Source organism: Myripristis murdjan, chromosome 21 (genome assembly GCF_902150065.1).
Source record: "Myripristis murdjan chromosome 21, fMyrMur1.1, whole genome shotgun sequence".
Classification (NCBI taxonomy): Eukaryota; Metazoa; Chordata; class Actinopteri; order Holocentriformes; family Holocentridae; genus Myripristis; species Myripristis murdjan.
This window is the reverse complement of record NC_044000.1, coordinates 8,635,763-8,850,637: the sequence shown is the minus strand read 5'-3', so window position 1 is coordinate 8,850,637 and position 214,875 is coordinate 8,635,763. Positions and strand designations below refer to the sequence as shown.

The window sequence follows — 214,875 nt, the reverse complement described above, 5'->3', positions numbered from 1 at the left end:
AATCAAAATGATGATAATCAATAGGGCTGTTACACTGACTCAGTTAGCCGGTGCGCTTAATCAGGAGAGCTAGATGAATGAATTAATTAAGAAGGACTAGTAGGTGACGCAGAGGAAAAGGGGGTTGGGGCATTTTGGGAAATATGTAAATGAATGCTTTTATTTATAGTCTATAATCTCTTTACCTGGGAAACCAGAAATGTCTATAATGAAGAAGAAAGGCTTTTCACCATTAGCTGAGAGAAAAGATGGAGAGTCAATTTTGAATTTGCAAGCAAGATGGTGAGAATTTGCTAGCAAATATCAAAACCTGTGTGTGTGTGTGTGTGTGTGTGTGTGTGTGTGTGTGTGTGTGTTTGTTGGGACCAGGATACCCCTGGGCTTATGCTGTGACCTAGATTAGGCCCTGATGCTCCCAAGCCTGGCAGGCTGTGTGTGTGTGTGTGTGTGTGTGTGTGCCATGAATAAATGCGTTTGCATGTGTGTTTAGATGCATAAGAGAGAGAGAGTGTGTTTGAGAGAGAGAGTACTGTATGTACTGATGGAATGAAGCTGCATGGCTGCGCTGGTTGTGTGAGTAAGAGCCTCAGCTGGGCGACATACAAAGAGGTGAATGTGCATGCAGGAGGAGAGAGGGGAACCAAAGAGGCACACACACATTAACGAAAACTACACAGCCTGTGCCTCAAAGGCCAACCTTACATAAGTTATAGCGCAAAATAACAGTTACACAGCACACTGCAGTGATGGCAAAATCAGACATCAACCTGGAAGCGGACCAAAATCTGTGTGAAAGGCCCTCTAAATCATGTTACCTTGGACACGGGAAAGCTTAACAGATTAACACTCACTCATTCATCCTGCTGATGCTGAGACTACACGCTTATGTGTTTAATGTTGCAAATAAGAAATCATCACTAGCGGTTTTTTTTTTGGGTTTTTTTTGGACCTCACTATGACTCTTCCATTGCATTACTCCATATATTGTCCAAGCTATTACCAGTTCAAATCCATACCTCCTAAACACATGAATGTGCTGCTTTTCACTGCATTATATTGGCCTTATGTAAGAAATGAGTGGAATCATCTCGCCCCAGTTCCACCATTCTGTCCTCCGGCCAAATTCCCCTGCATGCCATCAAATGGTTAATCCTGTGCGTCAGGATTGAAGAATACACAATGTATAGACACTAGGAGAATTCATTATCCATTTAAGATTTGATCACACACACACACACACACACACACACACGTACACACACACACACAAATCATTATCCATTTGTTTGGGCATATACAAGTCTAAATTTGCAGCGGGAATTAAATGAATGATAGATAAATGGGTCTATTAGATTTTAAAGATGAAAAAATACAGATAACTGCACACACTGTTATCATGCTAATATAAACAGTTTCTCTTGAGTGGACCATGTTCCTCAAAACAGAGCCAAGTCAGCTTCTCTAGACGCCTCTGTCCATGTCTTAGGATAAAAATAGCTCTTCCAGAGACAGATGGTGACTCTCCCACAGTTATGGTAGGTCCTATGATGGAAAATGATGGGAAAATACTCATCAGTAAACTATTTGTTTCAAACAGGAAAAGATCACACAAATTCCACACTGGTGGACATTCAGACGGGTTACAATTTATGATTTGGGCCCCAAATGTGGTTGGATATGGAATAATTTCAGAAACACAAAACCAAATCTTTTTCCATATCTGTCACTGCACATTCAAGTGTGTAGCACAGGATGGGAGAATATTTTTTAGTATTTTCTCAGATTGTCCCTGAAAATAATACAAGGACAAAGGTAGATTTAGTTGATTAATTATTTATTGAATAGAGTTGAATTCAAAAGATTATCAAACAAAAATCATCATTTAAAAAGAATCATTATTATTTCATTGGTGATTACATGAGAGCACAGCTGCTTTATGTAAGAGACTGGATTTTAGGCATTTTTGTTACATAACCATATAAACAAATTCACCAACTCTTATGTTAACAATCACTTTATTTAGTAGCTTTATTTATTATTTTAAAATTGTTATTATTCATAAGCTATACTGTAGCTCCCCTAATACTGCAGGTGGTATGAATTAACTGTACCTTTATGACAATGACATTTAATATTAATCCATTAATCCATCTAAGTAAAATATGTTGCACAATATCATTACACAGATTCCAACACAGAACAGTCATTAGTACATTCTTATTGCATTGTAAACAATCAAAGAGACATAATACTCCAACACTTTAATTATTGTGATAATCAAGATGAAATCAAGAATCTGCTTTTGTTGAGGTTTGGTTGGCTGCTGTAAGGAAGGGGCTTTACATGTGGATTGTGCGCTGCTCTTTCCAGAACTCAGCAATCCCTCGAGACAGAGTTTGCTCTGCCAGGCCCCTGCACTCGTTGGGGGTGAACCCCACCAGCGCGGTGCCCTTGGTGCTCACCCCTTGCTGGCCTGCCAGCTCGGCAACCCTCGCCGTGATGAGAGAAGCTGGAGCATGACAGTAGGGTTGACCACTGATGCTGAAAGAAGGCCACGGCTCGCCTGCAGCCATATGGCTAGGTGGGCTCCCCTTCACACTCTCCACATTGCAGGCGATCTCTACTGCGCCCTCGTGTGGCAGCGCCAGCACCTGCACCCCAGGCAGGCCCCCCGGCGTCGACTCCCTGATGGCTGTGGCGATGCCTCTCCCCAAGGTGATGTCCTGGGTGTCGATGGTGACGTTGCAGTTCATTACGTAGGGACTGGCCCCGACGCCTGTGATTCATGAGGGTGGGGAGGGGGTTTGAGTTAGTGATCAGGGTTACAAGATCAAATAACTAACAGATTTGTTTGTAAATATCAAGGTGAGCTCATCCGCATCACCTGTAATGACTTTGTCCCTGATTTTTCCCATATTTCCATTACTCTATAACGTTCCTTCTGCAGGTTAAGCAGCCATTACTTACCTAGAATGTCTAGGCAAATTCATTAAGGTAAACTGAATGAATGATCTTTGACCACGAGGATCTATACTTTGACTTAAGTAATGGCGCTGTATACTTTGTTCACCACTGTACATATGTAGCCCTCATACATGGAAATATGAAAACATTATATTTTCCTTACATGTGCACCTCATACTTGCTCAGTATACATATATGACAGTGGAGGCTGATGACCCAAAAACTGGGGAGGACATATGCATATATGAAAATGTGCCAAATTCAAAACCATTTCATGCATGTATTGGTATTTAATCTGAATGTCCCTTATACATAACTATCTGTATGGGTTAGGCCTCTGCCTGGGTCTAGCTCACCTGTGAGTCCATATTGTTTCTGTGGCTGAGGCCCCATGTCAGGCCTGATGGCCTGCATGTCCGGCCTCTTCTTAAACCAGCCCATCTCCTTCCTCCTCTGGGCCAGGCCCCGCTGCAGGGGCGTGTCTGCCCAGCCAAACAGGAAGGCACTGGTGCCCTGGACCCGCTGCGTAAGCCCCTCAGCCACAGCTGCTCGCAAGCCAGAGAGGATGCAGGAGTTAGGTAACCAGCACATGGAGTGCACATCATCCCGCATACGCAATTTCATATACACATGTGAGCAGAGGGAGCGTGACAGTCCACAAAACACCTGAGGGGGTGGACTTCAGACGACAAGTAGACTGGCACATGCGTAACTTATTACACGCATGCACAACTTCAAAGTAACAGCTTTCCGCACAAACGCAGAGCCAAGTAGTGAGCTGGCTAATTAGTAAACTGCAGTCATACCACACACACACATCTTCCATATGTGATAATGAGGGCCTAATCCTGAGTTACTGCTCACAAAAAATGATGCGGAAGACACAAGAACGCTGAGTCAGCTGGTATTCTGTAAACAGCTCAGAAAGAGAAGACAACATAACATCATTAGCCACTTCTGGCTGAATGGCATTAGCCAAGCGAGCAGAAATCCCCCACAGTCACCACACGGATGGGCTGGCACACAGCACAGTATTAACTTTAGAGATGCAGAAGTGCTGCTTTCTGTTTTACATTTACATTTGAACAAAACAGTTTTTCATACATTCTGAAAAACACTGGCAGGAATGAGCCTCAAAATTATATAATGTTGATTATAAATCCATATTGTGGAGGAAAATCAGGTTCAGGAATACAAAACAGTGTAAGCTAATAAACTGATCAACACTGGAAGCAGCTTGCAGTGTGCAGACTCTGCTTTACTTCTATCATTTAGACTGCTCTCTGTAAGGTCGTCTGCACAGCTCTGATGCACATACACATAAAACACACACACACACACACACACACACACAAAGCAGAATCTCACCGCGAGCCTCTCTGGCACACTCCTCCACTCCCACCTCCGCTCCCAAGGGGTAGATGGGTATTAGGTCTACGGCCCCCATACAAGGGTGGACCCCCGTGTGAGTGCGCATGTCGATCAGCCCACAGGCTCTCTCACATGCAGACAGGACTGCCTCCCCTGGAATACATGGAGGGTTAAAAGGTCATCTAAAGCAGTGCATTTCACACTGACTAGGACACAGGCTGTATCTGCATTATTATAAGGTGGAGTCATGGATAATTACCCTATCTATATTCAAGGAGATAAATCTTCCATTTAGCTGTCCTTGTTTCATTGTTTTGTGTTTAGTGGTCGACCATTTAAGTGCATTAAAACTTTATTTATTTTAATTCATATGCTCTGCTCTCTAAATATCTGCACTGTCCATTGAAAACCAATGATCCCAGAGACTACCACAGAAACAAACAGGTTTTAGACTTACTAATAGAATCAATGCTGGCCACGATGGTGATGACAGAACGGTTGTAGTCAAAGTCATTGAAGATGTTCAGCACTGTGGTCCCCTCTCGTCTCAGACCTGATGCGAGAGAAATGCAGAGAGGAAAAAATATTATGAAGTTTTAATGAGGCACTTGAGTTATTTTAGACACCTGAATCTACAGAGCCCGCTGCCACAGAGGCCATGCAGCTGAGTCACAAATCTCCTGGCAACCGTGTCTGGTGCCATCTGGAGGCCCATCAGAGAATTAGCTGTATGCAAATTATAGGTAAACATGTAGCAAATGGGCTTGGAAAATATACCTGACAAATGCTGCTGTGGCGGTGTATGGTGGTGTAATGTGTACATCATTCAACTGAGTAATGTTATAAATAAAAGTTAGTCGTCTGATGAGGTAAATTTGTCTCTCTATCCTCTCTTAAGCCCTAACTACTACCAAATCACTGAGCTGTAGATTGAGACAAGTCAGCTTAGATAATCACTCACACGTCTCTTTTTCAGTGTACCAACTTAGCGAGGCATCCTGTGCCATAAAAACCATCTAACAGCTTCAAGAGTTGTTTCCATAAGCTCCAACACAGTTCAGGATCAAGTTCCTGGAACCTAACCTCAGTCCTGCTTGGATGGGTGATGCTGAAATCTGAGGACCAGGAACATTTAAAGGGAGCCAGCAGTGCTGTCGAATTTGATTGGTCAACCATCGATGTGATGATCATTACAGGTTGCAACACATCAGCTGTTAGAGTGTTACTGCACACATAATGCAAGATATTTGTATGAGGTACTAACCATGTGCCACCTTGAATCCCTGATGAAGAATGGTCAACTTCTATTCCAAAGAAAGCTAGTCATCTCTGATCCAGTGGAAAAGAGACGGGCTATGCTTTTACAACAGAAGAATGATATCAAAAGTTCTGTTGAAAAGCTCATCACGCTGTATAATCCAGGTCTGCAGGATCCAGCCATTCTTCCACTGGATCAGCTTTTGAAATATACGTTCACCATGAAGGCCTGCAACTAAAACATTCTTCATCAGGGATTCAAGGCAGCACAGGCTTGAGTGCTTGATACAACTGTCACGCGTTATGCATGAAAAGCCAATCCCAGAACTTCACGGTTCTGGAAACTCCCAAGTTATGGAAAGTTCTGGTTAGCCTTGGTAGTCAGAAAAGGCTATCAGAAAAAAAAGCAGAGGATTGCACCTCTTGTTGCTGCAGCTCCATGTGTTTGCCACATATGCCAAGATGATCTTACCGAAACAGAAACATGATGAATCAGTGGTGAAATGGTTGGCTGACTGTCAAAAACAGCACACAAATTTAACATGTCAAAGAGAGAGACAAATGTATGTGAGTTTGGTAATTCCTGTGGACAAATCTCCTGTCATTGACCTGCTGCAGGACTTGCCTTTAGGATCATATATAGCTGCCCGAGCCACAGTCTCCACCAGGTCTTTCCTGCGGGCCTCAGACACGTTGAGGAGACAGGCCACCAATCGACGGCCTAAGGAACTGGAGCCCATCTCCGCAACAGAGCAAGAATAAACCACAGACCTGATCAGAAGTATCAAATGACCTAATTATGTGCTACGGGTAACTAAAATAGGACTATACTGAAGTCTTTGAGTGGAGAGTTGGAAAACATCACATTACAAATATTAAGTGATCAAACTAAGAGGACACTTTTGGCAAGACTAAATCTACAGACATATTATTAATGAATATTAGCATGCAGGGAAGTCAAAGATCTAACCAAAAATAGTACTAATACAAAAACAGGCAACATACTTAAAAGCTGCAAGTGTTTATTGCATCTTTGAGGTTTTTTTCCCCCCACTTTTTAGTGAATGCATTTTAAGCCCCGCAGCCCCTGCACCCCTGCAAACACACACACACACACACAGTATTTACAGTACACCAATATCCATTACTACGCTTTTTGTAGATCAATCTTGTTCATAACTGATCATGTGCAATATTAAGCTGATGCTGAAACCTGCTCAGACTGCAGTATAGTTTATAGTTTCACTGTTTCAACAATGGGGTGTCTAATGTCAACATGGTCACACCAGTCTAAAATAAAATCCACTCAGTTCCAGTCATCTTCCTACTGGAACTTCAACAGTTAAATTACCAATTTGACCCACATATAGAAAACCCAGCCTTTGATGAACAATGCCATCTAGAGACAGGCTGTGGAGCTGCTCTGTCTCAGCTCAGGTGGGCTGACAGAATATTGTCTCACCTTAAAAAAAAAAAAAAAAAAAAAAAAAAAAAAAAAAAAAAAACTTCTTCACATGAATAAACCTGAATGACTTGCTCAAGGCGAGAACATGCAATCAGTGAGTTCAGTTTTTGCCTGTCACTCGCCTTTCTGCAGAAGAGAGGAGGGGTCCCCATATGTCTAGACTGAAGCTGAGTGTTTAATAATTTAAGTGTTTAATAATTTACAGGCCTATTTCATTTGGTGTGGCGCAGCCTATGGGGATTCTGAAATTGGTTTCTTTAACACTCGTCCCAGTGTGCCGTGTCTGCTGTGCATAGTGACCCCGTTACTCACCGGGCTCAAAGTCCAACTCTGGCACACGAAAGACAAGTCAGTGAGACAACTAACTACATTTAGTTACTAGTTACTAATAACCAAAACATTAAGTATGTCATACTTGCGATATTGGGAATTCACTTTCAGCAGTTCAGTGTGCCGCACATTCTCTGTTGGTGCACAGCGGGACCAAATGCAAAACTTATAGAAGTGGGAAGGAAAATTCACAATCTTCTGCCTGCTCTTACTACAAAGTCACAAATCAACGTAAGCATTAGCGTGTAATCTTTGCACGTACGACACAAACATGCGAGCAGTAGTGGAGTTTAGCAGATGCAGCAAAACATCAAGATGGTTCCCGCCATGCTCCAGCCTTGGAAACCAGCGTCTCCTAGACCGGAACAGCCTCGAGCCGGACCTCATCAGGCTCTCACACACACAGCTATGTTAATTAAGAATATTAACTAACTCCTAATTGGCATGATGGCAAGCTAACAGATGAAGCAGCTCCTTTATGCAAAAGTATCCTTAAATATTAATTATTTTAGTCGCCCAACGCCATATTTTGTATTCACGAGACAGGTGCACGCGGTGAACACTTTTTTTTTTTTTTTTTAAACAACTAAAGACGTGTTTTGGATGTGTTTGAGACGGTTGTAGTTGTGTTGTTTTATTTTATTATTTTCCCTGTTTTGTTTTAGTATGACATTATGTTTTCACCCGAGGTATCTATATACTTTTCTGGGTAAATAACGCTGTAAGTACGTCGGTCTTACGAAAATATTAGACAGTACGTGTAGGTTGTCTTCACGCACGTAAAATGTGTAGATTTAACAAGTGGACACAAATGATTCCCAGTTTAAAGAAGAATTTCATCGGGCGACTCTGCCTGGCGGAGTTTTATGCGAAGACGAAAAGTTGTAAGCACCGAGTGAATCCTCTCACTCTGTTTTTATACTCTCTGGCGCAGCTGGCTGTCATGCGCACACGAGCTCGTGGCGTGGTGGCGTTCGTTAACTGACTTGTTTTTGATGAACAGCGCCGCTTTGTGGACAAAAGGCCTCCAAACAGTCAGAACTACCCCCTGTGGTTAGTTGAGTTTCCAACAACCAGCAGCAATTCAAGTGACGCAGAGGTCAGGAGACGTCGTGCCGTGATGAGGGTCACACCTAAAGGTTGTGTACAGGCTCGCGGGCCGTGCTTACCTAACGATAGCATGCTGTTTCCTGTGTTTACGGTGTGTGGCTGCGCTGCTGGGCGGAATTAGCTAGCCAGGTACTAGCAGCAGCATGAGGAGCCTAGCTAGCTAAGTTACTCCGTTGAGACCGACAACACTAAACCAGTCGTAGTTTAGTGCCCATGATAACTGCGCAGAGAGTTGCGGTGGGCTTTTCTCTTATAGCTGTGGCCAAAGTGATGAGCTCCGTGGCGGGGACGTCATCATCCGAGCCTCCGGGGCGGTGTCCGTCAGAGACCCGGGATGCACAGCCAGGAAGCCCGCAGAGGCTCCAGAGGCTGGTCGCGGTTCCTGGTTCCGACCCGAGCCGAGTGAACGACCTGCTGCTCCTCCGGCCTACAGAGGAGCCAAGTCGGTGTGGCTCAGACACGGAACCGGCAGAAGATGGGAGCAGTAACACGCACGTTGTGTTTTTCCATGGGGACATTCAGGTGAGCGGGGTGAAGGGTGGGAAATAAACCCTTTGGTCCCCAACTTGAGGGCCTGTTCATCCCACAGAGGGATAAGGAGGTCACAGAAAAATGAAGATTAGCAGTCATTTTCTGTTAGTACAAGGACAGATTGGATTATATTGTCTTTACTTTCCATTGATGCATCCGCAGGTACAATTGAGAAAGGTAACTAAACCATCTCAGATTGAGGTTTCTAGTGACAAAAGTTTATTCAGAGGGATGCACAGCATACTGATTTTGGGGTTGCTGGCAAGAAAAGGTGCAGAAACCCATGAGCTGGTGTCTGGGCCACTTTAACAGGCAGCCAGGTACCCGTTTCAGGTTCATTTTTATAGTTTAAACCACAGTGTGAGTTGGGTTATACTCTTCCTTCTTGCTGTGGTGTAATTACTGTTCCCAGCCTTCAAACATGAATTCAAACCACTGTGCAATTAGTGTAAATGTTTGATGTTTAGGTTTAACCACCTGGTTGACTCACATGAGCTCTGAACGAGTCATGTGACATATTGCATCCGTAGGTTCAAGGGATGTAAAACAAGCTTATACAAATGTAACAGCCTGTACACACCATGGGGCACTTCACATGACTGTCAGGTAAGGTTATCAGCACAGTAAAAGATAGTTCATTACCTCATAAAAACTAGTCAGTAAGCTGAGGAATCATTTACATTTATTTACAGGAAAATAAAACCTTGACCGCTCTCTGAAAGTCTTACTAGAATTAATTCTTTTCAATAATTTGTCTTCCTCTTTGAAATTATTAATACAAATTCAATTACTGCAGCTCAAACATCAAATGGAGCGAACTGCAACAAGGGCGAGCCAAAGAGTAGTTTCCCCACTTATGAAGGGAGATATTTGACTCTATCAGGCTTGGCTATACTGAGCTACACTGACGTCAAATCCAGTTTATTTATAAAGCCCTTCATTACAGTGGCATCAGTGTAACATAACAACAAAAACAAAAACATTCAGTAGAAATGTGAAGATTGAGCAGTTTATGTAGGACATCTTGTTTATAATGATTGTAAACTTAATTGATTGGTATTATGGGAAAGTTTTCAATAGGGATATATGTCCTATAATGGCTAATTTCCTATGCCTTTCATATAGGGATGCACAGCATCTGTATCAGCTGATATTGGCTTTAAAATGAAATATCAATATTGTCCTGAAATGAAAATTTCTACTGATATGACATGCCGAAGTGTGAATTAGGTCAAACTTGCCCTAGTTGTGGCAACTGTCAGGATTTTCTCAGAGCATCATCCACGCCTCTTTCAACTGCATGAATCCAACACTTTTGTTTGAAATAAAAATGTTATATTAAAATAAATATGGCATGTTTTACATAACCAAAGTTGAAGTAGTTTTCTGATTTTGCCCAGTGAATGTGTGCGTTTTGAAAAGCATTGTATTTTATGTCTGTATCTGCAGGAGAGACTTATTGTTCTCTGCAATTAGGTGGAAAAAATATATGCAAAACTGCACTGGCAATCGGCCAAAAAAGTAGGAACATAATGGCACATTAGATATCGGCAAAAAATCCAATATTGTGCATCCCTACTTTCCTTATTTTAATACAAGTAGATATCAAAATGTGCTGGATTTAATTATTTTTAACATACTTTTCTAAATAGAACCAGACAATTTTTGAAGCATTGTGAAACCACTTGATGTCTTAACATGGATACTAGTGCACTAAGCAGCACAGTGACAGCAGGTACTGATACTTTCGTTTGGTTTTTTTTTGTTTGTTTGTTTTTTTTTATTTAAGCTTAGAAAATGGGCATATATTTATTGAACTACTTGAGCATCACAGTTGCCATCGCCACTAACATTTAAAAATAAGCATTAATTTGCAGTAGCTGTGACCACGTATGTGCATGCATCTATGCACACACACACACACACAACCACACACAACCTCCTTGGCAAATTTCAGCCTCATTGGTAGAAAGTCGCAGTAGCTATTGGGTGGACCAATGAACGGAAAGATTTTTATGGACCAGCGTAATGAGATGGTGGGGCTAAACCACACCAATGAACAATAAACCTGTGTTGAGTCCAGTGAGTCCTCCCACTGGAGTCGACAACAAACAGTGCATAAGTTATGAAAGGGAGTGTAGCTAACGTGCAGCAGCATGGCAAACCATCACCAGTGAAAGTGTCAGTCTGTACTTGTATGTCTGTTTATCTGCGTGTGTGTCTTTCTACAAAGTATGGTCATGATACATGAATCCATTTAGAAGTTATGCACCTTTTTGTTATAAACCGCTCCCACTGCCACACCCCCTTTTTGCCAATTGGCATGATCAGCTAACCAGCTGTCCTTTGGCTCAACCTTGGTGCAAAATCAACTCCAAGAGGACATGATGGTCGCTCAGGAAGAACAGGATTTTCATGTGGAGCTTCTAAAAAACAAAAGGGGCCGATTGAATTTATTTTTTTGTTATGTTTTTTTCCCTAGATGTCAGAATGTGCTGATCTTGTAAAGTTGGTTGGCATCTCTACATGATGTCGAGTTTTGCTTCCAGTGGGTGGTGGTGTTAGCATGAAGAGCAGCAGGCTTCTCCAATTTGACTGATAGGTCTGGAAAACCTGAGCTGGGAAAGTGAACGCTCTCCCTGCTTTCATAAAGTACATTTTGAGGTGCCCTTAAGAGCGAAGCACTTAAAACAGCCCCTGTTCAGGGTGGAAGTGGTGCTGCACATTTTGTTGTTCCCTGGAGACATGGAAGTGCGTGAGACGGTTGGGGGAACTGTTCTTACAACAATGACCTGGACACCTCTCGGAAAGGAAAGTGTGGAATTGAGTGTGTGTTGCAGGCAGGGTGTTTGTGAAGAGCTAGTGTGCTGTCAGCCTTCCCTTGGCAACATGGCTTAAAAAATAGACCTTACAGTGTCTGTCCAGCGTGGGCCTAAATTATAATTCCTGCTGCCAGATTATGGCAAAGCTGTCTAGAAGGCTTTTCTTTCTATTTTTAGTCAGTTGTTGGCACTCGCTAATCAAGTACAAGAAACATGGAGGAGTAAGTAGATTAAAGATCACTCATCTGTTTAACTTTGATTTCTTCAAGAAATGAAAATATTAATGTACAAGAGGAGTTTTCATTTCCCAAAGCACTCATTCCACTCATCTGAAGTTTGTTTGGTTAATATTCCCTCAGTGTCCAAGCATTTCCCAGGAGATTATGGTATGCACAGGACGCTGTCAGTGTGATATTTCCATGGTAAATAAAGTGAATGAGGTCATTGTAATAAACATGGGCCATCACACATTGTCACTGTGTCTCACAAAGCACTGAGAAGGTGCTCATGATGGAGCTAATTAAGTCGGCCTGTCTTCCAAGAACAGATGAGTTGGTGCTATTTTTAGGTGGATTCTCAGTATCGTCATTCTCATCAAAGGACCTAAGCGACATGTTTTGTTTTGCACACTGACCAGGGCTTACAATGTGAAGCCTGCTATCAAATCACATGAAAAATATTTTGTTTACATTTCTCCCATTGCTCTCTCTTTCAGTTTAATTTTAGCAGATTACTGCCATAACCAAAGCAAAATATATCTCTGCTGCTGTATCCAACTTTTCATTGCCTTGTGACAGTGAGATGTTTTGTTTTTCTGGCTCAGATACTGTTATCTGTAATGTGAAGAAAGAATTGTCTTTACTTTGGCAGTATAATCTATAAAGTATATTTAAGAGACATTTTGATCCTTTTCAGGGGCAGTTTTATTGAACTGTGAAATAATGTTTTGATAAACACTGCTGAGGTATGTTTTTTTTTTTCTTTAAATTTTCACAATATTACAGAGCAACAGAGTGACAATCAGAAAGTTTTTCTGCTGCGTAGGCTGCATGCTCAGTTGTTTTCTGATTGAAACCCACTGTGGTTGTCCTGCCTAGAAAGCTTAAGAGGGAACACCACATCAGAGGTTCCCATAAATAAAACGAGGGAGTGCTTCCTCAGTTAATCTTTCTAACAAACAAAACAAGAATCAAAGAAATCATCGTAACGCCAATCCGTTCATGACTTAGTACACTAAATGTACTGGCTCAGATGTGCATCACGCAACATGGAGCCATGGTCAGGTGCAGCACTCCTGAGCTCCACACAGGCCAGAAATAGCACTACAGTGGTGCTGAAGAAGCAGAAGGGAAACACAGTCCATCAGTAATTTAAGAAAAAAACAATTGAAGCTGTGTCATTGCTCACTTCTGTTTTAGAACGGGTCCTAGTAGCTGAATGTTTAGCTTTGTTGTACTTTATTTCTCAATGTTTTCCACCATTATTAATGCTGCTATGACTTCCCTGCATGGTGTCCACCGGCCTTACAGCACAGTGCTGACCACTCCCCCAGCAAACCATAAAAACACCCTGAAAATCAAAGAAAAGCCAATTGGGTAAATGAAGGGAATTTAAGCATACAGGGCCATATGTAGACAGACTGATGATATGTAATGTATCCTGTTAATGTGTGGTTCTTTTCATGTGAAAATATTGCATACTGTAAGCTCAAGCAGTGTTTCCTCTGTGTGTTGCAGAACTTCCATGAGGAGATGGCTCTGCAGCCGGAGGGGGTCCAGTGGCTCTCCTGGAGTCTGGAGCAAGTGGCCCTCACCCTGGGGCGACGTTTCCCCAGCCGACATGTTTGGGTGGTCCGAGCTTCCCGTATGTATCTGCACAAGTTCAGCTGCTACCACAACTTTGTGGAGAGCAACATGTTTGGAGCACCGGAGCACTCGCCCGACTTCGGAGCATTTCGCCACCTCAGGTTACTGTCCTCCCTTCCTTCATACGTTTCCCTAAAGTTAAACATGTCATATCAGCTGAACCCCAGTGGAGAGCTGAAGTGAGCATTTACTTATCATCTCCTCTTATTGTTAGAGGTTTGAGTTGTAACATTTTTTCTTAGTTGGACCAATTTAGTTTGACTCAAATTTGTAAACTACGATTCAAGTTGATTCAATTCAGCAGTTTTACCCCATCAATGAACACGTGTAATAATGACAGGCATGTGAAAAATAAATTACTTTAACATTTATTCTAGAAAAAAACTTTGATAAAGAAGTTGCAACTTATACAGTATTCTGCTATCTCCACATTAGATTTTATCATTATCATTATTTGTTATTTAATTATTGTGAATAAATCAATTCAGAGGTTATAATATCAGTTAAGGCCAAAGTCAAAACAATTCATTCCATTTGAATTGTCAGAATTTATAATCGAGGTAAGGTACGTTAATAGATAATCGCTAATCCTTAAGACCCAGTGTAGCCGCATTGGGTTAAAGTAAATGTTTCTGATTGCAGGGCACTGCTGAGCCACGGCATGGAGCGGGCCGGACTACCACACCCACTTCCACCGCCAGGAGGCGCTGACCCCATCCCGTCAGGATTTTCCCTGATCCTTGTGGGCTTCAGCAAAGGCTGCGTGGTGCTCAACCAGATGGTGTACGAGCTGGCCGGAGCCCGGGCAGACCCAGAGTTGTCGCCCTTCATCGACCGCATCTCAGACATCTATTGGCTGGACGGTGGTCACCCGGGGGGCAGCGAGACCTGGGTGACCGACAAGCAGGTGTTAAAGGAGCTGGCGTCCAGTGGAGTGGCGATCCACACCCACGTGACGCCTTATGAGGTGTGTGATCCAATGCGGGCCTGGGTGGGCCGAGAAAACGGACGCTTCATCAAGATCCTGGAGGAGTTGGGTGCCTGTCCCAGCCAGAAGCTGCACTTTGAGGATGAGCCCCCCTCCATCGAGAACCACTTCAGGGTCATCCAGGAGTTTTGAGTTTGGTTCTCCCTTTTAGCAGGGTTTAAATGTTTGTCAGCAGTGGGGATTTCAGTCAGTGCACACAAACCCAAAACCTAAGCTGACTGACTGAGGCGCAAAAGAGTTGTTATTTATTGAGAATATAACTCCTGACTTATGTCTCTTATTTGCGAGTCTTACCTCATTTTTCAGTGTTTTAAGGGCTCAAATGTGAGAGAGCATGCAACAAATGCTGGTGTGTTTTACCTTCTTTTCTATTGCTAAATGCACTTAACCTGAAGTGGAATAGCTGAAGCAGTCTTATTTTAAGTTAATCCTCCGATGGCCTCATTAGCATTCACTTTAGGATACATGTATCCTTTTATATTTGATCCTGGCTCAAGCTTTGAGTTTGTGTGGGATTAGTTATTTGAAAAGATTATGAAAATAAATCAACCCGTTTTCCAGGGGAACAGTTAGATTTTGCTTACGAGCGTAACATTACCAAGTAATTTAAGCTCACAGAATGTTGGATTGTATGTAGTTGATTTTGAAATGAAATTTTGCCATACTTTTAAGTTTAATTAACTAAATGTATCTTCGGCTGAAGCAGAGCATCTTATCACTACAAGTTAAACGGGCTTCCTGGATAAGGTACTTTTTGACACTTTAATGTTTCAAGTGCATTGCACGTTATTGAGATAGTTAATTAAATGTTAACTAGTAGCATAAGCGTCACACTTGTCAGTCAAACTGGTGTTTCAGTAAATTGAATTTTGAATCTAAAGCGAAAGGTCTGGCTGTGACAAAACACAGGTAAGCTTGTCATATGATCAGGAAGATGATCCTGTTGTCATTTGATCACATTGATCCCAACACACTTGTAAACCAATATTAATTTGTCTCCCAGTCAGATGCCTGTATTCAGCCACATACTTCATGTACCAACTCATACTGCTGCTGTCTCAGAAAACCATTGTAAGCTCATTTTTTGTAACATTAATATTTTACTTCAACTGTCACAAGAGCCCCATTCAGTAGAGCAAGTTAAATGAATATGGAGAAACATATTCAAAGTCCTTGATATAAAAATAGGCACGGTCATAAGTCTGTGCTCCTGAAAACTTCCTGAATATGTAAGGTTTTCATGTGACAGCAGCAGTGTGATCACGCCAGCTCTGCATTCTCAAACAAAGTTACTTAGCAGGGATAAAAGTCATGATTCTTTTTGTGTGAAATGCGCTGTCTGGTAACTCACTCCAAAGTGACTTGTTCAGATTAGATTGCTGATGGACTGACCATGTGGTGTGCATGTGCAGCATTGAAATGCAAGCATGTGTATTATCTGCAATGTATTCCAGTTGATGTGATCTCTATGTAAGCTTACATAGCATCTTTGCACTATGGCTGTTGGCTGTAACTCATTCTGCTGAATGTAACTTCCTACCATTCCTTTGATGTTTACTAGCTGTGCTATTACAGTGTGCTGTCTCAAAGACGTCAGAGTCTGTTTTGGCATACAAGATGGAAATAGTATTATTGACTTTTTGCCTAGTTTGAATTTATTTTTTGCTAGTGCTTTCAGGTAGTACAGTGAGGACAGCATAACACTAGGTGGGACATGATCCCATCTAGAACATGGTGTAGGTATTAGATTTCTTTGTTTGCAGCAAAAAAAAGTGGACTGCATTACATCAGCTGTCTCTATACAATGTCATTGCCAATCAACACACCTGGAACCTTGTTGTTTTTTGTCCTAGCAACAGTTAACTACTAATGGATAGGCTGCACCATGTAGAAACCTGTTTATCAATAGTTATTGGATTGCAATTTGTTTTAGCACTCTCAAATCAGCAGGTGGCAGTGTGGAGGAGGCAGAAAACTGGGAACTGAAGAGGAAATCAAGTCCCGGTTGCACACTGCACAGACTCAGGACAACAAAAACATCACAGAAACCCCATTACATTTTCTACAATCTTTAATCAGCTTTTCAGTTTGCATTGTGATGCCTAAATATTAGCTTGTGTTTGATCAGAACAGAATATAGATGTAGTCTTTTTTTTTTCTTTTTTTCTAAATCAACAATTTCAGTTGCAATCAAAATGCTCATACATTAAAAAAAATATATAAAATGCAAAATAAACAGACATCTCTTGAATAGTTACTTGCTTGTGCTTGTGACTGGTTTGAGTTTGACTGAGATACATCCTTCAGTATTACTGTGGTCAAGCAGGAGACGGTCACACAAACAGGAATGTGGGATGACATCAGAGTCGCCTGACATTACGGGTGCTCCAGTTCTTGAGGATGACAGCATGACTGCAAATTAAGCACCTCTTGTCCAGACAATAGGCACACACATAGGCCACAGAGTGATTGGCAGCTGAAAAACACTTAATTGGGTCAGCCGTACAAAAACAACAAAATCAACACCATAGCGTAATCATGTTCAAGTGGCGGACAAAGGAACCCAGCAAACATGAGCCACTGTCCAACTGATTCAAGCATTTCATCATCCTGCAAAGTGAGGACGGATACAAGATACAGGGTCGGCTGATATTACTGCACTGCAAAATAAGTCCATCTTTATGGGCTCAAACTGCTTGTTGAGTCTAAAAATAGCATAATTTTATAACAAAGATATTATAACACAAGTAGATACCATGCTTCTATACAATGAAGCACATTATTTCAAGACACTGCCACCTAATAATTTCTTACAAACAAATTGAAGCAGAATCTCTCACTTGTTTTAAAGATAAACCAAAAACTTAACATGATACAGAGCCGAAGTGCAATGCCCACTCCCGCCTCAACAAGATGAAATTCCTTGCTAAGATGGACATTTTTTACAGTGTAGTGTTCCAGTTTTGAAGGATGACAGCATACAGATGAGAGCATGGCTGTGGCTGGAGACAGCCATCCCCCACACAAAGGCCATTGTGCCAGCTGGTGACAGCGCTAGGAAAACCTTGCGGACAACAACAAACAAACACTGTTGTCTTATTTGGTTTGGCACATCAGAACAAAAGGGAATGTTTCACTGGAGGCTTGCAAAATAAGAGCCCTCCGAGTTCAGACACTGTACTTAAGTGAGATGTTGCATCAAGGTTTTTCATTGAAGATGGTATTCTATGACAAAATATACATGAATCAGCAGCACCTCATTTCACATTATACAGTGGTTTTCTCCATCATATTCCTTTGTTAGGACAAATAGCCATCTTCTTCTAAAACATCTAAATGATAGTTGAAATCATCTGTTCTGTACAGTCTTACAACTTTCTCATCGGTATCACCCAAAATCCTTTCCGGCCCACATTTCTTAATGCTCAACTTCTGAACTTTATCCTAATACCCGCATAAATACGTGTCTTTTCCAACTCCAAAAACATGTCAAATCCCATCAAACTTGACACTATAAACCTATCCATGACTAAAACCATCTGATTCATCTGCAATCCAAATCCATCTGTCATTTTCCTCCCCAGTACCTTTTAAGAAACTATTCCTTGCTTTCACCATTACAAATAATTGCAGCCAAACATCTATTCATCTTTCACTATACTATAACCAAACTGCATTTTTGTTTAAATAATTCCCTAATCATCCTAAGTTTCCTGTCTCCTGTCATGATCTCAAAACCCCATTACAAGACACATGAGCACAACATTTACATCTTAATACTTGACTCATACATAAATAATAGGCCTATAAAGAAGTACATTAAGAAAATAAAACAAAGTGAGCAGATACAGAGGGGCACACAAACGTAGAGTGACAGAGCATGCCCTGAGATGAGAACAACTGGAATACATGGGACAGACCCGTCAAACAAGGAAATCTACAATATATTCTTTTATGCACACTTCATTATGACTTAGACTCCTACGCAAGAAGTAGCTTTAACAGAACCCTAGCCAGAGACGAATAAAGTAGCTTTTTTGCTGAACAAATGAAAGCGGATTAGATGGCTTTGGCGAGTGACTGAAAACACATGGTGAGCTCCAGTGAACCACTCAAGAACACAGAAACACATGGGATTTCATAAATGGCTCCCATTTCAGTTCTAAGTTCATTATGTGGGTGCTTATTAGTAAGTGCTGGAAACAAGTTGCTGCTGGCTAATAAAGAGGAACTGACACAGCTTTGTGAGGAAATCCCTTTGAGCAAGCTCTGTATGGGTGTGGCATGTGAATGACTACATGAGTCACTATTACAGTATTATTCTTACTATGGAGGGAGAGACACCAATGTCATGAACACCAGCATGACTTGTCGGCTTGCTTACAGTGCCATAACAACCTGTTGATGTCACTACCTTTTCAAACAAGGTGTGTACAGTGCAGTTTCACATAGAAATCCTTTATGATTTGGGTACAAGATTAAACACTAAACGCAGAGCCCTTTCAATCCTCTGGAAGGGAACTACACTGAGGTTCCATGCTAAGGCGTTCAAGAGTTCAAGTTATTAAAGGAGTTTTATCTAAAAACCCTTAGTTATGATTAAACCTTAAAGGGTTTACACACATGAGAAAATGATGCTTGTTCATTATTAGTATGTTTTGGAATGCATGAGACCTTGGGAAAGGCGACAAGGCAAAAGGAATGTGATATGCCTGTGCGTCCTCCTGCCCTGTTTTTTAAGACAAAACGCAACTTCATCAAGCAACAAGGACAAGAGATACAGTGATTGGTAATGTGGCCAGGAGTTGGAGACAGGCTTATGACATATACAGAGGCATGTTTTAACAACTTTAAATGACAGTAGCAATAGGGCAGGTGAGATAAGAAGTATAATCTGTATTGTTGGTTTAGATCTGTTATGGTTTTGAAATCCAAATACTCACAACACAAAAAAAACTTTTATCAAACTTACTTTATGTATTATTTCTGATTTCCCATGATGCCAGTGCCCAGCTATCCTTCATTCTAACATGTAAATAAGAACAGTATTACACTTGCTCAGTGCCAATCTACATATCATACCACATACCTCTGTTGAAGTGGAACTGCAGCAAAACATTAGCTGGGAGTGGTAAGGCCACTTCAAAAAGTTTGGAGCCATTAAGCGGAGTTTGAAAAAGTTTCCAAAGGTCTTTAGGGGTTTTTTGAAAAGCTATTTTCAACACAGAAGTATTGCATAGATTTCCCTTGAGATACTTCAAACTGGCCACTTTCAGATCGGGGACAACTGAACGCTCAACATGGTGTGCAATTAGACAGCACTCTGACAACACCAGAGACAGCTCACAATAAAATTAAATACTTGAGGTTAACACACTGCATTAATTGAGAAATAAAAAATTCCATGTGTTTCGACAGTGACGGATCAGCCTTAGATCTCAAACTTTAGCTGGTTATCTTTGGTTTGAGTGGTCGTTCTTGACCAAGGACTGGAACACAAACAAGACCTAAGTGCTCTTGGGTGGCGGGCAGTGGACAGCTGGTATTCTGAATGCATAAAACAATTTAAAAGCAGCAGGGGAGGAGTGTGCTACCCTGCCCTACACCCTGCGTCCCATTTCCCCTTTTTCTTATTTCTTTTTTTTTTTGTTTGTTTTCAGAAGTCACCGTCCCCAGCAGCAGGCGTTTCCTCATCGAAGCGGAACTTTTTCGCATGAGAATGGGGTGATTCTAGGAAGTTCTCCTTGTCTTCGAGGTCTTCGGGTGGAGCGGCCCACTTTGTGCCACAGCTCCTCTCGCGGACGGGGCGGGGCGTAACGGGCTCTGGGCCCTGGTAGTGCTGCTGCTGCCACAGCCATGGGTGACTCATGCAGTCTGCGGCGCTGGGCCTGTCCCTGTGGTCGGAGCACAAGGTTGACCACTAAGAACACTTCAACAACCCTATAGGTCACATCTGCGGTCAATTCAGTCACAATCTATTCAATCAACTCAAAATGTAAAGTGAGACTCTTTTGCAATGGTAAATAAACAGAATGTATTCAATTTAGAAAATACAAACCTTTTTGAGAGAAGTACAGAAATAGTTTTGAGACTTTGGAGAAAATTTTTCCAGATTATTTGAACTAATGCCCCTGTTATTATCACACAGAGAAAATGTAAAAGCTGCAGGAAAACAAATATATTATATCTTGCTACAGAAGCAGAAATTCCTGCTAAAGCAAGGAGAATCTTTTGAAACCAGCTTTGATTTATCCCAACATAGATTACAAACTGTGAACTAATCATAAAAAAAAAGCACAAATGACAAAACATGATGTTCCAAGAGAGGTCAGAATATAGAGGACTACACTGGGACCATTAAAGAAAGGCAGAAGTTAATTTCAGCAGGTCTGTAAGGTAGGTTAGGCATCTTTTGCATGGCAAAACAACAACAACAACAACAACAACAAAACTGCATTGCTTCAGACTGCAGTGTGCACAGGGTTGCTGGGCAAACTAGTCTTATTTCACACAGCAGTCACCAGTCAGCAACAGCTATTGGTTTAAAATATGATGTTTGGCCGTGTTGCTTTGTGGAAAATCACCAGCATTTCCACTGCAGTTCAACTTTTTTTTTTTTTTTTTTTTTTTTTTTTTTTTAAACACAACTCTGTTACAGTTCCTGGTCACCTGACTCAGAATGAATCACTTTGAGGTTCAGCTTTCTGAGCTTGTTAGAGGATATCTGCACCTTCATGACTAATCAAATAGTTTCTAGAGCCTCTAATTCCCTCGGCCAACTTGTTACTCCTAAACCGCATCCATTTGGTGCTTGGCGTTCTTTTCACTGGTGTTTCCGTTTCTCCTGAGTTACGATTACTACTTTAATCTTTAATCTGCACTCAAACTGGCATGCAGCATAAATAAACTAACACAAAGCCACAGCAAGTACACATAAATCTGTATGTGGCAACGACTGTGTTTGTGTGTTGGGCAAGTCTGAGGCAGGAGTACACAGACAGCTTAAGTCTCACTCACTCAGGCACTTTGACCAGCAGCTTGCGGATGAAGTCAACAGCCAGCTCTGACACCCTGGAGAAAGCCTCTCTGCTGAAGTCCACGTTGACTTGGGACACGTTCAGATATGTTTCCTGCTTGTCATCTCCAGCAAATGGAGACTCACCCGTCACCAGCATGTAGGCTATAACACCCACACTCCTGAGAAACACACATGCATGCAAGACCTAGTCAAAACATGTGTAGTACGACTGTGTACTGTGAATACCACATGGCCCGCAGCAGGGCTTGGAAGGCATCACAAATGCTAAACAGCTCAATTAATTTACCCAAATGAAGTCCATAACAAAAAGACTCACCATAGGTCAGTTGCTGTTGTGATTGGCTCATAATTCAGGATCTCTGGTGCTAAATTGCAGACATGAAAGGAAAAGTGAGTTATTTCCTGATATCACCAGAATATTTCCTCTTCCTTTGTCCTAACATTCAAAATGTTGTCAAATGATCCACCATCTTGTGCTCTGTTGCCAATCACATTCTGTTATCACAAACATGTCCTGTGAAATCCTGGTGGAACTCAATGTGTTTTTCTATTCCTCTGCCTCTATGGTTTGTCACTTTGCAAAACGAGAGAACTTTAGTTTAGTTAATATAGTTAAATAAATTCTACAGGGGTCAGAAGAATGGAAACCTAGAGAATACAGGCCAGAGCTAAGGTTTCTGATGGTTCAGGACTAGTGTGGGGTATATTTCCAGGCATCAATGACACCTTTGATTGATGGGCACATTCTATTCACTACTGACCTGTACAACTCTGTGTAAATGCCCTTCATCCCATGATGCAACTCTTCTGTGACAGCCATGCTGTCTTTGAAGACGACAGTCAATGTCCCTATTCCCAAGTTGCTTGAAAAGCATGATGATGATGATGATGCTGATGATGATGGTGTTAGCTGTATGCCAAGGCCTTCTCAATAACCATAAACAACTAAAGATTTATGGGAGGTTCTGTAATGCTGGAAAGCTGAATGAACCTAAGCGATGTCTTTCCGCTGGTCTTAGCAATTCCTGGCCCTGCCTGATGTGTATGACTAATGAAAACGTTTTATAAACACCACCTTACCCACATATTCAGGTGTGCCAAGAATCTCTCTTAGCTCTCCCACCGCGCCCAGCCTACGTGCAAGGCCAAAGTCTACAATTTTTATGTCCCCTGGAGGAGATGGGCTAGTCAGGAGGATATTCTGGGGCTAGAAAAGACACAAAAACAAAGAGGAAACACAGGGTGAACGTGAGAACCACAGTCTTCCGTATCATGGCAGGGCTGTAAATTGGGCTGGATTACCAACAGCCACTGTAACAAATTCTAGTTTTACAACTTACCCAGCTGTAGCAGATTCAGTTACATCTCACTTGGTTACCAAACATTATTTGAAGATTATTTTCTAATTAAAAAAGAAACCTATTTGTGATCAGATAAAAAAAAACAAAAAAAAAACAGTGGCAGTGCGTTGACGTAGGGATCCATCAGCCACTGTGATCAGATGACAACAGCCTTTTGTTTCCTGCCCTGATGTCAGTGATAGAGGAGTGATGTAACCTCACTCATGTTGCACAGGTGTGCTGGTAACAAGCTTTTCCCACTTTCTTCTTGGCCCTGAGCTATGCTCCTGTCTCTACTGAGAGGGAACCTGAGCCCACGGGCTACCCTTAGCCCTCGGCTTAACTGTGTCATCGGAAAAAGAACTAGGGGGTTTAATTGCCAACTGTGCACTAACAAAGCCTGCGGTAACACAAGGCTGTGCAACTGAATATGTAGTTTGTACTGGTGGTAAGAATGTGGAAGAGAGAGCACCTACGTGTTTTCTGTCCTGTTTCTGCATCCTTGTGTTTGTGTGTTTGTGTGTGTGTGTGTGTGTGTGTGTGTGTGTGTGTGTGTGTGTGTGTGTGTGTGTGTGAGTGCAGACCTTAAGGTCCAGGTGCACTAGGTTGCTCTGGTGGAGGTGGTGGACTCCCTCCAGGGTTTGTCTGATTAGGCGGATGATCTGGGCCTCTGGCAGCAGCTCCTCAGACACACAGTGGTCAAAGATCTCTCCACCTGCCGCACTGTGGAAACACGTAAATACAAGCAGCTGTTTACTGAGACTGCTTATAAAACAGTTATCTATTCAAATGACAAAGGGCAGCGATACACAAGGCAATTCAGTGGCAATATAAAGGGCAAGATAGTTTAAATGAGTCAACGTGACCAAAATGTTTTCAACTTCCATCCATTCCTTTAAAAGTTCACTTCACATCTGATGCAAGCAAAAGTTAGTTTATGACTAAAAAGAAAAAGCAATGAATGCAGAAAAACTTGTAACTTTCTCAATATGTGTTCCTGTCATGACACATTTCACGTCATAACTGACAGCCCAAGTGTGATTTTCAAAATGCTGAGGACAAATCAACATCTCTGAGGTTTCCTTGCCAACTGAGGATGCATCAGATGGCGACTTGGCAGCTGAGAATGTTCTCCACAAGGACGCAAGTATCAACTTGATTCAAACACCAGTGCACATTCATTGTAAATCATGCTGAATAAGAGCATAAGCCAAAAGCCGAAATTGCAAATGTAACTTCCAGCAAAAAGCAACAAAGACATATATGGCAGGGACAGTCAGAAATGCTTTCAAATGTCCTCTGCCAAAAAGATGTTCATATGTCAAAGAAACTCCTTTGGCACCGTTCTCATATGTAACACAAGCTCCGAAATTGTGAACAATGTGCCGAATGCATCTTGATTTATCACAATTCAGGTTTATCAGGTTTCCAATGTGGTATTTCCCTTATGGCCCTTTCTGAATTTACCAGGCTTTCTTTGCTCTCAGGGAGGGATTAACCTGTCTCCACATCTCAGTGTACCAGGCAGAGAGGGTGGAAACCATTCTACTGAGGGCCTGCATACTTGCTGAACACACAAGTGCTGAGGGTGCGGTTGGAAAATCACAGCAATTCAACTTTAGACGGTCATATGGATTTAAGTCCTTATACTCAGCCTAACTCTCACATACAGTTTCTGTTTTGACGAAACAGAGCAGTAAACTGCAAGGGAAATAAAACAGAAAGATAAAAGATAATCAACATTCTTGACAAGGGAGGCCACTTCATTGGAAAGTATGATTCCAGTTTGACAGACTTCAGGCCTACAGTTGATGGCTACTCAATGTTTCAGTTATGAACTCACTACTCCAGTATTAGGACAATGTCATGGTCTGTCTCGTAGGCAGCGTGCAGGTTGACCACGCGGGGGTTGTTGCGCGCCACCTCCAGGACGGCCATCTCATGGACCACTTCTGCCCGGCAGTCACGACCCCGCCGCCTCTTCCGTAAGAACTTAGCAGCAAACACTTTCCCCGTGGCCTTCTCCACACAGCGTTTGACCACCGCAAACTTTCCCCTAGGAGACAGACAGAGAAAGAGAGAGTGCTGTGTCAAGGGAAATGTGACTGATACTGTGACCAGGGAACAGTAGAGACAAAGCTGCAAGTCCTAATTCACTGCAACTAATATCAAAGTCTTAGAGTTCAATATTTTGCAAAAATAAGTTCCTCTATCTAAGTGACTCAGAGAAGCTTTGAGTCCTACTAGGAGAGAGAGGGAAGACTGCTCTGTGAGCCCCCTGTCCCACATGACAAATTAATGTTTATCAAATAATAAATCACTTGTTGTATGTTTTCATCTTGTGTCACACATCTTATCTTACCTATCTTCAATAGACCCCATTGTTCTCCACATCCTTTATTGTTTTTTTTTATTATTATTATTATTAATGTTTATTATGATTGTATAGTTTGTGTTAATATGCTTTGGCAACATTGTATTGTATGCAGTCATGCTGATAAAGCCACATGAACTGACCTGAATTGAGAGAGAGAGTGAGAGAGAGAGAGAGAGAGAGAGAGAGAGAGAGAGAGAAGCATTAAAGATGTGCCCTTGAGGAAACAAAGTAATAGTGCAGCCAAGCAATTGCTTTGAGGATGCATCAGTGCCAGTTTTTAAGCACTGAATTTCAGGTGCTGGCTGACACCAAGTAGGCCTTGTGGAGATCAGACACATTAATTTTACCGGAAAAAAAAAAAAACTTCATTAGTTTATATGGCCCTTACAGTAGAAGAAACTGTTCCAGATTTGTTTAATGTCCTCCATTAGCAGGAACTGAAAAGGCGAAAAGGGCACACAATCAACTGATTTCTGACAAAGTGGCTCTTGATATTTGATTTTACTAGAGGGACAATTCTGCAGTACAAATACCAAATTTTAGCAAGGTATCTGCTAGATATCCAATACTGGCACTATCAGCACTATCAGCATATTACTAAACAGCTTGATGTTGACGCCACTGTCAAATCTCTATCTCTGTACAGTGATAATCCTTGATGTTGTCTGAGACTGGATATGCTACCTGCTACAGGCTGGCTTGAACCATTAGCAATGACTGAAGTGTCATAATTCATCACGGCTGATGAACCTGAGGAGCAACAATCCAGCTGTGCAGTGCATCTGGACCATCCAGCACTTATGTGGCATTCATGACACATTTTGTTCATTACAGTCAGCAGCTTTCCAAAACAAACGGCAAAGCTTATCTCCTTCACTGTAACTGGACAAAAAGGCTCTCTGGCTGGCAGGTAAGCAAACAAACCTTCATTAAACATTAAACAAACGGTCCTGAGAGCTAGACCTGCTTTCCCCTTACTAGGCAATGCTAAACCTTTGGGCATTCAGCTGACATTTGAAGCAGTGAGTGGATGCTCTTACCCAGAGTGCTTTGCACTTTCAAATCCAAAACGATCATCTCTACATGTGCCAGAGTATGAACTGTGTTAGCTTGAAGATGCAAGTCATAGCTATGAAAATATCTATATTCCTCTAAAAAGGTTACGTGAAAACAAAGTGAAGAACAAAGGGAAAAGACATAAGATAAAACAAGAGTGATAGGAGACTGGTCGTTGTCTGTCTAAATTAGATTTTGATGTCATTTGGGTCATCAAGTGTACACAACTACAAATTCCTTAAAAGGTCAAATGCAGGATGTCAATTTGTACACCTCCCTTGTCACATTTTTGAAAATATTGCAATTCAAAATTTCCTGTTTTGGTATCTCACACACAAACAGCTGATATGCACTCAGAGAGTGAGGAGTCAAGATAGAAGTAGCCTGTGTTATTTCCTCTTTCTCAGAAGCTGTACTTAAATCTGGTTTCCACATGCACTTGTTTCCTTCCTCCTGATTTGAAGACAGAATGGGGGCTGGTGGATTATTAGATTTATGAGGTCTAGCATAACATAGTGGTTTTTTAGTATAGTGGAGCAACAGATGACAGAATCTGAACAAAATCCAATGCGCATACACAGACATTACTTGAATCACACTTCAAAGATGTCAGGAAAGATTATCATGTTACAAGCAAGCAGCTGACACTTGATAATGATCTTCTCCAACACCATATTAAAAAAACAGTCATGTGTATCAACTGGTCAAAGCTTCCAGTCCAGATCAGTCACAATTCAGTTAATATTAGTACATTTGCCTTATTGGTTAGCTTTGTTATGGACTATAGCCAAATTAGTAAATTAAGGACACGACAGGGTTGCATGGGTAATACTGTAGTTTCAGTAAATAAGTTATTCTTCACCAAAAAAGGAAATGCAGTCTTCTTAAAGTTCAGGGCATCCCCCAGTTGTGTGGGAACATACTTCAGTTTTCTGCTCTTATGTCTAATGTCCTGTAAGTCTTTGAAATACAGGAGTAGTGTAGCTGAATGCAGGGGTTCTCACACTTCCTCTTTGCCAAGGAGCCCCAAACAGATATATATTACAGCACAGATCACAATTTGATTAAAAAACATGTGACAATTATTAGAAATAACTACTAACAATAACAACTAATAACAAATTTTCACGGCAGTCTATGCTGTAGATGGTGCCAGCAGGGATTGTGATACCTCTGCACTAAACAGCCATCCTTATATGTATTTCTATCTACTTCTAGAAAGTTAATTTACAGCGTGCAGTCTCATAAAGTTAAATTTAAAACTTTTAAAATATTTTTAATACCGGCTGGAGTGAAACAAAACTTTGCTACTAATATTAACGTGAAAACCAAAATGAATGTAGCGCTGTGTGAAGCCACTGCATTTTCAGACCCGTTAACACAGCATGCAAGCTTTAACTAAACGAGGCCTTTGGGTTAAACACACTGCAAGATGTTTTCATGACCTGCAGATGGACATCCCACGTTTGGCCGGTGGTCCCCGGACCCCGCTTTACCAGCACCAAGCCGACAGCCGAGGCTGCTGTGTGTTTTGACTCACCTGCCCAGCTCGCCGGTGATTTCATAAACACTCTCCACCGGCTCCGTGTTGATGGGGGTTTGAATCTCCCCCAGCAGTCCCGCCGTGAGCCCGCTGCGACTGTCCAGCCGCCGCCGAGACATCATCCTTCCCTCGGTCAAGTTACCAGCTCCGGAACCAGCTGTCTAACTAACTACCCGACGCACTAAACAACTTCTCGAGAGGTGAAGATACAACTAAGCTAAGCAGCTAATGTTAACATAGCCTTGACGTTAGTTACATTTTAATATTTGCGGAGCGGGCTGCTAGCAAGCCGTCGGTATCCATTCCTCCTCCGGTTCAGCGTTAGCTCGACTGTCGCTAAAGAAGTTAGCTGGGTGGTCAGTGCCGCTTCTTCAAAAGTAAGTGCACCCGATATTTCAGCTCATTTACGATAAAAGTAGTTGCTTCCTGTCCTACGTAAGAGCGACTCAAGCGTTCAAACTAAAGAAACAGTTATTACGGACGGTTCTTCCATAGCTTTAGTAACTTTGGCCGGAGTTACGATCATTTTCGCATCTTTCTGTTTGACACAGTCTCTACACGTCACGGCGTGGCGCATGCGCACTCCTGCATAATTAAACAAACATGCCCAGGTTTACCTTTGAAATGGGCACAGTGCAGCAGATAAGTATACTTATCTCTCATAATAGGGTGTATAATATAATATGTACGGCAGGTACATTGAACAGGTTCTGCCATCATCTTAATAAATCACCTGAATTGTAATGGTATCTTGACCCTAACAGCTGGCCTTAACAAATCTATGAAGACAATAAACACAGCCATAAGATCTGAAACAACTAAAAAAAAAAAAAAAAAAAAAAAAAAAAAGAAAAAGATAAACAAGAATCATGTCTCATTAATCAAAACTTGCCATTTGTTTTCTTTTATTACAATAATCGGGGTGAAATGGAGACATACGTACAGGAGCTTTGCATAGAGTGGAGTTCTGAAACCTAGAGCCCAGTCCTGTCAGAGATGGATTGGACAAGGGGAGTGGTGTCTGTGTCCTCATCTGGATGAGGAGCAAGCAATCAATCTTATCAGACAAGTTTTTTTTTCTGCAGCAAGAAAGCCTCAGATTGGAAAATGTCTTATTGACCAAATGAGTTATATCGTAATGTGAAGGATTGTTGCCCATGCCACGAAATTGCCCCTCAAGCAGACATGAGGTGATGTAAGGATGTGGCAGAAGCCGGGGGACATGTTTGTTTGTTTGTTGGACTGAAATCGAGAATAGGCCTAATGGTTGACTATGCAAGCCCCCAAACCTTTGGTACATTCGGTGCAAAATATATATATATATATTTATACACACAACAGGACAGACATACATGTACAATTATATACAAAGATAGAGACAAACAGGACTGCACACATGGTACACGTACAGGTGCTCTCACATTCGCAAAATCAAAACAGCCCTATTGTTTGTGTCTCCATGAACAATGAGTCATAACCTCCATCCTATTACTAAGATAGGCAGACACGCACATGTGAAAGTAACAATAACATTTTTTGGAGCATGCTGCCAAGACCCTTTCCATCACACTGTCATAACAATAACATACTGCTGCCATCATAATACATTTTCCACTCCCAAATCCTAATGACACCTTGTTACACCTCAGTCCCATGTAGTTAACACGCAAGGTATGACAGTGCCAGGGAAGCATAAGGCCGCATGCTTCAAGTGAGCGCCACAACCAAAGTGACACAGCTTCTCCAGCTCCCTCACCCCTTCTCCGAATGGATAGCAATATCCTCATGCAAAAAAAGCTAGTAAGGACAGTGTGTTGCACTATTTCAGCATGCAATATCGAGCTATAACACAACGCCATCTAGGGGGTTTCTGACTCGGCACAGCTCACAGAGTTGACCGACAAGATCCCGCATGCAGTATTGGGCCGGGGCTGGGACATGAAGGTTGCCTCCACAACGCATCACATGTGTGGCTCTCTAGCACTATTCCAGCCCCTGTGGTCTAGCTCCAATAAGACTCTGTACAGTAGTTGTAATCTTGCATGCACCCCATAGAAAATGAGTGTGTGTGTCTCTGTGTATGTGTGTGTCCGTGTATGTGTGTGTGTTTGAAATCGTCTGAGAAACGGAGTGAGATCGGGGGTCTTTTGGGTTCAGGTTATGCACTAAAAAGTTTGAGAAGTGTTTTATCACATGCTTTCAAGACACACTTATTGTCTGGCATGGACGTGTGTGCCAAAAAGGATTCCTGTTCTAATATACAATATTCATACATCCCTAATGGCCAGTGTTTGTTCCTGACATCACCACCACACCTGGTCAGGTCATAAGGAGGAAAACACTGGCCTCTTGCTATGAATGCACACGAGTGATGAGATCATGTAGTGCTGCCCCCTTGTGTTGATGTGTTTGACCTGTTTTGGGAAGCAGCTCCAAGTCTGCTCATCTTTTGTTCTTTTCCTTTTTTTCTGCTTTGTGGCACATGGAGCCAGTCAGAGTTATACAACTGGATAATTAAAATAGCTTCTCCAATGAAGTTTCACTTTATGGTCGAGATAACCGAGGAGGCACTAATAAAATCCCCTCCAGTGCACCCTGACCAAGTGTTTGGGTGACACCACGCTAGCGTCTTTGCAATAACAAGGCCTAATCTGGTGCCACTTTGAGTAAAGTGCCTCCACATTCCTCCAGCAGCTGTCAGATTCGATTCTCCTTCACCCCACTTCCCGGTGAGGCGCTTTGCTTTTTCCTCTTCGGCCCTGAAAAGCTGAGAGATTCTCCTTCAGGACGCACAGGGGTGCTTGAGGTTCATACATTCAGTCACTGATTTGATACATTCATCACTTTCACGGGATGGGAGGCCGTTACGTCAGTTGAGGAGGAGGACCTTGTGTGTCATACCTATGTGTGTACATTATCCATGTATGTGAGAAAGTGCATCTACTTGGTTATGATAAATGTCTGGAATGGTTTGAAAGACAGGAACCCTGCGTTTCTATGTGAGCGAGGTGTCAGTAAGTGTATTTGTATCTCAGAGCAAGTCCATCTGTTCCAGTGTGAGAAAGAGCATCTGGAGGATTCAGGGCAACCGCGATGATGAAACACTGCAATCTCTTTTGCAGCCCACTGAAAATGTAGGCTTTGTACGTGTTGGTGTGTGTGTGTTTCTGTGTATGTGTGGTGGTGTTTTTCCTTGTAGAGTTTATGGGAAGATAGGGCTGCATTTCTCGGATGTGTCATTGCCTTTGATGCTCATGTAAGAACTCAGATGTTGCAGTATTTAAGGTAACAGTCCTGACCAGAACCTGCTGTCATAAACGTAACCACAAGAGGTCAACGACATTGTCCATAAATTGTCATTGATGATTTGTAACTCATTTTCCAGCTTATTCTGGAATTGAAATTGTGAAAACAAGGGTGTTTCAGTCTTAGAACAATTCATTTTATGCAGTCTGTGTATGTCCTAGAAATCATATAAGAACTTATTTATATGATTTCTACAGTATGTGTTTGTGTGTATTTATGTTTGTAAGTATGTGCACACCAGTGTTTCCCCTACCACTGAACAGGCAGGGTGCCAGCTTGTTTTTTCATTACCATTACCCCAAAAACTCACTGGGGCAAACACTGGTTTGCAAGGTTGATAAAAACAAATTGTTTTATGTTTGTGGGTGTTTTATGTGAAAGCATTAGTCTGTGTGTGTATTATAGTTCACAACACTGCAGCCCCAGAGTAGAAATGACACAGTTTAGAGGTCCAGAGAGGGGAAGGGAGACAGGAGGGGACAGGGGGCACTCTCAAAGTCAGTGTAAGGGGTTTTAAGCAGCTGTCTCTGGGTGTGAGGTGCAGGTTGGACCCCTGGGGGAGGAAGGGCTGGAAATCCAGTAGCCAAGGCCATTAACTGAAGAGATAAAGCACACGTGTGGCTTGACAAACAAAGTGTAGCTGAAAACAAGGGAGAAATAGTACAGTCCTAAAAAAACATTTTCCGATTCGCCACCCTTCTTCCAAAGGTGTTCATTTGATCGATCCCCGTCGGGAATGTAAGAGAAAGCTAGGGAATCGGAAACAAAGCCTGCGTGTTGTGTGATGGGAAGCCAGTCGCAACCGGATGTAAAAAACAGACGGCAGATAGTCTATCCACGCTCAAAATGTATTTCTTCTATTTTGTCCTCTGTCCGGCCATGTTACAGCCATTTTGAGGTTACTCCAAACCAAAAGTGCTAGTTTCCTCTACAGCGGTGACCAGCTTCTCGTAGAGCATGGAGAAGGAAGGGTATGGAGGGAGGTCCAGGCGATTAAAGCAAGTGTGAGCCCTGTTGAAACACACACACACACACACACAAGCACCAAGAAAACATTTTCATGTCATATGTCATGTTTTTGTATATCAGTATACATTAACTTATACAAGAAAGGCGAGTGTTAGTCTGTGTTACTACTGCTATTACCTCTACTATTACTATTACTACAACTAATAATAATAAAACAGGAACAAACAGGCTATTACTATTAGCCAGCCCAAGTTCCACATCAGGGAGGGCACTGTACAGTCTAGAGGCCTTGATCATAAAAGTGAAATCCCCTCTTGCGTCTAAACTGTATCATTCAGAAGATTACTTCTCATGTGCTGCTTCTGTAACAGGCTCTGTCACGGCTCATTCTTGTTAGGTGGTCATTCAGCGGGACAGAGCTGTTGTCCTACCTGGGTAAGGAGGTGATTTTCCCCCACTTCTCCACACAGAATCTGCGAGGACCGTTACTGCCCCTTAAAGAGGCAAAACCCTCATAGGGAATACTGGAGGTGCCCGTCACAAACTGGAGACAGGGAGGGAAAACACAGGCATGAAAACCCAGGCGCTGGCACCTCAGGGGCAGCATCAGCGTTCCACATTACCTGTAACTACACAACCACTGTCTAACAGTTAAAGCTGCAATAACTGTTTTGTAAAGCACTTTGCAACTATGTTTTGCTAGTGCCATATAAATCACTGTTATTATTATTGTTGTTGATGATGACGATGATAATCACAACAATAATAATACTGATAATTATGAAAAATAATGATTATAATAATAACTGAAACTGCAAACATTAGGTATATTTGGACTCAAGTGACAAAAAAATAATCATAGAATAAAATTCATGGTGGTGAGAACCATGTAGACTCAACCAAATTATGTATGCACATATTCTCTACAGTTTTTTTTTTTTTATTATTAGTTGAGTCTAAGTTTTCTTCACTTAAATCAGTCCCAGGTTATTTTGATTATTGCAGCTTTACATACACAACACTCTTACAGGATAGAGCTTTGAAAACCTTTCTCTGGCCTAAGATGACCTTAAATCATTCTTTTTTTATTTTGTTTTGCCTAACCTTTATTTAACCAAGAGATACAACTGAGAATAACAATAACAAACAAAACGTAAAAATTATAGACAGATAAAACACAACAATGAACAAAAGCAAAATCTGATTAAACTCCCATGCAAGAGAGAGAAGAATACATCTATTGTTTTCTGTACAAGTGCTCAAAAAGGCAGCAGTCCAAAAGCAGGCCAAAAGGTTAATGGGCCAAACCTTCCTCATACGGAGGATTCACAACAAGATCATGATCTGCAGTGGGAGTCATTGGCACCGGGTGTAATACCGATGGCGGCCACATGGCGGCAGACTGCGCTCATGTGTTTGTCCACGTGCCCTACCTGCAGCAGCCTCAGCCTCTGCTCATTGTTGAACCTCTCCACTGCTGCCCAGAACCAGCGAATCACTATGTGGTTGTCATGGTAACCTGAGGGGAGAGAGATGACGGTGCATGAGTCAGACGAATAACAACCAGGGCCTCCATCCCCTTCCTTCCTCAGTCCCCTGCTCCTCATCCTCTCCTGCACTCCTCTTCCCGCTGGCTCTCTCCAGTTTTTTGAATGAGTTCTGCCGTTTAATGTTTAATGGCCACAGCCTCGGTGTCTCAGTCGATTCCTCGATTAAATCTGCTTCATAGTGACTCATGGCCGTTTCGCTTCAGCTGGAAACGCTTCAACTGTATTGACCAGACTCTTAAAAAGGCTTTTAACTTGATCCCTTGTAAATGGTACAGACACTTATGCTTATACCCCTGCGCTGTACACTTGCTATTTTGTATCAGAATAATATAATTGAAGAGCAATAACTTCCCGGTGTTTTAAGTCCTCATTACAAATTGCACTTAAGTCTAATTAGGCTGACAAATGGGTGTTGAAATTACCTGCTACACTGAAGTTGCGCTAATCAAAACTGCCGAGGGTTGAGTTAAGTGAGGCCCTTTGCGACTCAACTGTCAAAAAACATGGAACAAGCATGCAATTTGATGGCTGAGTCTACATGGTTCTCACTGACCGACCTGACTCACTGATTGCTCCTGCCTTAAATCAACCCTCAGCAATTTTGAGCAGTGAACCTTTAAATCATAACAGTAACAATAATAATAATAGCAGTGATAACAGGCAGACATTGCTGTTTAATTTTCTACCTTCTTATGTGACACAACAGACTTCTATGAATTGATTTTCAAAAGCTGGATATCCTGTATGGGCTCACTTTTGCTGTGATCAAACTATTTATGATTTGATTTTTTTTGGCAAGCCCTGTCTATTTCATACGACAGGACTATGTAGAGCGAGGCACCACACATGGAGCTGCTCAGCGGCCACCAGCAGCAGACTTTCATTGCACTGGGTGTGAATGTGAAGCAGGCCATTACAGAAAGACAGCATGCGTGTGCTCAGTTGACTTTCCCTGGATAAATTAAGGTTAAAAAAAATGTTTTCTTGCCTGCCTCAGTGTGCCACAAATACTGTTTGACCTATTTCTCTTCTCCCCATGCCTCTTTTGATCCCTCCAGCGTTCCGTACCTCCTCTGTACTCGGTGTTGTTCCTCCAGTCTGCCAGGTCGATCTCCGCAGTGCCCGCAATCACCAGCTCCAGCTCCCTGGCATCAAACACCGATACCAGCCGCACATCCACCACCTGACACACACACACACACACACACATAAACAAATATATGAATGTAATGCTTCTGCCTATTTGACAAAACACAATCCTCCCAGTGTCATCAACACGTTAGAGGGATTTCAGTGCATGGAGACAAATACAGCTGCTGTCTTGTGGTTAAGGCAGATTAAAAAAAAAAAAAAGGTGTACACATGCTTCATTTAGAGTCACACTGCCCGGTCACAAGAAAACTTTGTAGACAAAATTAGCATGGGTTCAAAAGTTGGCTGTTTACTGGACGATGTTTGTTTGCCTGTCCTCCTGCCAGGTTAGAGATTTTGGCAGCAGGTGGAGTCAAGACATCTGATTCCAGTTCCTGTGAGTTTTGCTAAGTGTGAATTTGACTCTGATATAATTGCCTTCTCTGGTGCTCATGTCAGTTAACAAAACATGAAGAAATGAGCATCGAGCCAAACTGCATTTTGCCCTTGGTTTCTTTTGTTATGCTGGGTTTTTCCAAGCATGCCTGTCTGGTTATTAGACATCATCATCTGTCTTCTTACTCCCATAAAACCTTGTCCTATGGTATCGCTCCCTGTTGGTCCGGACTGTGTTCCCACTCCTAACAAATCACAGGGCAGGTTTCTTGGAAGATGACCAAGACTTCCATTATGAGGTGGTTATTTGGTGCCAACTAAGTCTGAATGTCATTTTTCTCATTGACTGTCCAAACCACAAGAAAGGAATAAAAGCTCCTGAGCTCAAGGCATTCTAATAGATTCCAGCCCAAACTAAACAGCTCACCAAATATAAACATCTAGTTTGTATTTATAGTATATATGTAGCTCCATGAGTCAGGTGGACCTCTAAATATTCAGTTATCTCTGGTTTCAGACACAAGCTTTATAATTAGAGACTTTGTAATCATTGCAGGCATTGAGGGGGCAATTATTAATTTGACCTCTGTCACCCTCTGTGGACTCGCTTCAGCCCCCCACTCCTGCTGTTCCCTACATCTTCACAACAGAGATGACTAAGCTGGCTCATTAGAGCAGGGATCGAACAGAGACATCTAGTGAACAGCTAATATATCACGAAGCAATTCTCTGTAATAATAATTCTGCTTTGTCATTTGCTTTTTTGGCTCGAGCACGACGCTTTTTAGCCTTAGCAGCTGAAAAGTCTCATGACGCTGGCTCTTGCTCGCAGCACCGTCCTCCATCATTGAGCAGTTGGAAATGTCAGTAGGAGGGTAGTGTGTGTGTGTGTATGTGTGTGTGTGTGGTGGCGGCGATGGTGTGTGTGAGGGCTGGAAGGGTGGGAGGGTGTTATTGGAAGTGTCCTAAGATGCCAATGGGTGGAGAGAAATCTCAGCCCCTGATGAAGTAATCGCTGAGTCACAGGTATTAATCAACAACCTTATCAACCTTCTGCAGATATATTATGGTCATTTTGTGCTGCGAGGCAGTAAAATCTTAATCACTGCCTGTTTAAGAGAGACTCATCGCATTGCTGATCCCTATAAACACACACATAAGGGGAGCAGCGGACATGGGGAATGGAGGGGACATGTCCCCCCTCTCTTGTGGAACTCCCCTCTGTCCCAAGCACCAAGTCTAGTCCAGTTACCAAAATAGTTCAACCACTGTTCTGCCTCATGCCCATCACATCTTTTTTTTCTTTGAAAAGCACTGAGCCCCTTGAAATCTGAGCAAATTCTCTTAATTTCTTTCAAAAACACAGGAAAAAAGGTGATAAGCAAATTAGAAAGAGATGGCGCCAAATTTGCAAAAGTTTACAAGAACATGACCAGAAAATTGTAAAATTTTGTAAAAAAAAAAAAAAAAAAAGAAAAAAAAAAGAAAAAGAAAAGAAAAAGAAAGAAAAGCAACAAGAAGTAAAGTAAAAGTTTTTGAAGAGGCTGAAATGAAACCTTTCCTGCCCACAGGCTCCTGGGTTTCAAAGGCTGAACATGTGTACACAATAAAAGTGGCATGATATATATTTTTATGTAAAAAATAAATAAATAAATAATGATAATAAAAATGACATAAAGCCGTACTCCTGATCATTCCATCCCCCTCACTTTTGAAGCGATGGCTCCGTCTCTGCTGACATGGAGTGGCGTACCTCATAGAAGCCTCGGACCAGGCTCTCCGTCTGCTGGGCCACGCCTCTCTCAATCCGCCACTTGACCATACGCTCGATGTACTCCTTCTTGTTCTTCTCTGACACAGGGATACCCGCCCCGCCCGGCTTCAGCTCTCGCTCCGTGATCTGCAGAGTAACGGGTTGGCAGGGACACAGAGGTCTTTGAATTTTCAGGTATTTCAAACTTCACTGGGCTCGAGCTGAAATGCAGGGAGGGCAGTGTGAGCGTACCTGTCCAAAGACCTCCTCGTTGACAGTGAAGGTAAGGTCCAGCATGTCTTCAATGTCGTTGTCCTTCATCCACTGCAAGCTCTGGTGGAACTCCTCGTCCAGGAACTCCAGGTCACTCAGGTCACATGGGCTGCACGGGGGCAGAGGTCACAGAAAGGTCAGCATGCCGTTAACAGATTGTCCCCCTGTGATACACCATGGTTGGTTGTGTGTCCATTCAGGTCTGACTGAAATTTCCGTCAGATGTGATCATGTTGTGAAATAGTTCATACACTTGGGAGGCAATAGCCGAGCTTTGTCAGCGTGAAAAAAAACCTTACAGCAACTCCGAAGCTCTTATTTACACACAGTGTCATGTGTATTTGAAATACACATTGGAACCAAACCACTGGACGTACAGTGAAAATGGCATCAAGCGTCTTGTTTCAGTTCCTCAAGGTCTATTTTCTAGCGGAGAACTTCAAGTCATCAAAACCCAACAGTGCACAACTTTATTATGGTGTTGGAATACTGGAGTGAAGAAATTTTTAAGTCTCTGAAAGTTCATTTTCATATCGTAGTAGAATGGATGCATAAAATGGAGGAAAAATTATATTGTAGTTCTAAAGTATGGCTGCTTGTATATACATTTGTAGATATTACACTAAAAATGTAAAATCACTAGTACGATCCTTTAAGACAGACTGAGGTCTGTTCTGAGAGGAAACATAAAAAAGCACAAAATACTCAAACAGCATGCCATTTTCAAACAAGCTATATATAAGTGCACTCTTTGGCATCAACAAACGTTGGTCTAATCATTGCAGAACACCTGTGATTAGATACATTTAGACATTTGGCAGCGTTTTAGGTTGTTTGGACAAAGCTATTAATATGAGGGCACCCCTGCCGATGGGAAACTCAGCCAGCTGCTGGCTGAGAGGACCTCACTGAAACATTCGGAGCACTTTTACAGTGAGCAAAGGGATGTGATTGGAAACCCTGGTGCCCAGCAGGCTGCTTGGAGAGCAAGAAGCAGGCTGAGAAACTTACATGCGCAAAAGTCCCTTGTAGAAGGGACGGGTAAAGAAGGCATCCAGCAGGTACTGATGGACGAGGGCCAGCCCAAGGATACGCCCGCTGAAGCGAAACCTACACAACAACACAGTAAGCACAGGTGAAAGAGAGGATCCACACCAGAGCAGGACTGAACAGTACATGTAAATAATTCCTCAGATGAAGAAGGGTGGAGTTAACTGTTTCAGGACAGTTCGGAGAATGCAAGGTACGTCTGTCACAGAAATGTGTAACAATTTAACTTTGAAATTGCTTCCTTCGGTTGCATTAACACAGTGGAAATTAGTGCCTCCTTCACAAAATGCATTCTTAGGTGCTCTTAAGTCCTCAATAATGTGTTGGTTATAATATTTAACAGCTGAAGGTGAAATTCTATGACAAAACAAAACTGAGGATGAAAAATACACTTGAAGTGCTGGATAAATGGATAAATACCCTGAAACCTACTGGATGAAGAAGCATCAGAGAGTCACAAGAATAAATGGGAAGCCTCAAGACGCGCAAAAACGGTGCTCTTAATTAAGATGCAGGTTAAAGAAAGCTTGGAAAATGAACACCTGTGTGTCTTAAATGATTGTGTGGTATCCAGCACACAGCCCATCTCCAATTGTAGTTATGCTTCCCTGTGTTTGCATTCTGGAGACGCTTGTTCACTTCAAGATGACTTGGGAAGAACCGTCTCCAACTTAACGTTCTGCTTTTTGATCACCTCTAGTTTTGCTTTATGTGACTAACCCAAAACATCTGGAGCTCTAAAATGGTTCCAACAAATCCTAAGATATGTAAAAAGTTATTTGACTGGTGAAGGTTGTTATGGCGCTTAATCTGCCATCTTTCCTCATTTAACCATCCATCCGTCCATCCATCCATCCAATCACTGTCAAATCCTCGGAGGCAAAATTGACTGGTGAACTGTAGATCGCCGAGCCAAATTTCCACTCCGCACCCCACAAATTGCACTTCTATTTTGGGCCCAGCACATAGCAGTCAGAGCAGAGCAGACAAAAAACAGATTTTGTGGTGACATCCTTGCCGCCAGCACAGCAGAGGCAATTGAGCATTAACAAACATCAAGAAAGACTGACAGACAGACAGAGAGAAAGAGACAGATAGAGAGACACAGATAGATAGAGAGATAGAGAGTAACCTCACCATTCATGGTGGTTGTCCACAAAGGCAGACATGGGGCTGATCTGGACAGTGTATGTGTCATTAGCTGAGTACTCAAACAGGCCGTAGTACGGGTTGAACAGTTCTCTGGACACCAGGAAGAAAAACTCTCTGGAAGGTCCGCTGTAGTCCAGCCTGCAGCAGCACACACATTACACATGTGTCGACGTTGTGTTGCATGAATGTGTTTCATGCTCCTGCCCCTCAACAACTACGCTCCCATCAAGCAAGGCACCAAAAGGACCATACCAGTGATTTTAAATGTTCTGCCTGTTTACTGCAATTTCTCCACATTTTACATTGCAGCAAACCAAGATTTCACAACATACAATCGAAATTTGTCAAATTTAGAATTTTTGGTTCAAACACCCACCTTGTAATGTTCTGCATCTATGGCTTACAAAGTCATCACTATTCATAAACCACAGGACTGATATTTGGCTGTGTAAAGCAAATGTTTCCTGGGGACTATTTTCCCTGGCGGAGTGAGTGTTTCACTTCACCCAACACAACAGTGCTGCTGCTTTTAGGAGAACTAATGTGGACGACTTCATTACGGTGATGGAATACTGCTGTGAAGAAAGTTTGAAGTCTCTGAAAGTTCATTTTCATATCGCAGTAGAATAAATGGAAACCAGTGGCTGGATAAAAGGTAAAAATACTCCTGCTTGCTTTGGGAAAAGATTAGCAGAAATGTGAAATATATACATTTTCTAGATGGTATGCTGAACAAAATCACTGGCATGGTCCTTTAAATCAGACTGAGGTCTCCTCTGAAAGGAAAAAAAAAAATTAAAAAGCTGAATACAAAATACTCAAACAGCATTTCCAACAAGCTTTATGATTGGTATGATTCTTGAGAGATGGTATGTGTAACTTTTAAAAATATTAATTGTTGCCGTGGTACTATAAACAAATAAGGCTGATGACTGGCAGCCATCGTTGCGTTCCAGTGGCACTGCTGGTGTCTTCACCTCTCAGAAGTGGCACCATATTTCCCATAACCCCTCAGCTTCCTGTTGCTAAGACGATGCTCCCCCCTCCTCCTTCTCCTCCTCCCTGGAGTCGCTTTGTTTTTCAAAGCAAGAGGAAGGCTGAGAGCCGATAGCAGCCCTTGATAACAGTGAATATGCAATCACTCCTTCCACCATCTGCTGTGGTGAGAGTATCTCGAGGCTCTAGCTTTGTTTGCGCCAAAAGAACAGCTCCCTCCTCTTGTTTGGGACAAAAAACAATCTCCGCGTGTGTTGTAATGCAATCCAGCAGATTTTGTGCGAAATCCTACCGAGCGGCACACACTACATAAATGCAACGTAGACGCTGCCAGTCTTCTCTGCAGCGGGCTTGTCTGCTTACAGTAATTAGCCAAATCTCTTAAAAAGTATTTATTTAATGATTTACTGATGTTAAAATAATCCATGTAACAGTTGTATCCCTCTGTTCCCCCAGTGTAGCTGCCTGCAGATGATCACTGAGGTTCAAGCGGCTCTCAGGTATGAATATGTGCAAGCGAGGCGTTTCTTAAGAAGAGCATGTGTGCTCAGCGACTGGACAAATTGCACTTCAAAAAACCACACACTTTGCACTTCCTTTATCATGACTGATTATCGTGCACTCGAAGGAAACATGTATCTCACCCTTCTTCCCCTACGAAGCTGACGTAGAGTTTACTCCTCTGCAGGTCCTTACGCGAGTAACACATGATCTGGTTAAAGGCATCCTCCAGAAGGTGGTCCCTACGTATGATCAGCCTGCGAGAAGCGCACACACACACACACACACACACACACACACACACACACACACACACACACACACACACACACACACACACACACACATTGATTTGCAATCTGAAAATCGTCATGTGTTGGAGTATGTATGACAAATTTTGTAGAGATTACTAGATTATTGTTCCCTTCAGTGATTTAAATCCTTCCTTGCTATTTTCTTACAGTCACATACTGCATCTTTAAAATAGTAATCCACAAGTTTTATTTTTTTTTTTTTATTTTATTTTTTTTTATGATTTCTTGGTTGGGAAGTAAATACTGCTGTTTCTCTACTGCTCTCCCTGGAGATCACCTGTCAATCAAACAGCCTCCAGTATTATAACACTGTTTCCTTGGAGTTTCTGTCGATGAAGTTTGAGTTGCTGTAGGTGGCGCTCTTTTCTTTGTCTGTTCAGCCATGGTGGCTATCACTGCTAAAACTAACTATCCAGTTCTTCCAGTTAGTCCAAAGACCCGACTGCTGACTTCTGTAGAATCACTATTATGTTGCATAAATCATTAGGGAGTTGTTTATATGAAAATGTTGTGAATTATGACTTTTGGCACCCACTTGACTTTCCCTGGTCCCTGACCATAGCCTTTGGTCTCCAGCTTTCGGTAGAAGTTCCTCAGTTTAGCTTCAAAGTCTCGCTTGTAGGGCGCTGGAGCCCGGGCGTTCGCTCGCTGGGTGCCTGGGGTAAGAGAGAGAGAGAGAGAGAGAGACAGAAAGACAGGAAGAAGGCAAGACAGTGAGAGGGAGAAGGGGGTAGGATGAGGCAAAGAGAAGACAAACAGATGCAGGGAAACAGAGTGAGATAAGATGAAACTTTAATGAACACCATGGGGAAATTGAGTAAAGCCTGAATGGGATTTGAATGAGAGAAAGGGGAGCTTCGGTATGCAGGTTAATCCTGGAATCCTCTTTTGTATCCAACTGTTATAGCTTTCATTAATTTGACAGAAAAAAAAGAAAAAAAAGAAAAAAAAAAAAAAAAAAAAAAAACAGTGACTGAGGGTACCACGCAGTTTTTCCGGCTCAGAGCTTTATCTCGTTATCTGCCTGTGCTTTGGTTGGATAGTTTAAGATTAGAGTCAGGCTCGGGGTAGAGAGGTGCAAGCAGAGTACGCAGAGAGAGAGAGAGAGAGAGAGAGGCAGAAGTAGATAAGCATTGACAGATGAGCAGAAGAGAGGAAGTGTTTGTGTGTGTGTGTGTGTGTGTGTGTGTGTGTGTGTGTGTGTGTGTGTGTGTGTGTGTGTGAGTGTGACATGGAGAGACAAACAAAGAGGGACACAGGTCTACCTCACTTAAAGACAGGTCACATCTAACACTCACCCACTAACCACTGGAATATAATCCAGAATGGCTTTGTCTAATTTTTCTGTTCCATTCTGATGATTAATCAATACTTGGTTTTTACATATGTTGTATTTAGGCTACTGTTTTTGATTTATTTATTTAGTTACTATTACGCTGCTTGGATTTCATGCTTTCTTCAGCAGTGTAAGGCAAGAGAGAGGGAGAGAGAGAGGGAGGGAGAGAGAGACTCACCAGGGGAGCTCTGAGGAGACGAGAGGCAGTAGCCCGGGTGGAGTAAGGCGTGAGGTGGCACATATGACATCACCTCCTCCTCAAACAAGCTGCAGACAAGTATAAATGCACAAAGAAACACACACTCAGCAAGGCCGTGTTCACACGCCACACATCTTGGCTGAGGGTAAAAGCCGACGCATCAACTGCATCGCCGCTTTTCTCAGGCCGGCCACACTCCGTGCTCCTATCAGCCGTAAGGACATATATTGTATAACATGGGACATGCTTTTACCCATGTGCCCCTGCTTGACATTAACACACACACACACACACACACTGGGCTGTAGAGCAATATAACAAGATTATACTGTCGTAATCTGATCAGATTACAGGCCATGCTACAGACAAAATAAGTAATTACTGGCAGGATTTCTGAGAACAAAAAATCAAGTAAAAAATGTTTTGTTAGTGAGCTACCAAGAGCATTTTACACAACTCACCAATAATATGTAATCATGAATATTGATAATGCTGATCAGTAATTCATCTGATTGACATAATTCAGGTATCTAAGGGAAAAAGGTAACAAAATATAATCCACTATGCTGAAATGTGGAATGGCCCAGTTAAGTAATTGATTGTGATTTTCAGAAGTAACTAATGATCTGTAACAGATCACACACACACACACACACACACACACACACACACAGGTCTCACCTCAGCAACATGACTAAATCAGCATCACTAGAGAGACGAGCAAGTCCAGTGACTCCTTCGCTGCGAATGAACTGCACTTTCTCCCTGGAAACACACACACACACACACACACACACACACACACACACACACACACACACACACAAAGACACAGAGGCACACACACACAAAGACACAGAGGCACACACACACACAGACACACACACATACACAAAGACACAGCAGCACACACACACACACACACACACACATACAAGTCAGGAGGTTAACTGAGGGAATCCATTAGGATTAAAGGTTAAGTGTGTGTTTTGGGTGACTGATGATGATGGTAATAGCAGTGCTGGTGGAGTGCAAGGCTAAAGAGAATGACAGAGAGAAAGAGAGCAAAACAAGGAGTGAGGGAGAGAGAGAGAGAGAGAGAGAGAGAGAGAGAGAGAGAGAGAGAGAGAGAGAGAGAGGGAGAGAGAGAGAGAGAGAGAGAGAGCGTACTTGAGCGAGTGGTTCCTGGCAAGCTCGGGTTGCCTCTCCTGCAGTATCTCAACGATGTTGGGTTGCCGTAGAAACGCCACTATCTTGTCATTGTAGGCTGGAGGAAGAAGATGAGAGAATTTGGAGGAAATCAGTGTGTTTTTGTATGTGTGTGTGTGTGTGTGTGTGTGTGCTCATGTGTATGGTAATACTGGATTTATGTCTTTGTGCAGTTGTCTGTATGGTGGATATCTGTGTGTGTGTGTGTGTGTGTGTGTGTGTGTGTGTGTGTGTGTGTGTGTGTGTCTTGAACTTACCCACAGGCACCACATCTTGGTACTGACTTCGACTGGAGCCACTGAAGGTGCTGGAGGGGCGGGGCATGACGGGCGGGTTGGTTTGGCGAGAGTCGTCCACTACCTGCGGCACAAGTAAGCACTAAAGTTCAGGTCGAATCCTAGTTCTGTGACCAGTCCATGAGCGGGTCATCAGCCGACGCTGACCTCAGCACTGACCGTGGCCAGGGCGTCTGAAGCTCGGATCACAGAAATACACTTGTGTTTAAAGGAGCAACACGTGATTTTTAGAGCGCCCTCAAAATTCTCAAACATGTTTGAAACAGGATACACTCACATGAGATGATGATTCAACATGTTTTTGCAGACTTAGACTTAATAAGATATTTTGCTCTGTATAAGGTCGACCTGTCAAGGATGCCACCATGTTCACTGCCATGTTTAGCTCTTCTTTTTCATTTTCATGGTGGATCACCACCTTTTTATATGTACGACAGGTATGTAGAGTATGTATTACAGCTACAGGGGTTTATGTTAGTCCTTTTGGTATACTTTAATTAGTGTATTATTGGCTACCTAGAGAGTTTACAAAAGGGTACAAATAAAAAAGAAAATGAAGATTGGTGGAACATCAAAAAATGTGACACCAGCACTGGCAGAGAAGTAGGATCTGCAACTCCAATGAACAACAAAGGACTTCCAACAGAGCTGCTTTTGTCTTTTGACTTCCGGCAAAATGTCTTGCAAGTAATTCTTAAGTTTTCCAAATCTGTCAGTGTTTGATAAAAACACATAAGCCACTAGATGTTTTTTCTGTCAGCAGTTCATTTTACTGGAAGGACCATGAGCTAGGTAACCGCAGGGCTCTAGACTGCAACCAGTTCGGTCGCATATGCAACTAAAAATTGGTCCAGTGCCACAAAAAAAATCCATGGGTCGCACCGGTGACACTTAACTCTCATTGGGGTTTTGAAAACTGTTATTATTTAAATGGCAAAAAAAAAAAAAAAAAAAAGTACTTTACCATACTTTGGCTGGTTTTTTGTGTGTATTATTTTGTTTTTACCCTGCTTTGGACTACATTGGCAGTATGTGTTTCTCCGTTTTTCTGTCCCAGGCAATTATGACACAATCGCAGGTAGCAAGCCAACTAATGTGAGCACATGCATCAACCACTCAAGCACCAACAGTCAGCAGAGCAAGAAGACTCTGAGTGTGACCCAGTGGAACAGGCACAGCTGGCTAAAAAAGACCAAGAGGACCTTCACCTTTCACCCTGAGTGGCTTTCAGAATTTAGCTGCCTATGGTTCAGTATGATAAACTGGAAAATCATATGTACTGTGTTTAAACAGGATGGGCCAAGCTTTGCAGGGGACTCAAAGTATGCGTTGCAGCAAATAGCAAAGAGCAATAGCAAAAGCCAGAAACGCATACAATGCAGGGAGAGATGCATTACTGGCGACAATACAATACAGTATTGTACAATATGCAATGTTAATAAAAAATCCACTGGTGACCCTTATTACTATTTAACAGCTCTCGCTTTGATTCCATAGCAGATATGTTCACTAAAGGTCAGATGTATTGACTCAGGTCTGTGGTGCAACCAAATGATGTGCTGGTGGAATACTTAGAGGAAAAGGCTTACTGCTCCATTAAGGGTGTTCAATGTCGCCTTTCAACATCAACAAATCATTACGTTAATTTTGAGACTTTAATGTAATTGTCACAAACAAACCATTGCCATGAAGACTGTGTTGCAAATACTTGAAAAATCAGTTGCAATGTAATCTACTCGAATCATAAAAGTACTAAAAAAGGAAGGCAAAAAATATTGTAAATTACAGTAACTAGAGCATTTGTAATTATATTGTACCCTGGCCTGCACCCTTGTTGCTGCATGTTGACTAGAACTGGTGTCACATTTGCGAGCTTCTCAACCCTAACCCTTGCACAAGAATTTCCAATTGCCATTTGCCTTTACCAGCGATGCAGTAACTAACTCAGCATCGTATCCTTCAAACTGGCCTCTACCAGCACTGCCGTGTCTGCCGTGAAGTTGACTCCAGGTGAGGAGTGGTGCAGTGCCGGCTAGTCTCTCACCTCCCCGGCACTGTGGCTGCGCTGGCGGCTCAGGTGCTGGCGGTGGGCCAGCAGACCAGTGGAGCGAGAGCTCTGGAGGGGGAGCCGGGGGTCGATGAAGGTCGTGGAGCGACAGTTGTGGTCAACAAAGAAGGGCTGTGGATTGAGACGCAGAGACACCTATGGTCATGTGCACTCCATCACAAATACACAGAAATGTGTGCTGTGCAATACTTGATATAGCCAAAAGCTTTTCAAAAGATTGACACAAGTAACTCTTTCTTTAGATACAGCACATGTAAAGTGAGATTGGAGTATAGTACGCTATACAGTATTGTACAGTGTTGAAAGTATATAGTCAAGCACAAAGTATAGTATTGCATAGAAAGCATACAGTTTACAGTGTACTACAGCACAGAAATTAAACCAGAGCACAGAAAACAATGTCCACCAGCTGCACAAAACTCAAGAGACTGCAGTCACCAAGAACTGTGCCCCACACACACACACACACACACACACACACACACACACGTACACAGAGCATACACGCTATCATCATCTGTGGTAGTAGGCAGACTCAAGGTAAACTGAGAGTGACTTTTGGGATAGGAGTCAAAGGTCAGGGGTCAAAAGTTAGAGGTAAAAGACAAGCACACACACACACACACACACACACACCTTCCCAGTGTGGTCGTGCTTCATCTCCCAGCCTCGGGGAAGCTCCAGCTGCTTGTTGGAGAACATGTTGAGGAAGGTGACCAGGTCGCGGTTGTGCTGGTAACGCTCAAAGTGATGAGCGTCCCGACGCACTTTACTGATCATGTGCTTCAGGCAGGTGTTGCTCGTAAACATGCGGTAGGCACTCTGCGGGGCACAGAGGTGAGGTCATCACAGAGGGACGGGTGACAGACAGAGGAAATGGGGTTTGGAGTACATTCACTTTCAATTCAGTCACCATTTAACATGACAGACAGTTTGGACAGGACAGTGTTGAAATTTTGTGAACCAAAAATGTTTGGAGCCAAATGCTGCTATCTTTTGTTTGTCAGTTAGGTGACACAGAACTTAAAAGGGACTGAGTGTATCAATGCAAATTCCCCTCTATTTATATACCTAATATAATATCAAAGATATTCAATGGAGACAATTCTAATTTAATTTAAATTCATTTTAAGATAGTCAGCCTTTGGAGGAGATGAAACTGTCAGTCAGAGTTTATTATAGTGGCTGTTTTCATGACTTTATCTTCAAATTCAATCAATACATACCCCTTTAACTAAAGTATATTTATTTGCCAAATAACAACATAGCTGTTATCCTGAGCTATAGCAGAACAACCAACGAAAACTATGAATTAATTAAAAAAAAAAAAAACATGAACATTGGATAATATGTGATTTTTAAGTTCAGTGTTTCTTGGCTATTGTTACTGAGCAAATGGAGCTGGAAAACACTTTTGTCCAATCTTGAACAAAACAGCTGAACGTTTGCCACTTCATGACGTGGCCAATTAGTTGAAGTGTTCAAACTGTCACTCGCTGCCTTTGCATTTTGATTAAACTGAGATTTGAAAGTCAGTTGTGGACTTTAAAAAAACTGCATGTGATCCCTGCTACATGCTGTCAGCTGTCATACTGGCAGTATGTTAGACTGCAATGATGACATGTTGCTGCTCAGTGAACAATATCATTCAGTACGTTAAGCTGGTAAAGAGTCCAGCAGTGCATTTGTCAGACACCAGTAATGTTTTCAGACACTCTCGGAGTTTCAGGGCAAACTAGACGGCTAAATTTCTCGTTTGGCAGATGCGATTTTGAGATTAGGACTATGTCTGTTCATATAAACCACCACAGCTGGTGTCAGAGGTGAGCGAGGAGGCGTGAGACTGACAGGGTTAGAATGCAGCACGGTGAAGAAGTCGGGGCTGCACAGGAACTTGGCGCTGGGCGACTGGAGCAGCAGAGAGAGACGAGAGCGGGTACTGGAGTGACCGACCGCGCTTTCTCGCCGGTATTCTGCAACAGGATAAACACACACACACACACACACACACACATACATATCTTTAATCTTGTGACAAAGGCAAACCAAAGCTGCACGAAAATTTTGTCTTCATCATCTTTCCATAATTAATATCGGTTTATGCTAAGCCTGTGGCACATAGATTTAAATAGTTTTCTCATAAAATGAAGAACTCAATATTTGGAGGAAGTGATATGAAATAAACTCTACACATTAGTTATATTAAGGCATTAAGGCATGTTTGTCAAATAGTAGGCTTTTCAGGCTGGCATTATCTGTGACACAGTATGGGCTGAGGTATGACTCTGTCTATAACACCACAGCCGGAACTGACCAGGGATGGAGTGGGGCAGCAGCTCGCTGTCAGGAGGTTCAGTCAGCAGGTCCACTGGGCTTTCCTCTGACCGATCGCTGTTGGTTATGGTCCTCCTGATGCTCTGGTACCTAAGAGAGAGGGCAGGGACACAGTTACCACAGAGTGAGGCTATTCATATAGAGGTTTTCCCATTGAATCAACAATGAAAGGAGTCTGGGTAAAGCTACACGAGTTCCAAAAACTCAAGTTAAAGAGAAACAAAGAGAAATTCACATTCTGAAATAAAATAATAAAAATAAAGGGAATGTCAACGCAAAAGGAATCAATTAGAAGAAAATGCAGCTCTCAGATATCAGATAGCAGATATTCTCCTTCTTTTGTGTGTAAAAGTGCCTTTTTTTGAAACTTTTTTTTTTTTATGTGTGCACCTACACAAAAAAAATGTATTTACGAAAGCTCACCTGCGGTTGAGCTGCTCCATCTGCTGGATGGAGTTGGATCGAGTCAGGCCCTGTGGGGCAGGGGGTCCCGTGGGACGCTGCCACGTGGTGGTCCTGTTCACATGATCCACGAAGAAGATCCTCCCGTGGCTATCGATCCGAGCCTCCCAGTCTGTGACGCAATAAATGACATTTAGCGTTTAGTCCACCTGGGCTGGAGGAATGAATGTCACGACATGCAAACAATTAATGATGAATAAACACAACAACACACTTCAAGCATGACTCTGACTGTTTTTGACCTGGACCCTAATTTCCCATCTTTTTTATAATACCAGTTGATTGTTACCAAATAATTAATTGCTTATCAGTTGCACTACCATCGAGTGACATGTATCTTGTTTGCCAGGGTGCTGCTCTTCAATTAAAAGCCCTACAAAACCAATAGACACCAACTATAAACCCCAAAAAGTACCCGAAGCATGTCTTTAAAACATTGATATTGTAATGAGATGTTTAATTTTCAGTTTAAACCTGATAACTTTCACTGCTTTAGATAAATTCATTTACTGTAGCATCTCATATTTAAAGGGGCCCTACAACATTTCACTTAAAAAGTTATTATTTATTTATTTACTTACTTACTTATATACTTAGCCATATTTATCTTGAAACTACTTTTACAGAAAAATATGTAGACGGGCAGGTGCAGCTGGCCGGCAAAGATTACACAGGAAGTGCTGAAGCAAGAGTCCAGGCAGCATCAAAACTGTACAAGGGAGGCCTGATTTTCTTGTACTTCCTTGTAATTTTCACTGACATTTTTCACCACCATGTTCCAGAGGGAGAAATCAATGCACTGGAAAAGACATGCTTTAGGTGGATTTGGGGTTGATGTTAGGCGTGTCCATTGGCTTGTTGGGACTACATTGCACAACAGCTCATTTAGGCAATTAAAACTTTATGTCTTTTACTTAAGGCATTGCTCCACTAAAGCAATATAAAACCCTGTTCACCCTGTCAATGTCTATTTTACAATAATGACTGGCTGGCTGTACTTTATACCACTTACGACATGGCTGCTTGCCTACAAAATTAATAAACTAACATGAAATACTGATTTAAATTATTTTACAACTTTTAGACTTAGTTCAAAAGCTCCACAAAACTAAGCACAGCCATGTAGCAAATAAACTGGTTTCCCATGGCAATGACCAATAAAGTTTAGTGGTCACTATTCAGGAATAACCACACAGTGCTGCAACTGACCAATCAGCATTGAGTATTCTATAGCGCTGTGTGATGAAGTAAGTTATGCATCATTTAACCTGCCATTTATCCTCTATTTGTCATATTAATAATATTACCATGATATTTTGCATGGCTGTCACTCTAAAACACATGCACAATAATATAATAATATGTAGGAGTTAACTAAATATATATCTACTGTGTAAATAGCTGTATGTACACAATAAAAAACCCACACAGACAAATATGCACAGTAACACAAACATGTGTAAACACAGACATCCTGCTACACACAGACAGTGACATGCACACACACTAGATGGAGACAAACAATATAGCGCATGCAGACACACACACTCACTGGGAGGTAGGGGCTCGTCCACACGCTGATACCGGTGGATGTCATGGCGCACAGAGGGAAGTGAACGCACAGGATGACCATTGATCTGTGTACCTGGGCACGAGAAATTGAGAGAACTGTTGTTTTAATAAGAGCAAAATATATGACATTAAACCAAAAAATAATGTGATTGTTTTAATTGTTATATCTTAACTCAAATTTACATGTCTTGAATTGATGTGACTTCTTGACTGAGCAGCTTTAGGCGCTTATGGGCCATCAAACCAAAAGAAAACCCAGAAATTGTTTTTTTTTTTTTTTTTTTTTTTTTGGAGATATGAAATTTTCAACTACTGGAAGTGAACACCAAGTTACACCAAGTTAGATTAAATACCTTCCTCTCCATCTGTGTCCGTGGTTACTTGCTTTGAATCTGTAGATGCTGCTTCTTCAGACGGCTTTGGCTCCTCCCCTTCCTGTTCTTCAGCCACGCCCCCTGCGGCCTGCAAGCTCTGCCTCCTCTCAGCGATCAGCTCCACTGGTTCCTGCCCATTGGCTGGGGGAGCCTCTGCTTCAGCCTCATTGGTTGCGGTTTGCCCACCGCCCTCATCGTCTACAACTTGATTGGTCGGTGGGGTGTCAGAAATCACCTCTCCCCCTGGATCTATTGCCGCCTCTGCTCCCTCCTCAGCCTCCTGCAAAATATCCCACAGAGCAAAAAGTAAATGATATGCTATAATTCTAGTTACAGGTTACAGGCTGTGCAAGCTCATTGGGTACATCACATGAATAATGGATCTATGGTGATGCTCATGATACCGAACTCACCACAGCAGTGGTCATTGTGATTGGGCAGCTTTCTGACGAAGAGAAGACCGTCTGTGGGGCTGTTGCCATGGAGCAGGTGTCAACCTCTGATGAGGGGTCCTCGCCTGGCACCCTTCCCTCCTCATGTGTCTCTGCACCCTCTGGCACAGCAGTATGGGACACGGCCTCTGTGAAAGGTACTTCTTCCACTTCAGAGAAGACATCCGGTTCTGAAGCATCTTCCAAGTCTTGTATTGCCTCCAACTCCGGGGCCACCTCCGTCTCAGGGGGCCCTTCTTCCCTCGCTGCACCCTCAGGCTCCTCCACCAACACTGACTGCTCTAGCTGCTCGGGCTCCTGCTGAAGCTCAGGAAATGGGTCTTCTTCTTCAGGAATGCCAACCTCTGGGGGGTCTCCGTTCACCAACAGCGGCGACCCTGGAACCGGAGTGATGTCATGTGCTCCCGACCTCTCCTCATCCTCATCTGAGTCGATGTGCAACATGGCACTGAGACGTGTGTGCGTGGGGAAACTGGAGCGCAGTTTGGGTGAGGCAGCACCCAGGGGTCTCTCGCCAGGGCCCTTAGGGGCTTCAATAGCATCCAGGCCCTCACTGAGTGACTTCTGGAGCGATTCATGAAGTGAGAGGCTTTCGCCCTCCGTGAGTCTTCCCTCAGCCCCAAGAACAGTTGGGTCCTTCTCTGGGTAGGCTGTGGCCCCTCCTTCCCACATGCCCTGGGAGCCCTGGGAGCCTGTAGGGGAGGGGCCCGCAGAGACCACCCCTGGAAGGTGATGGGGCAGATCCTCGTCATCTGACGGAGTCCCTGGAGCTCCATTCAAGGACGAAATCCCAATGATAGAATCAGGAGAGGCACCTATAGACAACAGGGAGACAGTTTGTCAAAGGCGATGTTCGCACCACAGGTGGAAGTGGCCCAAATCCAATCTCTGTGCCTGCATGGAGAAAAGACTTGATATTTTCAGAGCAATGTGAGGGCCAAAAACACATGGAATCTGGATTTTTTCTTCTTTTTTGAGGCACATTTGTATGTGGTCCAAGATCTGATGAATGATGCATGATGATGCCACCTGAGTCTGGATGGTCAAACTGGAATTCATCTGTCTTTTTCAACCTCAAATCCCACAGCTCAGATCACTGTCCTGTGCTGGCCCTCTTCATATAAAGATGGACGATAGCAACAACAATGGAAGTCAATGGAGAGAGTGAGTTATCATCTTAAAGTTAACATTTGGACCGCAATTTTACCAGGTTCCATGATGTAGCGTCTCACAAATATGACATTTGCTGTTCATTTGCTCATACGAATTGTTTCACGGTTGAGGTCTGTTCATCCTGGCTTTGGATGTGTCATTTTTCAAACATGAATCAAAGCAGTTCAGACAGAAAAATGAGATGTGAGCAAAAACAATGATGGCGCTGAAGCCGTTGCTTTGAGACATGCTTTCGCATTAATTACTGGAATACAGGCGTCTGTGTCTTTATCGGCTTGATTTTTGGCACATTATAAAGAGACAAACAAAGCAAGAGAGAAATGCTCCTTTGTTCCAAAAAATCAGAATTGGGCATTAAGGATGTCATGTGAATGTTTCCAAAAAGAAACCAGAGATAGAAAAGACAAAAAGCACAAAACACATCACGTGTACACATCCTGCATATATAGAGGCATAGATAACACATTTTTGAAGTTCTACCAAGTGGATTTCAAAGATACACTCACCATCAGGCCCTGTTGAGGTGAGCTCCACTCTGAACTGCAACTGGCCGCTCACATGTTCAGTGGGCAGTCGCCGACACAGGGAAAAGCTTACTGGCTGGACTCTGGACAACCAGGCAAATATGCAAGCATCAAACCATCTGTGATCTTGTGTGTGCTTCTGACTTTGGACATATCAAACATAAGCATGCCATAAAAATGTGTGTGTTTGTCACCTACCCAGGTATTTTTTCAATAAGCCGCTGCACAGGGATAGTGAGCTGACCCAGGAAGCGTTTGATGATCGGTCGACTTTTTGCAAATTTGTCTTTTACCTCAATGTACAGGATGTCTGTCATTAGCGCTACAAAAGTATATTTCTGTGGAGATGTAGGAATAGAATTAGCACATTTTCAAGATATTATTTTATCAATACTGCACATAAGCTGCACATGTAATCACCTCTCCGTGCCAGACGGGGTTGGTGGTGTTAGCGATGATGGCAGATCGTCGTTCCTGTCCATGGTGGCTGAAGGTGGGGAAGACGCTCCTCTTCCCTGGGTGGATAGACATCTTCAGGTATGGGTCCGGATTGAAAAACATGCCCTTCTTCAGCCCAGTGGCACGGAGATCTGTGATGAAGCAGCCGCAAGATTAGAGGAAGGAGCCTGTGACACGAGAGCTGAACAATCTGGGCAGTGGGAGTGAGTAACTATTGTTCTCTCAAAAACTATTGCTAAGATGCCCTTGAGCAAGGAACTTCACCCTAAGCTCTGAGCTGTGAGCATGTAAAACCAGGGTCCTAAATTAAGACCCGCCAAGCGCCAAAGGCCAGAAAAGTGTATCCCTAGCAGATAAATCAATAAGGGTCACCCAGATGTCCTTGTGGCTCAGTTGGCGAAGGTGCATAACATGTAACAGCAGAATTCTGGTTTCAAATGAGGCCTGGGACCTTTGACACGCAGTTCCCCTTCTCTCTCCCCTTTCCTGGCACCACACTCTCTAAACTCTGAAAGTTTGATCCTGCTGACCACCATAAATCTCTCTGAACATGAGAGCAGCTGCGTATTAAACAGGCTCCTGTGTGCAGTTTGTTTAGTTTGGGCTTGATTTGGAGAAGATCTGAAAGCCACCAGCTAATACACTGAATGTTTGAGGCAAGCTGTAAAAATGCATTCTGGTATATTCCTATAAAGTGACCCATTTTCAAGTTCAAACTCAAGTTCAAGCCTAATAAACCCCCTCCAAAAAACAACTGTACCAATCTTCTAAGTCTTGAGAAGAACAGAGACAGGGGACCACACTCCTGATATTCCCCAGCTTTCCCATAAAAAATCATCTAATTTCCTGACTTCCCAGCCTAGAACACCCCTCTCTTAACGCCACGATATTCCAAAAATTCCACTACCGAGAGAACAGCTCTTTAAATGTGGCCCTGCTTGTTCACTAAAAGCACTGGATGTCAAAAGTAAAGAAGCGATCTGCTTAAAACTAAATCAGCCCCAGTCTGTGTTGTGTGTGAGAGCCTCGTTAAACTTATCAACTCGGCTACAAGATTTGCTGTGATTTGGCCCTGAAGCTGATTACAGGAACCTCTCAGTAAGCAGCTGAAATATGTAAATATGTATCACATCTGTCAATGTTTGAAATGTTCAAACGATAATACACAGAGTCTCAACTCTATCTGGATGTAAAGTGGATATGTGCTGTGGTATCTTACAAACATGGCACACATTCTCTCTCTGTCTCTCTCTCTCTCACACACACACACACACACACACACACACACACATTTGGTCTACCGTATCTGACGTGATATCTTTCTCACACACACAAACAATACAGGACATACACATTTCTCACACACTCCTGAGAGCACGCTGCCCAGCTCTCGCCTCACCTGTCAGAGTGAAGCTGATCAGTTTTCGAGGATGGTCGATGCCCACCTGCTCTGTCAGCCCTTCTACCTGAGGACCAAGGAGAGATGACCTTTAGGATTTACACACCAGAAACAGACAGAAAAACGAAGACTGAAAGAGGCATCTCACATACAAACACACAAATGTATTGGTCTTAGTGTATTTCTGAGGGCTTTCCATTGACTACATCTTTCTCTAACTCGAAAGGAGTGGAAAAACTACCCCAAACTCGAATCCTAATTCCTTAGATTAGTGTTGAATTATATGTGAATTATATTTTCTTCCCATCACTGTAACTGAGAAGCTTTTTGCCTATTTGTACTTTTTACAGTAGTCTTTGAAGACTTTTACTGGAGTATGCTTTGGCTTAAGACCTCATTTTAAGTCAGATTTTAACCTAAGTCAGAAAAGGGACATTTTACCCAAAACGCTACCAGATTCCTTTTAACAAATCAGTATATATCAGCATTATAGGCTAATGAACTCCTCTTGTTCTTTCAGCACTGCATGAGCTACATGTAACAATCATGCCAAAAACTGCATCTTTCACTCTGAGTACATTAGCAGATTTTACATCAGTAAAGTTACTTATAATTGAGCAGCACACAATAAAATGTAAAACAGGCTTCCCAAACAGGCCAAAAATCCACAGTATGAAAAACATTTGAAAGGAAAGCCAATGTACTGTATAATTGAAAAAAAAAGACAGGTATTTATTTATTTCCTTCAAATATGCACTTTTCACAGTCTTTACAGTCGTTTCTTCCTCAGCCTGAGGAAGAGTGCATACTCAAAATGCATTGCATGTGGTCAGCACATACACTGAGCCTTGATGTTTGTGTCTGAAAAGCCTGTAAATGCTGTGAAAGGTGCATATTTGAAGGCTGTAGTAAATACTTGTCTTTTTTCCATTGTGCAGTGGCTTCCCTCTACCTTAGTATTTTAACCAATAACAGTGAAGGATCAACCGCAAAAACTAAAGTCTATTCTACCTTTCATACACTGTCGGTACGGTGAGTGTGAACTTAGTCATTTTTTTGTTTGTGTGTGTGGAAATAAGACACATAAGTTAGTTGCACAAGAGGCGAGCAGGGGAGAGAAAGGCACATTTAGGCATACAAAGGGATGGTTAACTATCCCATTGTATGTATTAGTAAACTAGTAAATACATCACAGTGCTATGAAGAGGATGCACAGTGACAAGACTGTCATGTATTTAATATATTTAATGTAAACTGGTGCAAAGTTATTATTGCTCCACTACTAGTCTACAACCTCTCTGAAAGTTTAAAACTCACGTTGATTCTCACAGTGTCTGCAACCACACATGCAGGTGCACACACACACACACACACACACACACACACACACACACACACACACACACACACACACCAGGACTCCTGGATTCTTCACGGTAATGCAGGGGGTCGTAGCTCTCAGGGCTCCACTCACTCCATGGTAGTACTTGAAACAGACCTTGGTCTCAGCTGGAGAGGAAGCAGTGAGATATTATGGGATATGGAGACCGCTAAGACACTGCAGTCATTCTCTGACTTCCTGTTGTTGCCTACAGAGCTGTAATAATATGGTGTAAATGTAAATTTTTTTAAGCATTAAGTTTTGGATAGCCATGTAACCATCTCTTCAACTCTAATACACATATAAAATGATTTATTGACACTCATGTATTGTATAATTTCACAATATTAATTATTATCAATATTACTGTTACCATATAATTACTGTGACACAAGTACTTTAAGTGAATCATGGCATACTAAAGAATTATTGACTTTGAATACTGCTATAAAAAGAGTTTTTTTCTCATCAAGGTATAAAATGATTGCTGATTTTTGAAAACCATTTGCCAATCAAACATCCGATTTTTGAAAAATGAAATGATATAGAATATGTTCTTTCTTTTCTTTTTTTCTTGTTTTAAAAAAAATCCTCTAAAAAACAAGGCTCTTCTGTTTTGGGATGAAACTGTACTTTTTGTCCCATCTTCAGATGTGACTCTCAGCCCTGCGTCTCCATTAACGTCCCTTGCCTTGGGTAACTTACGCTCCATAAAGTAGGGCCCGGCTTCCAGCCTCCAAACGATCTGTCCCTTCTGGGTGCCGTTCACCCCTCGGTTCTTACAGTCCCACACGTTTGACGGGCTGGTCTCATCTGGGAGGCAGAGGAGATCTTAGTTAGGTGTGTTTGCGTGTGCATGTGTGAGTTAAACCTGTGGGTAAAAGGTAACAGTCAAAAACACATTCTTGACATGGTAGGATGCTCCTGATCTCAAAACTAAGAATGCTGCATCTCTATTATTCTGGAAAAAAAATAAAAAAAATTGTGAAAACAATCCCACTGTGTAATGACAAAAGACAAACGCATCCAAGGCCCACATCCCAAACTGTTACCAACTGTTAGGCTGCCACTGTTGCATAAGTTCAGCCTCTCAGTATGTTTAGTCTGTTGAGTTTGACTTCCAAAACACAAGTTTGCCTTTAATCAGTGAAATCCATTCCCAAAATAACTTCCCTGCAACCTCTAACCGAAAGGACAAACACAAAACTTCCTCTGTGTAGAAAAGCAGGAGGGGGAATTCCGCTGTACGTAGCACTTTCACATACAGATTAATGAAGCACCAAAGTCAGCTGACTGGCGAAGGGACAGGGGTCGAGGGAGAAGTGTGTATGTGTGTTTGTGCTTGAGGGGAGGCGGGGTTGCTTATCATTGAATGTCTGCTTAGTCGTGGAAAGCGGTAGCCCCCCCCCCGGGGTTTAAGACCCTGGAGCAGGTAATGAAGTACTGGCAGCCTTGTGATCAATATGATGTGACCTGGCACCTGCCAGCTGCCCTTTCTCTCATACAGTACTCCCACCTACAAAGGACATGTCTGTAAACTTTAAAAGGTCAACTAATCAAGACTGGTTAAGTCCCTGAGGTTGACATGTGCTTAATTGATCTTTTGGTAAACTGATTAAAAGAGATCAAACTGCTAAAAAGAGATTAATCTGGTGTTGTTTTAGTCCTAAACATCAGTCATGCTATCCTGTTAGAGGCTTGTCTTAATGTGGTGCAAAACACCAAATGGCTAATAGATTCATGACAATAAATATGCTGGTCGGACACAATTGTTCCCGTATTGCTTTTCGCCACGATGGACAAATATGTCTGACAGTTTGAGCCTGATAGCCCTCTTCAGCACGTAGGTCAATGTATCCCCTCGCTGTCAAATTCCTGTCTCTAAGCAGGATTAGCGCACAATATTGGAGACCACCCAGGCGCGCCTCGGAGATGCGCACGGTTTGTGATGGTGTGTGTGTTATCGTACACCGAGGCAGAGAGCTGCTCCATGTTGACTCAGCCTCCAGTCCTGTGTAGAGTCTCAACAGCTCTAGTTTCAGTATTGACTCTGAGTTGGAGGCTCCTACACAAGACCCTATCTAGCTATTCTCAGCTCCCAAAAATAAAAAGCTAGGATCAGCTGAAAATCCTTGAGGACAGCTAGGGTCAGGTCAGCTCAGGTCCTGAATGCCTGCAGTTTCCCCATTTGCTTTGGCTGTAAAAGCACCATAAAATGATTCTACGCTGAGAAGCCTGCTGGGGAAATAACTCGGATCACGTCTTGTCGATCACGCTTTGCAGTCTTTGGGTGGGTGCTGACTCTCATCATCGTGTACGCACAAAGGCCTCAGATTAGGACCACCTCTATTAACACTGGGCAATTATGGAGTGATTTTTGTTCCTTTATTATGCAATCAAACAGAATAGGTTTGCAATCAAAAAAATAGATCTTCCACACTGCGATTAAACCCATTTTATCAAAAGTAAAATAAATTTGTGATTAAAACGCAAATCAAAAAGTTTTGTTTTTGAATCCAAAAGTTTGGTTTGGGAAAAGGTGTGCTTGCTGTTGAGCTGAACCTTGTAAGGCATGGGGCGGGACCTACGCTGGAAGATGTGAGACACGTCTTGATTGGCCAGTCTTGACTGGAGAGACAGCTTGGCAACATCCACAGTTATAATAATTTTACTGCCGCCTTCTGGAAAGGAGTGTGGATCAGAACAGCTGCTGTACTATTAAATTGTAACTGTGGGCGTTGCTAAGCTGTCACACTGATCGAGAGAAGCCAATAGAAACGTGTCTTACATCTTTTAACGTAGGCCCCGCCCACAAGATTCAGGAAGCAAAGCTTTTGGATTTGCAGACAAAATTTTTGGATTCACAAACAAAACTACTGGATTTGCATTTTAATCACAAATTCATTTTATTTGCGATTATAGATGTTATGATGCTATGTTTTGATTGCAAACCTATTCTGTTTGTTTGCATGACCAAGAAAGAAAAATCACTCCATGGGCTATAAGGACAAAATCAAATATTGTGATGTCTCTATATAAATACCGCAATATTAATATGATGTTACTGAGGGGAATCAGCAAGCAGAGACAAGAAATTAAACAGCTAGATATTACAATATCCAAAATCCCAGATAATAATTTGTATCAAATCATGATATTGATAACATATTGATACATTGCCCAGCCCTAACATCTGTCTTGATAAATGTGTTAATAACAGTGAAATAATGTGCGCAGTGTCATCATGCAGTTTGAATGAAGACTGTCTCACCAATGTGGTACAGCCCGATCCAGTCAGTGGCATCCACTTCTTCCTTGATGTCCCAGGATATGACGAGGTTCTGCCCGCGATTCAGCGTGTACTCCAGAGTAGACGCCGTTAGCGAGGACCGGCTCTGCGAGGTCACCAGATCTGTGTCGCTATTGGCCCGCGGGAGCCCAATAGGCTGGCTGATGACAGAGGCGGTGTCGACGGCGGCCCCGCCCCTTTCTGCCAGACTTCGCAAGTTCTCTGGGCTGAGGGTGTGTCGGAGGTGGGGGCTGCGCCTTCGCGGAGCGGACAGGTGCTCGCGGCCCCCCACGGCCAGGTTGGGCGCATTGTGGGAAGAACGGGTCCTGGGTGGCAAGACCGCTGTGGCAAGGGACGGGCGCATGGTGTCAGGCTGATGGAGCGGCGAAGACAAGGGGGGACAGTAGAGGGTGAGGAGGCCCACGAAGATGAAGGAGCTAGAGCAACTGCTATCGGCTGGGCTCGTCGTCAAAGTAATGACCCATTTTGACGACTGAACCTTGTTGACTCAGCTGAGATCCTCACTTTCTGGTTGAGAGAGGTTGCAGTGACTTGAGTCTTAGAAACCGTGTGTTAGTCTCTTGTCCGCAGAGGCTCCCACTGTTTTTGATTCTTGGGTCATCACGGATTTTTTTCTTTATCACCAAAGAATAAATCGCCGTAAAGAAGGCTGAGGACATTCGACAGCACTCAGGATGCTGGCCACTCCAAATCCATGTTCTCCGTTCTGCACCGAGACCCTAAAGATGGAGAAGGAGAACGAGAGGGAGAGACATCAGTAAACTACAAAATACCCCCACCTAACAAAAGCAATGACTGCATGAAGTTCAGTTATACAAATAACCCATCAGAACCATTTCACTCCACTTTTTCTTCTCCATCAGAACGTCTGAATGAAAGAAGAAATGGATTTGAGGAGGGTTTATGTTGTACAAAAAATTCTGTGAAAGGTTCCTTGCTCATTGCGATATTAACTTGTCCAAATGTTTAACGTAACACATTTCATAAGTCGACGCTGACTGCTTGGCGGCACGGAAAGGCCTGCCTATCCCTTATGGAGCGGAATAGAGTGAAGTGAATTAATTTGAAATCCATTGCCTACAGACGCCGGTTGGAACAACAAGTCTCTGTCTCATCTTTCTTAATAACTCTCAGTGCACACGCAACCTCACACACCCTCCCTCTCTCTCTCTCTCTCTCACACACTCACACACACACACACCTCTCTGACTAGGATTCTGTGCTCTCTGTCAGTATTGGCTGTCTCACTAGAAACATAGAAAGGAGACAGGCAGCTGTATGTGCCTCCCAGGAAGCTCTTAAATCAGCAAAGACCTGTTTGGCAACTGTCAAGGGAGAGTGCTGTCAGCTTCTGAACCAGAGCCTTTTTGTTTTTAAGGGAAGGATGGCGTGCCACTTCAGAATCTAGCCCAAGGAGGCTGTTTTCGATGTGTTGGGAAGCTGAGCTGTGTACTTTTTTCGGAAGGGGAGGAAAACTTTGGTAATAATTGCGGCTGAGGCGTGGCAAAATGAGCTTTTCTTGTCAGATTTGGGCTATAGTCTAAACTAAGCCCTGATGTCTTTTGGCATTTAAGTGTAGCTGAGATGAGCTGAGCTGGTTCAGTGATGCTTTGAAACCACTGCAGTGTCTCTCCTGTAAGCCTCAGTCGTGTGTGGCATGCGCTGGATGAATCACTGCCTGTGATGAATTCATTTAAATTGTGGCGTTAGACAATCACATCTTGCTGCCCCTGCTCCCTGTTCGATATAACTGTGTACTTTGCTTATTTCTAATACCATAAAGTCGCCATTCCTGCTCCAGACTTTGCCACCGAGCTCCCTGCTCTGCTTCTATTAGGCTGCAGTAAGGTGGATAAAAACGCACAGGGCTTATCCTAGTGGGGATGTCTGCTGCAATGAGTAATGTTGCCTACCCTCAATTTCTACCTCAGTACTTTGTAATTCAGTCAAAACTGTAATTTGCAATGGTTTGGCATGGGCCTGTCACATTTATTACATAACCGTATGATTGGGATTATTGGACCTGACCGCGATCGTTTCGCATTATCGTTAGGGATCCACAATCATGTCTCCATCCAAATGTCAAGGGGATTTTGAGCCGGTGTTACAAATGTCACAACAAATAGAAAACAAATCAGGTGTGTTTCCATCGGTCGGGCCGAAGACATTTTTCTCCTCTCTCCCTCTGGCCAGATGGTATCATTCAAAATGAGAGCCATGCTCACTCACGCAAGCTCGTCTATTTGCTGACACACACAGTGCACATAAAATGCTCGGGTGAAAGCGCGGCTTTATGTTTTCCACCGTTGTGCATTACCTGTTGGAAATAAAACCCTTGAGCATTAATCAACATCGCATTCAACACTGTGGTTTTAGAACAAGGTGTTTTAAAATAAATTGATGTGGAGGAGAGTGAGAGGAACGGGTGAAGCCAAACTATTTGAATTGGCACTCCTTTCCCAACGATGCATCACTTCAGGGAGTGTCATTTCAGACAGCAGGCGCTGAAATGATCATGGATTTAGTCACAAAGCCGAACACAACGGCCTCACTTTGGGTATAGTTTGGCTTTAAAACAAATGAAAAGCGAGAGCCCAATAACATAAAGGAGGCGATTTGTAGGATTTGAAAGACAAAGGCGGTGGTCAAATCCGGTAAAGCCACACATCTAAAAGCAAAGCCTGGACGGGAAAGAGAATTTTCATTTATTTATATGTTACTTAATTCCAACAAATGGCTCTTCTTCTTCATAAGGTGTGTATGTAAAGGTATTAAGCTTAAACTACAACTGTGGCATAAAAATTACAATAAAAAAGACAATTAAAGTATTTGATGCCATTGTGTATGACAATTAATTGTTAGCTAAAATGTCATGGTCACAGCAGCTCTAATTTGGCATGCAAACAGCTGATGGGTACATTCTGCATGTGTGTCCATGAGTGTGTGCATGCATGTGGCAGAAAGGCACTTTTAACTCAAATGATCGAGGAAGGGGATTTTCTTTAACGTGAAAAAAAAAGAAAAAAGACAATCGTTTTTTTCTGAATCATGGTTCATACATTGTAACCTGAATGAAAAACTGATGAAACGTACATTTTGATCTTACTGTATGCAAATAGACTTGGCCTTTGCCCTGATGGATATGAAGCCTGGCTGTGCTTCCGGATATCCCAGGCCTGATATTGAAAGAGGAGCTGCTGCTTTTGACATGAGGAAAGCCTGGATGTCCCTGAGTCGACAAATTACCAGCACTTGACTCCCACATACGCATAGACACGTACGCCCGCATACAGGGATTTATGACAGAATAAAACCTTCATCACAGACGCAGGAATACGTAAATCCTGCTCACGTGGGCGCTCGGCCGCGAACCACAGCCACATAGCGCGAGCAGGGAGGGGCGTTTTCTGTAAACAAGCAGGGGCTTACCCCGCCGAGGAGGAAACAAAAAGAAGTCTACATGTCACTGCTGAGTCGTTACATAAGTGTTCCTGTGGTCCAAACATTCCTTCCATGTTTGCCTGGCATTGTCTGTCCTGGTGCGGAGCGAGAGAGGCCTCGGCCGTGCCCGTCCCACTCAGAACCGAAGGCGATGAGGAATCTGTCCGCTGGCTCCAAACGGCAGGAACCTCAGGAAAGGGCACCGAACAAATTGGACTCATTCCAACAGTTTTTTTTTTCCCCTCTCAAATTCTCCAAGACTCCATTTCCCCCCTACTTGGGATAATCCCAATTTGACTGCAGTGCACAGCTTTGAACTGATGTGAGATTAGTGGGGAAGGATGGAAACATCCTGTAAGTGCTCAACATAGGAATGAAATGGCAAAACAAGCCGTGTGCGACTCCAATCATGGAAAAGGCTAATTGTAACCATTCCCTTTAACAGTGAAGAATTTGACAGCTGTCCTGCAAAACGGAGTACTATTCTGCCATTGTGCATAAAATACTTTGTACTTTGCACCACTGTGCACTGAATACTAAAAAGACACTCATCTGCAACAGAGAATCTGAATGAGCACGAGCGGATGTGCTGGGGCTGCTGTTTTCTTTGCTCGTTCCAATGTCAAATGAAAATTACGTTTCATAAGGAACATTTTCTACAAGACGAGTGAATTAAGGAAATTCGAAGTAAGGACATTCTTTGCAGCCAAGGGCTGAAAAAGTCTGTCAAGCGACTTGTGTCTCTTGCCACGGGCTCACGGCGGTGATACCTGATTGTCAGATGCCATTCATTCTGACATCTTGTCAATAAGAAGGTATCCTGTGGAGATTCTGCTCTCTCACAGGCTGGAACCTCGGGTCAGGTAGATTGAAAGCTATAAGGGAGGTGTGTGTGTGTGTGTGTGTGTGTGTGTGTGTGTGTGTGTGGAGGGGGCATACACCTCCCTTATACACCTCTTGCCAAGAAGAAATGCTGAATCTTCACAATCCCAGGCAGCGTGCACCGCTCTCCTCTGCAGCATGCCCAGATGCATGAACACACGCGCACACACACACACACACACACACACACACACACACACACACCGTTATGTGTGTGCAAAATCTTGTTTTGTCAGGGATGCTTTGGATTTAGTATAGTGCCAAATGCATCTGCAGCACATATTGCAGCAGTAAATGATTGCATAAACTACACCGTGCGTGTGTGTATGTGTGTGTGTGTGTGTGTGTGTGTGTGTGTGTGTGTGTGTGTTTCATTGTGTGTGTTTGCCAACTGGATATGTTTGATGAGCTGTTAGTGCTGTGATGTCAGCGAAGGGATTCCTCCCCTTTGTATGTGTGTGTGTATATGCGTATATGTGTGTGTGTGTATGTGTGTGTGTTGGTGTCAGCAGAGGGACCCCTCTGTGCCCCTGTGGAGGTGACTGCAGCACTTTACTGCCTGACAGAACGGGCACCTTGGGGTGCTGGCAAACAGAGTGGCACTGAGATCTTATTGTGCCTCACTGACACATAAAGTTAAGAACCAAACACACAGCCAGCACTGAGAAACACACACACACACACACACACATGCATTGTCCTTGACACACCTAATGCTTTCTCTCCCCTCCCCTTACACGAACAGATTGGAAGCAATAAAAAAAATCATAGATGGCATTATATGTTCCACACAGGCTGCACACGCGCACACACACACACCTTGTGACTAAGCTAAAGGTGGCTGCAGACAAGCTCTCCACTGGGCCACAGCTCAACGCAGTGAAGCATCACTTGGTGAATATAGCTTTGTGACTCACGCTGAGAGAACACAGGCTACAGGGTTTGTGCCAGAGCAGCGCCCACTTCCCAGCAAAGTGCAGCGCTGTCCCGATCAGGGTCATTTCTCTAGCCGCTTCGCCCATGGGAGTACATGTCTGGAACGGGTCGCACGCCCAGAGGTATCCCCCCATAACAGGCTTCAGTGCCTCGAAAGCAGCACCAACCATGCTGACGTCCCGTTATCACCCCCCGCTTAGTTTATAACTCTGACCTTTCAAAACTGGAAGGTGGGTTCAGGTACATGTACAGACCTGTGAGAGGCAGAAATACAAATTATTATTTTTATTTTATTTTCTTTTCTGGGGGGCATATGAGCTGATGTGTCAAATATTTCTATTCTACGTTTGCAATACTGCTCACGTGTTTCTAAAGCCCTGATGACGACCTACGGTGGTCGAAACACGACAGCTTTTTAATGGTTTAGCCGCTACAATAAAGGCGTTTCAATATTTCCGTCCTTGCTCTTGCCTTCTCTTATATTTGGAGTGCCTGGATTGTTTGACGCACTTTCCCTGTTTCCAAGAGCACCAGACAAATTTTTGATCTACGTTTGATCCTATAGAGCAACCAGTCGTCTTTTTTTCTGTTTAGTGGTCACACTTTGTTCTGACTTTTTTTTTTTTTTTTTCATTTCAATCACCCCGTATTTAAGGCCGAATGGCATCTCACTATAAAGATATCTACATACACAGAAAGCTATAAATTTTAAGTAAGTTTTAAGTGGGAAGAATGTCTGTGTTTCCACTACTGTGAAACTATAAAAGCATCCAGAATGATGGCAACATTTTGGGTTTTAGACGTATTTTGGCTGCAGAGACAATGACAAAACATTTTCAACACTTCAAAATAAAGTTGCAAGAGGGGGGCGAAAAAAATTGATAGTCACTGTGATGACAAATGCCGTTGTAGTGTGAATGCTTGACAAACAATGTAGAGCTATAGTTTAGTATAACTGTCATTATGATTATTATTGTAGATGTGAATAGGCTTTTACCCTTTAATGTTTTTCTGTCCGGAAAAGTGGCTTCACTGCCAATAGTCTCATCACTAATATTGATCCATCAAGAGGTGCAAACACAATATCTGTTCAATTTTGACTGAAACCGATCTGTCAATTTTGCCAACCACTTTGGCCGGGACAAGCTTTTATTAAATCACTCTTTCCTATTCTGAAGGTTTTAAGGAAAAACAGCCAGGGAACAGCCTTTATGTATCTATTTATTTATTGTCTGAATCCACTGATGACCATATCAGCTTCATGCCCAGGACCCGCTCAGCTCTGCTCTGTCCTCTCTCCGTCCTCCCGGGTTAACACAGCATAGGTGCTACACAACTGAACAGAAACAGATAGAGCACGTAACAGAAAGCAGTGACATCATTGCAGGTCATCGCCATCTTTACGCATCTTTATCTTTATTTCAGATCAAATCCAGCAAACACTTTTGAGTGTCTGGGGGTTCGACTGCGGCTTCAGGATGGATCAATAGGCAAAGCGTGACATCTTGACCAACAAAAACTTGTGACTACAGCACAAAAATTCAACAAATCATTATAGTAACGTCCCAAAAATAATCAGCCCATTAAATGTTGTCCTATGAAGGCACATTCAGAGTGATGTGGGCGTGCTTGCATACATCCATCCTTCTCTTAATGTCGTCAAACACAACAAGCACAGCAATATAGTCCAATGGAAGCCTCCTATCTCCACAAAACCTCATGTTTTCAGGAACTACGAAACCCAGCATTGTTTTCAGCTTAGCCTCCATCTTATTTTGAAAGGGTTTTTCAACTTTGATCACATCAGAGTGGGTCACTGTTGTATGATATGTAGATGATACAGGCCAAGGGGTTGCTACTATGGTCATCAGAACATATGGTCCCATTGCTTTTTCTTTGAAGCACATCCAACGAGGAGCAGAATAGTAATGACAGATACAGCAAATCTGTGTAGTGGATTGTGTGTACAGGAATAGTCGGCTCTTCTCTGGGAGCAGAATATATCCCTACTATATCTACAAAGCTGTAACTAGTAATTACTGGTCTAAATGCACAGGAGGTGACTCTAGGCCTCCTCTCCATTTTCCTCTCATCCTCACCCCACCATTACTCCACATCCACGGTGTGTCATCCACAACTCAAACACAGCTTAACACCTTCAGTTACTAGTCAATTACCAGACACATCCCTGTTTGAGCTTATGAATGTTGGACGCTGACAGAGTTAATCGGCCAAACTTTCAGCAGCAGTCCCTTGCTCAAAATCTGTGGGGGAGTCTCATTTTAGTCGGCACAGGAAAAGCCTGGCCAAATTCTATTTCTGCTTGTTCCACTTTTTCTCAGATAACACAACAGTTGCTGCATCATATTTCTGAGAAAGCTTGAGCCTATGTGCTTGCAGTTTTGTAGATTTCAGCCAAACGCCTGACTCAAACCAGAGCGGTGTGAAATAAAAGTGGGGCCTTTGAAATATATATTTGAATATACACTTGAGAACCACAAAGTAGGCTGGGTGTTAGTGCAGAGGCCCTGCATCAGAGCCCCAGCTCTCGATCAAAACCAGTAAATATAATAATAACCATTTTTACAGAATTACCCGGCTTGATCTGGAGCTTAAGCTGATGGAGTGAAGAACAGCCCATAAATAGGTGAATGTAAACACAGCCCCTGGACTGCTGGGCATCTCAACACCTCGAAGTGAATGGCCTGGGCTAAACCCACCATTACCACACAAACACAGCAAAAGAGCGCACTAACAAGGCGCATTACATAACATTGCGAGGACCGCTCAATTTAACAATTCCACCTCAATCAGTGCGTTGATGAGGCCACGGACAGCTGCTCTGCGCACATGACATGAGCAGGCCACGGAGGGACCGCACTGGCGGAATGTGCAGCTGTCATTGCTCGCTGTTGGATTACTGTGGGAATTCCCTACGTCATTTTCTTTTATGCCCATATCTCCTTGACACGCATAACCTAAATAGATCAATCCCCGATTCGCTGCAAAGTGATCACACATGCAGAATACAACAGCCATAAGACGACGCCGCGGGTTGGCTTATTTGTTTAACGGTAGATTCATTTGCCTTGGCATCATCACCATCATCATGACCGCGGCTGGAAGCGACAAACACCTAGACGGCCGGTCCTTGCAGCCATGGCAGGGCACTGGGTGGCCGAGAATGGCTTACCTTTTGCGCAGAGGTGCGGGCTGGAGGAAAACGGCGTGAGCGATGACAGCGCCGTCTCCAGCACCTGCTCTGAGGTTTGTACACGGGATGGCGCGGCTGAAGTCGTCCTCCCTGCAGTCCAAATGAGGCGAGACGGGCGGGGTGCCGAGCTAGGGGCCCCAAGTCTTACGAATGCTGAGCTTGGGTTTGAGTCACGTATCAAGACGGTATCCCTCCTAAAAGTGTGGCGCTGCGGAGACGCGTCGGCCCTCTTCAGTTGCAGCGTCCAGAGGTGTGCGCATAACTCCACCATCCTCCGTAAAGGAGCCTGCGTCGACTCAGGCATGCAGCGCAAGCATGCATCTCTCCTTATTTCCCCTCTCTGTATCGCAATGCGCTGCGGCGCCGACGTCCTCCGGTACCGGCAGATGCACTAATGTGAAAGTGACTGGGCACAGCAGCCCGTGTCAGTTGCCACCGCAAGTGAATTTGGGTCTCACAGCCAAACCTACTGCGAAAGATGGCGTAGGCTATTTACTTATTGCAGCAGAGTCGCGCCTCTGACAGGAGTCATGGTGGAATTGATTCAGATGACCATGATGGGATACGTGTCCTGTGGCTTTTCTATTGACATGCATGTATATATATATCGTTTATTAGTGTGGGAGAATGGCAGAGTGGGCGGTGACTTAAAGGGGATAGACCCATCCCGCAGAGTGTTGGGGAGAGAGAGAGAGAGAGAGAGAGAGAGAGAGAGAGAGAGAGAGAGAGAGAGAGACTGCAATGTATGTAAGGCAACCTGTAGGCTACACTTACTCATAAACCTGATCTGTTTAATAATAGGCTACAATATGGGCCTATAATATTATAGCGGGCCTAGAGGCCATGTCCACAAAAAAAAAAAAAAAAAAAAAAAAAATAGAACAAAACTCTATCAATCTATCTATCTGTATGTGTGTGTGTGTGTTAGAGAGGATTGGTAGACTGCACTGCCAACTCCACTGACTGCAGTTGGCGGAGGAGCCCCTTGGTGGTCATTGAAAAGAGGTGCACCAGGACTCCCAAATACATGGAGGACTGGGTGTGCAGATGACACAATCAGTGAAACAGAGTGAGCCCCAGCAGGTCAGGCAGTGATAGACAAATCACTTGGAAAAAGGTGGGATGGGAGCAAGTTGTCAGTGTTGACTGGGGCAGCGGCTCAGGGCCACAGGAAGGGAGGCTTCACAGCCAAATCCCTTTTCAGCAGGACAGCTCCCTGCCCTGTGCTGTGTGTGCTCCTGGAAAAGACACAAACATCACCTTACAACCTGTGTGAACAAACAAGCAGACACATAGACACTGGCTCCTCCGGTGGCTGACAAGGCCTCATGGTCAAACCCAGCCAAAAGACACTGTGCTGGGCAGACCTCAGGCCAGCTAGAGGCCAGATTAGGCACCCTGGCGCGCACAGTGGCTTATGGATGGTTTTCATTAAACCGCATTAAAACTCGGCTGTAGGCCAGTTCTAAAGAAAACACACACACATTTCTGGTTGGTGCATTGTTATTTAAATGAGCTGTGATGCAGTCACACGTGTACACAACTATGAATGTGACTCAGACAATCAGAACTGAGGACTGGAGCTGTCAGGTTTCTAACAGCTTACAATGTGCTATTTGACTCTGATATGGCATATTACAGTAGGATTCAATATACAGTGTTCATTTTAAATGATGAAATTCAGTTTTGAAGACTCTTCTTTGAGTTCCAACTGCTGGCCTGAATAAAGCAATTTGCGATGTTTCTCAATCTGGGAATGTCTGTGGCCTATACCGGGATGTAAATGACCACAATAATGAAGAAACGCACAGCGATTGTCTTTGATAGTTTTATTGCAACAGCAATGGTGCTTAAAATTGCACAGTTTGCCCATTTACAGTGACATCAGATAAAAATGTGATTAATATAAAAACATCAAAACAATCCCCTTTGTCACAACAATGCTTAAACCTGAGGATCAAATATGTCAGTATCTATCTCTTGTCCACACCACAACCTCACAGGAAAAAAAAACAAAAAAAAACAAAACACACACAGGGCCCTCAGAAGGTACATTTTCATTTCATTTTCATACAACTTCCTGGTATTTTAATCGCAAAGATCAGAGAAAGACTAACTAGTTCTGCACAACAAGGACCAGCTAGCGACAGGAGGTTATAGGTTTTAAAGTCACTCTAGGTAGAGGCAAATGAATATAGATGAAGTTACCTGACTATAAAGCACTTCCAGACAGTAATAACACATATGTGGATGTTCACTTCCATTTAACCAGTTTAACACTGTTAAATATGTTATTTATTAATAGACACAAAAATCAATAGAAATAAAATAAGGAGAAGATTTTTACTGCCATTTCGTCCAAAACCATGACACTGAGTCACATCCATTCAGGTTGTGACAAACTCCTCAGTAATACACAGCTTTATCACATAACTCACTCAATTAGTAACCGTTTCTTCTGTCTTTTGCACTAAGATCAACTACAATGATTGGACTGAAAACCACATGTGACTGGACAACACAACCGTTTCTGGCATGTGTCAGTTGAACTCTGGCATAGGCTTCCTGTGTATGTAAGTAAAAAAAAAAAAAAATTATCAGTGACAATGTTTGATTGTAAATATTTGGTATGGCTGTGCAACACTTCCTGAAAACTTTGATAATCCAGCCATTGAGAATACTTCTTCCATTTCATGCTGGATTATGGTGGTTTCCCTCAACTGGATCACTCTGTGGCAGAGAGCTACATTTGAGACAAGGTTCCCCTGATTCGCTGCCATGCACAATGAAAAGGAAATTGGGTGACATTATAAAGGCTCCACATGCACTTGCCCTTCATTTCCTCTGTGAAACATTCCTGTTCAAGATGAACATTGAAGGGGCCCAGAAGGTGAGTAACTTTACCTTTGGCCATTGTTTCTCTCCAAAAGGCCCATGTGGCTGTAGCCTGATAGCTGATGAATCTGGTGTTTTCATACCAATGTGGGAGTGATCCAATTGATGGAAACATAACAAAGGTAAAGATAACCATAGTTAGGTGACCCAATTGGATACTCCTGTCCACCGGCAGTTTTGAGGGGACTCGGAAATGTTTACATTTACAAGTGCATCTAGGAGGCAAAAGCTTTTATAGGCTTACCCCAATAAAATAATACACATGCAGCTGCAAATCGGAAGCACTTTGCCTCAAATGTATCCCTCTACCATTGGCTGATATCAAAGGGGTGATATCAATGTGGGAGTGATCGAATCAGGTCACACGACTGTGGTTACCTACAGAACAGCTAGAGTGGTTGGCTGCTGCCCAGTAGATATTTACAGTGATCAGTTTTAATGGGTGGCACAGATTATTTATTTTTCCTGTGTGCTTTGATTAAAATCCTATTTGACTTGGGAGAAACACAGCTCATATGGAAGTTAAATTCATTATGATACTGGATTTACAAATATATCTGATAGTGCTTCTAAATTGGATTAAATTGGTTGCAGAAGGTAATGCACATTAATTTAACACATGACACAACCTATTAAATAATTATTTGAGGCTTTTAAATGGCACATAAATGATCATGACAAGTAATTCAATAGCAGTTGAAAAAACAAAACAAAACAAAAATGCTCTGAGGTAATAACTACTATCAAGACAAGCATGTCACTGGACCCACAACAATAAATAATGGTACTGTCCAATAAGTGCTGAAACATTTTCATACACGAGGTCCATTCACTGCATGGCATTTAAGACATAACAAAATGTCCATTGACACTTCACTGTTCAAGTAATTCTTACACACAAAGTAAAGAAGTAATGAAAGACACTTAGTCGAGATGACCTTTGTCTACATTTGCAGCAGCAGGTCTACACAGCAGAGCAGTGACTATTTTAAACTTCAGACAGACTAATGTGCTGCTTTCACTTGCTTTCCCTCAACCATTTATGCCTCTACAAATCAGCGATACTGAATCTGATGACATTTACATTGTTATCTCTGACATGAGTGCACTGTCATGGCGAACAACTGATTTGCTGAATTCAGACTATTCTACCTAACATAACAGAATAAAAAGAAAAAGTGGTAGTGTATTATGATAGGAATATTGTCTGCTTTTAGAATAACTTGATTGCCTGATTTTTTTTTATCCAGGACAAGTTTAAGGTCATTAAGTTTATTTTTAATAAACAGCTTAGATACGGCTGCCTTCACTCAACTAAAAAAGAACAAGTACACAAGAAATAACTGTCTGATTGGAAGGCGATGTCAGGTGAAGGGTTCAAGAAAAGTTGATCTACAGAGGCTGCTTTCAGGGTGTTTTTCTGAGACGAGACGCTTGAAGGGTTTCATTTTAAAGCACTATGTGCTCCATTATGGGAAAGAAAAAAAGTTACCAGATTTGCAGTATTTCAAAATATGACTGGATACACCATCTAAAGTTATCATTTTGTAGATGTAGACCGTTTCCTAGTAACTTCAAAATGATTCCAGTGAGTTTTTTGCCTATAAAGTAGCTGATTTTGTCAAAACATTGTTCACATGTGGATCTCTCATTTTGAAGGGAACCTCTTCACTTGTAAAACTGACATCTGGATCTACAACATGGTCACAGTGAACATCAATATAAATCACAATTATATTCATAGAAAACGTAACGTCCATCTCTACTAATTTTCTACTAATTACTACAAAAGTCGTGAATGCCACCAATTCACATTTGGAACGAGGCTGAGAATGTGCATGTCAAAGCATAAAAACTGCACCGAACAAGTGCACAGAAAAGCTACCACGTACACAACTAGTGTTATAGAAATTCACACGTACAGACATTTGGTGCAGGTACATTCACAGTGCAGGTGACACGAGGGTCTTTTGCAGAGCACGTGTTTTGTATGTATGACAATACTCTTGCCTGAAGGGCAAAGTGTGTTTGGTCCCAGGAGCTAAAGAACTAATATTTTGTATAGACTAGCTAAAATCACCATCTACACTTCATGGGTAGTGTTTGGTTATGTTATAGTATAGTAATATAGTCGCTCAAATGTAACATCATTATAGACATTTAGGAAATATTTTTCTGTCTACACATTCACACAGAAATAGCAAAATACACCCTGCGTTCACTGTTGCTCTTTGCCATGTACAAGCTAATGTTATGCCATAGCTCTCAGCTGAAAGATAGTACTAAAACAGTCTATTACGTCATTGCCAATAATGTGGTGTCTACTGTCGACTGGCAGGCAGGTATGAAACAGACTGACAAATAGGGAGCACAGAAAGCAGAAAGGCACTGTAGCTGCTTGGCTGACTGGAGAGAGGAGTACCAGGAGTTAGCAGTGAGATGTGCAACAATGCAAGAGCAGGACATGAAGTCATTTTCAAAAGACAGAAGATAAATCATAAAAAACATACACCCTCAGATAGCGCTAACACTGTTACACATATCTGTCATGTTTGGTGCACTCCAGGAGTTATTTTATGATTTTTTTTTTTTTTTTTGCTGTACCTACCTCAACTTAACCTGCGGTCTACTTAAGTTACTGACTTCCTGTCTGTCCCAGAATGACTTTTGTCAACCTCCAGAAAAATGTGCTTTCTGTAAGGTATATATGTGGGTGAAGACAGCAACAGCTTTGGGGTGCGCAATTGTTCAAATTGCCAGAAAAAAAATATTAAGGACAGCAATGTATTTCACATGCTACCACAGAAACAGCTGCAGCTGCACTGTATTCTGGTCTACTCAGGCTGCTGTCAGTGGAGAGGGTGGTACCTGCTGAACTTAGGTGTAATAAAAACCTTTCTTGATTCTGAGACGCTGAAACCAAAACCTTGTTTCTCACTGATGGTTTAGATAGGTCAAATTTTGTCTAACACTATTTTAGCTGCACTGGACATACCTTGACACAACAACAATATCTACATTTGGCCAGTTATCAACTAGAATGAGAAGAATATACAACCAAACAAAACTGACCCAGAAACGCAAGTGAAACTGGTGTCTCAGTCCTACCGGAAACTATTAAAATCTTGCATTAAACAGGTAAGGAGTGTCAGTGTGGCAGCTGTGCGCTCATGCACAATCTCCCAACATAGTTAACTGGTTTAGTGTTACATATTATTGGCAACAAATTCATCAACCTTAGCTCGTATTAGACAGAAGACAAAACATCACATTAAAAAAAGAAAAAAGAAAAACAGACCTTACATATCCCAGCACACTGACACACACACTCACTCACAAACACACATGAAACAGTCAGAACAGCAACAAAGTGTATGATACTTCAAAATAATTGGTGGCAATAAAATTTCCCAAATGGTTCCTAAATCCCCACATTTAAAATTATCTTGCTTTTTCATAACTTCCAGATATTCCACACTTTCCCTTGTAATACCTTGCGCTAAGTTGATCTTGGATGGCAAAATATTGAACCAAAACCTATTATTATATCAAAGTAAACAAACGATATTTGAATGTCACAAGATCCACAAGACCTCTTACACTATGTGACTGACCCTAGATTGTAAAAAAGACAAAACACTAACTCTTTTAAGATGAGTGGGTTGAAAAACAAAGAAATACAGAAAAAGTGGTGTTTTTCCTTGGTCATAGATATGCACCTTCCCTTGTGCTGTTACCGTTACTGAGAATTTCCAAACAAACAGTAGCCCTGGCCATGCAACACTGTAGTTTAAGAGCAATAAAATCACTTTATGTTTAGAGTATGAGACAGTGCTGTTATTGACAGGGATTAGATGACAGTATTACAGGATTTGTGCCTTTCTTTCTTTAATTTCAAACTTAAGGTCAGACTGTTTTGCTGAAGCCTGAGATATATGGGCTTTCTGAAACATAGCCATGCTAATTAAGTTTTAGTGTGGTATTACTGAATAGGGACTACATTTACCTCCACTAAACTTAAAACGGAGGCTTAGATAAAATGAGCAGCCTTAAAAAATAGTGCTCCATTTGGTAACAATTGCTGTATTTTGTTATCACCATTATGATCATAGTACTATTATAATTTATTAAATCTACCATTTAAATTTGTTTAATATTCAGACTGTGTACATTCTGCAGCTTTGCCAGACAATAATGAGATATTTCATGTCTATAACAGATTCAAAATTTGCAATCCTAGCCAATCCCAGCACTCCAGTTCTACACAGAATACTGGGCTGCTGCCTCTTTTGCCACATTTCAGTAGAGATGCCATTATGAACATAAACAACTGAACTCACTGATGAAAATTTATGACTTTCCCCTAAACCACCTGATGCAGATTTATCTATTTAGCACATTTATCTCACTATCACCTCATTACCTTTGGTGTAATTGCATCTCAACTGCCACCACGTGTGCATTACTGCCAATCTGGGACTGAAGGATAAACAGGAGCAGGACTGGGACAGGATGGTTGCGGGTTCAAAGCCCTGACTGGCTTGGGCAAATATGGGTGCATAAAGTGAAAGAATAACATTCCCCCTTCACTCAGTCACCACCATTGTTGTGCCTTTGAGCAAGGCACTTAAACTTAAACTGATCATGTGGAGTCGTTTGTGGGTGAGGGCTATGGTTGAACTGGCTGGCTCCCGGGTATGAATGTGCACAATCACACGTGAGGCAGGGAGAAGCTGAAAAGCACTCCTGCTTGGCAAACCTTCAGGCAGTCTAAGAAAACTATCTCATCATCTTCGGTATAATCACATTTGGAATCTCAACCAAGGTGGTAATTCATGGTAATTTTGACTATTCAGGAAGTAAATGGAACTAACTCTAGATGGTGAAATACAGCAAAACAAAGTGCACTGAGCTAACCCCTATCCAAGAAACTGAGACCCAGCATCAGTGAATTAACTTTAACCAAATTGTGATGGGAAAATGGCTGAGAAACTACATCCTGTTAGTTTGTTTTTGCCTGGCATGTGGTGATATGCACTGTAAGAACTGCCACTCTACCAACGCATTTAGCAGAAGATGATTTCACTTGCCTGACTCAGTGTTAGACTCCCATGATTGATATCTGTGGTGGCACAGGCATTGTCAAAAGTAGCAGATTTTCCACAGACAGAACTGCCAACCCATGTACCAATGTCCACAAAGCCAGGCCTATTCCCCCAATACTGCCAGGAACGCCATTATATTCCAAGGTGTCATAGTAGTTATGATTAAATAAATATGAGGCAGAAAAAGCCATAAAACAAAAGCAAAACCACCTGTTAACAGTAACACCCTGTTGAAAATCTCTAGTATCGGTAGCTTCACTGGTTGCGGAGTACTTGCTCCTTGAAGGCAGAGCTATAGATATACAGAGTAAGGCAAACTTGGTTTCAGGTTAGACAAATGGAGCCATATTTGCACCAAATGTCCCAGGGCCATTGCACCTTCCCATCTTAAATCATTGTGTAATCGCCATGGAGCCTTTAGTGCTAACATTGAGCGGGCAGTTCCCCAAACTATGTATGTCTATGGCTCTGCTCCATGGCAGCTAGATTTGTCCCAGCTGGGACAAATGCAGTACCCGAAGCGGGACCGGTCTCATCAGCTTCAGTGAGTCAAGCTGTAACCTAGAGAAGGATTTTTCTGTTCGAGTTGGGGACTGATACCAGCCAGATACCATCAGAGCAGACAAGACAAAGCCAGAGGGACCAGTGCAGCTGTCAGGAAGTAAGTAACTCTGTAGAGGTGGAGTGGAGAGAAGGTCACCATGGCTATGATCAAGGGCAAAGGGAGGCAGGTCGTCAGAGGCAGGAGTTTACTGAAACAGAAATAAAAAGTTGCTAAGACACAAGAGATATTGTGTCATACATGAGCTTCAATATGCATGTAAAGAGAGGCAGCAATCACTCAGCAAGAAAGTGACCTTGATTATATGACTTCAGTTATAAGACAAATCCAGAAGGAATTAAAAAGAAGAAGTATCTTAATGAACCAGATTTCTAACAAAATGGTTCACAAAGGTGCTGAATGCCATGTGTCTTGATTATTTTGTGGCTCTTACCTGTTGCTGAGTTTCAGAGTGTTACAGTTAATAAGCAGCATGTATACAATAAGCAGAGGCACAGTGTGTGGCCAGCAAGGGTCAGGATCCAGTTGGGTGGAATACCTGTGGAAAATCATGACTTCTGTTAAAACAGAACCAAATACAGACACCATGACCTGTCTCACACCATGTGCAGATTTTTTTTTATGATTCATTTGTTTTATTTGCACTATTATTATGTTCACTGAATGTATGTATCATCTATAGTCAGTGTTTGGGATGTAGATAAGCTTATATTCATCATTGCATGTTTTATGAATAGGACTATAAAGTAAACATGAAATTGGTGTAATAGTGATAATAATGTATTCTGATCCTGAGGAAACAATATTTCTTTTGCTCTGTTCCACAGGGAGGTGAGGGGTAAGGCTTGGCTACACACTAGCCCCTGGAGCTAGTAGTTACATATGCAAAACATAACCTGTACATGAAAGCAAGTTGCACATTGAAATGGGGTTAGACACTGGGTAGGAGAATTTTTGCATGTCTCACCAAATTATTTGAGGTGTGCCAACGGTAGGGTGCAAAAATGGAGGCGATATGTGAATTGAGTCAATCTCATTAATTTAGCAAACTAAAATGCCTAAGTTACCTGTGTAATTGCATACATTTGAAATGGTATAAATGTGCATGTCCCTCAATAAAAACAGTGTTCAGAATCTTGATCAAGGCCCTTCAGCAGTGCAGGTACATATACTGGCAAAGAAGATTGAGCACAGATCCTTCAGTTGAGAAGCAGCCTCTGTTTGGAAGCTCATGGTCTTTCCTCTCTGTAAAACACACACATGTATTTGGGCCAATTTAGTACCTCAGGTTGCGGATCCAATGGATGAGTGAGGGTGCGCTGAGCATGATGGGTAGTGTGAAGAGCGCGGACAGGCAGAGGTGGAGCTGTAGATCATCCCGCACCTCCTGCAGTACACACTCCGACAGCAGGGGGGCTCCATTACATTCTTTAGGCTTTGTCAGAGCCTCGGCATCAGCTGTGCCATTCTCAGTTTCTTTGAGCTTCTGTGGTGCCTGGGAGGGATTGTGGGGGACTTGAATGTTTCAAAGACCAAAGATCAAACAATAATATTGCATTCTGAGTCTGCGTTCACACTGCTAGCAACCACAGTGCTGTCCTATTGTCTGATACCTGATTTGTCCTAACAGATTGTTGGTTGTAGTGCCAACGCTTTGCAACAATGAGTGGAACATATAGAAACACTAACACATGATGGGCCACTCATGAGCCTTGGCATCTTTAGTTCAGCTTCAGACAACATTTCCAACGTTTCCACTTCTACTTCCAATAAGTAGACAATGCGACAGTGATCAGTGATGATTTATTTTTCTGGTCCTATAGGGAATGAATGGACCTTTGGATGCTGGATTATCAAGTTGCTTGTGGTGTGATCGCAGTGATGCAGTGTCACCTGAACATCTTACCAGATTCAGCATGTGACTCAAAGACCTTTCTGTCATCTGTAGCCTTAGCACCTGGGCATGCAAGGTCAAACAAAAACAGGCAAGGACACTGTTAGAAATTGTCTGCATGTGATGTTGTGATGCAGGTAGGCTTATTTTACTGCTAAATGCTTAAAATGTAAAAGCAATGTAAAAAGTAGAATTATATACATAAGCCATTTAGTAGGTGCTTCTATCCAAAACGTGTTATGGGTACTAAGAGTCAACACAATTTTAGTTTGAGTGGTCTGACTGCACAGCAAACACCTAATCCTGGCAGTGTTAATCCATGCTCTACCCACAAAGCTGCACTGAACAATGCAGGAGAAATATGTATTTGTAACTAACACAACAATAATCGCTTATGTAACTGTACAATATGACTGCGAAGGCCTCACTGGCTTTCAGTGGGTGGACTCACCCTATAAAGGTGAAGGAGAAAGGCGACAAAGATTGACAAGGCTCCACAGGACGTCCCGCCCAGAATTATCAGAGACAGAATGATGAGGAGCTGGGTCTGCAGACGCAGAGTGCCACAGTCTCTAGACACAGACGGTCTGGATATAAAAACAAATTCACCAGTCGTAAATGATACAGTCTGTAAAAAATAAATTTACAATCAGTTGACCTACATTTCCCAGGGAAGGTCCAATGACAAAGTGCATTATAATAGACAGGGGCTATATCAGCAGTCTGTCCCAAAAGAGAAAATGCCACCACAGCAAGACAAAAAACAAGCCTTTGCATCTCTCAACCAGCTGAGTAAATCTGGTCGAGGAAAGTGAATGATTATTGTTCTTCACTTTATGAACAACTGGTGCCGAGGTAGGCACTTAAAAAAAAAAACAATTGCTCCAAGGGAAATACTCAGTAGCTGACGGTAGACTGTGGCTGTACTGGTAAGGTCCCAAGGGTGAATATGTGTAACTGTGAATGTGAAGCAGGTCAGTGCTGAAAAATGTTTACTGGTCCCTGGATAAATAAAGGTGAAATATAGGTGAATAAAAGTTGTAGGAGACTTTTCAGCATGACCGTACCAATACAATACTGATTCATAGAACCAAAAGATTTATCTATTAGAGTTATCTATTATCAATACATCTCATTTACTGAGCTGTATACACTTAAATCCCAAGGTGATCCCAATCACCTTTTTTACCTTGGCACAACAAACTGTCCAACCGTACCTGTGTAGGGGAGCTAACATAAGTGACATCAGGCGCAGAACAAGCTGGAGTAGCATACTGCCCCAAAATGCCACAGCTGCCCCTAAAACATACAGGAGTGGGGACAGGAGGCGGGGCCACTGCTCAACCGCAGCTAAGCCCTCATGAAATGTCCCATCAGGGAACGTGGGCGGGAGTGCATCCATGGAGGGAAGATGGAGAATGGACCAGGCCTTCTGAAAGCAGCTACACCTAAAGAGAAAGAAAAAAGAGGATCTATGAGCAAAATCATGTGGGGTTTTGATTAATCAAGTGCTGTCATACTGTGTTTCAGTTAAAGGGAGAAGATGGAAGTTCAACCTTCTGTCATCCAACTCTGAGCCCACTAGATTGTGGTTGGCCATTTTAAGTGTTCTTCACACAGGGAACATTGCTAGATCAACAATCTTTGACAACATTGGCTGGCTAGTTAACACAGAATGTTAGTAACTGTATGTGTAACTTCTTAATTTCAAATTTATGTGTTAACCATTTGCTGCATAGATCTTTTGACAGATTTAAGGTCATGCAATGCTGAAAATCAAGTGGATTCTAATTCAGGCCTGGTTCTGGATATTTTTTAGCTCTAGGAAAGATTCTGGATTGATGAGTTATCAAACATTATAAGACCTTTTATTCTGCATCGTTGAATACACCACCACTGTATCACAACAACGTAAAAACACATTCTGATTCAAGATAAAAAAATTTTCATCTGGACAGATGGTGTCCAGATGGCAATTGCCCTTATCACCCAGGCCTAGAACCAGCGATGTAAGTCTATTTTAAGGATTATTACTGCATAGCACTTAATGTGCCATCAGAGGGGGGCATCTCGGAAACCTTTGGTTTGTGCAATCTTGACCAAACTTCCTACTAAGACTTACAGCTTTAAATGGCTCTTCCATTGCATTTTTAGGAAGCCATAACTCTGCATTTTCATCTTTCCTACATTTCTGGAATGCAGCATCAGCTTTGTTGTTTTTGATAGACTGCTGTGGGTGAGACGCATAAATGATGCCATGTCTCAGCAAAGGAGATCAAGTATTGTACTTAATAAAATCAACTAAAACTAACCAATAACCAATAATTACACTACACTATTTTGACAGGCTTCAGCCTTGTAGATACCATTTAAGAGCTTTGTTAATGAGGATTTCAGCAGTGTAAGTGAAGTGCATACCCAAGCAACAGCTGCAGAACATAAACCGGCAGGTCGACTTTGTAAGGCTGCAGGCCTCTGCCTACCACCTGGCTCATTTGTAAGGCTCGGCCTGTTTTCAGGATGGAGGACACCTGCCCCCCACTGGCAAGGAGGAGCGTAACAGCTGTGTACACTGGCACCATGGGACCACAGAACCTCAGCACCTGGCAAATGGTAGAGAGAGGAAGTAAGCATTACCATAATTTTTTCTCTGAGACTTAACAAACACTAGTATTATACTCTGTATAATACTCGTATTATTTTTTGAAGCCAGTAAAAAAAAAAAAAAAAAAAAAAAAAAAAAACAGTTAGGAGGGGGAAAAAATAATATACTGAATTATTTACCTGTCCCAGCACCCGGGGGAATGAAGTCCTCACTGACACCTAAAGTTGAGATCAGAGTAAGTAAAAGCATTATTTATCCAGCATTTTTTAAAACACACAGAAGAAAGAAAGTGGTTCACACACGCATGAAAAATAAAAATGAATAAATAAATAAAATGAGTTTTTAGAGGTTGCTTAAAACAATCCAAAGATTCAGCAAACCAAATAGACTGGCCTGTGAAATACATCATAAATACATCATTCATTTCAGACATGTAGTATTTTGTCTTGTAATTGAAGCTAAACAAATTTTTGCCATGAAAAACTGTAATTAAGACATGTAAAAAGAAGAACTGCAGCAATTTTTCATTGCCAGTGATGAGCAGTACCTTATACTGGCAGTTGGGGGCAGTATGGAGCTGGAGAAGGACACCTGACGTGTTGTCTGGACGACTCGTATGGAGCATCCCTGAGATCTCAGTCACTGATGGAGTACTGGTGTGAGCACAGAGGGGACAGACCACACCTCGTTGAGAGACAACAGTTGCCCTAGTATTCATAATAACGAGTTATTGAGTTTATACAGAGCAAAATGCAGGCAGGCATGGATACTGACTAACCTGACTGTGGTTAGAGAGTCCTCCCTAAACCATGGCACCTTCATTCTGTACACGTTGGGCAACCTCTCTGTAGCCAGCAATAAAAAAAAAAAAAAAAAAATCAATATCACATTTCAACATGTGCACATGTACCTACTGCATATATCAAAAGACAAAACAACTTACCTTTGTGTACTTTGCAGTGGCTTGCGACATTAATTCTGAAAGCCTGATAGACCTAAAGATAGAGCGGTTTAGTGACATGGCAAGGATGGAGTGACACAGAAAGACCAGCTGACACTTAATGGGACAGTAAAAGGTACCTGGTGAAAGTGTTCCAGCACGAGGGTGTGATGAAGTCCACTGGAGTTGACCACAACATCACTGCTGGTCAAACCTGGAAAACCAAACAGTTACTCAATAGAAAAATCTGTTTTCACTTGTGGAATCACTTCTCACTTGAGAATCAGGGGCTAAGATAACTCACCAAAAGACAGGACGTGTGGCACTGGCATAGATATCGTCTGAGATTCTTGTCTCTGCCACTCGCACTCCACTGTGAACTGTGGACCCATATTCATGTTGTTCAAACAAGTTAAATGCTTTCAGTGCTAATCTACAAGATTTGTGGTCTTTGTTTTTTGGGTCATTTCATACTGCACTTCTCACAGATCATTTGTCAAACAGTGTGACGTTTTTCTCCTTGTATTTTCTAAGAACAAAGTTTCTGTAAATGGCACTCTTTTCTTTGCCGTTCAGTCATAATGGCTATTGCAGCTCATGCTGACTACTGGGTAGTCAGTATGAGCCTATTTATGCTGTTTCTACTGCTGAAATCTCATCTCCAGTTCAATAGAGATTTTTCCCAGTAAAGACCAACTTGAAACAAATGCTTTCATAAACTGTGTATAGGTTCAATCTCCGGTGTTGTGACAGCTGGCAATAGAAAGCAGGAAACAGACATTTATTTTTATCAAAGTGTAACAGATTGTGACTTTAGGTGGCTTCCACGCCAACTGTCTAACTTCAAGCAAATAATTATTTCTTTAAAAAGGTACCTGTTTGCCATTGAGGTTAGAGGCCCCAACCACCAGGTGAGAAATGGAGGCCAAGTCGCTGAGACTCAGAATCAGCACCTGAAGAAAGGGATGTACAGTTATTAGCAGCTGATAGCAGCTCAGCCAAACCAGATTAAGGAATTGGACTGGATTATGTTTCTTTGCAGGATAATTACTTTGTATGGTGGCAGAAGCTCGGTTCCCATGGAGAGATCCACTGCACGCACACTGCAAAATTTGGAGAGAAAAAGAACAAAAGATAGCAATACAGTAATTTGGAATAAAACACACATGATCCTTGCTCATCAATATCATCAAATCATCATCATCATCAACATAACCACAAAATACATTGCAGATTGTCTGGAACAACATAATATGGGAAATGATTCTATGTTAGGTTAACAGTACATACATAGTTAACACTATGTATGAAGTGATAATAAGGTATCTCCAAAATGTGTTAAGAAATATATGATAATGCACCAACTTGCATTACCAGAAAAAAAGAGAAAAGATGATTTGGTGTTAGCAGACAAGGAAAGTGGGGTGACAGATATATGAGAATCATATCCTCACCACAAGGAGCCATTCCTCTGTGTGCAGCCGTACACCCAGCTCGTCATCTCCTGGTACACAACCATGAATCAAGATTACTTTGAGGCAAAGACATATTGGCAGCATACAGAGGTTGGCACACACTGACCTCACCTCACACAAAACTAGACATCCTAGTAACTCATTACTACACTTATCACTCTAAATACACTCAAGTCTTGTAAGGCAACATCATATTATAAGGATCAAGAGTTCCCACGGACAGAATTAAAATGGACTGAGCCAAAACATCTGTCTAAAATTTCTTTGAAATTTCTTTATATTTCTCTTGTTGGTATGATATAAAATCTGTATGAATTAAAGCAACAGTCAGTGATTTGTGATCAAGTGCAGGCCCTCATGACGGTGCAACGACTTACAAAAATTTGCACCCTAAATGAATTTTTTTTTCATTTTTTTGTTCAAGCTTATTGTTTCTAGGGATTCACAGATTTGATTTTATTTCAACTTGGGAATTTGGAAAAATGTTGTGTGGGAAAACAGAGGAGGTAAATTTCGATCTCAGATAGGTTCATAATCAATAATATAATTTATTTGAGATATAAAAGTAAAAATACTTTCCTTTCACAGGATTAAAATGTTGTTCTTAATGTTAATCTTGGGAGCATCATAAAATGTGTTGCAAGCTGCTTTTGATCTCACAAAAGAAAAATTTATTTCTTTGATCTTTACTGCAGCGGTGGTGTGGAAATAATAGCTATAAATCTAAACACCCTCTCGTTTTAAAAACATCAGTATAGAAGTGCTGTGATCTCACCAGGTTGTTGCTCCGGCAGTAGAAGTGGCTGTAGGCTTTCCTTCGACTGGACAGGGCAAACAGGAAGTACTTGGCCTGTCCCTCCTGTGGGCAGAAATAATACTTAACACCACTAACTATAAAAAACAAACAAACAAAACAAAAACAAAAACAAAAAAAAAAAAAACATGTCTACATATGTATCTGTCACTACTTGGGATTTACTTTCTCAATTGATTAGCCAAATCATTGGACTAAATGTCACTAGGCATAACTGTATTTATTGAGATGAGAGAATGCAGCTGGAAGGGCAAATTTTCAGGCTTTTCCTTTTAAAGGGATATTTCACTTAGTGGCATTTTCACTCCCGTGTAAATGCACCAGCAAGCAGGCCAGATCCATTAGTGCCCCCTGCTGTCCACGGGCAGCATCACTGCTCCTGACATTGCCAAGGTCCTATTTCCCTATTGATCAGTTCCAGGGCCTCACTTTAATAAAAAAATTCTACTTGAACAAAAGTGGCATAGAAAATGCGATGTTGACGATGCAGAATGGGGCCATTAATATCACTATACAGACAACTTTGAGAAACTGGTCTGGACCCACATCATCTTAAATCTCCCACCCAGGTTTGACCGTCACCAGTTGGGAGGGTCGCTAACGGAGGATGCTATAGCCACAGCCCACCACTTTACTCTGTCCCACCTGGAGCAGCATGGGATCTACCCACAGAAGCACTTTGTGGATTTCAGCTTGGCGTTTAACACCATCCTCTATAACAGATTAGTGACCAAACTGTCAGACCTGGGAATATCTCACACCATCTGTCTCTGGGTCAAGGACTTCCTGTCTGATCGATCCAAGAGGGTGAGGGAGGCCCCAACATCTTAGACCTCAGCCTCAGCACCGGCTCCCCTCAGGGCTGTGTGCTGAGACCTCTCATCTACACCCTCTACACCTACGACTGTAGCTCCGCCCAGTCCAGCAAAATCATCACCAAGTTCGCTAATAATACTACTGCGTTGGGACTCATCTCTGGGGGGGGATGAGTCCACATACTGGGATGAGATGCAGCAGTCAGTGTGGTGCACAAAAAAACAACCTGGTCCTGAACACTACCAAGAAGCTGATCATAGACTTCAGGAGGAAAAGAACAGACATTCAGCCCCTGTACATCAGCAGAGACTGTGCGGAGAGGGTCTCAGACGTCCTGTTTCTGGGTGTTCACACAGAAGATGACCTCATCTGGAGCATCAAACCACTGCGATCATCAAGAAGACACAGCAGAGACTGCACTTATTCAGAGTACTCAGTAATAACCACCTCACACAAAAACTGCTTGTGTACTTTTATCGTTGCTCCATAGAGAGCATTCTGACCGACTGCATCTGTGTGTGGTTCTCCAGCTGCACAGCTGCAGACAGGACCGAGCTCCAGAGGGTTGTCACCACAGCCTAAAGGATTATCTGCTGCCCACTCCCGTCCCTGGAAGATCTGTACAGTTCCTGCTGTTTCAGGAAAGTACAGAATATTCACAGGGACCCATCTCACCCTCTCAAGCAGACACTTCAGGACACTGAAAGCACGGACTACCACATTAAAGAACAGTTTTTATGCCGGAGCCATAACTGCACTAAACACAGCAAAAACTTGAACATCTTATAAATATTCACTGTGCAATACTGACATGAGCCATGCAATACTTGCAGAATGTGAATGTATTGTGTGGAATGTTTTTTTTTTTTTTTTTTTTTTTTTTAAACCTCATTTTAGAGGCTGGTAAATTATTTATTTCAAAATTTTTTTTTAGATGCAGAGCATTTTTTTCTTGCACTTTAAGGATTGCATTTCAATTTCATTGTGCTTGTACAATGACAATAAAGACATATTCTAACTTGAGGGTGCACTGAGATTGGGGTAAGGCTGCTGGAAAAATGATTTAAGGGACAGTTTGATTAGAAAATAAATCATGAGTATGATCATTAGTTGATTCAAAATGTATTTAATTACATGCAGCTCTCAACTAATCATCATCATTTGTCTGTATCAGTAAAAAGGGGATCCAACTACAATTACTGTAATTAAATTTTGAGTACAGTACCTTTGGGGTGCTGTAAGCCAGGCGCAGTGTGTTAACTTCACTCCAGGCTTCAGGAGAATCTGGAAAAGTTCAAAGGGGTGGAACTGGGGAACTACTAAGACATATTTGTACAAGTATCAACTCATCCCTTTAACTTTGCAGTCATTCCTTCCTCTTTTCTACATGCATAACACAAGTTATTGAGTAAATCTACAGCCACCCCTCCCACAATACCGGTGGTGCCTGTTTTTTTGCATTCTGGCTTTACACAGTTTGTAATGCTATAGATTTTACAGTCTGTTGACAGTCGAAACAACTAAATATGCCAATACCAGGAGAGCTTAGCAAATATGCAAAACAGATATTAGGATTATGTTCACTGACCAACTACAAATACAGGGACAGAATAGTAATCTGTGAGCAAGAGACAAATGTGAACTCGTATGCATTTCCTGCTTAGTCTGGCATTTCTGTGACTGTGACATGATAAATGTGTCCTCCACTGACCTGAGAGGGAGATGGAGGTCTCCTGACTTTCATCCAACATCCTGACAGGGTGTCTGATGAAGTGATGGTTTAAAACAGCCATTCTCCTCTCTGGGCTCTCTGAGAACTAATAATGACATATTGATTAGCTGGGATATGGATGGGATGTGCCTGTAATTAGTGCTTATCAGAGACGTGACTTTTCAGGGTTTCATTATTTTGGAGGGCACACAATTCGCTTTGATTTCCGCCAGAAAAAAAAAAACACTGTCTTCTTTATTTTACACTCAGAACATCACTAAACACTCCTTTGTGTAACAAGTTTTAATTTTAAAAGTGTGCATGAATAATTGTCATTCTGACCTGTCTGGTTTCAGGTTCAATGAGGTCAAACAAAGCCCTGACAGTGGCAAGAACAAGCTCTTTGCACCTGGAACACAAAGACATATTGATATGAGCAATATTTTAAACTAGTGCTAGATAAATAAGTTTGTAAATCAAAACATAATGCTGTGTTTTTTTTTGTTTTTTTTTTTACCAAACAATGGATAGATGGTCAGTGGACACCCACGTCCTGGGAACTGCAGTTGCCTTAGAAAAAACAAAAAGATATGGAAGTGAATTTAAAGACCAGAGTTGAAACAAAAGCCAACCACTGTTGCAGTACAAATTGCTTTTCTGCATGCAGCTTGTGGATCTGAATCAATGTAATTAGTGCAAGCGCCACTCAGCTGGTTATACAAACGTCTATTAGAGAACTGTGACTCCCATAATGCAGCGGATGTGTCTTACCACCAGTGACAACTTGCTGGAGTCTCCTGGGGGACAAGGTAGGGATGTCAGGCCGGAGCGGACCTGGTAGTCACGGTAACCACCTCCCACAGAGAGCACTGTGACGTTCCTGAGACCGTCCGCCTGATTCACCCACCTGTGTCTCACTGCAGAGTAGAAATCTACATAACATGGTGACAGTGAGACAAAAAAAAAGTGAAAATCAGAGAGTTTGTATGACGATATACATCGAGTTGTTTTATATCTGCAAACCTGAACAAGTCTCTGCAAAATGAGTGACCCAAACAGCCATGACTCTGGTCTTGCATTCAAATCCCTCATTTAACATTGACAATAGGACACAACTTTGAAGACACTGTGATGGTATCTTAAATTATTGAGTCTAGAGATATGAGCTATTTTGGGTTAAAAATCTAGCTTTAGATATAGCTATGCATTCACATTCATTAATTAGGATTATGATACTGATAAATTATTCAACACCAATACACATAAGCTGAAATTTAAATTCACAATGAGAAATGACATTTCAATGGTGTCTTGCTTCCATCATTTCACATATTTTCAGTTGAAACAGGATGTGGGTTGGACATTATGCAAGGTTGGACTCTTAAAGAGTTAGCAAGTTGAACTAATAAACATGGGGGGGGAAGGCAGTGAAGACTATTTCATAACTGATGTAGTCTGTAAACCAACTCACTGTGAAATGTTTTGCATAAGTTTCATTCATTGGGACACAACCATGGTGTTTTAGCAAAAGGAAAGGTTTTTGGTAGTCAACGTGTTGTTACCCATGTCAATTTGAAATTTGTGAAACTGCAGGTCTTATATGATGGCAAGGCTGCTCAAAAGCAGTGATAGTATTGCCAGCTGGAATTTTTATGTAGGCTGACTGATATTCGATTTATGCTATAATTATGCTGCTTCCAGAAAGCAAATGTAATCTGATCTTAATAAGAAGTAGATTTTTTAGGCATTAACTGTTAAATAGGTGTATAGTATCAAATGGAGAGCTGGCTAACAGTGAAATGAAAAAAACATAATTTTTTCATTTCACTGCAACTTTAAAAAAAATCTGGCAAGAAAAACTCTGACAGGTATGTGCAGGCATTCATTCAAACCAACATCACAGCAGCTGATTTCACTGATTTGTTCCCCTTTCGTTTTCAAGGTGTGCAGATCAAACTGGCTCAGAGAGGAAAATGGTTTGAGAGCACCGATATAGTCTTTCAAATCAGGCACCATAACACCCCACAGTGCTGGCATACCATGTATCACTAATATACAGCTGGTCCTTACCTAGCAGGTATGTGTCGAGGGCCAACACGGGGGCTAGGTGGGGGGAGGCCTGGGTGATGATGAGGGTGACCAGACGGGGGTTGAAGCGGGGCAAGGTGAACAGTGCCCGGGCCACCACTCCTCCCATGGAGTGGCCAACCAGCACCACACTGCGAGGGGCGTCTTCAAGATCCTGGTGAAAGCAGAAAAGGGGAGTGGAGGGAGATTAACTGATTGGTGGAATCATTTATTTGGTTTAGGTTTCCCTGTCAAATAAACATTTCTGTGTAGTTTGAAAGCACATATTACACAAGGATATGCTGTTTGGGCTATCTCTGTGTTTGTTTGTTTTTTGTTTTTTTGTAATGTTGGCAATTTAGGAATGTAAGCTTATTATATTGTGGCACTGTTCTACTATACTAGTGTGAATTGTGGTAGACGAACAGTAACCAAATGGCTAAAATGCAAATGTAGAAGGGAAAGGAATGTGATATGTGGCAGAGAAAGACAGAAAAAGCGAACCCACTTCAATCAAACATCCCTCCTTTATCAAATCAGGTAATCCTGTCTGATCAGTAAGTGATATTTGAAGCCTGACCTTGTAGAGACGCAGGATGGCCTTTATACTCTCATGCAGGAAGTGTGTCTGCCTGCGCAAGCTGCCACCGTATAAGGCCACCAGCTCCTCATTGAAGTCCACAGTGAAAACATTGAGGTGGAGCCCTCCCTCCATGTTTTCTGCCTTCCTCAAGGCCACGGAGCCCAGGGAGCGAGCTGCAGTGAGAAGAGAACATCTGATCATGTCAGGTGTTTGAAATAAGTTTGGTGTTTTAAAGTCTGACACACAGCACGAGCCAGATTCAAATCACGCATACCTATTTGTTTACAAATACATGAACACTATGGCCACGTCATCTCATCCTGTAGTAGTGTCCTTAAGAGTGTCAAGCAATGTTAGGTTAATGCAGAACTTGTTTAGATATCGATAAATGTTAAGACAGTAAAGACTACCCCATTTGATTGAGGAAAATGTTTGGATGTGCATTAGGAAACGGTCACATTAGCCTTGCTGTAGCCAGTACAGCTCAAAGGTGTGCACAGAGCAGAGTGGATTTTTATTGTTGTTATTTTAGTTAATGAACACTCAACAATCAATATCAAGGTCATTTTGAAACCTAGCCTAAGTTATACTTCTGTCCACATATCACTGTCATTTGTACATGTCTTATATACATGATGGATGATGCATGGACGGGCTATCAGTATTGGCCACTGACAGCAATGAAAACCAAGATCTGAGTTGGTCCAGAAATATTTTTGCTGCCAATATTTCTCTGATTGTGAAATTTAGCATTTTTGTGACCTTTTTCCCCCTAGGAGTGTGTCAATTGTCAAATTGGCAACAGAACAAAACTAACATGGTCAAAACAATTATCTTAAGACAGGTCTGTCTGGAAAGTTGAACCTCATTTGTATTGCAATTCTTAAGAAATTTTTATCAACATTGGAATCAGTAGGCTATTGGCGGTTATGAGCAGGAAGGTATCAGATATGTGTATCAGCCTCAAGAAATCATATTGTTAAAAAAAACTGTTTCCACCCCCATGTTTTATATCTTACGCACCTTTCATAGTGGTTTGTCAGGTGTGCATTTCATTCTTTCTTAAATGATGTTATCTTGTCAACAAAAATTCTGACAGGCTGTGATGATGCTCAAGGCAGCTATTCATGACCTTTGTGATTTTCAATCCTCACATACTCTCTATTGTCTTAGCATTTCCTGTTTTGTGTCCTGTGGCCTCTGTGCCAAAATGTGTAAAAGACATAACTTATGGATATTCTAAACTTTCTTTCTAGCTTAGTAACCACAAAACAAAGGCGTGCTTTCTTGATCAAAATACACAGAGGCAAACTACCTCATCCTACCTGAACAGATGATCTCCCAAGACCAATGACCAGGTCACAAATCTAATTTTAATTATGAATGTAGAATTACATTTTAAAGTATCTTAGAGAATGACTCTAAGATAAAATAAATAAATAAATAAATAAATTCACACTAACTCTAAAAAAAAACTTGTGAATGCCTTTAAATCAAGTAGTCTAGATTACTGTACAGCCCTCTCTTCTGGTCCCACAAAGAGGATTGTAAAGTAACTACAGATTATCTGCAGTGCTGCAGCTCATGTCTTGACCAGGACCAAGTAGACAAAACTCCTGTTGTTGGCCTCCAGTGGGCAGCAGGCCTCATGTCTTGAGATTGATGCTAAATCAGTTAAGCAGTTTAAATAAAATAAGACTTGACTAAAAACTAAAATAACACTAAGCTAAAAAAGCTGATTAAATTTAGATCAGCACTACAGATTTCCGATAGCATGGATGAACCTTAATACATAATAGCAATACCGTGACGTCACAATACTTTTTTCTTAGTTAAAGTTATCAAGTTGTTATAACTTATAAAGCTGAGTAGCTTTCTGAACAGTTTCACATTAAGAGTTTAAGTGCAAGACAAGACAGAAACAGAGAGCGCAGACTTATTCTGAGCTACAATGAATACAGCTCTAACTGCAAAATGCATTTGTCTTCACAAGAATAAAACTGTGGGTGTTCTCCTCCTACACTCAAAACCCATGGCAAGTACAGCCAGGCCTTCATGATTTGAGGATATTTCTACAACAGAGTGAGTATAATCCATACTGAACATCGTTATTAAGTATCTTGTAAACAAGACAGAATATCTACCATTTCCAGTATATAATAATATGTCCCACTAAATTAGGGAAAGAGCAGGGTTTATTAAGCAAGACTGATGGACAAGAGAGGAATATTTTTTCAGAATTTCCTTGCTGCTTTCCTAACAGATTTTTCACAAAAACCTACATAACTGATTCAAATCAAAATGCAAGAATGTTGTTCCAATTTTTACTGCAAAAATCACAGTATTGGGAAAAAGTTGTAAAGGCCATTGTCTTTAAAGTTTTTTAAATTCCCATTTACAACTTCTAGCAGCCCTCTCACTTCAGTAAGTAATTATTAAATCTGTAGCTGACACATCAGTGTCAGCTACCTTGTGCATAAAGTTGTGAAGGACAATTCAGTTTGCTTGCTCACCAGATAGGCCTACAGACCAATCAACAAAAAGCCCGAGGCTGTCCAGGTGTCCTCATATGCCCTAGGCACATCCTGTCACTCCAAAAAAAGTAGCGCTCTCTGTCTCATCCTTCCACAGATACTGTCCAAAGTTATGACGCACAACTTTCAATTGCCCTGTTTTTCTCCGTTCCCTGGATCCAAATTGAAATGCTAGTGGTGAAAGCTGTAGTGGGACATCTTCACTAGTCTGTGCTGCGTATTGTTCACAGACACACTTACCTTGTTTAAAACTGCCTGCATTTCCAGGCAGGAAGAGCACAGGGGCACCAGTGAGTTTAAGTGCACGGGTCTCCTGAGCGTACAGGCCCTCTCCGTACAGGTAGAGCCCGTATGCTGGGTACAGTCTGGCCACACGACGAGGCAGGGCCACACGCTGTGAAGCCAACATACACACGTTAGGAATGATGACACAGTCCGACTGAAAAAACTGTAAAGTGACCACAGCAGTATCTATATCCATTCTATACTGTATCTCTGGGACAAAACAACATCACACGGCATTCCCTGTCCTAATTATACTGTTGTTATGCACAAAGTTATTTTTCAGGTTTGCACTGAATTATTAAATTTGCATCAACATCACCAATTTTCTAGTATGGATAACCCTTGAAATAGCATTAGCCTGACTTTAATAGTTCTAGTGCTAGTCTTTAATAGGCTAATGTTTAGACCTGAAACTGTTTCTTTTTCCTCACCCTCACACCAAAACAAATGAAAACACACTCCCATCCTGAGGTGAGCTCGATGTCCATATAGTGGTTTGCCTCCAGCTGTGCCCCACTTCTGGACTGGTGAACACATTAGTGAGCACAAAGAGCACAGAGAGGCGACCTACATTGCATTGCTAACATCTTGACACTAACTTATGCCACTGTCAACCTGACCTGTGTATGAAGCAGCACCGCACCTTGCAAACAAGTCGGCATGTGGCTCGCCTGGTGAGCTGATCTGGGGAGATTAGTGGATCAGCAGCTGATTTGTGATTTCACAACCGGCATAACTAGGGCTAATTTCACTCTCAGGTTACACTTACTGTACGGTGTACCTTCAACACACTTCTGCAAAGCGTCTGTGCTGCCTTGTGGGTGGTAACGTGTGAAAGCCACGGAGGAAATACTTTAGCCAGCTAGGCTAAGGTGTAAGGCAGCCTACACCTACCTGTTCTGTCAGGTGGCAGCTTTCACAAAACAGCCCGAGACACTGAATTTGTTTTGACAATTGCTGATACCGACTGAAATGAAATGTTGCTCGTGGCAGGAAAGCGTGCGAGTCGGTTAGCAAAGCTGGCTGTTTTGTTTACTTGTCTTCCCAGATGCAAAACAAGACGTACGGAAAGCTAGTGGATGTGTCATGTCGCGGTGAAGCAAGTAATTAGCCGAGAAACTCACCCGGTACTCTGGGTATTCAAACATATAGGTCATGCTGCATCTGTTCTCCTCGAAGCCAGTCAGCAACTCTCGCAGGCCGACCGCCAGCAGCCCCAGAGCCAACCCGTAAAAGGCCACAGTGGCGAGTTTCATGACTATTTTTATATTTATTTTTTACTTTGGACTTTTATTTACAGGTGTTGAATTTCCATGCTTCAATTTTCCCTTCAGCAAACTACGTGCCAAGCAAGGAACCATATAGGCTGTCTGACAGTGGCTCATAATAGGAACCACCTACTATACAACCATTAGTGACTGGCAGGTCGGCGGGCCAATGAGATGTGAGATCGCAAGGAAACGGACCAATGGCAGAGCAGGGCTGAAACGCATCAATAAGCAGTGAGTGATGTCATTCTGAGCTGGAGGCGCTGCTCAGGTGCAACAGTCTATTACAGGAGCCCAAGCCATTTCAATACTGAGTATGGAACTAATTTTGTGATACTTTTGGAAAAATTACTACTTCCACTAACAGAGGCTATCTAAGTATATCTACTTATATTATACACTGATAATCTTTTTAAAAGTTATTTTGTTGTAATGACAAAAATTACTGGGTCATTTCAATAATAATAATAATAAAAAAAACCCAATCAGATACTTTATCTTGGTTGTTGTAATTTTTAAATTTATATTATTTTTTATTCGTGTATTTAAAAAAAAAAGACTTCTGGCTTTTGAGGTCTTCTGGTTCACAATTAATTAAAACCTTTTTTTTCTAATCTATCACTTACGTTCTAGGATTTGTATTTATTTTTTATGCTGGTAATCTCAGTCTCAGTGCAGTGATTTTAGTCATTACAGAGACATTTTTAAGCACAATTATCATATGCTAAGTACACAAATATTAAATTAACATACAGAGGAGATCACATTAAATGGGGAAAAAACAGGCCAGTACAATGGCTTTTTTTTTTTTCTAAAATCTTTATTCATACAATCGAAGTCTGCTTCTTCAATCTGCCTTAATCACTATTACAAACACACACGCACACACATACACACTGTATATTTTCAGTCGTGTGCATCAGAGCCAAGTGACAGCAGCAGGTCACACATTTTCTTTGAGGACAGGAAAACCACAGTTGTTACTATCTGGCACATAAAATGCTGACAGGAAGGCCGATGCCGAGCAGACCGACATACTGCAGAGAAGAATCATTTCTCTACTGGTGAATACAAGTGCTGGAAATGCTGCAATCCAGGCAGTTCTCTCAAAAATGAACACAAGATGTGGGAGTATCAGGGAGCAAGTGGCCCCCACAAGATGTGTTTTATGTCGGGAATGATTTCACATTGTGTTTATAATTTATTTGACTGTTTTTTCTTTTGAACGCATTCTTTATGATGACTTGAAATACGTGCAGCAGTAGATCTAAGACTGACAACAGTGTCTCGTCACAGACTTCGCTTGCATTTCATTCACACCATCAGACTGGGCTCAAACAGTACCTGTAAATAATCCAGGTCTCCCACATACCCTTGAGCCCTATTCCTCGATGCACAAGTAAGAGCCCAAAACTCAGCCTTCCAGAGCAACAGTTCACAAACAAGGTTTCATTGTTGACTAGTAGGACAATACAGATAGTAAAGAAAATAATCAGCAACACTGTTAAACTGCACACAGTTCTGGGCAGTATCTAAAAACGAAAAGTGATTGGTTCATATGCCCCGTCTACGGTCGATGGTGTTTAAATAAACGTTTGTCTCTGGTTTCTCCTGGATTTCTCAGTCAGGTGCTGGCTATTATTTTCCTTCTATGGAGTAGACTGCTGTGGGTAAAGAGATATTCCTGCTCAATATAAAGTAAGGAGACACTGAGGGACATCCCTGGTCCTTCACCAGTTCCCAGCGGTGCGTCAGCCTCAAAGAAATCCCACTTTAATCCAACAGTTTGGAGTGCTCTATCCTCGTAATGGTCCAGTCTGGTGCCACTCCTTTAGTGAACTCCCTCTGGAATCTGCCAGCAAACCAACACAAACACACAGGACGATCAGAAGAGCATGTTCTTGACAATGCAATGGTCATGCAGTTCAGAAGAACGGCATCGTTAAAGGAATACTTCACTCAAAAGCTTCATGTTCTTCGTTCATGTACTTGACCTGAGTTGTCTTCAATGTCTGATGAAGATGAAAAAAAATTAAAAAAACTGCTTCCATTTTTGTTAGAAAGGAGCTGATTGGTGACGTCCAAGCACAGCACCAAAGATGATTAAAAAAATGTCTGTTTCAAATTCCCAAATTCTTTGTGCAAAAAAATCCAAACGTTGACTCCCGATTTGTACGTTATGGACATCCCAAACCAGCGTACTTCTACCAAAGAATTGCTAAATAAATCATGTGACAAAAATATCTAATGCATGAGCATGTGTGTGTGACTGAAGCCCCGCCTCCTGTTTGTTCATTAGCCATACTCAGTGTGCAGTGTACAGAGGCATGCAACTAAAAACGTTTCATCAGGCGCTTAAGACAACTTGGGGTGAGTATGTGGCACAAATTTGGTTGGGGTTGAAGAATTTCTCTATAATTAAAAAAAAAAAAAAAAAAACACCATTCATAATGCTTACCTGCCCAAAAAATATACTCACTCATAATTGGCTGTTAGCAACCTCTTAGTTTCCCCCTCTCCCTCTCCACCAATGGCCACCTGAAAGAGACGAGCTCCCTCCATGGTGTCCTCAGGAAGACTTGCACTTGTCAGATACCAGAAACGCATAAGAATGCTCACAAACTTTCTCCCTGGAAAGAGAGAAGTGACATCAGTTTAGGCTGCATGGATACTACTGCCGAAAACATCAAGTGGCCCTCTTCTTGTGTTGATATTTTAATTAGGTATGGGGAAAAAACTATTCACTTAAGTATCATGACTCTTTCTTAAATGGTTTTTTGATAGTTTTTTGTTACTGAATCAATTTAAAGTAAATGAAACTAAAACTTGAATACAACTGGACAACCTAAGGAATCTGTTGGTATTATATAAAATGACCTACTGAGACCTTTAAGATAATCACAGCTTCATGAAACTAACCACAAACTGGAGAATCATTCAAAAATCTCAATAAAATTGTAATATCATATCACAATACTTGTGGAATCACAATACTTAAGAATCACAAATCATACTGAATCAGCACCCAAGTATGGTGATAGTATTGTATTGGGAGATAAACATATCGTCTAAGCCCTAATAGTTTTTTCTGCAAAACAGTTACCTTAAACAGATACTGTTTGGGGCTGCAACAAAATTAACACCATAAAAATCAAGTGGCGTTCTTCTTGCATTGACATCCGAATACATTTTCTGAGAAGAACACAGTCATACTTACCATTATCATCATAGTAGATGCCCACATCCCCAGCAGTCGTGTACATGATCTCATCAGGATCTGCAGAGAGTGCTCTTTTGTGGCTTGAGGGAAGAAGGTTGCATTTTTCCTCCAGCTTCCCAATCAGCTGCAACAAAGTGAAAATGAAATGATGATGAGCTTGAACAAAGACACTACACCCCTTACAAGAGTATCAAGATACAACAATTTCACCCTTTTTAGCACTAGAACTGACTCAAAACACAGCTGCTAGACTTTTAACTGGTACAAAGAAAAGACAGCACATCCCTCCAGCCCTGGCTCATTTGTAATGATTTCCAGTGAAATACAGAATTGATTTAAAATTTTATCACTGGTTATTAAGGTCCTACATGGATTGAGAAAGTACAGAAATGTATGGCAGAATTTGTTTCACTGGTTTATCTTGTCTTACTATTCAAAATTTTGGCAGTGGAATGACTTTAGCATTAGTGTCTGTGCCTGCAACTCAAGCGGCTTCCCTGTACACAAAGCATGTTCATATTAGAGATATCATGACGGTCTGGACTGACACACCCAGGGTTTGACATTAACACCCGCCTGCCCGCTCGCCAAATGCAGGTAGAATTCGGCCACTTTGGTGGGTGGCATTCTTCTTTTAAAAAATAATCCCATTGGTCAGTCTATGTCATCATCATGGATTTGGGAGAGCACTGACATGGCAAAAAGCCTGTCATCTGACACACACACACACACACACACACACACACACACACACATACATATATATATATACCCTGTACTAAGGCTGGACAGGTAGGCCTATAATCCTCTCTTGTTCGAATAAAATGTTATTTCCAAACAAATGCATGCCGTTACAGTCTCCTGTCACCCTGTTGGCTGGTGAAAATGCTGAGTGGCTGGTGACTTTGGAGAACCACTAGCCACAGTGTCTGGTGAGCCAAAAAGTGAGTGCCAAGCCCTGGACACAGTTCAAATGACAGGTACAGGCTTGATGCACTGCCATACTTACATCCTTGGCCACCAGGCCCTCCAGGGCCTCAAACTGGCACTGTGACAGCAGTCTGGACACATGGGAGAACGCCTGCAGAGGGTAATGGAAAAGTTCATTAGTAGCAGCTCAGCGTGATGCGGAAATGTTGTGGACCGATTGACAAATCCTTTTTTTTTTTTTTTTTTTAGCTGTCAACTGTGCAACGCCCACTTTAATGAAGACACTGCTTTTTAAATGAGAGTGGGCTCCCAACCTGAGCTTGCAACACTGACCTGTTTCGCCCCCTCAGTGAATTCCTCAATGTTAAACTCCTTGTCGAAGTAGGCCCTGATCAGAAAGTAGTAGATTCTCGTCCGAAACCACATGAAAGGGCTCGGGATGCCCACCACCACCACCTTCTGCTGCTGCTTGTGCCCGCCGCGCTCAGAGCTGTAGCCGCGGGCGGCCGCCACAGCGCCGGCGGCTGACGGGTGAGGCGGCCGCACTGTACCGGACCGGCCCAGGACACTTTCCGCTTTACGGAGGCGAGTGATGTTGAATACGGATGACAGCCTGCTACAATAACAACCTCTTAACATGGGCAGCGCCATCTTTTTCGTCTTACACCTCTTGCGTCCGTCTACTTGTGCCGTCCGACTGGGAACAAAGTGGATGTTTACAAAAGACGCGAAGTCGTAGATGAAATTACTAGAGATAATTGTGCTATTTTCAATTCACTTAATGACATAGGTTAGTATTTTCAGTTCAATTAGTTATTCTGTTTTTGCCCTCTATGTCCACTCCCATTTGGTGCTAACGTGGGGAGGGTAAACAATGCAACACCTCCTCTGCTATTTGGTTTCACATGCTGTTTTAAGTGCCGACTCAAATCATGTTAAATGGAGCGACGGGAAAAGGTCGAGGTGCCGATATTCACAGAAGTAGACAGGGACAGTTTTGTGCGAGACATTTATCCAGAGGTAAGACGAAACAGCCAGACCACCCGGCGTTAGTCTTCGCCTGCTGGTTGTCGCTGCTTCAGACGCCAGCCCTGCTCAGTCCCCGTGTACTCCTTGCGTAGTGCGAAGGCGATGTACCGAACTGCGTTAAAAAAAATCCGTCAATCATAAATTGCTTTCCCAACCAGCAATTTTACACAGTTGTATAACAAGACGTATGATCTTAATTGAAATTATTGGAGGCCACTGATAATTTCGGCGTAAAAGTGATATAACTACAAAGCGGTATTTTAGCAAAACTTCAACTTTTACAATCAGTTTACGCTGCTTCCTACCGCCGTCCACTGTGGACTTTGGTTTGGTTTATTCAACACCTCTAAATGTTATCAGAATAGAAGAAAATGCCCCAAACTTTATAGTACCCTTATGATTTGTTTGTCTTAAGCTGTAGTCTTATTAGAGTGATCTATTTGCTACTATACCCTGCCAGCAAGTTGTGTTTTGGGCTGTTGGAGTTAACAGTGTTATGTCCCCCTGACCAACTAACCTCGGTTGCCAACTGTTCATTTCCAGCGGAGACCAGCCGTGCTGAGAGGCGTGCACCTGGGCCCCTGTGTGGAGAAATGGACGGTTGAATACCTTGGACAGAGAGGAGGTGACAAGGAGGTGAAGGTTCATGTATCCACTGTGCCACAGATGGACTTCCTCCGCAAAAACTTTGTATACAGGTGAGCCCCCACGCACCCTCTCTCTCTACAGAATCTAGCATCACATCATGTACAGGTAGCTAAAACAACTACAAAAACTAATGATTACAGTGTGTGTAATTACAATGCACGTGATGTCCTGTATGTAATCACAAATATGCAATCACACACAGGACAAGAAATCAGCACACAAACCAAACATATAAATATTTAAATATATAGGCTAGTGGCAAATATATACAAATATAAGAAATCTGATATGTATGTAGAATCTAGCATCACACCACACATGGGTAGCTAAAAAACAGTAATGATAACAGCTCTCCCTCTCAAAAACATATGCAGAGGTACTGCAGTTTCCTCAGCTTCCTCTCATTATTATTCACAGGACACTGCCATTTAATGAATTTGTGAAAAGGGCATCTGAGGAAAAGCACTCTAATTTCTTTCTGTGTGAGGTAAGTAGGATGCATTTAAGATTAAAAGTAGGCACTTTAGATAATATAGTGCAAAGTGCCGTTTATGTCAGGGCATGAATCCCTGGGCTGACCTGTTGTGTTGTCTTTAGGATGAGAGCTATTATCTGCGGTCGCTGGGAGAGGACGTTCGAAAGGTACCTGAAGACTCCATCTTTCCCTCTGAAACTGCAGATTAATTCTTGAGGTTGTACTAGGGGATTGTATGATCGTGTAAAATCTGCAGAGTAGGAGTCTCTGATGGAACAGGATCATTTTGTAACCTTCAGGTTGCAACTCAAGGTTCAGGAAGAGAGTTCTTAATTGGGAATGATATTCAAGTATACTTCCTCCCCCACAGGAACCTGCTGACCTGAGTAAACAGTTTCCTGACCTGGCAGAGGATTTCCAGATCCCACACTTCTTTGAACCCGATCAGTTTTTCTCCAGCGTCTTTCGCATCAGCTCCTGTGGTCTGCAGCTATGGACACATTACGATGTGAGTGTGTGTGCGTGTGTTTGAGCAAGACTGAGCTCCCACCAGCTTCAGGCATGCTGCATAGATACCTCTAGTTAAATGCGTACTTTTTCATGAGTGTGTTTCAAAGGCAAATGTGAAGGAAACCCCTTATTGTATGGTGCTTGAAATAATCTCTAATTTGTGGACACAAGGTCAAAATTATCTTTTTTTTTTTTTTAGTTAGTTATGTAGGATTTTTGTTTTGTAGTTTTGTGTATTTTTTAAGCCAATACAGTAGTCCTGTGAGAGATGGGAGCTCCGCTGCCCTCTACTGGCTGGCTGCAGAACAACTTTAAATTCTACCAACCTCAACATCAGGAATATGAAGTCAATAAATCTCTATAAAAAGGCCAGTGATGAGGGCCTTGGTGACACAGAACAGCCAACCTGAATTTAGCTTTGAAGATGTATTTTTGAAAAGTATTTATTTATTTACTTTTTTAAACTTAGGTTTCTGATGCACAAACTGGCCTTGCTATAATAAGCCTGGGTCCTGTATACCCTCAGGTGATGGATAACCTGCTGGCTCAGGTGACTGGGAGGAAGCGTGTGGTTCTCTTCAGCCCCCAGGATGCTTTGCACCTCTACCTGTCAGGTAAGAATCTATACAGACAGATGATAGTGACATACTGGTTTCTGTTTAGTGGGCCAGTGGGAATATATTGGTTTAGAACATTATGGGGATATTTCCCAGGGAGATAAAGCTTAGCTGTAGACTAACATTTCTTTTAAACTAGAATAACTCTCATTCTCCTTCTGGGTCATGGGTTGAAATAGTCTTAGCTTTATCGTAATCCAGATTTAAATGATCCGATTTCCAAGTCAATGATTAGTGTTAGTAAATGAAGGTGTAAATTAAGCCTCCGAGGCAGCAGATTTAACTTCAGATTACTGCTGTTTTGCAGAGGAGAAACAGCATCCATCCTCTTTTTCTGTGTCCCACACAGTCCTGAGTTTTTCTAGATCTAGTCCAGGTTTTATGAGCATCATTTTGAAGTCAAACTAATAATCAACAGCCCTTTTATATAAATAAATGTCCATTCTGATACCATTTATCACCAAATGATATGTTACAATGGTGATTCAACCCACAACCAGTTCATGAACCAATTCTTTAGCTTTTGCTGAGCTCCTGTAAAGGTTTTTTTTTTTTTTTCTTCTGGGAAAAATTCAGCCACTTGTTTGTGATGAATGTGAGACAGCAGAAGAAATAAAAGAAACAACAGTGTGCACTGAGTCTTTACTGTTATGCAGAGTTTGCACCTGCACTGAGTGCTAAACGCCAAAGCAACAGTGTCGCCAGAAACAAGGAAAACATGGAACTGGTGGAGGATTACGTCTGATTTAATCAAGGACTAATCTCAAGTGAAAATGTCTTTTGGAAAGTCAGTTTTTAGACTATGATTAACTATTTGGGATTACGGCTTAGTCCTGTTTTAAGTAAACCTCTGTCAAGAAACCCCCCTTTTAGAGATTTCATACCAAATTGAGAAGTTTCATGTAATTTATTGGGACGCATGTGAACTTGTTTTCCTTCTTTTTATGGAGCACTATTTATTTGCCAATATGAACTATTAAATTTGAAGCATAACAAATGTCTGACATGATCTGCTGTCATTTCAGCGACAACATACACATTTAAAGACATTAAATATTTACGCACATATTTAAAGTGTGGAGTGGCCATATTGCACATCTCCAGAATAACTGAACATGTCACTGACAGTATTGTGCTCTTATCTGAAATGAGCAGTAACTTCTGAAATTGCCACAGCTTGGAATAATATTACCGTATCACAATATCCTTCTTTGTGATTTGTAACCCATTAGGTGATAAATCGGAGGTGCTGGACATCGACTCTCCAGACTTGAAAGAGTTTCCTGAGTTTGTGAAGGCACAGAGGTATGAGTGTGTGCTGGAGCCTGGAGATCTGCTTTTCATCCCTGGTAAGAGAACTGCACCATCCAACTTCACAAGCAAACCAGCTAAATAAACCTCTTTTTTTATTCCACCCATTCCTATGGATGTTTTCATGTACTTCTCTTTGGTTTTAATTCAGTGATGTCCTTCTTTTCCTCAGCGCTGTGGTTCCACAACACTCTTGCGCTGCAGTTTGGTGTGGGTGTTAATGTGTTTTGGCGACATCTGCCTGCACAAAGCTATGATAAAAAAGACCCCTATGGTAATAAAGACCCCCTGGCTGCAGCTCGGGCCCTTCAGGCACTGGAGAGGGCATTACACACTCTGGATGAGCTCCCAGCAGACTATCGGGATTTCTATGGCCGACGAATGATTCAGCGTATCCAAAAGCGGACATACTTGTTCAATCCATCAGGCACAACTGAACCAGACAACCCTGAATGCACATTAGTCCATGCACCAAACTTGGAGGAATCTCCTGCAGAGAAATGAAGAGTAACCAATAAAGCCTCTGTGGTCCATAAAGACAATGGTTAATTTATGCTATGCATAATACACATGACTTCAAGCTTGGAAGTTGAACTATTTACCTTGGAACAGATGGAAGTTTGGACAGACTTGGCTTGGTTTAGGCTTGTGGAGAACCAATGTTGACTGGAATGAAAAATATAGGATCCCCAGACACTTCTACAGAATAAAATGCTTTTATCATTTTTGGCTAATGAGCAGCAACAAGATAAAGATTAAAACATTTTGTATTTGTATTGCATTGCCCAGAACTATAAAGCCTTTTTTTTTTTTTAAAGAAAGAGGGGCCTTGGAATTGCGTTAATTAATCCTTCTTCCAAAAGAGCACCTCTCATCATTACATAGTGTTTAAATCACAGCAGCCTTCCTTCTTTATGATTGTTGGGTTTTCATCTTCATGGAGGGTTTACATCTCTTTTTGTGGAAAAATAAGATGACTTCACTGGCTTTTACACATTTAATTAAAAGTGACTAAGGAGTGTACCAATCAGCCCATTCTAAACTCTTGACCTAATGTTTTTATTAGTCAGTTTAACAAGTTATGTATAATGAGATAAAATTGAAATGTTTTCCAGAAAAAAAAATTTGTTTATATGACTTAGTAAGTAGTTGTAACAATATAATATTGTCTTAAAACCACTTACTAAATGTCACCGCAAACCATAACCAAAAATATGACCAGGGGAATATTAGTCTGACCCCGTTATAAAGCCTATGCAAGAGCTGGAAGAGTTAATTCACACTTTCACTCAAATACTCTGCAGGAATGATTGGAGGAATTGGAACATAAGCTATATTGCAAATGTGAAAATGTCCTATCAAAGGCCTATGTCACCACAAATTCATGCAAAGTTTTGGACTGAAGAACACATCTGCCGGTACATCTTGGTTTGACATTTTATTGCACAAAGATTACAGTTCTTTAAGTTTCTTTACAAACATTTTAAAGCTTTGTAAACAGTGAAGCATCTCCCCAGTGTGTACAGTGTCTCCTATCTTCACCCCTTTGAGCCCTTCTTATCACTTTCCTTCTTTAAGTCTCAGCAGCTGAGTGTGCACAAGAGCCAACCAGTGACTTGGTATATGAAACAGAAATAAGCTTTGAGTTACTATCTAATGAGAAGTAAGGTTATCACACTATGGGCCAAGCCAGAACCTGTTTGTTCAAATTACTTTACCCTGCATCACACTTGTGTAAATAAAGGAGCAGATATTTGAAAGCTGGTGACTAGCAAGTGCATTTTTGATTATTATCATTAAATTGTGTTGGGATTATTCCTTATCAACTGAGCACACCCTTTTGCAGAGAATGAGTAACAAAAGAAAAAGTAGAGGACTGTGGACAGACATACACACCCAAACAAGTTTAATTTTTTACTTTTTTTTATATTTTGGCTTTGGATGCAAATCAGAAAAAATGCAGACAGAAAAAAGGGAAAATAACACACTTAGACACCGACTTGCTCTCTCATCCACGACACACACCGGTCCATTGAGACATGCGATCACATCCTCTGAGGCAGGAACAGTCATAATTCATGGGTCACGGACATAAAAACAGTTTGTGGGCATTGTTTACTCCAAGTGCTCTGTCTTTTGTTGACAGACTGAACGGGGCAGGGAGGCACATCCCGCTGTGCTCCATGTGTGCAAGGCAAACAACTTCTTGAATCTTGTCGAGAGGCAGCAGAAAGTTCGGGACAGAGGGTAGTGCAATATTTGTCTTAAAATATTCAACAAAAGAGTCACGCAACCCAAGGGAGAGGATGAGGTCCTCTTAATGGCGTCCAGTCCCAGCACAAACACTCCATGTGGCCCATTTCACGCAGCCATGGTGCAGATGGTGTTGACAGAATAGATCAAACAGTATCTCAAGTCATGAGGCACGCAGACATTGCTTTTCTACTGTATGTACTACTTGAAGGAGCTCTCTGGGTGTGTATGCAACACTAAGAAGAATTCTCATTGGACAACAACAAAAAAGACAAAGAAATGGCACGTTGTGTGTTTGTGTACTCCTAATTATGTTTCTGTGCTTATGATAACTAGGTTTCTCATGTTTTTTTTTCTTTCTTTTTTGTAAGATTGCTATTAGGCAGACAAAAAGAGTAACCCAAAATTGCAGGATTATTCCTCCAAGTGATCAGCCAGTGCGGGACAGAGAGAAGGTGGAGTTAATAATTGGTTACTATGGGGTCTGTGCTGTACCACGATTGGACTTCATCTTCTCCAGTCTTTTAGAAAGGTGGCTGTTGTTTGACTCGAGTTCATCTATCTTGTCCAGTGCTGACCGCAGCTGTTATTTCACATGGGGAGACACAAACCATATAACAATTAAAACACGTCAAATTAAAAGTCAGTATCCATTAATACTTCTGTTCTGAGTTGTATTTGCAGGCTAAGAAAACATAACATTGTACCTCTCTCTGCAGCTTGCGTTTCTCTGCCTTCAGCTCGTCCTCCACCTTCTCTGAGTTCTCTGATGCAGACTTGTAACGTGTCACCTGACCCTCAAGCCTGGTCACCTGGGAGAGAAAAAAAAAAATAGATATTTCAAATGGGAATACTGTCATGTTTACAAATACCTATCAATTCATATGATTTTCTCTGCTTACATTTTGCTCCAAGGCAGTGACCTCCTGCTCCGCTTTCACAAGTTTGAACTTTAAGTCGCTTATTTGCCTGTTGGAATCTCCTGCAAAGATTCAGGAAAAACAAAAACTCTTAACTTCTATGTGATGCATAAATGTTAAAGTAGAAAATATACAGCATTGCAAAGAATGGAGTGATATTTTTCATGGCAACTTACTCTGCAGTTCTAGTATGCTGGGATCTGTGCCGTTCTCGAGAATTTCACCGTCTGCGCCTGAGCCGCTCTCCATGCCATTTCTCTGTGTCTTCTGTTCCAGTTGAGCCTTTAGTTTCTTCACCTATTAATCAAACCGTCCAGGATGAAGAAGACATCAGCTGATGAACAACACACTCAACTAATCCACAAAGAATATAAGGCAACACATTGCTCAAAGTTGCCCTGGTAAGGAATAGTTTTGTTTTTTTGGGCATTTCTGCTTTATTAGACAGCGACAGTGAACAGAGAGAGGAGATGACATGCAGCAAAGAGTATGGGCCAAATTCAAACCTAGGCTTCTTTATCATGTTACGTTTTATGTATATACAATTTCAGCTTCTTTAGGCACCCTGACACGAAGGCAAAGGAAATCATCAGGAAATCACTGGCTCCTGTCACTATAACAATTACTATACTTCTTCTAATCAGTTTGCTGCATCTGAACTGAACTGTACACTGAAGGAGGGCATCCATACTAAAAACCTCTAGGAAACAACAAAAGGCAAAATAGATTGTCCTCTGTGGTTTATTCATATTCTACATATCTCCTGCTATCTGCTGCAGTGACCCACCTGTTCTATCATTTTTTCACGCTCATCCACCAGCTTCCTCAGGCGGATCTCTGAAAGATAAACAAAGACATGTTTGAGAATCCAACGATTCAGGCTCATTTCAGTTTCTAGAATGGTAATATACATCACAAACTAGTCCCCATGCATCACAAAGCCTAAATAGTACTTTACCAACAATCATTACAATCTGCTGTAAAAAAACAGGAACAAAATAGTAACATACCAGGGGTGGGAGGAGCCAAGGAGATGGAGGGAGGGGGGCTGGGTCAGGGTGGGAGGTGTTTTATTCACTTCATGCATGCAGCGGAGCAGGGATCCATGGGGAGGTGATGGGGTGTGTGGTGTGAGGGGTAAGTTAGCATGCAGAACTGTGGACAAGAGGTCAATGCAAGAACTCACAGGTTCTAAGGCCACAGCTACGCTACATAATGGAAGAATAAAGTGGTAGGAACCTTTCAATGAATCAGTGCTGAACAAAAAGACTGTAAACCATTAATGGAGTTTAATGGAGTTTGATATTTGTTGCAATATTTACTGCAAAGAACCAAAACTTTCTTTCTTTCTTTTTTAATAAAGGCCATGTCATGCAAGCAATTCATTACAAAAATGCACTTAGATCAACATTTCAAATAGGTAGGTAGTAGCAAGGCGTTTATGTCCATTAAGCTGTGGCTGCATCACTCCATCACTTCCTCGAAAAGTGCAACACAATGCAGCCTTTGCGTCAAACAAGTTTTGGTGTGATCCAGAATCTCAGACTCCTGCAAATTTAGTTTAAATCAAACAGTCTTACTTGCAGCTGCAAATATGACAGGTTTTTCAAAGACTGTTCATTTTAACTATGAGCCTAACATTACAGAAAATATAAGAAAATATAAGAGCTATTTCACTGTAAAGACTCATGATCAGTTACAAAGAATTATCAGTTAACAATTTGCTTTGCTTGAAAAAATAAACCAAGAAATAAAGGAGTTCCTGGAGTTTATGATATGAAAAAAAAAGACATTGTGATGCTCTTGCAGAGCATCAAAGGTAATGTTAATAATTACTCATTAAACATTACAAGCAGCGTGAAAAATGTGCACAGGTATCAAAATAAATATGTTACAGTGCAGTACAGTGCAGTATACTGTTGTATTATCTTGTGTAATAGTGAAATCTAAATGTTAATGTTTCTAAACATTTTGTTTCTACAATTTTTTCAACACATCTGACCTTTGTGAAAGTTCATGCTTGGATCTCAGGCTGTTTATGCAAATTGACAAAACAATAAACACATATATTGCCTTTGGAATGAATACAAAATGATGACACTGTATTTAATTTTTTTTTTTTTTTTTTTTTTTTTACAAAAGTGAGGTAATCAAACCTTTTAAGCAATATACTAAGACATCTTACATTCTTCTTTACCCTTTGTTTTACCTTTCTTGCTGTTCTTTTTTGAATCTTTTCTCGATAATGGTGGCTCTATGTCGCTGCTCTCTTTGCCCTCACTCTGCAGTTCATGCTTAATGGCATCTTCTCCTTGCCCTACTGGTGAACACAACTCCTGGTTTACTTCTTCAACAAGGTTGCTTGCTACAATCCCCAGCTCACCAACAATGCCAGCCTCTCCTTCCTCTAAAATGTCCCTGGATTCATCTGCTACACCTGATTCCTTCTCCACTGTGTTTTGTTGTTCATCCTCCCCCTTTTCAGATGGGGCTTCCTTGTTATCCACTGAGTTTGGGTCAGCCTCAGAGACAGTATCCAGCTCATCTGGTATGTCCGCCTTGCTGTCCTCAGCAGTCGTACACTTCTTTTCATTGCTCTCAGCAGGCTCCTCTTCTGTTTGCAGCTGTGGCTCTGTGACTTCATTTGATGCAGAATCACAGTGGGATGCCACTGAATCATCATTGTTGTCTTCGTCTGATGTGACTTCCACTCCACTCTCATCATCCTCCTGTGTTGCTGTTAAACTGTCATTTGCGGCTATGGCTTCCTCCATATCCATGTCATCAAAGTCAAACGACTGCCCTTCCTCATCTTCGTCGTCCTCTTCATTGCTATCCTGCTGGGCTGGTTGAGGCGCTGTGCTATCGTCTGGCTTGTCGTCGTTGGAGTCATCTTGTTGTCTTTCCTCTGGACAAGGAGATTTTTCACTTCCCTGGTCATATTGGCTATTTTGATGTTCATGATCTTGAGCAATGGCTGATCCTCCATCACTGTCGTCCTGCTTGTTAGGGGAATCGATGTCAGCGACTTCATCAGAGTCCGCTGTCTGTAATATCCTAATGTCACTCTCCTCCGTTTCCAAGGTAAATTCAGATTTGGATTCATCATTTTGATCCACGCGGTGTGCTGTGTTCAAATCTTGGCTTTCCACTGGAAAACTAGATACATCATCAAAATGTTCAGCTTGGATATCTGTCTCTGAAATGCTGTTTTCTGGAACAAATGCATTGTGTTTTATTGATGATGATGCACTGTCAGTGCTGTCACTTGTTTCTGTATCTGTTGGGAATGGCACTGAGGTGCTGTCAAGCTGAGGTGATTCCTCTGGTCCTGACAAGCCTCCATTCAGCTCCTCCTCTCCTGTCCTGTCCAGTTTTATCTCTGCGTAGCCTTCATCATGATCGGCAGCAGTGGCACTGCAAGAAAAGGATTTTTGTTCCATCTTTACTCCTGGCTCCTCTTCATCCTTGACTGTCTCTGTCACCTCCACAGGGTCTCCAATGGAAACCACAATGGCAGCATCATTTCCTGCGCTGATCATTGTGGATGGCCCCTCTGAGAAAGATGAGCTCTCAAGACAGTCAGTGAAGCCATCGTCATTCAATGGAACAACCGACTTGTTGTCCTCAATCTCAGAGTTGTTTGTGGATTCTGATTGGTCTGTGGGTGCATCAGCATTAGTTGGCTCTGGTGAATCAACCTCAAGGTTTTCCTTACAGTCTGTGGTTTCTACAGTGTCCTCAGGGCTATCAGTTGTGCTTTCTAATTTGACCTCATTTATAGACCATGTTTCATTCTCTGCAATATCAGCTATTTCTGATTCAATCTGAACAACTCCAGTCTTGGTTGAGACTTCTGTTTCATATTTAGAGTTATCTATATTCGCAGTGCATTCTCCATCATGTTCCTCAGTGCCTTGAGTAGTTTCTGAGTTGTCAGTAAGATTAACTGCACTGACATTGGACTGTGTATTGATGCTCATTACAGATTCCACTGCTTCGACTCCGTCAGTCTCCACAACATGTGCTTTGTCCTGCTCATCCTGACTTGTATTTACTCTTGATTCCTGCAAGGCTTTAATGGAAGAATTGTCAACCTCAGGTTCTGCTGTAGGCTCATTATTGCTTGGAGGCAAGTCTAAATCTTTCTCTGTTTTGCTATTTTCCTTCTCCATCAATACACTTTTTTCCTTTGCATCGCTCTTTTGCTTTTCATCCTCATGAGCACCTCCCTTCTTCTTCTTGCCTCTCCTCTTCTTTTTCTTCTTTTTGCCTGTAGCATCCCGAGTCTGAGATTTGTTCGAAATTTCCTCTAACTCCTCATTCTCTGCCTCTTCGGCATTCACGGCCTCGTGTTGAAGTTCAATATTTGATACGGCTGAGGTTGAATCATCAGGTGAGCATACTTTCATGTTATCTTCAGTGGCTTCTTGATCCGGACACAAGTCTGTACAGCTCATAGCTGACTTACTTCCCTCAGCGTCCTCTGGTCTGTTTACTTGCTCTTCAGAGACACTGTTACATGTCTCTCTCATATCATCACTACACTCAATGACTATGTTTTCTGAATCAACAGTACTAATTTTTTCTGCTCCTATCTCCCCTTTACTTGCTTCCTCTATATCTCCCACCTCCACCATTTCTGTCCCTGTGAGTTTTTCTTCAGGACTTGTTGCAATCCCTTCAAACTGAGAGTTGTACATCACTGTGTTTTTTTCATCTGTGATTTTAGAGTCATTAATTTCAACGTCAGAGTCATTGCTGACGGCATTTTCTCTGACACCGTCTTCTACTGCTTGCAAGCATGCCTCTTGCTCTTCTCTAGATGTGGAAACACAAGTGAGATTACAGGGTGTTTCAGAGCTCGAGTGGATCTCTTTAGCTTCCTTGAGTATTTCTTGATGCTGATCTGGAGCCACCTCTTCCTCTCCGCTACTTCTCAACTGAATCTCCTGTGTGCTGCCTAGGAGATCATGAAGAGCAGACGGTGATAGAGGGCCCAGAAACGATAAATTTATACATGACTTTCAAAAGTGTAATCTCTTTAACGTTGAGCAAAAAGCACAACAGCAGAACTCAAGGTAATGCAGAAGACTCTAGACTGATTCAGCAGCATGAAAGAGTCGGAAAAAGACAAAGAGGACGACCATGAAAAGCACATCGAAAACAAGAGTAAGAAAAAGAGGAGGAAGAGCAGATCACCAAAATGAAGTCCTTGATCCCAGATGCAGCAGCAAGATTCAGGAGAGGTTGGTCCAAATGTAATTTCTTAGTCTTGAAACCACTGCAGTGGTGTTGTATGTCTTTTGAGCAAATCAGTGTGATTTCAGTTGTTGTTGGTCAATAAACAAACAGTTAACAAACAAGGATTGATGCAATTCATATCTCTAGTCTATACAGCTACTCTTTCGTAAATTTGCTACACCAAAGCAAACTTAAAAAACATGGTTTAAACCTAAATATCCATACAATGTGTGTTTTGGCTGACTGACATACACTGGAATGCATAAAATTAGGTGAAACTATAAACTAGGTGATAACTATTGGTGCAAGAGCAAAATATCAAAAGCCAGAAAGTTAGTGGTAGACAGCTGTGAAGGTAAGTTGCCACTGGGTTTGTCAGTGAAAGGTGAGATCATCAAAGAGTGCAAGACGTACAGTGTAAAGGCTTAAGGTCAGTGCAAAACAGAGCTGGGTCTAAATGCTCTAGGTGCATATCACCACCGGGCAACAGTAGAGCTGAAGAGTTCATTCCAAAAGGAAATATCCAACAAAAAATGTGACATTTACACTGCAAAATTACTGAGAACAGTGATATTACTGAAGCTATTTTAATCTTCATTTACTGAATAGTGAGTATTTTTAATGTATTTTTCAAATAACTGAGCAAAGAGGCAACCTTTTTACCCAGAATGGATATAGAACATTTTGGAATGAAAACATTTAGTTAGCTTCGTGCTAAGCTCTGCATTAAAAGGGCATGCAATGATATTTTTTTGTGTGTTTTACCGAGCATACTGTTCCCTTCCATTGGGGACGTTTGTGAATCCTGAGCCAGTCGGGAGGCGGGATCTCCACTGGATGACCCTTCAGTTTCTCCTTCAATGACTTCCCCATTGATGTTCAGATCAGGTCCCAACACTATTCCGTGTTTCTAGAAAGAAAACAAGAAGGTAAACTTTAGTACGGAAGGTCCCACACCTTGAAAAAGAATTGCAAAATGAATGCATCATTGTTTGGTTTTGGTAATAAAAGATCACTCACTCAAACATAAAATATGAAATTTCACATCCAAAAAACCTTTTGAAACAAAGTGAAGCAAAAGTAAACTGGGATGGTACTTGTGTAGGACCAAATATTATTCATCAGTTACTTTTTAGCTTCATACAGTATCCAGTTTTCTCTTATAAACCTTTTTGACATTTCAGTCAAAACTGTACAGAGACTGCACAGTCCTAAAACACGAATGCAATACAATGATAATTTCACACCGAGTACCTTAAGAATATCTTTCAGCTTGACCACCTCGTCTCTGAGCTCATCTCGCTCAGTTCGGATTGCATCTGTATATTCTTTCTGTCGCTCTAAGGCCTGAGCAAAACCCCCAAGTGGAGAGAGAAGAAGTGCAGAGGAGGAGGGAGAAGTGATGTGACAAGGAAGTAAAAGACAGTAAACAGTTTCAAGCAAAGGAGATATTGTTGCCAGGTCATCATAATTAAGCAAGAGTGAGTGGAAACCCTGAGTAAGTAAATTACAATACTGCTGGGTCAGGGTTGACAAACCATACCCCAATTTTTTTATCCTTCCACTCCACAGTCTCCTTCAGGTCAGAAATTTCCCTAGTAAAACTGTCCTGCTTCATACGCAACTGACGGATCTCCTAAACAGCAGGAAAGGGAAAAAGAAAGTCGGAAAAGCAGAGAAAAATATGCAGTGCCAGCACAGAGGTGAAAAGACAGGAAAGTTGTGAAATGTGCACCCCTACATACAGCCTCACTCACAGCAGCACCTAAAAACTTAAAAATATTAAATGAAAAGTAACTGGATTTTTTTTAGTCAGTCATTTATCCAGAGGAAACGAGCACTTTTTCTGCACACTGCTTCACGCTCACACAGCTTCACACATTCATATCTGGGAACACAGGGGACAGCTGTACTCACGTTTAGCAGCTCTTCGCTTTGCTTTAGCGTCTCTTTCATCTCATTGAACTGGAACTGAAGGACGCTGTGGGCATGCTTCTCTCGTTCGTACTCCTGTGAGGAACAAGACAAGACTTGACAACAAAGCAGGGGGCCTCGTGTAAAGAATTAATGAAGAGCTCATTTCCGAAACACCGATCATTCTGCCAGTCAAGACACAAGACATCTTTCTTTAAAAAGTTTTGTTTTATTTCCGTGCTGTCAATTAACGACGCATGGTGTCACCATCACAACACTCAAAAACAATCCAGGTAGTAAACAACTACTACTGGAGCTTTCAGTGGAACAACACATCCAAGTCCTCCTGATCTCACCATCAAGCTTACAGCCGATTGCGTCTTTTCTCATGCCCAGGTCTCGTTTTCCAGGCTAACCCATTAAGACATTAATGCTAAGTCTCCTTCACCTACTGAACCTTTTCTATTCTATCTCTTTATTTAGATTTCATAGCTAAAACTATCCAATGTTATATTGCTTAATCAAAGACTATCACTCTGCTTCTGTACCTTAACTTTCTCCTCATATTCACGGCGTGACTCAGACAGCAGCTCCTCCAGCTCCATGAGAGAGTCCTTCAGTGTGTCGACCTGGTACATCAGGTTGTTCTTCTCGTTGTCCAGCTGGGCGTTGGACACCATGGCCTTGCGGTACTTCTCCTCCACCTCCACTAAAGCATCCTAATAAGGAGTCATGAAAAAGAGGATACATGTATTAGCACACATGCTGCCTTGTCTACTCATGAACAAAGAGTGCCAAGGCATACTGACCTCTGCTAAATAATATCTGCAAATGATATGCTTGGAGTAGCCTACCAGATGGATGCATCTGGCCTCACAGGACAACACAATGCCAGAAAATTCAGACAACCACAGGGAAATGTATTTACAAGTCAAATAAGCAAGCTTCTTTCTGCATCTGATGAACTGTAAACACTGTTAGGAGGTTAAAATGAATGCAAAGAATTACAGACAAAATAGTTTTTGACCTTGACCTGAAGGTGCAATGGAAAATTCAAACACATGGAGGAATGACAGTGACATGCAGATTAGAGAAGTCAGCTTGTGACACTGCCAGTTTTCAAGCTCACTCAACACTTGGGAAAACATGCACAAGGGGAAATGAATGAATCAAGTCTGCACTGCACACTGGGGTGCCCTTGACAAGGCCCTTAAACCCAACACTGTATGGAGGCCAGTACCAGTAGGCTACATATACGCTTGACAGCTTCCAAGTGTCTAAGAGTATAAGTAGCTGTAAAATTGTGAAGCATTGTGCATTTGAAAAATATAAAGTGTTCAGTCTACTTTTCAAGAGTAAGTACAATCAAATTATTTATAAAATTAAGGAAGCTTGCAGCAAACATTTAGACTACACTCCAGTCCTGCATAAGAAACTGTAGGCCTGCTTTAGTGTCATACTGGTGTATGTAGCTATTTGTCAATTTCAGGAAAGCATGCAGAGTTATTTACTGTATTGGCCAGTTCACTTATTTAAGGCAGGAAAAGTCTTTTTTCCACCAATACAAAGGATCTCATTTAACTATCCCTTGTGCCATTTGGGAGCCACGACTTAATGATTTGGTTAACCAGGTGCACACTTTCAGCTATTGCTATTTAAATTAGGGACATCAAACCCATTAGTTAATGACAGCAAGGTAGCAATTGCATTTTTTGTTCAAAGGGACTCTGGCTTGTACCTTGATTTCTTTGAGGTTCTGCGTGTACTTGGATTCCACATCTTGAATCTGATCCTTCAGTTCATGAATCTCCTGGGGTTAAGAGTGCAGGAGGTGTGAGCGGAGAGGCATGGCATGACAGCAAAAGGTAAAGCAGAAAGTTTGGTGAAAGAGCAATGAGAACAGTAACAGACATGTCTAAGCAGAGGCGGCAGAAATGACAGGAAGCACAGAGCCTGACTGGAAGAAAAGGGAATTCCCAGTCAGGTCAACAGATAGTCTGTCTGGTAATGCTGAGAGGATTGCCATATAACACTTGAAAAGTGAAATGGAAAGGTAAAATCCACCTGTGGACACGCAGACACTGTTATATATCCTCAGCCTGTGAATCTCAATACACTCCAGTCTGTTGGTGTTGGGCGGTGGACAAGATAAGCGTTTTAGATATGCAGTCCATTCACCGTTTACTATGTGTTTTACTGTGTTTGGTAAGCTTTGTTTTATTGCTTGCTGTAATCAGGACGTCCTTGAAGAAGAAAGCTTGCTCTCAATGGTCCTCCCCGCATAAATAAAGGTTTGATGATGATGATGATGATGATGATGGTGAAATGCTGTAAGTCTGAAGAAAGCCATGAAATTTTATTCTGAGGACCTGACACTAAAACCCAATGTCTATCATCAATATTTTACATCACCCAGTGTCTTTAGCATATAAAAAATATGGACATTTCCTGAGACTGTGAGACTCAAATCAAAGGCATCATCTGGATAAATACTTCAGCATCAACTGTGGTGAATGTTCCTAGTTTTAGAGTTTCTGTCCACACCTGAATCAGTGCTTATATGATGTCAATACTACTGAAATCCTTCAACAGCAATCTTGATGCACCAAAACCTAAAACGATGGTTGTTCAGGAAGTTTACGTTTTCTGCCGGGAACCTCCACCTTTGTAGGTTTACCTTGATTTCTCGTATGGACGCCTCGGTATCTAAAGTTATAGCTGTCTCTCCACTTCCTCTTCGGGAAGAAGTCCCTCCTAAAGAGGTGAGGGTTGCTGCTGTTAAAGCAGATGCTGCTCGAGATCCCTGAGGGAGAGAACCATGATGACAAAAATGATGTTTGTACAGAATTTAAAACGCATTCAGTGGTCAAATGGTGGGGAATGGTATCTAACGTCCAAAATACAAAACAGCTGCTGCTAAAACTGCCTTGTAAAAGCTATATTTTTCAATCAGAGCCACGCATCATAAAGTGAACTCTGATCTGTTGTTGAATGACAATTTACAATACATTTAGTGATGTGATCCACTCACCTTTTCAAGATAATCTCTGTCCTCCACCTATTGAGACACAAAAACAATGTGTAAGAGCAAACCAAAGCTTAACAACAGAAGCGAATGTGAAGGCCACCGGGCCAAGACACACCAAGCCTAGGAAGTCGGTCCCAAAATCCCTCATTACAGACAGCTCATTGTCAACAAGAAAATCGATAATGAATGATCCATCCAACCAAAAATTATTCTCAACCAACAGATAGAGAAGCAGCTCCATGCTTGGCATCTTCCCTCTAATCATAAACAACAAGCTTATCGATAGGAAACAACATGCAAACGAGTACCACACAAACTTTCAGAAAAACACAATTATTATCAATACTATCTCGCAATTAGAGCCCAATATAAGTTTAGTTCATCCAACAGTATGCTGTGTCATCCAAACAAACGAACCAAAAACCCATCAAACAGGTCATAGCTTTAACCCAGGCACAAGATAAGTTTACTGGCACTCTCCATGCTCAGGCAACACACAAACCAGTCTCTGAAAACCAAGTAAGACATGCTCCACTCCCCACACTTATCCCTCCTGTCTGGGTTAAGTGCACAGAGGGAAAGAAACGTGGCAGATCTTTTCTGACTCACATCAGAAAAATCGGGGATAGTAACATCGTCCAGGTCCCTGGGGAGGCCACTGCTACTGGCTGCACTCCTTAGGAAACTGGCCACAGAGCCGCAGTTGTCCTACAACAGCCACCAGGGGGCGAAATAAAACAACAAACAAGTCACTTCTGGTAGGTCATTGTCTTGTATTTCCTAAAACAACAGCCACTTAGGACATCAGGCCTCACAAAGACCATTAACCAGCTGAAACACTACAACGTGATTTGAAATGACAAAATTTATGTGAAGACAAGATAAAAAGTAAAAGTGGTCATTGGTGCTCTGGTGAGCTGAAATGAAAGAGCGAGAGAAATAAGCTGCAGGTATATGAATTCATGATAGCAAACACTGACCAATGCATCCTGTGGGCAAAATTTCAAATGTCTGGGATTACATATTGTAGCAAGTTGTGAAAATGTGATTCATGTGAATGATCATAATATTCCTATACTTATTAAACTGACTTTTGCAAGATTATTCTGATATCAGAACAGTGATTTGTGAACCTATGACACATTTTGAATTTCCAAAAAGTGAAACTTAACAAATCCAAAAAAGTATCTGTGTTATTCTCCACTCTATGTGACTGAAAATATGTCACTATATGCCAAAGACACTGGAAATACCTCAGATTTTTTTTTTTTTTTTTTTTTTTTTTTTTTTTGCCATTACTTTGGTTGGCCTGATTTTACATAATCCCATTATGCTTTTCCAGTTGTGACTGACCAGCCTTGACTAAAGCCCTGTCAGATGATGCAGGCTTGTGACAGATGGCCCATATCAGCCACTGTGGCCCGTCCCAAACTCAGTGGACTGGACTGATCACCATGAGGACAGTGGTCACATTTCAGACATTTATATGTTGCTCTTATCCAGAGTATCTTACAGCAGATTGAGCTTCAATACATAGTTCACCAACCTAAAAACAAAGTACCACCACACTCTACCACAAGACCAGCGCAATGTCTGCAGATACAAATCAAATTTAAACATTCTTGTGCCTATGCAGCAAACAAATACCACATAACTGAAACAGCATAATTCCCAGAATTTAACATGTTGTAATTATGGGCAGAGTTCTTTATCCCTTCACAGAGAAGAGAGAATCACAAGAATCACACCAATTTAGTGGTGTAATTACATAATGCTTGTTATGTTTTGCAGATGTGCATATCCACTTAAGTGGATCATCATCCTGCGATCCACACACTACAGACAGGCCAACGCATTTTAACACAACACTGTGGTGGTGCTGTGTTAATGTGAGGCCCCAGCGTTGGGTGTCAGGGTGTCAGGGGAGGGAGGGCTCACCACTGGGCTGGCACGGGCCGAGCCGGCCCTGGAAGAGGCTCTGGAGCTGGAGCTGCGATAACTACTGTACTCTGACGGCTGGGGAGAAAACAGACAATCATGTGTCTGCACATGTGCACACAGGCAAACAAGCATCCACAAACACACAAACGGACACACACATATATAGACACACACACACACACACACACACACACACACACAGAGGAACGGAGGAGTGCTGTTGAAATAAGCCTGTCATTGGAACACCCATGTTGGAGACAGCTATTAGCTATTTAAACCAATGTCAGCTTTTTTTCTGCAGATTTAAGTTAGGACATATAAGTTCCAACACCACAACCCATACAAACCTAACTTCAGTCAAACCAAACAAATTCAAGTGCAGCACTTAAAAAAAAACCCTTGGAACAAAACACACACACACACACACAAAGGGTAGTTACTGTCATAATTTGGAATTTTATGCCAAAAACAAACAAACAAACAAAAAAACTACAGGTAATCCTAAACTACTCACACAGACCAATCCATTATTTCATGCCAGATCCATTTTACTGCTCAAACTGTTATTTGACACTCACTGTTAGTATCATCAATCAGGACAGCTGACATTATTCACCTAGTCTCAGATGTGAGGTTGTAAAACATCAAGGGATAGCAAATACTTTTCAGCAACATTTCATGCTGTGCCAAGTTCCACTCGGGTACACGGAACCAAACAAGACCACAATTCCAGGAAATCTTACACGAGAGCTGGAGCCAGCGACCCAGCGCGCCCCGCTGCATAGGCTGTCTTCATATAAGGAGCCCTGCAGGTATGAGATGTCGCGCATGTGCACACACACACACACATACACACACATACACACACACACACACACACAGGCTAAGAGCAGTGCACACTCGCATCATCAGTGTGAAAAGAGGGTGCCACTCCTTTGATGCAGATTTAATTACATGATTTGTGACCTGTGGTGAGAAAACTGACACTGCCTTCACCCTTAAAACTGAAATGTGTATATGTGTGCGACCACTGACGTCAGTATCGTGTGCTTGAATATCAAAGGGTTACTGCTAATTTGTACAGGTGACAAAACATTTCACTGGAAGCCTGTGAGGCAATCACCAAATCCTTTGCTGTTCAGACAAAACATGCTCCATTTCAGGTGCTCATGAGAACACAGGTGAGAAACTATGAGAATAACAACTGACACTTAATAGTGGGTGGAGGTTACGGGGGGTTAAAAGTCAGGTTAAATGAATGGAACCAACCCTACGACGGCGCTGGTGGATGATCTGACTGAGCGGACTGAAGAACTGGAAAGGATGAGGAATTGGAAAGTAAAAATTCAACTGGATGTCTAAAACAGAGGGACCAGCAGATTCGAGCCATGTGAGAGGTGTGTGTGTGTTTGCATGTGTGTGCGGTGTACGGTGCTATTTGCATTCAATGGTAACTGAATAAGGGCTTTCTAACAACACTGTGGCTTGCAAATGTGAAATGCAGTATTTTGAATTTATTCATGTATTTTCCTAGGTTGTGTTCCCTCCAGCAGAGCCATGTATGGCTGCCTTGTCAGTGAAAACCAAGGCAACAGCCAAGGAAAATCAACAGGTTACTTTAGCATCACATACTTTACTAATCTTAATATCCAGTGTGTATGCAAGTACAGAGCGTGCACTTCATCTTTCTGAATGAGAGATAGAAATAATTCTCCTCAGCAGAACTGGAAGTGGAGCTCGCCTTCAACTCTATCAAAAACCCCAAATGGTTAAAAGGACCAGGTCATTGACATTTTGGAATACAGGACAATCTACCAATTTCAGTCTCAGCCTATAGTATCACACTAACCACATCAGTGACACACAGGCTTAAACCCGGGTCCTCCAGTTTAAAGGTGGTTTCCATACGTGTACAGACCTGGTAGCCATTGTAAGAGGAGCCTCGCTGTTTGGAACAGGACAGACCGTTGAGACTGTACAAGTCAGAGGAAGCATAAGATACCTGGAAGTAAAGGAGGAGGGAACGAGGGAGGAGAGCGATGGGCATGAAGATACATGACAAGAAGCAAAGAACACAATGGCCTACATTATTTAAAATTACCAAACCAGTCACTAGTGTTGTTATTCACCCATCTTCTTACTGCACTCATACAAAACACTGCAGTGTGGGGCAAATCAGTACAACGTAACTCACACTCAAGTCCAACGTGGAGCAAATCGGGGACATGCACACAAGCAAGATCACAAACCAGTTAAATTAAAAGTCTGGCATGTTTTAACTTTGCTGCTCTCTACCTCTGACTGACGAGACACCACTGTGATTCAGCCTGTAACCAGTTCATCAAAGTCTTTACATTTGCTGCTTTAAATATCAGATGTCTCGCAGGACTTTCTGCTGTCAGGAAGTGATGCACTGTACAGTTTCAGAAGAATTGAGAAGTTATCATGAAAAGCGACTGCCCTCAAGGCTGAACAGACAAAGAAAAGAGTGTCATACACAGACACTCAAATATCATCAACAGAAAATCTAAAGAGATAGGCATCACAATGCTGCACACACTGACTGAAGTGATCTCTAGAGGCTGCAGTGCAGCAACACGACAGCAGTGATAGCTAACCTGGTCTTGAAATATATTCAACTCAACATGGAGCAGTGCTGGAGCTGAAAACTCAGTCACATGCCCCCCTTGTATTTATTTAACATTTCTAAACACTTAACATTTGCAAAGTTTGTGAGCGTTTGAGATTGAAACTTGTTTTGTTAGTGGCAGTGACATTAGACAATGATAAAAAAAAATCATGCACAAATTAAAAATGCAACAATTTTTCAGAGTGTGCCACACAAAATTACAGAAAAAGCCCTGCAGGCTATTAGTAAGTAGCTTTACAAAACCATTTCCAGTGCAGTGCCACCCACCGGCTGCAGGTCTAGTCTGGAAGCACGAGAAAACCTGCTGTCATCACTCAGTTTGGAGCTCTGAGTCAGAGAGCACAGATGATGAGACACACATTAAACCTAAACAATGCTATACTATATAATAAGGGAAACATATGAAAATCTGCCAACTAAATCGTTACCAAGAAATTTCTTCACCAATGTGTTTCTAAAGGTGTGTAATAACATGTATTAAAAGGTTGAAATTCAACTCCTGGGGGAAACCTCATAAAAAACTGCTTAAAGTCGGGGTACTGATAACCAATTTTCAAAAATTCTAAAGTGCTTAAATAGTTGGGGGCCTCATGGCAAAATAAGGGTTATTTCGCGCAAATTCATCTACAAGCGCCAAATTTGGCACAGATGTAGCTGAAGGCATACTGAAATGATTCAGCCAGGGCGCCCGAGCCAGAGACCCCTGAGGCCAAGATGGCGGCCAAATCCAATATGGCCGCCGCCTGAAAAGGGATTCGGCTATAACTTTTGAACCAGATGAGATACAAATACAATCTTGATGTCTATTTTACCTTTTTTGAGCATGGGAAACCCATAAAAACACTTACATTTGCCAGGGCGCCCGAGCCAGAGACCCCTGAGGCCAAGGTGGCGGCCAAATCCAATATGGCCGCCGCCTGAAAAGGGATTCGGCTATAACTTTTGAACCAGATGAGATACAAATACAATCTTGATGTCTATTTTACCTTGTGTATTACTACATCTGATGACCATTTTATTTTGTTAAATGCTAGCTGTCTGCTCCATTGCCTACCTAGCTAGGTTAACGTGGTGTAGCCCATACCTAGACGCCGCATTGAGTGGGTTGACACACACACACACACATATATATACAGTACAGGCCAAAAGTTTGGACACACCTTCTCATTCAATGTGTTTTCTTTATTTTCATGACTATTTACATTGTAGATTCTAACAGAAGGAATCAAAACTATGAATGAACACGTGGAGTTATGTACTTAACAAAAAAAGATGAAATAACTGAAAACATGTTTTATATTCTAGTTTCTTCAAAATAGCCACCCTTTGCTCTGATTACTGCTTTGCACACTCTTGGCATTCTCTCCATGAGCTTCAAGAGGTAGTCACCTGAAATGGTTTTCACTTCACAGGTGTGCCTTATCAGGGTTAATTAGTGGAATTTCTTACTTTATCAATGGGGTTGGGACCATCAGTTGTGTTGTGCAGAAGTCAGGTTACTACACAGCCGACAGCCCTATGGGACAACTGTTAAAATTCATATTATGGCAAGAACCAATCAGCTAACTAAAGAAAAACGAGTGGCCATCATTACTTTAAGAAATGAAGGTCAGTCAGTCCGGAAAATTGCAAAAACTTTAAATGTGTCCCCAAGTGGAGTCGCAAAAACCATCAAGCGCTACAACGAAACTGGCACACATGAGGACCGACCCAGGAAAGGAAGACCAAGAGTCACCTCTGCTTCTGAGGACAAGTTCATCCGAGTCACCAGCCTCAGAAATCGCAAGTTAACAGCAGCTCAGATCAGAGACCAGATAAATGCCACACAGAGTTCTAGCAGCAGACCCATCTCTAGAACAACTGTTAAGAGGAGACTGCGCAAATCAGGCCTTCATGGTCAAATAGCTGCTAGGAAACCACTGCTAAGGAGAGGCAACAAGCAGAAGAGATTTGTTTGGGCCAAGAAACACAAGGAATGGACATTAGACCAGTGGAAATCTGTGCTTTGGTCTGATGAGTCCAAATTTGAGATCTTTGGTTCCAACTGCCGTGTCTTTGTGAGACGCAGAAAAGGTGAACGGATGGATTCCACATGTCTGGTTCCCACTGTGAAGCATGGAGGAGGAGGTGTGATGGTGTGGGGGTGTTTTGCTGGTGACACTGTTGGGGATTTGTTCAAAATTGAAGGCACACTGAACCAGCATGGCTACCACAGCATCCTGCAGCGACATGCCATCCCATCCGGTTTGCGTTTAGTTGGACCATCATTTATTTTTCAACAGGACAATGACCCCAAACACACCTCCAGGCTGTGTAAGGGCTATTTGACCAAGAAGGAGAGTGATGGAGTGCTGCGGCAGATGACCTGGCCTCCACAGTCACCGGACCTGAACCCAATCGAGATGGTTTGGGGTGAGCTGGACCGCAGAGTGAAGGCAAAGGGGCCAACAAGTGCTAAACACCTCTGGGAACTCCTTCAAGACTGTTGGAAAACCATTTCAGATGACTACCTCTTGAAGCTCATCGAGAGAATGCCAAGAGTGTGCAAAGCAGTAATCAGAGCAAAGGGTGGCTATTTTGAAGAAACTAGAATATAAAACATGTTTTCAATTATTTCACCTTTTTTTGTTAAGTACATAACTCCACATGTGTTCATTCATAGTTTTGATTCCTTCAGTTAGAATCTACAATGTAAATAGTCATGAAAATAAAGAAAACACATTGAATGAGAAGGTGTGTCCAAACTTTTGGCCTGTACTGTATATATATACATACATATATATATATATATATATATATATATATATGTATATACATACACACACACACACACACACACACACACACACACACACATATATATATATATATATGTGTGTGTGTGTGTGTGTGTGTGTGTACACACTTGACAATGAAAGTGTCACCCCTTGCTATACAGATTCATTAGTTACAGGCGCAACTACATGTATGTATATAGAGTCAAATGCAGTGGTTCTAAGTCCAATATTAATACTTTGTGGCATAACCACGTGACCTGATTACAGCAGTCATTCAGCAAGCTAGTAATACACAAGGTAAAATAGACATCAAGATTGTATTTGTATCTCATCTGGTTCAAAAGTTATAGCCGAATCCCTTTTTCAGGCGGCGGCCATATTGGATTTGGCCGCCACCTTGGCCTCAGGGGTCTCTGGCTCGGGCGCCCTGGCAAATGTAAGTGTTTTTATGGGTTTCCCATGCTCTAAAAAGGTAAAATAGACATCAAGATTGTATTTGTATCTCATCTGGTTCAAAAGTTATAGCCGAATCCCTTTTCAGGCGGCGGCCATATTGGATTTGGCCAACATTTTGGCCTCAGGGGTCTCTGGCTCGGGCGCTCTGGCAAATGTAAGTGTTTTTATGGGTTTCCCATGCTCTAAAAAGGTAAAATAGACATCAAGATTGTATTTGTATCTCATCTGGTTCAAAAGTTATAGCCGAATCCCTTTTTCAGGCGGCGGCCATATTGGATTTGGCCGCCATCTTGGCCTCAGGGGTCTCTGGCTCGGGCGCTCTGGTAAATGTAAGTGTTTTTATGGGTTTCCCATGCTCAAAAAAGGTAAAATAGACATCAAGATTGTATTTGTATCTCATCTGGTTCAAAAGTTATAGCCGAATCCCTTTTCAGGCGGCGGCCATATTGGATTTGGCCGCCATCTTGGCCTCAGGGGTCTCTGGCTTGGGCGCCCTGGCAAATGTAAGTGTTTTTATGGGTTTCCCATGCTCAAAAAAGGTAAAATAGACATCAAGATTGTATTTGTATCTCATCTGGTTCAAAAGTTATAGCCGAATCCCTTTTTCAGGCGGCGGCCATATTGGATTTGGCCGCCATCTTGGCCTCAGGGGTCTCTGGCTCGGGCGCCCTGGCTGAATCATTTCAGTATGCCTTCAGCTACATCTGTGCCAAATTTGGCGCTTGTAGATGAATTTGCGCGAAATAACCCTTATTTTGCCATAAGGCCCCCAACTATTTAAGCACTTTAGAATTTTTGAAAATTGGTTATCAGTACCCCGACTTTAAGCAGTTTTTTATGAGGTTTCCCCCAGGAGTTGAATTTCAACCTTTTAATACATGTTATTACACACCTTTAGAAACACATTGGTGAAGAAATTTCTTGGTAACGATTTAGTTGGCAGATTGGTCAAATATCTGATAAAATGCCCTTACTAATAGCACTAGAAAGAGAATGTAATTCTCATCACAGCCATCTGACTGCACACATTTGTGTTCTATCACAATGTGCAGATCGGAGGTTTAGTTATACAGACATCACACACAGAAAAGATCTGTTATTTTTGCTTATATAGTTGCTTAACCAAAACAAAACAAATACATACAACTCATCAAACCATTTCTGAGCACAAATATTTATCTATGTTGACTCAGCACACACTCAGTCATAAGGCTCAGAGGCAGCTAACACACACCGTGAGGTCAAGCCTGGAGGAGCGAGACACCCTGCTCTCATCACTGAGTCTGGAGCTCTGAGAGCGTGAGAGAAAACAGACACAAACATCAGGATCTCCTCTACAGCTTTCCTTTTCCAGGTGGTAACATGCAATTGATAAAATGTATCAACATGTCCATTCACTTACTGCAGTTCAACTAACTGCTCATTTGTTAGACTAAACGACTCATCTCGACAAACAACTACTAACCCGGCTGGATATTACACTGTAACCATCATCATAGCCGTTGCTCTGTGAACAGACAGAGAACATGCGCACGAGTGAGAAATATCAGTGATTTCTATGTGGGCCATTTCTTCTGCTTTCTTTTAGCTTTTTACATACATCTCTGTCTTTGTGCTTGTGTTTCTTCTTTTTCTTGGACTTCTTATGTGTGTGTGAGGAAGAGCCCTTAGAGTGAGAGAGAGCAATGGCAGAAAAGGGAGACGAGTAAATGTGTACACAAAGTAAATTCAATGTGAAAACAAAACCAGCATGTCTGGCATTTTCTATTTCTAGATTTTAATGATTATTTTAGTTTTTGAAAGGCACTTTGGTAAAATGGTCAAACATGCACCCATGTTTGTGCATCAGTTATTTTTATTGGATTAAAAAGGACAGACTGTGTTAACATGCAATCAGCCAAACAAAACTACCTGGTTAATTTATTTGGACTTGCTGAGCCAGAACTTCAGGTCTGGCAGTCCATCAGGACTTAAGTCATTTCTACAAGAATGTGCCATGACACAAATATCACTTCATATTTGGAGACATAACAGAGTCTAAAATAGAGCTGACTGTGTGTTTGGGTTGGAGCAGTCTGGTGGGTAGGAGGCAAGCTTGTTCTATAATAGTACATGAATTATATGAACAAGATCACATGGGCAAACATAGCATTCTTTCTAAGTAATAAAATCACATCACTTCCAATGTAATCAATGTTCCCTGACAATACCAAAAAAGTGACTGAACAAACACAAAGTGCCTTTTACAGAGAGATTTTTTTTTAATCACATGATGGAATCACTGGACACTGACTCATTAAATCAACAAAAAAAAAATGTGACTATTTCAGAAATATTCCAACAACTCAGTCAACAACACTTATGTATCATGCATTTCCCTCTGAACTCAAGAACTGTAAAATAACAAACCATAAGAAGCCTTTAAGCCATGCCATGCCATCCCACACACACTAAAAAAGCTTGTAAGAACAGAAAAAAAAACAAGTTTAGAAGTACAATTCATTAAATTGCTAAACTGGAGAATAATACCCATACACAAACACAACATGCCTAGCATTATGAGGGAGGGATGATTATGTTTGATTCATGTCTTTGCTGTATAAAGCCAAACATTAATCTGACATTACTGATAGGAGGAACTTTGTATGTACTGCAGTCTACAAGCCAACTGTTAGTCCAACACTGACTCATCCACTCAAGCACGACAAACTCTCAAGCAAAGTTAAAAAACCAGTTAGTCCAATATGCTTTCTGCAGAAACATAAAGCCTTACTACTCCGCCGTAGGCTCCGATAGCATCAAGATCCGACTGTGCAAAAGACACCAAAACATCATCACCGAGCCGAGCACAGCCAGCGGCACTGATAACACCTTGTTAAGTTACTGGGTATAAACACACTGCCTTGAACCTCCAACATAACCAACCAGGCAGTAGGTCAGAGGTCTACGCTTGTGAACCTCAAACTGATTGGATTATTGTTGACATGGCCGTTTAGGGTTTTCCAAAAACAACCCGCATTGATGGGAATTATATGGAATTTGAAGGCATGAGGTATTTGAGTGATACTGACCCTGACACTGCCCCTGCTCCCCACTGACATCCGCTCATCGTCGTCTGAGAGCTGCGTGAGAGAGAGAGAGACATAGAAATGGATGGTTAGGGATTTGAGAATGGAAACAATGTATGGTGGACAGTCAGTTATGACATTGCACACGAGCTGACCAGCTGCAATTAAATACATACATTAAATTTTAGTTATTCATAGATTTCACACATTGGGTCTCATTTATAAAAAAAAAAAAAAAAAAAAGGTCTTTTCTGCTTACAAGCAATTTGTTTAAATGAAGTCAAAGAGCATTTTTATACATGAGGCCCACTGAATGCATTACACAGCAAACATGAGACATGAGACAGATGTTTCTATAATTGATGGAGCACAGGATTATGGAGGAGAAGCATGAGAAGATGGAAAAAGAGGGAGAGCTACAAACCGTGTTTCTCCGTGAAGGGCGTGAGTATCTCTCACTGTCCTCCTGGAGGAAGGAAGCGGGAAATGAAGATGAAGACAAGATGCAGGGAGTGAAGGAAGAAAGAGATGTCAAAGATCAAGCAGACAGATGGATGATGAAGAAAACTTTCGCCAGATACAAAATGACATTTGAGGTCAGTGTTCCCCATCCTGTGCCATCAATCTTACTGATTACTGCCTAATATATGAAATCGGGTGCTGTAGCCTAATCTTTGGTTTGCGTGAAAGCCTACAGACTCTTCCATGGCACAGAACTGGACATGACTGATACAGGGGAAATTGTTTGAGGTGAATGACTCAGTCAGAATGTATAGCAATATTCATTTCTACATATTTTTGCAATGTCCTTTTCAAATTTAATAAGGTACAGGCAATTCTAGGCAACTTTTTCCAAGGCTTGGTGGTAACGTGCACAGTCTCTGCACAGCACCATTTCCCACACACAGCCATGCATGTGCTTAATTAGTGACCATCAGTGACCAAGTAATCCAGTCAACAAACCTCGGAGACACACATGTTGCACAAACACAATTAGCCTCCTGACACTGCAGCTTCGACCACATGCAAGGACTGTCCACTGTCCACCCAGCTAATGAAATGTCAAAGTTTACTTTTCAACCTCTCCAATCATAGTGAGTGCAAAAAACACCATAGTTAGTTAGAAAAACAATCTGACAGTCTACCAGTCACCCTCAAGTGTGTCACTGGTGCATTTGAGCCTCCCGGATCATGTGGGACAATTAAAATTAAAGTAGCTAAAGTAGTAAATACAACTCAACCCATGCATTAACAGACAGATGGTCATGCAGATTTGAATAAGTGGATTATCATTATTGGACAAGCTTTGATAAATCATAATCTGTTATTTTGTTAAGCCTTGACAGGAATTATCTGGAATCCAAAGGCACACTTGGCACAGTGTAAAAGCTTCCCAAAATCAAAACCATGCGTAAAGACAGCGAGAAAATGAGAACAGTGCATACGCTGGTAAAATAATCTGAACTGAAGAATAATCTGAATGCAAACAGCACATGCATAGCATTTACTTCAAGGAAGGTCATCACAACACAGAAACTATACCATCCATTGTTCAATATCTCCCCATTTGCTGTCCGCTCGGTCGTCTAATTTGGTGTCCAAGCCATAATATTTCTGAAGCAGGCAGAGATAGGAAATGAGGGCGAGGAAAAACAGACCACAGGTAGCAGATTTTCATTATCATTTTATTATGTGCTGCCATTTTATGAGTATATAAACTTTTTAAATATAAGCTTTGTCTGGAAAATAACTTTTAGTAAATGTCTGATTATTACATAAATATACATGAATAAATGATGATGATATCCTGCAAGGTTGAAATGTGGAAGAGGAGGCCTACCTTCTGGACCTGAAAGATCTACACCGAAGGAGGGCAGAGAAGAAATCGGGGGGGAAATCAAACAGAAAAACAGAAAACAAAAAAACAGGCTTAATAAGAACAGTGGAAAATGAGATGTCTTATAGAAATGGATAAAATCACTGCTTGTGTGCCTGTGAGTAAAGGCAAACTGAGCTACATGGAAAAAGAAAATAAGGTGGTGGAGACCGACAGCATGCAGAGAACAGATACAAGATGTGGTTTGTGCTATGAGAAGGAGAGGGCTGAGGAATGGGAAACACCTCGTTGCACACAGGACCAAGAGTCACCCGCCCAGGAACTTGAGCAGTTCAATCGTGATTAAGGCCGGTACCAACGGCATGCCTCCGCTGGCAGTGTGCCAATGTCACCGTGCCACCTCGAAGGGTGTGTCTGTTTCCATGACTACTCATCTGAGTTTTGTAACAAACAACTGAACTCTGGCAGATTTTAAGAGTTACTTTAATCTGGTGCTTTTGACTGTAGAACCATGGTCTTCAGGAGCCAAAATCAGCCGGGAAACTCCTGAGCAAAATGAACCGCTGTCATCATGTGGCAAAAAACATCTAGTACAAACTGACTCTCTTTAATTTGTTATCAATATATATATGTTGATACAATTACATGATAAAAGTATAGTACAACTGTAAAAATGAACTAAAATTGTAACCTCAAAGCGTGGTGGAACCATCCATAGTTTTATGTACTGTTCAAAAGGTACTGTACATGAATGCATCTGTTTCATGTGGCTAAAATCCTCACCCTTCCCGCGGCAATTTTAATCTCCCATAATCCTCTTTGTATGCAAATACATTTGGATGACATCACATGATTAGAGAACGTACTTCTGGAGTCTTCATCTCTGAGTTTGTATGGGCTGCTACAACACAGTGATATACTATAATGCCAGCAGAAATTTATAGTAAAGAATAATGTTGTAAAAGCTACTTCCCCCTGCTCAGGAGTCATTTTGTGATTCAGGGTCTAGAGCAGCTTCCATTATCGGTGGTTTCACTGACTCTGTTTGGGCCAATTAACATCTGCTGCTAACGAGAATATTATTGTAGAAGGGGCTTCAAAAGAAAACTTTATATGACAACACCAAGAGCCAGTGTCTGTTCTTGTATAAAACCAATGGATGTATTAGAAGTGCTTTCATTCACAGGGGTAAAGGCTCCACAATCAGAACAACTCTGTACATTGAAAGCATTTCTTGGAGACAGAGATGCTTTTGGCATCATTACAAATGGATTTGAGAAATTACCCACTGTGTGTGTGTGTGTGTGTGTGTGTGTGTGTGTGTGTGTGTGTGTGTGTGTACTGGACAGTAGCAGTCCTGTCTACCTGATGAGTAAAGCTACACAGTGAAGTAAGTGATGTGCTTTTGTACACAACCATCGTAATGGAAACAACTAGGAAAAGACAGTTCTCCATCATGCTGAGACATAATGAATAGTGTGGGTGGCCAACCTGTTTTGCCAAACACTTTCTAGCTCCACCCATGCTTATATGTCACTAACATGGGACTGTACATAATCTTAACTTGTTTTCCTCATGGCGAATGGGAATAAAGTTAGTGATAATGCAAGTTGGCAGTCACTGGTCTGAGATCCCTGGGATCCACAAATGCAGCCCAAAAGCCCTGTCTAAGAAAACTGGCCAAGCCTGCAGGTCCATTATCATTCAATATCATCACTCAATACAGCAAAACCAGAAACTGCAAAAGAAAAGAAAATGCACATGACCGATTTGTTACTAGACTAACAATTCAGTTTGGAGGTCAACTACCAAATGCATTCCCAGCAAGTTCAGACTCATTCACATACTAGGATCTAGACATCCTCTGATGTGACAATCAAGAAATACTACAGTGATAACAAGTGATAACAATAATAATACTCACCAAGAGATGTCATATTAAAGGAGCTGCATTTTAAGTGATGAAGCTTTCTGTTCTCATTACAGTTTCAGGTCTCTTACTATACTAACATTGCTATCAATCTTTCCTTTGTTAATCTGTCAAAAAGGCCACTGATCGACCACAAAGCTCCACTGCTGCATCTTTCAATGATGTTTCTTAAGCTGTTTAAGACCAAAATGCCTGCTGTGAATTAAAAACAGTATTCGCCTCCTCTTTGTGTTATTCCTAATACGTGCACCAAGCAAATGGTATCTGGCCGATATTTAAAGTACACCCCATCTTCACAGTGGCACTGTCTGTCCCATTGGCCCAGTCCTCTAATCCAGATTTACCACCACTGTCTACCTCTTATGCTTGCCCAATATATGGATTGGCTGCTTTGTAATTCTGGCTTTCACAAATCTATTTCCAGCTGACCTTTTTGTCCACTGCATCACTTGATTATCTAGGGGTGCTGCTGTGACTGGAGAACAGCCTTGTGTCCGCACAAGCCCACTGCTCCTAATGTAGAGGTCCTGTCAGAGAGGTTAAGCCCCGACATTGAGAACCTCTTATCGCTGCAGACTTTCAGAATTATCTGTTGTGGTCTTGTCTAGACGGGAGCATTTCCTCCTCATGAGAACTATTTCTGGCTTTAGACTGAGCAATTTTATTTTTTACATAGTCATCCTCACCTTCAATTATGAAACAAATGTTAATGTCAGCTGTTTTAATAAAATATCAAACCATGAATGGGCATTGCCAGAAAGTTCCACAAATTCATGTTATTTGGTAGATGTTTTAAAATATACATTTGTTGTCATACTGGAATATGATCCAATTTAGTGTTTATCTTTCATTTTAAAAAATGAAGAATTTCATGTGGCTTTTCATAGCCTAATTAAAACAAGTGATATCTTTCATTAGCACAGCAATACATTACTATGAGGAAAGAACAACAATATTACACCGCCTATTTCATACAATCCCTGCATAAAATGTGCTGCTTCTTTATAAAAAACCTTTTGTTCCATTATAAGAAAAAAAGCATAAACTATGTAAAATATTAGATTAATACATTATAATTCAATAGTTTAATTTAAATCTCTTCATCTATATGCGCTAAACTGTGACATCTCACCTCTTGCTTTATAACTTATGACATCTACCAATAAAAAAACAACCATTGATTATAAGCCAAAACACGTTCTCTACCTTTGCTTACAACTGTGTGTTGCACAAATGAACATCTACCACGGCAGAACATGCTACAAACATTGTCAACAAATAGTGCAAAAAAGTGAGGATTTACAATGTTGAGGGATCCTGTTGACTTAACTCCCATTAAGTGTCTGGACACCCAATTAGGGACTGAGAAACGCACAGTCATTAAGCGCATTCATCAATGAGTTACACAAGCTACTTAAGTGTTTTACACTCGTCCTATTCAACTCACCAAACTCCCCTTCTTCAATGGAGGGGTTTGTGGGCGCCCGCTGAGGGTGGCCCTCAGCCCCCTCCCTGCCAGCCGACGCCCAGCCGTCCTGCTGCTCTCAGGGTGCCAGGAGGGGGTGCATCCTTAAGCTGTCAGCAGCAGGGACTGCGGCGTGTCGTGCAGACGGGATCACGGCGTGACAGAACACTGAGATTCGCGCTCAGAGAGACAACCAGACGATTTGCGTTTACGCTGCTATAAAGCCAATAATCCAGCCTTAAGTCCTGTGTTCAGTGTGTGAGAAACCATCCAAAAGTCAGCATACTGAGCGTGGCTCTGAGCGCAGCGACCCATCGCTGATGTCAACAACACTGCAACAACTAGTCCACTACAGGCCAGACCAAGGAGCGCAGCCTGCTAAGCTACTTTGGAACTTGGCTGAAGGTTTTAAGGGACACACACACACACACACACACACACACACACATGCACACCTCCTGATCAGATGCAGCTTAACAACGACCATTAATCCAGTAAGAATGCCTGGTGTCTGTGTGTGTGTGTGTGTGTGTGTGTGTGTGTGAGTACCTGTGTTTTGATTGCAAAATAATTGTTTTACTGAAACGGCAATTATTGCAGTACTCCTGAAATGGGTATAATGTAATAGATAACAATGTTGGGAATGGACAGTGGGAAAGATTGTTGTGTAACAGAGAACACGGGAGAGAAAGTTACGGGGGATTTAATTCAAGAGCAGCTGGCCTACATGTAGTTACAGAGTCAGGGGTCTTAACCACCAAACCGTTTCCGGGGAAAGATAATAGGCATACTCAGAGAGTTAGGCTTGCACAGGTGAGAGGGACAAGTTTGTTGCTCTGTATGGGATTACTGTAAGCTAAGAATAGTGAGCCAGGAAAACAGAGGCTCCCCACTGTAGAGATCAGATGTGCTAAACCAGGGTGAGAAAAACACAAGCAGCACACCGCTGACCAGCAGTCTAAACACACAACCGCACACAAACTTTCAACTCTCCACCTGTTTCAACAAGAATCAGAATGCAGTGCTGATGCCAACACTGGCACCGGAGACTGAGCGCGCAATCCAGTGTAAGAAATACCTGCTCTGTTGGAATGATTTTTAGAGCCACTTTGGTTCTCTGAGGGGTAATCATACAGAGCTATGACATTGTCATCACATATTAGCAAATGAACTCACTAAGAATTATTTTTCATGTTTTTTTTTTTTTTTTTTTAATTTGAAGCATAACGACATAACCCCCACAGCTGGAAAAAGGCAGCAGACCAGTTCCACTCCATCTTCTGGTGCTCAGTGTTTTCAGGTATTTCTTACAACAGGCTACTGGTTTTTCTTTGTGTTGACATACTGGTTGTGAGGGGTAGGAACTGTCACCTGCTGCTCTGCTGTGATAATTTTCTACTGCTTCAGGCTACATAATAGACTCTTCTGATTACAAACTGCCGATTGTGCACTGGAAAGGATCCTACAGTCATGGCTCCTACAATTCACTGATGGTTGCCTGCCGGGCAGAGTAGGTGAAATGAAAAATAAGGTTTTATTTTCCTGGGTATTTTGTGAACTTTGTGGGAGATTTGTCTCCAGAACACCTGTTAATTTTGAATCTTCGTTCAGTCACACCTTTTCACCAGTATTCTGTGAAAACAAATCCAAATCCAGTTTCTTGATGTGAAGGCAGAAGAAACGTAAACCTAAAAGACTGACTATACAAACCCTGTAGCTACAAAGAGGAAGAGGAAAGATGCATCCAGAAAAAACATCATGCGGTCACACACTCATCGCCTATCGCCTGCGGATTCCTTTCCGAAACACATATGTTTTAGATGGACCAGTAAAAAAAAAAAAAAAAAAAAAAAACATGTAAAATAAAAAAGAAATGAATTGAATTTGTTTGAATAAAATGGGCAATAAAGGCAAACTGATACAGAAGTCATCACAAAAGTATGCCATGGTTTTGGCTCTTCAGAAACTGAACACTTCAAACTAAAGTACGACCTGGACATTTTCCCATTTATAAACCTCTTGGAGGAAATTCCTCATTTGGCCTGAGATTCACTGGAAAAGGCCCAACCCCTTCTTGAAAGAGTAATTAGTGAGCCTCTTTGAGGACTTACCACTCATTGGCTTGCCAGAATGTGTACTAAACCTCACAGTGGGAAGCCACACTACAAAAAATGTCCATGTGTGTAGCTGCACTCATATTCACTCTTCATATACAAGTCACTTGAATAACATAGAAGTCACTCAAATGTGTTTTAATGAGCAGTGCAATTCACATTTGTACACATTTGACTTAGTTTGATCTTTTTCAAAGTGTTTTTTCGACTATGTGATGCTTTTTGGACATCATATGCTGCAAGCACATATTAACAGCAGCATAGCTAAGAACAAACATGGAGAGTTCTGAAAACTAGAATCCAACCTCCTCTTAGATGACAACAATAAAACATGAGATGCATATATTTAGTTGTAAACTGTGAGAAAGAATAGAAATAAACCCAAATTCAAACCTCATAGTAGGAGCACTGAATGAAAATGAGTAACTGGGTTTGCATCATCATTTGGGACATCAGAATGAGTCTTTTGACAAAGAAAAGCTTCATTTACAGCCTATCAGGGGAAGACTTTTTCACAGTCATTTCAACATGAAACAGCAGGTAAACACAGGTGTTACCAATGACATTAATTAAGGTTCTGGTCCATTTAAGCGGGGTGGATCACCAGCTGGCTTCAGGTTTGCTTTGTGTGATGCAATTTTTGAGCAACTGACCTTTTTCCAAGCAGTTGTTTGAGCGGATCAGATTGTTTCCAGCATTCCAGCAATTATTGCATTCAGACAACTTACATCTCAGAAAAAAACAAACTCCAAGTTGTTAAAAATGATTTGTACAGCATCAAACCCAGAAATATAAGGTGTCATTTCAGAGCTCTAATTTATTCAACTTTACATCAGTGACAACATCAAATATGGTGGCCTTCACTGTTAAGGGTGAGAATGGTACTGTTATTTAAAAGTATTTGTTGATATTTTAACACACAATTTGTTTTGTACTGAAGTACAGCTATTTTACCATCTCTCCTGGGTCTTGTACTAGCCTCATTGTGACTAGCTACTAGCTGGTAGTACCACATTGTGTAGTGCAGTGTGGTCACAATGAGCTAACGTAGGTTTTTAAACGCTGGTGACAAACTTCCTTCCTTCCTTCCTTTTCCCCAACATTAACCTGCAGCATGAACACAATGATGTCGACGGCTGTAAATCAGCGGGTTAAAGTTTCAACTTCTGAATTGTTTTGAACACAGCATCACTTACACCCAAATGATACCTTAATCAATGCCATTAATAACACCTGTGTTTACCTGCTATTTCATGTGTAAACAACTGCTAGGAAAAAGGTCTGTTGCTAAAAATTGCATTACACAAAGCCAGCCTGAAGCCAGCTGGTGCTCCATGCCGCTTTAGAGTGAGCCACCTTTGTGACATGGGAAACTCCAGGTTAAACCTAACGTTACCTCGCTAACCCCATAATGTCTTCCCAACATAGCAGGGAGCTTAAAACATCGACACTCTGCTGTCATAATGTACGGTTAGTTAGGAGGTCACAGGGCACGCTTTGAGCAACACATCACTAATAACCAGATGATCAGGTTAGCACTTGTAATGAAAGTGAACTATAGTCCTACAACTACATTTTTTACAGACTACTGTGAAGTGTTGTTTCACTATTATTGTTGCCATCAAGTCATAATTTGCTTCTTTCAAGTCTGAAACTTTCTTTGCACTCTATAGAGACTATAATATGACTGTTAGAAAATCCCCAGTATTGTGCTCCTTTGTGCCATGGTGGTTACAGCACACTGTTTACACCTCTGACCCATGACCCAGCACAGGATGAAAGAGTCCCAGCTGAAGAATGTAAAGCAATGTTGACAGGAAATGCCTTTGTTCCTAACTGCCAACAGAGTACCCTTGTGACTGCTGAAATCCCCTTGTTACTTTGGATGATGCATTATAAGCTACCTGATATCTGATAAAGGAGAATGGAATAGTGCTGAAGTTCAAATATGTTACCAATATGTACTAAATATGTTAAATTATTGAGTTTAGATGTGGCATAGAGGCCCAGTTCAGGAAGCCTCCATCTCAAAATGTTTCCTGCCACCCAGGTGTTCCTTTGTCATTGAGCCGACAAATGTCAAGGCAACAAAGTCAAGAAGTGTTGTCCTTCAGAATTACCCATAAAGTTGCTTTTTGTATCACTGCTTTAAATCTGTGAGTGTATCTGAAGCCAAATCAAACAAAAGCATCAAGTTTTACCTCTTTCTGTTGTCTCTCCAGCTCCTTCATGCGGATCTCTCTGGCCTCTGCCCTGGCTGCCCTCTTCGCTGCCAACCTGGCCTCGGCCTGAAGAACAGACAGAGGGAAACAGAAAAGAGAAAATAAAATGGACGAGTGAGAGAGTGGTGGTTTTAATTGAACTTGAGTGGCACACAACTACACAAACATAAAGGGAGAATATTCATGTGACCACAATTCCTGTTCCTTGTGTTTGAACAATTCAGATGCAAGTCATGGTTGGGGATTAAATGCACCACCAAGTTTTGTTAGTTGTCAAAATAGCAGGGATGAACGTGCCAGTTGTTTGAATGGTGCAAGACAACAGAGTTGTACCAGTGTACACTCAAAAATTTTATTCTGCTTATGTTTTTGCCCTGTTCTTTTGTCTTTTTGTCTCTTGGTTTGTTTATTAGCAGGATATCTAAAAAAGTGATTAATTTTTCACACTGATTGGCCAAAGTGAGGCGTGGCAGTTGGTGTTGCTTGATATAACAATGCATGAAACTTTTGAAAGGATTCATGGCAACAATCATGAAACTTCATGGAGAGGGTAGTCACTGTGAGTGTAGCATTGGGCATGATTAACTTTTGGTGAATATAACACGTGGAAATGGCGATTCTTGACAGTTGCATAGTGTTGGCAGAGACGTGCTCTACTAGCTGTTTTTTTCTAGTTTAAAATGTGTAACTTTGGAATCACATTGCTTATTTTAAAACCATTTGCCTCTTACACCGAAAAATTTCTTAATCAATCAAAAATAAACATTAACAGAGAGGTGCTACACTATGAATACTGTTTTGCTACATGGATCAATAGTGCTGTAGTCATGTCTTAGCTCACAGAGTATCAAGTGTGCTTCAGACTATTAATAGATATGGCACAGTGTATTTATGCGTCTGCAAACTTGTGAAAACCTTGAGACTCGTCCATGCATGCAGTCAAAACAGTGTCCAAGTGTGCATATGTATTTATATTTTTGTGTATGAAGTTATTGCCTGCCTTTGCTCCTCTCAGCAAGCCAGCAAGAGCAGGGCCTTTTCCTTAAAAGGATCTCTCTGAGTGTGTGTCAGTATGTGTGTGTGAGTCAGAGTGTGTGTAAGCACTTCCTTCCTCTGACTCTGCAGTAGACAGAATATGGCCTCTCGCCTCTAGGCGGGGTCACTGCTCTATGGAGGCAGAGCTGTAATCCCTCCTATAGTCACACTAATGCATTTTCCCAATGTCAGACACCATGACCCAGTAACAGGAAACAGACAAAGAAACAATCTTTTTCTCAAACACAAGCCTGCACAAAGGGCATACACGTATGCACACACACACACTCACGCACAAAGCTTTATCTCTCTTACTTAAACCCTGCTCACATGGCTTTAAAAGGGGGCCTTATCGCTAGATAGCTGCATTTGCCTCATTTGACTTGGGAAAAAAAGGAAAAGTAAAGCCTGTCTAGTCACAGTCACCAAAGTAACACAAGCCACACACTTTAGAAAGATTCAGCATCCCAACCTCTCTATTCATCACTCTCTTGGCTCTGTGATTCTTTGATCTTGAAAAATGTACTATTTTGGAAATTCTTGCCAAAGGAAAAAAATCACTCAAATCTGCCTCTTGTAAGAAATTCAAGTATATGGCCGGATGATTAATTGTTTCTCTGTGCTCTAAGGTGATTTGTCAGACCAGAAACACATTCTCTATCGGAGTTCACTATTCATTGATCTGGGTCAAGTATCAAGTTATCCTCGTTTTCATCCTTTGTTTTACACTCAGAAGATTCACTATGTTCTGTGATGAAGTCTCAGCACGGGCTCATAGAGGGGAGGTCTGCCCACTGAGATTCAAGTGATAGTTGCAGTGCAAGTGTGCAATGTTTGCAAAAACTCAGAAATCTCAGCAGAGAAAATGAATGCAAAATGGTGCCCATTCCCACAACAAATACCCTTGAGCAAGGCACCTGACTAACCTCACCACCAATTAGACAGGTTCTGGTTGAGAACATGTATGAATGTGTAGCAGAACTTGGCCTGAAAATAAATGTTTAAAGTGCAGCAAACTCTGTAAAGTAAATGATCAAAATTAAATAAATGATATCAATAATGCATTCTTCATATACACGATACGGAAAAAATGTTCTAGAAAAAAAAAAAAAATCCTTGGAAACAATAGTCTTTGTGGTGCGGGAGCCATTCCAGGAAAAACCCTCAGTGATTGCTGTTGCTTTGGCTCATTCGCTGATTACTTAAATGGCATTTCCTCTAAGTCGATGATCGCCATTTGTCCTTGGGATTCTTAATGTTTGTGCCCATGTGCTTAAGGACAGAGTGCCCTATTCAAACACAACTTTGTGTCGGGCTGTATGGGAACATTGAGTTTCTTTTATTTACAACCCTTTTTTCTGTTACCCATGGGCTGAGTAACTTGCCGTGTCAGGAGAGTAACATGACATCACTGTTTTAGCCTCCAGCAACAAAAACGCAGCACTTGAAAACCTCCATTAGACAAGCGGACTTTGCTTGGAGGGAACTGAAGCGCTCCATCCAGTGACATTAACAAGCTCAGAGGTTAAGGGCTATGAGTCTGAGAGCTTATCATCTGTCACTGGTTTGCATCAAAAAAGCAAGACCAGCTATTGACTGAATTAAAAGCACAGGCAGCTGCAAAAATAGAAATTCCACAGACATCTTAATGGATGTCAGTCAGACTGGGGTGAAAAAAAAATTGTGGATGCTTTCAATGGTTTGCTTTGGCTTCCTCTGATGACAGATGGGCGGGGTTTACCACATAACAGTACAACACAATAAGTGCCAGCGACATGTAAACAATCACAGGAAAGCATCCCAATGCCATAATATACTTTTCTGTGAATGATAACTTACTTGACTCGCTCTATATTGCCCTGATGAAGTAAACCCCACCCATCTGGCACTGCAAGCAGGGCAAAATAAACTTTGAAAATTGTTGCCAAGTAGCACTTGACTCAGGTGTCAGATTCATCTATTACTAGTCGACCATGCTCTATGCCAGCCATGCTATGCCAGTATCTATTCTTTATTTATTCTGCCACAATGAACTGCTGCCAGCCAACATTAAAATAGCATACAGTACAGCCAACAGAAGATTAAGACTGTAGCAATACACTAGCAATACTGTAAATAGAGTTAACGCAGCTGCAAAAAGGTCGATTTGGGGCACCAAGAAGCCTAATAGTAGTACATAATTTGTTCTTGATTTCATCTTAATTTGGCAAAATATAAAAATTCAAAAGAACTTTAAAACAGATTTCAGCTGGAGTTAATGTTATGACTTATCTTCATAAGAACAAATAAATAGATATTTGTAAACAAATAAAGAAATAACAATAATAAACAATTGGTAATAGTAATCATCCTCAGTCTCAGGCAAATGCCTCTGAAAACCAGAATGAAATACAGTTAGCATGCTGTTAGGTTCCCACTGCAGTCAGTGTCTTTGGATCAAGTAAAGTGACTCTTTAATCTGAGAGAGCATTTATTCCTGACTAAACTAATGCCACTTGGGCCCTGACACATCCTGGCAAAGGAGTATGGAACTGGGTCAAACCTCGCCTGGTACACCGCCTGGTGGATAACAAATCACTTTAGAGTGGAATAATATCTAATGAGGACAAAGAACCAATCTAACACAGCACATGCTAGAGTCAATCTCGTTTGTTGAATACATATAACAAGAGTACATAAGAAAGTGCAGAAAAAGAAACAGAAGTCCAGCATGAGTGTCAAAGAGCCATAAAGCCTGCACAGTATAAAAACTGGCCATTAGCTAAGTCACAGTTGATTTAGTGTAATAGGAAAATGTTTTTCCTGTCTTATCTGTATCACACACAGGGTTTTTGTTCCTGACGCCTCTTTTGTAAAGTATCTGCAGTACTGCATCGATATCAGTAATATCAATGCCACCCAGGTTTGGCCACCCCTTATTTAAAAAAAAAAAAAAAAAAAAAAAAAAAAAAGCAACTGGGAGGTGTGTGTCATTTGATCGACTACATTACTGCTTTCTTTTTCACTGGGCTGGGTTGCTGTGTAACCTCACCCGAACCCTCACTCACTTATTCAGGGCAACTTGTGAAACCACAAGGCGTTCAACTCAAGGCTATTTTAAAATATGAAACACGGTGACTGCATATAACATTAGCCTACGAACAGTGATCAGCATCACTGAGCTGGCTCAAGACAAGAGGTTACTCAGCTGAGAATTGCTAATACTGATCCAAGGGAATGTTAGATTTAAAACAGCCACTGTCATCATTTAGTAGGTGGGTTTGTGTCAATTGCACTAATCTGTACACCTATGCCATTATTCAATCATCTACAAGATGCACTGTGCAGAAACACGGGACAATTGTTTTAAACTTTGGATAGCATAAGATGGATGGGTTTTGACAAATAGAGGTTATTCAGCCAACAACAAGTGTCGGAAAGCTTAGGCAGTCACAGCAAAAACGGTCAAAGTGGATTTTAACATTTTATTGTGATTGATGACTTACCAGACACCGCCTAAGCTGCCCTGATGCAGGAAACTCCACCCACCTGGTATACTAAACAGCTTAAACCAAACACTAAGGTTTCTTTTCAGTACAATCTGCCACAGTTCTGCCATACAAATATTATACCTCAGTAACTTCATAAGTCTCATATAAAATATAAAAACATATAATAAAACCAATTCTCCTGAAGAAAAAAATGTACCTTCTTGCAGTTGTCAAAATACACCATGATGTCGGTCACTGTAAGCATGTGGAAGCCCGGATCGTCTGCGTTCCCACACATCATGACCCTGTGAGGCTGTACCTGCCTCTCGTCGGGAAGATGCACTGCCTATCTAGGCCAAAAGACAGAATCACACATCCGACTTCTTCCGCCTCCTGTATGGCTATTTATAATGACCTACATGGACTCGGGTTCTATCAAAACTGCTCTAATTCAGCACAATTTCAACGGTGTGACTTTCCTCCTGAGAGCAAATGAGCTAGTTCATTGCAAAAGCTGGATGCTGAAACAAATTTAGCACTTTGTAATGACCTTATAAATTTCTTAAATGTTCAAAAATGGCATTTAGTGACATAGGTGAGGGGGTTTATTGTTCTAGCATTTAAGGTCAAGGTGGCAGAAATTTTACATTATTATGTCCAGTAGGAAAAATCTGCTCCCTGTAACTTTCAACTGAAACCTTATCAGGACTGAATATATTTACAGTCACAATGAAATGGAAAAATAAATATTATATCTTGTAAGCTGAATTTCCATGTTATCTTTGCCAGTTTTCTACAGCTTCACAAAAACATTGCTTTTAATTCCTGGAAAACTGTGTGTCATACAGTTTTACTGTATCAGGAGGCGGGCATGAAAATTCCAGCCAATAATACCAAAGATTTTGGAGCAATCCCGCCTCTTTGCCCTTCCCCTTAAATAAAACTGTGGCTCTCTCCCTAACTTATATCCCATGGGTTTACATTTTTAAATGACCCTAGTCATGTTATATCCCACCCCACGACTCTGTTTCAACAGGAAATACATCACACTAAGGAAGTCGAATGCTCTGAAAAAGCCGATTCATTGTGACTGTGAGCCCTATAGTGTGTGTGTGTGTGTGTGTGTGTATGTGTGTGTATGTGCTACGTACTGTATGTCACAGCAATTCCCCTGTGACTCCTGTCAACCAGATCTGTTCTCTCGGCTGACAAGTCTCTGAGGCCTTTGAGTCTTTATCTGGGTTTCCAGTGCCACCAGAGCTACATGCCAGTCTGGTCTGCTTCAGCCTCTAGAGAGCTGAATTCCCACGCCCTGAATGCCAGTCTTCAACCACCAAAATGGCCGGGTATTTTAATGGCTGTGAGTGCTGACAGACTGGACAAAGAGAGGATACAGAAATAACTCTGATTTCTGACCAAGTGGATGTTAGACTGCTCTTGAAACGAGGTGAAACCATAAAGTGGATTCACGCACTTGTAAAAAAACGCTGCAAGCTTGTCATTATTATCCAATCAAGGCCTCTGATGGTGATAATGACTAGCTGAGCAACTACAAAAAATAACAAGTGCTCCCTTTGCAAAATGTAAAAAACCTTGCTGATATTGCCCAACAGGGAGTGGCTGGTAAAAAGTTATACAGCCATAGCAATCGCCAAGTCTCAGCTTATTCTATACCCACAGACATGAGTCAAGGAAACGGCCAGCGTCATTTCCAGAAAAGCAGCAGGACTGTGTGAATGAAGTCCTTGTTTTCACACCCTTAAAAATTTCTTACAGAAATGATTCAATGTAAGACAACCACCCTGAAAAAATTAAACATACCATCTGGAGTACAGTGTTATAGTATAGTAGATCTACATAAATCCTGCTTTGTTTGGTTTTACAGCTGCACTACAGGCAAGATTTATATGAAAATGCACCCGTCTTATTAGTCTAAATCACAAAGTGGGGCTGTAACAGACAGCAGCATTCAATCCATTCCCACTGATAGCGACCAAATCGGTTCACACAAAGAGTAACAGTTCAAAAAACCTCATAAGCAGCAGTGAGAAAGACTTACATGACTTCTGGATAATGAGGTCTGGGTAAAAAAACAAAACAAAAAAAAAATATCCCCAAGTGCCATTTGTAAGTTGCCTATAATGCTCAGGTTTTCTTTTTGTCACAGTAATAAAAGGTGTTAATTCAATTATATGTTTGGCATTGAGCTAATTAGTGCTGTTGTTGTGGTTGTCAACCCACCTAATTGTAAATGAACTTGTCTTGCCTGTGCAATATTTTGTGCACTACGGTGCTTTCCAAGCGCTGTGTGGCTAGCATGTTCATGTATAAAGGCTTTGAACTGCAGCAAACTCATGCTGGATTTAGACAGGTGAAAGAGCAGTTTCTTTCTAGCTTTTGGAGCTTGTTAAAAATGTAGAGAATAACCTAACATGCACACAACACAGTGATAATGTGAAGGAATCATTGTGCCTTTTACTAACCACCGTCCTCTTCACTACCTCTGCTGACACAGCAATGTAAGTGAACCTCAGGCTGTACCGCAACCATGCAGAACAGCTGTAGAGGTCTCAGCACCTCAAACACACTGGTTAGCAAATGTGCAGGCCACTTCAGGCCAGGAGTAAAATAAATAGTATGCTTCAGACGTTTCTAAATATACCACAAGGAAAGCAGCTGGGTTTTAACATTAAAGCAAAGCTATGAAAGTTGCAAAACTAGGTGGGAAAAGTCACTTTTTCCTTGAACTTTAAAAAGATCAAACCATGTAAGTGCTCAGTGTCAACACAGTGCTCTATCTGCACTACCAGCACATTCATTGTTCAATCAGGGTACCTAATTATAGAAACAGCGAAAAGTCAAATGCCATTCAACAAACATGGCACTGGCATGTTGTCCTGTAGCTGTGGTATTAACAACAGTTAATACCACAGCTACTACAGGTACCTTGATGTTTCAAGCACGTTATGTATTGTAGGATCCTCCATGTTTCATCTTGTGGAAGTAATATGGAGCTGCTTGCTGCCACAGTTTGTGTTGAAACTCTTATTACCACAGCACTGCTCCATTACAGGGGTAGGCAATACTGTACCTCACAGGAAATTACACAATGTGGCCCTGAGAGCAGTGAATAACAGGAGCTTCATTATAGGAAGGCATTTCTGTGAGTTTCTGTGTTAATGCTGCTCTCACATCAGATTCTTTTACCTTTACATATTCATGAGGGAATGTTTGCTGGACATACACACTCCTTCTCATTCATATAATCACAACATTCACACCAATACAACTTCTGCTGTCTACTGCTGGCAACTGAGGAGATCCAAAATAACTAATCGTAATAAACTTTGATTATACAGTGCTTTAGCACAAAGCTTACAAAGTGGTTCACAATAGATCCAAGATAGGATTTCCAGTCTCACAATACAGAGAAGTAAAGTAATCTAAACGTGGTAATGTTGGGAGGAACGGATACGACCATGAAGTGGACAAAAATGAAAAAGTCAGGTTGTTACATCATGACAGCTTTTGTGCGTGTGTGCGTCTTACGATAAGCTTTTAGTTACAGATGTGGTATTGGTCCTAAGTGAGGAGATGATGTGATTTGGAATGCCAAGTAATAACTGGTAAAATGCAAAAAAAAAAAAAATTATTTAATTTAAATTGAAAAAGTCATATAAAGCCTTATTTAAGACAAATGGCATCTCAATGGGAGCATTAAAAGCCCTTTGCAATTTAATAGTGCAGAATTTGTACCACTTTTGTTAAACTGAACAGAGGGGTGCACTCATTTGGACCAATCAGCTCAACAAGACAAGGAAATGCATTCCATTCATTAAAAAAATGGGCTTATCACCAAGGCAACCCGAGTATGTGACCTTGGACATTGTGATAGCAAGGCATGGCACAGCACCCCCTACAGGTTTCATGGACCTTTGGGTGGTGAACTGCAACTGCAACTTGCTGTTTTTCTAACTGAACTGAGGTAACCCACTTGCATATTCAAATCTCTATTCCAAAAATACAGGTAACATTCAGGGATCTGACACCATCTACATGTTGCGTCTCTTGACATGTCTTGGCTTGCAGTGAAGAGCGAGGAACCTGCACTCCCATCTAAAGCAGTGTTTCAGCCAGCGGGACATGCCGCTGAAATGCCCCCCTCCCCTTTGAGAGCTGCGGGGGAGGGAGGTGAACTTCTCAAAATGTTCAAATAGTGGCAAAAATTGAGAAGCACTAATCACTGATTCTTTGGTGTCTCATCTCTGAGTGGGCAGTGATACGTAAAGTGGGGCAACCTTTGGGTATGACTGGCAAAACATGGGAATATCTTGAAAATCCTGAATCATAATAATCACATCTTGAATAACTGACTATCTGTTTTCCTTTGTTCCCTGCTGCTGGGAGTGTTATCGACCTATGTCTTTCTGTACCAGCACCTGGTGTGCTGGTCCTACCAAATCCCCGCCAACATCCACCCAGCACTGTTCCCCAGGCATTGGAAAGAGTGCAACAGTGGTGAATAAACAGGAAGGAGTTTGTGATAACAATCTGCACGGGCCATGCGTGTGATGATGTCATCAAGAGGAAGCCAACACACACAGGGCCTGCACTTCCTTTTAAGGAGACTTGCCTTGTTAAAGCATCAGGGCAGACCAGGCAAACTGAAGCCAATGGTTTGTGTATACACACATATCAGGAAATACAAGACAGTTTGTTTAGATTATTAATGTTTGTACTTGAGGGTGTAATGGGTGTTGGCTGGAAAATATCAACGTGTTTCAGCCAAACTCCGGTCTACCTGACTGAGCTAAATGAATTTGCAAACGCTGGGCACTTCAGAAGCATTATGCTGATATGTGTATATAGCAAATCAAGTGTTTACAGTTAGTGTGGAAAGGAAAACAGACAGAAAACAGTATAAATACAATGTGTGAGGGTGCATATTTTTACCACTGGCCATGACTGGACTGTGTGTCTTGCTTGTCCCCTGCATTAAAGATTAACATGACTGTGACTGCAAGGTGGCTTTCTAGCTCTTTCCCTAGATGACAGAGTGAGACTGAAAGGGGAGTGGTGCGGTGGACTTCCCCTTCCTCACTGTCGAGCCCCAGACTAATCCTCTTTAAACACTTGATTCTCCTCAACGCTTCACTGAGCTTCTGACTGTCACCTAACGCCAACCTGCAATTTAATCCCCAGCTTACATTGTTTCCTCAAACTCACACAGACAAAACAGACTATCAGCAAAATTCTGAGGAGCCACTGACTGCTGGTGCACAGAGCCGCACAGACACACCATGACTCTGTTTAAGACACCAACAACTTGTAAAGATTTTCAACCTCAAACCCCTGCAGGCGCTGAACAGTGTCCTGAAAGTTATCAGTGGAGCCCGGCTGTCCTCCTATCCTACTTTATTGACCGACATGGACTGAATGAGTCCAGATGAATGCAACTGACAGAAATTAACTTTTCTGAACCACTTTCATTTGTGATATACAGTCAACTTGCATCACTGGCAATAAATGGGTGATGGCTGATGTGTGAATTTTACATCCATTTTATTTTCACAGTACACTGGTGATGTGTGTCCCAAACCAGAATGGGTGCATTTGTTAAGGGCACCTCATCTCTAGTCTCTGACTGTGGGTGACCACAAATGTTCAATAGAGAACACACTTTACATTATAAAATGTATCACAGCACAGCCAAAAAGAGAAAAGAGGGTCACTGTGATGAGATTTGGATCAAATTCAAACGACAAACTGGAGACTTCTAATCCCAAGCATAACAGTCATGAGTTATAATGTAAAGATTTTTTTCTTACAGTTTTACTAGGATATATGTTTATTCATAATAAAATATAAAAGACCCACGGTTAACAGCTTCTACACCTTGAATTTGACAAAACAATTTTAAGAACTTTTTAAATGTTCTCTGTCACTCATTGGATAAGAGTAAGCATTACATTATTCAAATGGCATGCATCTCATGTTGGAATGAAACTTCAATAACTTGCCCATATTCAGCAAGAACACTGTCAAGTTAAATATAACAACTTTTACAGGCCAAGTGTATACTCTCCAGCACGCTCAACTGGAAATATACTGATACATTACGCTGGGGCTGATTTTTTGGTTCAATACATATTGCTTCTGACTAAATGACTGTCAGGCCAAATTCCTGGGCTGTCATCATTATTAAAATAATTGATACCAAACTGTGATGTCACATATTCATTCTAACTAGTTAACCATCTGTCTCGTGGAAAACATGGCCTATATGTTCTGTCTATATCTGTCAAACTATTCCCTTTTACTTAAAACTTACTAAATTGAGCTACACCCAAAACCAAAAGAATTTTTTTCCAGGTTTTTCTCTTTGACTCCAGCTGTCTTACATTTAACCATTTCCTGCACACACATACAATTCTGCACTGGACCTTGATGGCAACAGATGTGGATGCTAGAAAATTTGCAGCACAATTGCAAAACTTCTAATAAAACTGTATGCACCCATGCCACTGTAAACAACATTAGATTAAAATATCTAGCAAATGGTACTTATCATATGGATGATAATAACAGATAATTGTCAACATTTGCACATTCAGAGGAAGCCCGAGCATAGCTAGTGAAGGACTGAAACACTACAAAGTAATACCCCTACAGGAGAATTTTCACCATATTCTACTCTTGAATGCTCAAAGGTTGAGCTTCATGATCAGCTGCTTGGTAAATCATTTGAATGCTAACAGTAGCAGTTGGCCAGCTCACCAGGGTGAATGTCATATCTGAATGTTTGACAAACAAGACCATGGATTAATACCAGCTCCAAGTCCAGCTCCAGTGTCAACACACAACAACCTGCTCCCTACTGAATGTGTGTTCATCAAAACAGCTTCACAATTCTTTGCACATGTCAGGATCAGGGCACATGGACGGGCATAAACCCAGTTAATATGGGTTATTTTAACCAGGAGATGTTCACAGTATCTTTGAGAACATGATACAAAAAGCTCCTCTTACCCATTTTGACAAACAACACACTTGACGTCAGAGCAACAGGAAAACTCAGGCATAAACTATGAACTCACATAGCAATTGCCCCCACAGATGTTATTTATACTCTTTTATCTAGTGACATCATGAGCCAAATCTCTCTACCCATATTAATCGCTCAATCCCTAGAAATGGATTCAGCTGTTAGATTCACAGCAGCAGCCTTGCAATCTGTCAACAGGATGCTTTGCTTTCAAACACCTCAGCTGGACTAATGTCGCCCAATTGTCCACAACCTAAATTAAATTGAAGCCAGATGAAACAACGAGATTATCCTCCAAATAATCTGTTCAACAGAAGAATATGAGGTTAAAGCTTGTGCTATTAATCGTGTTAATTCACTCTACACTCTACACTTCTCTGCATGAGGACCAAAATGTTTTTGGATATTTGTACAGATTTATGGTTTATGGTTAAAGTTCTTTACTGCCAAAGAGTTAACAGAGTGTCTTTGATCATGGAAACAGAGAAAAAAACTTCATTAATTGCCTTGTATAATATGAGCATTCAACCTGCAGCATGACATATTTTGATATTCTTGTGTATTTTCTCATCTGCATAAGCGGGGCAGAGACAAAGACAAAAGACAAATTTCTCACGCGAAGTTTTAAGATGTAAATGCTTGCTGAAAGAGACAGTGTGCGTAAACACACCTGCTTTTCTTGTTCATACGTCCGTTAAACCATACACAACTTTATGCAAATTTGTAACCGCTTCAGTTTTGTATCAAGGAGAAATAATTCAGCTGTGGTTCACTCAGACGGTGTGTATTTGGTTTGACATCAATGTACAGTATAGTATATTTAAACTGTATCACATCGCCTAAAATGACAACTTCATATGTTGTACAGCATGCTAAACTCTCTGTGACATTATTCTGAATTGACTGTAATCTCCTTTTACTGCCTGCAGCTATCACAAAGAGAAAACATGATTCTACACAATGGGACTATATCAATAATGCAACAGTTAGGTTGGTGAATACATTCTGTCATGGCGTCAAGAGGTCAGATAAACTCGCTCTTGGGGAAGACATGTTTTTCTCCATCCAAGTCAAGGCACTGGTTCTGAAGTGGCTTAACAGGTAGACTAGTAAATAATTTACACTTGTCGACACCATTCTGATTCATACGCTCTACAATGAATCTTATTACGCTATGATCTACTTAACTGCGATCACATCCTTGCCAGACTTCTCACATTCCTATCTTATTAGGACAAGTGACGCTCAAGAACTACACATGTACTACACATTGATGTTTATAACAAGATTCAAAATGTTTGGCAGAAGTATGAAACAACTCCCAAAAGTACAGAATTACAAGCTCTCTAGATTGCAGTGCTGAAATTCTTTCCTAGTGTGTGGTCTTCTTCCATTTGGTCCCAGCTAAGTCACTACTGACAGTTTCCCTGAACTCTGCAATACTGGGGGAGTAAAGAAGTGCCCAGCAACATGATAGTGATGGACCACCTCCTCAGCAGCTCAAAATGCCAGCATCCCCAACCCTTTATATTAAACTTGTCATAACTACACCAATTAAATCTGCCAATTATCCAGCACCTTGCCATTTCTACTTTTTCAAGTTGGCAGGATGGCCGGTGAGCGAGCAATAATCCATCCCCCCGTCCCCATCCCCCACCCATGGGTCCAGTCTGAAATCAGGGTGCAGTAACAGCTGATCTTTCAGGACCGTCTATTTTTAAAACTCTTTTGCAGAATGGGCCAGCTCATCAGGGCTGACATACCATCCTGTCAGAGGACTGCCAGTGAGGGACTTGACCCCGCCGCCACTTAAAGGCACAGGATTTCTCTTTGCTTCTCAGATTAAGCAGCAAACCAACCATGAAAAAAGGTTTTATTGTTGACAAGTTGCACCAAACTGCAAACAGACCAAAGGACTCAGCCCTCAGAGGAAAACTTCTTTAAAAGAGACTGTGTATCTACTACTGCTGGACAGTTACGAAATGATTATCTGTCAAAGTTATCTCTGCAAACATTATCCAGGGAACATTCCAACCGGTGCAAATAGACTATAGCAAGGAACAATGACCAGCTCCAGGAATGTGCAACCTCAGGCCAGCTACTGGAGTGCAAATAGTCATCTAAGCACTTGAAAGTAGATAATATTTAAATAGCCAACCTCTGCAGACTGTGGCAGTGGTAGAGAGCCTGTTCACAGCTAGTAGCTAAAAGACAGCCACTGTGTGTGTGTGTATGTGTGAAATGTGATATGCAAATTCTATTAAACATCCGGGTTAGGGTTGCACAGACCAAACTTCCTCCTTTTCACTGCTGGTGTGATGTAGCGCAATGACTATGATGGTTAAGTTCAGCTTCCTGTGCATCCTCACCACACTCAAACTAGTTGTACCCACAATTTAGCAAGCAGAATAAACTGAAAATCCAAGTTCGGGAAGTCAAATACTTTTCTTGGTGTCCAGAAAGCTGCTCCTTGGTTCCAAGAGCATATCTCAAGCAAACAAGAGAGGTTGGCTTGTTTTTGATGAAAGAAGCCAAAAACAAAAATCACCATGGCACATTTTCTTACCAAAGCATCCAAAAGCCATAAATGAATGCGCTTCACGTCTACATGCACATATATAGGTATGTAGCCCATTCAGTAAAGGCTTTCTCATGTTTTGTCATCAAAGTGCACCTTGGTGATTTTTGATTTTGCTTCTCTGCTGACCAACAATCTCCACCCAACATCTTCTGTTTGCACTGGAAAAACATGCCATCTCACTTTAACAGCTTAACTTTTCACAAACACAGATGATTTCACCCTTTAAGATAAGCAACAGATTCAACACCATCTCTTGGGAGGGTTGAACGTCATGCAAGACATCACTCTTACAGGAGCAGATGTCAGCGAGGTCACACCTCACACAGAAGATAAGAGGAACACTCTAAAACCTTATCATTTCAAAGTCCATGGCATCACATCTCAAGTCGGGTAACCAGGGATCTACAGAAACACTAGACATTATTCTTACTGCAAAACATCCATTTACCCTCCACCAGGCTCATCATAATAGTGTTTAATTATAGGAATTGGGGATTGTTGGGAAATCAAACATTGCAGGACCCAACATAAAGAGATTAGGACGGGTGCTGGTTCCATTGAACTAGTCACAACACGACTTCAGCACCTGTCAGAGGCAACTGCCTGCGCCTGCTGCCAACTCCAATCCTGCACTGTTGAGCTGTAATAAAGGCTATCATGCAGGTTAGCACATGAAAGACTGATTGGTTGATACATTAAACTATTTCTGTTAGCAGTGGGCCAGAAACCAAGAGTTGACATCACTCGGTTTTCCATGGAGCCTGCAGCAGTAAGAAATATTTAATCAGAATCCAATTAATCACAAAGTTCAATGAATAGAATACACTTATGTTATGCCAGTTTTGCAATATTGTCTTGAAGATTATGATAATAAATGTGACAGATTAGAGAAGAATACCAGTTTTCCAAGACAATGATAGATACTGGGCAGTCTTTGGTTAAATACCTGCTGGCCACTGTTTTTTTTTTTTTTTTTTTTTTTTTTTTTTCCCACAATTCATTATTCACTCATATCTTTTGTAAATTAATCATTCATGTAAAGATGGTAACATATCCCAGATATTCACTGCCATTGAAAAGGTGTGGTGTGTTTCCTTTCTTTACAGAGCTGCTAACCCTAAAATTAAATTTAAACAGTCTGGGCTGAAAATGGAGAATTTTATGTCATGGTGGTTAAAAATTGTTTCCAAAACTGAAATGATATATTTATGAATACATGTTTTTTTTTTTTTTTTTTTTTTTTTTTTTTTTTTTTGGTATGTAAAAATGGAAAATTGAACATTTTAAAGATTGTGAATACCAGCTATTGATCTCAACAAAAGTATGGGGATCAGCCTTCCAGAAGCCATTTCTGTCTAAATCTGATACAACATGTGGACTTTGGGGCCACATCTTAGCAGGTAGGGGGCGTTACAGGCGGTATTTTCTCCTGAGAGGATGAAGATGAGGAGGAGAGCCCATTCAGGAGCTCACGGACTCCTGTGGGTTTTGTCAGTGAATCAGTCAATAAAGAGTAAATCAACAGTTCTTTCTGTTCTCCACTTACCTCTCTCGCTATGAGATTTAGGGCATCATCCTCGGCCGTCGACCTCTCCTTATTGGGATTTCTTTTCCGTCCTGTGCCCTGAGTCCCCATGTCTTCACAATACTTGTCCAATCACGCTTTTTTACTCTACTGGTCCAACAGTGCAACAAATAATCCAAAAAGAGCAGTGGCCGCCAAAGACGCCCCTAGCAGGAAGCATGTGTTGCTAAAATGTCAAACTGCAGCCCAACAGAGCAGAAACCCCACTGCTGACCGTACTCACGGCATGGGTCATTGTCACACATCCGTTTTTAGACTTCTTCCTGTGTTTTTGTGTCGACGCACAACTCGCAAATTTGTCGCAAGTGTGTGTCAAACTACCGCAGTGTGACTGGCAGCATCTGTACCATGTGCGCCCTGTGCGTTTCCTGACAAAACTCGTTCCTTACAAGTCGTCCGCTGTAGCTTTACGCTATAAACTTTTAAATGACCTATCTGTCACTCTTCAAACACCAAGTAACCAGCTGTTAAAGTAACATAACTTTTTCATTAAAATGTCCAGTAAAGTTCTCGTGTTGAATGGGGCGACGGCGTCACCTCCACCTGACTCGCAGCAGCAGATTTGGACCTGTCAAGACTAAAAAAGTTGAAAGCTTGTACTCAATCATGATGCCTTCAAGCACCGTCGGATGTATGGGTTAATAAATGTCGCGCAAGTGAATGACTTATTAAACTGATAGATATAACTAGAAAAATCACAATTTTCTATAATAGCCAAGTAGCTGAGATAATTATCATTATTGTATCTCTCTATTTTCGCTCTTTGTTAACCCGAAGTTATCACACATTTTCCTTACATAGCCTACTTTTGAGTTCTACAACAACTGTGGGCCCGTGAATTATTTTTTTGTATGATTTTGCAGGGATACCTAAAAACATCGATAACCTCTAATTCCTCGCATGATTTTTCAAACTTTTAACACTTCTTGTGTTCACAGGAAGTGGGTGTAGGAAAAGTGGACATGCTGAAAGCTGAGACATTTCCTCAAGACAGCAGCCACTTGATGACGCTTCTATTGTTGAGAACATCACTTAGCCCACATGCCCGGTGCACATTTTTCTTCTTTATTCTGTCCCTGTGTGACACCAAAACAAAAAACACCCATCATCATCCGGTCATAGCCCTTAGGACCCCGGAGAGACGGAAGGGGGAGTTTACGAGGGGCATTTGAAGGCAGCAACACTCCAGGACGGGGGCTCTATACATATACACGTTCAGGGGCTCAGTTTCAAGCCAGTAACCACATTGCCGGAGCTATCGCACTCTCTCACACCCCCTCTGCTATTTTTAATGATGACCAGCGAGCTCTAAAAACAGGCCTAGGCTTCTTAAAGGCATAGACAAGGTGCGATGTTGCAAGGCTTTAATTTTGCCAGCCTAGATCAAAGCAATAGCAATTATAAGGGCCTGCAGGGGCTCAGAGTAGGTGTGTTTTGTAGTCAGTATAATATGCATTATATCATTTCAAATTCCATACATGATGCTTAAAGTAGCTGGTCCATTATCACAAGACCCTATGGGAAAACTTTTGTCCATATTCACAACTTTGGTAAAAGCTGTGAAGTGACAGATCATTGATGAAGAGTTGACTTATGCTAATCTACAATACTTTTATTCTCAGTATTTTTTACTTTTATTTTACTATTTTCATTTAATTTATCCTTTCTGTGGAGAAACTCAAAGGCAGGATGACTAGTAGAGTGGTGATGACTTGCAGGTATGATGCACCCAGTTACTCAGCTGATGCTGCGTAGTCCCACAGCCTTCAGATAATTACTGCTGCCTTAGTAATTACCTAGTAGATCTACCTTTGAGACATGGCTAATATAGCAATGTCGCCCTCATGTGTTGACTTGGTGTCATGCAAGGATATCGTATTCTTTACTTAAGGCAACAGAGACTGAATGCGACTGTATTAGGCCAATCTGGCAGACGACAGTCCTCAGGGAAAAATATCCCAGCTGAAAACTTTTCTTCTCAGTTTTTGTCTCAGAGATTATTCATCCTTTATTTCATTCTTTGCTACAGTATCTCATGTTTTTGTATGTACATTCATGCCCAGGCAACATTGAATAGATTTGTATATAGCCTATGTATCATACAAGTACACTGATAACAGTGACTGGTCATTTGTGTGTGTGTGTGTGTGTGTGTGTGTGTGTGTGTGTGTGTGTGTGTGTGTGTGTGAGTAATTTGAATACATTTTTAAAACCATTACTGTGAATGATCAAGCACAAATTCTGAAAGTGCAGGGACCTGTGCAGTTGTCAGGAGAGGAAGTGGTTCTCTTTGTATTACTCTGTGATTTCCCCAAACAGACCACAGCTTCAGTCGATATACGCTCATAAGTCATGCAGTCAACATAGAAGAGCTCTGTCAAAAAGAGTGGAACCAATAATACTTTGTGAAAACCAAACTTTCACTTTTATTTTCCGTTTGCCTAAGGCTTAAAAAGCCCTCCCTGTAGATGCAACAGTTTCTACTCTTGAAGACAGGCAGCATCGGGTCTGATGAGCATGCCAACTGTAGTAAAGAGTTTGATTCCTGCTTTATAGTTGGCTCAAACATTTTATGGTGTCATGGGGTTGTAAACAAGGAAGTGAAATCACGTTTGTGGCAATTCACCAGTAAAGACTGGACTTTGACTGGATCTTGTAGTTTTATTTTCTGTGAAAGAATGGGAAGCGAGCACAACCGTTACCTGTCTTGAGCTTCTTACAACCAGGAACTCCTCTGATCAGGTTGGACTTGCTGTTACTTCTTCAAGATTTGGACGGCAGAATTCTGTCTCATCCATCGGAGTTGTCTTATTCTGCTGGAGATACGTTTTTGTTTGAATGGATGAAAGGGTCCCAGCGTCACCAGGGAGAGCTCGGCTCCACAGCAGCTCTTTGAGAAGACAGGTCAGGACCTTTCGGGTGAAAATGGTGCTACTGGGAAGTTCTGGAGTGGGAAAGTCAACTCTGGCCCTGCGATTTAGCAAGGAAGAGCTCCGGAGCACATCACCCACTGTCGGCTGTGAGTACACTGCACTGTGACATATCACAGTGAGTCACAATTCAGCTAGCATTCATCTATTATGGTGTTATTGTTGAAAACTATCAAATGTTCACGTGATGGAAATTGCATCTTTAACACAAGAAGTACTCTTCCATTCCTATCTTATTTCTTTACATTGTTGTTTGCTGTTGTTCCATAAACACTTTATAATGACAATTTCATACATATTTACCAATGTGCTGTTAACAGCCCAGTTTCCCAAAATATGATTTACAATACAGAATACAAATGTGATCCTTGTGTTAACAAGTGATATGCTGAGCTACACAGGAAAACCTCCTTCATCTCTTCTGGTGTCACTTTGCTGCCCCCCCCCCCCTCCCATCCCACCCACCAGGTGCCTACCTGACCCAGGTGGTGCATCTGGATGATGTCACCCTTCGCTTTGAGATATGGGATACAGCGGGGCAGGAGAAGTACCACAGCGTGACCCCAATATACTACAGAGGAGCCCATGTTGCATTGTTGGTCTACGATATCAGTAAACGGGTAAAAGCAGTGCACACTATGGACATAGATATTCATAGATAGATAGATATATTAACATACATGCTTTTAACCCTAACCTACATGGAAATTGTACACAGAAAATGTATTAATATCAGAAAGAGCATGTTTGTGTTTGCTGTATGTTCGTGTTTGTGTGTTCATCCAAAGAATATTTTTGCTGATGTGGGTGTACCTCTGTGTGTGTTATTGCCAATAGGAGACATTCATCAGAGCCCAAGTGTGGCTCAAAGAGCTTGAGAAACAGTACACCCCAGGATCTACTGTGATAGGGCTGGTAGGAAACAAGGGAGATCTGGCTGGGAAACGGCAAGTGTCAGTGCAGGTACACACACACACACACACACACACACACACACACACACACACACACACACACATACACACACACACACACACACACAAAACATCATGCACAAACACCCACAACATCATGCACATCATGCAAACTTCCCCATCAAGCTCTTATAAACTACATGCAAACCAAGTTATATTTATATGTAAATCTGTTGCCATGAGCACCCACATTCTCGATGTCCCCATGCAGGACGGGCGTGATCTAGCCACTGAGAAGGGTCTGTTCTTTATGGAGACCTCAGCCTTGTCAGGGCATCAAGTCAAAGAGCTGCTGATAGGGATAGGTAAGTACTATAAATTGCTTGCAGAAGTTACTATAAGGAAGTTACCTGTCTGTCACTAGAGGGCAGCAGACACAAACACAGGGAACAAATGTACTCTAACCTAAAATTAACAAGTACATTGAGAAATATGAAATATTGTCCTTAATATGCTTGATGAAGTAAACAAATACATTTAGGGTCGTGGATGAGGTGTTGTGGGTGAGCTCAAGTTTCAGCCCCTTTTTATGCACAGTTTCCCTCATGTGCCTATTATATAGTATTATGTAAGAATTAAAGGTATGCTGTCTCTTGCCAAGAAATACAGTGTGACAGTTTTCTTTTTCTCGAGCCCCTGCCGTCCAGAATGTCTGCGTGGTCTTGTGTGAGACATTATAACTGTGTGAGTACTGGTGCCGTGTGGTTTCCTTGGTAACGGTCCCGCGGTTCAGCCCACAGAGTGAACACGACGATTGGAGAGCAACCGGGGGGGCTGACCGAGTGGCAGGAGACGACGCTCGTGGATCTGCATCGCACTAACACTTTCAACCCTTTTGCATCCTGCTGCAAAGTTGGACCCTGAGCTCTTTGTCTTTCTGTCTTTCTGTCTGTCTCCCTCTGCCAATAGAGGACTTTCAGGTGATGTTAAGACTCTCTCTGGTGCCATAGTGAAAGTCCTCAAGTCTTGGGCAACACTTAGTAGCAGTTTTGTGAAGCTCTGTCTATCTATCTATGCTATGCTATTTGAGAGTGAACTCCTCTCCACATCCCTTGAGCCAAGGGGGAGCAGCATAAATACACTCCTGGAACAAACACATGTCCAACCCTGTCAAAAACATTTACCTTTGTTGACTATCCAGTGCTAGTGGTATTGATTTTTCTCAGTGAGTTTAGGGACAGCTCCAGCAGACTATAAACCCCCCTGGTCTTTGTTCATGCCAGATGTTGAACCAATTCATTCAGCATCTCCTGCCTCACTACTATTAGCTTGTGATCAAACTCAGCGGAGCTCCCCCCCAAGCAGGGCTGAGCGTGTTCCTCCAGCTTAGACAATAGAGATGCTGTCAGAGATAGAAAAAACATATGACAGTCTAAATTATATATGTATTCTGAGTTTATGAGGCCGAGGGGCAAACTGGCCCTCTCTGTTGCCAACTAATGTTTGAGAGCCAAAGCTCCTCTGGAAGTGGATGTAATCTCATTGGTTGAGCTAAATCTCAGTGGGCGAAAGCAATGAGCCACAGCTTTCAGAGCGTATGTCAGCTAAATGTTGAAGAAAGTGCTCTGTGGAATAAAAAAATAAATGACAATGACTTCTTTCTTTCATTTTTTCATCACCAGGGCATTCATGATTTTTGAGGCTATAGCTTGCTTGCTATGACTATTTTGAACATGGAAGGTTAGTTAGGTAAGCTGCTTTTCACTAAAAAAGTGCACTAGGCTTTTTAGCAGTGTTACTAATTTTGTCAACTCTTGGTTAAAGCTCTTGGCAGCTCCAAATAGGTGATATAAGTTGTCACATGACTTCATTTCCAGCATGAAGATATATCTCAGTTTACCATGGAAAATTCTCATTTTTATTTCTATCCCCCAAAATACAAATAGCCTATGTGTGGGAATTAGTACACAACTGAGAGGGCTTACAGTGCAGGTGTATTATTTCACCACCTACAAATCTGCTGTGCGCTCAGTTAGTGGAGGGGGACAGTCATGCACTAAAGTATACACTGTGGCATTTTATTTCACTGAATTTATTGCTGAGAAATTAAAAGTATTTATTTTCTATAGGAGACTGATAGCTGAAAACATTTTTTTTTTTTTTTTTTTGGGAGAGAGATTGTGCCATTGCTTGGTCAGGAGAAGATACAGTTTTTCTCTGTTATAAATCACCATTATTCAATTGTCTTAGCAAGTTTTGTGGTGGATAGGAATTTAACATGGGGACTTAAAATGGATTTTACCCAAGATCATCCCCATTTGGTGTCTTTGTGGCTCAACTGCTATCTGAGTTTTCCATAAACACGGAAAGGACCCATCTTACACCAATGAAACAAAGTACCGTGGAAAAACATCTAGCGGCACCCACATACACAATTGCAATTACAAGACAATCACAATCTTGTAGTTTTTGTCAGAAAAGGCTCAGATAAAACATTGTGTTTTTAAGCACAGTTAACTACATTTGCCAGGGAATGGCAGGCATTGTGATGAGACAAGCAAGTTGCGCAAATTGGCAGCAGTGTTTACTGGGCTTCAGTCTAACTGAACGTAGCCAGAAAAACTTTTATTCTTTGAGGTTAAATCTAATCAAGGAGATTATTTCTGCCTCCAGGGCAGCTCTGCCTCTGAGCAATGTCTATAAAACGACAGCTCCAATCTGCTTTTGTACTGCTGCACAAGTTAGTTGGACCAAGATGTGCTGTTGCTGCATGCATGTGCTTGTATGTATGCCCGTGAATCTGAAGTGCATTAATCTAACCATCTGAAAAAATGTGACATCTGTTACCCTGACATAATGATTGATAATATGTCAGTAACACTCGCTACTGAATGTCATTTAAATTTCCAGCATCTGAACCATTTTAATGTAGTTAGCAGGTTTTGTAATATTTTAAATGATGTAATGAACTGGGTTTTGAAAAATTGAGCAATGAACATCAGGTAACAATATTTTTCTAAAAGGTTAGACAGGATTTTGGAGTGAAACCCCTTATATTGTCAATATGTGTTGGAAAATAAACTGCTGTGCTCATTTCTGACTAGATTTTGGCATTGAATTATATGAATCATGGATGAAAATCACAGCTGTAAATCACACTAAGTCTCAGTGCTTCCATAAACATCTAAAGCGCCCCAGCTGTCATAATGTCAAGTATGCTGCACAAGTTTCTCACTTAATGTTTGCATTCGGCCCACTCAAGTCCGTGCATAAAGTGACTTCTTTTGCTAAAAGTCCAGTTATCTGCCATTTGCACACCTCTGTATCTCTCCTAGTGTTTATTCTCTTCCATTCTCCCACGTCTCCTCAATATACACAAGCTGTTTTTCTCTGGTGGATGGTTCCAAGTTTGTACTCTGTTTTACTGCTTTCTGATTTAAAACATTACTGAGACCTTGGCTTATGAATTGTCAATGAAAATGGGCTTTAAACTGCTGATTGAAACCAAGCTTCTGTAGGGCCAGAGGGAATGCTTGTCCTCATTTGGTTTCTATGCTTCACCGGATCACAGAAACTCCTCATGCTACGTGGATGAAATGCAGTAAAATGAAATGAAAGAAAAGACAGAGAGAAGTTGTAATTGTGAGTAAATAAATCTTATGAATATAAAACATTGCAAAACCAACCCCCACTTCACTGTTAAAGTTTTTGCAGATGGTGAGCAAACCCGCTGAGTGATCCTATTCATTTGAAATAAAACAGTGAAACTAATAAGATAAATGGATAATGAACTGATCAATTATGCTAAGTCTATAATGATAAGGCCACCAATTTGCTGCTTTTATTCTGTGCAGTTAAATAGAAATTGAATTGGTGTGCAAACTGACTGGAAGGTAAAAGTTGTGTTTAAAACTGTGTTGTTGTATTGGGGGAAAAGGCAATTCAAAAAGACTAAACAGTAACACAACACTGCATTAATAGAGTTTAATTTTTCATGTAGATGGACATTTTTTGTTCACTCACACATATGATACACACATCTACAAATCTTTGCTCACATTTCTGCACCACGGAAAATCGATACAGTCTTCTTAACGGACTTTTAGATCTGATGTTCCATCAAAGATAACAAACACACCAGGTGAATCGAAACTGTTTTTGGAAATATTTCATACAATTTGCTTTAAAACTCAGACAAGCCAGCCAAAATAAGTATGAATCAACTAAAACCATAACAAATAAATAGGTAAGTAGCTGACTAAGTGTACAGCAGCAAGCAACAGTATAAACAAAAAAGCATGTAAACACTAGAAAAAAGGAAATGGAAAATGAGCCATCACAGCATCTTCACTGTGTGACCCACACCTCTCTGGCAGTGTTAGCGGTCGGTGTGTAAACTCTGGGTGTGATGAAGGCCTGGTGTCTATGTCTGGTGTCTGTGTCTATGTCTATGACTTTTCGACCAAATCGTCCCACGGGTCGGATTCCTCTGCCTGTGTACCAGGAAGCATCGATGTCTGGATCTGAATGACACGGGTGATAAAACATGGAAAGAACAGACAGAACAGATTACATGCAGTTCTTATGATTGTGTGACTGTTCCAGCTATGAGTGCAGCCTTAGTTATGGCCATAAATCAATAACTCCAACTTCCGAAATTCAGCTGAACAATATTCTGACTGATAACACTTCACTATCCCTAATTAAAATTGCCATTCTCACTATATGCTGTTTCCAAATGTACTAATTAGTATATCCATACTAATTTACAAGTACGGTTTGACAGAGATAAGGAGTGAAAGAGAATGAAACAATTTGAATGGCATAGAAAAGATTCACAGTGATACTACAGCAACAGGAATCTAGTGGAAAAAACCAACAAACACACGCAAAAAACATTTTACACAAGATTACATGCAATAGTATGGGCTGCAGGGATCAAACCAACAGTATTCAGAAGCAGGAATGTCCCTCGACTATATATGTATCATCAGTAGCAAAGAATAGCCAAGCAGAATATGATCTGAAGAAAACGGAATGATAAGAATTCAGATAAAATAGGTTGCCAGTTCAGGATTACGTACTTCTGATATCCATGGTGCCCCCTCTGTGAGGTCTGCATAGGGTATGACTCAGCAATAATAGGAGGGCACAGAGCACTGCACACACCCTCATTGCAGCTCGTCTACCTGGAACCAAATGTCAGTGTCAGATTTCGCAGATACAGCACCGACAGAGTTGACAAATTCAATGGGGAAATACAGTTGCTGGATGGATCTTTATTTACGAGGAAGTTTCATTTTGAACTCACAAAGCTGAATGTTATCAGATTCCACAGCAAATAATAATGCCTATAACAACAGCACATTCACTGGGACTCACAGGGTTGTCTAAATGCTGTGCATGCCCAATCTCACTGGTAGTAACTTGCAGTAAAATGAGAAGATCTGCTGGATAGGGCAGATTTATTAACTTTAGTTTATTTGCAAGTCAATTTATAATGCTGCTCTTCAATCCACTGCTTAGCTGACACTGTAGCTCAAGCGAAACACCATGAACCATCAATAAAATTGAATTGAATTGAATGAACCCTTTGGAAACCCTCCGAGCAAAAAGTGCCACATGTGAGCTACTTAATATGCAATGAGGGCGCTGTTTGGTTTGGAGTTCAAATATTCAATCGAAAACAAAAAAAGAAAAAGAAAAAGAAAGAAAGATTCCAAGGCACTCTTTTTTGGGTTGGAGAGCCTTTATTCTACAGTGGCTTCTTATCTCAGCATGATTAAAAATGCAGCACGTTGTATCCTATCTTCCCTGATGAAGGCTTTCTGCTGAGAAATGTAAGAGTTGTATTTTTGATCATGCTGAGATAAACTCATACAGAATAAAGGCTTTTTAACATAAGGAGAGTCCCTGGATTCTCCCTTTTTTATGAAAAATTGCAAATAGTATTGTAGTATTTGACAGTTGCAGCAAGAGGCTTGAACTGTCCCTCTTAAAAATATTTTTGTTTTTATCTATATCTATCTACCTATCTATCTATTTATACAAAGTTTTACAAAAAATTATATATAACTTTTCTAACTTTTTTTTTGCACATAAGCACCAATGTCTAAATAAAACAACTGTTGCCTTAAACTCAACATGTGGATTATTAGCTTATTCAGGATATTGTTCCCTGACTATGTGGTTGCTTTACCCTCAATCCAAGCCCTGGTTGAGCCTGTTCTGTGATGAATACTACTACACAGGGGCGTTGATGAAATGTGTGGACTTACCTTGAGGAACACTATCTGCAGGATGCTTGATGCGCAGTCTTAGGGATGAAACTTCCCTCTCTGCTTCACTATGTGGACCACAACTGATCCCTCTTGCTGTGCCTGGATTGCCTGGACTGTTGTGGACTGTAATGACTGGAAGCAAGGATTGAGAACTGATAATGAGGCTAATTGTCTCTGAGCTCGTTCTAACCTGTACTGTAAGGTGGATGGACCTGGGAGGTTTTTGTATCTGTGTGTCAGCTGGAGGTGCACGACGATCACTCTGCACATCAGCCGTGTCCTTCATCTTTTTATATTCCAGCAGAAGAGACATCACTGTGTTAATATGCTGATGTCACAGTCCCACAAACATACACACATTCTGAGACAGGCGCGTGCCATCTCGCTCCTGCAAGATTTCATTATAAAACACAAAGCCCACATAATGTGGAACACCACAGGTACATTGGTATGACTAATGTGGATGAATCTTGACGTTGGTCAAAGACAGTGTTCTCGTTCCTCACGGGGCTGCCCGCTGTGTGAGCCAGCATGGCTCGGAAATTGATGCCATGTAATGACGAATATTTTACTTTAAAATGGTAACCTGTTAAATTCTCATTTTTGTTTTATTTTGGCAACAACTTTGGTGCTAGCTGCTCATTGCTGTGGTGTTCCTGCACTTTGCAGATATCATGTGTCAATCAAACAGTTTGTCCAGGGCTATGATGTCTTTTTTTGGATTCTCTATAGTTGAAGTTTGGGTTTCTGTAGGTGGCGCTATTTTCTTTGTCTGTTCAGTCATGTTGACTATCACTGCTGATGCTAATGCTGCATTTCATTCCAAACTGGAGGCCAGAAATTGCAACATCCTGGACAAAATGTGACAGAGCAGCTATTCAACGTAGAATTCCAAGGAGTCAGGAGCGAGATTTCTCAACCCCAAGTTTTCTGAGGCAGCATACACTGTAAAATGCTGCAGTGCCTTACTTTTAGCATGTTTGTCCATTTTTTGGACATTGGCCATTGCCTGAACTGTCTTGTGGAAAAAGACACTTTTGAGCTCACGCTGCTGCAATTCATTCCTCCAGATCAGCAAATAACAAGGCCTCTCAGCCATGCAGACGCTTCAGAAAAACACCAAGACAGCTAGATCACTGTCTGGTGCACTTTATAAATCAAATGCAACATTAACTGGCTCGCCGCTCTCGAATTAATTCCATACCATATCAATTACATGTAAATGTTTGAAATATAATCAGGGAACTAATGATTTGTTTAGATTATGGTATGCAAGTCTATTACAGAATCATAAGCAAATGTGAGTGGTAAAGAGACAAAATGCCAATATCAATTTGGTTTGTAAACAATTTAATTACAATAATGAGACAAATGTGTTACTTGTTATTGCAAAATTAGAAGTAGACGAACAATCAGAAGGACTTTATGGGTGATGAGACTTGAAGTAATCTGTCATTTAGGAAATCCTTAGCAAAGACGTCAGTGCTGCCATTGGAGTAGTTCCTCCCAGGTTATGCAAACAGTAAAACAGAATATTTAATAAACATATTAATCAAAACATATATACAAATCATTTAAAAATATGATGCTTTTTTGTTGTCTGTCATACAATGCATATTATACCTCAACATTTTGCCATGCGGAAGTCCTACAGTTTCTGTATAATTACATAATGAATACAATGGCACGAAAAGATTCATAGCTTCTGCCTCTGTTGTTTGAATTATTTTGTTATCGCAAAACAAGTTATCAAAACCCTACAAGGCTGCATCTCGATGGAAAAACAAAGTAAATCATATGAAACACTACATTTCCTGACTAAGATGTTGGTCTAAAAAATACCAGCTTGGAGAGAGATCCATCAATTCAATTTCAGGGGTGTTTACAATTGCAGTTAAATTATATACCACTCTCTCTAGGCTAAGGTGCAATTTCTTATTACAAAACTACTGATCACATTGAAAAAGTAAAAAGGTTCTTTACAGCTCCTGATGGCATAAATATACAGAAAAGCATATATACACAAAATAATAGAAATACCTTTTTAATGTGGCAGGTTAATAGCTGTACCTGTATTTTCTACTGTTTTCATTAATGCTATAGTATGTATACTATAAAGTAAAGCATTACTTGATTAGACTTGTTATGACTATCATTGCAATAAAATTTCAGTCAGAACCATTTCTAAATCAAGATGTTAACAAAAAGAATCACAGAAAGTTGAAACCTCTTTCAAACTTGTTTATGGACTGTTCATCCCCTTGGATGGAATAAATATAGCTAGACGAATTAAGTAGAATTTGAAATGTTTGAAAAAATTGTGTTTTCCATCTGCACTTTTCTGTTAACATTGGAACAAAACGAGCTCCTGTTTCAGCCTGCCATGGTGTAAATGTCTTTTCTCTCTTCAAATCATAGCACATAGGCTATAAGAAGCTGCCTGCATCTAGGAGTTAAAGGACTGCATCTCAACATGATGTGTGTACCTTAAGGGGAAGGTCAAGCAAAGCCACTGCATATGCTGTGATGTAGTCTGTAGTAAATTAATACGCTAATATACACAAAGACCATTTCCTTAACATATATTAAACAAGCCCCAAAGCAGATGCTGAGCAATGAACATTTTAGACTGAATTTGATCGTCTTTAACTAGGATCAGGAGAGTTGTCCTTACATGCACAGTATACAGGCGCTTCTGCTCCCACGGGTGTCACTGAACAATATAAATGACGAGAAATCAGCAAAGTCTTGACGCAAGTAAAAGATAAGATGCTCCTTCACAGAATGCTCAGCTTCCTCCTCATGGAGCCTGTGCCATTACTGGTTTCTGCAGAGAGACAGACAGGCAGACCATAAATAGACAGTGACTGATTGTTTGATTAACTGACTGAGCGATCAGTTAATAAGCATTGATTCGGTTAACGGAATCATGGGAATGGTGGACTGACAGCGATTGAGGCATGAATCAGAATAGGAAATCTATTCATTTATAGACCAACTATGAATCATGATTTAAAAGCAAAGAGCCATGAATCATTAGTCACGCTGAAGAAGAAAGTTAATGTGGAATCTGTGGGATATTTTAAAGAAGACAGAGGAAAAAATCAACCGCAAAGCAACATATCACTGGCAATTTTCTGATCATTTTATCTGAAAGAATTTGTCTGTGTTTTAGAGTAAAGGAATATCTGATGAAGAGAGAGATGAAAGCGTACTGCATCTTTAGACTTTGATCCTACCAGCAGTTCCCATAGAGCTTATGTTTCTCCAAAGCAAGACCAGCAGAGTGTTTTCACTGGGGACTGGGGCTGGGCCTGGCTCCCAAGACGAGACTAAATTTGTCAAATTTGGCTCACAGGCTGAGAAAGTCTAAGAGCCGCTGCAGTTTCTGCGATTCAACATTGGCTCCAATGTGCAACTTTGAAAGAATGACATCACAGACCAGGGGGTGGCCAGAGACTTTTTCATTGGTGGGATTGATTTCCTCTTTAACAAAGTGTTGCTGTGTGATACAGGTGAGAAGGAGTGCACTGCATCACTGTAATTCAAAACAGTCTCGCTAACTTATAGCACTTCAATCTCCAAAATGTTGGCGGCCTTAAGAGTGAGCCCTCTACCATTAACAGCCCACAAGACAGATCTGTGTGATGCAAGCACATGTGTTTTAAATCCCTGGAAATAAGAAACACATTGGCGTATTTAAGATCAGGGCTAACAACTAGAGAATCTTTCTCTGTAATTATTCTCTTGCCTCAACCATTCCATATTTGTTATCAATCTTCACTACATCCATGCTTTCTGTCATTTATTATTGTTCTACAAGAAAAAGAGTCATTCATGTATGTACTGACAGTCAGTGCCACAGTGCTTGCATGCACAAAAGAAAATGCTACGCAGTCCTTAGGGTCCAGACATTAATGTAGACAATAGACAAGCGGGACCCCCCTGTGGACTGTGAAGTAGAGCAAGCAAATTGTTTTAATTAGTTTGAATTACAGGGTGATGTTGACCATCTGTCATTATTTATGTAACACAGCATTTCAGAACCATATTATAGATTGTTTGAAATATAATAGACCCCCATGAAAAAAGAGAATTCTAAAATGCAGCTAAGCCTGATTGGATGCCAACCATCAGATCATCCACCGGTAAAGGCCCAAGCCCAGTCCTACTGAGAATTGAAGAGTTCATATCCAAAACTGTATACAAATTGGAGGTATACTATCTCCTGCTCTTCAACATTCAACATCTTAAATAGTGCAGAGGAGCCAGTCCACTGGGGTGTTCTACAATATATTGTGACCAAGGATTTAAGCATCCCAGTATCAATTAAAAAAGTGTTTTGTCTGTTGCTTTTAATTTTTTTTTTATCAGAATAGACTGCACTTTTTCAAAATGGTGGATCTCACATTTTGGAATTAAACTCTTCAATTTGTCCAGCACCCAGCATCGTAGGATAGGATCATACCGCACAGGTCGCCCTGGTCTTGGGTTTGACCACTGGGTTCCTCTGTGTCAGGGAGCCCCTGTAGAGGGAGTTCCTCACAAACCTGTCCACCTGGCCTGGAAACATACAACAACTACATTGCACATCCACATTCCATTGCTTTTCTTTTGGCACAGTACCTTTATGAAGTTTGATTGTGATTATCCACAGATTTTTGTTACAAGGAAGAAAAAAACCCATATATGTTTGAGGGCAGCAGTTGTTTAGCAATGTGGGAGATCAACATCAAATTTACTGGGAAAGTCTGGGTGAGTTAGAAGTGCTTTGGCCCCTCCCCTAATAACTCTTGGTTAGAAGTACTTGAGCAAGTCACTTGACTCCCAGTTGACACATTGGAGCTAACATACAAACTGGGTGGCTCTTATTCAACATCAAACTTCCTCGGAAAAATGAAGGCTTAAAAAACAACCTCAGGATATATTGTGCACACTATCACTTTGTCACACTATGGTGCCAAATGCACTTAACTATCTGAATCTGAATCAGAATCACAAATACTTTATTGATCCCTGAGGGGAAACTGGGTCAGTTGCAGGGCTCTCGTCACTTAATTCTGTAGGTAGAGCATTTTAGCATCACGTCTGCACCAAAATGGTGTCCTGCTGTGAAAATTAAACTCGTAGCACAAATAATTAAGCCCAGAGACTAGATCAACATGTTCTTGGAGGGTAACAAGGTTAAGATGTTTGAGTTAGTCAGGAGTCCCTTGGGACAGCGTCCAAGGGCAGCAGTGTCTGTTCTTACTTGTGGGAAAGTCGTGGGAGAGTCTTCTTGATCGGACCGGGATTGCAGACTAGAAATCACCAGCGTTGGAGAAAAACAGAGAGGCAAAGCATAAAAAGTGAAGATGTTGGAAGGACATACGGGCCATCTGCTTGTTTGGCAAACTGAAGTTTTGTTACAGAAACATTTCTCAGAGTTCATGGTTGCTCTGGAGGCACAACTAATCCCACTGGTTGATTACACCTGTATGGGTGGAGTCAAAGAACTACAGGCATTTGTCTCGTTTCACATAACTAAAATTCCAGTGGGCACTTGTCTCTAAATGATGCTATTCGAAAGGATTTTTTAACCTTAAGTGGAAAAAAATGACTTATGGTTCAAAATGTTACACTTTAACAGGTGGATGTACAAGATGCGCAGCTGCACAGCAGTTTTTCCATGTCCAAAAGCACATATGTTAAAGTTTTGGGGATTCCATAAGACATTCATAACATAACCTAAACTATGCAATGTACATCTATTGTCTTTTGGGCTGCATTAATAAACAATATTTATATTGAATTTTACAGCAAATTCACAATTCACCATCTGGCCTTGCAAACTGGCTTTTTTTGATTGGCACTGAAATTTAATTTGAGCTGAACTGAAATAAATTAGATAGAACTGGAGTGATTTTACCCTTCTGCTTTTATCCACTGTCATGCCTGCAGCACTCAGAGCAGCAATCCTGTCTTCTATGTAAGAGACCTTGGGAGAGGAAGGACAGATAGAGCCAGATAATTGCTATTTGTGCCGCAGAACTGCTTTAGCCATCACGTGTGCTCAAACAGGATGGATCTGACGTCTGCTGTTTTTGTCTATTTGAAAAAAACAATCTACCATGCTACCCTAACTTAACCCAGCTGCTCGTTACTCCTTACCTCACTCTGGGCGTTCTGGACATTGGCAGCTGCTTGAGCGACTTTGTCTTCCAGCTCAAAGAGTAATGCTGTTGAGCCCTTGAAGCTTGCCTTGGATCCCTCCTCAAGGGGGTGCCACTTCCTCTCCAGGCTTTCTGGTGAACAGCTTGCCTAAGAGAGAAATATCAGGAACCAAGAGAAACTTGTAAGTTAATTCTTTATGCAAATCCCAATGATCTCGGATATTATAATAACAGCCTTATCTGAGGAAATACTGAATGCTTTCCCAGACAGCTGTATTGTAGGCCTCAAACAAGCCTATCATAAGATTAGGTTCCTATGTGCTTAAACGAAGAATAACCAGAGCCAAAAATTCAGCAACTCTGTTATACTACAGCAGATCACACAATGAAGTTCATATTATTTATTATTTGAACAGCTACAGTTACTCTTCTTTAAACTCCATGTCCAACACTGACAAATTGTCATTCATAGCTTACTATAGTCTATAGTGAACCAGAAAAAGTCATTGGTTTTGAGAATGGCAGAACAGAAAACAAAGCCTGCTGGGAGATCAACAGGTCCCTGAATCACTATGGAAACAAAACAACTGGGCTGCCAAGTAACATCAGCATTATAAATCTGGTCACATATGGTTATAATACAGTATACTGTTGGTGTAATAATACACCATGTATGTTGTCCTGCTCCTACAGCTAGTGCTGTAGGATATTTTTGGCATTATCATTTCAGGGTTGTTGTTTTTTTTTTTTTTTTTCCAAAAAAGATGGATCCTGTTTTGATAGATCTCTTATAAAGTGATGCAAATAGGCAGAATATAATTTGTCACCAGGGCACTATAGCTTTCATAGTTTCAAGGGAAGGGGATGTCACTGAAAACATTTCAGCCTCTGTTTCAGAAAATCTGGAGGAGACGGCTGCAAAGGAAATATAAACAAAAAGGCTGAGTGACATGACTGATGACTTGAGCTGGATTTCAACAGAGGAGCTATGGAAAGCCCTTCATGAGCCAGAGCCAGAGTTTTTTTTGTTCTACTCTACAGAATGTGTAGTGAGACACATGTACTGTATACAAATATAGAAATACGTTCAAAAATGTTAAAATGTTAAACCAAGTATGCATTTGTGCAAACTTGGACATGGACATATAGGATGCAGTTTATCTGTGTTCTTGTATTAACTTTATTAATACAAGAATACAGAAATATACAAATGGTCGAACATCAATTTTTTTGTGCTGCACTTCCGTTTGATTACTTCCCTGCTAACTACCTTGATTAACTTATTTGATGATGTTGTGGGTGCATTTCCAAAAATCAATAAATTGTTGCATGGAAAGTGAGTTAGCTAGCCAATGACTGGAAGTGCCTGAATGGAAATCTTGCACAAGAAAAAAGGAACTTGGCCATGTCTGTATTAGGTGAAATGAGTGGGCCTATGGTTAGATTCTGTTGGACACACTACCTTCTGAGATTCAGTTTCCCCACCCTGCTTCTCAATGGGTGTGGACACCAACATGTCTGTTCTGGATGTGGGTCTGGAAGGAAGTTTGGTTGTGTTGGCCTCCCTCTCTGGGTTTCTCCATGGCAGGATCTTTTGGGGTGAGGAGGGAGCCTTGGATTCATCCTCATCAGAGGTCAGGCCATGGTCACTGATGTTGCCTGTCATCTCATCCAGCTTCTGTCTTAGTTGCTGCTCCTCTAGGTCCACGTCCTCCCACTGGGGGAAAGGAGAGGTGCTGGCTGGAGTCTGAGGAGCCTGAGGAGCCTGAGGAGTCTGAGGAGCCTGAGGAGCCTGGTTGGCCTGTGAGAATGGAAAAGTGAAAGCTTGTACTGAACTAATTTTCACAATAATACAGAAAGATATGTGGGACAGCAGATGGGGAAATGCTACTGAAATCAAGAGGAGCCACTGTCTGATAAGATAGAATAAAGAAAGAATTTGTAAAATATTTAAATCAATAAATTTAAATAAATATAAAACATCAAGATAGTGAGCACAGCTAGGCAACTTTCTTTGCTCTCATTTTTTCTTCAGACAGACGTTCAGACAGAAATATTTTGCGTGTAGACCCTGCATTTGCTGTGCTCTGACAAAGCCGACAGAACATGTGTTATACGCCAATTGTCTCAAGTTGTGGTTTGCCACAAGAGTGAGGTAAAGCATGAGTCCATCAAATACTGGCCTCATTTGAAGCCCAATAGGCACTAATTATCTCAAAGTCATGTGTTCGTTTATACATTGCTGTTTTTGTGGGCTGGCTCATTCCCCACTGATGCTATTGTGGAATTCAGAGCTCAAATTTCAATTAAGAACAGACTCTAAAACCACATGAGACATTTTTGTTGATGAGAGCTGGGTGAGTCTGGGTAACTGACTGCCCCTCTTGATTATCAGACTGTCTGGATGTTGATTTACTTTTAGAATAAACTCAGGGAGATGATAAAACCCATGATTGTTAGGATAAAAAATTCTTCAAAAAAAGAAGAAACAAATGGCCTTCTTCCTTGATAACTAGATAGCTGACATCAAAAAACAACTGCACGCACACATATTCACGTCTGGGACATTCCCAGTCTTACAATGCTGACAACTGCCTAGCCCCACTGGATCAGCTGGAGCTTTGGTGCCTCACTCAAAGTTGTTTCCACTGTAGTTTGTGAGAGCATGTGTCATGCTCCAGCTGGTGTGAAGATTCAAGCCAATGACCCCCTGGTCACAGGCCTGCTTCTCCAACAGGCGGGCTGAGGGATTCAGTTGGTGACTGCAATATGATATTGTAAGGATTTACCTGGTCCAAAGGTGAGATGACCTTCTGCTCCAGGCGGTTTAAGATGGTCTCAATGGCTGACATGCGTCTGTTCAGTTCTGTGATCTGGAGAGATGGGGAAAGAAAGGGAGACAGGGTGACTCTCCAGTCAAGAAAAAAATAGAAAAAATTAATAGTAGAATATTAGTAGCACAGATTATAGTGCCAAATCCATACAGTTAAAGGGCAGAGATTGAAGCACACAAAGAGCAAAATACAATTACAGAGGATTCGTAGCTCATTGTTTACATGGTACTACTTAAATCAGTCTCTTGGTAATGGCATTTCAGCTGATATCTGGCCTCAGTCAGTTTCCCTAATCACAAGACCAATTGATACAGAGACATTTCTTTCAAATACAAATGGTCTTCGATTTATTGCACACTCGATAAACTTCCTGCTTGTCCTCACATGTCCTCAACAGGGTCATGGTGCACTGACCTTGGAGCCAAATCACGTCATCCAGAAATTCAGTTTCACAATAACTGAGAGGTCCACTGTAACATGAATTGGCCGCAGTCATAGCAGCTGTCCAGTTGTGAAAAGAGCTTAAAATGTAGAGATAACATAATTCTACTTTTTTGGAAGACCTGTATTTTACTTTGTACTGTCTTTCTTAGTGTATATGTGGAATAAATGATGTTCATTCACTGTGGTAACGTCTGGCCGTGCCCAGGAGAAAGGGTAATAAAGTATGATGTATGCGATGTATGATATTGTGCAGATTTTTTCCCCTCCTCATGATACCTTGTTTCCATAGACATAATCCAATTGAACACATCCCCTTGCTTTCACTTGCTGGTTTAACAGGTTTCGAAATGGCCAGTTAACCAAGAAAAACATGCAGTATTTTTTTTTTTTTTTTTTTAGTTCATATGCACAATAAAAACTGGCTTCTGAGAAAGTGCACAGGCCGAACGTCATGGCTCTTTCTGATGTCTGACAGGCACATGTCTGGGATGTCTGTCCACCATGTTTTCCTCAGTATCCTGTTTGCGTCTCACTCCTGTTACCCAGCTGTGAGACAAATTTGCTATGACACAAGATATTGAAGGTGGAAATCAGCACAGGGCCAGCTGGAAGTGATAACAAAAACCCTTTGATATGGATGATTAAACATTAACTACCAAATCAACTCAAAACAACCTCGGCACAGCATTCAAGACAATATATACAACTGTGAGAGATTTGTCTATTATTGGAGAAGAACTTGGAGAGAACATTATTAAAAATTCTAGTGGAGATCCTATGGCTTACAAAGATCCTAAATGTGTTCTGCTGAATTACAGCGAAATGTGTATAAAATGATGCACAAGACAGCTAGATATTTCCTATTTGACGTAGCGCTGCAGCAATAAAACATTAGCATCTTGGCTTTGAATATTTCACTCAGTGTAAGTGTGATGTAGCGTCAATGAAGTGCTGCAACCAGCAAAATAAACATACAGCATGTGGATGTGATATTGTCCTGCAATATGGAAAAATTTCTAATTTTGAGGAAATGGGTGTAGCAAAAATAAAACTGGAAGATCTGGTTATAATACACCTTTGGGTTATTTCTGACATCTGTAAAATAAACACTCTCCCTCAAGTCAGCCAAGCTAATGGTAAACACAATGTGTGTTTCCCAATGCCTTCATACACAGAATCTTGCAGTCACAGTTGTTGTTGTGAGCCTTCCCAGGGACTCACTTGCATGGTAACACATAAATAGATACTGATGTAATCTGTGTTTGTTCCCTCTGATCTAGCAGCTGTCTCCTCGACATCACTCAACGTGTCAGACTGATGGGCTCACTCAGAGCGCCAGTTTGTTTGTGGACTTGCATGTGTTTGTGTGAGTTTGTAAGGGTTTCAATATGTGCTGCTGGAACGACCTTGAGTCACCAAAGGCCAATCAGGTCACTACTCTCTGCTTCAGGAGTCCAGATGATTAATGCATGTAACATAAACCACGCAGTTAAATAGTTAAATATGCATTGTGTGATGTATTGATACTTGTACAAACCAGATTACAGTCAGTATAGAGTTACAGTTATAGTTAGACTTTAGGGACAATAATAAGTTTATAATGTCACCATTGTGGAAAGTATTGCTGACTCTCTCATCTTCTCATTTATCCTTCGGATTAAGGAAGAAACAAAGACCCTCATTACTCCATGTTGTGGTAGGATAAAGTATATACCATGTGCTGGCACATTGCAAGTTTGAATCCTGGATGAATTATGTTATTTGGTTTCAATATGGCTCTCTGCCAGTGCTGATTCTCTTTTTCTCCTGCATCTTTCTTCATCCCTTAATGCACCGCATCTGGTAATGCAGAGATGGCATAAAAATATTTACAATGAAGTAAACAGCCACGTCTGTACTTATTTCATCGGTAACAGATTTAATTCTAATATTGTGACAGTAATACTGAATAGCGTCACGACCTTTGCATATTTTTTAATGTTCCAGTTTGTCCCCTATAACACGATGGGTCTTCTGGAGCACCCCCACCTCAAGCTGTTGGCAAGCCCTCTACATTTAATTTTTATGGTTTCCTTGCCTTTAGTGTCTTGTGGTTTAAATGCTTGTTCAAAGTCCTGCCAATAAAAATCCTCAATGACATAAACTTTTACAAACCATTATTAAAAACCATATGGGTTGTATACACTTAGGTTGATTGATAAAGCATGATCTCTGTGCCCTGGTGGGTACTGATTGCATGGATGTTGTAAAAATTTAATGCACCCTTTAAACAGTGTGAATTATGCCGTGCTCCATATGTGTGTTTATGCTGCTAATGTGTTGGTGTTCATATGTGCAAAAAACACGTTGCTGTATGGTGAAAACTTTACATCTTGTCAACCTTTCACAAAAAGAGGAAGCAAGCCTCAGTTTTAGCCTGGCCACTGGGTTTGTGAGTTTATCCAATAAGACATTGAAAGAGTTTCCTAAGCCTTTCAGTTCACATGCAAACATTAGATTGGCAAGGCTTTCACATGACAGCAGCACGTATGATTCATATTAAGACCTGTGGTGTTGAGGCCACTGAGTTCAGGCTCTCCTGGGAGGTGTGGCTGTAGGCGCGTTGACGATGAGACTGATACAGAGGATAGTGCAGACACTCATCTTCGTCCTCCCCCGAGTCATCAGGGCCGGGCAGGTAGCTGCTGCGGCGGCGGGCCCCCCCTGCACTACTACTGCCACACGACGAGTGGCTGTGCCGAGACAGGGAGCGGCGCAGCGTGGGCCGGTGGTCTGAGAACCCACTGTCTTCTGGAACGAAATTAAGGCCAGAGACAAGTACACTGATCAATCCTCTTTCAAAATGATATTTCTTAAGTTAAACTAATGACCAACATAATACAAGTTTAAATGGAGCCTGTGTTTGCAGTACAGTTGTTCTTGCAACCATCTCATTACAGAGATGATTTAGCTGAATATGCAAATATACAGCCAAGTCATATATAAATGTCATTCCTATGTTCCTAGGGTCTTATGTTCCCATGGTCCTGGGAACCTGGGAACTTAGGACCTTAGAAACATACATACGCTATGAATAAATTCAGTCCTGTTATAAATAAAACCGATTAATTTCCAAATTTAAAATATTACATAGTTTTGTCTACAGCCCTAGTTCTACTCCAGGCAGATGACCTGTACGGTTTTGGTTGGGTTTGGTAAGCGAGCTACCGTGTCGCGAGGCCATGCCCTGGCTCATCCTCCGGTTGAGTCCAACTTCAGTATTAAACTCTGGCTCGTCATCTCTCTGGCAGTCCTCCAAGATCTGATGATAAACGGAGGCCATGTCTGCCTCAGCAGTCATGGACTCTCTCATGCTTCCTTCCGTGATGACATGGGAGTTTGGGACCTGAAAGAGCGGAATTACAGCTGTGAGGGAAGGTGTAATAGTAATCTAAAGTGAACTATGTGCCACTTCGACCTGCAACATCTTCTTGGTTCACTGGTTACAGTGGATAATAAATCTTAAAAATTCTCTACAGAGTGAACAGGGAGCCTCCAGATAGAGGTTAATAAAGGCTTATGTGGCTAGAACAACACACAAGCTCTCTAGCCACAGGCAAAAATGACCACACACACCGCCATGCAAATGAAAGAGTTAAGGAGCGCTGATTAGATGAGAAGCTTATGAGGGCTGCAGTATAATAGAACAAGTGCTGTTAGGTGCTTTTTGACTGAGCTGGTCCAAGAAGTGGCCCGGCTGTAAATAATGTTCTGATGCCCAATTTTGACTGACACAATGAAACATACAAAAACAAACATGATCAAACCTATGTATTATGTTATACACACTACAGGCTGTAATTGAGGTAACAGTGAGCTGTTGCTTTGCCCATGTACTGGTATCAGGTTTATGTGTTAGTTATTTACATTAGTTCTGGTCACTATTGCAACATCCCGTTCCCTCGGTCAAACTTGGGTTCAAAGACACTGCTGCTTCCCCCTCTGGTTCAGAGTGCTTTAAGTAAGGACTTCAGCGGTACTTCAACTTCCCCTTTGTTGATTTCATGCCAGTCCTATAGTCTGTCCCTTCCCTTTATCTGGCAAAATGATATCATGTCAGAGCTTTCTGTTTATCAGCTCAAGAGACAGTAAACACACAACTTTGCAAAGAGATGTGGTTAGTGTAACAGAATGGGGCTTCAGCTGAACCTCAACAGTCCCAACAAATAAATACACTTGTGTCTGCCTGCACACGCATGCATATGCCAAAAGTCTGTATTGTAGCCATAAAGGAGGATGAATAATGACAGTGTTATACAGTACTACAGTGTTGCTTTGCCAAGCCAGACAGCATTTGGCAAAGAAACAACGGAGAAGCTAGCTAAAGCAGAAACAGAGGGCCCCCTTGGCCGAGGGTGTACAGATTATGATTGGGATTTGGTTTTGGGGACAGGTTGGCTGTAATATTGTCCAGCTTGTACCTGATAGGACTGTCGTCTGGAGTCGATGGCGTAGTCACGGTCCAGATCTAAATCGAAGGGATCGACTGTAAGCCGCCTTTTGGTCTTTTTCATCTTTGGAAAGCAGAAAGGGAAACACCATCACCAACAGAGAGGAGGGATAAAGGGGAGAAAGAGGAGGGGAAAGGAGAAGAGAAGAGGGGGCAGAAAGAGCTAAAAAGCTAAAAAAAAAAAAAAAAAAAAAAAAAAATTAAAAAAGAGAAGAGGAAAAGAAAGGGAAGGAAAGGAAGGGAAGGCAACCTCAAAAACACCTCAGAAGGTGTTTTGCTTGACAGAAGTGTGAATTATGCAGATTCTCTTTCATAGAGATTGTCATCAGTGCTTTAAGCTGTAAATAAAATGAACAATTGACTGTGCTCTGTAACAGAAGAGGTTATCATCACTTACAGGGTACATCAATGACCACTGTGTGAGGAGAAACAGCGGAATATCCATGTCCTCTATTGCTTTTGGAGAATTAATTTATTTATGTTGAATGGAAGGAGAATGGACTACCCTGCTGAAATGTCCTTGAGCAAGACACTGAATCCCTGTCAGTTCCAGGCTGCTGCTCTGTGCCTGAACCTCCACTGGAGGGGGAAACTAAAGAGAGTATTCCTCCACTGGGATTGAAAAGTATTACGCTATCCTTACATATATGTTTTATAACAGTGGCCTTCAAAGGTACTGCCCTGTTTGGAACACTAGAGGGCACTCTCTCTAAGTAAAAACTCAGTAAGTGATGCAGGATGCACCTCTTGGCCCTCTTGTAAACTTTTTTGAACACCATCCATCAAAAGTCCAGTCACATAAGAGACAAATGAAAACCTTAACTGATAGTCACATCAAAAGCTAAAGAAAAGGACTCAGGCAGCCTGCAAAGCCCAAAAGTCCTGAAAACATTTTCCCTCCTCAACAGACGCTGCAGTGATTGGAAATAAACAAAGGTGAGGTTCTACACTGCACAGAGACTGTGGTGTAAACAATAGTAGTCTTGGTTTTATGACAAACTCCAGTGGACTCACTGCCCCTTTTAAAAGCCCCGTACTTAAACCAGAGGCTTTCAACTTTTCTCTGGGACTCCTTCATGTGTGTGATTATACATGACAGCCTGGTATTTACCCACAATGCACCATGGCCAGTGCTGATTCTCTTATGCCTAACCTTAGTCTTACCAGGTGTCAGGGCATTTCAATTGCTCATGAGGCTTGGCCTTGACCAGACACCATGCAGACAACTAGTGTAGAAAACATCTGAGTGATTCAGCAGAGGCAGGGCCTGTCACTGTGACAAAGATCAGCGCTGATCATGGAGGATCTTGCACACATCGGGCTCAGGTTGAGTCAAAAAGGGCAAGCATGCACAGATGGTGAATTTATGATGAATGGAACTGCCTCTGCAGATTAGCTTTGATTTCCCCTACTACTATGTTTTTTTTTTATTGATGAAGAAATAAGAAACATGTGAGGTGCAGGCAACAAAACGACAGAACTGAGGTGAATCACGTATTGTTTATGGGTTTCCACGTGTCAAGCTCTCAACATCTCAACACAGATTAACAGTGAGAAGAGCCAGAGTTACTTAAGTTCTGCTGTCTGGGCACAAACTGATATCTGCTTCTCTTTATATGATGCATATAACCGGAATGCCGTCTGCTGGCCACAAAGTCACTTAAATTTAAATATTTGCAAAATAGCTGCAAGATGCCTATTTATTCACATTTCCTCAGTAAGCAAACAAACTTGGCTGAGATTGGAGAGGGAGCAGTGACTGTGTTTAGTCATTTTGTGTTTTGTGTGCACAAATATTGATTTAAAAAATGAACATGTGAAAGAACCAAACTGCTGTAATACAATGAGTGCCACAACCGTGAGAGAGCATCAGTGGAAGAAAAGATTTGCAGTACCCCTTTGTCGTGTTGTGCATCTGTTGAATCCATGTTGTGCTCTTCATAATCATCTGCTGATGAGAAAAACAGACACGCTGGTGTTAATCTGGACCTTGTAGTGCTTAGATGACAACATCCTGAATGAAACACCCTGTCACACATCTGAAAGCTAACACAGTCCACAAATAAAATCATCTGGCATTCCTCCGTGTGGGCGTGCAAGTGTGTGTGCTTATGTGCATGTCTATGTGAGCACAGTGAACTTATTAGTCACATTATGCAAAGTAAATTCACCATCAAGCCTGAAGTTGTGCACCTCTGCCAGAATTTTCTCCTTAAATCTTTCCAACCTACAGCATGATTCTCATGGCCCTTTGGCCTTCGTAACAAGAGGCACACTGTACAGTATGTCTTTGGGCAAATCAAATGTTTTATATTTCTATCTGGCAGAGAAAGCATGGTACAAGGAAGTAAGGGCAAGAACACAGTGTTTTCAGGCCCTCTTTACGAGAGTGTTTATGAGTGAGCTGCTTTTCTACATAACAGTTTGTTCTAAAAGTTCCCTCTCTTATTGAATCAAGGAGGCATGTAGGGTGTGAGGGAGAGGGAGGGGAAGCGAGAAAGACTGGAAACAATGGAAGAAAGAAAGAAACGAGATTCTCACAGATCAATAGCAATGAAGTGATGGAGCTGAAATCTAAGACATGGCAACAGCAACCAAAACAGATGGGCACTGCACAGTTGTGAACAGTTAGGAGACTTGTGTAAATGTCCCTTTAATTTCCAAGATAAATTCATTTCTATGCATTTTTGTCACTGTAGTCACAGATCCATGAACACAAAACACAAATACACAATAAATACCACTACTACTGAATGAATAAGAAATATAATATTAGAGTGAAAACTGTAATTGACTTTTTTTCTGATTAAAACATCCCTGGCTCTGTTCATACACCCGTCCTGACATGCCAGTGTGAGCGGGGGAAAGCTAGGCAAGCTCTGACTGTGCCAGCCCAGCAGTACAGTGGTTTGGGAACCATCCAAGAGGTTTGTTCCCTAACCACTGTATCCACTGCTCGAGAAGCCCAAAGCTACAGTGTCTAAAGGGATCATTTTTAATAGTTTAATGTTCTTATAAATGAGAACACTGAAGACTAATATCTAACTTCAGATTTTTTGTCATTCATTGCCATTCCACTGTAAGCTTCGTGATCACTTTGAATAAAATTCACTGTAAGCAAAAGGAGGATCTTATGCTGAACATTAGTATGACTCCAGGATGGATCAAAACCCAAAGCAAGGAAGACCACAGTCTCACTGAAGAGGAGTTTACATTTCTGAAACTCTCTGCTGAGGCAGTATAATGTTTCTCATATAAAGCAGCAAGGCAGGTTATCGAAAAAGGACTTAGTGTTGTCTGGCAAAAGTTTGAACCTTGGAAAAAAAGGCCTGTGTCAAACAGTATTTGCAAATACTTAGTTTGTTTCAGCCTGCTTATTGTAGGGTTTGATAAATAACACAAAAGTGCCAGAGAGTTGCAGAAATGCTGGCAAAGAATATTAACCTCTTTAACTGTGATGCTCCCATCCGTGGGTTCATCATTGTTGCGTGGCTGAACATTCTTCAAAGCCACAGAACTTTATTTGAAATTCGAGTGGCCATCCTGAGGTTTCCAAAGATGTCCTGCTGAATTACACCGAAATGTGCATAAAATGATGCACGAGACATCTAGATATTAACGGTGCTGCTCTAAAACAATCGCATCTTGGCTTTGAATATTTCACTAAATGTATGTGTGATGTAGCTTCACTCAAGTGTTACATCCGAGCAGATGCAGAATATCCTACACCTTGAGTATCGTTGTCCTACACCGTGAAAAAAGTTTATTCTAACCTCAAAAATCAGAGTTGAAGGGGTTAAAAACAATAGATTATAGCTTTGTGTGTCTGATAATACTGTGTTGTCCTGATGCAGCAGACCCCACTTGTCTCCCAGAGGGTTGAAACAAACACTGATAATGATTTGCAAATGCCATTTGATCCAGGTCTTGCTCACAGATGCAGATGAGTGTACTTACTTGGGACCTCAGGCATGCTGCGTGTGTCGAATTCAAGGGGTTCTGGAAAAAAAAAAAAAAAAAAAACGGAAGAGAGAGGAGATGGCTGATTGAGTCGTGTTTAATTACACTGTCATCCTAAGCATTCTCTCTGTCAGCTACGTGCTGTAATGAAAACTGAGTACGAAGAGCAACTTCACCATTTATCAACTCTAATAACGGGCTGCACAAGTGGAGATAATCCAGGCAGCCTTAAGTTTCCAAACAGAATAATTAATAAAAGCAACAGCAGGGAAACTGAGGAGCCAAAGAAGCCAACTAACTGACTTAAAATGCTTTTTTCTGGTCCCTCATGTGGATAAAGACACGATTGTCAGCAACAGTGTAACATCTCCTCTGCTCACAGAGGCAGAATGTACAGAGGACATCACCCTCAGAGCTCTGGGGGCCCAGCGGACCACAATGAAATATATACAGTGAAAGGACTGCGAAAGAGTGTGTGTTCGTGTGTGCATGTGTCTGTCTGCGTCAGTGTGCAAGCTTATGTGTCTGTGTGTGTGTGTGTGCATGTGTGTGTGTGTCTGTGAAGTCATGCATATTGAATATAAACCAGGTAGTCACATGGATGTCTTCTTGTGATTACTTGTTGCTAATTTTGAACACAACCGTGCAACAGGCATATTTGCAAGCGTGCATAGTGACAGTTTGCATCTTTGCACTTTGTCTGTGAGCTGCATTCCACATATAATCTTCACAGATGTGAGTTCTTGAGAAACGAAAGCCTTTGTCCCCCTCCCCCTTTTCTTGCTCTCTCTCTCTCTCTCTGTTTCAAGTCAGTGGAGCCCTGCAGGATTGGATCATTCAATTCTAGGCACAGAATGGGAGACATGTGACTGGATGATCACAAGGCCTACTGGGCAGAGCCAACCAACCAGCTTGCTCTGCATCTCCTCCCAAAATCCTCCAGGGTGACTCAGCGTAAGCAGGACCAGGAGGCCCGGCTGTGTCTCCATATTTCATTGATGTCCTGATGCTGCGATCTCACATGGAAGCCTGCTGTGTGCTATAATGCTGAAAATATCTCCTTGTTGAAATACAGACTCTGTGCTGTATATCAGCACATACACAATGTTTCATAGAGGCTGTTTTTATATGCTCTGGGTGCAGCCACAGGATGGTGTCACTGCTGTGTGAAGTTCACGAGCGGCTTGAAAAACAGGAAAAAGACTGTTGACAAGGTTTTCAGGAAACCCACTATCATCACTGCAGAAGACTTTAAACACGCGCAAAAAGCAAAGAGCATAAACAAAACCTCTCATCACAACACCGGCATGTTTGGTAATAATGTTGGCCTCCTGAACTGCAACACCCAACACGTGTCCCAAAATGTTGGGTTTTTACAACAGCGTTGGTCAGTTAAGGACAAAAATGTGATAGTCAGAGACAACATCCAAGCTCTGTGCAGACACAAGACACTTTCTGAAAGTGCTCGGCACACAGCTGTGAGAGGCCAAAGCCGGAAAAACAGAGAAGATGGAAGAGATTAAATCCCTCTGTCATATTTGGCAGCCTCCTGAGGACGGCTTACTGTCTGAAAAAGAGAAAGGAAACTTCATTCTCATGAGTCACTGAGAAAGACATATATCACTTTGATAAATTTGTGAGGAAATCTTAGGCACTTCAACTCCTACATCTATATCCATAATGTGAATGTCTGCATAGTGTCTTCACCTGGAGGAAAATGTATTTTCCATGCCTCCGCGCTCCTGTTTATTGGGATTATGTAAGCTACATGGTGTGCCCTGCAAACCGAACATGTTACATTATGAACAAAGCAGCAGCCTGCGAACAAGTACAACCCCTGAGCTTGAACACTGATTTCACACAAGTGGTGCACTTGTCATGGCAATCTTTTATTGATATCAAGATGATGAGGCTCGATTCAAGCGGCTGATACATTATTTCCATTTGGTTACACTATAGTATGCAGCAGCTGAGTCTCCACAAAGCCTTTCATTTATTGGGGATTTCTGATGGTAAGCACAAGCAGATTTCCAGCAATGCTCTGTGAGCCTGGCAGGCTCTCCTCTGACCTGTAGCACCTCCGGAGGGCTTGTAAAAGAATGAGAGAAACAGATGGACATTTGCCCCAGCAGCAGAGTAAGCTTGACCTGAGACCTGACATCCTGCTAGTTTTGTAACTTTTGATTCACACTGCTTCACATTTTTACAGATGTTCACACTTGGTAGATGCCCAGAGCAACCACAGTCCTCAACTATTGGCCACTTAGCAGCTGTAATGGACAAGTCGAGGTTAAGCACCACACTAAAGGTCACCTTGATGGTATTTGATAAGTAAAGGGGGAGTGTTACTTATTTGCTGCTGCCATACAGAATTTTACTGGTGGATCAAGGATTCAAACTTCCATTCAAACTTGTTACTGTACAGCCATTACATTGATTTTCCAAACTTGACAACACACACTTGTGCGTTAAGGGAGAGTAAGACCTACTGTGGTGGATTTTTCACCTGTGAGGTTGTTCTGAGAGGAGCTGTGTTCTCCATTCAGCCTCTTGAACAGCGATCTCATCACCTTGGCGCTACCAAAACGTTTGAAGCGGGCACGCACGTTTTCATGGTACCACTCCAAAGTGCCAATCTTGAAAACCCTGTTGAAAGAAACAAAGGTGACACTAATAACTGACATTTTTGATAAATGAAATGATTAGATTAGATCATAGAGAGTTTCTGTTAGAATCCAAGAAAATATAGGTACAAAAAAAGCATTGAATATGTTCCCTTTTACATCTGTTTTTACACAGAGCACAGAGCAAAGACCAAGAATTTCTGGACTTAATGATCAAAGTATGGTGCATTTCTTGTGTCAGATTCAACCTTGCAGATTTAGCAAGAGATAAAAAGCAGGAGATTTGCCAGGCGCTGTCAGAGTCAGTGAAAGGGTTTTTCAGTGCTCACCCTCATCTTAAGAAAGAGCGGCGTAGGGTTACATAAGGAGCTGAAATAGGCTTATATCCGCCACCATTCAGTCAGCAGAGCTAGAGCATTAAAGGGGGGTTTAACTGTCTGTCTGGGTTTATTGAATCTGAATTCTGAGCTGTCATTCAAACTGTATTGCTGTTTGCAAAGAAATTGGTGGATAAATCTGACCAAAGTTGTGGACTATTTCTTAGACAGGAGCTACCCTTTCATTATGCCTCACTTTGCGATACAACTTTTATTTTAATCAAACTGGGTTTTTATGGTCTCACCTGGCCATGCGACAGGGGTCACACACCCAGCCCTGCTCCTTCTTGTTGTAGCGGCTGCAGGACTTGCAGGTGTACATCTGGCAGTCCAGACACTGGCGCTTACTATTAACCAGGAACAGGAAGGGCTGGAGACAGCGAATACAATGAGACTCAGCCAGGCTGCTCTTGTTGCCTAACAACTCTCTCTTAGTGTCTTCTCTCTCAATCTTAGTCTTCAGGTCCCTAAAAAAGACAGTACAGGAAATATGAAGGTATGTATGAGACAAATGAGCTACAAATAATGAAAAGTGTAAACATTCTGTACAGCAAAACGATCTTTATTTCATTTCTTTCATCAAAGAGACAGACAATACAGCTTTTGGTGAACCCATCCCATCCCTTTTTTTCAGAAGGATTAGTTTAAAATCATGACCAGTGTTCAGAGAGGAAAAACTCCTCACAAATTTTTGAGAGAAAAAAAAGTCTTTCTTACACTATCAGATATAGTAATAAGGAAATCCTGGTAGTTTTAGCCCAGAATCACAATATTATTATCAGCATCTGAACTCAGAGGAGACATTGCCGTGACTTGGGCTGATTCAGAGGCAAACAATCTTGTGATTCTGGGGTAAAATCAGCAGGATTTCCTTGTTACTAAATCCCATTGCAAAGTAGAATTTGATGAGGTCTTCAGCTGCTGGCCTGATACACAGCAAGCGCCAGGGTCTGCAGTGTGTGGCTGATCCAACCTCGCAAAGTGATGTGAGTTTTTTTTCTTAAAAAAATCATAAAATTGTGACCTTATAATCTCAGAATGACTTTATTCAGAGTTCTGGCCTTAATACATCATCACAGTATACTGCAAAACACCCAAAACAAAACAGATTTAAAGAGCAAATACTGGTTTTCCATGCTTTTGTTGAATTTTTTTCTCTCAGCTGGAAACATGTCAGTAGTATTAGTTTTGCAACTGACCCTGGTTAACAAAAGTCTCATTCTTTTTACTAAACATCTCCAGTGAGTGCTATCAAATATAAGCCAACATAAAGAGCCCAATGCCAAAAAATGCTATCAGTTTATGACTGAAGACAGAGTTATTGCTTTCCTGCTTGTTGCTTTGTGAAAGAGAGGCCATGTGGTGAAAAGAAAGGAAATAGATCAAGTGCTGTTACAGAACAGTGATAAGAAAAATAAAAGAAGTCGTGAAAAGCCATTCACCATAGAGAAATAGACAGATTTATGTTATTTTTCAGAAAACAGTTTGTCAAGTATCCTTACGCAACATCATAGCTTGTGTCCTAATTCAAGAGGTTAATCTGCATCATAAGGAAAATCTATATTTTCTACCAGTATACCATATTGATGTTCAAATAGTGCAAAATTAATATATTACACTCTTCAACCCAGGTCTTACACAGAAGTGTGACAGTCAATAATTATGAATTATCCTTGACCTAAATGCACAGAAAGTGTTCTTAGGAACTCAGTTCACTTTGTAAAAACAGACTTTTTTCAAAACTAAGCTAGGGTGAACCTAAATGACACACACATCACTAATCCTCTTAACTCAAGTCAATGCAAGTAGCAAAGCTGTCTTAATTAATGACTTAAAGGCAGACTATGCAGTTTATAATGGAAGGACATTTTTTTTTTGTTTTTGTTTTTTTTTGTTTACCAGTGGATGGATGGCGCTGAGGAAGGATGAAAGCCCTCAGGTATAACCTACAGAATTAATGCATCATTTTTAAATGCCTGTCTTGATTCCAATGTTTTGATGTCAAATACACACACACACACACACACACACACACACACACGCAAAAAAAACAACAACAACAACAACAAAAAAAAACATTAAGAATGGAGTAATACGCTTGAATATTTTGGGTTATGATGGAGTAGAAAATGAGAGTCCCTTCTCCAGCACATGTTGGAGAAAAGACAGAACCAACTGAGCATGTCAGTGGATCAGCACCTCTCTTCTTGCACCATCATTCAAAACCCAACCATTTCATTATGTCACAAAGTGGATGGTGCGGACTGAACCCTTGCCCATGAAAAATTTTCGCCACTGCCACAGGCAGACCTGCACACATCAAATGGTCCCTTACTGGAACCAAACCTCAGGAGGCTGACTCAGATTGGCCATCACACGTATTGCCCTACTCGCCTGTGGCAGCATTCCCCAGAACTGGGGAATTGTCCAGGGTGGTACTGCAAATAGCTGAGTCATCTCTGCATGCCATGGTGCTGAAGTGCAATCCAGGATGACTTTCAGCCTTTTCTGTCTCACTCTCACTAACAGGGAAGAAATTAGACGAATGGGAGGAAACGGGCACAATAGTGTTTCTGGCCATGGCACATGAGCAAATGTTCCCACTCCCAAGTGTGGACTGTGCTGGGACATTCAAGAGAACCACAGCAGACAATGGGTGTTTGATCTTCAGGCTAAAAAAAATCAACTACTGCTCTTCCCACCTGGATCCATTTGAGATTCACAGTGAGGTGTAATCTCCACTTATGGTCGAGGGGCTTGTCTCTCGGCATGAGGTTGGCCCCACCATCTGCCAGGTCTAGAGCACACAGTGCCTGGAAAGAGTGGAGTTCACTGCTACTTTCAACAGTGGAACAGATCCTGCCTTGTCTGTGTGGGAGGCATCTGTGGACACCGATATGCTTGAGGCTGTTCTCCCTAAATGTTGCTCCTACCACCAGTATCTGGGGGTCCTTGAAATTTCAGCTCTCCTTTGACCCATGGTGTGATGGTCAGCAAGTATCATCTGTGCTGTCTTAGGTCTAAACACAGCCTGGACAATAACTACTGTAGTTGTCTTATACAACAGAATCAGTGGAAATCAGTGGGTGAGCTGTTAACATGAATCACAGGAGTATGACAGTCAAAGCCATCACCACCCTGCCCCCTCGCACTTGCTGCACCACTTGTACAATGATTTTTTCCAAGGCTCCAAAAGATGATCCCAGAGTGTGGAAAAGTTGTACTCCCAGATGACATTTTCTGCAGGCATGGCTGGGGTACGCTTTTGGTCCAGTTGATAGCAAAATGTAATTGGACAGATGTAGAACCAACTGGATTGTGTGACCAATGGTCCACTCCTTGGATTGGGCCATGAGAACAAGGTTGTTTGATTAAAAGAAGACCTGCATGCCTTGATGATGAATGGTTTCAGCATCATGTCCACACATCTGGAGGAGGTGCAAGAGGGAATGGCCAGAGAACAACTGAATGGTAGACCAGACCAGTCAGGCTGTACTTGAGAGGTTATTCAGATGCTGCCACCTAAGCACAAGCACTTGATGAAGAGCAGGACATTCTGACCCAATATGTGGGAGCTGAGCCTTAGGTTTGAGTCAGCTCATCCTCATTACATGCATACAAACCTCAGTGTGCCAGAATGAGTGGTTAAGCCCGTTGAGCCACATTAACAGGTGATGCCTATGTGCCTATGTAAAACTGTATTCTACATTATCACTGAGAATAGCTCTTCAAAACACTGCCTTACTGCTGCATGTCTTTGTTGCAGTAAATCAGAGCTAGAATATCATTGTGACTGGTGGTGATTGGCTCTCAGTGTTTTGTCCATGAGCTGACTAGGGAATGGTAGTAAAGTGTTACTGAGTTACATCGTAGAGTAATATTTGTATTTTCCCTCATAACAATCACTACTCTTACTTTATTTTGAGTAAATGTACAGTACAGTTAGCAGTCAAAAATACTATATATTTTCCATTCCCTGTTTTTAATAAATAAACATCCTCTCAGATAACATGAGTACACAGTGAGTTAGATCAGATGAGAAACAGCAGAAAAGCTCATTTTATCACTATCTTAATCTTAATTATCATTCATAGCACTACAATTAAATCATATTTTAAATTATATTAATTATCTTTAAAATGAGTAATGTGATGGCTAATACTTTGCTTTTCTTGAGTCAAGAGCAAAACACTCACTCAGTGTCCTATTGTTCCTTTAGCAGTAAGACTCTTCGGAAATGCCTGTCGTCCTGTCAGCTTCATCAAATTATTGATGTGAACAGGGAAACACAAGTAGAAATTAACTTCAGGCTCTGCTTTAGAGGTGAATTTTCACAGAGGTAAATCAGCGGTCTTGGCAGAAATTGTGATAGGAGAATGTGTTGATGTGCTTGTGCTCATTTATTCTGTGTACTGTATGTTTGAGGTTTCCAGGGAAAGTAATTATCATTCTGCTGAACACAATCTCCATATCCCTTCCTCTACTCTGCTTTGTTTTAAAGGTTGCGGTTGTTACAGCAGCTCATATCGACTGGTGTTAAGGAAGACATTAAAAAAAGCAGGAGGTTAAAATTGCACTGATACCCATCTACTGATACTCACTCAGGATTCAAGACGGGCTAAGAGGATGTCATGGTCAGTGGTACCAAATGCATTTAGATCCAGGAGAATCAGAATGGATTTATGGCCACTATTAGCTAACAGCAATAAGTCATTTATAACCTTAAGAAGAGGAGTTTCATTATGATCATTTTTTTTTTTCTAAAACCGGATTGGAAGTTCTCAGAGATATTGTTCTCATGAATAACAGAAGGCAGTTGATCTGCAACAACCTTTTCTAAAACCTGGGAGCTTAGAAACAGGCCTAATATTATTAAGATCACAAGAAGCAAAAGAAGAAGCCTTTTTAAAAATGGTTGAACAAGACCAATTTTAAAAAATTCAGGATCTAAACTTGTCAACACAGAGCAGTGTAAAATTTGCATTTTTAACTGTGATTTCAGTGCAGATGGTGAAACTGCATTAAATGAGCAGAGGGAAACTACTCAGGGCTTATCAACAGAAATTGGAGAATCTGGGGGGAAAAATGTAACTTCTAGTAACTGAGATCGTCTGCGTAAGGACAGAAAGAAAGCTGCATTTCTCTGGAGTGGGTTCCAATATCTGGCCCGGGGAAGGATCAGTGTGACTGTTTTCGATTAGAGTGGCAAAATATGCAGATCTAAGTTTTTTGTTTTTTTTTTTTTTTAAACTTTGCGCTAAAGGTCCTCAGCAGAGACCGGAGAAGTTCCAGGTGAACAGTGAGTTGTGATTATTTCCACACACACTGCACCTTGTGGAATTTTTGCCTCATCACCTGAATGTTTTCATTTATCTGGGGCATGGAGAGGGAACTGGATTTTTCAGGCTCAAAGGGAGCAATTTCATCTAATAAATACAAAAAAAAAAAAAAAAAAAAAAAAAAAAAAAAAAAATGCTTCAAACAGGCAAGCCAAATCCTATTCAAGAAATAGATCTTCCCTCAGTTCTGCATGACACCACAGGGCCTGCAGTCCCTGGAAAATCCTTGCACTAACATTATAAATTACTTCATGACTTTTGAGGCGTTACCGTTTTCTTCAGTAAATGTTTGAGAGGAGAAACACACTCGTGCTGATACTTGGCAAACTAACAGCCTCACTCAGTGCCACAAGGTGCTGACAGTAGCAAAAAGAGAAGTACACATAACAAGTCCCAAATGTCATCCAGTGCAGGCGGAGTCTGGCAGACACTCACAAGGGATGAAGAGGACGCTTATTGTTTATCAAAGTTCTTTTTTTTCAGGCTTTTTCAATCAGGCCCAGCTCATAAGGATAAAAAGGGAACTTTGTAACTATCCTATAACTTTTTACAGATACAGCTCAGCAGCTGCTTGACATTAGAGATGTGATTTAGAGGTAATATCTGTTAAATCTTCTCTCCTCTGAAAAATCAAATCCTGGAGACTTAGCATACATCCTGACCTTCTATGATCTCATGAGATCTGTGCTGTAGGCAACTTCCAGGCCGCACTGGTACAGAGTTGACAAGGTTCAATATCAAAGACGAGCACAATGACATCCCAGCTATGGCATTTCACCATGACTATGCAACATGACACTCTACAGAGCTGCAGAAACTGGGGAGGGTTATGAATTATAGAAATTTGTTAGACTGTGAAATTTGCACAATGAGGAGCTAATAAACATTTTATAATTTTTGAAATTCAACACATATAGCAAAAAGATTTACTGAGGTTCACTTCTGGTTCAGTGCTCTGTTCATCTGCAGTGTTGCAGCTCTTATTCTGACTCATAACCTTTGCCACGTGTCCTTCCCTATTCCTATTTCTTTTGCTTCTCTCATGCACAATTAAATAAACGCCATAACAAATCCTGAATCATACTTCTTGGCCGGTTCCTTTACACATTCTTAACAGTTCCACCCAAAATCACACACTGGTGAGTTCTCAAACCCTCACTTTCCTCATTATTTGATTAAGCCCAGGAACTGCTAGTGTTTTTGCTTAACTGGCAAAGCTCAGGAATCCTGGTGTGGCAGCCAGACATTCACATCGGCTCAGACAGCTCCGAAGACCCGAGTGCTGTGTGTGTGTGTCTATACATGGTGATCTCGTCTCTGCGCCCATCTACACAAATCATTCCTGCTCTAATGTTGCCTCTCTCTTTGCTTTATTTCCGACAGCCAGCGTGTCTCTCACTTTTTCCAACATCAGCATCTTTCAGCCCTCCTTGTAGCTCTCTGTAACAACTGTTACCTTCACCTAATTCGAGCAAATTTATCACATTTATCATACTGTCGAGCTCATGGAAGCACGAGAGAGGGAAGGGGAATGAGAGGGGAGATAAAGAGAGCGCAATGCAACAAACAAACACAGGCACAGATGTGGAGACACACAGAGGGGATTATTAAGCCTAAAACCAGAGCATAATGGCTTCCAGAAACAGAGCGAGCAGCAGCCCACAGCACAAGCTTTGCAGACAATTTTCCATTTCCTCTAAGTTGATTGGTTACATCCTTGGCCAAGATTTTCAAACAATCTATTATATAATATCATCACATGAAGAAACTGTAAATTTGATTTGATTTTTGATGGATAGTGAGAGGTTTTGTTTCCTAAAACAGCATAGCAACAAGCTGGCCAGATAGATACATTGATAGATGGATCAATAGATAGAAGTTTCTTATAGAGTGTACTGTACATGTACAGTATCTTTAACAACTGGCTCAACCACAGTCCACTCTAACCTAAACATATCCCGCACAAAGGTGCAAAAAATGATTTTATTAGCATTTACCATTGATTACACAACTCTACATGGTTTCCTGCCCATTGACCCCAACCTACATTTTTGAACATGGTGAATCATAGCAATCCTGAGAAACAATTTAACCCTGGGAACAAAAACAACACAGAATTACCGTGCAGCTGTCCAGTGACACAGGCAGTTCAGAGAAGCCATCAATTTAGCTTGACCAACCAAGTTTTGAAAGAGGAGTTGACCAAGAAAACACCCACAAATAAAAATAAAATGGCAACACACACACATCCTGGACAAAGGCTAGTGTCAGTTTCAGGAAATACAGCTAGAATACAATTGACCAATTTTTGATAGATAAATTTCAGGCTAAACACACCTTGAAAACAAGCATTACATGAACTCTGCATTATGTTAGGGTTGTTGTGAGTGAAAAAAAAAATCAACATTACTTCCAAACTATGTTCATTTTGTGATCCAACATATTTGTGGTTTCACAGGATTCAGGCGTGACAGTTTTAAATATAAGCCACAGGAGTACAAATCTTTACCTATTTATAGCTTCTTATGGCCCTGGATTAAAAACAACAATAGCTCTGAGGAGCAAACAACTATTCATTTAAATGGAAAACAAATAGCTGAAGAAGAACCTTGGCAAAGAATGAAACCTAAAGTGGTTGGAACTGAAGAAGACGCAGGACAGAGTTGTCTTCTACTTGGGAAGGAAACAGAGAGAGAGAGAGAGAGAGAGAGAGAGAGAGAGAGAGAGAGAGAGAGAGACAGAGAGAGAAGCGCGGGAGTTGTTTTTCATTTACCCGCAGTCCAATTAAAATTGGCCTCGTGACTTAGCTATGGCAATTTTCTGTTACAAGGGGAAAGTTTTTTTTCCACATCCACTCCTTAGCAACACAGACACACATTACCTCCCTATATTTCCCCACCATGCGTACACACCAGTCTACCTGCAAACCCTAAAACAAGCGCTTTGCGTGTCAAGGCAACATAATCTGAATGGAAATCACTTTGTTTCACTTGCAGCATTTGCCTGAATTTTCTAAATATACAACTGGCTCTTCCTCTGCTTGTATAGGCCCTACACTAGATTAGCTGCAAGATATCAAGTTTTGACAGATGAAATCAATACATGCAACAGTCTGAATGTTTTCTGCTATGAAAACATGGAAGTTGAATGTACTGTACTGTCTAGTTCTATGAGGAATCTGGAGTACCAGTGGCACCAGAGAGTTAGAAGGCAGGCTGGTGACCACAGTCTCATTAAGTCCCATTATGTTCGGCCAGGAGTGCAATCAGTGCATGCTTCTACAGAACACACTGATACAAAGACTATGCTTTGCTGTGTTGCAGCAATTCAATTCTGTGTGGCAAACACAGGAGATTGTTTGAATAACTGTCAACCTTGTCTCAAGGTCTCAAGTGATTCAGCTGACAAACAGGGGGCAGAAAGAAACACTGAGAATTTCTATTTGATTAATCCAAACAGAAACACTGTATTCCTAATGAGCAAAACATGAACCAGTAGGTACTGTAATCAAATTACATCTTGGGTAACCAACGTCAGAAACATCCTTCACATGAGGAATAAACAGAATTTTCAGAGTCATAAACACTTGTCTAACACTGCAAAACATGAGCCGCATTGAGACAAGCCCCAGTTCTACCAAAAGTGAAGGTGCCAGGCCTAGAACAGTGCTACATTATTGTTGCTGTAAAACAAATGATTCAACCAGCCACTGGTCAGACTTTGAAACCCAGGCTCAGATGCTGGAATTGCATGAAATTCTTATTTAACTCTGTGTAAGATGTAGCTTGCATTCAAAAGTGTTTTTGTGAATAAATTATTCAGCCCCTTTTAAACAGAAACAAAAGGATGTGGTTAATTATTACCCTGAATTTAGCCAGGCAAGTTGACTGAGGATATGTTTTTATTTGCAGCTACAGCCTGGGGACTCATTAGGAGTTGCTGTGGGTTCAAGGCCTTGCTCAAGAGGACATTAACATTAGCTGAGAGAAAAGAATCATTTTTTCAATCATTCCTCGACCAGCATTTCCCCAGTCACTTTTTTAATTCAAACCAGGAACACAAGCCTGCTATTTTAACTTTCAGTTACTATTACCCCAACTACAAAAACACATTGTGCAGGCAAATCACTTCAGTTGACCACTGCAAAACGCCTGTCGATCACAGTGCTGATCGCTATTAACGGCAATATGTCTTGTTGAAGCGTCCTTGATTTAGACCTTACCATCTCATCTCAGCTTAATTGAGAGAAGCGCCAGCTAATTGCCTAAAATATGCCTAATGTAGACATATCAGATGCTTTGGTCAAAGGCTTAAAGATGTGTGTCTATTATTGGAAATCCACTCCATCCCCAGACAGATATCTCTAGCATCCATCAGAGCCCATTTCCCACGACAGACAAAGCATTACCCCTCTGAGTCAGGAGCAAATCATCTGAATCATCTGTTGTTGACATACAACTCAACAAGGTTAGTGCACCCTTCTGTGCCCAGAGCATTTTTGGTAGAGTTAGTAAACGACTCTTATAACTGACTATTGTGATTGGTAAGTGTTGCATTTTTTTTAAATGGTGGATAAAATTATGATGTTATTTCTTGTGATGCTATTGTTTTACTGAGTTTTAAAAACAGGGCTGATGATGCAGCACATAAACAGAACCAGCAGATTGTACAATCAGTCTTCTTTGAATGGAAAAAAACAGATCAGACGCTGCCTGAAAGTGCTTTAGTTTGTAATGCATTGCCTGCATAGGTTGATTATAGCCAACTTTCTGTATTCCCTGACTCTGTGTGTGCCAATTTCATGCACAATTTGAGCAAATTAAACATTATACTGTTGCTTTAAAGTGGTATCGCATCTCTCATTTATAAAAAAAAAAAAAAAAAAAAAAAAAAAAAAAAACAGCTCAGATCACCGTTTATCTGGCGGTACATTGTTGGGTTTGAAGACAGGTCATGTGATGGCTGACTCACCATGGGATGTGAGTGGTCCAGTTAAGCTTAGACATGCTACGGTGTATTGCACCAACATCTGAGACAAATACTCCGATTGCAGAGCACTGACCTGTGTGTTCCCCAGCAGAAAAGTACAGTAATACAACAAATTTAGAAAAAAAAATAAAATAAATACTTGTACTAAATTACATGTTTTTGCCAGCTGAGTGAGACTACATTTAAATCAACAAAATATAACACATCACTGTAAACATTATGCAACCCTAAATCCAGAAACTCTACATTTATGCAGTCTAACATTTCTCTCAAAATTAAAAAAAAAAAAAAAAAAAAAAAAAAAAGTGTGAATCCAAAGGTGCGGCTGACTCAGACGGTGTAAGATCTGGCAAGGTATAAAAGGCTATTAGTGGGTATTTGTTGACAGGCAGATTTTTATTTTTTATCTAAGAGGAATATAACAGTAATGCGATCTTTTGAACCAACCCAAGTCTGTCCTCCTCTTTCTTCCTCAGGTCAAAATCTCGCTGGATGACTTCCCACACATGCTTGGCCTCCTCATCTGTGAGCTTGGAGAGATCCAGCTTATTCCCCACGGTGGTGCCAGGCATTATGGTGAACTCTATGCCCGTAAGTCGCCGCGTTGCCTGGTGTTGAGCTGCTGTGGGGTAATAAAAAATAAAATTGGTCGTTTGCAGAAGATGTCAGAGTTGCACATTAGTGGTGTTGATTATAATTCAGAGAGAAGAACAATGCACATAAACTTGCACTGTAGGATTCTTAGCCAGTTGGTGCTGAACTGCCAAGTATTACACACAGAGGTTCACAGCATGATCTGAACCTTCAATCAGTTGGTTACATAAGAACCAGAGGTCTTAATTTATTCAGGCTTTTGAAATCATTTAGATAGTTAGGTCCTTTCTTCCTTCTTTGCTTCGTTTTCATCCTTCCTTCTGTCCTTCCTCCCTCCCTCCCTCCCTCCACCCCCGAAGAACACGCAGAGCACTTTTATTGTTGCCATTAAGCTCATGTTAAATCCAACAATTGAATATAAACCTCATTTTTCCCTCACAAACCAGCAAGTTTTTGGACTGGAGCGTGCACCACCTCCATGCGTTTATAATAACAAAACGAAAGGTTTATTCCCCATAATGACACCCTGCAGAGAGGGATCATTACGTAGGTGTAGGTAACGGCCACTTAAAGACCGCAACACAATGAGTGTTTATTTTCCCTCTGCAACACAGTGGACAGCTTTGCTGCCAAAGTAGCTACACTGTCATCCTGTCACTTCTGGTGAACTTTCAAAATCATATGAAAGCACCGTCCAAGAGTGGTATGATTTATACCTCCTCACATTGCATCCAGGAAGTACATGGGACGGCTTTCATGTGATCCTCAGTCAGTCAGTCGTAAACCAGTAATGTCCAAGTTACATTCTAGGGACTTTCAGGTCACTGTTGTTTTGCCTTCAGAAAGCAGACCACATTAATAGCATCGATCAAGGTTCAGTGACTTGGAGCACCGGTCTAGATCAGGTGTTTAAAATTTCTCAGTCTCACTGAACCTTTTGTCTCATACCAAGATGACTCCCTACTGCTTGTCCTGTGATCTGGATAAGCTTGGCACTGTTCAGCCATCACATTGCCGGTGGAGGTTAATCACAGCCTGCAGTTTGTGTTAAATGGAGCCTACCCAAATGTGTCCCATGGTCTAGCTTGATAATAGAATAATTTCAGAGGATGATGTAACCTCTAACCATGCTGACAGAGCAATATCCACATGCATATATGAACACAGCACACACATAAACACACATGCGTGTGCACGCGCGCGCACACGCACACACACACACACACACAAGCATCATGTTGGGAGAAAAAGTGTGGGCAAGCAGCAAAGGAATGCTCAGGGACATCACATAATTGTCTTGTTTTTGCACAGGCCACATACAAAAATGGTCAAATGATGCTGTAATCTAATTTCTGTTCTAGCAAATGGCCACTAATGTCAAGAACAAGCACACTAGTTTGGCTATGACAGAACAGAGCCCACAAATCACATCTAAATGTTGGAATCAGAGATGCATATTGTATTCCTCCAGCAATGGAATTTACCACAGAGGACTTTCCCACAGTCTTTATACTCTTAAGGAGGGAATCACATTGTCGAGTCTCATACCTGGGCCCCTGCATGTATTTGCTTACAGGGTGTGAGCCATTTGACATGCCATTAAAGGAATATCAGGGAAACCAAACAAACTAGACTAAAATTTTGTTGCAAGATTCGATGTCCTTACTCCTAAAGCAATCAAAACTTAAATGGACCAGTCTGTGTTCTTAAATCACTTTTATGTACATGTGCTGAGCGTGTGCAGGGTTCAACAGGTGCCCATTTAAAAGACTCATCTTGTTTGCAAAAGGAAGGTTAGGTTTGATAATGGCCACGGCGACTCACCAGCACAGGTTCAAGTATGTTTCATTCCCATTCAAATTGCACTGCACAAGTTTTAAAAAGGGCAGCCTTGGTTGGATTTGAGAAGAATTAATTTAAAAAATAATTTACTTAAAAACCTCTAAATAGTTCCATTTGGGCCTTGGACAAGTTGGGACTTTCTCAAAGATTAGCGTGGTCTAAAAAAATCAATCAAAAAAAAAAAAAAAAAAAAAAAATCTGGTCTTTAGCCCTCTGTAGCCCAGCCCACCAGCCCATCAGTAGCACAAATCTCTCGGGGCAAGAAAAGCAGCAGCCTGTCCAATACAACTAATGGCAGATTGCAATAACACCTTTGAGATGCAAACAAAGCCGGCTTTAACATCAATCATTCCTGTCTTCACCTTATAGTGTCATCTTCAGATCAGTGAATGCTTACCTTGACCTCGGTTTTGACTGAGTAGCCTGCGGGCAGTATTCCCTTGGAAGGCAGACCAAACTGACTGCAGGGCAAGCTAAGTAGCAGACAGCAATGCTAATCACATGTCTAGTTAACAAAGAGGAATAAAGGCTGGGAGGCAAGTCTCTTCCCCGCCTCCCTGGCCTCACTGCAAAAGGTCAGGCTATGTGCTCTGGCCCCTTTAGCTGTAACCAAATGATTTGGAGCAGCTGCTGATTTACCTGCGCATGGGAAAATGCCCACTGCTTGATAAATCAATTAATTACACGGTGACAATAATCAATTAAGAACCATGTACACACTAACACTATCTGCTCTCACTGGTGTGTGAGGGATTTAGGTCACACATGAGGGATGCAAGGCTGATGAATGCATGGTATGTTGTATTCACGTGTTTTAAATGAAAAAGTAGGGAAGACTTGACATGTAATGCTATAGCAGATTCTTGGGATGTGCTCACCCACTCTCAGTATGAAAAGAATGCCAAACCTCACTCGCAGCGAAAGTTGAAAGTTTCACTCTCATCTTCTGACCTGTTGATAACTTATACGAAGAAGTTTGGAAGGATACTGAGTAGGAGAATACACAAGACAGTTATTTGCCCAGTGGGTGGGTTAACTTGCTTACTGTGGGAGGAATCAGGTTCCACTGACAAACCCGGTTTTCCATTTCGAATTATGACTTGGAAGACAATGCTAGGATTTTTTTTTTTTTCAAGTCAAAATCTTTTTTTTTTTATTTTTTTTATTTTTAACATAGTTATTGTAATGTGGCGTAATTGCAGCATTGGAGGGAAGAATAAAGCCTCTCACAGACGTTATAATATGTGCAGAAAATTGGATGAACATGAAAGAATTCAAATGAACATCAATATAAAAATCCTTGGTCTTTTTCCAGTGATTCCTCTCATCCTCTCACACAAACATAAGGGTTTGTTCCTATTTTGTCCCTTAGTAGTTCATGTTTTCCAAGGGGCTGATTTGAGCCATGTGACACATACAGCAATCCAATTTTCTTGTTTTCTCAGCCATCAGATCCAGTCCTCTTCATGTGAGCTAAATGAAGATGAAGATAGTAGTTGGAAGAATTCCAGATCAGTGACATCTCTTTCTTACATGAAACAGGTAGCCTACATGAAAATGATTGATAAATTGGTAGCAGATGTCTGTTCTATTATAGAACTGCGGTGCAATAACACTTTCACCTGGTCGCCTATATACAGGCCACAAGTATTTTTCCCTAGGAACAGCAGACTGAGTAACAAAGCCAGGTAGTTTTATTGAGTGTGGGTAGGCCAGAATCCAGCAATCACTGCTCACAGTATAGCAATTTCTTTTGTTCATCTCATTGTAGCCTGTTCAGTTCAGGTAGCTGCATGGAATGGCAGCAGTGTGACAATAATAACTCCTGTTTACCACAGGTTTTCCTCACTGGAACAGAGATGCTATTCAGCATTGATGTATTTAAGTGCTGGTGTGGGACACAAAAATCAGCTCTTTTCACTGTTCTCAAAGGGGAATACCACTCAACTTTAGCAAATTATATAAATTACTTCTAACTTCTTGGATAGTCCAGTCAATATGTTGTGAACATAAGCAACTCTGTCACACTCCTTTGGAGATGGGACTGTGACTATCATTATCTTACATACAGACAGGGGAGGAATGAAAGGAAAAGCCTGAATAAATGAGTGGAGATTTACAATTGACATCATGCTCTGTGGCACGTGTAAAAATCTATATTTTATATTTTGATACATGCTGTATCACATTTTTGTGTGTGATTGATTGATTTGTTAAGGTAGGGTTATTATCTCTAAAGTCCTCTAAGACATACCATGTAGTGAAGGGCTTTATAAATAAGGCAGAAACAACTTGTTCTCAGTTTAGTTTACTAGGTACATAGCAAAACCTGTTTAATGCACACATAGGTAGGCAAGAGCTTCATCTATTTGCATGTAGTAATGTATGCTATTTGCACTGGAGTGCATCACCACTGTATCTGTGTATACGTACACTAGGCAATGTGACTATTGAGAGTCTGGTATACATAATAACATGTTACTTGCACCCACGTACACCCAGATATTTATAGCCAAACATGCTATATGACCCAAACCCTAACCCCCTTACCCCTACTTTCACCCCAGTTTTTAGCCAATCATGGTCTACAGTACGCAGGGGTAGGCCGGGTCTTCATCTACTCGAGTGCTCAGCACCTGGGTATGGGTACGCTCTATGGATATAGCTCACCATTCATAGAAGCACATGCTGTAAATAGAAACCCACCCATTTTGAGACTGGAGATGCCAATACACTTTTCAGAGATAAGAGAAGGCTGACAAGGTGTGAACAGTGAAAGAACTGAGTGGATTAACTTCAACAGGATGGATTGGATTAGAATCACTACAACATGTTCACTGTTAGTTTCACCCTGTCATTCTTTTGGCTGCTAGCAGACCAATAAATGCCATGAAACATAGTAATGCAGGGGACTACCCACTGGTCCCAAGGCCCATCATTTTGATCCACTCTGTAAATTTGGTTAATTTTAGGCAGGGGTTTCCTGAGGATAAGGTTCGGGTAAACAGGGCTGGATGCATTCCTCTGCAGGGATGCAAAACTCAGCAGTGGTTAATATCACCCAGCATCGCTATAAAATACAATAATAGAGACTTGGCACCTAAGCTCTGTCTTTGAAATGCCCCCGATAATGTATAGGATAACCTACAAGACCCTATCTCTTTGAATTGGGAATCAAAATTTGTGTAGGCCAAGTGTCACAGAAAAAGAACACTTAGACATAGACATTGTATGTATATCTATATATCTATATGCCTATACATCTGTGGACTGCCCTTTGTGCACAGACCCCGTGAATTGCGACTTGCGGCTATATTTATTTAGTATATCTGATCATATCCACGCTTCAGTTTTTAAGTTCAATGATTAACCAGAACTCAAATTTTGCTAGAACTCAAACTTCTTACTCTGCTATTCCCTCTGGGATGGACTGATGTCCTGTCCAAGGTGTTTTCCTGCCCTCTGCCCACTTCATGCTGGGATATACTCTGAGACCCTGAAAAGGAATACACAGATTAAGGAAATGAACAAAAGAGAAAATGAACAACTGACTTTCACACTGACAATAAAACACACCAGCACAGCGGGACAACTTCAAGGCCTCAGTTCTATAGAGAGTACTGAGACTGAAAGGTTTCCTAATCATGTTTGATGACCTTCAACCCTCACATCTTTTTGATGCAGCTGGTGCAAGCAGGGTCCATGGATAGAAGGTGACTGTGATAACCACAGAAGCAAAGTTGACACTTGTGCCCTTATGGACAATGGCGCGTTCTTTTTGGAAAAAGAGTTTCTTCTAATCCAAGAAAATAGTCAGCTGAGTCTAATATGGTTAATCATTTTTTAAAAATACGTGTGTTGCATGCTCAGGGTCATAAATGCATTAAGCCATGTAATTCCTGCAAAGACACATTATATCATCACTTAAATGGCCATATGAACGGAAATATCCAAAGAGCAGCGAGGGTCTCAAATAGTCTTTACATTAGATAAGAAAAACTACAACAGAGATTTGGCTGTAGCACAGTCAGTAAGTGCAGTTAGTTTCCCATATGTGTTAGCATGAAATTCTTAAAATCTTATCTTGGCTTACACCCAGTACAAACAAGCCAGCGCCCTTGGAAATCCTGCAAAGCACATGACTGTCTTGCAACTGGTCTGCATACGTGGTATAAATACATTACACATTTCATATGAGCCTCATTCTCCCTGAATTGCTCTGGATTCAGCAGTGTCATTTGAGTAACTTCTGATGCATCCTCCATCAGCAATACATCCACCAGTGGTCATGTACAAATACTTGTTATGAAATGTTAAATATGTAGAGGAAAATTACTGACGTCGGGTGCCACGTAATGCAGCAACATAATTTGTTTAGTGCTGTCAATCATTTTAGAAGACTAGGTTGGATGACTAAATTTATTAAAATAGAAATTTCATCTTGGAATTTACATGCAGAACTGAAATGTACCTTTCCTTTTATTTGAGCAATGTTATCATGTCCTTTTTCCACCTACTGATAGTGCCGAGCCATAAATATGAGTGAGTTTATATATCCTGGATCACATAATGCATGCATTATACCTGTATTTATCTGCAACTATAACTACACACCCACATATCCTTGCTAGGCTGAAACACTGATGTCAGTGGCATAGGCAAATGAGATAAGATGGCAAACATTAACAGTGGTAATAGAGTAAACTAGTGCAAACATGCACACACCCACTAACACATATATACAGTCAAACACACGCAATGTCAATGCATGTTTGAATAATTCTGGCAAAATTTGTTTTTAAGCAATTTCATACATTTAAACATTTTGCCATTCAACTAGAAGTGGTGTTTCTTCTTTCAGATGTAGAGTTTCTCCTGAAGAAAATCTCTTATTTATCACAGTAATCTACAACAATTTGATAGGAAAAAACAAAACAAAAACAAAAACAAACAAACAAAAAAAACTGTTGGCAACTAACAGTGTATGTCATCACAACAAGCCATATTCCCTGGTTGGACAGAGCTGGGAATAGGACATGTCTGTAGGGAGTATCAACCTAGAGAACATTTGGCTCCAGCTTTTAACATCCCCCTAATGGTGCAATGAGCACACTGCACTGATACTGACAACAATCACTTCAATCCACATAATATTTTTGGAGATTAGCTTTTACTTAAGGGATTAAACTTTGGTGGAGTCAACAATCACTACAATCCCAATAATCTTTTTGGAGGTTGTTTTTATTTAAGGGGGGTCAAAAGGGAGAGAAAGAACAATGTCCAAGGTCTAGAACCAGGTTCAAACCTACAGCACAGAAATAAAACAATTAGCCCTCTAGAGTCTAGACCCTAAGAGACCTGACTCCAAATATTTTGGAGGGATAGATAAGGATTTAACCATTATTGGTTTGGAAATCTTTCTCTGGATACGAAGACCATTTTGCTCCCATTATCAACATCATATCTCTCCTGACAAGTGCAAATGATGTTTTGGCGTCTCCCTGCCGTGCCAGCTTTTATTATTGTTTTCCTTTTGGTGAGATTACGACCCTCTAGTGTAAGCATACAGTCTGATATGGAGATGCTGATTGACTCTTCCTGGTTTGCCGGAAAATTTTGGTCCTCCTCTCCAGTAATCACTGGAAAGCAGGAAAAAGACCTGATTTCAATGCCATGCAACGTTGAGCTAAAATGTGATGGCTATCAATTATAGCCATAACAGCAGGAAGTGGTTACATTCACCCTCTGGGTCCTAAAAACAGCACCGAGAGCCGAACACTCACATTTACAGTTTCCCTTCAGACAGTTAAAGTTTTAGCCCACCATCAGTTTCTAACACTGAGTGATTTGACATGCTAGTTCTGTCAAATAAAATGATTATATTCCCATCATGTAGCATTACATGGTAGGTGGAGAATGATTTCATCCTGAATTGGTGGTAATGACATGGTCACTGACCATTCATAAATTGTTGCAGAATTCATAAGGCCCATGAAGTAAGACTGAGATGTAGCTGGACTTGAGATCTCACTTTCATATACCAGGATTCCTTGTGTGTTGTCCAATGTGGAATATGACTTATGAAGGTCTGACAGTTTTTTATGGGAATCCCCCATTTTATACTTTGGAAGCTCTCTGCTGAATGGGTTTCCTCTCACACGTCCAGCTGGGCACTGCTGGCTGTCAACAGTGCTTTTTTCCTATGTGAGAGCAGTGACAAAGGCTTATTATAGAGACGGCTTCAGCGCAGCAGCACACATGGGTCTTTTTTACAAGGCATCACATGTTCCAGACAACAGAGGGAAAAAAAATAATAAAACCATTACTCTTTCCCTTTCTTTTTGACATTTTTCCTCCCTTTCTTTCCTTTTTAGTTTGAAAATGAAGTAACGAAGTATCGTGTTTGTACGTCAGAGAGAAAGAGAGAGGGGTGGAGCAAGAGAGAGAGAGACACAGAGAGAGACTGGCAGAGAGAAAGAGACAGTGGGTGGGTGAGTGTGGGTGGGGTCCTATGTTGCTTTCTTCTTCAGCCTCCAACATTGTAATATCTTCCATTCATTCTAAAGTTATAAGCAGAATATTACAACCTCTAATCAAAATGTAGTTTGTCTTTGTAACTTTGTCCATCTTCTGCTTTATCGGCAATAACTATTCTAACTCTGTGTAAATATGTAAATGCTAAGTAGTTCATCTTGTCTCAAGGTTGTCCAAACAGCATCACATCAAATAATTAAAGCTTTTAATTTATCTGTGATGAAAAAAACACAACTCTGCTGAAAGCCAAAAGGCATCCACTAAGAAAAGCATTAACTCAACTGATGAAACTTGGCAACAAGATTCAAATGAAAAAAAAAACTAAATAAATAAATAATAATAATAATAAAAAAAAAAAAATATATATATATATATATATATATATATATATATATATATATTATTTGTGCTTGTCTGAAGACCTGATATGACATGTTTGAAATCATATTTCTTAAAATAACTTTCACATTGCTATTTTGACACCACTGTGGTTTTTGGTTATTCAGGGAAAGGATCCAACCCCCACTGAAACTGAAATAGCTGCAACTCTTTGAGAGTGGATGAATCAAAAGTGTCAAAATTTTAGCAATCAAAGAGTGTGAAGATGCTGCAGTATGGTGCACAGCAAATGTAATCTTGCAAGATAACACAGCTGAACATGTAGCTGTCTTGTCACCTTTATGTTTGCATTTTTTGCCCTTGTTTGTCAGACAGTAATTGCAGTACTCTCACTCATGACATGACAGACTTGGCTAATGTATTATCAGCTGGCCGCTTACATAACTACCAAGACGACAGCTCATAACTAATACTTGACATAATGGAATATTAGTGACTGATGGTCCAGTGTGCGCAGGGCAGATGGTGGAAAATGCTTTTCAAAGAATATTCTGATGTTTTCCAATAAAACAAAATGCTATAAGCCCTCTCTGCTTATTCTAGACAAAAAGAGAGGCTGGAAGAGTAAGGGAGGAAAAACAAAGAGAAAATACATTGAGGAGGAGGAGGAAGAAGAAGAAGAAGAAGAAGAAGAAGAAGAAGAAGAAGAAGAAGAAGAAGAAGAAGAAGAAGAAGAAGAAGAAAATTGATTGATTGGTTAATGCATGTGCAATGACACCCTTAAGCACCGCCATCAGGATAAATCATTCTGCATTATGCAAAGTGGCCCTGCTGCAATCGCTGCACTCCAATTATCCAAACTGGATGGTGACCTTTTCACCAGTGCTCCAAACACCACCCTGGAGTGTTTTTTTTTTCTTCTTCTTTTTTTTTCTTTTAACCCCAGCCTTTGCTGCGAGGGCACACGCAGTCATGCTCTACAGCAATCCATCATTTTAAAGGGGTGTTTTCTTTATTCCCATGTTGAACCGTTTGCCGTGCCTCTGCCATTACGTAACAAATGCTCCCCCAAGTGAACCTGCAAAGCAGAGTGTTCAAGGTCTTTAACGTTGCTCCACTCAGTGAGACACTTGGCTGCATACCCTCAGCTACAATGTACACCCCATTACATGGCTGTAGTGCTTAATGATGACATTGTAAAGATGGCTGGACCCCTGCTGTTTCTTGAAAGTGAGTTGGATATTCTTTAAGAACTGAATCATGTTTTCTATTTTCAAGATAAAGACATTGTTTAAACAGACATACAAACCTTAAGCAATGGGCAAAGAAAAGCTTAAATAATACATTAAGGAATAAATAAATAAATCATCAGTCAATAAAAAGTGGAATTATAATGGCAACATAGAGGTTTGAGGTTCATAGAAATGTGGAGCATCGATGTGTTGGGAAACACAAATAAATTGCAAATAAAATTGCTGTTACCTGATTGTGAGAGGTTTCAAGGACTTTTAATGCAGCTAAACTATCTGTTCCATTTCAGACTATATTTATCTATCTGATCATTGATCCTGATAGACAATTTCTCATAAGCTGCAACAATTGCCAGCTGAGAGAACGATACATGTGCTGGGGGTAAACCAACAGATTTCCACTCTACTTTAACAATGATCCTCCTACCCAACATTACTGCTGTGTGAATCCAGCATGCTGGTAAGAGCTTCACCATGTTTTACTGCGATATCTGCATAGTTGCATCTATGTGGCTTGAATTACAGTATGGCTTAAAACTAGAGTTAGTAAAGTCAGAACAGGGTTTTTGCATTCTATCAAAACCATATATGGCTTTGAACGGTGACATGCAGCAGATTTGCATAAATATCGAGTTAAAACACACTATCATTCAAGTCTTGTTAACACATTTCCTCTAATCACTCCCGCCGCTGTGTGAAACGCTTTCAGCACTGTACATGACATTAAGAGGAGGGGAGCGCAAAACTGTAAGCCTGATGAACAAAAATGGTTTCCAGATGTCCAAAGAGCCAACTCATTTATCCAAATCATGGAAATTATAACTCCTCAACGTAAATACACTCATGGACCAAGGATGGAAAAGGCGACAGTATAGTGAGTCAACCCCTAAACATTTGCAACTGTGAAGGGCCTTTTCCAGAGCAGTTACACTGTTTAAAACTATGAAACATAGCCCAACCATGTTTCCATCTCGAACCCGGCTGAAAATACATTTTTATTCATGAATATGCACGAAGGTAAGTTATTGTGGAGTAGCCATGGCTACCGGGTACAGCATTAATAGATTCCATCTGTCAATTAAAGACACCCATAGAGACCTCAATGGCAGGCATTGTTCAGTCAGATTGGTGAGTCAGAGAAGCACCAGAGGCGGGAGACTGTGCGGCTACACTTGGCAGAGTAAGGGGGAGATGTGATACACCAGAAGCTAGTTACAGCAGCAGTTAAGTGTTGGAAAGACATTTAGTCCCTGCCTCTTTTGTGGGGTCCTGCGTGAGCCAAAGAAACAGCAGCAGCTTTAATGCAGGGCAGACATTTGCAGAAACTTCATAGAAAATCGTCTGGTAACAGCACGTTATGGACCACTGAAAAAACAGGGTAAAAGTTACATTTTCCCTGATGCCAGATGTCTAATTGAAAATCTTACTATTATCCCCAACATTATTAATGCTCCAGAACATGAGTGCTTGACAAGGTAACTTGCTTAGTTGTTGGGAATTGTTCATGCTTACAAATGACAGTATCTGTGCCTTTTTCTGAGCTTACCTCCCAGTGAGACTGGGTGGGTGGTGGGGGAAGGAGGTGTGGTCAGCCCCTCCATAGATGTCATGCAGGAAGAGGTGTAATAGAGGCTTGAGGTTGGCCATGGGAAAGCAGAGAGAGAGGAATATTCCAGAATCTCTCTCCAAACCCAAAAAGGCCATGGAAATATGTGCAAATCACGTGATTGGCAATGTTCGTAAGCTTTTTTGCCCAAAGTGGTTTCTTAGAAAAAAACACTGTGGAGCCATGTGAATTAATATCAAAGAGAAATAACTTAGTAATGACACTTGGACTGGGCTGACTTATTCCTTGACATTTGGCTGTTTGAATTTTCGATTGCATTAGTAAGCCTCTCATCCAAATAAAACCCCCAAAAAGACACACATGAAAGCACAGTTCTGCCTCAGGATTGTCAGCAATAGTCTGTTATTTTACATGACGACTGTATACACTATAATTATACTTTATGTTGATCGATATTCTACTGTTATGCATACATAACACACACATTTACTGAGGTACTACAGTTGAAATAACTGCAAGAAATTTCCAATTCGAGTATAATGCGCACTTTCAGTTTCTGATGTTATTCCTCACATATAAATAACAAAAGATTCCTGTTTTAAGATCATCATATCACACAATATATTATTTATTTATTTATTTTGCATATCCCCTGCAACACACTTCACTGAAGAGAGTATAGGCAAGCCATGAGTGGTGTTCCTGGAGAGAAGATCAGTGTTTTGTTCAAGGAGACTGTAAAATACAGGTGGATGCTGGCTGGTCCAAGCATTAAACCTGTTGTATTCCTGACCAAGGGAAGCACTTGTGTCCACTTTTGCTTTGAAACTGATGAAACTGTGTTACTCAGAGCTTTCACCAAGAGCCCACTGATGATGTTTGAGCTTTGGGTGGTGACATAACAATGTTTAGGTTGGCTATCAGACAGCCAGACTTAAGATAGGGCCTTCCCCCCTTTGAGCAACGCTTTGATGTCTTCATATGAAAGCAGACTGGAGTCCTTTAATGCATGGGCTCAAGTTAGCTAATTCTATTTATTTTTTCTATCGTAATTTGATAATGATAAAGCGTGACAAAGAAACTCCATGTTAAGACGTTTGACAGGACAAACTTGGGCTCAAACTTCATTGTTGTCCAAGTTTTTGTCCCCGTAACACTTTTTCTCCTAATGTGTATTCAGCTTTTTCAGTATCCTCACAAAAGCACCACGCCAGACGAAGAGCCAGGTAAAAGACAGAAAGGCCACGTCACTCTGTTGTCCACCATTGTGCATCATCTGCAGGGCCTGGTGTCCTTCCAGAATAGTGTTTAATCCCTGTAAGAGTGAGGGGAATCAAAGGAAATGGGATCACTGAAAGATGGCTTGCAGCTGCGCTCCCCATATGTGCAACACATTTCCATTTTATACTTCCTCGTAGGCCCAATTTTTTTTTCTTTTGCTTTTTTTTCTCTTGGCCATCTGTCAGGGATGTCTGGCTCCAATTTAGTTTTTGTCTTTCAAAATTCCTCCCTTGCTCATGAACCCCATAGATGGTGCCATCAAAAATATCAAAATCATCAGCCATAGGCTAAGCTCAAATGGCAGATATGCCCCGACTTTACAATAGCTGCGCGGCTTCATATGAAAAACCCTGTACTTTTTGAGTATTGTGATTCGTGTCAGATATCCTGGATGTGGCTGGCTGTATGTTTTTCCTTTCATCAGATTTATAACCACTGAAATGGAAACAGTGAATTTTCTGGTTGATAAATCATTAGCAGGCCTGTCCAAGATAATGGAATGCTAACATTTGTTTCTTTTCAATTTTGCCTTTCATTTGAGACACTTCACAAAAATAAGGGCATCCAACACGCATAAACACCCACGTTTTTCCCATTATGGTTGCCATTGTTTAATTCACAAACAAAACAAGATGTCTAAATAGAGGACATCAACAGAGGTAGGCGGAGCCCTCCCACAGTGCAGAAATAGCCAAATAAAAGACTGCTATACCTACCTCCTACCTTGGTAATGACCACAGGCAGTTTCAAAGTGTGTCTGCCTCTCTCTCTCAGAGTTTGTAATGCTGGGGATGACAAAGTGGAAAAAGTGGGCCAGGCACTAATTTCTTCCTGATCATCACTGCTGATCTGAAGTAATGTAGATAATCTGGCTACACTGCAGCTTTGGGAGGATGAGTGCATCTACAGCAGCATGTCAAGCCTTTTGGTGGATTAAGGGCTGGCTTCTTCTTTGCAGAGAGGAGATGACTTGTAAAAATAGTTGTTGGCTTCATTTCCGGGCTTGTCCCTTAGCAACACCTCCCTCACATACACATACACACACACACACACACACACACACACAAACACAAGAGCTGCATACACAGACATATATGCACAAACATAAGCGCAGACAGTCTTGTGTACACATACGCGCACATGTTTGTATTACAGTACTTGTGAGCAACTACACCAACAACTTTCTAGGACTGTAACACGAACCCTTGCATGCTTCCCTCAAGTCTTCACCTTAATCTTAAACACAAGCCAAGAACTGAGGCCAGAATGAACCCGTTTCACAATAATGTTGGGGCTCCACATGTCTAAAACACAAGCAGGTCCTCACGAGGGCAGCAGATAGGATAGCAAAATAAATGGCAAGAAAGAAAATGATACAGTAGAGGCAAGTTGGTAAGAATGATCTAATTATGCAAGCCCAGATTAGTTTCTGTTTCCCCAGTTAGGGAGTTCCTGCTTATTCCCCTTCCGCTGCCTCCCTCCCTCAGTCTTCACTCCGCTTTCCCTCTAAAGACCCCAGGAAAATGTTTGGTGTCACACACACGCACGCACGCACGCACGCACGCACGCACGCACGCACGCACGCACGCACGCACAAATATATCCCAGCTGCAGCCAGTGTGTGATACCTGTTAGCAGAGACATGATGCAAGTCAAACTTTGCATGCACTGCCTGATGGAGATCACAGCCCTCAGGAAGCGAAAGGCTATTACTGAGGAAGAGTCAGTAAACATCTGTTTCAATCTCCTCTTTGAAACAGATAAATATATCAAAAGCTCAGGCTTCACTGGCTTTGTATGGCACTCATTGTGTGCCAGCATCTCAAATAGCTGCTGAGATATTTCAATAAATGAATGTGTATGTATGTAAAAAAAAGTAGATTTGATGAAAAATACTGTTTTTTTTTTCTTTTCAATGTACTTATTTTTTTAAATTAATTATTTTGCTCACAATCACAGCTGTAACTGTCTCCATTGAGTCAATTACAGAAAAAAAATGTGTCAATTAATCTCAATCACTTTATTGTAGTGTGAGGGCTTTGTCTCTTGAGTAACCAGATGATTGCAAATTGTGAATTTGCATTTTCTCTCCAAAAAATGATATCCTATTGGCTTAGTGTTAGAGTTTGGCCTGTCCTATTGGTTTACACTTGCACTTGTAGATGATCTCTCCCTCCACCATGTCCTACCCAAACATCCTGTTTCAACAGGAAAGACATCAAATAAAGGAGTCCATCTCATGGGGTTTTTAATGTTTCCCTCTGTGTCCTTTCTGTTTGACATGCATCAGCTTTTCTTTTCAAGCTGCTCATTTTTGTTAAAACCTTAGAGAAGTGCACAGACTGATTACACCATTACACCACTGATTATGCCTGCAGGTGAGCCTACATGCATGTTTACACAGCATTAAAATGATTTAGTATGTAATCTGCAAGGCCTGTGATGTTCTTGCAAGGAAACTATGCAGGTCATCTCTGGGACTGTGAGGTCACCTTAAACTGTGGATGGGCGGAGCAGCTTGTGGGGGTCAGGGGGCGTGGCAAGTGGAAACACTTCCTGAAACTTTCCTGAAGGTTTGTAGCTTACCTTCAACAATGGGTCTTTAGGGTCTGGTGTGATAAAACAGGAGATAGAAGTTCTTTGATTAGCTTGACATTTTTTGATAAAAGTGGAATTTGTACCTGCATGTCCTCATTTGAAACTTTACCATGGCACAGTCAGTTCCTCAGCAGCTGTGAAAATCAGCAAAAAACAAACGAAAAAAAAACAAAACAAAAAAACAACTTGAAAGTTTTGAAATAACTAAGTAAGGCTTTAGTCTCTTTTCATTTATCGAGCTAACTTAACGGATTAGCTAGTTAGCAAACATCTCTCGTTTAGCTAAGTAAAACTGACCTCAGTCATTAAACTAAAACTCTGTCCACACATTGACATTTTTTATTTTTTGAAAACACTATTTTATCCTTCTGTTTTGGCCTCCTGTCCACGCAAAAATTTCTTTCTTCTTTTTTTTTTAAACTCTATTTTTCAGAACGTCAAGTTTCAGCATGAAGCACGGGTACAAAATGTGCTCCTAAATCAGTTTTCTTGGCACGCAGTGGATCCAAGTGGGAACACCACATACTGTTAACTGAGACCATGTGCATCACAAAACAATAAAATTCTCAACCTGAACATTACCAGTTATTTTAGTAATTAAAATTTAATCATCTATATTTATTGAACTATGAAGCCCATGGAGCTGTGTTTACTCTTTTGGCCAGAGCTTGGTATCATTTTTTACCGGAGATCTTGTGCTAAACATCTGATCTCCAGTTTATTAATACAACTGTGTTGCCAGTTTGTCGCCAAACATCTGACTAAAATGATTTGTTCCTTGGAGAAATAATAAAATAAAGGCAGTAAAAACCCGTTTCCAGACTACGAATAGGTTTCTTAGGACATCTGTGAAAGGTTTCTGCATTTTTGCGTTCCCACACTAAAATGAATGCATTTTCTTGCAAAGTATGCAACACATGCAGGGGTGCTGAACCAGGGAGAGCCAAGAGGCTGCAGCTTTTCATCCCAACCAAAAACTACAACCAGGTGATTTCACCGCTGAGCTCTGTTCTCTCTGCTGGAGGGTTCGATCGGCAGTGAAATCACCTGGTTGTAGTTTTTGGTTGGGATGAAAAGCTGCAGCTTCTTGGCCCTCCCTGGTTCAACACCCCTGGGCGAGACCTCGCCGTACAAAAACCACGGTAGATTAGTTGTGTTTCACTGGATTTGCATCTATTTTGGCAGAGGTCGTGCTGACATGATAAGGAACAGATCTAGTGGGTTATATAGCTGGAGACCTACAGCCACAGGCTAACATTAACTCATTTATAAATAGCTACATAGCCTGGCGAGTTATTTTAGTTTACACTGGTGTTATTCAAATATACTTTCCAATTTGTTGCACATCTCTGTTGTTACTGAAGATGCTATCATTATTATAGTATATTGGGTTTTAGTAGGGCTGCACGATTATGGCCAAAATGATGATCACGATTATTTTGATCAATATTGTAATCACGATTATTCATCACGATTATTCATCATGTTAGGGAAAGCATCTGTATTGTTATTGCACTACTTTTAAACAAACAATATATTAACAGTTTTCAGTGCAAAATGAAACTTTAAACAAGAATAATGCTTAATAATAAAAACTAAAATTATTTGACTAGTGTGAGCGCTTCGTTCCGTGCGTGAATACAGCACACTTCCCCCGCTCTGCCACAGTTGGAAGGGGTGTGCTCCAGCACGGTACGGGCGTTCATGCACGAGTACGTGCACGGTCACGCACGCAGCGCGCAAACGTGGATACGATGTAAACCATGCAACTTTCCTCCTGCCTCCGCAAAACCGTTTAATGCGCGCAGCACGATTACCGGCGAATGGCCGCGTTGCGCAATCAATAATCAACCATGTTGTCTGTGTCTGTCCGTTGTGCTGCTGCAGCCGTGTAAAAACAAAAGTTGATTTATAATGAAAAGTATATATGGCAGTCTGTGTGCGCCGCACACCTGTCAGATCCAGCAGACCTGACCGGGTGGGCGCGGTGCCGGCCGCGGTATCACACGGTGTGCGCGGGCAGCGCGGCCACCTGGTTGAATGTAGCAGCCAGCTGACATGCAGCTCCGGCTGTCAGTTGGACGCTTTCTGAAGGAGGAAGTTACCTCCGAAACTGTCAAGGTAAATAAACATCCCTTAACCTATGTCTAATTTAAAAGAAACAAAAACCTCTTTTAGTTAAAAGGAAGACATGATGATGACGCTTGGGCTTTAGGTAATGTGAGTGCAGGCCAGCCGAGGACTGGGGAGAGGGGCATTTTTGCTTTAGTACGATACGCAGCAAATGGCCCTATGTGAGCAGGCCCTGAGGAGCCTCTCTGACGGGGAACTTGTTGCAGGAACTGCCGTACCTTCTTCTCCCGACATGACTCGCTCTCATCAGTCCACCGAGTAACTTGAAGCTGCCGCTGCAGGGTGCGCTCGCTTGTTATTTAGGCAGCTTAATGAAGCCTTAACCATGCGTTCGCCCCCTGGTGGTTGGCTGACTACTGGCTGAGAAAGTGCTTGATTAGATACGCAGCAGAGCCCGCATTTTAAATGTAAATATCGCCGACGATCAGGCTCATTTAATCGTGATCACGATTAAAATTCGATTAATTGTGCAGCCCTTATGTTCCTCAATGAGTGTTAGAGGCCTTCCCTTCTGTCACAAGTTTGCTGTGCTAGTCCTGGCCTGGATCAGTGTCATCAATTCCTGTGCATTTACCTCCTGCATCACTGTAGACCCCCCACACTGAATATGTAATCCGGAAGGCAAACAAGTACACAAAGACATGAAAGCGTCTGGTGAGATAGTTATGTGTCACACTAGTCAGCAATAAGTGTTTACAGTGTATTTCCCCTTGCATGGTTCCCCTAAGCTTTCATCAGTGTACTAACCTTTTCCAGAGAGGCATGATCTGACTAAGCAGCAGCAGGTGTTGTGATATGACCCATTTGACTGTAATGATATTTGTGTTGCTCATTGTTTTGTTTTGTTTTTTAGCGCCAAAAACTGTGTAATAAGTTGCTGATACTAAACCTTTGGCTTGCACTATTAACAGTACAATGTGTAATCCCACAAAGTAACTGTTGTCTATTTCCTTTTTTTCAGAGCCACAAATAATAAAGCGAGCTCTGATTTATGATTTATTAAGGCTTTAAAGGACATAAACACCTATGGATGCTCTTACACTGTTAGATATCAGTTTTCCCTAATCTGTCTCTAGAATTACTTTCAACAACTTCAGGGGTCTGCTCTGTTATTCAGTGCTAGTCTACTGGCCCAGGTGATGCTGGTTTCTACTCTGTAAAAAATGGCATGTTTGGGGACATGCTAGTTCTGAAGTTTCTAAAGATTTGGCAAGAAAGGCAAGCACAGCCAATACAAGATGACTATATTGTGTAAGCACACTTATCATCATAGATAGTAAAACAATAAACCGATGAATGTCGTTCAGGCTTACACACTACAATAACTAACTATTATGGAGATGTGTTCAAAAAGCCAAATAGCCGTGCAACAGCCGTGGCTTGTGCCCTGTGGTCAGCTGCCCGTTGTTTATTCAGCTGAGTGGACCCTGTCAAAGGTGGATGGTAACTCACTAGCCAACTAGTGTGTGAACACTGAGATGTGCACGATTGCTGCCATGCCCGATATTCACAACACAACATGTCTTGTGGCTGCATTGCATTATGGTCTATTAAGGCTACTATCAGTAGAAAAACTCGTACCTCTGCTTCTGCAACTATGGATTTCTCCATTATTATTGAATAATTTTGATACAAAATACTGAGTGTAGAAACGGACCCTTCCTGAAATTAAAACCTGTTTTTTTCTGTTGATGTTTTAGATAATTGAAAAAATTGTTTCTGCTTTATATATTCTACTGTGGTGGCTCAACATGGTAAGATAATTTTTTATAACATTAGCAAATTAAATGTATATGGAGATCATACTCTCACTGTAAGAAAAAATGCTAGGGGAAATACTGTGTCGGGACCCTAGTAATATATTTACTGTGGCAACCGAGGCAGTTTGGAGGGAGACATTTTTTTGCATTTGCTGAGCCTGCATTTTGTTTGCAAAAGATATTCACTACATATTTACACACAACTTGTTGAAGAGCTACAGTGGCCTAGAGTTGTGCATAGTCAACAAGATCAAGTGCAAAAAACTTAAGTATGGTTCTGATAACAAGATCACTTCATTAAAGTGCTGCAGAGTTCAGTAAACTTTATTCTTGCAGGGCAAGATGTAATTTTCTTCGAATGGTCTCTCTGAGAACTATGGTTCCAAGCTAATGAAGCTGACCTGGCTTCTTTCTCATTTGTTGTGTGTTCATGCAGCGTAAGGCTGTAAAGATATTTGCATGATTTAGTGGTTCTGGGAAGAATTTACTCTGGTGTGAACGTCCTCTCACTGCTACAAACCCTATTACCAAAAACACAGACTTCCAAACATGGAAATGTCCCTAACTCATTAATTTTCTTAGGCAGCACAGGCAACCCCTTAAGGCTGTTATACAGATTGCTGGTGGGCTTTTTTAAAAATGTGACAAGGTGATTTTTTTCCCATAAGTATAGCCTAGATTAAGTAATGCTGATTTAAAAGAACAAACATCAAATATCTTTATTAAAAGTAATAAGTTACAATATATTAGCGAGAAAGATAAAGACTTTTATGTTTTTCATGTTTACTTTGGTATTCTTTATTCACGTGGATAGATCACAGATCGCTTTCACACCTAATTGTATGTTGGTTTGGTTTGGCTTTCACAGGGCTCAAACAGAACCAGACCACTGTATCTCTGCTTATTATTAGTCAGAAAAGAAAGCACTAAATGTCTTGCATTGCTTTTCAAATGAGATTTAAGCAAGCAGCATGTGAGAATACTGCTCTGTTGTATTCCAAGACGTCATGCTGCCCTCGGATCCTGGTAGTGACGTTTCTGGAAATACTACAAAAGTGTCATGACTTCATTAAGTGCAATATGAGGGAGTTGAAAGGGATAGGATGCATGTTTGCCCATTTTACACTCTACTGTTTTACAATGAAATTAGCTGTAACTTAGTTTGAAGTAACTGTAATGACTTGGCAATCGCCACCTCCATTAATGCAATTCATGCATTGGTGAGGTCTCTCACTTCAAATGAACCGCTCCAGAGTTTGCTTGGAGCTGATTGGAGACCATTACCTATAGATTAAAGTACTGTGTCTTGTGTCTACCTTTTGGAAAGACCTTACATGTGAATTTA

General features: G+C 41.4%; 10 protein-coding genes across 16 annotated transcripts; 3 read left to right on the top strand and 7 right to left on the bottom strand.

Moving 5' to 3' along the window:
• Nucleotides 1–1,817: 1,817 nt before the first annotated feature.
• On the bottom strand, nucleotides 1,818–7,726 carry ftcdnl1 (formiminotransferase cyclodeaminase N-terminal like 1). Of its 2 annotated transcripts, none has more exons than XM_030080304.1 (6): nucleotides 7,473–7,726; nucleotides 6,218–6,363; nucleotides 4,793–4,888; nucleotides 4,333–4,488; nucleotides 3,321–3,509; nucleotides 1,818–2,776 (listed from the first exon to the last, which is right to left on the bottom strand). In XM_030080304.1, the coding sequence occupies exons 2-6, from the start codon at nucleotides 6,330–6,332 to the stop codon at nucleotides 2,340–2,342; spliced, it is 993 nt and encodes a 330-aa protein (XP_029936164.1). In that variant the 5' UTR covers nucleotides 6,333–6,363; nucleotides 7,473–7,726; the 3' UTR covers nucleotides 1,818–2,339. The 2 variants fall into 2 exon arrangements, with proteins under 2 accessions (XP_029936164.1, XP_029936163.1); XM_030080303.1 differs by having other exon boundaries at nucleotides 6,218–6,334.
• A 701-nt stretch (nucleotides 7,727–8,427) lies between these two features.
• c21h2orf69 (chromosome 21 C2orf69 homolog) lies at nucleotides 8,428–16,960 on the top strand. The gene is made up of 3 exons (XM_030080302.1): nucleotides 8,428–9,019; nucleotides 13,587–13,816; nucleotides 14,358–16,960. The coding sequence occupies exons 1-3, from the start codon at nucleotides 8,711–8,713 to the stop codon at nucleotides 14,833–14,835; spliced, it is 1,017 nt and encodes a 338-aa protein (XP_029936162.1). The 5' UTR covers nucleotides 8,428–8,710; the 3' UTR covers nucleotides 14,836–16,960.
• Nucleotides 16,961–19,902: 2,942 nt separating this feature from the next.
• On the bottom strand, nucleotides 19,903–28,613 carry stk17b (serine/threonine kinase 17b (apoptosis-inducing)). The gene is made up of 7 exons (XM_030080301.1): nucleotides 28,056–28,613; nucleotides 24,926–25,138; nucleotides 23,667–23,805; nucleotides 22,823–22,949; nucleotides 22,059–22,107; nucleotides 21,721–21,900; nucleotides 19,903–20,597 (listed from the first exon to the last, which is right to left on the bottom strand). The coding sequence occupies exons 1-7, from the start codon at nucleotides 28,178–28,180 to the stop codon at nucleotides 20,360–20,362; spliced, it is 1,071 nt and encodes a 356-aa protein (XP_029936161.1). The 5' UTR covers nucleotides 28,181–28,613; the 3' UTR covers nucleotides 19,903–20,359.
• Nucleotides 28,614–31,728: 3,115 nt separating this feature from the next.
• On the bottom strand, nucleotides 31,729–60,340 carry hecw2a (HECT, C2 and WW domain containing E3 ubiquitin protein ligase 2a). Its single transcript, XM_030080703.1, has 29 exons — nucleotides 59,959–60,340; nucleotides 57,393–57,500; nucleotides 56,721–56,815; nucleotides 55,307–55,373; nucleotides 53,869–54,038; nucleotides 53,647–53,786; nucleotides 53,431–53,531; nucleotides 51,713–52,566; nucleotides 51,279–51,579; nucleotides 50,906–50,998; nucleotides 49,315–49,465; nucleotides 48,872–48,981; nucleotides 48,406–48,530; nucleotides 47,194–47,379; nucleotides 46,534–46,668; nucleotides 44,451–44,553; nucleotides 44,155–44,251; nucleotides 43,666–43,749; nucleotides 42,964–43,052; nucleotides 41,985–42,105; nucleotides 41,279–41,392; nucleotides 39,624–39,776; nucleotides 38,448–38,546; nucleotides 37,416–37,545; nucleotides 37,164–37,310; nucleotides 34,952–35,066; nucleotides 33,767–33,852; nucleotides 32,765–32,877; nucleotides 31,729–32,375 (listed from the first exon to the last, which is right to left on the bottom strand). The coding sequence occupies exons 1-29, from the start codon at nucleotides 60,338–60,340 to the stop codon at nucleotides 32,264–32,266; spliced, it is 4,581 nt and encodes a 1,526-aa protein (XP_029936563.1). The 3' UTR covers nucleotides 31,729–32,263.
• A 9,942-nt stretch (nucleotides 60,341–70,282) lies between these two features.
• pgap1 (post-GPI attachment to proteins inositol deacylase 1) lies at nucleotides 70,283–94,125 on the bottom strand. Its single transcript, XM_030080472.1, has 26 exons — nucleotides 93,881–94,125; nucleotides 92,712–92,865; nucleotides 89,935–90,110; nucleotides 89,358–89,529; nucleotides 88,059–88,219; nucleotides 87,805–87,857; nucleotides 87,630–87,696; nucleotides 87,288–87,393; nucleotides 86,802–86,860; nucleotides 84,722–84,805; nucleotides 83,926–83,975; nucleotides 83,523–83,574; nucleotides 83,347–83,424; nucleotides 82,776–82,851; nucleotides 82,612–82,685; nucleotides 82,475–82,526; nucleotides 82,310–82,376; nucleotides 82,079–82,184; nucleotides 81,711–81,749; nucleotides 81,345–81,529; nucleotides 80,144–80,374; nucleotides 79,378–79,513; nucleotides 78,939–78,989; nucleotides 78,316–78,527; nucleotides 77,466–77,570; nucleotides 70,283–77,222 (listed from the first exon to the last, which is right to left on the bottom strand). Exons 1-26 carry the CDS (start codon nucleotides 94,010–94,012, stop codon nucleotides 77,084–77,086), a joined length of 2,817 nt encoding a protein of 938 aa, XP_029936332.1. The 5' UTR covers nucleotides 94,013–94,125; the 3' UTR covers nucleotides 70,283–77,083.
• Nucleotides 94,126–94,821: 696 nt separating this feature from the next.
• Nucleotides 94,822–99,746, bottom strand: maip1 (matrix AAA peptidase interacting protein 1). Of its 2 annotated transcripts, XM_030081417.1 has the most exons (7): nucleotides 99,721–99,746; nucleotides 99,218–99,315; nucleotides 98,508–98,871; nucleotides 98,254–98,325; nucleotides 97,242–97,368; nucleotides 96,504–96,654; nucleotides 94,822–95,876 (listed from the first exon to the last, which is right to left on the bottom strand). In XM_030081417.1, the coding sequence occupies exons 3-7, from the start codon at nucleotides 98,823–98,825 to the stop codon at nucleotides 95,798–95,800; spliced, it is 747 nt and encodes a 248-aa protein (XP_029937277.1). In that variant the 5' UTR covers nucleotides 98,826–98,871; nucleotides 99,218–99,315; nucleotides 99,721–99,746; the 3' UTR covers nucleotides 94,822–95,797. The 2 variants fall into 2 exon arrangements, with proteins under 2 accessions (XP_029937277.1, XP_029937276.1); XM_030081416.1 differs by lacking the exons at nucleotides 99,218–99,315; nucleotides 99,721–99,746 and having other exon boundaries at nucleotides 98,508–99,053.
• Nucleotides 98,869–104,201, top strand: tyw5 (tRNA-yW synthesizing protein 5). 3 transcript variants are annotated; one of them, XM_030081415.1, is made up of 8 exons: nucleotides 98,869–98,964; nucleotides 99,747–99,901; nucleotides 100,269–100,338; nucleotides 100,449–100,493; nucleotides 100,697–100,834; nucleotides 101,306–101,450; nucleotides 102,686–102,802; nucleotides 102,937–104,201. In XM_030081415.1, exons 2-8 carry the CDS (start codon nucleotides 99,870–99,872, stop codon nucleotides 103,266–103,268), a joined length of 879 nt encoding a protein of 292 aa, XP_029937275.1. In that variant the 5' UTR covers nucleotides 98,869–98,964; nucleotides 99,747–99,869; the 3' UTR covers nucleotides 103,269–104,201. The 3 variants fall into 3 exon arrangements, with proteins under 3 accessions (XP_029937275.1, XP_029937273.1, XP_029937274.1); XM_030081413.1 differs by lacking the exon at nucleotides 98,869–98,964 and adding an exon at nucleotides 99,032–99,194; XM_030081414.1 differs by lacking the exon at nucleotides 98,869–98,964 and adding an exon at nucleotides 99,034–99,194 and having other exon boundaries at nucleotides 101,363–101,450.
• Nucleotides 104,184–152,882, bottom strand: lrrfip1a (leucine rich repeat (in FLII) interacting protein 1a). 3 transcript variants are annotated; one of them, XM_030081412.1, is made up of 16 exons: nucleotides 152,261–152,879; nucleotides 136,563–136,649; nucleotides 127,019–127,069; nucleotides 116,127–116,153; nucleotides 115,773–115,898; nucleotides 114,834–114,905; nucleotides 113,644–113,814; nucleotides 113,099–113,191; nucleotides 112,725–112,817; nucleotides 112,436–112,528; nucleotides 111,947–112,091; nucleotides 106,725–106,774; nucleotides 106,114–106,234; nucleotides 105,920–105,999; nucleotides 105,725–105,829; nucleotides 104,184–105,600 (listed from the first exon to the last, which is right to left on the bottom strand). In XM_030081412.1, exons 1-16 carry the CDS (start codon nucleotides 152,348–152,350, stop codon nucleotides 105,493–105,495), a joined length of 1,512 nt encoding a protein of 503 aa, XP_029937272.1. In that variant the 5' UTR covers nucleotides 152,351–152,879; the 3' UTR covers nucleotides 104,184–105,492. The 3 variants fall into 3 exon arrangements, with proteins under 3 accessions (XP_029937272.1, XP_029937270.1, XP_029937271.1); XM_030081410.1 differs by lacking the exons at nucleotides 104,184–105,600; nucleotides 105,725–105,829; nucleotides 105,920–105,999; ... (2 more) ...; nucleotides 112,436–112,528; nucleotides 112,725–112,817 and adding an exon at nucleotides 107,979–110,900 and having other exon boundaries at nucleotides 152,261–152,882; XM_030081411.1 differs by lacking the exons at nucleotides 104,184–105,600; nucleotides 105,725–105,829; nucleotides 105,920–105,999; ... (3 more) ...; nucleotides 112,725–112,817; nucleotides 114,834–114,905 and adding an exon at nucleotides 107,979–110,900 and having other exon boundaries at nucleotides 152,261–152,882.
• A 1,913-nt stretch (nucleotides 152,883–154,795) lies between these two features.
• On the top strand, nucleotides 154,796–157,748 carry LOC115379996 (ras-related protein Rab-17-like). Its single transcript, XM_030081002.1, has 5 exons — nucleotides 154,796–155,318; nucleotides 155,698–155,849; nucleotides 156,067–156,192; nucleotides 156,415–156,508; nucleotides 156,937–157,748. Exons 1-5 carry the CDS (start codon nucleotides 155,138–155,140, stop codon nucleotides 157,065–157,067), a joined length of 684 nt encoding a protein of 227 aa, XP_029936862.1. The 5' UTR covers nucleotides 154,796–155,137; the 3' UTR covers nucleotides 157,068–157,748.
• A 7,325-nt stretch (nucleotides 157,749–165,073) lies between these two features.
• mlphb (melanophilin b) lies at nucleotides 165,074–196,507 on the bottom strand. The gene is made up of 16 exons (XM_030081270.1): nucleotides 196,466–196,507; nucleotides 194,080–194,254; nucleotides 183,550–183,771; nucleotides 182,810–182,949; nucleotides 180,301–180,342; nucleotides 178,239–178,294; nucleotides 176,315–176,407; nucleotides 175,062–175,239; nucleotides 174,400–174,644; nucleotides 171,366–171,449; nucleotides 170,039–170,332; nucleotides 168,575–168,724; nucleotides 168,333–168,401; nucleotides 167,676–167,724; nucleotides 166,893–166,987; nucleotides 165,074–165,251 (listed from the first exon to the last, which is right to left on the bottom strand). Exons 2-16 carry the CDS (start codon nucleotides 194,202–194,204, stop codon nucleotides 165,225–165,227), a joined length of 1,869 nt encoding a protein of 622 aa, XP_029937130.1. The 5' UTR covers nucleotides 194,205–194,254; nucleotides 196,466–196,507; the 3' UTR covers nucleotides 165,074–165,224.
• Nucleotides 196,508–214,875: the final 18,368 nt, after the last annotated feature.

Bases quoted from the DNA above. Each gene is read 5' to 3' on its own strand.
- ftcdnl1 (XM_030080304.1), bottom strand. From the start codon at position 6,332: ATGGGCTCCAGTTCCTTAGGCCGTCGATTGGTGGCCTGTCTCCTCAAC. The intron at 4,889-6,217 runs GCAAGTCCTGCA...CTCTCGCATCAG, and splicing joins AGCTATATATGATCCTAAAG to GTCTGAGACGAGAGGGGACC. The intron at 4,489-4,792 runs GTAAGTCTAAAA...CATGTATTCCAG, and splicing joins GGCCAGCATTGATTCTATTA to GGGAGGCAGTCCTGTCTGCA.
- c21h2orf69 (XM_030080302.1), top strand. From the start codon at position 8,711: ATGATAACTGCGCAGAGAGTTGCGGTGGGCTTTTCTCTTATAGCTGTG. The intron at 9,020-13,586 runs GTGAGCGGGGTG...TGTGTGTTGCAG, and splicing joins TTTTCCATGGGGACATTCAG to AACTTCCATGAGGAGATGGC. The intron at 13,817-14,357 runs GTTACTGTCCTC...TTCTGATTGCAG, and splicing joins GGAGCATTTCGCCACCTCAG to GGCACTGCTGAGCCACGGCA.
- stk17b (XM_030080301.1), bottom strand. From the start codon at position 28,180: ATGATGTCTCGGCGGCGGCTGGACAGTCGCAGCGGGCTCACGGCGGGA. The intron at 25,139-28,055 runs GTGAGTCAAAAC...TCTGTCTCCTAG, and splicing joins ATCACCGGCGAGCTGGGCAG to GGGAAAGTTTGCGGTGGTCA. The intron at 22,950-23,666 runs GTCTGCACTCAC...TGTCTTTTCTAG, and splicing joins TAGTGCACCTGGACCTTAAG to CCCCAGAATATCCTCCTGAC.
- hecw2a (XM_030080703.1), bottom strand. From the start codon at position 60,340: ATGCGCCCGTCCCTTGCCACAGCGGTCTTGCCACCCAGGACCCGTTCT. The intron at 44,554-46,533 runs GTGAGAGACTAG...CTTGTGCCGCAG, and splicing joins GCAGCCACAGTGCCGGGGAG to GTAGTGGACGACTCTCGCCA. The intron at 44,252-44,450 runs GTAAGTTCAAGA...TTCTTCCTCCAG, and splicing joins CCAAGATGTGGTGCCTGTGG to CCTACAATGACAAGATAGTG.
- pgap1 (XM_030080472.1), bottom strand. From the start codon at position 94,012: ATGAAACTCGCCACTGTGGCCTTTTACGGGTTGGCTCTGGGGCTGCTG. The intron at 90,111-92,711 runs GTAAGTGTGTCT...TTCTCACTGCAG, and splicing joins TGCAGGCAGTTTTAAACAAG to CTCGCTCCCTGGGCTCCGTG. The intron at 84,806-86,801 runs GTACTGTACTCA...TTCTGCCCACAG, and splicing joins TGGCTTACAGCACCCCAAAG to GAGGGACAGGCCAAGTACTT.
- maip1 (XM_030081417.1), bottom strand. From the start codon at position 98,825: ATGGCGCTGCCCATGTTAAGAGGTTGTTATTGTAGCAGGCTGTCATCC. The intron at 97,369-98,253 runs GTAAGTATGGCA...ACTTTGTTGCAG, and splicing joins AGGGCCTGGTGGCCAAGGAT to CTGATTGGGAAGCTGGAGGA. The intron at 96,655-97,241 runs GTAAGTATGACT...CTCTCTTTCCAG, and splicing joins CATCTACTATGATGATAATG to GGAGAAAGTTTGTGAGCATT.
- tyw5 (XM_030081413.1), top strand. From the start codon at position 99,114: ATGGAGCGACGGGAAAAGGTCGAGGTGCCGATATTCACAGAAGTAGAC. The intron at 99,902-100,268 runs GTGAGCCCCCAC...TATTATTCACAG, and splicing joins CGCAAAAACTTTGTATACAG to GACACTGCCATTTAATGAAT. The intron at 102,803-102,936 runs GTAAGAGAACTG...TCTTTTCCTCAG, and splicing joins AGATCTGCTTTTCATCCCTG to CGCTGTGGTTCCACAACACT.
- lrrfip1a (XM_030081410.1), bottom strand. From the start codon at position 152,350: ATGGGGACTCAGGGCACAGGACGGAAAAGAAATCCCAATAAGGAGAGG. The intron at 115,899-116,126 runs GTGAGTGGATCA...TCTCTCCCTCAG, and splicing joins ACAGAGATTATCTTGAAAAG to GGATCTCGAGCAGCATCTGC. The intron at 113,192-113,643 runs GTACAGAAGCAG...TGTTCCTCACAG, and splicing joins AATATGAGGAGAAAGTTAAG to GAGTACGAACGAGAGAAGCA.
- LOC115379996 (XM_030081002.1), top strand. From the start codon at position 155,138: ATGGATGAAAGGGTCCCAGCGTCACCAGGGAGAGCTCGGCTCCACAGC. The intron at 155,319-155,697 runs GTGAGTACACTG...CCCACCCACCAG, and splicing joins CACATCACCCACTGTCGGCT to GTGCCTACCTGACCCAGGTG. The intron at 155,850-156,066 runs GTAAAAGCAGTG...TATTGCCAATAG, and splicing joins TCTACGATATCAGTAAACGG to GAGACATTCATCAGAGCCCA.
- mlphb (XM_030081270.1), bottom strand. From the start codon at position 194,204: ATGCCTGGCACCACCGTGGGGAATAAGCTGGATCTCTCCAAGCTCACA. The intron at 167,725-168,332 runs GTAAAATCACTC...GGTGATTTCTAG, and splicing joins CAGTGGATAAAAGCAGAAGG to TCTGCAATCCCGGTCCGATC. The intron at 165,252-166,892 runs GTATGATCCTAT...GTCTCTCTGCAG, and splicing joins AGACCAGGGCGACCTGTGCG to AAACCAGTAATGGCACAGGC.